Genomic DNA, 206,940 nt, shown 5'->3' with positions numbered 1-206,940 from the left:
CCTGGTGCCATCTCCACACCCAGGCCCCAAGTGGCTCCCACAATTAGCGCCCATCCCAGTGGCTGGGCGGCTGGCCCTGGGGACACCTGGGTTCTGGGCACAGAGGCCCCTGCCCAGTGTCCCTTGGCCACAAACACCTGTGGTCAGAACTGGCAGTGAAAGCCAGGCAGGCAGTGGCAAGCAGGCATCCCTCCTAGGCCTGGCAGGACGGCGGGCAGGGAGGCTTAGGGCCAGGGCCTACTGGGAGAGGGAAGAGTAGGTGTCTGACCCGAGGGAGATCCGGGCATCAGGAGTCAGGAAAGGCTGCTCAGGGAAGGGCAGATCTGGCGTCCAAGGGGGTCTCAGCCCACATGGGCCTCTCCTCTCCCTCCAGAAACTGCGAGCCCCTCACCCCCAGCCAGGGTCAGGGTCCCAGGCCTCACTCCTGGCCCTCTGGCAAGAAGGGCTTGCCCATGGGTAGCGGAAAAGCCCCCAGTCCCTGGCCCCAAAGTTTTCCCCTCCTGGGTCCAGAGCAGGTGTGGCTGCCTGGCTGGCAGGCCCCTCCCCAAAGCCTCGCCCAGCCCCGGCCGACCTGTCATAAATAGGAGGCTGCCCGCTGGTGTCGGGCCACATCCCGTCTTGTCGCCTGCTGGAGCCACGCTATTGCAGCTGCCCGCCCGCCACGGGGGATGGAGGCATCTGCACACAGAGGCTCCTGCTTCAAGGTACCGAGGGGGCGGGCTGCGCTCCTCCTCCCACACGGGGGCAGCCGGGCTGGTCATCTCCTGGGGTCCCCCTCTCCTATGGAGGGGCTGTGTCCCACTCGTTGCCTGGAGCGGACACACACAGGGCGAGGGCAGGAGGGTCATGCAGCCCTCCTTGGTCACCTGGCCCCCACCGACTGAGGGCTTAGTGAGTGTGAAAGCGGTGTGTGTGCATGCACGTGTGTGTGTGTCTGAAGGGGCTGTGTAACCCCGCTCCTGCTGTGTCCAAGTGCCCACCTTCGTCCCCGTGCATCTTGGGCCCTCTGTCCGGGTGTGTGGAACCCACCCTCCCTCAGGAATCCCTGGAGGCTCTAAGCTGCCCCTTGGGCCCTGGCAGCCCCAACTGGGGCGGGAGGGGGCTGGTCTGGGACACATGTCTGGGGAGGGGAAACGTGGTCACTGGAGTCAGAAAGAACCTTCCAGAGTCCCCTTTGTCTCATCTGTAACACACAGCTGAGAGTCCTGCCTTACCTGTGAGGGCTCGGTGTGGTCATGGGGACACACGTGTGGGCAGAGGTCTGCGCTATGTGGGACCCACCATCAGCACCCTGTGCTGCCATATGGTTCTGGCCAGGCTGCCGACAGGCACGAGGGGGCCCACAAACCCGAGGCTGGGGTGGGGGAGACCGAACCACCCCCACCTCGTGCCTTGGGCCCCACAAGCTGGCTGGCTTGCTCTAACATGCATGTTCCCAGAGCACATGGGAGCAGCCTGCTTGGGCACACCTGGCCTACACTGTGGCTGAGGTGCAACAGGTACTTCCCCTGCGTCAACCCCCCAGGTGCCAGCCCAGGCCCAGTCCCCAGAGCCCAAGAGGCTGCGCCCAGGCAAAGAGGCCTAATGATTCAGACCAAGATGGGGACAGTGTGGAAAGCCCGTGGGAAGCCTGTGTGGTGACTCAGTGCATGTCCAGTGTCAGCAGGCCTGGCCTGGTCAGGGCCCACATCCCTGTGCACCAGGGGAGCTGAGGGTCTGAGGGCCCAGGGTCCTGGGATGCTGAAGCCTCCAGAGCTGCAGTGGGGGCTGGCCAGCTGTGGCTCCACTTCTGGGAGGCTCTCAGGTCCCCACCACTGGCTGGCCTGCCAGCCCCCCTACCTTCTTTTCCTGAAGCCCAGGGTCCACGAATGGGGCTTCCCAAGGGACTCAGCTGGGTGGAGAATGCCCCACCTGGGGCCCGCAGCACTGAACAACACTCAAGCCGGACCCCTGGCCAAGACGTGGCTGGACCAGCCCGGCTCTGTCAGTCCCAATCAGACGTGGCCATGCTGGCCGCTGACGGTTGGTAGAGGCCATCTAGGCCCACAGTCAAGTCTTCCCAGGGCCCCCAGACCCCCAACATTAGGCTCTGGGGACACAGATACAACAATGTTCCCACCCCGAGCATGTCACCTGGCCTGTACCTCCTCAGAGGCCCCTGCCCCACTCTGGGGACAGCAGCAGAGACCCACCCCGTCTCAAGTCCGCCTGCAAACAGGGCCAGGTGGAGCCCAGACCCCATGTCCCCTGCTGTCCCTGCCCCCACTGCCCAGGCTTGGCTCTAGCCATGATAGGACATGCCAGAGGAGGCTGCCTGCTGCCAGGCCAGGTGTCTCGGGGATGGCGTGGGGTCAGTCCCAAGTGTGGACACGCCTCTGATGGGGCCTCTTTCGAGTGTCAGCAGGCTGTGCTGAGCCGTTGGTGGCTGAGGAACATGACTGTCCGGGAGTTCCCAGGGATGGAGAAGGGAAGTCCAACTGGTCTGAGGTGGGGAGTCCTGGCTGGGGGTCAGCTGGGTGGCGGGCTGTGCCCTGCTGAGGCTGGCTTCTCGGCCGCAGGCTGGAACTGTGGTCCAAACAACCAGTGAGGTACTCGGGATCTGGAAGTACCCCCAGGGCCAGCCACCACTGCCACCGCTGCCTGAGGACACGCCACCACGGCCCGAGGACAGACCACTGCCAGCTGAGGACAGACTGCTGCCACCCGAGGACAGGCCAGGGGAGAGGCTGGTGGAGCTGCACACTTCTTTCAGGGAGCTGTTCACTTTCTTCTGCACCAATGCCACCATCCACGGCACCATCCGCCTGGTCTGCTCCCGCCAGAACCGCCTCAAGACGGCGTCCTGGGGGCTGCTGCTCATGGGCGCCCTGGGTGCGCTCTACTGGCAATTTGGGCTCCTCTTCGAGCAGTACTGGCGCTACCCGGTCATCATGACGGTGTCTGTGCACTCTGAGCGGAAGCTCTTCCCGTCGGTCACTCTCTGTGACATGAACCCCCACCGGTGAGTGCTGGGGACTGGGATGAGGGGTGGGGTGTGGGGATGTGGGGTGGGGGCAGGCAGCAGGGGTGAGGGCTGGCAACATGATGCGGGGTAGGGGGTGAGGATGAGGGGTGGGGGCAAGGGTGAGGATCAGAGGTGGAGGGCAGCTTGAGGGCTCCTGACTCCTCACCTCTGCAGCCTGCAGGCATCTCCCCAGATGTGGTCACAGTGGAAGCCCCACTGGCTCAGGCAGCCTGTCCCCACCTCACCCTGCCCCTGTGCCCACTGGGACCTCTGAGACCTCTGACCCTGGGGGGGTGGGTGTTAGATGACAAGGAAGAGCCAGTTGGGGTTTGGTGTGATCAGTGCTGCCCTAGAGGGACACTGGGCGCTGGGCAGCCGGGGAGGGTGAGGGGAAGTAGGGGGCTTTCCAGAAGTGCAGCCTGGAGCTGGGCTTTACGTAGGGGCCCAGGAGAAGGGGGTAGGACAACAGCCCAGGTGGGGAGGCTGTGGGAGGATGGTGGGTTCCACAAGGCAGCCAGGCCAGGCTGGAGGGCCTTGCTTCCCCCTGCAGCCCTGCTCCCGACTGCAGGCGTGCAAGGAGGGGGTGGGGCTGCTGTCCCCTGATGTCCGGCACGGCTCCCCAGCAGTGCCCTGTGACTGGCGCAGAGGGCCTTTGGGGACTCAACTCGCCCTCCCTCTCCGGCCCCCAGGCCCAGCCCCGCTCGCCGCCATCTGCAGGCGCTGGATGAGTTTGCCCAGGAGAATATCTACTCCCTCTACAAGTTCAACTTCAGCGAGAGCTGGGAGGGCCCCTTCGCTGAGGACCTGGGCCCCGAGCCCTCCTTCCAGCTGGACCGTGGGATCCGCCTTCAGCGGCTGAACCACCCAGGCCGCCAGAGCAAAGTGGGTTTCAGACTGGTGAGTGTCCCTAGCCCTAAGGGTCCCCTGAAGGGTGCTGTGTTGGGCGTGGGTGGTGGAGGGACTGTGTGGACCTGACCTCACGCCCCTCAGTGTAACAGCACCGGCGGCGACTGCTTCTACCGGGTCTACTCGTCAGGCGTGACGGCCGCCCGAGAGTGGTACCGCTTCCACTACATGAACATCCTGGCCCTGCTGCCCCCCACCCGGGAGGACAGCCACCGGAGCCACGGCGGCCACTTTGTCTTCTCCTGTCGCTACAACGGCCGGGACTGCCAGGCCCAGTGAGTGGGGGTGGGGCCGGTGGGTGCCACCCCTGTTGTCTGGCTGGCCCAAAACAGCTCCCTCCAGAGATGAGGCAGGCCATGGGCAGGGGGTGATGGCGGAAGGCATGTGGTGGTCTGAGCATGGCCCCTGGTTCCAGGCACTTCCAGACGTTCCACCATCCCACCTACGGCAGTTGCTACACCTTCAATGGAGCCTGGGCCGCACAGCACCCGGGCATCACCCATGGTGAGTGCCCGCCCCAGGCTGGGTGTGGGCAGGGGCGTCCAGGCCAGCCTGGCCTCACCCTTGGCCTCCCCCAGGGATCAGTCTGGTCCTCAGGACGGAGCAGCAGGACCACCTCCCTCTACTATCCACGGAGAATGGCATCAAGGTCATGATTCACAGGAGGAACCAAACACCCTTCCTGGAGCACCGCGGCTTCAGCATCCGGCCAGGGACAGAGACTACCATTGGCATCCGAGAGGTGAGCTGGCCCAGAGGCAGGGCAGAGGAGGGGCCCCAACCTCCCTGCCCAACTGAGGGTCCTCGAGGGCAGGGCCAGCAGAGCTGAAGCAGCCCCCCTCCCCACAGGATGAGGTGCACAGGCTTGGGAGCCCCTACGGCCACTGCTCGGACGGCATGGAGGCTGTGGACGTGCCACTGCTCTACAATGCCACGTACACCATGCAGGTGAGTCTAGGGCTGTTGGGGTTGGGGTCAGGGGAGGGGGAGGGCCTGAGGAGGGTGGGCGGGGCTTGAGAGAGGTGGATTGGCAGCAGGCTGACCCTGGGGAAGGACGGCAGCCCCGGCATGCCCAGCTCCGGTCCCCTGCTGTCCCCCCAGGCCTGCCTGGTCTCCTGCTTCCAGCAGCTGATGGTGGAGACCTGCTCCTGCGGCTACTACCTCTACCCACTGCCAGTGGGGGCCGAGTACTGCAGCTACACACGGCACCCAGCCTGGGGTGAGCCCCCGACCCGCCCACTGCCACCCATGGGCCCTGTCAACCCACAAACCTCCCGCCACCCCTGGGTTGCTCCTAACGGGTTCACGTGACCACCTCTCCAGGACACTGCTTCTACCGCCTCTACCGGGACCTGGAGACCCACCGGCTCCCCTGCGCCTCCCGCTGCCCCAGGCCCTGCAGGTGAGTGGGTAGTGTTGGGGTTGGGGTCGGGGCTCTGTCCCTGGGCACCACAGCAGGGTGTGACAGGGTCTGTCTCTCCCAGGGAGTCTTCATACAAGCTCTCTGCTGGGACCTCCAGGTGGCCTTCCTCCAAGTCGGCAGTGAGTGCCCTGAAGGGGTGGGTGAGGGGCGGATAAGCAGAGCCCAGCTAGACCAGCCTCTGCCCCTGAGGTCCCTGCCTTACACTCACCGGCAGTGCCCCAAGGGCTGGGACGAGCACGGCCACAGCAAGCCTTCTGTGTGCAGGACTGGATCCTGGCTGTGCTGGGCAAGCGGGGCCACCAGAAGCCCAGCCAGAGCCCCAGGTGAGTGCAGCCCTCCTCCTCCAGAGGTCCCATCCTGGCCGCCCCAGGCCAACCTGGCCCTTCAGTGACCCCACCAGGCGGGTCCAGGGCCCAGCCCCTCACGCCTCTGCCCCACCCCAGGAGCAACATTGCCAAGATGAACATCTTCTACCAGGAGCTCAACTACCGCACAGTGGACGAGACGCCCGTGTACTCGGTGAGCTGGCCAGGGACCAAGGGCCTGGGGTGGGGCAGGGCCAGCGGCTGGCCAGGCCTACTGGGCGCTGCCTCGGCAGGGCCCTGGGCGCCCACTCACTGCCCACTGATGCCGCAGGTGCCGCAGCTGCTTTCGGCCATGGGCAGCCTCTGGAGCCTGTGGTTCGGCTCATCCGTCCTCTCTGTCCTGGAGCTGCTGGAGCTGCTGCTTGACGCCACGGCCCTCGCCCTGCTGCTGGGCTGCCGCCGGCTCCGCAGGGCTTGGAGGTCCCAGCCAGGGGCGGCCACAAGGGCGTCTGGCCCCAGGCCAGAGGCCACCCCATTGCCCAGTGACTACGGGCCTGACCTCAAATGTTCAGGGACTCCAGCAGGAGCCTCAGCTGAGGAGTCTCGGCTGTGAGTGTCTTTGCACACATCTCTGCAAGGGAGCATGTCTGTGTTTGGTGTCAGTGTTGTGTGTCTGCATGCGTGTTTCTAAGTGTATGGACGATGCCCATCTACACCTGTGTGTGTGGGGGAACCAGGCAGCGGCTCCCTCGGCTCAGGTCAGGTGGGAGGCCCAGGCCAAGGCACTCGGTGACCTGGGGCTGCTCTGTAATAAAATCAGCAATTCCACCTGGAGACTAGCACGTGTTGCCGTCACCCTTCCCCAGGGAAGCCAAAAGCCTCAGGCTGCACCCCCACTCCTTGGAGCCACAGACACACTGTGGGGCTGGGGGACAGGAGGACACTTGCCCAAGGGACAAGCCTAGCCCAGCCCATCTTCACCAGAGGGGCCAGGGAGTGGGGGCTGGGGTGCCATGAGCCAGTTTTCATCAGAGAAGTCCCAGCCTCCCCTCAGGCCCCCAGCAGGCTGCAGCTGCATCCTTGCTGGTGGCATCTTTTTGGGCAGCGGTGCTACCCCACTCAGGGCCACCCCTCGGGGAAGACAGGGGATGCAGAGCCACCCCTCCCCAGCTGAGACAGAGCAGAGTGAGGCGGGAGAGCCAATGACAGGCTGCAGGTGCAAGCAGTTTATTACCATGAACTGGAGCAGGGGCGGTCCTGCCAGCCCGAGGCCCAGGCATGAGGCCCTGACGCAGGCAGGGGAATGGGAGCTGGGGACAGAGCTCAAGCAGGGAGAGACGAGGAGTTACTCTGCTCTTTAGGGGTTACAGCCAGCAGGCAAGGGAGCGGGGCCGGCCAGTGCCCACCCTGCTGCGCCTGGAGCCTCCCTGGGCAGCCTTTGCATAGTGACCAGCCAACTGGCCTTAGCCTGACCAGGGGCCCAAGTTGGGGACAGGTCCAGCCCTGCCCCTGGGCTCCAGGAAAGAGGAATGCAGAAGGCATCAACGGGCCCTGGGGAGGGAGCTGAGGGACCCCTGGACCCATCTGACAGCCCCGCCAAGGTGTGAGGCTGGCGAGGGGGCAGGGCAGGGCTATAGGGGCCTCCCCCTGCAGCAGGCAGAGCCAGGGTCTAGGTGGTCCTCGGGAGTCCACAGAGAAAGGACATGAGACAAAGTTAGAATGAGGTCGTCGTAGAAAATCCACTCACTCGGTGACAAAGAACATTGGATGCAGGGGTAGAAAGTGCCAAAGTCCTTTATGCACCGACTCTGGGCCACGTACTTCTGGAGGAGGCAGGGACAGGTCTGGGGCTGCCCAGACAGGGGCCTGTGTGGCCAGCCACATGGCCTCGGACGCCTGCATCCAGCCAGGGCTGAGGCCCCAGGCCAGAGCCCCCCACCAGCACCCAAGAAGCCCAGCCCGGATGCTGGGGTCACTAAGTGAGGTACATGGGTTGATTCCCTGGATGGCCAGCCACCAGCCCCAGGGCCTAGTGGGGGCTCTGGGGATGTAGGAAGGACCCAACTAGCAGGTCTGTGTTCTGGGGCAGTAAAGGTGGGAGCACGAGGTGACACAGGCCCTGAGGCCAGAGAGGGGCACAAAGTGACACAGGCCCCGGGGACAGAGGGGCATGAGGTGACATGGGACCTTGAGAGAAGTTTGTGACACGAGCAACCTAGGCCCCCCAAGGAAGGGGTAGCCTGAAGACATGGGGTGGGAGGTGCCATCCCCAGGGGAAATGTGGGGTTGAGAAGATAGTGCTGGAGGCCCTCTCTTGGCCCTGGGTCTGGCAGCTCCGAGGAGGGTGGACAGGCAGCAGGGGCTCCAGGAGCACCTGACAGGCGGCTCTCGGGAAACGGGCCCATGGTAGTCCAAGCAGGGCTGTGGTGGCCAGGCAGGGCAGAGGGGCTGGGCGGGGATCCCCAGCCGCATCCGCGGGTGCCCGGCCCCCCCGCCTAGCTCTCCTCCAGATGGAGGCTGATGAACTCCTGGATGCACCTGCGATACTGGAGTTCTGTGGGGCTGCTGCCTGCCAGGGGGCCTGGCTGGCCTGGGGGCGCCTCGGCCTCACGCATCTCCTCAGCCATGCGCGCCAGACGCAGCCTGGGGGAGGCGCAGTGTGAGGTGCTCCCGCCCCCCTGTGACACCCCTGCCCCCTGTGACATCCCTGCCACCCCATGACACCCCTGCTGCCCCCGAACCAACCCCCTGCATCCCCGTGCCCTCCCAGCATCCCTCCACCACCCATGACACCCCCACCCACACTCACAGTGTGACGATGTCCGCATTCGCCTCCTGGACCGCGATACTCAGTGGGTCCTGCTGTTCATGGTCCAAGGCATGCTGGTCGGCCCCACGCTTCAGGAACAGGCAGACCTGGCTAAGGGCGAAGGGGATGCATCGGGGCGAGCGGGGAGGTGGGTGAGAGGGAGGACCCCGGCCTGCGGAGGAGGGGTACCGCGACTCACCCGGTGCGGCCCAGGAGCGTGGCATGGTGCAGGGGCGCCCGGCCCCGGCTGTCTCTTTGGTTCACGTCCGCTCCATTTTGCAGGAGGAATTCACAGACGATCAGGGAGCCCTGGAGATCCAGGGTGGTTCAGACTGAGCCCGGAAAATGGCCCCTTGCAGGGCCCTTGGGCACCCCGAGATGGGACAGGGCCCAGTCTCCAGTAGAGGACAAGGGGCCCTGGTGTGCGCACCCCAAAGAGCGGGCTCTGCAGATGCAGCGTCAAGTGTGCCTGCGTCCCGCGCAGCCCCGTGCCCGCTCACCCCTAGTACGGCTTGCACCAACGGCGTCTTGCCCTCGTCCTCCGAGTCGGCCCAGTTGACCTCGGCCCCGTGGGCCAGTGCCGCGGCCAGCGCGGGCAGGTCACATGTGCGCGCTGCGCGGTGTGCTAGGAGCCCAGGGTGCAGCTCGCGCACATCTGCCAGGCCCCAGGCCTCAGACTCCCCGTCTGCCTCACCGCTGGACTCCTCTGACTCTGCACCCTCTGCGGGGAGAGGGGTGGTCAGGGACTGTGACCTGGGCCGGGGGCAGCAGAGCGGGGGCGCAGCTGCAGCGATGGGGGGGCATGCACCCACCCTCCTCAGTGACACTGTCCACCACAGAGCCCACGCCGAAGGCCAGGACGTCTGAGCTGCCGTCCGAGCTGCCCCCTAAGCCGCTGTCGCTGCTCAGACCTGCGGAGTTGGTGGGAAGAGGGGGTCCTGAGTGTCCCTGACTCCTCCCAGAGCCCTGGGGAAAGGTCGGACCCCCACTCATTCTCCAGGGATGCCCCGGGCAGAAGCAGCCCTTACCAGGAGGTCTGGGGGGCCCTGCCCAGGATGCAAGTGGCGGGGAGAAACCTAGTAAGAGCTCAAAGGGCCACAGTAGTCCCCCAGAAGCACTGTCCCACCTGGAGGCCCACCCTCTGGCCAGTCAGCCCTAGTAGGATGGGCAGTTGGCAGCATTCAGCCCTGACTGTGGCCAGGCCATGCTGGGAGGTCACTGCGCAGCCATGGGGTCCTTGCCAAGCCCTGAAGACACTGGCCCCAGGCAGCAGGAGTGAACTCTGGCCCAGCTCACCCAGCAGAGCGAGTAGAAGAGCCCCAGGCTTAGGGACAGTGAGACAGCGCCCTCTGCTGCCCGCGGTCACCCCCCTGTCACCCCCATTAGCCCTGCCAGTTCTTGGCCCTGGTCCATGGCTTCTGCCCACACTGCCCAGGAAGGCTCAGCGTGTGCCCCAGGCTGATGGGTGGTGTGAACCGTTAACAGGCAGCCTTCGGAGGAGAGTCCTGACTGGTAGCATCTGCCCCTCAACTCCAAGAGGGGTTGGGCAAGATGCCTACAATTATCTCTCAGGAGCTGGCTCCAGCACACAGCTGTCCAGGCCCCCAGCACACACATGCATACACACACGGGGCCCTCAGCACACCCCCCATACGTGTACAGCTGTATGCACGCTCCTCACACATTTACACCCATGTGCACGATCACACTCACACACATACTCCTATGTGCACAAAGCACACGCACATTCACCCACATCACTGTCGACGGTCATGGCCTTTGTCTCCCAGTGAGTGGGCAAGTTACCCCAGCCCCTCGAGAAACTGTCCCAGCCTTAGCCCTGCTGGACCCCCAAGTTCTCCTCACCCCCAGCCCAGTCCCTCCTGCAAGGGATGCCTGTCCCCCCAGTCCCTGAGCAAGTGGCCAAGGCTGTCCACGCTTGTCCACCCTCCGGGTGAGCCGTGCCTGGCCCACACTCTGCTGCCCTGGCTGGGCTAGGGGATGGACAGAGGGGGTTGGGGCCCTTGGAGCACTTACTGCGTGGACCGGCCGCCGCAGCCCCTGCATCGAAGTAGGAGAAGAGGGAGTCCAGCTCATCCGGGCAGAAGAGGGAATCCCTGCGGAACCTGCGCTCCACAGTGCCTGCTGCAGGGGGTGGGGGACTAAGGTCAGGGGAGGGGGCCGCTCCACAGCGCCTGCTGCAGGGACGGGGGACTAAGGTCAGGGGAGGGGGCCGCTCCACAGCGCCTGCTGCAGGGACGGGGGACTAAGGTCAGGGGAGGGGGGCCGCTCCACAGCGCCTGCTGCAGGGACGGGGGACTAAGGCTACGGGAGGGGGGACCCCAGGTCATGCTGGGAGTTGAGCCTCTGTGAGCCCCTGCTCCTTCCCTCTTGTCCCACCTCTCTTGACCTCCCAGGGGCCCAGGGTTTGTGGCTCATCCCCCGCTACAGCCCTCTCCCTACCCCTGCCCAGCTATGTGGCCGAGGGTGCAGCGTGCAGACAGCTCTCCCACCTGAGGACAGAGCAGCCACGGAGGGCAAGATAGGCTCCAGCCGGATCTTGCGGCGGGCAGTGGGGGCGCGGGGAGAGCTGTGGTGGCGCTGGCACTTCTGCGCCCGCCAGCGCCGGGGGGCCTCCCGGGCTGGTGCTGAGGGTGGCTTCCGCAGAAACTTCTTTTCGACATATTTGTCCTTGATCCAGGCCTCCTTGTCCTGTCTGGACCAGGGGCACACATGAGGCTGCACGTGCGGGCTGGGGCTCCCCGGGCCCTGTCCAGGCTGCCCCCCACCTCACCTGGGGCTGCTGGCCGTGGGCTTCCTGCTGCCCAGCCCCTCGCACTGGGCCTCATAGATGTGGTTCATGGTGCTGTTTCCAAGCTCGCACATCAGCTAGCAGGGAACGGGGAGTGCAGGCATCAACTCAGCTCACAACCCCCAAGCTTGCAGACGGGTTCCTGCCCCCAACTCGCCCACCAGCGGCCTGATGGCCTGCAACCATCCCACACGCACCTTCAGCAGCTCTGGCTCCCATGAGTCCAAAGTCAGGGACCGCACCTTGGAGCAGTGGACACCTAAGCTCCTGGACGGCAGAGGGGGCAGGCATGAGTCAGGGTAGGTGTCAAGGCGCAGCCCCGCCCCAGCACCCGCTCCAGCCCACCCAGTGGGCCACCTGTGGATGCCTGAGCACTCGATGCAGAGCAGCACCCCCAGATTGATGCTGGCCCAACGGGGGTCTGGCTGGCCGCAGTCGCTGCACTGGCTGTTGCCAGCCACATTCTGCACACGCTGCAGCACACTCTCGCCCTTGACGCTGCGCTCCCGGGAGTCCGTGGCTGAGTCAATGCTGCTCGTGGATGGGGATGCCGTGCGGTCCAGCCTCTGGGGATGGTGTGAGGGGCACTCAGCCCTACAGGAGCTCCAGGCTCAGTTTCCCCAGGAGCCCCTCTTCCTCCCCAGCCAGAGATGCCAGCACAGGCTAGGGCCCCGAAGCACAAGCCTTCACACACGTGTGTGCACACACACACAGTTCACACACACATGCTGACACTGCACGCGCACGCTTGCATGCAGACTGCAGAGGCCATCTCCCTGTGGCACCCAGGCACGTGCATGCATGTGGAGGGCGCTAGGAGGGCCACACCTCACTGTAGCAGCTGTCTGGGCTCTCCCGGTAGGCTGAGGCGATGCTGGCCTGCACGGCGTGGACCCAGGCCTGCCGCAGCTTCTCGGAGTCAGCCTGCAGCATGCAGCTCCTGGGGGGAGGGGCCATCAGGCTGGGTGGCGGGGCACCCTCCCCCACCCACCCCGGGCTGGGCCTCCTCACTTGGTGGGTGACACGACCTCAAAGCAGAACCTCCGCTCAATGTCCTCACATGGCTTCACGGAGCACAGGCGGAGGTCATCCACCACCACGGTCAACACATCCTGTGGGCGGCACACCGTGGCCCTCACGGTCAGCGCCCAGCCCTGACCACCCATTTATCGTGTCGCTTTAGAGACACAGACTGTCTGAGACCCAAGGGGTCTGTCTGATGACCACTCAGGCTTTGGTGCCCGTCAGTGTCCTCAGCCTGTGCGACGCCCACTGAGCAGCCACCCCAGGGTCCTGGCCCCAGCAGCACACCTTGAGCTTCTTCTGGTAGACCAGCTGGCTGTTCTGGATGGAGAACCAGCGCCTGGGCAGGTGGACAGGCCAGGAGGGGGTCAGGCAGGGCCAGCCCCCATGGCTGCCCCACAAGCCCCAGAGGAAGGCCCCTCCCTCACCGGTTCCACGTCTTGAAGGCGTTGCTGGCCCTCTTGAAGAGGTAGCCTTCCATCACCACACCACTGGGCGCGTCCACATCAAACTCTGCTTTGGGCTCATCATAGGAGAAGTCCTGGGGGCAGTGGGAGCCCGGGTGCAGTGAGCACCCACCCCCGGCTGTGAGGACACAGCCACCCTCCCAGGTTCCCCCAGAGCCAAGGTCGAGGCGGGGCGCTGCTCTTCACAGCTACTTCCTGACCCGAGCAAGGCACCTGCTCCGAACCCCCTTGGGGGCAGACACCTCACATCACAGCTGGGGCCCTGAGAGCTCCAGCCCCCACCCCCAGCCTTGGAGGGACAGCAGGCTTTGGGATCAGGAAGGAAACTGCCTCCGCCCATCCTGAGTCCCCCATTCATGTCGCCAGCTGGGCCTGCTCCGCGGCCTGACAGAGCTCCATTCATGCGGGCCGGGGAGACACTGAGTGTTGTCCTGTGTGTCGGGCGGTAGAAGAGGAGGCCCAGCCACCTGCTCCCCTGGATGAGTGGGGGCAGGAAGGGACAGCTGCTGCCACTCCCGTGGGGGACGCAGTCCCGGCTCAGCCCAGGTCCTGCTGGTGCCAGCCACGGCTTACAAGGAATAAGGCACAGGTGCCTGGGGAGCTCTGAGGCTGGCGGGAGGTGTCCTTGGTGCTGAAGTGCCTCGGGGTGGGGGAGGGCAGAGGTCCGGGCTCCTGGTCCTCCCCACTACCCCCCTTCCCCAGGGTGGACACCTCCTCACCTGCAGCAGCGTCTTGAGGAGCCAAGCAGGGGTAGGTGGAAGGAGGGAGAGAGAGCCAGTGAGTGAAGGCCCTGCCCCCCACCCCGCCAGGCTCCCTGTGGTCCTGAAATAGCAACTCCCGCCTGCAGCCAACCTCTGCTCTGGGCAGTGCGGAGGCAGCTGTCTGGCGGTTGAGCAAGGAGGCTCCAGTAGGAGCCAGTGACTGAGGCCCCACAGGCCACCACTGGCCTCGAAGGAAGGAGACCCCGGATCCCGGCTGTAGCCCTGGCATCTGTGCGCTGAGGGGGCTGGCCCCTCTGCCCACCCAGCCCTGAGAGTAGGGCCACCCCTCCCATTCCACCTCTGACTGCACATCCCAAAGAGAAGCCCTGTCAGCCCCTACATGGGGGTGGGCCCAGAAGAAGAGAGGGAATGTACGCGCAGATGGGCTCCCAGGTCAGCGGCATGGAGAGGGGCCGAGGGGTGGTGGCCTCTTGGGGTCCCCTCCGTGCAGGGAGGCCAGGGGCTGTAGGGCCTCACCCGCTGCTGTATGGCGGCATGCTTGCGTTCCATCTCACGCTTTTCCACTGCTGAGTCAATCACCAACTGGTCCAGCTGTGGGGAAGGGGCGTCACGGAAGGAGGTGACCCTCCCAGCCCCCAGCCCAACCCCCAGCCCAGCCCCACCCTCCCTGCAGACGCACCTCGGCAGCCAGCTTCTTCATGTAGGGGTCCAGCTGGTGCAGCAGGCTGTAGCCCTGCTGGAAAAAGCTGTGCTGGGCATGCATGAAGGTCAGCATCTGCAGCGGGGGGCATGGGAGGCCCGGCGCTCAGCAGCAGTGGCAGGGCCCCACATGTGCACCCACACCCAGCATGCCCACCGCACACACCTGGATGCAAGGGCAAGCCCCTGGCCCGCCCCTCACCACGCACTCACAGAATCCAAGATCTCAAACTTCTTCTTGGCCTGGAGGACGTTGATCTGACGGGGGGGTGAACAGGTGAGCGTGTCGGGGCTGAGGCACCCACACTTGTACCTTGCCACAGCATCCCCTCAGGCTGCTTGTGGTACCCTGAGACTCCCAGCTTGTCTTCAGCTCCCTGCACTTGTGCCAGCCCCACCCTCCCATGGTCCCAGAGTCCTTTCCCATGTCAAGACAGGGTCCCTCCCATAGGCAAAGCCAGGAATTCTCACCCCTGCTCCAGGTCCCTCCAAGCCCTTCCTCAGCAAGATCTTTGAGGCCTCCACCCCCTGCAGCCCACAGCCCCAGCCTTGGCCTTGTGTGCAGCCCACCTCCACCTCTGGGCCTTTGCCTGGGCACCTCCCCCACGTCCCTTCCCAAGATCTGGCATCTCAGGTTTTCTCGAGCCAGAGGTGCCCCTAGAGATGCCAGCTCCATCTGTCTGCAGGAACACAGGAACAGCTCCCGCCCGCCTCCGGGACACGACCACTCCATGCCCAGTGGCTGACCTGGAGCACGTAGTCCAGTGCCAGGTGGCGGAAGCACTTCCGGGTGAGGGTCAGGGCGCCAGTGGCCTCCTCCACCTCATGGGGCCGGTGCCGCGGGGCCTGGGCATTCCTCACCAGGGACAGCTCCATGTCCTCTCGCACTTTGTCAAACTGCTTCTTAGTCTCCTTGAACTTCCGCACATCCCTGCGGCCGGTGGGCGTTAGGTCAGAGTCTGAGAAGGGGCGCGCATGGGGTCTCCCATCTGCACGAGACGCCCTCCCTCTGTTCCCAGCCACTCTCTGTGCTCCCAGGCAGGGCCTCCCTGTCCCAGCCCTGCTGCCCCTGCAACCATCCCTCTTGTCCCCACTTCGCTTCACCTCCCTCCCCCTCCAGCCAGGCCCCTTCCCCTGGCTCAAGGCCTCCCCCTCACCCTCCACTACCTTACTCCCAGGTTCACTGCAGCCTGGAGCGACCCCTAGCCTTGCCCCAGACTCCAGACTCACATACCCAACTCAACTCGACATCTCCACTCGGGGATCCCGACACACCTCAACTGCACATGCAGGCGCCAAGCTCAGACCCCGGTCCAGCCCCACCTCCTCCCACCATGACTCTAAGTCCCTTCATGGTCTGGCCCGCACCCCTGGCCTGAGGCCCTGCTGGCTGCCCTCAGTGCTCCCTGATCCCTGCCCTGCCCTTCAGGCACGCTGTTTCCTCAGCCCCAGCCACGTCCCACCTCTCAGCCTTGCCCTTGCTGAGCGCCCCCTCCCTGAGCCTGGAGGCCTCAGCTCTAGAATCCTCCCCAGTTCAAGCATAGTTGCGTCTGCTCCCTACTCCTGCACAGGTGTCACTGCTGACCCCTCCCAGAGACAGGAGAGGCCAGGCCTCCCCCGGGGGTCTGAGGGTCATGGGGTCACTCACTCTTTGATGAAATTGTGGAGCTGCTGCCGAACGGACCTCTGGGCCTGGTCAAACAGGATCTGGGGGCCGAGGGAGGGTGGGGGTGTTGGGGTCCGGCCCCTATCCCCCAGGTGAGAACCAGGGAAAGCCCCGCTCAGCTTGCTTGGGACCTAGCTGGTCACTCCAGTAGAGCCAGCCTTGCAGGGGAGTGGGTACGGCCCCCAGGCCTGGGCTGGCACCCAGAGGCGACAGCTGTGATCACCTGCCTGTCTCCCCCACCTGGCTCTCGGCCAGACAAAAGGCCCAGGTGTCCCAGATGGCCCCTCCTACAGCCACACCTCATGCTGGCCCATAGGGCACCAAGCGACACCCACTGCCTCCTGGCCCTGAGAGGTCACCTTGAAGATGACCAGCCCTGCAGTGGAAAGATAGGTCAGAGCCCAGAGCTCCTGAGGGACCTGGCCTGGGGAGGGGGTGCAGTGGTTGTCAGGAGCTGGAGGGGCCTCCCCACAGCACTGACTGGACCCAGAATCAGATCCTCTCACCCGGGGGTAGGGCTGGGCCCTAGCCAGGAGCAGATAGACAGGCAGAAGGGCAGGATGACCTGTCCTGAGCGGGTTTATTTCTGAACTTCCCCTGCGGGGTGGGGCCCCTTGTTTAGTCTGAGGCTCTGTTTCCCAGGCCACGGTCTGACCCTCCTACGTGTGCCTTGGTCCCTGTTCTGTGTGTCTGTGCTGGGGGCCCCCGAGGGGCTCGAGGTGACCCAGCCCAGCCCAGGCAGCAGTGAGGTCAGGAGTCATCCAAGGGCTGTGGGGTCAGCCTGGGAGATGCTCCCGCCACCTGGCTGGGAAGCCCTGCCCAGTTAGGGGGCCCTGGATGAACCTCTAAGGCCTCCCCCACCTCGAGACCCCACTGCCTGCAGCCCTGGGTTGTGTTACCTCCTCCCATCCCCAGGATCCAAGGACCTTCTCATTGTCTGGCCCTCACCTGGACACAGCAGAACACCTCAGTGATGGCCCCACCCCCACAGACCAAGGAGCAGAAACGTGGCCTCCTCCCGTAGCCGCCAGCCAGCTCAGCTCCCTCTGAGCCAGCCCAGTGAGAGCATTCCAGGCTGGGCGGGGCCTGCGGGGAGCCAGTGGGGGTGCTGCCTGGGATGGGATGACAGCGATGAGGAAGCTGGATGGACGTGCCCTTGGACAGGCCTCCACCCCGGTCTGGGCTTACCATGTGGTAGTTGACCATCTCCTGCAGGCTGTCTCCAAACCTCTGCAGACATTCCTGGGGGGAAGCAGGTTGGGGGGAGGCCCCTCACTCAGATGGGACAGCCATGCCCCCTAAGTGCCCAGTACCTCCCTGCCCACAGGCCACAGAGCTGCCCCTGTAACCCAGTGCAGACGCCCACCTGCTCCCAGGGCCTGGGCACCCTTGAGGGGCTGCCAGCCCATGCCTGCCCCTGACTAGAGATCAGAGGTCAGAGGTCAGCTGCCCCCCTCACCGAGATGACGGTGTCACCCTGGCACTGCTGGGACAGGTCACGGACGCCGCTCACGAAGAGCCTGTTGGTTGTGACATAGGCCTTGCCGGCCTCGATCATGCCGCTGCACAGCTTGACCAGCTGTGGACAGGACAGAGGGAGCAACACTCACCACGTCACCTGCAAGCACCAGCCTTTACCACTGCCAAGAGTCCAGGCCACAGCTGTACCTGAGCAGCCCTGGGCTGGGGAGGGGCTGCCCCTGCCCGCCCACCCTCCCAAAACTGCCTGGCGCTGGGAGGACAGCGTGGCACCACCTGGACCTTGGCTCCCTCCAGAGCAGGAGGTTGGAGCACGACGGGGAAGCCCCGAGCAGGGAACCCAGGGGTGGGATCGGTGCATGGTCCTGGCCAACGGTCAGCAGAAACAGCCAGTGAGGGGGCTCAGGGACCCTGCCCCTCCTTCCTCCCTCTGGCTTTGAAGCTTGTCCCCTCCTCCCCTGACCTGCTCCTGCCCTTGGACCCCAACCCAGATACTCAGAGGCACAGCAGCTGTCCCCACCCTAAAGACAGCAGAGGGGACTCTCCACGGCCCACCCCCATGCATGTGAGGAGACCCAGGGCAGACACACGTGTGCATGCAGCATGTGCACCCAGAACAGGTAGGGCAGGCCACAGCTGGGACAAACGAGGGACAGACCCGCGTCCTGTGCCTGGTATGTGCAGGCAGCACGCCCATGTGTGACGCACGCAGGCTCACGTGCACACATGGATGACTGCATGAAATGTGAGTGAAGCAGGGGCAGAGCAGGACCCTCCGGGCATACCTGACCCTGCCTCTTACCTTGTCCAACTTGGCCTCGATCTCAACCACATCTGTTTCCACCTCGTCGAGAGTTGCCCTGCAATTAGAATGGAGGTGGTTAGAGACCAACCAGGTTAGGCTGGGCCTTCATCTTCCCAGGCACCTCCCCAAAGGGGTCCTCAGTGGGAGGGGACTGCTCAGCCGATGTCTACTTGCTCCTGTGGGCCCACCTGCCATCCACGCCCCTCAGACAAGCCAGGAGATGGAGGCTGGGAGAGGCAGATGTTGCCCTGGGAGGAGAGGCGGGACTGGGACCCAGCTCCAGCTGATTCCAGAGACCCAGGCCCACTACCACCCCAGGCAAGAAGAGGCCCAGTTGGCTCTGATGCCCCATTTGGGGTCTGGTTGCCATGGCCCCAGGGAGAGAAGATCAGACAAGCCCCTGAGGACAGAGGGAGGGGCCGGAGCCCCAGGGGAGGTGCACAGCAGGGCCAGGCCAAGCCTCACTGGCCATGCCCTCAGCCCCGCCCTCACCCCTCTCCAGGACTCAGAGTTGACCCCAGACCCTACCTGGACCCCACCCCCTGACCCTTCTGCTCCTGCTTCAGCCCATCCGGGCCTGGGCCCATGGGACCCGAGAGCAGACTTGTCTCAGCCAGAGCCCATGAGACCCCCAAAGCTGCGGAGCGGTGCCCTCCAACTCTCCCCACTTCAAAACACCAAACGGCACAGTCTGCCTGGAGGGAGGGGTGGGTCAGGCCTCAGAGGAGCCCGCTCCCACTGGGGCAACACCACAACAGACAACGGGGCGGCCTCGGGGATGGAAGAGTTAACATATGACATCACCAGAGAAGCCACTGGCCGGAGAATCCCCGGAAGGCAGAGGCAGATGGATTGGGCACGTGACCACACCCCCCCCCCCCAAGGCTCCGGGAACAGGAAATAGGGAAACAGGGCCAGGATCCCAGCGCACCCCCCAACCCACTCAGCTGGCTGGTAGCTGGGCCCATCTGGCCTCCGGGGGACGAGGGACGATGGGGATGGGGCTCAGGCCAGGCCTCCAGGGACAAGACTTGGGCAGGGCCGGCAGAGGGGAGGCCGCCCAGTTCTAGTGGCCCCTTGCTGCCCCCTTGGCCGGTGGGGGAGGGGCGTGATCCAGGGTTTCCCAGGCCTAGGGGGAGGGACCTAGTCCCTCACATTTGGCGTAGCTCAGTGTGCCCTCAATTAGGAACTGTGAAGAGAGCCCCAGGTAGAAGGTCCCCACTGTCCTCTCTGGCAGGACATCAGCTCCTCTTTGAGCAGCCCCCAAGGGAACTCTGAGTTCTTGAGCAGGGAGGGGTGAGAGGGGACATTTGTCCACGCCCCAGTAGGATAGCCCGCAGCCCACCCAGGACTGTCCTTCAGCTGCCCAGCCCGAACCGCATGGAGGTGTGGCCTGAAGCATGGCCAACTGTGGGAGGCTCGGACCCTGGGGACCCTGACCGCTGCCGTAGCCTCTCCCCTACCTCCAAGGGTGTCAGGGCAGGGAAGGACCACCCACCCAGGAGAGAATGCTGCAGAGGGAGACATGGTCCCTGGAGCTCCAGCCACCCCAACTGCCCTGCAGGAGAGCTGCTGTCCTTGGGGGTCGGGTGGCCTGGTCCCTGAAGAACCAGCAAGGGTCAGGCTGTGCCAGATGCTGACGAATGTACTCATGGGGGCAAGGTGGGTGCTCAGCAGAGCCAAGAGCCAGAGTCCTGTCCTGGGGGCCCCATGCCCCTCAGCTCTCCCCCTGGAGGCCCCAAAGACCCAAAGCCTCCTCTCCTGCCCTTACTCCAGGATTTCCTCACAGCTTGGAGGGTGGGGAGGAGGGAGTGGCTGGCTCCCCACGGAAGCTATGACTCAGCGCCTAAAGCCCCACCCAGGGGAGGGGGCACAAGCAGGAGGGGTGGGCAGCTCCCCAGGCCTGTGTGGGAGAGTCTGGACCCACCCCCCCAGCCAAATGCATCCCAGGGCTCTGGGGCTCTCCCCAAGCCAAGAGCATGCAGGCAGAGTGTCCCTTCCCAAGGCTGGGGCCACTTGGCTCCCTATCACTGACCACATCCTCCAGCATGGCCCCACCCGGGCAGCCCCAGGTTGGCTGCCAGGAAGTCCAGGTTACATCCTCACCAGCACCTGAGGCTGAGCAGACAGGGGGACCCCAGGACAGCCTCAAACCCCTATCAAATCTCAGCCCAACCCCCAAACCCACCCAGGGTGGCCTCTGTGATCCAGGGTCTGAGTGAATCTCCTCAGCTTCCACCCCAGGCCGGGCTGGCACTTTCCTGGGCAGCCCCTCCCTGCCGGAGGAGGCACGCAAAGCCCAGGCAGCCGCCACTCCCACTGCGGGAGCCACAGGCAAAGCAGGCTGGTGAAGGAGGAAAGGCCGGGAGGAGAGCAGGCTGCCAGCGCCCACGACATGACAGGGCAAGGAGGAGCATGAGGCTTCTGAGTGAGGGTCCAGGGCGAGGCTAGGGGGCTTCAGCCAGAACTGAGCCCCAGCTGGGGCCCAGCTATGCCTCCCTGCCCCTGGGCCCTGGAGCACAGTGGGCAGTGCTGGGGGCCCAGGATCGTGGGTGTCCAAGCTGCTCACACCCCCTCCCTCAATCAGTCAGCAACGGAAGATGGGAGAACAGAGAGGACCGCCCACGGCCCCTCTGCTCAAGGCATGGGGCCACTCTCTGGGCTGACCCCTGACCCTGAACCCCCAGCCTCCTCAGGCCTTTGTTGCTGACTCCCTGTTGAGGTGGTTGTGTAAGGAGCTAGCCCTAGGGACTCAGGGGTGGGAGCAGCGATGCCCAGGCCCACTGAGACACCCACGCACAGGCCCTGTCGCTGGCACACCCCCAGAGACCTAGCACGCACACACATGCGTGACCAAATGCACATGTGCACGGAGGCACTGTAGACATGTTCATGTGCCATCAAGTGTACATGCATGTAGGGGCACAGTGTACACACAGACTTGTGCACTTGTGGATATGGGGCACACATGTACACAGATATGTATATCAAGGGCTGGGATACACGCAAACTAACATGTGCGTTTAGTGGCAAAACTCACACGTGCACGATGAACACACAGTACATGTATGCATCCACATCGAGGGGACGCATGCACACGCAACCATCGCTAGTCTACACGTATGCATCAAGCACCCCAGCACCGGGTGGAACACACCCACACATTCATGCAGGGTCTGGCACCTCAAGGCAGGGTGCAGAGGAGCAGAGCTCACATGTGTGCACCTGGCACACAGGGGTGCTACATGAAGGCAGATGTACACGCATTGAAACATGTGCTGCACATGAATGACCATGCCTGCCCTTCCAAGAAGGACTAAAAACACAAACCCAGGGACTGCACAGCCCAGAACCTCACACGAGTCTGTTCAGCCCAGCTCCCACCTTTCCAGGCCCCCAGGTCACCCCTGCCAGGCAGCCAGACCCAGGCCCTAGACGCGGCTCCAGACGTCTGTCCCCCCAGTACTGCTCTGGGCACATGGATTAAGACAGACTTCAGGACAGACGCCCCACGCACCCGGACAACCCCGGCCGGAGCCGGACTCAGGGCCTGGGGGGTGTCAGCCCCGCGCAGTGGCCAGCACGAAGGTGCAGACACAAAGCAAGGGTGGACGCTCTACCGAGAGGGGGCTGCGCCGCCCCGCCCCCACGCGCGCCCTCCGCGCGGTGCCCGGCACTGGGGCGTCTTTTGTTCCGGCCCCGGCGCCGCGGCGCTGCGCGCTTTGTCTAGGAGAGTGCTCCGGCTCCCGTCACCGGCTCCCGCGCCCTTGCAAAGGCGGCCCCGACGCCCCCGTCCCGCGCTCGTCCCCGGCGGCCCGAGGGGGCGGCCACCCCGCCGACCACAAAGGGCCGCGGCGCTGCGGGCGCACCTGAAGCGCGGCGAGTCCTTGATGCACTCCTCGAACTCCACCGTCATGGCTGCGGCGGCGCGCGGCGCTCAGTGGCACGAGGACCGCGGCGCCCCGAGCGGCATCCCCGGCGGCCCGGCCCGCTCGGCGCCCGCCCGCCCCGGAATGAGGCCGCCGCGCGGCCGCCCCGCCCCGCCTGTCACCGCCGGGGAGCGTCGCCAAAGTCCGCCGCCTGCGCGCGCCGCCCGCTGTCACCGCCGGGGACCGTCGCCAAAGTCTGCCGCCCTCGCGCGCCGCCCGCTGTCACCGCCGGGGACTGTCGCCAAACGCCACTCCCTGCGGCCGCGGGCACGCCCAGCTCCGGCCCGGCCGCCCCGACGTCCCGCCACCCCGGGTCGGGAAACTGGCGGGTCCGCAACAGTCGAGCTTCGGGAGCCGTCGGGCGGGCCGCGGGGCGCCAGGAGGACGCGACGCCCCCGCTACCCCACCGCTCCAGTGATCCGGCCGTAGCACAACTTGGGGAGTTTGCAAAAACCGCTTGCCCGGAACGCAGCAAACGGACACCCTCCGGGAGGACGGGGATGAGCGGTGGGCTAGTGGGTGAGTGCACGCAGGAGCCCGCGGGTCGGCGCGAGGTTGAGAGCGTGTCTCCCCGAGCGCGGCTGCCGGATCCGGCCCTCGCGCTCCGCAGCTGGCCGGCACTTTGCACGTGGTCCCTAAACCTAGCCCCGCCTCCGCGCCTGCCCTGGGCGGCCTGCCGGGGCGGGGCGAACGCAGGGCGCAGGCGTGCGGATGACTGGGGGCGTGGTCAGGGTACGTGCGCGCCCGCGGGAGTCCACGTGGGCCCGAGACCGGTCCCGCAGCGGCGGGTCCGGCTGTGCCCTGTCCGGTACGGCCCTGCCTGGTCTCGCTTCGCCATGGGCTCGGGCGCGGCGGCGGGCTCGGTGCGGACGCGCTACCTCGTGTACTTCCAGTACTTGGGCACGGACTTTAAGTACGTCCCCGGAACTCCCGCCGTCCCCGCGCCCCCACGGGTAGACCGGCGCCGCGGGAAGCCCGGAGCTTGACCCGGAGAGCGGCGACCCGGGGCCCTAGGGGAGAGCGGGCGCTAAGTTCAGCGGCCTCGGGCGGACACCGGGAAGGGACGACCGCGTAGGGCTCAGAGATCGGGGCGGGCCCGGGGCTGCAGCCTCCGAGCGCTCACTTCCCTGCCTGTCCCCGCAGCGGGGTCGCGGCCGTGAGGGGCGCCCAGCGCGCCATCGGGGTCCAGAACTACCTGGAGGTGAGCTCCGCCGGCGGCTGCAGGGATGGAGGAGGGCGACCCCGGGGAGGGGCAGATGGGAACCCCCGCGCCCATAGGGGTTCGGAGAGCCGTCCCCGTCCCCCGTCCCCCGTCCCCCGTCGTCGTCCCCCCCCCCCCCCCCCCCCCCCCCGCTCCAGTCTTCGCCCCGAGCTTCTCGCCCCGCCCCCGGCGGCTCTGTCCCCGCAGGAGGCCGCAGAGCGGCTGAACTCAGTCGTGCCGGTCAAGCTCACCATCTCCAGCCGCACGGATGCCGGGGTCCACGCCCTGAGCAACGCGGCGCACCTGGACGTCCAGCGCCGCTCAGGCCAACCGCCCTTCTCCCCTGAGGTCCTGGCTAAGGCCCTCAACACCCACTTGAGGCACCCGGCCATCCGGTGAGCATCACTCTGCTCTCCCCTGCCCCCTACTCGTCCACTATGGATGGAGACCGCAGGTTGGGAAGGACTTAGTGTCTGGACAGAACTTGCTCAGGAGTGATGAAACAGGATACCAAGGTGTCACTTGGGCTGGTGGGGTCACTCTGGTGTGCCTGGCCTTGCTCCCGCAGGGTACTCCAGGCCTTCCGTGTGCCCAGCGACTTCCATGCCCGCTACTCAGCCACTTCCAGGACCTATCTGTACCGCCTGGCCACTGGCTGCCCCCAGCCTGACCAGCTGTCTGTCTTTGAACAAAACCGGTGCTGGGCGCTGCGAGCAGAGTGAGTGTGGGTGTCAGGGTGAGTGGGAGGGGTGCCAGGCCCACCTGCCGGCTATTTTCTCCTGACCATTCACCTGACTCCTCGCAGCAGCTTGGATGTGGCTGCCATGCAGGAGGCTGCCCAGCACCTCCTGGGGACACATGACTTCAGCGCCTTCCAATCGGCTGGCAGCCCAACCACAAGCTCAGTGCGCACACTGCGCCGAGCCTCAGTGTCCCCTGACCTGCCCAGCCCCTTTGTCCTCCCGCAGGAGAGCAGGTGAGGAAGGGTGGCCTGCATGCTTGTCTGGAGGCTATGGGGGCTGGATTGAGCTCCAGCACCTTCCCTGGCGAGGGCGGTGCAGAGGCAGGATGTGGCTGGACTTGGGGATCCCTGGGCACCTGTGAGGCCTTGTTGTGGGCATGCCAGGCAGTTGAGTGGCACCCATGAACCTGCAACTGTGCCTTTCCCCTGGGCTGGGGTCCCTGCCAGGCTGGGAAGAGAGAACAGAAGGCTGTCTTTCTCCGAGGGCACCCTGCCCTGCCCAGAGCTTGCTGCCCAGCAGGTGGATCTGGGCAGCTGCTAAAAAGCCCCACGTAGGAGAAGCACCAGGCTAGTGGTTTTGGCCCAGCCCAGCAGCGGGGATGGTTCCACTGCCTCTAGCACTGTCCCAGGGGCCTCCAGCCACATGGCAGCTACTGACTTCCAGAACCTGGACAGTTTGGGCCAGCATTGGAGGGAGAAGAGACCTCTGCATGGCCAGCCTTAGACTCACACTGAAGAACCTCTGGCCTGAGGCTTGGGTCTCTGGCAGATGAGCTGGCCATGCTCCCTTCCCTCAGCTGCCCCAAAGCCCAGACGAGGACCTCAGCCTCAGCAGCACCTCCACCTGAGGGCCTGGTCCCTACAGCCAAGGCCCCCAGAAGACCCTGTTGTCCCTCCCCCTCGAAAGCATTAGTTGTCTGGTTTTAATCTCCCTCCCACTGGTTTCATTTAGAGGTAGGGTGGTCAGTGGAGATCCCTGGGGTGGAAGAGAGGGTGGGAACTAATCTCCCCGTGACCCCTGTCCCGTTCCCCTCCCTGTCAGGGCCACACTGTGGGCTGGGGCTGGCCTGTGTCCCAGATGTCACAGGTGCCTGTCTCTCCAGGAGGTTGCGGTTCTGGAGCCTGGAGTTCGAGAGCCAGTCATTCCTGTACAGACAGGTGGGCTCTGTCCTGGGGCCTCCCAGGGGCAGGGGCGGGGCTCAGGCCACTGTGGCAGTCTCAGCCTTGGGTTGCAGGTACGGAGGATGACGGCTGTACTGGTGGCTGTGGGGCTGGGGGCTCTGACGCCTGCTCAGGTGAAGATGATTTTGGAGAGCCGGGACCCCTTGGGCAGGCACCAGACGCGTGTGGCCCCAGCCCATGGCTTGTTCCTGAAGTCAGTGCTTTACGGGGGCCATGGGGACCTTGGTAAGAGGAGGTGGCCTGGGAAGGGCCCTGTCTGTACCCACTGATTGATCCCCTCTCAGGGCTGGGTCCTCACTGGGGGAGGGGGCTCTTGGTGACAGCGCCATCATAGCTCTCATCTGTCATCTTAGCAACTGGAAATCCAGCCTGGGCCCAGTGGGACTATCAGCCAGATGACTTCAGCCCAGAGACCAGAGGCCCAAAGGCAGGCGGCCTGGAGTGAGGTGCCCACTTTCTCTGCGGCCACAACCCCTCAGCCCAAGCCCCACTCCTGACCTGGCCCCTCTGAGTGAGCTTCCAGTCAGGGAGGGTGGCAGAGAGGGGGCTCCAGGAGGCGGTGGGGAGGGGCTTGAACCCTGGGGCAAAGGCGGGGGCTCTGCAGCCCAGCTGCTACAGACAACCCCCTGCCCCCAAACTGACGTAGGGTCTGTCCACAGGTCCTGCCTCCTGTGGCCCCAAAGCTCCTGGCCTATGTCCTGCAGGATCCACAGCACAGAAGCCACAAATGACCCTCGGGTGCCCAGCCATGGTCAGGGCAGCCATGGCACACTAGGCCCAGCCGCTGGACCCTGCCCAGCTCTGCCTGCCACTGTGCCCAGCAGGGACCAGCCTGAACTGTCAAGCACTCCACCGCCTGGAGCTGCAGTGGCCTGCTGCCTCTGGTTAGCTCGTGCCTGCCTAAAGTCCCCAACGCCTGGGTGCCCTGGCTGGGCTGCCACAGTGGCAGGCTGCAAGCACCAAGAAGGGGACAGCCAAGTAGCCTCGGTTCTGTCTATTGGAAATTAATACCTCGGGAGCCCCCACCCATCTCCTGGGAGTCAGGGAATAGAAATAAAAGGTGAAGAGGTCCTCAGGCCCTTTTATTTCTTCAGCCAAAAACGGCCACTCAGGGAGGCACATGACACTAGGGTCTTGTCCCTGAGGAGAAGGGCTACCGCTCACATCCAGGACACAGAGGCAAGACCTGGGGCACAGACGCAGTCTTTGAGCAGAAGCCCAGGTTGCTCCAGCTGGGCAAAGGGCAGAGATGGCTGGCTGGCAGTCAGCTGGCCTCAGCTGGGGGCCTGTGGCAGGCCCTTCTTGAGTAGTGACGTGAGGTAGCTCCCCAACTCTTCATCCTATAGCCAGAGGCAAGAGGGGGCTGTTGTCCCATCCTCCCCATCCCCCGCACCTGGGCAGCCCAGGGTGATGGGGTGATCCTGACTGTCCCGACCCACTGCCAGGTGCAGGACCCCTGGGCCCCACCTCTTACCTGGTATGTCCAGGAGACCAACAGCACCTTGGTGCCTGGGTCCTCTGAGTGGGCAGCGGCCTGGATGAGGATGGACTCCACGGTCACAGAGCCATCAGGAAGGTGCTGCACACAGTGGTCCTTGAGGACGCTACAGGGAGGCACGGTGAGACCCTGTCACTCACCTGCTCCCTCTGCGCCCCACCCCCAGGGCTGGGACAGGGTGCCCACCTCTTCAGGTGGCTGTAGACTCGCGCAGCCGTCTCCTGCTCCTTGCGTGAGTCATGCAAGTGCACGCGGCAGGTGAAGCGCAGCTGGTGCTCGGCCAGGCCCAGCTCCTTGAGGGCCTGCTCTGAGGACACGAGCTGGAAGCTCTGCGGGGCAGGGGCAGGTCAGAGAGCATGGGAGAAACCCCCCTCCTCCCATCTAGTGCCCATCCGCGCACACTCACGCTGTCCTTCATGATCAGGGTGCCGTGCAGCAGCCGGGGCTTTTTGGCATTGGGGAGCAGCCCTGAGGGGAAGGGGGCAGGGATTGGAGCTGTCAAGGGGTTCCTTACTCAGCTTGTGCCCCCCCCACCCCACCCTGTGTACCCTGCCCCGCATACCCTGCGCCATCTCCCGCTTGAGCAGCCCCAGTGAGATGCCCACAGGGATGCTGGGGCTCGTGGGCAGCGTCACCGTCTCACCGTTGGCTGGCATGTAGCAGTTGACCCCTAAGCCAGGGCGGGCAGAGAGAGCCTCAGTCCTCCAGCTGGCCCTGCCCACATCCCCTCTGCACTGGCTGAGCCCACCCCACCCCGGGCTGCCTACGGAATTCCTGCTCAATCTTCTGCTTCAGGAACTCCATCTTCTTGGCCTCGCCGTGCACCAGAAGCACGCTCTCAGGTTCCGCCTGGCCCACCAGCTGCATGATGCCCTTGGCATCGGCGTGAGCACTGAAGGACATGTACTCCACCTGCATCTTGACCTCCAGCTGCAGCATCACAGCACACAAGGGCCATCATCAAAAGCAATGGGCACTGAGGCTCCCCATCACACCCAAGAGGGAGTCCAGAGCTGGTGGGGAGAGGTGAGGACTCACCACCTGCCGTCCCTCCATCTCCAACTTGCGCTGCCCACTGAGGATCTTGTGGCCCACGGTGCCCTGCACGCAGTAGCCGGGCATGATGACCTGTAGGGGAGGGTGAATGGAGCTAGTGGCTGCCTGCACCCTGCATATCCCCTCACCCCACCTTTTTGCTCATCTGAACCTGAACCGTTGGTGGAGGCCCCTTCCCCTGGCCAGCGGCTGCCCCTTCCAAGCCCTGCTGCAGACCTGGGCAAGCTCTGGGGTCCTCACAGAAGCCCGCCCAGGCCTGACCACCAAGTCAGCTGGTCAGGAGGCCAGGAGGCCTTCCTGCCTGGCACAGACAGGCCGAGGCAGTGAGAGTCTGAACTGCCTGGGTCAGATACTGGGTCCCAGGGTACTGAGCCCCCTCCGACACGGCAGTGTCCCCAAGCCCAGGGGAGTCCCCACTCCCCAACCTCTGCCCAACCTCACAGGCCCTCCTGGGAGCCGGCCCTGGGGCCCAGACCCCTCACCATGTTCTTTTCATTTCCTGCCCACTTCCGGAAGATCTGCAGGGACTGGCCAGCATGCAGCATCCCTGGTGTGGCAAACACAACCTACAGGGCGGGCATGGGGGCAGTCAGGGCAGGAGAGCCCCACCCCTCCCGTCCTCAGAGCCTGCTGACCCTGCCCCTGCCACAGGTTGCACCCTCTATCCTCCCGTCTTCCCCCAAGCACGGTGTGCCCCACTCCCCCAGGAGACCTGCAGGCAGGGACCCCTCACATGCCCCAGACATGGGACAAGCGGACACATGCACGCCCAGCACTGGTCCTGGGCAACCTAGCACAGGACAGCCACCCTGTCCCTCGAGGCGGGGCTCACCATGGGCCCCGGGTTGTCGGCAAACGCACGGTCAAAGGCCTTGATGTGCTTGAATTCAAACATGTTCCTCTGGACAAAGGTCTTCCGGATCTTCTGGTTGGTCCAGGTGATGAAGAGCTTGTAGTAGTGGTTTGCCTTCTCCGTGAGGCCCGTGGAGAAGTATATGGGGGCCTTCAGGTTCACGCGTTCCCTGTGGGCCGTGCCAGGGCCGTGGTGGAGGTGGCCAGCACAGGACTGCTGGGTCGCCCCCACGCCCTCTACCTGGGTTGAGTCCAGCGGAAAGAACTGGGCTCCCTGCTGTCTCCCACCCCCATGGGCTGGGCAGGTGGTGCCCTCAGCCCGCTGCTTCCTGTAAAATGTCAGGGCTGACGGAGGGGGTTACAGAGCACGTGTATGGAGAGCTCAGTGCAGGACGACAGTGCCCGCACATCAGAGGCCTCAGGCCCACGGGTCATGTGGCGCACAAGCAGGCTCCCCCAGACACAGGGCATCCTGACCTCGGATGCTGCACTGCACCCAACAGCAGCCAGTACTGCCTTGACTTTCCTGCAGCCTGTGCTCTGCCTGAAGCCAGGCTGAGGCCCCCTGGGGACGCAGGTTGTGTGGACAGCCTAGTTGGACAGGCGCAGCCATCCCGCTCTCTACTGCCCATTCAGGCCAGGGCTCCAGGAGCTGTCCCGGCTACACCTACCAGAAAGTCTCCAGCAGGATGCAGAGCTCCTGAGCGCGGCCCAGTGCAAACACGGGGATCAGCACCTGCGGGGGAAGCCAAGGCTGGCTGGGCAGGAGCCCCTGACCATGCTGCTCACGCCAGTTGGGCCCACATCTGAGCACAGTGGGCAGCAGTTTCTCCCTGGGGCCACCTTTGCAGGGAGCAGCTGCTGTGGAAACTGGCTGTGTTGGCACCTCGAGTGGCTGGAGGTTGCACCCACTCAGAGGCTACGGTCAGGCATCCCTGAGAGCCAGAGGCCCAGTGTGGACTACAGGCGGGGCCCCCCCAACTCTGCCCCCGAGTCTTGCTCCCAGCCACACTCTGTCTGGAAGTGACCATGGGGGACACTCTGGCCAGCCCTATACTGGGATCTGAGCTATGGGGGGCAAACACACACCCCACTGGAGGGTCTTCAGAGGGAGTTTTTCCTCCGAATGCCAAGCAAACCTTCTTCCCACCACACCCAGAACACAGCACCCGCATCCCATGACATGCCGGGGCAGCCGACACTGCGAGAAGGACCTGTGCCACATGGTCAGGATGGGCACATGGCCGGGGCCCACCCACAGCCGCTACCTTCCCACCACGCTCCACGGTCTCATGGACCTTCTTCAGGAAGTCTCGCTCCCGGCAGCGCTTGGAGTCCCGGATGGTCGTGGCGTACGTGGACTCTGTGATGAGCAGGTTGGGGCGGCATTTGTCAATCCAGGCGGCTCTAGAATAGAGGTGGGTGGGGCTGCAAGGTTGGGAGCAGCAAACTGGACCCCAGCCCCATACATAGCCATGGCCTCCTGCACAGGCCCGGCCGCCAAATGTCACGGGCAACACTTGAGAGACAAGAGACTGCCTCACTGGGGAGGACACATGGGGGACACTGACATGCTGACCACTTGCTCAGGTCCCCAGCACACGCTTGAGGGTCCCTGCACTCCTGGGGGACCCTAAGGATGAAACAGATGCATCGGCCTACTTACCCCAAATGCCGGTCTGGGGTCATGTTATAATCACCCTGGCAAAGAAGGTGGCAGTAAAGAAGGTGTTCCCTCTACCCAGCCAGGAAGCCACCCCCCCTTGCCCCAAGTCCCTCCACTGACCGTGTAGACCACAGACTCTGAGCCCACTTTAATCTGGAACATGGCTGCCCCCAGCACGTGGCCTGCATAGTAGGCCTTGATCTCCAGCTCATCATCCACCTACAGAGGAGAGGGCTGACTCAGGCCTGCAGGTTGTGCTGGGCAGGTGGTCAGTGGTGGACAGCAGAGGGGCAGGGAGATGGAGACTGGAGAGGCAGTGGCAGTAGAGGACACTGGCCTAAGCTTCCATTACTTCCTGCTTTTCACACATGACATCTAGTTGTCAATAAAAAGCAACCAGACAAGAGATGACACAATTCAGACAGGAAACAAGGGGAACAACAATCCAGAGAAGCAGACGCCAGGTTCCTGGAGCTCAGACGGGCCTTCAGAGGACTGGGATTAACATATTCAAAGAGGTAAGAAGTAGGACTAAGAATGTTGGCAAGCTAGTAGACTATTTTAAAAAGTGAAACTACTAAAAAAGTGGAAATTCTAAACCAGAAACTATACTAACCCAAATTAAGAATTCAACGTATGAAGTTAAGTGTATTATACAAAACCAAAAAGACAATTAATGAGGCAATATCCAGGACGAAGCACAGAAAGACAAGGATGAGAGAGGGTCTAGAGCGAGAAGATGGAGCATTCAGCTCCCTGGAGCCAGCGGGGGGAGGAAGGACGGATGGGAGCCGCACTGGAGGAGCCCGAGGGAAGTCATGAAGCTGCAGATGCAAGAGGCCTCACACCCTGAGCCACACAGGGAGAGTGCACCACGTAGGTCACTGTGACACACCCGCCACAACCCAGAGAAAAGGATGTAATCCTACATGCAGTGCAAGAGAACAGATTCTCTTCCAAACAGCAGATGGGAAGACATCCTCAAAGTACTGAGAGAACCTAGAATTCTATTTAAATAAAAAGTGGAGAACACAGGAAGTAGAGAGGGACGAGAGGAAGGGTAGAGGCAGCGATGACTTCACCAGCATCAGTGATGACGTCCTCCTGCGTCCCCACACATGGAGGGAATTAAAGTACACAGGACGACAGCCTATAAGTCGGGAGAAGTACGTGGCTTTAAGACGTTCCGAGGGCGGGCACGGTGGCGCAGCGGTTAAGTGCGCATGTTCTGCGTCGGCAGCGCTGGGTTTGCTGGTTTGGATCCCGGGTGCAGACATGGCACTGCTTAGCAAGCCATTCTGTGGCAGGTGTCCCACATATAAAGTAGAGGAAGATGGACACAGATGTTAGCTTAGGGCCAGTCTTCCTCAGCAAAAAAAGAGGAGGAATGGCAGCAGATGTCAGCTCAGGGCTAATCTTCCTCCAAAAAAAAAAAAAGAAAACCTCTTTAAAAAAAGAGACGTTGCGAGACCCTTGCGCTGTCCAGGGAAGCAACAAAGTCCCAGGTACGCCTTTAGGCTTTTGTTGTCGTGGACATGTTCTGTGACCACCACTGAGAAAGTCAGAAAGCATGTAATTACCAATCAAATAAAAGAAGAAATGGAGTTTAAAAAATAGCCCAAAAAATGCAATAAAGGAAAGAAAAAAACAGGCAAAACAAATAGGAGGCAAACAGGAAGAGTGTGCAGCTCAGCCCGACTCATCTTATTGAGTGTGGACTCCAGATGCTCCATCCAGAGTACAGGTCATCAAGGAGCCCGGCCCCGTGGCCCAGGGGTTAAAGTTGCGCGCGCTCTGCTTCGGCAGCCCGGGTTTATGGGTTTGGATCCCAGCGCGGACCTACTCCACTTGTCAACCATGCTGTGGAGGCATCCACATACAAAGTAGAGGACGGCTGGCACAGATGTTAGCTCAGGGCCAACTTCCTTACCAAAAAAAAAAGGAGGAAGAGTGGCAAAGGATGTTAGCTCAGGGCGAAGCAAAAAACAATAAAGTACAGGTTATCAGGCTGGACTTAAAAAACCCAAACTACATGCTGCTTAGAAAAGCCACATTTAAAATGCGATGTACACAACTAGAAGGACCTGCAACTAAGATATACAACTACGTACGGGGGGGTCTGGGGCTTTAAAAATATGATGTAGAAGGGTGAGAGTAAAAGATGAAAAAGATACTCTATGAAAACACTAACTGAAGGTGGGAGTAGGGATGGTGTAACTATGTCACCAGAAAAATAGACTTCAAGGAAAAGCGTGATTAAAGACAGACATACACTTCATGGTGACAAAAGGGTTCAACCAGGATAAAGTGACCCAAAACGTGGAGGCACCTAACAAGGAGCAAAACCTACAGACTCTGAGGAGAGATCCACAAGCTTTGTGATAAGTTTTACCAAATTCGACGTCACTTGCCTGCTTAAAACCCTCTGCTTCCTCCGTGACCCGCGCCCAACAGTTACTAAGATGCAGCCCAAACCAGCAGCCTGCACCTGGGGCCTCGTGGGGCTCGCCCATCTCCCCGCCCAGCCGGTACTCTCAGACCACACGGCACTCAGAGGGCACAGGTGTCCCTCTCCGGCCTCCTTCATGGGCTCAAGCACAGAGGTGGGTGAGGGGCAAAGGCCCCACATGCTCGACCGGCACACGGCTCACAGTGGCCCACAGGCCCAATCTAGGCTGGGACCCGGGGTGCTTGCCCACTGCTGCCTCCTGGTGGCCCCACAGTGCCGGACGGAAGAGTGAGTGAGGCGGGGTCTGTACAGGATCCCGACCTGGACTGTCTGGTGGAGGTGGACAGCCACCACCTTCTTCATGCAGTCTTTGATCATCTGGGAGGTGAAGAAGTTGGCCTCGCCCTTCTTGTCCACGGCAATCTTGCGGTAGTCCTCCAGCAGGATGGGGCAGATGGCTTGCGTGGGGTGGGTCATGTAGATGGGCCCGTCGTAGCCCACCATCTCGCTGAAGTAGGGGAGCGCCCCGCAGTGGTCCAGGTGGAAGTGGCTGCGGGGGGCAGCACTGGTCAGCCCAGGGCCACTGCTCCCCCACTGAGCCCCGACCCCCACAGGTCCTCCACACTAGCCTTGGGCTCGTGGTCATTCCACCCATTCTCTCATTCATTGAGTGCCTACCAAGCATCCCTGTCCTAACTACAAGAGTGAGGAATAAGCAAAAGACACAAAAACTGCTGCCTTCCTGGAACTCACAGTCTAAATAGCTAGTCAAGCAATAAGCAACAGCTGAAACGTGTACCAGACGGTGAGATTCTGTGAAAGAGAAAGCAGCTAAGGAGAGCATACCAGGAGGAGAATTGCCATCTTTGCGGGGGTGGTCAGCAAGACCCCTGCAGCCCATGAACTGAGGCAGGAAAGAGTTGGGACAGTGCCAGGATGAGGCCTGGAAAGGCGTCAGGGCAGAGGGAACAGCAGTGCTGTGTCCTGCCGTCGAAGCGGCAGACCCGTGGGCATGAGCGCATGCCAAGAAGGAACCGAGGCCAGAGGAGCCTCAGGGCAGCGGAGGGGGGCTGCCTTGGGTCAGTGGGCCCTCTGCAACAGGAGGTTAGGGCTAGGGCTAGGGTGAAGGCGAGGCCAGAGTGGTCATCTAAGCCACGTGGTGAAGGGCAGGGTCGTGAGAGAGACTACACCCCAGAAATGTTTGTGCACTGTCTTGGCACCGCATGAGGCAAGAGGAGGGAAGCTGGGAGCTCCATTCAGCCAGCCCGGGAGGTCGACCGTGACCAGGGAGGCCTGACACGCCTCATCTTCCTGGGGCACCTGGGGCTCTCGTCCATGACATTCAGGGGCACAGCCAACAGACAAGCTCAGCTCCACTGGGCTGACTGTGAACACCTGTGACCATAAGCAAAGATGCCACCTCTGGGACCAGCGTCCAGAGGCAGAGAGGGCCAGCCCTGGGGGTCAGCCATGCAGACAACCTGGAACAGAACCCAGGCTGGTGGCCACCACAGGCCCCAAGCAGCTCTCCTGGGCTCCTGAGGGTCCTCAAGGTGGGGAAGGTGCGAGCCAGCACAGTGCAGCACTATCACCAGCAGCCAATGGGTGCCCACCTGATGATCACGCAGTCCAGGAAGTCAGTCAGTCGGCCGTTGCGGGTGATGTAGGAAAAGTCAGGGAAGCGCCTCTGAAAAGCCAAGAGAAAAGGTCAGAATGCAGCAGGCTGCCGAGGTCTCCAGGTGACCACAGAGGCAGCCAGGGCTCCAGGAGCAGCCCTGGAGGAGGGAATCAGCGCATAGGCTGAGCCCGGACACCGCACTCCTACCCCAAAGGGCTGCACCAGGATCACTGACTGCTCCATGCCCAAGAAGGCAGGGAAGGGGTCAAACTGCAGGACCAGTGACAGAGCCAGAAGCCCAGTCTGGGGTGCCCCAGACCCACTCCACACGACCCTGCAGGAGCCTATGAGCCTCTGCTCTGTTTCAGACTGACCTCTCATGCAGGGTGCCCCACCCCACTGTCAAGTGATGGTGAGGGGCTGCCCAGGAATGCTGTGACCTTAGACCCACCTGCCTTCTACCACTGCCCCCTTGCCCACTGTCCCCACTCCATGGGTCAGAGTCAGAGGTTCCAAGGCCCGAGGTCCTGCAGACAACGACAAGGAGCAGGATGGGTGATGGGCCCTCCCCAGCCCATGGGTGCCTCGAGCTGCCCGCCTGTAGGACTCACGTCATCGTTAAAGCCCATGTGCATCCCGCAGTCCAGCATGACGTTCTTGCCCCCAATGGAGACCAGGATGCAGCTTCGGCCCACATCCTGGCCGGCCCCTGCACGAGAGGGCAGGATGAGAGGTGCCACCCCTCTTTCCCTTCCCCCCACTGCCTCCCCCAGGGCCCCTCCCCTGCTGCTGCAAGCTGTGGCCCCAGCCCCAAGGCCAAGGCCCAGCCACCTGCCCCAGACCCCCACTGGGCACCCTGGGTCTCTGACCCTGCAGAGCCCTTAGTGGGCTAGGGAAACAACCCCCATGGCTGCTGGGTGGACAACATGTGAGGCAAGAAGGATCACCACCTCCACACCTGGGCAGGCAAGGGACAAAGCGTCAAGGCCACCAAGCTAGCTCTAGCCCATGTACACCTCCAACCTCAGGCCCTGCCACTGCTGCCCAGGGTCAGATGGAAGAAGGCCCTCCCCTCTCAAGGTTGCAGCCTTGGGACTGAGTAACGGGTGCTGGACTGTGGTCTCAGCACCAACAGAGGCAAGCCAGTGTTCTGCAGGAACTCACCACCTCTCCCGAAACCTCAGCTGGGATCACATCTGGGCTGTGGGGCCCCCTCCCCGAGGACCTGCCACCAAGAGGCATCAGGCACCTCCTGGTGGTGCCACTCCAGAGGGAGACCTGTGTGGCTTTAGCCCTCAGGCAGGGGAACATGGCCCCCGCTGTGCAGCAACAGCCAACTATGGTGGCCCCAGTGCAGACACCTCAACTCGGGGGCACATGGGCGACATGGACTCGCCACCGTGCCCCTCAGGGCACCCCCCCAGCCCAGACGGTAACGTGAGTCCCATCCACATTCCTGACCTCCAGGCCCTGCCCAAATGCTCCAGGCCCTTAAACCTTCCCCTGGCAGGGCACACCTCAGCTACCTCATATGGCCATCTGTCACCTCCACTGGAGGTGGGGTCCAGAAGGAAAGGGACATGGCCTTGCAAGCCCTAATGACAGCAAATGACCTGCTCTCCCTCTTGAACTCTACAACCGGCCACCTGAACCTTCAGTCAGCACCACACACACCAGGTGACTGGGCCACGGCCCAGAGTGGGACACAGGCTGGTCCTCGAGAAGCTTCAGTCACCCGTGACAACAGCAGGTGATGCCAGCCAAGAGCTTCGCCTGCCCGCCTCAAGTAGCCCAGCCACAGCTGGTGGCCTCAAGGTCTCTGACAGGCCTGCTGCTGCTCCCACCAGGACGTGCCTCTCTGAAGGCAGGATCTCAGCTGTCTGCCACCTGCCGCACCTCCAGCCCAGGAGAGTGCCTGGCTCAGGGGCCCTCCAAACATTTGCGGAAGAAGAACCACCCCTCTTTACAGATGAAGACGTGAAGCCACAGAAGACAGGATTAACCCATGGGCACATGGACCTCAGCATGGAGCCAAGGACAGTTTTCTGGATTCCAGAGCCCACCTCTTAGGCCGCCAGACCAAGAGCACCCACAATGATCCCAGGAGCAGAGAGAGAGGCCTGAACTGGGCAGACATGGGGGACAGAGTCTAGGGCACACAGGAGGTGGCAGGACTCAGAAGACAATGGAGACACCAAGTCCGTGGGGAACTGATGTTCCAGGACAAGGAGACAGACGATGACCACGTAGGTAGGACACACACTGAGGGCATCAGGTGGAGGTCAGCACCATGGAGGAAAATAATGCAGGGAAGGGCACCCAGAAACTTCCAGAACCACGACGGGCAAGTTCTCCCTGGGAAGACAACTTCCAAGCATGGGGGAGGAGGACAGCCAGGATGATGGGGCAGCTGTGCAAAGGCCCTGAGTGACCCAGAAAGATTCCAAATCTGGCCCAGGTGACCACAGAGCCCTCAAGGCAGAAACTGGCGAAGGGAGAGAGTGGAGCAGAAGTGGTTCTGCTTTGATGGTGCTGTGGCGGAGGGACCTTGGGGGCACACCCAGGTGCAGATTTGGGGTAAGAGCAGCAGTAAAATGATAGGACTGTTCGAGGACAGTGAGGGGTGAGAAGAGGGACCATGTGGGAAAGGGGCTGGGAGAAGGGTCCCGCAGAGGGCTCTGGAGAGGAGCCAGGGGCAGAGGAGGGTGCAGGGCCAAGGTGACCCAGTGCCAACAGCCCTACGAGAGGCCACAGGGGGGGATGATGCATATGGCACTGTGGAATGTGTGCTCTGACCCAGCAGGCCGGGGGTAGGGGCGTTCACTGTGGTTGTCAACAGCTCGATGTCCACACCGGGGGGCTGGGTGGGCTATTCTGAGGTAGAGCTCGCACCCTTAGAAAGCACGTTGGAGCTGCGTGGGACAACTGTAGGGAAAGCTGCTCCCAACACACGCCCCAGTGAAGGACGCAGGTTCCAGACCAGCACATGCTATGCGTGCACCAAGAACGCCCAGAGACGTCGGGACGGCTGGCTACCGAAATGGTAACTAACGCCTGGATTCGGAGTGATCTTTCCTCCTCTGCGCTGTTTTCTGCTGCTCGGCCTTTTAAAAGCGTGCGTTTACACCTTTTACAAAAAGCAGAGCTATTTTTTTTTTTAACGTTGCAGACGTCAAGTAAAACAAGGGCTGAACGGAGGGCGGATCTCCAGACGGGCACACGGAGGCTGCAGGTGACCGGGCGGAGACGGACGCAGGAGGTGGCAGCAGAATGAGCGGCGAGGGGCAGAGGCGCCAGGGGCCTGAAGCATCAGCCCGCGCGAAGCGAGGCGGGCGCGGGCGCGGCGAGGACGGAGACCCCGCGCCTCCACAAGACGCCCGCCGTCCAGGGACGGCCGGGCAGGGCTGCTCGGGCGACCTCGCCCTCCCTCCACGGCCCCGACACTGACCCAGCCGGCGCGCTCCCCCGGCCCCTCCCCGCGCCCCACTCACCCAGCGGGGTGACCCTGATCTCAGGCATCCTGCAGGCCGCGCCCCGGCCCGTCGCCTCTGCGCTCCCAGAGCCGACGGACCACGCCGGCCCCACGACCGCCCAGGACCGGAGCTCCGCTGGAACCAGGCCCGCGGCACGCACTGCGCAGGCGCAGCCCGGCGCGCCGGCTTCCGGTGCGCCCGCCGGAAACGTGCGCCCACGCTCCGGGCCTTCTGATTGGACGGCCGACAACCAATCCCGGGCGGCGGGGCGGTGGCTGGGGGCAGGGCGGCGGGTCCAACAACGGCGGCTGCGGCGGCGGTGGCAGGGCAGGTAAACTCGGGCTGGCGGCGGGGGAACCGAGCGCAACCGAATCTGCCGGGGGGGCTTGGGCATATCCGAGGGGCCGGGCGTGGGACCCCAGGGCGGGAGGGTGGAGCGGCCGAAGACCTGGCTCCCACGCTGGCCCGGCCCGCGGGCCTCTGCCCCGTCCCGGGGCCTGCAGCTGGAGCAGGACCCGCCCAGGACCAGGGCCCCACCCTCCCTGAGTCCTGGACCCCAGCCCGGTGCCACCCGGAACCCCCTTCCTAGAAGAGTTGAAAGACTTCCCGGACAGGGCCCCGCTCCCACCCTCTGATCCTGGGGTACCGGGCTGGGAACCCCTTTCTTTTCGAGACCTCCAGGCCGCTGTCACCCACAGGGTTGGGATGCTCAGGCCACTCTCCCGCCGAGCCCTGACCTTGGGACCGTGGGCTGCCCCTGGGAGAGCCTTGGCGGTGCCCTGCATCACCTTCCCAGAGCTGGCCAGTTGCCCGCCCCCAGCCACACAGCCACTGCCCTTCCTGTTGTTTCCAAGCTCTGAAAGGCTCCTGGCACCTCCTGTTGACTGCTGGCTCAGGTTCTGGGCAGGAAGTCCAGGCCTACAGGTTGCTTAGTGGCCAGGAAGGTAGCCCTGAGGGCTTCAGAGACTATCTTCTCAGTGGGCAGAGAACTGAGGCATGTGCCAGAAGTCTCCAGAGCGCCATCCTCCTGAGGCCTGGTGCAGCTGTCCCACTCACCTGAAGACAGGATGAGCTCCCTCTGGGGGCTCTGCCTGATGCCAGGATGCAGCCCAATCTGTGGGATCCACAGGGCCTCAGCACCTGCCAGACCTCATCAGACACTCCTGGCAGGCTGGGCAGTGGGCAGGGCAGGGTGTGCTGGTCCATTTTCCCCAGAGATGAAGGACCGAGCCTTAGGACAGTGAGTGACTTGCCCATGGAGTGGATGGCAGAAGCTGCATAGGACCAGGTGTCCTGCTCCTGGCTGGGGCTCCTGCCACAGCTTGGGCAGCCTCCCCCACTTGCCAGGTGCCCCACAGGGCTCCAAGCATGGAAGGCACAGTCACCCCCAGGCCCAGCAGGGTAAGAGCTCATCCTGGATGCTGAGTCCCCTAGGTCCATCAGAGCTGCACTGTGATGCCGGTCCTGGGTGCTCAGGGAGGCAGGGGCTGGAGTGCCCCGCAGCACCCACTCAACATGTGGGTGCTTGGATGTTTGTGGAGTGACTGTATGAATGCGAGTAGAATCCAGAGTAGGACTCTGGCCTGGAGCACTTCCAGAAGGTTCTCTGCGGCTGAGGGAGGACCAGTGGATGACTTCAGAGTGTGGAAAGACCTTTGGCCTGACCACCCTTCTGTGTGGGACGTGTACAGTTTCAGTAGGAGTGAAAAGATTGGTGTCTATCCATCTGTCCAGCAAATGCTGACCCTGCAGCCTCTGCTCTGGCTTTTGGGATGCGGCAGTGACTGGGGAAGGGTGCAGATGACCCCACTACCCTCCCTCTGTTCTCAGTCATGGTCTTTTTTGTCCATAGTATTTACCTTCTTTTACCTACCGTGCCGGAATTTCCTGTCTTTGTTATTGTCTGACACCGCCCCCCCCCCCCCCCCATGGTAGAATGTCAACCTGACAAGGCAGGGCTGTTTGTTTCACTCACGGTGCACCTGAGTGCCTGGCTCTGGGCAGGGACCCAGCAAATATTTTCCAAGCAGTGAGAACAGACACACTCTAGTAAGAGAGACAGACAACAGCATAAGTGGAGATGTTGCAAGCAAGATACAGCAGAGTGGTTTCGCAATGCATGAATGACAAGGATAGGCCTTGCTAAGATCTGTGGGTGTTCTGGGCAAAGGGTATGCGGGGTCAGGTTGATGTGTCAGACTGTGTAACCCAAGCAGAGCAAGGGGAGCTCCTGGGGAGGAGGGAGCCCACCTTGGGATGCAACTCACTGTGAGCTGTTTCCTTGCAATGGCTCCTGCCCATGCCCTCGAAATAACAATCTAAGGAGTGAGCAGACTCACAGTGAGAAAGCCCACCAGCTTGGCTTCCTTTGTGTTTCAGTTCGTATAGAAAAATGGATGACTCAGAGTCAGACTTCAATCTGAAAGTCGTCCTAGTCGGTTTCAAGCAATGTCTCAACGAGAAGGAAGAGGTGCTGCTGGACTGCTACCTTGAAGGCTGGAGGGGGCTGGTCAGGTGCGTGCAAAGGGCCACTGCCCTTTGGGGCTAGCCCAAAGGTGGGGCTTTCCCGGCCATACTTCCCGTGTGTAGGACCTGCACGTGCATGCACGAGGCATGTGTCTGCCCACTGTCAGTCAGCTGTTCTCAGTTGCTGCCTGGCAGGCAGCACCAAGCCTTCCTGCCTCTGCCCCCAGGTGGACATGTGCCCCAGGAGGCAGGGGCGGTCTTCCTTACACCCCAGGTTGAGTTCCTGCTTCCCTTCTCGTAGGTTCCTGAACAGTCTGGGCAGCATCTTCTCGTTTGTCTCCAAGGATGTTGTGATGAAGCTACAGATCATGGAGCGCCTGTGCAGCAGCCCACAGCGGGAGCACTACAGAAGCCTACAGTCTATGGTAGCCTACGAGATGGGCAACCAGCTGGTGGACCTGGACCGGCGCTCGCGCCACCCCGACTCAGGCTGCCGGACAATGCTCCGGCTGCACCGCGCTCTGCGCTGGCTACAGCTTTTCCTGGAAAGTCTGCGCACCAGCCCTGAGGACGCGCGCACTGCCACGCTCTGCACCGACTCCTACAATGCCTCGCTGGCTGCTTACCACCCCTGGATCATCCGCCGGGCTGTCACTGTGGCCTTCTGCACGCTGCCCACACGCAAGGTCTTCCTAGAAGCCATGAACGTGGGGTCCCCCGAGCAGGCTGTGGAGATGCTGGGGGAGGCCCTGCCCTTCATTGAGCACGTATACAACATCTCCCAGAAGCTCTACGCCGAGCACGCTCTGCTGGACCTGCCCTAGGGGCTAGCGGGCCCGGGCAGGGCGGGCTTCCCCTTCTCCAGAGCTGGGCTGGGGCAGCCAGGGCCCCTCAGTCCCACCATGGAGCTCTCTGGGTTCCCCAGGAATGGGAAAACCACTCTTTCCTTGTGAACTGAGCTTGTGGGGAGGCACAGGCCCAGCGTGGCCCCTTGGGTCAGAGGAGGCAGGCGCTGGCTGTCTGTCCCATGCCTGTCCTTTCACTCTGCCCAAGAGCATCTCAGCTTTACCCTCAGCCAGGTGACATGTGTGTCCAGACAGGCCTCACCCAGTGGTGAAGTGCGAAGGGCAGGGAGGGCGGAGGCAGGATCAGTGTGCGTGCAGAGGCCCGAGAAACTGCCCCTACCTGTGAGTCAAGTCTGTGAAGTGGGATGAGGTCACTGGAATACATAGACTCTGTCCTGGTTGCCAGCCAACAATGCTGGTACGTGTCCCTCCCAGGCCCGGATGCAGTGTCTGGGCCTAGGCAGGCTGCTCCAGGCCCCTCCACACTGGGCTGGCTGTCCCTAGGGCAGGGAGAGAATCCCTGGGCATCAGTTGGCATTGTGGGCTCCCTCCCTGCCCCTTGCCTGGCCGTAGCCAGGGGCCCACATGTCCTTAGCAGTGAGACCCGGGAGCTGAAGCCCCAAGCGAAGGCCTCTCTGCCTCTATAGCGCCACACACATCAGCTGCCTCCTGCAGCCACGCCATGGCCAGAGCTCCCCAGGCAGCTGCTTGTGAGTCTGCACAGCACAGACCTGAAGCCACCAGGAGCCCATGTCTCCTCTGGGCCAATGCCGACCTCTCCCCGTCCCAGTGTCCAGCTAAGTGCTGTGTTCCCTCTTCTTGCCCTTTGCTGCCCCTCCCCACAGAGCTCAGGAGACCCAGGATGGCATGGCACCGGGAGAGGGCCTGGACCCCTCTGCCTAGCTGACAGGCTGGCAGACAGCCACACCCAGCCCGGCCATCACCCAGTGCTCGAGGGCCTGGCCTCTCCCACTGACTCTTCACTGTGAGCCCAGGACCTTGGGTGCCATGGGGACGGTGCCCACTGTACAGAAGTTGTGCATGATTGTGAGCTCGTGGGGACCTCAGGACATGTACCACTGGTGGTAGCTTTTCCAGCATAAATAAATCACACTTTACAGAGCCAGGGTCTGTGCTCCAGGACAGGGACTGGGTGTCTTAGGCACCTGCCTACTGAGACTCGCAGGGCAGTGCCAACCATGGGGATGTGAGGCATGACCCAGCCAGTGTGGGTAGGGGGTGCTGCCTGCCTGCCCTGTGCAGGCTTTAGCTTGGTCCTCCCAACCCCTGCCGAGGTCCACACTATGACTCCTCTTTACAGTGAGAAAACAGGCATGGCTCCACCCACAGGGCTGGGTTGAAAGCGCAGGTCTGAGGCCAGCCACACACTATAGGGAGAAGACAGACCTGCCTGGGCTGCAGCCAGTGGAGCAGGGACTGCTCTTTGTCATGATGGGCCCAGATAAGAAGAGGACACATGCCAGGCAGAGTCCTCTCAGGCACTCCACCTAATGTTGGACCCAAATAGCAGCATCCGATGCTGGGCCACCACAGGCTGCTGCTGCACGCCGCCCAGCCTGCCCCACACCCAGCAGGCGCCACAGCCCCGTGCAGCACTAGCAGAGGCCGTGACAATCAGCGACTGGCCTGGGAAGATACCCTGGAGTCCACCCGGGCCAGAGAGCAAGGGCTGCACTTATGTGTGTGTGTGTGCCTGAAGACGTGCAGGTGCAGTGCACATGTGTTGTGCACATGCGTGTGCATGTCCTGAGTGCTGTGCAACGTGGGCCCTCCCCACAGGGCAGCAGGGTCAGGCAAAGATCAGGTCCCTAGACCACCTTTTCTGTAAGCCCAGAGCCCCTGCTCTGCCCCACCCCTGAAACATTGCTGGTCTCCCCGGCTCCTCTGGGTATAGCTCCTCTACCTCCAAGCCTAGTGTCAAAGGCCCCCAGGCCAGGCCAGGGAAGGCTGGTCCCTGGGCACCCAGAGGCTAAGTAGGATCTACCATCCCACCCACCAGGGCCCCTGCACACTTGGTGCTGACCCAGCTGTGGCAGCCTATTTGTTTACGGCCTTTCCTCTCTTTTGCATGCACCCTCCTGCAGGCCCAGCTGTGAGCCCTGTCCCCTGGGTCGGGGGGAGCACCTGCCACCATGGAGTGCCCAGGCCTGGTATGCAGCCAACCCAAGGGCTTCCAAAGCTTCCAGGCCTCAGACCCCAGTGGAGGAATGGTCCAGTCCCTCAAGGTGCACTGTTCCCACGCAGGCTGAGAGGCCACATCCCGTACCCCAGCCGCAGGCTGGAGGCCAGGCTGGCCAACGGTCTGCGGGCCTCCTGGTTGGTCTGCAGGGCTGTCCTCAGACTGCCCCCTGGGCTTGCAGATAGAGTCACCTGTGCAATGTTCCCAGCTGCTGACAGTGCCTTCCCAGGGCTGGAGAGAGAAGGTGTTTCTGTGCCTACTCCCCGGGGCACTGTCACCTCCAAGCCCCGCCCACAGGCAGCTGGAGACCCCAGGACCCTCTGGCAGAGACGTTGTGGGTGTTCCTCCTCCCCTCCAGGAGTGGGGTGGGTGCTGAGGGCTTGGGTACAGGCAGGTAACAAGGTCATGGTCAGTGCCAGGTCAGAGCCTGCCTTCTCAGGTCACTGTCAGCCGCAGAGCCTGGTGGTGTCAATCAGGATAACAGCATCCGACATGTGCAAACCTGTGGGGCCCAGGAGAGCAAGGATGGCCCCAGGGGCCCCGGGCTGGCAGGTGAAGACAGGCGAGGTTTTTGCTAAACAAATCCTGCCCCACCCCACCCCAACTCACCATATCTGGGGCCTGCCCGATTTGCCCACTTGCCATCCCTGCCAGAAGCTGCCACCTGCCATGCCAGGCCGGGCTCTCCTGGGCCTCTTGGCTCTCCTGGGCCTCAGGGCAGGTGCCCCATTGTGCCTGACCCAGCAGTTCAGGATGTCAGGGGACTACGTGCTGGGTGGGCTCTTCCCCGTTGGCTTGGCTGAGGGTGCTGGTCTCAGCAACAGGACACAGCCCAATGCCACCGTGTGCACCAGGTAGGGAGGACAGGGGTTGGGGGCAGGGGTGGCCAGGCTTGGGGTGGCTCAGGTCTGGTGTCCCCCTGAGTGGGGTCAAGGTTGTCGGCCACCTGCAGCTCTGCGTGGCCCCAGGTTCTCGTCCCTCGGCCTGCTCTGGGCGCTGGCGGTGCAGATGGCCGTGGAGGAGATCAACAATGGGTCCAGCCTACTGCCTGGGCTGCGCCTGGGCTATGACTTCTTCGACACGTGCTCAGAGCCCATAATTGCCATGAAGCCCAGCCTCCTGTTCATGGCCAAGGCGGGCAGCAGCAACATCGCCGCCTACTGCGACTACACACAGTACCAGCCCCGTGTGCTGGCCGTCATCGGGCCCCACTCGTCTGAGCTCGCCCTTGTCACCAGCAAGTTCTTCAGCTTCTTCCTCATGCCTCAGGTGCGCCCCCACCTCTCCTGTCCCCCACCCCCACCACCCTTCCCACGGGAGCCCCTTCATCAGGAGGTGCCTCCTGGCCACTGCAGATCAGCTACGGCGCCAGCGCAGAACGGCTGAGCAACCGGGAGGAGTTCCCGTCCTTCTTCCGCACAGTGCCCAGCGACCGCGTGCAGGCGGCGGCCATGGTGGAGCTGCTGCAGGAGTTCCACTGGAACTGGGTGGCTGCCGTGGGCAGTGACGACGAGTATGGCCGGCAGGGCCTAAGCCTCTTCTCTGGCTTGGCCAACATGCAGGGCATCTGCATCGCACATGAGGGCCTGGTGCCCCTGCTCGGCACTGACAGCCGGAAGCTGGGCTCTGTGCACAGCCTGCTGCACCAGGTGAACCAGAGCAGCGTGCAGGTGGTGGTGCTGTTCTCCTCCACCCTTGCCGCCCGCACCCTCTTCAGCCTCAGCATCCGCTGGGGGCTCTTGCCCAAGGTGTGGGTGGCCAGTGAGGCCTGGCTAACCTCAGAACTGGTCATGACGCTGCCTGGCATGGCCCAGGTGGGCACCGTGCTCGGCTTCCTGCACCAGGGTGCCCTGATGCCTGACTTCTCGTCATACGTGCAGACCCGCCTGGCCCTAGCCGCTGACCCTGCCTTCTGTGCCTCACTGAACACCAAGCACCCACCCCTGGAGGGGCACGTGGTGGGGCCGCGCTGCCCCCAGTGTGACCACATCACACTGGAGAATGTGTCCACCACGCTGCTGCACCACCGGACCTTTGCCGCCTATGCAGCTGTATATGGCGTGGCCCAGGCCCTCCACAAAACGCTGCTCTGCAATGCCTCGGGCTGCTCCACGCCCAAGGAGCCTGTGCAGCCCTGGCAGGTGAGGGCATGGGAGCTGTGCAGGTCCCTGCACCTGCCCTGGGCCACTGGGCACCCCTGAGGAGAAGGGATGGCAGTGGGGGGTTCTGGGCTGGAGGCAGTTCCTGGTCCAGCCTGTCCCATCTGCTCCCACCTGCCTGCCAGCTCCTGGACAGCATGTACAACATGACCTTCCGAGCGCGTGGCAAGGTGCTGCGGTTTGACACCACGGGGAACGTAGACATGGACTATGACCTGAAGCTGTGGGTGTGGCGGGGCCCGGTGCCCGAGTTGCGCACTGTGGGCACCTTCAGTGGCCGCCTGCAGCTCCAGCACTCCCGGATGTGCTGGCACACGCCAGGAAACAAGGTGAGCACCAGGCTGTGTCTCCAGCCGCACAGCAGCTCCCCCAAAGCCAGGAGCGAGCTCTGGCCTCACCTAGGGGGCAGCAGAAGGCTGTCCCCAGGTCTCAGGCAGGTGCCCTCAGCGGAGCCGAGCCTAAGCCCTGAGGCCCCCATGCCAGGAGCCCGTATCCCAGTGCTCGCGGGAGTGCGAGGAGGGCCAGGTGCGCCGTGTGAAGGGCTTCCACTCCTGCTGCTACGACTGTGTGGACTGCAAAGCGGGCAGCTACCGGCACAAGCCAGGTGAGCCACCCTCCCAGGTGAGCCACCCTCCCAGCGGGCCTGCACAAGCTGGGGCAGGAGTGGGAGAGGGGACCCACAGGGTCAGGAGCACACGGCTCAGAGGCGGTTCCACTTCTTAAGCCAACTCTGAGGCCAGAGGGGAGCCCATGCCTCTCAGTGTCTGTTCTCTCCTCCCACACCACAGATGACCTCCTCTGCACCCCGTGTGACCAGGACCAGTGGTCCCCTGATCGGAGCACACACTGCTTCCCCCGCAGGCCCAAGTTCCTGGCGTGGGGGGAGCCAGCCGTGCTGGCGCTGCTCGTGCTGCTGGGCCTGGCTCTCAGCCTGGCCCTGACGGCCCTGGGGCTCTTCGTCCAGCACAGGGACAGCCCGCTAGTTCGAGCCTCGGGTGGGCCACGGGCCTGCTTTGGCCTGGCCTGCCTGAGCCTCGTCTGCCTCGGCGTCCTCCTGTTCCCCGGCCGGCCCAGCCCCACCAGCTGCCTGGCCCAGCTGCTGTTGCTCCACCTCCCGCTCACTGGCTGCCTGAGCACACTCTTCCTGCAGGCGGCCGAGATCTTTGTGAAGTCAGAGCTGCCGACGAGCTGGGCGGATTGGCTGCATGGCCGCCTTCGGGGGCCCTGGGCCTGGCTGGTGGTGCTCCTCCCCATGCTGGCTGAGGCAGCACTATGTACCTGGTACCTGGTGGTCTTCCCACCAGAGGTGGTGACAGACTGGCAGGTGCTGCCCACGGAGGCACTGGTGCACTGCCGCGTGCACTCCTGGGTCAGCTTTGGCCTGGTGCATATCACCAACGCTGTGCTGGCCTTCCTCTGCTTCCTGGGCACCTTCCTGGTGCAGAGCCAGCCCGGCCGCTACAACAGTGCCCGTGGCCTCACCTTCGCTATGCTGGCCTACTTGCTCACGTGGATCTCCTTTGTGCCCCTCTTTGCCAACATGCACGTGGCCTACCAGCCCGCCGTGCAGATGGGCACCATCCTCCTCTGTGCCCTGGGCATCCTGGCCACATTCCACCTGCCCAAGTGCTACCTGCTGCTATGGCGGCCGGAGCTCAACACCCCCGAGTTCTTCCTGGGAGAGGGTCCGGGTGATGCCACAGGATGGGGTGGCAGTGCGGGTGGGGAGGAGACTCAGGGCAAAAATAAGTGACTCCCAACCTGGTGACCTCATCCCAGTGAACCCAGACCTAGCTAAGATGCCCCCAAACCAAGTCCCCATACAGCAATCTGCAAACTGTGGCCCGCCTCTGCTGAGACTCCCAGCTCTAGATTCTGACCTCAGGCTGGCTGCTGACACTGCACCAGGGGCCTCAGCCCCGTGGGATCCCATCTCCTGGGACCTCAGAGTCAGGCTCTGTCCCCATCCAGGCCAAGCCCTAGCCAAGTGACCCAGCCCCACTATTTCAGAAACAGGCCCATGGAGGACTCCTCAAGCCCCTGCAGCCCATGCTGAAAGCTCAGAAAGCCCCACCAGACCACTTGAAGGCCAAGCTGGGCATCACTTGTCTGGCTGGGGCCAGCCTGGGGCCAGCCTGGGGCCCCCACCCAGCACCCACTCCAAGCATCACAGAAATGGGAGCTTGGTGGGTAGGCTGGGGCTGCCCGGACCCCTCTGCAGGGGTGCATGCCTGACCGTGCACTCCACTGCAGGACAGAGGTCTGCTCAGCGGGGAGGGGAGCTCCCAGTTTCCTTTTCTTCCTGGCCTGGCTGAGTAGGTAGAATGGGCTCAGCCCGCCACCAGCACCGTGGACAGAGCCCAGGAAGGGTAGTGGTGGGGGTCAGCACCAAGGCCAGCACCAGCCACCAGGACCCCTGGAGCCAAGGAGCCAGGAGCCAGCACCACGGACAGAAGACAGCCTGCCAGGACTTTGGGGGAGCCAGCACCGGGGACAGGGCCTTGTGGCTAAGCTGGGACAGCGAGGACAGCACTGGGCCCAGTGCTGAATCAGCGCTTAGCCAGGCCCTGGGGAGGCTGCACCACCCGTGTGCCCAGTCTCCTGAGGCAGCCTGGTGGGAGAGAGGACACAGGCCACATGTCGGTCCCATAAAATTAAATGCTTTTTAGTGTTTAAAATAGCATTTACACAGAAGCAGCTCTATTAACTATCTGAACAGACCTTCTGACTCGATACAGGATCTACAGCGCAGATGTGTGCAGGCCAGAGATGCCGGGAAGGAAGCAGTGTGCGTGGGTGGGCAGTCACCTGAGGACAGCGAGGAAGGGCGGGCTGGCCGCCCCCTCGCCCCCAGACCCTGCCCCTGCAGCAGCTGTGTACATCCCTGCCCCTCACCCCTCAGGGTCACGTCCCCCCTCCCACTGGCTGAAACACACCCCTCTCCCATCTCTCCCCTTTGCTGACCCTCCCATACACTTTCAGACATGACCTGTGTCCCAGCATTTGCTCTGAGACCTGGCGTGGGGGGACATGCAAACTCTGCTCCAGCCAGGTCCAGGGAGACGGCTGACTTGGCTGCCACCTCCTCCAGAGCACACAGGCAGGCAATAAATAAATAAATTAGATCCTACTCTGGGCAGCCACACAGGGGCCTGGGGGTTGATTCTGCCCCCAAGAGTGTCCCCGAGCCTGGGCAAGATGGGCAGGGCCCACAAACTGGGTAAGGAGGGGGTCCAGGCCCAGCAGCCACCTCTTAGCTCGGTCTGGGGCCCTGTGCGCAGCTCTGTGGGCAAATAGGGGTCCCTAAGCCGCACATCAAGGGGAGCAGGTCAGACCCGCCTGAGCACAAGGCAATGGAGTCCCCACCAGGGTCTGCATGGACACAAGCTGCTCTTTCCGGAAGTGGACAGGCTGCCGGGGCCAGATCATGGTGGTTCGGGCTGCCATCAACCCTTCCCCTCCAGCCTGCTCCCACCCTCTGTCCAGGCCCAAACCCCACAGCACAGCCCCTTGTGCGCGTGGAAGCACAGGCTGGCGTGACGCAGGACGGCCCCCACTAAGGCAAGCCCACACAAGCTCCAGGTGCAGTGCCCTCCTGCAGGGCCCGGCTGAAGGCACTCTCTCCTCGGTCACATGATGTCAACGAAGAACTCACAGGGGTTCCCCATGGCCTTCTGGAAAGACTGGCGGCTGCCTGTCAGCTCTGGGGGGACAGCAGCCAGCTCCCGAACAGGTGGCCCCCCAGGCGGCCCACCCACTACCGAGTAGGCCTTCGTCAGGGGGTGCAGTGGGGGGAGCCCCGGGGCAGCGGCCGAGGCCTGGCTGCGTGGGCTGCTGCCACAGCTGAGCTGGCTAGCCGGACGCTCCCGCCAGCCACTGCCACCCACCCCACTTGGCGCTGTGTGATCCGACTCGCTGCCGCTGCCCCCAGCTCCAGCCGCCCGGTGCTCCTTTTCTCGGCCCAGTGCCCGCCGGCTGCTCCCGCCGGCGCTCCGGGTGGACCCACTGCTTTTGCTTCCTGGGGTTGAGAAGTGGGGAGAGGACAGTCAGTCAGGCCCTGCCTCTTCCAGGACAACTGGCCATCGCCAGAGCAACCAGGGCCAGAACCTGGTGGCCCTGAGATGGGGTGGGGGTGGGAGGGGGACAGCCATGCAGACACAAGGGTAGAGCCTGCCCCACCCAGAGAAGTAAGAGCAGCTGCAGCAGGCGAGGCAGGGACAGTGGCAGGCAGGTGGGGATGCTCCAGGGCCAACTCGATGCCCCCACGCCTCACCCCAATGCCTGAACCAAGGGCCTGGTCTTGCAGCTGAGAAACCAAGGCACAAAGAAGGGCCTGTGTGCTTGGCACTCCGGTCAGCCATCCTGGGCTCCCCACCCAAAGACCCACCTTCCATCCGACCCCGGGGCCCTGGCCAGCTACTCAGCTCAGCCCCTGTCCTGGGTTCCCAGGAAGTGCTGTGAAGGCTAGCTGGCTGGGGACATGCCATGAGGGACACTGGGCAAGACCCTGGCTTACCGGCCCCAAGGGTCCATTCTGCTAGTCCTTCAGTCTAAGGCTTGCTCAGCACAAAGCAAGGGATAGCACGAGTTACACACCAGGCCCGACCTGGGCACCACACCTACCTGCCAGGGCACGCCGCCACCAGTGGGGCCTGCCCAGGGTCACAGGCGGCCAACACAGCCTCCCCTCGGGAACTGCTGCCCTCCAACCCACTCTCCTGTCTCTTCCATCCCTTCTGGGTTGCTGGGCCGGCCGCCTGACCTCTCCCCAGACCCTATGGGCATGCACCCACTGGCCTCACAGACCCTCAGGCAGACTGAGGCTACTGTCCCAACAAGTCCCCTCCTCAGGGACGCCCCTCGACCTTCCCTCTCAGCTCCCCACACATCCCAGCACGGAGACATAGTTGTCTGTGAAAGTGTCCACCTCTGGCTCCCTGCGGGGCTGCCGTCACTGGAGGGAGGCGTCTGTCCTCTACTGTGTCCTCTCCCTCACCATCTCCTGGCCTCTTGCCTCAGCCACAGATGGAACATCGGCCCACCCCCCCAACCACTGAAGCCTCTGGGTTCCTTCTCCACATCCCCCTCAACACTCACCCCTTCCAGAAGAAGCCCACCCGGGCCAAGCACAGAGCAGGCAGGAGCACACAGGGCGGGGGGCGGGCACGCTGGGCAGGGCCAGGTGGTGGGGACGCAGGGAGCTGGGCGCCGGGCAGGCTCTCACCTTCACTCTGCTGACTCCCAGCACTGCCGCTGCCGTAGCTGAAGCTGGGGTCCTGGTATGCGGGCGGGAAGCAGGGCGGGGGCCCCGGGTACTGGTAGGGGTAACCCTGACCGAGGGGCCAGGGAGCGGCCGGGTGGGGCAGCGGGGCCAGCGTGTCCTGCTCTGAGGCCCCACTGGAGCCACTGTTGAGGTTCAGGGCCGCGAGATCTGGCAGGAGGGGAGGGTGGGTGAGAGCGGGCTGGGCAGGCCCTCCGGGCATCCCTGCCCCGCAGCCCCCAACTCACTGCTGCACAGGTCCCCGAAGACGTAGTAGCACTGCTCGGAGAAGGTGATCTTGTTCACGGTGTGCCGCAGGAAACCACGCTTCAGCATGCTGCTGGCGTACTTCCGCGCCTCCCGCCGCTCCTTGAAGCCCTCCACGTGTGTGTACAGCCAGTCCACCACATCCGCCCCTGCCCGCACGAAGAATCAGCACATGGCAGGGGTGCCCCACCCTGCCCTGCCCCCACTGCCAGGGAGCAGACCACTCACCGATGACGGCGTTGGCGATGGTGATCTTGAGCCACATACGGTCGCGGATCTCCAGGCCGGAGTCTGGCAGCTGCATGACCCGAACGATGGCGCCCATGTCACTCTTCACGGTCAGTGGCGCCTCTTCCAGCTCTGCAAGGCACGGCCCCCTCCTCAGCCGCAAGTGCTGACGGGCAGGGGGCGGGCTCGGGAGGGACCGTAGGCCCCGCCTGCTGCACCCCTGGCTCTGGGCAGCATGCGGCCGGGGAGCCCAGGCCCTGAAGCCCAGTGACTGTGGGGTCCGCCCCCACCGCTCGATGGACCCCACAGGGTCTGGGGGTGGGCGTGGCGGGGACTGGACCTTCGTCTGCTACTCCTGCAGATGCTTCATCAGGATCTTGGGCCCAAACCAAGGCGAGGCAACCCCCATGCAGACCAGACCCCACAGGGGACCGGGCCTCTTGCACTGCCCTCCTCTGCCAGCTCAGGGCTGTTAGTCGTGTTAGCGGCAGGAAAGCAGGGTGGGGGCCACGTGTGTACCCGCCTCTCCCCAGCCCTGCCACAGCAGACAGTGGATGGCCAGGCAGGGCCCTGGGGGCTGGCCTGGCCCCTCCAGGCACTTTTAACTCCCGCCACATAGACAGCAAACTGGGAGGGTGTGCGTGAGGGTGCACACGTGTGGCGGTGCCGGGTCAGACACGCGTGTCAGCACCGCATCCGTGCAGGTGGACCTGGCACAGCACTGGAGGCTGGGGCGGCCAGCGGGTGTGACCGCACTGGCGGGCACCTCGGCCTGGCCTGTGGCCCCAGTGCCTCAATTCCCTGATCTCATGAGCTGCCACTTACGTGCAGCGCCGGGCACAGAGCTGGTTAGTGAGGAGGAGCTGGTGCGCGAGACGGCGCTGGAGCAGGGGCTCGTACCGTAGCGGGGCAGGGCTCCAGTCAGCGCCGCTGTGTGGGACAGCCAGGCGGCTGGGTCGATGGGCCGAACTGGGTCAGCTGGGTGGCCACCGCGTGGCAGCAGACAGACAGACGAATGGACAGACGCATGGACGGTGAGGGAGAAGCAGAGCACAGGGGCACAGAGGAGAGAGACCCTTCAGGCTGGGCTGGCGCCCCGACCCCAGCCCCACCAGCCCCGTGGGCTCACTCACCCCTTGGGATGGTGAAGTAGCTCCGGGGGGTCGGGTCCCAGCACTTAGCCACCGTGAGGCTGATGGGCCTGCGGGGTGGGGCGCGGCAGGTCACACAGGTGAGGCCTCACGTGCTCCCCCACCCACCCGCATCCCCCATGCCTCACCCTGTCTGGGACACGATCTCCCGCAGCATCCGCACGGCGTCGTCATTGCTCATGTTCTCAAAGTTGACGTCATTCACCTGGGGGATGAGGGGTTCAGCACGGTGGGGTGGGGGTGCTGACCTCTGGGCCCCCCAGCAGCTCCCTGCAACCTCGCACCTGCAGCAGCATGTCACCAGGCTCGATGCGGCCATCGGCGGCCACAGCCCCGCCCTTCATGATGGAGCCGATGTAGATGCCGCCGTCGCCCCGGTCGTTGCTCTGGCCCACAATGCTGATGCCCAAGAAGTGGTGCCTCTCTACAGGGGGCAGGAGATGAGCAGGCACCCCACCCAGGGACCCCCTCCCAGGGACCCCAGCACACAGGGACCCCCACGCCCAGGGACCCCTGCCCTGCTGAGTGGCCCCCACCCCACTGAGTGGCCCCACTGAGGTCTCACCCATATTGAGCGTGACGGTGATGATATTCAGGGACATAGTGGAGTCTGTGATGCTGCTGAAAGAGGAGGCCTGGGGAGGGGCGCCAGGAGAGGGACTGTGAGCAGGGGCTGCACGAAGCCCAGACCCCCCGCACCGGCCACCACCTACACGGTCCGTCTGCCGCATGCGCTGCTTCCGCCGCCGGCGCTTGTGCTTCCGGATGAGCCGGGAGGAGGTGCTCTGCTCCGTGGAGCTGCTCAGCCTAGGGGGCAGGTAGGTGAGGGGCCAGGCTGGAGGCTGCAGGGCTGAGGGAGGGCAGAGAACGGGGTGCCCCCGCCCCCTTCACACTGTCGAGGACACTGAAGCCTGAGCAGTCAGGGCAGGATGGGAGGCAGGAGGGTCGGGCGGGGCCGACCCCAGGAGACACAGGGCCTGGATGGGGTTTGCTCAGAAGGCTCAGCTCCTGGTTAGACACACCCCCACGGTGCACACATGACACACACAAACCCCACACCTATATGGATTGCTATTCTCTGGCACACATGGAGATACAAACACCACGTTGGCTAGCATGGCCACCAGCACATGCACACACTCATGTGTGCACAAAGTGCACTTGGCCAGACACACAGGCATGCACACACATTTACACACAGCTATGTACACACACCCAGACCCATGCGTACATACCCATACACACAACCCACGTCCACACAAACATGCACAAACACCTGTAACACCCGTGCATGCACACGGTCCACGCACACACACATGTGCACAACACACCCACAGGCACACACATACATGCTCATGTGCATGACACACCCACACACACATGCGCGCACGCATGCCTGCGCACCGGCTTGTGTTGTCATCCTCGTCTGAGTCGATGAAGCTGCTGGACTCGAGTTCACTGCTCAGCACAGTGGACGTGCTGTCAGGGGGCAGCCCTAGGTCCCGCCGCCGGTCCCCCCTAAGGTGCCCGTTGGTCCGGGTGGCTGTAGGGACAGCAGGGAGGGAAGCTGGCCATGGGGTCCACTGGAGGTCTCAGGCAATCTGTGTGGCCTCGAGTACTGTTGACCAAGGAGCTGGTAGGGTCTCTACGGGGGTGCTGAGGGGACACTGGGGTCCCATGCAGTGGGGCCTGGGGCCTCTGCCCAGGGACCCCACTGGTGGAGGGCAGTACCCAAGTGTCAGCAGGGACCTGGGGTGTACCACAGGGCCCCAGGGAGGTCTGGGGTATGGCCTTGTTACCCTCTTCACGGTTCCGGCGTCGGACTCGCTCCCGCCGGTGGCTGACCATGGACTCTGTGCTGGTCTCGTTGTCCATCCCATCACGGCTGCTGGCCACATTTGGGCTGTGCCAACAAGAGGAGGGTAGGCTGGGGCAGGCGGGCCAACAGCACCTCAGACACCATCAGCTCCTCACCTCCCTTCACCCAGTGGAACCCCAACCCTCACCTCTCTGCCCCTCCTCTGCTGACCAGCTCCTACTGATCGTGGGTCCCTGCTCAGCTGCCCCCCCTCCCCACCAGGGGCCTGGCAGGCAGCAGGCCCTCAGGACCACTGGGCTCAGCACCCCCCAGAGTCCTTACTGGAAGGAGGGGGGCCGGGAGTCCCCGATGCCGCCTGTCCGCTCAAGAGGCGGGGGCAGGTCTGCGTGACCATCAGTGCCCTGAGACCCTGCGTCTGAGTGTGCGCCCTCGGCCAGCACGAGCTGTGGAGGGGAGTAAGAGCTCAGGGATTCCCATGGCCTCCAGGCCACCCCCAGCAGGGCGCCTAGGGCACAGGTGACCAGCCTCCTCCCACCCACTGCCCACACCCACTCGCCCAAGCCCAGCTCTCCCCTCTGCAACACAGGGACCACCCCTACCCCGGCTGAGCAGCCTCTGCCAACGTCCCACACACTCACCCAGGAGACCACACGGCCGTTGAAACAAGGCAGCTTGGCATTATCATCGGAGATCTCCTCCTTCACCACCCTGCCGGCAGACGCGGCTGTGAGACCACCCAAACTGGAGCTGGCTCCCACCAGTGGGCTCCAGGGGTAAGACCCCCCCACCCCCACCCCTGCCCAGGGCACGTGCCACATGCCCAGATATCAGTCTATGTGGATGCCCCTGCCTAGCACATTCTCTTCCTGGGGACACTTATCATCCTCCTGAGGACACTTCTCAGGGCCCAGGTCCAAGGGGGGCCAGACCCCAACCCTCTGGCACTGGGAGGGGCACCACCTATAGCACCCTATAACATCTACCTTGTCTGTGGCCCCATGGAGTGTGGGTCTCTGAGGGTGAGGTCTGTCTGGCTCCTTCCCTGCAACCCCCTCTGCCCAGAACAGGGCCTGGCTCACAGCACAGAAGTGAGGGAGATCAGACTCCAGATACACAGGCAGGTCAAGATGGCAGGGCACACAGACCCCCCACACACATACACACCCCCACTTCAAAGGCAGGCCACCACCCTCCAGGCCCATCTGCTTGGCCAGGGAGACAAACAGCTCCCCGCTGGCTGCAGCAGCCCAACTCAAGACCTGGAAAGGCACAGAGCCGGCTGGGCCCACTGAGAAGTCTCAGCCCCCCAAAGTCAGCGAGTCCCACTAGCTGCTCCCACTACCCAGCAACCAGCCCACTGGCCTGTGTCTTAGTGCTGCCCAGAGTCAGGTGGGCTTGGGCTTTACAGAAGGCAGAACACAGAGAGCCGGGGCAATGATGAGCCTGGGGTCGGAAACAGGTCGGGGGAGTCTAGGTGTCAGGTTCAAAGGGGTGAGGAGGGCAGCAGCCACCATAGCTTGGTGGAGAGAAGCTGTGGGGCAGGGCAGGCAGTGGCTGTGGCCCAGACATGCCCCACACTGTGGCCTCCTGGAGGCCCAGGGAGCAGGGCAGGCTCTGCAGCAGGAGGCAGCCCCCACGGCCCGGCCCCCAGAGTCCAGCCCTGCCCAGCACAGTGGGATTTCCATGCCCAGGACTTGAGCCCAGTGGAGAAATGGGAGCCAGGAGACTCAGCAGGAAGCAGCTTCATGGCCTGCTGGGCCTGGACGCCTCAACTTGGCCAGTCCTGGGCAGCAGCTGGTGGCAGGAGGCCCCCAGGGAGTTGGACCCCACACTCCCACCAAGGGAGCAAGGCCCTGGTCCACCCCATGCACCAGGAGGGGACCCCAGATCTCGGGGAAGAGTGGACAGAGGAGACAGGGCCGGCTTGGGAGGGAGGAGGCACCCAGCCAGGGTCCTGCGGCAGCCCCCCCAGACACTTCCCAGGGCCAGCCATATACGCACAGATGAGGTGAACGCCCCCAAAGGACAGAAAGGGTCATTTCTCAGGACCCTCCTCTCCCCACTGAGGAGCCAACCCCATGTCTGCTGCCCTCATTCATGCGCCACAGCCCTGCAGAGCTGAGCTTCCAGGAGAGGCTGTGACCCGGCCCAGGTCTCGGCTAAGGAGGCCACGTGGGGGGCTGTCACCACAGGAAGACCCAGGGCTGCTGACTGCAGCTGACAGACAGAGGCCCTCCCAGGGGCCGAGGGGACGGAGAGCACCGTCTCCGAGTGGCTGCAGCAACAGAAACCAGGGAAGGACCTGGTTCCCGCCGCACAGCCCAACTGGCCTGGCCAACAGCCTCCCAGCCACACCCAAGGCCCAGCCCTTTTTGACTCACTCACAGGGAGGCAGATGAGCACCCCTGGCCCCCACTGCAGGGCCCGCCAGGTTCCACCAGAGGCAGACACCCAGGCTTGGGGGCCCAGGAGCTCCCCAAGCCCCGCTGCCCACCAGGCCAGAGCCTCGATGACCCATCACCCAGGGCTGCCCGAGGCCTCTGCACCCCCACCCCTGCGTGGACACCCTTCCCAGGGCTCACAGGCCCTGCCTCCCTGGGCCTTCTCAGCCTGAGGAGCCCAAGTCCTCCAACCCGCGCGGCAGAGCATTCTGCCTTCCGCCTGGGGGTCAGGGCACTGGGGGCACCATAGGCCCCAGCTCAGCTAGGCCAGGACACTAGAGAGGGAGGGGTAGGTGCCAGGGCTCCTAGGACAAATGGCATGGGTGCTCTCCTTGGGGTGTACGATGCTGCCCACTGGTGGTCAGCACCATCTCCCAGGAGCCCCAGGGTAGGGACAAGGTTGGGGGTGGGGTTGGGGGTGGGAGTGGGAGAGGCCTCCACCAAGCACAGAAACGCTTCCAAACAGCCCCGGGGCCACCTCCTGGGCCGGGTCTTGCTGAGTGGGAGAGCAGACCTCATGAGCAGTCTCCACCAGCCTTAGGGGCAGCCTCCTAGGGGCACCCCCGTTGGCATCTCGCTCCTAACCTCAGAATTCCTAGCAAGATCCCAGTTAACCTAGAACTGTGGCTGCCCAGCCCCGCCCGCCACCCCCGCAGACTCGCCCAGGCGAGGAATCTGCTCAGAGCAGGGCCCTTGAAGCAAGTGCAGCCACGGGCCAGGAGGACCCACAGGGCTCCCAGAGGCCACAGCACGCCACAGGCCAGCCCTTCCCAGTGGGACGGCCCCAATTGCATCCCCAGAGGCACCAGATCGCCCCGTCCTCCCACCTCGAAGCAGGAAGTTGGCAGAGTGCGCTGGGTGTGACGGGGGAGGAAGGGCCGTCCCTGGGCCCTCAGAGTCCCCTGCGTGCCCCTAAGAGTCGGGGTCCTCAGCTCCTACTGAGCCTTCACCTGTCCCCTCACGGCCTCCTGACCCCAGAGCTGGCCACTCCTCGTCCAGCCTGTCCATAGGTGGTCCTGAGCCCCCCAGGCTCTGCAGGCTCCAGGGCGAGGGGGGTCCCAGTCCTCCAGGCCCCCACAAGCTCCAGGGGATGACCTGTCTGGACTCTCCCAACACCGCGGGGGGCACTGACCCCAGACGGCACCTGTGGAGGGGAAAGTGGGAGCTCACCCAGCCAGTCCGGACCAGGCCAAGTGCCCAGCCCCGCCCCGCAGCCCTCACACCATGCCACTGAGGGCCACGGGCAGGTGGCCTCAGAGACTGGAGCTCCTGGCCCAGACATGGAGGAGCTGGGGCCTCTGCCAGGCAGAAGAGCTAAGTGTCCCATCTGGCCAGGCCTGGAAGCAGCAAGGTGGCCCTGGCAGTGGGGAGACTGTGGGCACAACACCCCAACTTCTGCCTCACAGCCGGGAGGCCAGGCCAGGCCCTCCTGCACTGCTGCCCCCCAAATGCCACAGGCCCAGAGACCTCCCCAGCTTTGCTGGGTCAGAATAGCCATGACCTGCATGAGAAAAGCAGGATGTGAACGCAGGACCCCCAACACTTGGCCAAAGATGCCTGTGGGCCATGGCCACACCTCAGACTCCCCCTTCTCTTACTAGGTGGCCAGCTATGGCCAGGAACAGAGGCTTGAGGAACTCAGGGCCCATCCCACAGAGGGATGGGCGGCTGGGGTAGGAGGCCCCCAATCTGAGGCCACCCCTCTCATGGGGGAGGCCACTGCCCCAGCCAAGTCAGGACCTCCTCTCCCTTCCCCCAATCTCCAGCTACATCCCTAGTACCCAGGGTGAGTCTTCAGTTCATGTTTACACTAAAGTGTGAGTGACTGATCAGCTCGTCCCAGAGGGAATTTATTCTACTGAACAAATGATTCTACAGAATAAACAGAGCTTAGAGCTCTGCAGGGAAATCTCAGGGGAGGGGAGAAAGGAGGCAGTTGATAGTGGTCCTCTCCCAGGTCCCTGAGGCCACTAGCCAGAGGTCTGGGGAGGAGGTAAGCTGAGCCTCCCCATTCTGTCTGCCCACTGCGCTTCCAGCGTCACCCCAATCCATCCCCCTGTGCCAGCCCAGCCTCAGTGGCTGCCCCCTACCCAGTCCAGTTCCTTCCCCCATCCCAGCCATTCCCAGGCCTGCCTAGACCACCAAAAGAACTCCTAGTCCTGCTTCAAGACCCAAATCTGGGACAGCCCAGTAGCGCAGCAGTTAAGTGCGCACATTCTACTTCGGTGGCCTGGGGTTCGCCGGTTCAGATCCCGGGTTCGGACATGGCACCGCTTGTTACACCATGCTGTGGTAGGCGTCCCACGTATAAAGTAGAGGAAGATGGGCATGGGTGTTAGCTCAGGGCCAGTCTTCCTCAGCAAAAAGAGGAGGATTGGCAGCAGTTAGCTCAGAGCTAATCTTCCTCAAAAAAAAAAAAGAAAAAGACCCAGATCTGCCTACCTACCCACCTCCTAGGCCAAGGCACCCACGGGTCCTACAAATCCAACAGACCCAGCCTCTGCTGGGAGTGCATGTGGGGTGTGGGTTTCTGCAGCTTACGGGCAGCCCGCAGAGGCTATCAGATACAGGAGCAGGTGGCAGGCCCCTCAAGATGCATGCCACAGCATGGTGCGAGAGCAGCAACCTGTGGGGCTGGGCGCACATCTGGCCACACACTGCTGGCTTGAGTTTGTGGCAGGGAGCACTTGCAATGTTGGTAATTTTTGTTAAAATAATAAACTAAGTTGAAAACAAAAACACCCTTTCACACACCCGATGCTCACAGCCAAAGCAACCCGAACTCAGAGGAGTCGAGACTGAGACAGCCCAGGGAGGGCAAGGGAGGCGACCGGACCAGACTCCCTACAACACCCACGCCAAGAAGCCCGCCTGGTGGCAGCTCCTGAGCTGAGCTGGCAGGAAGGCCAGCCAGGCAGGGCCGGGGGCGCCCGGCCTTCTGAGGCGGCCAAGGACACACCCTCCTCTCTCTGCCTCTCCCTGGTGGCAGGCCCAGGAGAGTCCAGTTGTCCAAACGTCTCTCAGGCCCCCCTGAAAACCACAGAGTGGCCCCAGCTTGACCTGACCTGGCGCTGCCCAGGGCCTGTGCAAACCACAGAATCCAGGAAACGCCTCAATGTCAAAGTCCTGAGACGCAGCCACACACAAGGACATGGCTGCCCGAGGGTGGCCGGGCACACCTGCTAGGCCCACGAGGCCTCTGGGCCCCCCCAGCATTGCCGAGCCAGGGACTCAGGTTACCTGAGGCTCTGCTGGGTCAGGCCTCGCGCAGACAGCCAGCCTCCTGCTCACCGTCCCACAGGCCCAGCCCCGTGCAAGTGAGGAGTCCCCTCAGCTGAGACGGCCACCACTAAGGCCGGAAGGGGGGACACTAAGCCAGAGGCTGCCTTGAGTCAACGGAGGGACTGGGCTGCTCTCAGGAAGCCCAGTGCTGTGTGGTTCAGCAGGGACAGAGGCCCAGCGGTCAGCAACCCCAGGGCAAGGGTGGGCGGAAAGATGCCCCATGGTCCCCAGTGACCCTTGACCTCTGCCCTGTCCTCAGGACTGTGGAGGAGGAGGAGGGAGCTAAGGGGAGGTCGTCTTGAGCCTCTGGAAACTTCTGCAGACCCCAGCAGACAGATCTGTGCCGCTGCTCCAGATCACCTGGTTTCCTCCAGGCTTCCTAGGGGACCCTGCCCCCACGCCCCCTTCCCGGGACACTCTGACACTCCTCTGACCTCAGGCCCCCTGAATCACAAGCCCTCCAGGCAGGCCTTGAGCACAGAAGGGGGGCAGCAGGACCCTGAGTCTGACTGGTGCCATGGTGGGACTTTGGAGTCGCCCTGCCCTGGGCCACGGACCTTGACCCGCAGGTCACATACACTCAGGCACACAGGACTCGGCCCAGGGTGGACAGAGAAGCCAAGACCCTCCTCTGCCCACCGTCCAGAGCTCTCAGGCTGCTGGGCAGGCAGCTCAGGGCACAGCCTGGCGGGACATACACCACACCGGGGCGCCGAGGCACTCAGGATCCCAAGGCCCTGCCCGGGCGCAGGCAGGTGCCCCCATGCCCGCGCCCAGGCCCCGCGGCCCACTGACCCGAAGTCCTGGTCCATGGACTTGAAGAAGAATTTGTAGGCGTGCACGGGCCGGTTGCTGAGCACGTTCTTGAAGTCGGCCAGCGTGACGCGCTCGGGCGCCACGGGCAGCTTGACCAGGTACGGCGTCTCCTCCTCGTCCATGTGATAGATGATCTTGGTCTCCGCCATGGCGCGGCGCTCAGGCCCGGCCCGGGGCTCGGACGCGGGTGCCTCCCCGCCGCCGGCCTGCGCCCCGCCCGCCCGCCGCTCCCGGCCCGGCCGCGACCAGGCCCCCGGCGCCCCCGCCCGGCCGCCCCGGCGCTGCCCGCCCCGCCGCCCCGACTTCGCTCGCGCCCCGGCTGCCGCCCCGCGGCCCGCGGCCGCCCATCCGCTCCGGCCGGGGACGCAGGCAGGGAGGGCGCGCGAGGCCCGACCGCGTCCGAGCGCCCCGCCGCCGCCGCCGCCCCCTTGGGCCGCGCAGTTAAAGGGACCGCCCGGCCCGGGGCTGAGCGCGCGGCCCGCCAGGGGGCGCCCGAGAGCGCGGCGGGGCCTGACGTCACCGGGACCCCGCGGCAGGGCAGGCGGCGCTGCGCACGCGCAGGCCGGCGGGGGCGGGGCGCGCGCGGGGGCGATGGGGCGCGGTGTGCGCGCCCGGGGACGCCCCCCAGCCCGCTCTCCAGGTCCCGCGCTCCACGCCCCGGGCCCGGAGCCCTCGGCCGGGCGCGCGGAGGCGCCCACAAGAAGCACGGTCTCGGCTCTCGGCGGGGCTGGTGGGCAGACGGGGGCGCGACCCCGAGGCAGGAGGTGGGTGGGGACCCTCAGGGAGCTCCGCCCTCCACCTGCACGTCGCGCCCCCAGCTGTCATAAGGGAGACCCCGCCCCAGGCTACGCCACGCGCCCGCCGGGAGCACTGGGGGTGGGCTGCAGCCCTGCGGGGAGTCGCTCGGCCGTCTTCCGGTCCTCCTCCCCTTCGCGAGGGCTCCCCGGTCCGTGGGTGCTCACAGTCCGGAGGCGCCCTGGTCACCTCGGCGGGCTTCAGGGGGCACCGCGGGAAGCTGAGGATCCTCGGTCCCTATGCGCCCCCGCGCTAGCTCCAAGCTCGCGCGCCCTCTGTCGGGTCCCACGGAGGCTCCGAGAAACACGGACCGAATGAATGCGGGTGCTCGCGTGGACGGGGGAGCGCAAGTGTAAGCACGTGTATGTGATGCTCCAGGCGACAGCGAGAGTCAGCGCGGGCAGCTGTGCGCACGCACGTGTGCACGGAGGTACCCAGGCGCGGTGCTCCTGGCAGCCAGTGAAGGGATTTCTTGGCGGCCGCTGTCGACTGAAGCAGCCTAGAGTCCTCCGCTGGGCAAGGGAGACTCGGAGCAGCGACCCTCGAGCTATGAGGGGGTCCAGCCACGCGCTGCTCCCACTGTGGGAAGCGGCTCTCCCTCCCTCCACCCCAGAGGGAAGACTTGAGGCCACTAGAGGGAGTCCCACGTTGGCGAGAGTAAGGAGAGGAGAGGCTCTAGGATGGGCGTGAGAGTGATGGAAGTGGGCGGTACCTGATGCCCCTGTGATTCGACCCCAGGACCCCCCCTTGAAGCTGGCTAGAGCCTAGGACTCTGCCATCTACTTGGTCATGACCACCCGTGGACAGTAGGCCAGCACAGGAAAGGACCCCATCTGTCCACTACTGACTGAAGGAGCCAGAGTTTGCACCTAAGTCCCAGAGGCCAGGCTGGGGACTACCCGAGGTCAGCCTAGGCCAGGGGTTCTGACCTCCATACCCCAAGGCTATGATGGGGAGAGCAGGCAGGGCTCGGTGAGGTTGGCACCCATTCAGCAAAGCCTGGACTTTCTCCCCTTGGGTCTCGGTTTCACCGGAGGTAATGTGAGGAAGCCAGGCAGGATAGCCTTAAAAGAAGTGTCTATGGCTCTCCGCTGGGTGTCCAGGGAAGGAGGAAGACAGTCTCTGCCCTGAGAGCTCGCCCGGGGACCAGCATCCCCTACACCAGACACAAATGGCTGCCGGCCATACATATGCAGGGGGTCCGATGTCCCAGTTACACTCCAGCCCACCCGCTAGCCTCCCTCTCCCACCTGACACTCAGCCCAAGTCGTGGGAGAGACCAGTAGCCAGGAGCCCAATGAGAACAATCCCAGTGCTGATGCTGATGTGGCCAGGTTGGGACCCTGCAAGGAGGGCTGTTTGTGGCCAGCACCTGAGCCCTTACAGGAGGGGCCTCGTCCCGTGGCAGTGCGGCCACTGCGGGGCCAGGGGGTCACTGGGCTGGGAAGGAGGCACATTCTCAAGCAAGCCACAGCTCCCCGGCCCAGCCTCCCTCCCTGCCTTTGTCACTGTGGGGTCCTTGTGAGTGTGTGATGAGAAAACAACCATTCTGAGTCTCTACCTCAGCATTTCACAGGATGACAGCCTGCTCACAGGGAGTTAGGACACTGAGATAAGGACCCAAACTTAGGAGTCCCACCACAAGTTCCCCTCTGCTTTTCCACTCAGAGTTGAGCCCACAAAAATTAGTGACCTCTGCCCCAAACACCTTGTAAGTAACAGGTGCTATCCTGTTCTCTGTCTCCTGCTGGCTTGTGACCTGGGACAGACGCTTCCCCGGCTGGTTGCGTCCTGTTTCTGGGATCTGTAAGTAATAAGTCTTGTGCTGGACTTCCTTTGTGTAGGTATACTGGAGCTGCACCTTCAGTCAAAATGACCCCAGGGTTTTCACTTCCCCAGAGTGGGAGCTTGAATGCTGAGGACATGTGGGTGGCTCGAGCCTCCTCATGCAGCCGTCATAACCTGCATATTCTTCCCCGCCTTCTGCTGTCCTGGGAGGGCTCTGAAGGACGGGGTCAGTGTGGGGGAGACACACAGGCTTCTTTCTACTGCAGCGTCCTTCCCCTTCACCGGGGCCATGCCACTCCATCTGAAGGCTTCCTGCCTCCCCCCGCCAGCCAAGCCATCTCGGCGTCTGCTTCTCAGAGGACTGAACTAACACAGTGCCTCCCTCTGCCCTCCTGCCCACCAATATGCTCCCCTCCCCTACATCCAAGTAGACCCTCAGAGAAGGATCTGAAACTCCTTCACAACCAGGAGTAAGTGCTATAGAATTGGCCCACCACACCTGAACCCAAACCTTCCACTCAAAAGGAATGGACAATGACAGGGGGACTTTAGATGAAGAAAAGCGTTTGGGGGCTCCTGAGGCCTAGACTCTGCCCCTGGGAGATGCAGGGAGTGCTGCAGAGGCATAGCTGGGCCAGGTCTAAAAATCAGACGTGGTCTTTATTGCGATGGCAGCAATTTTCCAGGAGGAGCAAATGTGGGGAGTCGGGAGTGGCAGCTCAGGCCACTCTACAACCATCTTCACCCCCTCCCCTGTCCTCAGCAAAAACAGAAGCCAAATGAGGCCCCAGCCCCAGACTCCAGCCCAGGGAGGGGCTGTGGGAGGGGGAGAGGCAGGGTCAAAAGTCACATGGAGCCCAGTGACTGTCAAGGCAGCTGGTTGGCAACACGGCTGGAGCAGAGGGGAAGCAGAGAAGGGGCCCAGGGCAGCCCCAGGTGGCCCGACACAGCGCCGAGGGGCATCAGCCCTGGGCCTGGAGTGCACAGTCCTCTGGTCTCTGTGCAGAGCCGATCGATGGCAGCCTGGCTGGGTAGTGCATGGGGAGCCAGCAGGCAGCTCCCATGAGAAAGAGGTGGGAGTGCCAGCCCTGAGGCTGACCACAGCTCCCGCTGAGCCCCCTACAAGAGTGTCTTCCTGCCCCCTGCCCCCAGCCCCTAGCCCCTAGCGGGCAGAGACTAGGAGAGCCTCAGGACTTGGTGAACATCAGTGGGGTCTTGACTGTGCAGTGGGGGGGGAGGGTACACCAGGGCACCAGTGAGAGTGGGAACCAGCCCAGGGCTGCTGAAGGGGTGCAGCCACAGCCTGCAGAGTCCCAGGGAGCCCACTGCTGCTTGTGAGGATTAGGATGGCTCCCAGGAGAGGGATCTGGAGGCAGCCTCCTCACTCTGCACCAGTCCAGGCCAAGTTCTAGGACAGCGGGACCAGCCGCTGGAGTGGAGGCTGGGGGAGCGGCATGAGGGTCAGGAGGACGTCCTCCAAGACGGACAGACAGGAGTTGGCAGAGCTGCTGGCCCAGCCAGGAGCCCAAGATCACCTTATTTGCAGTACTCCTTCCTGAACTCTGGAAACCAAGGGAACAGGTCAGCGTCTGCTCACGCCCCTCCATCACAGGAGGAAATGCAAGGCAGACCTGCCCAGGGGCTTCTGGAGCCCTGAGGTCCCAGGGGACTGCTGCCTGTGGGGCTGGCTGGTTCCTTTGTGGTTCTGAGAGTGGGTGGTGTGGGGTATGGGCCCTGCTGTGAGATGGGTGGAGGAGTCCCTCCCAACCACTCACCGTTGTCCAAGTCCACATACTTGGCAGGCAGGGGGCTATGGGCAAGCCCAGCTCTCTCCTTCAGGATGTTGTTTTTGTAATCTGGGGTGGGGAGAGAGCAGTGTGAGGGCCCTCCCAGAGATGTGCCTCCCCAGTTCAGGCCTGGGAGCCACAGTCTGTGCTTGGTGTCCAGGGCCCCCTCACCTAGTTGGATGTCCTCAGTCCTGTAAAGAGGCTGGTCCCCTGTGGCGACAGCAAACTCCGCCATGTTCATGTCCTTCCTGGAGTGGGGAGGAGGGGGAGCTCAGGGCGGCGGGCGGGGCGGGGCCTGGTCTCCAGGAGAGCCGGGAGGGTGGTAGGAGGTCAGGGCGGCTGGTGGGGCGGAGCCTGGTCCCCAGGAAAGCCGGGAGGGGGCACTCACCCCTTTGACCGCCCCGATTTCTTGCCCGAGTACTCGTAGCCTGGGGAGGGAGACTCGTGTTGGGGGCAGTCTCGTGCCCTCCCCAGCTCCCCGGCCCCGAGGAACGCTCGCAGCCGCGGCACTGACGTTCATCGGGCCCCCTGCTCGCCCTCTGCTCAGACTGCCGCACCCCAAGTCCCGCCTGCGTCGGGAAAGGCTTCCTGTCCTGGCTCACCTCCGCGGCGACGCTGGCGGGTGGCCAGGATGACGGTGATGAGCAGCAGGATGAAGAGCAGCAGAGTAGCCAGCACGTAGCCCAGCTGCTGAAAGAAGTGGGCCCTGCCCTCGGGGACGATGACGTTGATGACGCTGCGGCCGCGCGCCAGCGTGGGGTCTGCAGGGGCCGTGCGGGGGCGAAGTCAGGGGGGTGCTGCAGACCGACCACGCGGTGCGCCCGCCCGGACCCAGGCCGCCCCTGCTGCGCTGCGTGGGTCTCCGGAAGGGACAGGCGGCTGCTGCCCGTGTGTCCTTCCCTCGGCTAGCACCCAGATCCCTCATTCGGGACGGGAGTGGGACAGGGAGGGGCCCAGGTGTCTCCTGCCATTCCCAGCCCCGGAAACGTTCCCTGGGCGCCCAGGGCGGCCTCCTGTACCTGGCCGGGGGGCGCTGCTGTGGCTGGAGCCGTTGCCCGGCGAGTCCCGCGGGGGAGGCTGTGCGGCGGGCTCGGTGACCCTCAGGTGGAAGACGCGGCGCTCGTGCAGGCCGCAGTAGTGGTGGTGCAGGTGGCAGGAGTAGGTGCCCTCGTCGGCAGGCTCCAGCGGGTCGATGCGCAGAGAGAAGTCGCCGCGCGCAAAGGCGTCCACTGCCACCGCCACGCGGTCGCGCAGGAAGGGCGGCCCGTAGGCGCGGCGCTCGCCCGACGCGTACAGGTCGAGCAGGCGGTCGGCGCGGTCGTGCGGCACCCCGGGCGGCTGCCGGTCCCAGTGCACCACCTGCTGCGCCTCCTCCAGGTGCCGGTCGGTCCACACGTGTGCGCGGTTCACGCACGTCAGCAGCGCGGGAGCCCCGCGCTCCGCCACCAGCACCTCCTTCTCGCCGTCCCAATGTGCGCCGGCGGCCCGGGCTGGAGGTGCAGGGCGGTCAGGGATCCCCCACAGAGGAGGAGAGAGGACAGGGAGGGACCAGGAAGGGAGTCTAGGGGGGCAGGGAGGCGTGAGGACAGGGGCTGGTCCCCGGGGGCTGGCACACTCACGGTTGTCAGTGACCTCGAGACGGACGGCCAGGCTCTCGTAGAGGTGGCAGTAGTGGTGGTGGAGGTTACAGGTGTACAGGCCCTCGTCTGTCTCCTCCACCGCTACGCACCCGGGAGAAAAGCTAGCGTGAGCTCCGCAGCGTCCCGAGTGCCGCGCGCCTCGGAGCCCCTGAGCCCCCGCCCGGCTCCAAGGCGCCGTACCCCGGATGAGCAGCGAGAAGTTGCCGTCGTGGAAGGCGGAGGGCGGCAGCAGCAGGCGGCCGCGGTCGCGCGTCTCGTACACGCGCTGCTCGCCCGCCGAGTACATGTCCACCAGTCGGCGCGTGGGGCCGCCGGCAGGGCCGCCGCTGAGGTCCCAGTGGACCACGCGCTGGCGGTCGTGCAGCCGGTCCTGGGTCCACACCATACGAGGGCTTTGGCAGCGCAGCGTGGCCTGGGCGCCGGCCGCCCAGCTCACGACAGATTCCGACACCACCGAGCTGCCGGCCATCCCGGGCCCAGACGGCCCTGGTGGGGAGGAGGAGTCCATGAGGGAGGGGTGGGACCCAAGGGAACAGGCACAAGGTGGGACTGGAGAGGCCAGAGAGGACTGTTGCGGTTTCCAGGGGAGGGTGGTCACTAACCTGAGGACAGAAGGACAGCAGAGCCTGGAAGGAGAGGAAAAGTGAGTCACACTGGAGAGGGGCGACCTGAGCCTTTGTCTCCAGGACCCCACCCAGCCCAGGCCCCCACTTGGCTGCCTGGGTCCCTTCTATAGCCCTCGCTGAGGTGGGTGCTCATGACACCCATTTTAACAGGTGGGGGTAAAGACAGAGAAGCCAGGAGGACACAGATGGGGATCTCCTTTAGCCCCACGTGGGTGGGCACCGTGCCCACGGCCCCCACTTAATCCTCACAGCCACCTGCCTGGGCTGCACGGATAGCGCCTACCCTTTTGGGGCAAGTGGTGGGGCCAGGGTTAGACCCTGTGCAGGCTGGCTCTGGAGTGTGTGCTTGTCACCAAGGGCCATCCTCATCATCTCCACAGCTAGACCACCAAAGCCTGACACCCAAGGCTGGTTCTGGGGGCTTCACACATGCGTATCCAGGATGGCATGTGCACCTGCCAAGGGCCCTGCCACACTAGCCCTCGAGGTCCTCTGATCACTGGGAGCCCTGTCTCACACCCAGTGCTCAGGGCCGGGGCCCCCTCGGCCTTCCTGAAGAGCAGAGGTCTGAAGCATGAGGAGGCTGGACGTGGGGAGTGACCCCACCATCCACCACCCAAGAGGCCAAGTTTCTGCTCTAGAGATGTGGCTGAGCGCCCGGGATGAGAGGAATGTGCCGGGTCAGCAGGCCAGCCCTGGGGGCGGGCTCAGGGGGCTGGGAGCTGAGGGGGGCTGGAACAGACCCTGCGAGCCCCATAGTTCCCAGGCCTCCCTCAATCCCCCAACCCACTCCCCTCCTGACAACTGGGAGAAGTGCAGGCCTGAGGAGCTTCCCCAAGAAGGGGGGTGCGCAAGGGACCCCAGTGGGAGGCATCTGCCGCTTCTGCCTCCCTGTCCTTGGCCCTCTGGCTCCAGGTCTGTGCAAGGGGAAGTTCTGGCGGGATGGAGATCTAAGTGAGACCTCATACACTCCTGGGTCCTGGGGGGCCCTCTGAGGCCCCCCAGAGCTGTCCCCTTCCCGAGGGTGTCCCACCCCTCCCGGCTTGAGCTCAGACAGGCAGCTCTGCCCAGAATGCGACCCACTCAGACCCACTCAGCGCTTCCGCCTCCTGACCCCCACCCCCCTGCACTCACTCTGAAGAAGCACAAGTTTCCAGAACAGGACTCGGGACCGCAGCTCCATGGCGCCCGCCTGGCCCGCCGGCCTCGCTTTGTCTCACTCCAGCTCTAACTCTCCAGAAAAACAGCCCGGCCCCCTCCCCCTCCTTAGCACCCGCCATGACATCACGGAGCCCTGGGCTGGGTCCACAGTCTGTAGACCGCCCCCTCTGGCTCCTGCCCGGCCCCCGGCCCCCCCCCCCCCCCCCCCGCCCCCCTCCGCTGGCCTAGGGAGGGGTAGGGCCACGGCCACTTGTCCCAGTCGGTGAGGGGAGTGCAGGCAGCAGCATGGCCCCCTCTCTGGCTGGGGTCCTGGAGAGGGGGCAGTAGCCCAGCCCCTGGAGGGACAGGAGGAGCTGAGGGCATGGCCCCAGATCCCATAGGCATCTGGGACACACAGGGCCCTTCTGAGACTGCTGCAGGGCTGGGATTCTGGGGTGAGCATCTCCTCGCCCCACCTCTGCAGGGGGGACACAGGCCCAGGGCACTCCCCCACGTGGGCAGCCTGGCCACGACTGCTGGGCAGGGTCCTCCTCTCTCTGCTGCTGAGGAGCTTGAAGCATCCGTCCACTGCGGGCCAGCAGAAAGGTGTCCTGGGTCCAGTACCCACAAGGAGCCCAGGCTGCCAGACCCATCTCTGCTCCCCTTCTCGGGGTGATGGCCCTGGCACACCCTTCTCTCTGGGGGCTGCATTTCTTCTCTGTGAAATGGACATGAGGGTAGCACCCGCCCTGGGGACCCAGAGGGTCTGTTTATCAGTCATTTTTACCATCCAGAGGAGCCAGCCAGGGAAGTGAGGTATGGAGACCCTGTGTGCTGAGGGGGCCAGCTGGGTGAGCAGCCCCCTCCCCTCTGGCCTGATACCCCTCCCCAACTGCCCACCGTCAAAGGCTGAGCCTGGTGTCCTTGAAACCAAACCTGGGGTTCCAGTCCCCCCCGGGAGCACCCCCACCCCATCCAGGCCCGGGTTCCAGTACTCCTGGGACCACCCCCAAGACCCGAGTTCCAGTGTTCCTGGGACCACCTCCCTGCCAAGGCCCGGGTTCCACTGCTCTGGGACCACCGCCCCCCGCCCCCCCGCTCCCCCCAGCCAAGGCCCAGGTTCCAGTGCTCCTGGGACCACCCCCCACCCCCACCCCCCACCAAGGCCGGGGTTCCAGTGCTCCCAGGAACACCCTCACCCCACCCACAGGGGAAGGGAGGAAGGGGGGTACGGGAGCCTCCCTAGCGGAAGGCACAAATTTGAAGCTCTGGGAAAACTTACAAAGTCACATAAACAAATGTGAAATAACAGAGCACACACTGCACCAAGCCCACTCTTTCTAGTTGAGCAAACCTCAAAAAAACATCCAAACAACCACAAAACCCACAGTGCAGTTTTTAGACAGCCCACTTGGATTGAACTATCGTCACAGGCCCCAGTCCCAGGTGGGCCAGGGTCTCATCCTGGAACCCTGCCCTGGCCCCCAAGTCGTCAGACAAGTGAGAAGCCGGGGCTGCTAGGCTCCAGGCAGCAGGAGGAGGCTGCTGCAGCGAGAGGGACTGAGGGGAGACACAGGGAGGACCAGCTGCGAGGACACAGAGAGGCCCCCACTCCTGACCCCCTTCCTCAGCAGAGTCAGGCCCTGGGTGGAGAAGGCCCTTTCCTAAATCAGAACTTGTAGCCTCTCCCCCACCCCCTGCTCTTCCCTGGGCCTTTCATTCTGGAAAAACAAGCCCCGCCTGGCTGGCCTTGAGGCCTGGCCTCTCCTCCTGTTTTTCTAACTGGTTTATATTAGCACTGGCGGCCTCCCTCCAGGCCCTCCTCCCTCTTCTGCGTGCCCAGCCCGTGTCTCTCTCTCCATCGGCCTCTACTGCTGTCTCTCCATCCCAGTCCTCTCTTCCTGCCTCTGTCTGCTGGGCTGTCTCTCCTCCAGGATAGGAGGATGTCCAGGCAGTGCTGGAGGGAGGCAGAGATGGCCCAGGGCCGGCCCCTCAGTCTGGAAGGGGGCCAGGGTCAGCGCCCAGTCCTGAGCTAGGAGCCAGGGGGTGCCCAGTCCATACCCTAAACTCCTTGTAAAGCCCTCCCTCTCCCAGCAGTTGCCTGGCTCAGGCTCTGCGTGCTGAGGTCCAGTGGGGCCCTTGAGCTGCAGACCCAGACCTTAGCTCAGCATAAACGCAGAAGTCTGACAGGGTGCAACTAGGGGGAAGCAGATCCCCCTTGCACCACTGGGCAAGGATGGACAGAGGCAGTGGAGGGCAGCCATGACTTCCTGTTCCCTGCTCCATCCTGTTCTCTCTGCTTGAGGACAGAAGCTCGAGATGAGCACCAATGGGCTGCGGCTGCCCCCACCCAGTCCTTGGCAGGAAATAGCCACAAATGAGAGCAGAGGCCCAGCTGGAGGCCTGGGCTGCTGACCAGGCCACCTGCCCCTCCCACGCATGGCCAGGGCCTGAGCCCCCTGCTCCTTCCCAAGTGCCTGTGGCTGCTCATTTCCTAGCCTCTCCTGGCACCTCTGTTCCTCGGGAAGAGACCAGACCAGGACAAAACAAAGCCACTGACATCACTGTGGTCCCACCCTGAGCTCTGGCCAAACTCCGGCCAGACCAGAGCCCAGACCTACTTCCCCTCTCCTAGGAGGCTGAACAAGAGGGGTCAGCCAGCCAGCCCACTGAGAATCAGACTCTGGCTCCCATTCCTGGGGATTTGGACATTCCAGGCAGCCTGGCTCATTGGGAGGAAAAACCGCAGGCACTCAGAAACACAAGCAGACACACAGACACAACCAGACACAACCAGATACACAGAACACAGACATGCAGACACACAGACACACAGACTTGCAGACACGTGCTCACACAGGCCATTCTGTCACTCAGTGAGCATCTGCTGAGCACCGACTATGCCAGGCACTGGGACTCAGCATAGAACACAACACCTGGCCCTGGCGCTGTTAGAGAGGAGACAGACACAGACCTGCTCGCTGATCAATGAGATCAGGTACAACACTGAGAGGTACTGTCAAGAGGATAAAACAGGACAGGGGTTCCCTCCTCCAGACTGACCAGGACAGCTTCCGAAGGGGTGACACCCATAAGTCAACGGCCAGGCCAGGCCCGGGGAAGCCACCTCCTAGGTGCGGGGGAGCAGCACTGGGCGCACGGGGGAGGTCTGCGGGGCCATGGTCTGGCTTTCACGTGAGCGAGATGGAGTCCTGGCGGGTTTCAGTGCAGGAGGGATGTGATCTGGTGATGCAGGAAACATGGGATGGTTCAGGTAGAACTGTTGGGGTTTACAGGAACACACAAGGAAAGGAGCCCTCTAAGGGCCAGACAGTGGGCACAATTCTAAGATGCTCCCCAGGACTTCTGGCTGCTGTGTCCACACCCTGCATCCTCCCCTGGAGTGTGGCCGGGGGCGGTGTCTATGTTGGGATAGTCCTTCACACCCACAAAGCAAAGGCGCTGGGATGTCACTCCCTGATGAAGTCCCCATCATCACTGGCTGGAGCCAGCTTCTCATGCTGGCCATGCTGTGAAAGGACCTATGGAGGGGGTTATGTGGCAAGAAGCTGAGGGCAGCCAACTGCCAACGGCCGAGAAGAAAATAGCCCTCAGTCCTACAACTGCAAGGAGCTGGGTTCTGCCAGCACTTGGATGAGCGTAGAGGAGGCCCCATGCCTCAGGTGAGGACACAGCCCTGGCTGACACCGATTTCGCCTGGAGGGACGCCGAGCAAACTCGTGTCCGGACACCTGACCCATGGAAGCTGTGTGATAATGAATGTGTTGCATTAAGCTGCTAAGTTTGTGGTGATTTGGTGACACAGCAATAGAAGACAAATATGGCTGCCTCCCAGAACAAAGCAAGGGATGGACTCAAAAAGGCAGAGGCCACAAGTGTCACCAGGAGAAGTGGTTGGTTTCTCCACTGGGGATTGGCGGCCACAGCAGAGCGTGGTGTGGGTGGACTGCCAGGCCACAAGGTCCGATGGGGTTTCCTTAGGAACTGCGTTGATCCATCTCAACGTGAGGTTGAGGCCAGAGCCTAGAGATGTGTCACAGACCACAAGCACTCTCAGCTCTACCTCGGATTGTCTTTCTCTGGTTCTGACCAGGTTTCCTGGAGCGATCACTTGCATGTGTGTTGTTCCTTCTTCTGGAGTCCTCATGGTTTGCCACATTGCCATGTCTCAGACCATGAGGCAGGGAACTCTGCAGATCCTGTGTCTGAAGACATGGGTGTGTCCTACAGGAGGGCTGTTGACCATGAGGGCTCTTGTCTCCTGGTGGAGAACCACAAGTCGGATGACCTGGCCAGATGGGCTGCGAGATCATCAATGCATTGAGACACCGTGATTCGAAAATACAGACAAAAAAACTTGGAAACATGGACCAGCCAACCACTTTATCCTGAGAAATGTCAAGGAACCAAGACCAAAGATCTGGCCTGGTCCTGGTCAGACCCCAGGCAGTGGGCTCCCACCATAACGTCACTAATGGGGTCTCTCCTCTGTTTGGCTTGTTCTGTTTGTGGAGGCACAGCGAGGCCAGCCAACTCACACACAGAAACCTGCTCATTGTATGTTCACAGACTAGAACCCTGACCGCAGGCTCCAGTGTCAGCCTCTGTATTTGTCTCTCCAATCACGTCAAAAATGTTCATTTTAAAGTTGGGAACCAAGAGTCATCAATTGACTTCTAACAGATTTCACCTGCAATGCCTCTGACCATAGGAGTGACCTCTGCCCACAGGATCCCCAAGTCCACCTCGTTCCTGGTGAGCCAGGAGGGGAAGGCCTTTCCTTCCAGAAGGCCGGGGCTGATGACTGTGCAGCAACCGCCGCCCCAGCTTCCTGGCAGGACTGAGGGGGTCGCTCCCACATGTGACACACGTCCCGGGGCCTTAGCGGCAGCTTCCCACCCCTCGCCAAGGTGGGGAACATTTAAATGTGGCATTTCCAGCATGGTTATGGTGCACATTTGGTTTATCCAATTATACCCTCATGGGAAAGAGACAGATTTGTATGGATCCTGTTGCACCAGTCGTCGAGTCACTGCCTCTCAGCTCCCACCACCTTGCAGGTCAGGCTCCATGGTACTGCTCGGGCTTCCCTTACACATCTCCGCTTTACAGTGAGTGTGAGGTTGCCCTCTCCCAGCAGAGGGCACCAGGGATGCTGCAGGAGGAAGGGGCTCTCCTGGGTGTCTTGGCTGTGGCTGGGTGGGTCCGGGGTGTCATGCCCACGACACACAGTGCCTCAGCCATCTGGAAGCCCTGGCCCGGCTGCAGTCAACTCCTGCAGCCTCTCTACATGGACCAGCACCTGATTCCCTCTGCAGTGCCCCTCGACTCACCTGCACCTGGAGGGTTCCCACCTCTTCTGCATACCCAGCGCCCCAACCCTGTACCCTGGCAACTGCAGGCCAGCCCCTACCTGGGCGAACCAGGGACTTCTCTGCTATGGGGAGGTGGGGATGATGAACCACACCATCAAACGCCCCGTGGTTTCCGTCTTCTGATTGGACCCAGCTGGCCACACATGAAACGAATGTGAGCGAACTTGGTGAAAGCCCCAGGCACAACAGTTCACCTCTGCCACCACCGTCCTGCGTGGTTTTTGGTATAAGTCCAGAGAATATCTCTCACAACTTCCTACAGAATTTTAAGTTTCCCAGAAGGCTCACTGGCTTTCCATCTATACTGTCTCGTATGATATTTTCTTCTGACTTCCGTGGGCCAGTTGAAATGAGATACCATTTATAGACGCTTCATTACAGCCTGTCCAAGGAATCTTTCTCAACAGAGTTGGAGGAGAACAAGATTTTTCACGTGCCTGCTCAGTCTCAGCTGGAGCAGTCCATCTACTCTGCTTCATTTTATGGATCAGCTGAATGTGTTCCCAGGTCATCTGCTTCTGGCGCAAAAGGGCCCCAGGGCCCTGACTTGGTCCCTGGGGACAGCGTGGCAGGTGTCAGGGTGTGGCCACATGTCAGCTCGTCCAGTGAGGCTGTTTCCTGTTGTATCCAAGTCAAGAATACCTGAAACAGCCTCTTGTACAGAGGCCCTTCTGATCTTTCCTCCAGAAGAGTCCATTTCTGGTCTGCAGTCTGTAGCAGGTCAAGGCAAGGAAAGTAGAAACTGCCATGGCTGGCCCGGCTGGGTGGAACTTCCGAAGGCAGAGCGTGAACTCTCTGTTATGTGCAGTGCACTTTCTAAGGATTTGGTCAACAGCCACTCTGAGGGGGATGCTGAAAGCCACGGGGGCTCCCCGTCCTTCTCAGGCTGTCTGTGCTGACGGCCAATGCCTGGCAAGTGCACTCAAACCCAGAACCACAACGAATGCTGACTGTCACTGTGCCAGCCTCACACACGAACATGGAGTCTTTCCCTAATATAAAAATGAAAGTGGCTCAAGCATAGCCAGATAACAGTGCTGCTTCTGTAAACAGCAGTAGGCTGGGAAGGTGGGCGTTTCTCTATCTGACTTTCCCACAGTCTGGGCTTCGTAAACGGAGCTTTCAGGCTTGTGGGGAGTGAGGTGGTGAAAGTGTGGTCGCAAGAAGTCTCTTCCGTCGTCTGCACTCTCCTCACTTTATGCGACAAGGGAGGAGGCCTCTGTGTTGCCAGCTGCTGTCTGGGGGAACCCCAAAGGCAGGTGAGGGTTAAGACACACTGTCTGTTTTTCAGATTCTGGATTGAGGCCTGAATTTTGGGAAGGCAACATGAGGAGTCAGAGGGACTGGGTAAGTCACTGTTGGCCACATACAAGAAATGATGACCATCTCAGCTATAGTTTTATCAGGGTGACAATATTTAAAACAAGCACAGCAATAAATGATTACTGGAAACATTTGCCCTCTTAGAAATGAGGACCATCTGGTAAAGCAGACTGAGTCGTGGTGGGGATCAGCCCACGGCCCAAAGCAAGGCCTCGAAGAGGCGGAGTCTGGGCGAGAGAAGTGCGCGTCCTAGCCCCACAGAGGAAACAACTGGTTTTCTTCTCTGTTATATATACACTTTCTTAGTTTGACATTAATATACGTTTCTGTGAATGTATTTATACGCACACAAATATTCATATTGTTAGATGACAAATTTAAACTGTCAGTTTTATTTGATCTATATCCAACTGTGTATATAACACAACATATAGATCGCATTAACTTTACCATCCAAATTAGACGTAATTTGGACAAAGATATGTTTTTATATAGTGATCCCCTATTTCTGTAATCTATCTTTGTGAATTTCAATATCTTTAGAAATGATTCAGATATTTCCTGTAGCTTTTGCTGTATTAACAAACCACCTTAGGGGCCAGCCCCATGGCTGAGTGATTAAGTTCCTGCACTCCACTTTGGCAGCCCAGGGTTTCGCCGGTTTGGATCCCAGGCACAGACATGGCACTGCTATCAGGCCGCGCTGAGGCAGCATCCCACACAGCACAACCAGAGGCACTCACAACTAGAATATACAGCTATGTACTGGGGAGCTTTGGGGAGAAGGAAAAAAAACACCTTAAAACTTAGTGGCTTAAAATCACGACATGGGGGAGAGATGAACAGTTGAACACAGAGGACTTTTTAGAGCAATGAGACTATTCTGTATGATACTGCAATGGTGGATACATGACGCAATGTATTTACCAAAATCCAATGAATTGCACAGCACAAAGAGTGAGCCTAATGCATGCACGTTTTAAAAACTCACTGAGGTGGGTGGGGAAATTAGAACGTGCCAAGAAGTCTAACTGTATTGCAAATGAGACCACCGCACTGAAGGCGTGGGGGTACGGACTTACATTTCTGTGGGAGTGAGCAGAGTCTATAGGACTAAAGGCCAAAGGAACTGCTCATACACACTGGACTCTGGTTGGTAAAGTTGTTCCCCTAGGGCGATGGTTATTCTGACACAGCCATACCCAAATGCCAGAATTGAACAATTAAGCAAACAGCGGGGTGTAGTGGGAGCCTGGTTCTCACTATTTGGGGTGGGAGGTTACAGACAGGCAAGGAAAGGGGGCGAGAGTGGCCCTGTGGTTGTGGCCTACACTGGAGACACCAGCATGGACTCGCACTTAGTGGAACACAAACACAGATGGAGACCTGCAGAAACAGTTACAGGTGTGTGTATACACATGGTCAGCATGCACACACATATTTTCTAGCTCTGTCATCTGAGAAGGCCCAGAAGCGACAACGTCTCAGAAGCAACAAGCACAGCCAGCACCCGGTCTTGGTTTCTAAGACCGTTTTCCAAGAAAAGGAACCAGGGCTCCTTGGAGAAATGGCTGATTCTAGGACTGGAGAAGAAAATTACAAGATAAGTCTGGAAAACCTGTAATGCCAAAAACTAAGGAAGTGCTAAAAAAAAAAAAAGAATGATGGGGTGTGTCAAAGGGGCATAGGAGCCAAGTGACTGAGCTCCCAGGGGCCACAGCTGGAGCAAATGGAGCAACAAAATAAAGGAGTGGATTATAACCCAAAATATAAAGTAAATATCCACAAGTCTATATTGATACAAATAAATGACTGAATAAATAAACGGAATTCTTCCATGCAGAATTCCAAATAATTTATGTAGAGAGAGCAGGAATGTGGCTTACAGCATCTCAGACCCTTGCCACGCAGCAGAGCACAGGAGGGCTCAGAGCTGTTTCCATGATCTTTTATTGCTCATGATTCTGTGGGTCAGGAATCCTGGCAGGACTTGGCAGGGCAGCTGGTTGGCGCTCCACGGCTACTGGCTGGGATGGCTCAGCTGGGGCTGGAGAATCCAGACAGCTTCCCTCCCGGAACTGGGGCCTCAGTGTGGCCATCAGCCGGGTCCTCTCTCCCTGTGGCCCTCTCTGTCCACGTGGCCCCTTCTCTCCACATGACCTGTCACTCAGTCTAAGCCAGGCTTCCTTCCACTGGTAGAAGCTGCCAGACCCCTCAAGGCCTAAGTTCGGCAGCATCCTCCCCCACACTATTGGTCAGAGCAGGTCACAGCCCAGATTCAAGAGGAGGGAGACAGACCCCAGCTTTCAATGCAAGCAAAATCACATTGCCAAAGGGGCACGTGTACAGGGAGGGGGTTGTTGTGACATCTTTACAGATGATGCACCACAGGAGGTGAGAGATGAGTGGCATAATGAAATGCAATAATTCAGAGCATTATCTAAGGTTTACAAGAATAAGTCTTTTATAAAAGAGATCAGTTGGGCCAGGCCTGGTGGCGTAGTGGTTAACATTGCGTGCTCCACTTTGGCGGCCCAGGGTTCATGGGTTTGGATCCTGAGCATGGACCTACAGACCACTCATCAAGCCATGCTGTGGCAGTGTCCCACATATGAAATAGAGGAGGACTGGCACAGATGTTAGCCCAGCGACAATCTTCCTCAAGCAAAAAAGAGGAAGACTGGCAACAGATGTTAGCTCAGTTTTTTAACAAAAAAAAAAGAGAGAGAGATCAGTTACTTTAATATAGTTAAACATATATGTTTACATTTACATGACCGTAAATAGCTTTTGGAAAACAATTTACCTGACCCATAAAACCAGACTAGGAAATTTAGGAGAGTTTCATTAAGCTTGGCATAAGCAAACAAACCGAATTCTCCCAGGAGGCATACTATTACATCATCTTCTACACTGTCATAAAGTCAAGGGACATCGTTTTTTAAACAAAAATTACAAAACCAGTCTAATTTGTCCAAGGATTCATCTTGCTTAAAAATATCACCTGAACGTTTTCTCATACAAACTGTTAAACTCCCCATTTTCCAGCCCCACATTTAAACACTACTGAAGTGATGTTTACATGAAGTAAAGTTTCCTTGGCGATATTTGCTCTCTGCGTGAATTTACATCTCTGATCCTCATCCAATGATCAACCATTGTCCCAGCTTTTTTTTTCTTTTCAGCTGTGGATTCTGCAAGAAAATGACTTTTCTTACAGGGCGAACACTCCTAAGGCATTAGAAGTCCAATTTCCTTTTCCTCTCTGGAATTCTCACATTCTCTATCCTAAATCTACACAAGCATGTGTTAGGCTATTTAAGCCAATCAGAATGGGAGCTCCATCACACTTAAGAGATTTTATAATCATGCACATTATTTTCGTTTCCAGTAAGATAGGGAAAGTTATACTAATAGGCTCAGAAAATGTTCCCAGTTACATAACCAAAGAATCTAATCAAATTCTCAGGCAAGCTAGAGACCTGGGGACTTGGGTCTCTATCATCCTTCAAAGCTGCCCAACAGATTTCAATATGCTGTTTCAACCCAATGTGGTTCTTCTTTTCAATGCTCAGATCGTCCCATCTTTAGCCAGTGAAAGCCCTTCAAGTTGGCTCCTGAGTTCTTCTGACACGCCTCCAGTAGCCTCTGACCTCTCTCATCATCTGGCATGAAAAGACACACCAGGCTTCTGTACACTTCCTGTCAGATCTGGCATGAAGTTACCAGATTAAATACTGCACAGAATATACTTATACTGAAAAATTATTTGTTGTTTATTTGAAATTCAAATCTAATTAGGGGTCCTGTATTTTTATTTGGTAAAGTTTGCAACCTTACCTGGAAACAGCCATGTCTCCAAAGTCCTGAATCCTGCTAAAAGCAGGAAAGGTAGAGACCACTTCTGGGTGTCTTGGACACCTTTTTTTTGTTTTGGTGGGGAAGATCAGCTCTGAGCTAACATCTGTTACCAATCTTACTTTTTTTCCCCCTTCTCCCCAAAGCCCCACTACATAGTTGTACATCCTAGTTGTAGGTCATTCTAGTTCTTCTATGTGGGATGCTGCCTCAGCATGGCTTGATGAGTGGTACGTAGGTCCATGCCCCGGATCCCAACCGGTGAACTCCAGGCTGCTGAAGTGGAGTGTGCAAACTTAACCACCGGCCACAGGGCTGGCCCTGTGGACACTTCTTGCTGTTGGTTTGTAGACCACACTCATAAATATAAGCAGACAACCAAGTCCTGCCAGAGGAAGCCCACTAACATGGAAAACAGAGACCAAAGTCAACTAACAGAAAAAATCAACTTAGAAGCAGCAGAAACTAGACCAGGGGAAGGGGTGTTAAAGAAAAATACATTATCGATAATATCCTCACAGAAGAGATGGCATCACATTCACAGAAGAGATGGCATCACATTCATGAAACATAATCAGGGTGCTATTAAAAAAATTCAAAAAACAAAAGTCTCTTAGAAATTAAAAATGAAGGAACAGAACTGAAAAAAAATCATGAAATGGATTAGAAGAAAATGTTGACAATGGAAAACAGAAGGAAAAAAAATCCAAATAACAGGAGTTTTAGAAAGAGAGAAGAAATAGGAAATTACAACCCAATAGTTGAAGGGAATTTCCCAAAGGGAAGGTTGTGAGTGTCCAGATTGAATGGGGCTCCTGTGGGGTGAGCACAGACCCACAGTAAAGTGCGCCACTGTGAACACTGGCAACAGCAAAGACACAGAGAAGCTTCAAGAGAAAGAACTGATCACTTGCAAAGGCTCTGGACTCAAAATGGGTTTAATTTTCTCAACATCAACACTGGGAGCCAGAAGACAATGGAGCAATGCCTGCAAAGTCTTGTAGAAATAATTTCCAACGGAGAATTCTATATCCAGCCAAACCATCAACCAAGGAACAGGACATGAAAGGAGACTTGCAGGTGCACAAGGTTTCAAAATGGTCTCTCTGCTTTCTTTCTGCAGGAGACAAGGAAAGATGTGCTCTTTCAAAGTAAGAGAAGAAAACAGAAGACAAGGGATCAGGGAGGCAGGAGCAAGTCCGAGAGAAGTCCCTGGAAGTATGAGGGGAGATCCCAGGGTGACAGTTGTGCCCCAGACACAGTGGGGAGGCAGCCCCACTGGAGCAAAGCAGAAGTCCCACGAGAGACCTCCTCAGTGAGACAAAAGGATAGAACCTCAGACGCATCTGGGAGCTGGGCGAGAACTTCATGCTGAAATTGTGATGAGGGCATAGAAAACTAAAGCAACTGAAAAAAAAACAACAAAGACAGTTACTGACTCCAGGGAAAACAACGGCTCACACGGGGAAGAAGAGCAGTCGTAGTGTCAACCCTATCACAGTTACAGTCATGTAAACACAGACAGTGCAACAGTGTGCCTTCTAGGGCTGCCAGGGGGGCCATGCGGGGCGGCTCGAGACACCGACAGGGCGGCTAAGCAGGAACAAAGTGCAGCAGGATGGGGCTTACGTTTAGCGCAGTGTTTTTCAAACTGCAGGTTATGCCTGTCAGTGAGTGTGAGCTGGAGTTAGTGGGCCGTAAATAGCATTTTTAATGAAATAGACGAGAACAGAAAACACTTGAGACAGCTGCAGTTACGAGAGAAGTATTGTATAAATTTCCAGTTGTGTGTGTGTGTGTACCAGGTAGTGATGTCTTTTTTTCTTCTTCTTCTCCCTAAATCCCCCCAGTACATAGTTGTATATTTTAGTTGTGGGTCCTTCTAGTTGTGGCATGTGGGATGCCACCTCAGCGTGGCTTTATGAGCGGTGCCATGTCCATGCCCAGGATCCAAACCAGAAAAACCCTGGGCCACCAAAGCAGAGTGCACAAACTTAACTGCTTGGCCACGGGGCTGGCCCCCTAAAATCTATTTTTTATTTTGAGTTTTGGGTCAAAAAAATCTGAAAATCACTAATTTACAGCTATGAAAATAAATACCAAAAGACAGACTGCTTCCGGGAAAGGTGGTGTGGGACAGGGAGAGACTTCTGTTTGCCTTAAGCATTATTGAACTATTAAACTATTTAGCCATGTATAGGCATAACTTTTATAAAAATAAAGTTTTTAAAAAATTAAATTTGAGAGTCAAACAGACTTAGAGTGAATCATGGCTTCTGAGTTACGTGACTGTGGGCAAGTCAATCTCCGTCTTTGAGGGTCCCAACTCACAAAACAGGGCTATTCACAGACTTGTTGTGAAATGAACTAACTCCTGTGAAGAACCCAGCATAATGCCTGTGGGGGAGGGGTCCACTCACACGTGTCAGTTATTATTATTAATTTTTTTAAAGCCTAATTCTTACTCTATGCTCCATCTCCCATACACTGTTTCTCAGAAAGCTGCTATAGAGTGTACTCCATGGAAAGAAGAGAATAAATCACAAGAGAAGGGAAGAATATGGCATTCCAGAAACGGGATCCAGCTGATAGGGCAAAGAGCATCCCAAGGAAGACCCTGCTGGTGCTAGAGAAGCCCCAGGGCAGCCAAGATGGGGGAGCCAGGAGGGTGGCTCCACATTAAGCATTACTTGCAAGAGTTGGACTGGGAGTTTTAAAATTCCATCATCAAGTTTGGGGCCGAGTTAGCGGTCACAGAAAAACGTGCAAAAGAAAAAATGAAACAGGAAAACAGTTGTACGAGAGAAGCCGTGTAACCGTGCTGTGAGGCTGTGTGAATGCTGTTGACACTGTGACGTGGCTACACCAGGAGGCCGGCAAGCACAGGACCCCATGGAGGAGCCAAGGCTGCCGCCCTGAAATGCACGTGGGTGGGTGGGCAGGAGCAGCTGTTTGTTACTAGCCTTATAGAACAACTTCATGTTGAGCCAGACACAATCCCATTTGGCTGGAAAATTAAAAAACAAAAACTGTAAACACAAAGTAATGAAACTAACAAGACCAACTGAAGTCAATGGGCCCCTCTTGGAGGGGAGGCCCGTGTCTGACCTGGAGGACACGGTGGGTGATGGACATGCCTCAGCTAGGACATGCAGTAGCAGGAGGAGACACCTGTTCATGTAAAGGTCTTGGTGGCCTCTGGGGCCCCTCCAGCCACATGGAGCCTGGAGGTCAGCTGTCTCCACTCAACAGGACTCCAAGCTGGATTGGTCTCCTCTCCACACCACAGACTATCCACAAGGGGATGAGGCCAGCCCAGGCAGGTGAGGGTACAGGGCACAGGGTGCTGGATCACAGGGCAGGAGCCCCCACCCCATTGTACCTGACCCCTTGGCTCCCAATTTCACTCCACAAAGCACATGCCCAGCCTGAGGGCTGAGGCCTCCCCTCCTCTTGGCCTCATGGAGCCTGCCAGCTGTGCTGCTGCCACAGTGGGTCTGAGGGCTTGGGGCGGCCCCACACTCCCAGGCCATCCCCTGCCCTGCTGGTCACCTGGGGGTCTGCAGCACTCCTTCTTCCCTCATCATTCAGGAGCAGTCCTCAAAACACACACCCCGCAGATGTGCCCAAATACACAGACCACCCTACACCGAAGACCCCAAACCTCCAGACGCCATTCAGACCACCGCCTACCTCGAAGTGGTGAAGTCTCAGCCACCCTGGACTCCAGCCCCAGCCCTGCCACTCGGCTGCCATGTGACCCCGGGTGAGGGACCCAATGCTGCAGGACTCAACTTCCTCATCTGAAAACAGCCTAGTAGTGCCCTGAGAGGCTGAAGTCAGCATTGGACAGAATCTGCCTGCTAGGGGAGGGCCCATCACAGGCCAAAACCACATCACAGGGCAGCTCACGAGCCCCCACTCTGTCCCCCCACCTCTGCCCTGTTACTCAAGGGGTGCCCAGGCTAGAACAATGAGAGAGGACAGGGTGGATCCCCCATAGGGAAGGGGGGCAGCCTCTTGTGGCCTGGGAGGGGCTGCAAAGATAAAAATAAAACCCAAAAATTGCCTCCTGAGGTTGTGGTTGGGCCCCAAAGGCATCCAAGCCACACGCAAAGTGAGCTCTGCACACATGCAGCCTGGGCAGGGGCAGGGAGAGGAGGGCTGCTGGGTCTGGGCTGCAGAGCAGGAGAGGGAACAGGGGTTGAGGAGGCTGACTAGGTAGGGGCTGGGCTGGCTCAGGAGCTGACCCACCATGACCAATCACATCTGCAGCAGGGGTCTTGACCACAGTCTGGGGTAACTGTTCTTAGGAAGGGGCTGCCCTGTGCACCATAGGGCACTTGGCAGCATCCCTGACCTCCACTCACTGCTCCAAGTACTGCCCCAACCACTGTGACAACCAAAAATGTCCCAGATGTGGCCGAGTGCCCAGTCCAGAACCACTGCTCTGGAGGAACCGCGAGGCCGAGCATCCTGGACCCCACAGGCAGCCTGCCTCCTGGGGCTCCCTCAGCTAGCACCCACCCAAGGGTAGAGGAGGCTGAAGCAGGTGCCCCAGCGCTGTGGCACTCCGCCAGCTGCAGCCTCTATGCATCTGGGTCTGCAGCTCCCTGCACAGGCCGGCATTACACCCCCAGAACTCACAGCCCAGCCAAGCTCCTGACAGAGTTTGTCTCCAGATGGTAACAACTTAGCATCCATTTCTCTCCCCACAGCCAAGGAAGGGCGGGGTGAGCCACAGGCAGCTACTGCAGTGGGGCTGGAGGAAATACCGGGAGCAGCTGCTCAGCAGCCATGGGTGCCAGCCAAGGGCTTGCCTGGCAGGCAGAAGCCCGCTGGGAAGCCCAGCGGAGCTGGGGCCAGACCTGGCACCAAAATGTCATGGTCCACTCCACCCCAGGGAGGCTCCACGGCTGAGGCCTTGGCCCTGGGACCCCTGCCCCACCTATAGCTCGAGAAACTGAGACCCAAGAAGGATTCTGGTGACCCCAGCTAGGAGCCTTCTCAGGCGACACTGGCACGGGGCTCAAGTCTGCTGGTCTGACCACTGCCCCCTGGCGGCTGCCAGCAAGAGCAGGCCTGTGCCCTCAAGGGCCTCAGTTCCCCTCCAAGTCGTGGCCAGCTTCACCCTCCTCACAGTCCACCACAAGGCCCCTCCGTGAGCCCATCCCCCCGATGGACAGGGACCCAGACGGGCCCAGTTGTTAGAAGCCTGCTTACCTGGCTGGCATGCAGGGAAGGCGCCCTGCCTGCACACTGAAGCAACGGGGGGTGGGGAAGGGAGATCAACACAACTTGGGTGTCCCATGCCAGGGAAACTGCTGGGACACCATGCTCAAGCCGCCCCCAGGGTCTGCCTAATTTGTGGGGAACTCAAGCCCAGGCCCAGATGCATTTCTGCGACAAGAGACGGAAGCCCCCACAGCCCTGGTGAGAAGTGCCGTGGAGGAGGGGGAGGAAGGACTACAGCTCGGGAAAGCGTCTTCCTCTCCCTCCTCTCAGTCACCACGCGCAGCACAGAGCTCAGCATGACAACCAGCCTCAGGCACTCAGGTGCTCCAACCACGCTCCCCTTCCTGTGGCCTGCGTGCAGAGGCCCACGAGCCCCTCCAGGCCCTGCCATCCCCGATGATGTGTTCTTCTCCATCCAGGAGAAACCTGGAACCACTCGGGGTCTCTGGCTCACGTCAAGGCTCCAGCGCTTCTCCAGCTCCGGAAACAGCGCCCCTTCCTCAGCCAGCCCCAACTCACACCTGCCAGAGCACGTCCTCCAGATCACCCCTTTCTGGTTGTCCCCAGGCCACCCCCACACAGGGCCCCAGGAAGTGGCAGAGGCCAAGGAACCCACGGCAGGCCAGGGGTCCCCGGCCCCGGGTGAGCAGGACAGCTCAGAAGTCCAAGGGGCCTGCAGGACACCATCTATCATCTCCGGGGGCACAGGGCCTTTCCCGCCTCCCCTCTCATCCTCCCCCCGTCTCCCCAGTGAGGCCCTCCCTGACCCTATTCGTAAAACATAACCTAATCGCACCCCACCTCAGGCTGGACACTCCCCAGCTCCCTGGTGTTGTCCTTCAGCACTTTGGCCACTGTGTGTTCACTAAGAGGCCGCCTCCCGCAGTGGAACGCACAGGCCCTCAGGTCAGGGCAGGGCTCTACTCCCACAGCTCACGCACAGCGAGGCCTGTCATCCCCACAGGCGGCCCCACCAGGGCAAGGGCCAGCTCTGGAAAGACTGCCACCCTGCCACCCTGGGGCCCTCTGCCTCCTGTCACACCAGAGGCTGGCAGCAGGCTCCTTCCCGAGACAGCCCACAGCAGGCACAAGAAGGTCCAGGCCAAGGGGGACAGCTGAGTTCTCAGGGCATTTATTACAAGGGGCCGTCAGCAGTAACGGGCAAGGGAAACAGACCTAGACTCATTTGCCCTTCAGGTAGATCTTGGGGGTCTGCCAGCCCGGAGGGGCTTCCTTCAGGCCTGCCTTCAGCCAGATTCGCCTCAGGTCTCTCTCGAACTTGACCTGTGAGGGCACGGGAGGGACCACCAGCTGGTTGGTGCCACAGCCATGTGTTCTCAGCCACCTGGGCCGCCACCCCACACTCACCTGCTTCCGTTTCAAGCGTCCTTCCCGGACCTTCCGCCGCAGGAACCGCGTCCTCTTGACCAGCTTGCGGTACTTGTGATGATTCATCTTCCGCCGCCGGATCTTCAGTACATTTTTGCACTGCATCTGGGGTGCATCCCAGACCCCCTCACCCCCTTGCTCGGCCCCTTCCCCCATTTGGCTAGGTGGATGCTCATAAAGTTGGGCTGGAGCCACAGACCCTGGAACCCCAGCATCCAGTCTAGGCAGGAGGTAGCGAGTGGTCAGCCAGCTCTCCAGGGGGCTGATGGACATCTTCCTGGGGACCAGCATTTCCTCAAGCTCTAGCTGGACCCCACTGCCAGGGAGGGAGGCAACCCCACTTGGGCCTGCTGGCTGGGTGCTATAGCGGGCCCCACAGGCATGGTGGCCCAGCACCCCTGAGACAGAGCCGGGCCGACTGCAGCCTGCAGGAAACAAGACCACACAGTTACTGCTCTCAGGGTCACACCGCACGTGAGCACTGCCACCACCCCACCGGGCCTGATGGGGCTAGGACGGCCCACACCTTGCTCTTGGCCTGAATGCCACTGCATTCCAGGTCCAGGTTCCCCGTGACATGCTCAAGAGGTCTGTGAGCCACGCCCCTGTCCTCGAGGTGGTGGTGGGGGGGGCTAAGGGCAGGTGGGCTGCTTGGCCCAGCATTCCTCACCCACGTGGGCATCCCCCCAACCCGCCACATGGCCTCACCTGCCCGGGGAACAACCCTGAGCAGCTGAGCAGTCAGGCGCCCCAGGAGCATAGTCAGTTGCGGGTGGGCACAGCACGGAGGCCGCAGGTGTTCAGGACAGCTGGAACACAGGGGTTGAAGTCACGCAGGGCAGCGCCCGGGACTCCGGTCTTGCCCACCCCACCCCGCCCCCTCTCCCCTCCCCCTCCTCACCCCTCCCTTTCCCCGCTGCCTCCTCCCGTCCCCCTCCTCTCCCCCTTCCCTCTCCCCTTCCCCCGTCCCCCTCCTCACCTGTCCCTGCCCCTTCCCCTCTCCCCCTCTCACACCTGTCCCTATCCCCCTTCCCCGTCCCCCTCCCCACCCCTGTCCCCCTCACCTCTGTCCCCGTCCCTCCCCCGCTCCCACCGCACGGCACACACGGCTCCTTCTCTAGATGACCAGCCTCGGCCCCACCCCGCACCTCCGGCCAGGTCACCACCCTCCCCGGGCCTCAGCCTCCCCTGAGGTGCCCACCACACGGGGCGGGGTCGACGCTCCCCGAACCTCCCCAGACGCGACCCGACCGGGAGACTCAAACCCACCATTCTCCCGCCGCGCTCAGGCACTTCCGGTCCGTCCCTCACCGGCTCCGCGTCGGCGCAGGCCCCGCCGGACCGAGAAAGCGACGGTTTCCGGCCAAGCAGCTGCCGACCCCGCCCGCCTCTGACGGAGACACGAGAACTGCGGTTCCCTCAATCCTGAGAGCTGCCCTCTGCGCCTGCGCGGCCCGGCCCTGAGCTGCCTGGCCCTGGGCGGAAGTGGCGTTTCCGGGCTACGGAAGTGACATTATCCCAGCGACGGAAGTGGCCTTCTCTGAGCGACAGAAGGGGCGGGGCCCGGCCTCCCTCCACCACCGCTCCCGGGCCGGGAATGAGAGCCGGGCGCCGTCTGGAGGCTGCGGGGTAGCACCCGCCGCCCCGTCCCTGTGGCCGTCGCCTCCCGCCACTCTGCATCTAACGCAGAGAACACGACGCTTTTTGCGTGGGTGGACTTTTCCCGTTTTAAAGCAAACAAGCGCCCATCCTGTGCTTGTGGGAAGAAAAATCAGAAACTAGCTCTTCCGAGAACCCAAAGCAGCCTCCGTGGAGGGCTGGCCCGGCCGAGCTGCAGGGTCGCTCCCAGGGCGGGATCTGGGAGCACGTCTCCTCTCCAGCCGGAAAGGCCCCTGTCCGCTGAGGCCGGCTGGACGGACGGGACCAGCACGGACCTCAGCGCGCCTGGTAGGAGAGGGACGCGGGGGCTCTCCTCAGGGGCCAGCCCTGCAGGAGGGTCTCCCTCCAGTGCCGGCAGGCAGTGGCCAGGCCTGGTCATCCCAGGCCGCAGCCTGGCTAAGCGGCAGTGGAGGACAGGCCGGTGGGAGGGCAGACACCGCCGGCTCCGGGCCCAGCCCCACAGCCGAGGTCACGAGATGACGCTGTTCGGTACCTGCCGAGCGGCTGCTGGGGACCCACATCTCCACGTTTCCTTGGTCTACTTCCAGGTCCACCGAAACCAGGAAGGTCACGTCCAGTTGCCTCACACCCACACACAGGTGCTGGTCTGGGGAGAGCGGACACTGAGACTGTGACAGGCCGCGACAGCCCTCCGTCCTCAGAGCCCACGCAGGACCAAGAAACAGCCCAAGGCCCGCCCCGCGTACCTGTTCAGCACTCCGCGCAGGCACAGCCCCAGGTGCCTTGTTCTGCCCAACACACTCATGCCAGGGGCTACAAGCTAACGTGCCTTGGGCACAAGGGGACTTCAGGACCATTTTTTCCTTTTCAAACCCTCCCTTCTCTGCCACCAAGAAAGCAGCCTTTGTCAGAACACACAGACAGCTCAGGCCCATCACAAGCCTTCGACAGAAGAGCCAGTGCACAGGAGCTCCATACAAAATGACACTTTAATGAGACCAGAGATGGCAGCACTAGAAGGGGCACCGCGGGCTGCGCGGTAACAAGCGAGCAGAATGATAAACTGCAAATTCCTTAATGTTCCAAATGTCCTGAGTAGAGAGATTTGTTTATTTAACCACATAAAATGCAGATATAGGAAACTTCTCTATTTAGGAGCTGGTGGCCTGCACTCAGCATCGCACGGATAAAAATATACGACTTTCAACACAGATCTAAATACCTTCACATTTTAAAAATCGGAATTCTCTACACAAGTTCTAAGCTGACAGAATTCAAGTTCTGAGTTTTCATATATAGCTTTAACTTGTATGAAACACATTTATTTACAATATGAATAGAGAATAAGGGACTATTAAGGCCATTTTCTCATTGTGAAACACTGCAAAATATGTACATAAGTACAACCTAATATAGGCAAAGGTTTTAAAAGTCACTTTCTTGGTTTGACGTAATTGAGTATCAGTCCGGGAGAGGAGAGACAGCCTATCCTTAGCACCAAGCCACACCACCTGGACGTGCACGTCGGCTTCTGCATCCAACTGCCACAGGGCTGCTGCTGAGGTGGGCCCTGCACTGGATGAGTGTGCGCTGTGCCCAGGCCGGCCTAAAGGGCACCTCGCTGGCCTCTCGATTCCATCTCCAAATTCCTCACAAGGTCCAGAGTCCACAAACCATTTCCCAAAAAAGTCTCGCCACAGAGCCAGTGATGCCGAGGTGTGCATGCCAAAGGCTGAAGGGCAGCCCTCTGGGGCCCCCAAGCCTCACCTCCGGTGCCTGCTGTGCCCAGGGTGGTCTCGCTCGTAGCGATGGCTTGTTCGCTCGTAAGACCGCGAACGTTCTCGTCGCTGATCTCTATAGTAATGACTTTTTTTCTTATATTTTCCAGAACTATCCGCCCTCTCCCGTGAGCGGCTTCGAGAGCGGGAGGAGCTCCGGCTGCGAGACTTGTGTGGCTTCTGTGGGGGGTACTTGCAGTCCTTGGACTTTCGGTAGCTCCTCACCTTGGAGCCCTTGTAGGGAGCGCCTCGGTGCACCTGTCTCGGTGGGGAGTCACTCCGGCTCCGCGAGCGGCTCTGCGACTTGGACCCGCCAGATGTTGAGCCGCTGTCACTTTTCCTGTGAGGAAGGACCGTACCACCAAGCGGGTGACCACCCACCCCAACCACCTCAGGGTCAGGAGTGACTGTCCCCTGTGGGGCAGCCTCATCACCTCTAGCCACCATGTGAAAACACCCACCCTGCCAGATGCAAGCCCCCCAGCCCCAACCCCCCACCCCAGTGAGCCCGGAGCAGCACACACCTCCTCTTAGGAGAAGCAGATCGCGATGGGGACCTTGAATAGCTCTGCTCACGACTTCGGCTCCGACTTCGACTCCCTCGCCCCTTTGGCAAGCTGAGAACAGGGTGAGGGCAGTTACAGACCCGCAGTCTCTCCAGCCAACCCCAACGGCCCACTGGGCTACCTGGGTACTCACCCATTCACTGGGCTGTCAGCCTTGGCTTTCTTCACACCCTCCGTTTTCCTCTTGGCGTTCTTCACAGAGAGCGGGGAAGGCTTGTTTCCTTTACTGTCTTTGGGGGATTCTGCTAGAATCAAGTACAAGAAGTTAAAACCCAGCCATCAGAAAACTGTTGTGAGGGGCCGGCCCAGTGGTGCAGCAGTTAAGTTCATGTACTCCACTTCAGTGGCCCAGGGTTCACGGGTTCAGATCCTAGGCACAGACCTAGCACTGCTCATCAAGCCATGCTTTGGCAGGGTCCCACATAAAGTAGAGGAGGATTGGCACAGATGTTAACTCAGCGACAATCTTTCTCAAGCAGGAAGAGGAAGACTGGCACAGATGTTAGTTAGCTCAGCAGCAATCTTCCTCGAGCAAAAAGAGAAAGATTGACAACAGATGTTAACTCAGGGACAATCTTCCTCACACACACAAAAGAAACAATTTCTGTTAAGAAACAAGTTAGTAAAGCAAGATAACGTCCCTTCTCTGGGACTGGTAAAGAACATGCCAATCCTAACTCCCTGCTCCCAGCCTGAGCCTCACAACCTAGGCAGGGACCCCAGAGACAGAGAAGGCCACCTATCTCGCTTGCCTTCCCTCAGGGCCTGGAGACAGGCATCATGCTTAACTCTAGGATCTGACCACAATCTACTGCCCCAAATTTACAAAATTTTCATCAAAAGACAAGCTAATTGGGTAGGCTGGGTAAACAAAAGCATTTCAGAAAGCCTATCCATGTCCCTTGCTAATAAAAATACAACAATGATGAAAAGGAACTCCTTTAGGAGCCCTGTCTCATCTCGAAGATCACCAAGTGTTCACTGAGGACTGCTGCTTGCGAAGTGCTCAGAGCAGCTGCAGATGCAATTCCAAGAGAAATCTGGAGGAAAGGAGGGTCACCCTACAGGGAGCAGACTCGTGCACGCCGACACTCACCCAGCTTGGGGGCAGGTGAGAACCCTGAGGTGCTGTCCAGAACCTGAGTGCCACCAGGCAGCAGGCCCTTAGCCTGTGCCTTTGCCTCTTCAATGGCGTGCTTTCTCTTTTCTACTTCACTTTCCAAGTGTGTCAGATCAACCTACAAAAGCCAAAGTCCATCCATTCAGAACCAGATGATTCAGTCAAACACAAATGCAGATATTACGTGAAAGACATAGAAGAACCTTTTTCCGAGTATAAAGCTGCAGGATTTTTAAGCAGATTTCTTGAATTTCTTCTTCAGTTGCTCCAAATAAAAGGAACCAATGGGGACGGTTGGGCAAAGGGATCTGTAAACAAACACCATCACTGTTAGACTTTTCTTCACGGATAATGAGACTCTTAGGGCAATGAAAACCAAGCCTACTGGGCAGCAAGTATGCATTTTATTGGCATGGATGAGCATAATCTGAAATCTACTGGAGGCTGGATACAGAGACCAGACTCCCCTGTGCTGGCGAAGCACTGACCTCCAGCGTCCGGGCAGCGAGATAAATGCAGGCACAGGCGATGCTCTCAGGCTGGAACCTCACGAAAACATCTGTGCGAAGGCTGTCATTCATGTAATTCCTGAAAACCAAAAGCAGCAAGAATTACAAGGCCCTGGGCAATCCAGGAGCCCCGTCACGCCATCTAGATCGTCACTACTCCTTTAAGTAGTCTACTGCGAAAACTTAGGGCTAGACAGTCCTTGAAGCTCAAGAGTTCATGGAGAAACATTCTAGCTGCTGCTTCTGAATACAGGACAGGAAGACAGGGAAAGTATTGAAAAAAAATTTTAAAAGCTGGCTGAATGTCATACAATGCATGTTGCTATGAAAGAGAACCGACTTTAACTTTACTTTTCCCTCTCAACTTTTGGCCTGCTCTCATGCAAAGCACAATGCCTCAGGAAGAAAATCTCTACTGTAGTGTTAAAATGTATTTGATTAAAAGAATCTAAATGCTGAAAATCCGTAGTGCAGAGAAACATGCAAACTCAAATGCACTGGCTGAGCACAGAGCCTGTGAGAGCTTTTCTGAGACAAGTCGTCCTCTTGCGTGCATCTTCCTTGAAGAGGCGCTCACAGCCTGGGCCCTTCTTCATCCACGAAGGAGGCCACTTGGAAAGGGGGAAAACGCCCTTGGGTGCATGGGAACATCATGCAGAGGAAGGCTCAATGCCCAAAGGGAAGTCCTCTTCTCAGGCTTATCAAAGAATCGTTTCCAAATTGTCCCATTTCAACAAGGAGTCTTAAAATGAACATTCATAAAATCAGACAAAAGCAACAAAATAGTACACGTTTCATCACAATCAGTACATTTAAAAAGCTTTATCATACTTTAGAAGATATAAAAATACAAAACATTTGCATTTTTTAAAAAGTTAAAAGGGTTTTAAAATTGGCTATTATTTTCAACATTTTTTTTAGATCTATTTCTCTAAGATTTAATAGACCAAAATCAGACCTCATATTAACTTTATCAATGTTGCAGAAATAAAAGATTAATCCCATGAGAAAACAGTTGAATAAGTCATGTAGTTAGTGCTCCTAACATACCCCAATTATGGCAAGCCTCAGAGTCAGGCTGCATCCAGAGGAGAGTCAAGTCATGCTGTGATTTGACGGTTACTCCCCACTTCCCACCCTGGTATCTTTGCCCTAAACACCCTGGAGAAGGTGACGGACCAACTCGCTCAGAGATTTCTCATTAAGAGATTGTACACGGGCTGACTGGGGCACCCGGCTCTGGAAGCTCGTGCTCCAGGCATCAGGAAGTAATCAAGGAAAAGCATGTGTAATGGCGCCAGGGCCACATGTCACGGAGCATTGCAAGTGAGGAGTTCAAACGTTTTATAAACATAACCATTATTAACTTTTTTGGTTCTAATAAAAAATTTTTACTACTCAAATAATGGTAACATTAATCCATTAACTTTTGAGGCCTAAAAACAAAACAAATGATGTCTTCAAAACATATATTTAAGCTTACTAGTATATTCGAAATAAATTACAATATAAAAAGTGTCCATGGAAAAATTTAAAGATGCACACCTTTTGGAAGAATGTGTCAACATTTAGCTGCTTTTCAGAGCAACTTTAGGACTTCCAGAAATAATGACATAATCCCACACTGAAGTCTGAATTCCCATCAGCCAATTCTTACAGCTTTCCATAGAATTTTTTTAAACAGAAAGGTACTGCATCTTTATTGCACAAGTACAGCAGTTTCAAAGAAACAAAATTCAAGTCAAGACAGTTATCAACTCTAATCAATACAATTACCAAAGCACGACAGAGGATTAACAAGAAGCACAATCGTCAGAGAACCACAGCAGCAGTCGGCCAGCACTATACTATCGTGCGCATACCACCATCTAGAGCCAGCCTTCGGTGGAGAGCCTGCACTGGATTGGCTGAGGACGGCCGCTGTCCCTGCACCAAAGCGCTTGGACAGTAGAGGAGAAGTCTTAGTCACTTACCCTCAGAGGCTACCCTTTGATTGAAAGAGTACAGAAAAGAAAAGTCAAAATGGGTTCTCTATTAGACACAGCATAGCACCAGACAATTCAGGCAGCAAAAATGACCCTTACAGACTTAACTCCATGGAAAAAATTCACAAAGCACCCAGCACTGAACTGTTACTTCAGGCTTTGTTTCTAACACATACATTGTTCAGTCCCCACAATTGTAGAAAAACTTTATACCCCCTCTTTCTCCCACAGGATTCTCTTTAACAGTTAGAAGCAATTTCACAGGAGATGTAAGATCACTAAGTCCACATTGGCACCTACGGGAAAGATCCCGATGTGCCCATGTCAACAGCCCCCAAAGGGCAGCCCAGTGACTGCTCTCCTCAAGGGTCTGGGGAGGGTACGGGCCACCTTACCGTTACACCAGTGCCTGATATTTTGGTAGGCTGGTTCGAATTTACACGGCAGGAACACTGGGCACTCAGACAACTCCAGCCCACAACCAGGTCATGGGACTGACTACCCACTGCCCAAGTGCCTCAAACAACATACTCCTGCACTGCCCTTGCTGGCCTCATAAACAAAGAAGATCAACTTACCATGAGGTCTGGACCAGGTGTTGGTTACGCTCACACTCTAACACCTGAAGGTACATAACGATTATCTGGAAGATATGGGTCAGGCAGTTATTACCGAGAACCGTGAGAACCCAGCATTCAGATCTTGAGGGCGTCCATGCAGCAAATAAGAGCCTCATGCTAGATCCCAGGGGTGGCCCCGGTCACACGCCCAGCATACTGCTCTGCTGCAGGGAGTTCTGCTGATGCGCCTGCTGCTGCTTTGCGGCCAGGCAGCACGCCACAGCGCACAGGGCCTCACTGTCCTCGGCGGCTACATGGCCAATTTTCATTCTTGAAGTCGCTACATTTTCCACCAGTGAAAATGGCCTGCCCTGAACATCTCTGTACCCCAGTCACCAACTTACATCAAACACGGTGTGAAAATATTTTCAGCTCTTAAATTTATGGTGAGCAATTTACTGAGAATTTGAATTAATGCCAGAAAGTGAAACAAACAAGAAATGAGAAAACCGACTAACAAGGAGGTGAAAGCAAAGATGCAAATAGCACTCTTTTTTAAAAACAAGTTTTGTGTTTAAAGGTAACACAGAAAGTGCTGTGACATCGTATGGCAGCCACGCTCCTCAACTAATACATGCTGCAAAGCTGCTTTAGCTCATTTACAAACAAAAGGGTTAAGAGTTCTCCCACTTGCCCCATGAAAGGAAAGAAGGCTAGTGCTAAAGCAACTTTAGAAAATTAGCTGTTGAGAAAAGAAAATGTAAACTGGTACGTTCCGTTTTTACAAAAACAGAACAGTTTTCTGGATGAACGGAATAGTTCATCACTATTTCTGAAAGCTCAAACTTCAAGACACTGTTTCCAAAACTCTTAAAAAATCCCCTATTAACAGATAATACGAGAAAGCTAACGGATAGATTTATTTTCACGTTATAGATATAAACTGGAAAACCAAGTCAGGGACACATTTACTCCTCTTCAGTTTTCATCTCCGTGAGAGTGGAAGTGACCTGGGGCGCTCAAGTGGCAGCTGGGCCACATACCCACCTTGTGAGGGTGCTTCACATGGACGCAGAAACCCAGCTCTTTCAGAACTCGTCTTTCTGCCTTTATAATCTGGTTCTTTAAATTAACGTAATCTTGATCCAATAGCAGAGGCACAGGTTTCCTACAAAAACAAACCACACGGTCTGCACACGGGCAAATACAATAAAGTCTTTCAAATCCCACGATTACCTCCTGACGGTGAACATCCACCATGAACACGACGACACAGATCTAGCCAGCAATTCACTTCGCTTCCTCTAACAAAACCACAAAGTCCTCCTCAAACCCCAAGGCTAACCTACCCATCCCTTCTTGGTAACCCTCCCGCCTCTTCCTTACAGATACACAGCCCCCTGGCTGTCACGACTGAGGGAGGCGCTATGGGCACCTAGTGTAAAGAGGCCAGGACGCTGCTACACATCCTACAACGCACAGCACAGTCCCCACGACAAAGAATCATCCGGCCCCAGATGACGACCGTGCCCCAGTTGAGAGCCCAGCTCCAGAGCGTCCGGAGGCTGACAAGGGCGGATCAGGAAACCAGTGCCTGTCCTCCTCACTGGGGCCCCTTCACTCATCTCGCAGTGTCTGTCAGAGACCCACAGGCCCTCTTCGGGGAACCAAGTTAAAACCTCACACCCTGAACTTCGTTTCAGAAACGTTAGTGTAAATTAATAACCAGAGAAACGAGCACAAACATTTAGAAGACGTCTGACAAAAACCCACTTTTTCTCTCTCAAATGTCGAAGGCGATGAAAGACGTTGATGACGTCCCGTATCCGTCTTGGAGCTTCTTCTATTTTGGAGGCCAGATGAACACAGGCCATTGACACATGCTGAAATGTAAAGATTGCAACACAACGACGTTTATTCCACGTCTGAGGGTCTCCGACGGTTTAAGAAGGGCCACTAAGAGCAAAGAGAGGTGGGTGCGAAGAAGGCCACTCTACCGTTGGGGGGCTACCCAGCCCGTCAAGAACCGCGCCGACCAGGGCAGGCACTCCCTCCTCGGAGCGGCCCGCAAACCACCAAGCCCCGCGGGGAGAAACGAGGAGGACGCCCTCACCTCCATGGAGTGCTTCACGAAGGACTTGGTGTAGAAGAACCGCTGGAACAACACCTGCCCGGTAGCCATGGCCACCTGGAAGAGAGAAGTTTCCGTCCCTGTTAGACGTACACGCAAGGCTTCGCCAAGGCGCCGGGTTTCCGGGCCCCGACCCAGAAGCGGACCCCGACACGTTACCGCGCGCACAAAGCCTCCCGCTGCCCGCCGCCTCCCCGCCCTCCCACCTCCGGGACGGGGGGCAGGGAGCGCGGGCCCGGGCGGGGACGAGGCCGGGTCGGGGTCGGGAGTCGGCGCCCCCGGCGCGGCGCGGCGGGTCCCGGGCCGAGGCTCGCGGCCGCGCCCCACCTGCGGCAAGCGGAGCAGGATGCCGGCCGCCTGGATGAGCTCGCAGCCCACCACGCGGAGGTCGGTCTCCGTGTCGGTGTCCAGGCCGCTCGACATGGACGGCGTGAAGCGGAGCTTGTCGTCGGGCAGCAGGCAGTTCTCCAGGGTGATGAGCACCCCGGAGTACAGCCGGTCCCCGATCAGCACGCCCTGGGACCCAGGGGCTGCGCTCCCCGAGCCTGGGGTACCGGCTGCTGCCGCGGGGGCTGCCGGCACTGGAGCCCCAGCCGCGGCCGTCGTCGCCGCCACCGCCGCCATTTTGTGCCGCCGACTCCCCTTCGGGCTCCTTCCCGGCAGGGCGGCTCCTGGCGACGAGCTAAGGCCGCGCCCGCCCCGCCCCGCCGCGCGCCATTGGTTCGGCCGGCGGGCGTCCCGGCTCCACCTTGCCACGATTGGCTAGACGTCCTGTCCGTCAGCGGCGCGGCCGACGCCGGAACCCGGCGCGAGCGGGGGCGGGCTCGTTACCCGGGAGGCCCTGCGGCACCCCGTCAAGGCCGCAGTCTGGGCCCTGACCCGGAAGCAGTGCTGCGGGTGCAGGCTCTGGGCGCCTGGTAGGGACCTGGCTTCCCGGCGCGGCCGCACCTTCAGCATGAAGTCCCGGGAGCTCGCGAGGTTTCCACTGCAGCCCCAAGGCTTCTTGGTGGGCCCGCGGGCGGTGGGCGGTGGGCGGTGGGCGAGGGGCTGGGCGGGACGACCTTCCCCCGAGGGCGCGGGTAGCGGCTCTCCTTGCGCGGGGAGGGCGTCCTGCGCGCGGTGGCCCAGGCTTGCGGGGCGCAGGTCTCGGGGCCCGCGCAGGTGGATGGAGGGTGAGAGGATTGGCTCACGCGCTGGTGGGCTGTCCCCAGCGCGGCAGGACGAGATAGTGTTCGCCCTAGCCCGTGGAGCCGGCGCGGTGCTCATTCTCCAGTCCTTACCGAGGCCAGCTTTGGGGTGCCGATTGTAGCACCCGGTGCACGAAGCTCTTGCCTTTGGAACTGAGTCCACAGGCCAGTGAGGGGTTGCCTCAAACGCTGAATTCGCTGTGTCTACGAAGCCCCTGGCAGCACGGGGACAGACATGCGTTCCTCCGGGGACCGAGGGGAGAGCAGCCAGCCGGGATGCCCGGGCCGGGCAAGGGGCTTGGCCTCATCCCATAGACAGCTATTGCGGGGGGTACGCATTTGTGCGCCCTCCTGACCACTGCCCCTCCGTCTCCTCCTCCGGTGGCCTTTGTGTCACCTGATAGCAGAGTTAAACATCTGTACGAGGGGCAGTGCGGCATTGTCCGCTGCTGCACAGTTACCCCAGACTTTTACCAGGACCAGTGTGAGAACGCCGTGAGGGTGGTGTGAGAGCCTGAGAGAGGGGCAGGTGGCACAGGAGATCGTCCCCGACTCAAATTGCCGAAACTCAGAGGGCTCTACTGTCTTTCACTCCCTGTGAGATTTGATGCTGCAGCTCAAGCAGTGCCAACTAAGACCCAACCTCCCCTTTTCTCTTCTTGGCCTCCTGGGCATGGTAACAGTGCCCCATCTCCCCTGCCCCCAGCTGCAGCTCTCTGCTGGCTACAGCAGCACCCTGTCCAGGAAAGGAGGAATTCCTCTTCCCTAGAAACCCCAGAAACAGCTTGTCTCTCACTGGCTCTGCCTGGGCTGCTTGTCCATCCCCTGACCAGAGGAGAGGGAAAAGCTGATGGCTCTAGCCAGTCAGGGCCATGGCACCCAGGCCTGCAGGAAGGAAACTGGGGTCCTGTGTCAGAGGGGAAGTGGGTGCTGGGAGCAGCCACAGTTGTTTGCCACACCCCCATCTTCCTTTCGTAAGAATGAAGAGGAGGCAGCTCTTCCACAGCAATGCATCACACAGAGAACTTGGTCTCACACACCAGAGGACTCTGCATTCTCCGCCTTGTCTATTCAGTAGCTATTTACTGACGAGTGACATGCATTGCGCACTTTGTGCGCACAGTCAGGCACTGCACTGAGTGCAGCAAAAAGGACAGTAAGATTCGGCCACGCACCTCCAAATGCTTATGGTCCAGTGGCCATCACTGGACACAGTGACAAGGGCCAGGGGAAGGAGCCTCATGGGAGGCCAGCGCAGTAACTAGAGCTGGAAGAGCCAGCTTACAGTGAGGATGGAGCAAAGTGACAGATTTGTGAGATGGCCAGGATTTGATTGGCTCCATATGCAGTTGGAGGTAGATATTGAGTCAGAAAAAAGGAACCTGGAATGACTGGAAGGATGGAGGGCGGTGTTGCCACAGGACCCAGCACCAGAGCATGGAGAGCAGGGCAGCTGTGCACTGGCAGGTAAATGCAGGAGTCATCAGCAAGCAGGCAGCAACTGCTGCTGTGTGTCTGAAGAGCTTTCCTGGAGTGAGTGTGCAGAAGGGTGAGCTGGTCAGGAGGGCAGGGACGGAGACGGTGCAGTGCCAGTGAGGAGGGAAGGGAGTGCATGGTCCTTGGGGTCAAGGGCCAACAGGATCTGTTGGATTTTGGTTTCAGGAGATGGCTTTGGTGAGAGCTCTTGCAGCCTGGTAGGGACCCAGTGACACGAGGTGTGAGGTGGCCGTGAGACGAAGGAGAGCAGACTCGAGAATTGGAGGAGGCTGGAAATACAGATGGAAGAGGCTGAAGGTGGAGCCAGCTCCCTGAGAAGACAAAGAGCAAGACCTGGCCTTGAGTGGGAGGGTGGACACGACTTCCATTTCTGCCCAAGCAGCGGGTGGATGGGGGTGAAAGGGAGGCACAGGGTTGGTAGCCCTGTCAGTGCAGTGAGCTTTCTGAGACCTTCTTCCTGGGCTTGATTCTGGACTGACTGGAGTAGGGTATGTGGCAAGGGGCCCCAACCTTCATGTTAAGACCTCCCCAGATGATCCCATGGCTGCCCTGCCTTCTGCCCCCGCTGGGCTAAGAGTGGGGGAGACAGGGAAACAGGCTGGTGCTCAGAGTGGCTGAAGAGCTAAGCCACAAAGTCTCTGCTAGAAACAAGAGGAGGAGACGAGGGGAGGGGGCCTGGGTGTTGGACAGGCTACCTACAGAGCCCTGAGGGGAGCCAGGGTCAGAGTTCAGAGGCCTGGTGGAAACCCCCCAACTCGCAGGAAAGGATCTAAGGTTCCAAGAGGAAGTGCTTGCTCAGTTGACCCCTCACTCCAGCAGCCTCTCCCACTACCACAAGACCACAAGGTTGCTGACAAATGGCTGAAAACAAGCACCCCAGGTGGACTGTACCCAGGTGTGTTTGCTTGATGCCAGAGAGCACAGTTGGAAACGGTGAGAAGCACACAAGCTTTATTTGCACAATCTAGGGAGGTGTTCCCCAGTCTGTCCCACTGAAAGAGGACAGGGTCTTTTCTCTCACACCGGCTACTGAAATATAAATTAACACAACTGCAAATCAAACTTACACACTGTCGACAAATAACTTTTCACCCTTATGTTGTTATAATCATCGGGAAAAAGCCTTTTTCTAAGACACTCAGCTGCAGAGGGCAGGCGGCGTCAGCGTCCCCCTCAGTGGTACTGCACCACTCTGGAAAATATGCCTTCAGGCTCCTTCCCGTCCCCCAAGGCAGCAGCAAATCCTTCCTGTCGCCTCCTTTTGGCCAAAGCAGCCAAAGATTTAAAAGTCTTTGGTTCGTAGATGGCTAGATCTGCAAGCACTTTCCTGTTGAGCTCCACTTGGCACTGGGAAGAAAATCACAGCCTGTGTCAGCATCAGGGGGACATGGGAAGACCGCTGCCCTGAGCCCATACCATGGGAGCCCCTCCTGTGTGCAGAGCCACTCCACATGGCTCCCGGGCAGCCTCTACTCTCGACACACCATCTGTCCCGGGAAGGGGAGCGGGAGTGGTGAATTCTGTCCAAGCAGGGTGCTGGAGAATAAATGTGGACAAGGACGAAGCAAGGGCATCCCTGCAAGAGGTGACTGGGAAAGGAGGCTGGCATCCAGTCCTGGTGCTGGCCAGAGGACAAGGGCCTTGTTTAGGGTCAACAGTCATCACCCAGACGGTACTATGACTGTTGCCTTGGGGTAACCCTTTAAGTCAGCCTGCAAGAGGAGATCAAAGTTCCATTTTACAGGGGCCGGCCTGGTGGCGCAGCCGTTAAGTTCGCACATTCCGCTTTGGTGGCCCAGGGTTTGCCAATTGGCATCCTGAGTGCGGACATGGCACTGCTTGGCACGCCATGCTGTGCTAGGCATCCCACATATAAAGTAGAGGAAGATGGGCACGGATGTGAGCTCAGGGCCAGTCTTCCTCAGTAAAAAAAGAGGAGCATTGGCAACATATGTTAGCTCAGGGCTCATCTTTCTCCAAAAAAAAAAAGTTCCACTTACAAACGATGAAATGGAACACTGAAAAGGTATGAAACACAAAGAGAAGAATGGGCCCTCCCCGTTCCCACAAGAGCCAGACCACACCATCCATCAGGCCAAATAGCAGATCACTTCCAAAGGCTGAGGAACAGTGCCAGTGAGCCTGAGGAGCAGAAGAGGTGTGGGGTGGTCTCCGTGCATTAAATGCAGCCACGCAGCCGGCGTGGATCCTGTTCTACCACCTGGGACCTGTGTCCTTGGGCAAAGTCCGTCTCCTTTCTGGGCCTCAGTTCCCCATCAGTAAAATGGGGCTGCACGCCCTCTACACTCACCCTGAAGATCTTTGTACAGCAGTAAAGACAGGGCCCGATACAAGGAGAAGCACAACACACACTCTCCTTCACTTTTTAAGGAAAAAGTTACATGCACACAAAAGCAGAGGGAATAGCATAATCAGCATGTTCAGCAATCCCCAAGCTTTTGTGACTCGTGCTTCATCCATCCGAAGACATTTCTCCCTCCCTTCTCACTGTATAAGTTTCAACTTTATCTGCTCCCTCACCAGGAATCATTCAACGTAAAAGCTTTCAAATTAAACTTTGCAGTTAAAGCCAAGTCTTTCCACCTTCTTCCCTTGATGGGGAAGCTCTCCAGAGCTCAGGCCTCGGTCCCAGCAGCAGGACAAGGGCCGAGCAAGTGTAGTGGGTCCCGGAATCTGCCAGACCCCCCCCCCCCAACAGCAGCAGTGTCAGGATGGTGACCCTGTCTGGTGCTGGGCCAGGCTCTGTGGGTGCTCAGCCGCACCTTAATTAAGTTGCCGACGAAGACCGGGTACTTGAGACCGTGCTCCTGGGAGGCAGCTGTGATCCGACGGATCCAGAGCTGAAATGAGAAGACATCGAGGTGCTGGAGAACTAGCTCTCCGGGTTACGTCCGCTCCCGCCAACAAAGCGCTGAGCGAACTGACGGGGATTTTGTAAACGAGACTAGAAAAGCCACCGGCTCCCGGCCCGCAGGCCCGCAGTGTAGACGCGGCACCCGCGCGGGAGAGGCAGCTGCCCGAGGGCAGGCACGCGCGGGGCGGAGCGCGGGGGCCAGACGGCCCGGAGGAAAGGGCAGGCCGGGAGCGGGACCTGGCCGGCGGCGGGCAGCCCGAGGTCCGGAAGCGCAGGGAGGCCGAGGCTGCTGGCGCTGCGGCCGATCGGGAAGGGCGAGAGTGGCGGCGGGAGCAACACGCGGAGCCGCGGGCGGCTTCCTCGCTCCGGCGGGTCTCCGGCGGGGACGCGCATCAGAACCGCCCGGGGCAGCGGAGTCCGCGCTCCGCTTCCGCGGGTGCGGGTCCCGGGCGCAGACCCAGCACCGCTGGCCAGGCCCCGCTGCGGCGGCGACCCGCGCACGGACAGAGGACGGCGGGCACGGAAGTCAGCTCACGGACGAGCCTCCTCAGCAGAGGAGCTTTGCCAAGACGCAGGGTTCCCGCTCCGGAGGTGCGGGGCCCGGAACCTGCGCTCTGGCCAGCCCCCACGGCAGGCGGCGCGGCCGCTTCCCTCCCGAGAACGAGGCGCGGACCGCGACACGCGCCCAGGCCGGCGGCCCTGCCGACCGCACGGCTCGGGAAGCCCTGCCTGCCCACGCAGGCAGGACGGACGCGGCGCCGCGCTCGAGGGCGGCGGCTGCTCCGGAGCCCGACCTCCCGGTGGCGCGGGGCGGGGAGAGCGGCCACCCGCCGGGCCCGGGACAGCTCGGGAACAGGCCGGCGCGACAAGCCGGTCCGGGGCGGGCCCGTCCTCCGCGTGACGGCGAGCCGCGCGGGGCGCCGAGAGGACGGGCGCGAGCGGCAGGGGCTAGGGGGCGCGCCGTGTCCCCGCCCGTCGCCCCCCGGCCCCCCGGGTCCCCCATCGTACCCCCGTCTTCCTCTCGTCCCCCGGCCCGCTCACCGTCCTCATGCTCCTCCTCTTCAGCCTGCGGGCTCGCGTGCATTTCACAAACGCTCTCGTCACAGCCCGCACGGCCAGCCGGTAGCACCGATTCTTCCTCCCCCGGAAGTGCCGCGCGTGCCTCAGCACCTCCTGGACCCGCCAGTAGCGGTCGGTGAGGCGGCTCCGCAGCCAGAGCGGCACCGTGAGGAAGACCATAGCGCCCGCGGCCACGGCCCCTAGACCACGCACGCGCCGCCGCCTCGTCGCAGCCGGCGGAAGCGGAGGGGCGTCCGGCGCTTCCGGGTCAGTGGCCGCCTGGGACTTCCAGGGCGCCGCGCGTGCGCCCGGGCACCCCCTCCCCGGCAGCCGCCCGCGGTTGTGCGCATGCCCCTGCGCGTGCGCGGTGGGCGGTGCCGAGCCCCTCCCCGCGGCGCCTGACCCGGAGGACCCCTCGGTCTGAATTGTATATATACTGAATATATATATATATATATATATATATATATATATATATATATATATACTGAATTATAAGCAGAATACTAAAAAAGGCCCTATTGTAATTTACTTCTTATGTTCTTCAAAACTTTTTTTATTGAGTTTATAATAGTTTACAACATTATGAAATTTCGGTTGTACATTATTGTCTGTCACCATATAAGTGCTCCCCTTCCCCTTTGTGCCCACCCCCCAGACCCCTTCCCCTGATAACCACTGAATTATTCTCTTTTTTCCGTGTGTGTGTTTATTTTCCACATATAAGTGAAATCGTACGGTGTTTGTCTTTCTCTGTCTGGCTTATTTCGCTTGACATAATACCCTCAAGGTCCACCCATGTTGTTGCGAATGGGACAATTTTGTCTTTTTTATGGCTGAGTAGTATTCCATTGTGTATATATACCCCATCTTCTTTATCTACTCATGTGTGGATGGGCACTTGGGTTGCTTCCACTTCCTGGTTATAGTGAATAATGCTGCAATGAACATGGGGTTGCATAGGTCTCTCTGAATTGCTGACTTCAAGTTCTTTGGATAAATACCCAGTAGTGGGATGGCTGGATCGTATGGTAGTTCTATTTTTAATTTTTTGAGGAATCTCCATACTGTTTTCCATAGTGGCTGCACCAGTTTGCATTCCCACCAGCAGTGTATGAGGGTCCCCTCTCTCCACACCCTCGCCAACATTTGTTACTTTTAGTCTTAGTGATTATAGCCATTTTAACAGGTGTAAGGTGGTATCTTAGTGTAGTTTTGATTTGCATTTCCCTGATGATTAGTGATGTTGAACATGTTTTCATGTGCCTATTGCCACCTGTAAATCTTCTTTGGAAAAATGTTCATATCCTTTGCTAATTTTTTGATCAGGTTGGTTGTTTTATTGTTGTTCAGTTGTGTGAGTTCTTTATATATTTTGGAGATTAACTCCTTGTCAGATACATGATTTGCAAATATTTTCTCCCAGTTGGTGGGTTGTCTTTTCATTTTTTTTTTTTAAATTAGCACCTGAGCTAACAACTGTTGCCAATCTTTTTTTTCTTCCTGCTTTTTCTCCCCAAATCTCCCCAGTACATAGTTGTATATTTTAGTTGTGCGTCCTTCTAGTTGTGGCATGTGAGATGCCGCCTCAAGGTGACCCAACGAGCAGGGCCATATCCGCGCCCAGGATCCGAACCAGTGAAACCCTGGGCTGCCGAAGCGGAGCATGCGGACTTAACCACTCGGCCACGGGGCCAGCCCCTAGCTTTTTATTTTGATCCTGGTTTCCTTTGCCTTGCAAAAGCTCTTTAGTCTGATGAAGTCCCACTTGTTTATTTTTTCTTTTGTTTCCGTTGTCCGAGTAGACAGGGTATTCAAAAAGATCCTTCTAAGACCAATGTCAAAGAGTGTATTGCCAGTGGTTAAGTTTGCACGCTCCGCTTCAGCGGCCCAGGATTTTGCCAGTTCGGACCCTGGGCGTGGACCTAGCACTGCTTATCAGGCCATGCTAAGGCAGCATCCCACATAGCACAACTAGAAGGACCTGCAACTAAAATATACAATTATGTACTAGGGGGCTTTGGGGAGAAAAAGAAAAAAAAAAGATTGGCAACAGATGTTAGCTCAGGTGCCAATTTAAAAAAAAAAGTGTACTGCCTATATTTTCTTCTAGGAGTTTTATGGTTTCACATCTTACCTTCAAGTCTTTTATCCATTTTGAGTTAATTTTTGTGTGTGGTGAAAGATGATGGTCTACTCTCATTCTTTTGCATGTGCCTGTCCAGTTTTCCCAACATCATTTATTGAAGAGACTTTCCTTTCTCCATTGTATGTTCTTAGAACTCTCACTTTTGAAAGATGAAATCTGTCCTGTAAAGCTGTTCTTTCAGAAAAATCAAATAATGGCAATGATTTTCTCCGAGGATACGGAGGTGGGCAGTCAGAGACAACGGTCCCTCTGTTTCAATTTTTAATTTATGGAGATGGCTGAGTGATGCCATTGAAAGAAGATTCTTATTACTCACATTTCATGCCATGCCCTGCAGGGCCACAGGGGAAGCAGCAGTGTCAGGAGGCAGAAGCAGGATCGAGGAAGCTCAGGCCAGAGCCTTTCCCAGGGTTCCCACAGGAAAGGCAAGGCAGGGCGGGAAACAGCTTAGGATTGGCTTGTTGGATAATCCCAGTGGGCCTTGGTGCATAGAGGCTGTCCCCAGGGGTCTGGTACCTGGCCCTGTGTGATTTGGGGCCGGGGGGGGGGGGACGTCAGCTGGAGGTGTGAGAGAGAAGGTGGCAGTTCAGATTGTGGGCTCTGGATCACAGCGGAGATGTAAACAACTGTGGCCGTTAGTTTGACCCTGTAATTAATGGATGCCAATAGACAAATACTGGATCTAAGGAAACACAGAACGCTCCCACGTACAGAGCAAGCAGCTGAGAGTGACACCCCCATGGTGGACAAAGGGGAGACCATCAGGTTTTGGTCAAATCTGTCACTACAACTCAGTCTCTCCGCCAAAGAGTGTGGAGAAGCCTGGAGCTGTGGGGGTGATGGGCCCGCAGGAGTCAGTGGGGTAGTACCAGGGCCACAGGCCCGTTAGGGCTCGAGCCACTGCCTCCTTCTCCTCCAGGAACCTCTCAGCCATTCTCCTCTCTGCCCAGGCAGGCGGCCTCAGCTCAGAAGAGAGGAGCCTGACATACTCAGAAGGCTGTGGGAGCCAGGAGCTATCTTTCCTGCTCTGGCCATGTGGGCTCAACCCCACACTGAGACCCTCAGGGCCCCTGGGGCCCCTCTGTGCCCCTAGCACTCCACCTGCTCTCTGCAAAGGGTAGGCAGCGCCTGGGGCAGGCCCCCCTCAGACACCAGGTCCTGGGCCACCTCACCCCACTGTGTCCTCAGAGTGGGGTTGGCTCCTCGGCTCAGCAAAAGCTCTGTAGTAGGGCCATGGCCACGCTCCATGGCAAGGTGCAGAGGGGTCTTGTGGAGCCAACCAGCAGCATTGACCTTCGCACCCCGGTCCAGGAGGTGGCTGGCGACCTCCACATGGCCTCCACGAGCAGCGTGGTGCAGGGGTGTGAGGCCTAATGAGTCCCGAGCATCCACCTCTGCTCCCCAGGCTGCTAGCAGCTGGACGGCAGGCAGGTGTCCACTGGTGGCAGCCCTGTGGAGCGCAGAGCGACCATGCCTGTCCTTGAGGCTTGGGTCTGCTCCGTGGTCAAGCAGCACCTCCATGTCCTGGAAGAGGAGGGAAGAAGAGGGCAAGGGCCAGCCCTGGCCCAGGCCAGTGGGGTCTGTCTGCCCCAGGCCTCATCTGGTCTTGACATGAGCCTGTGCGTAAGGCACCCTGGAGGGGCTCTACTTGGAGACTTCCACTTGTCCCCCTAACCATCTTCAGATGAAATCCAAGACTTTGCAGCCCCTGTGCCCCTCCGTGCTGCCTGGGTGCTGGCTGGACTCAAGCACAGGCCTGGTGCTCAATAAATATTTGTTGCTACGGCCACTAGAATAAAGTCCAAATAACAGGCCAAGAATGTCATGTGTCATGTCCCATCCCATCCCCCTCGTCCCCAGGGCCTCCCCGCGTCCCCCTTCCATGAGCGGGTTAACGAGAGCAAAGTAGCCGCCGGCCCCTCCTGGCCACCCTCCCACCCTGTGGCCTTGGGCGGAGAGTACAGGCGCCTCCAGCCCCACCTACCCGAGGGGTCCACCCCGTTTGCGCCCTCCCCGCAACTGGGTGGGGTAGGGTGGTGCAGCCCCGTCGCTTCGGGGGGCTGGGTTGGGACGGGGGCTGGGTTAGGACTTACCTGCCGGCGGCCCAGGCCAGCCGCGATGCCGAGCGCCGTGGCCCCCGCGCCGTCCCGGGCGTCCACCAGCGCCCCACGCGCCAGGAGGAGGCGCAGCGCCGCCGCGCGCCCGGCCGCGGCCGCCACGTTCAGGGCGCCGTCCAGGCCCGTGTCGCCGCCCGCCGCCAGCAGCTCAAGCACCGGCAGCCGGCCGCCCGCAGCCGCCCACTGCGCCGCCGTCCAGCCGCGCGCGTCTACCGCCGCGGGGTCCGGGCCCGGCGCGCTCAGCAGGCGCCGGGCCAGCAGCGTGCGGCCCAGCGCGGCGGCCCAGTGCAGCGGCGTGAGGCCTGCCCTGGAGCGCGCGGCCACCGGGGCCCCGCGCCGCAGCAGCAGCTCGGCCACCAGCGAGTGACCGTGCCAGGCAGCCTCGTGCAGCGGCGTGCGCCCCTCCCGGTCCGCGGCTCCCACCGGGGCCCCGCGCTGCAGCAGGAGGCGCACCAGGGGCACGTGGCCACGCAGCACGGCCAGGTGGAGTGGGGTCCTGCCGGCGTGGTCCCTGCGAGGCGAGCGAGGGCAGAGTGGGGACGGCCGAGGCCTGCCCCGCCCAGTGAAGCTCCCCTCCCTCCAGTAAGGAGGCCCGGGCCTGGGAAAGGGATCTGCTACCTTTGCCCATGAAGGAACCGTCTCCACCCCTCCCCACGGACCACAGTTCTGCCCACTCGCCCAGTGAAAGGACCCTGGCCTAGGGAAGGGAGCTGCTACCTTTCCCCATGAGGAAACCCCCCCCCCCCCGCCCCCCCTCCTCCCTCCCTGGTGAAGAGACCATGTCCTGCCCTGGGGCTCACCTCTCCTCCACACTGGCCCCTTGCTGCAGCAGCTGCGTGGCCAGGCCCACAGGACCCCTCCACACGGCCTGCAGCAGGCGCCCCCCGGCCTGTAGGACACTGGGCCCCTCTGTCTCAGCTCCCAGGGCCTCCTCCAAGCCCAGCTCCATCCACCGCAGTTCCTCTGTCAGGTCCTGCTCCCCCAGCTCAGAGCTCCCAGGGTCCATCTTGGAAGAATAGGAATCCTGCATGGATGCTGGAGGCCTCTGGCCAGCCCTGGCCCATGTGTCCCCGGGCCAATATGGACTCCTCATCTCCCAGGGGACCAGGCCACCACTTAGCCTTCTGAGGGGCTTGACTCCAGTCACCCCCAGAAGGAGTCTGCCCAGAGGCTCTGTCCTCTGGCTGGGGGTCCTCTCCATACCGGTCTTGGCTCAGCCACAGCCCAGTGGCCCTCTCATGACACTCCTTCTGAAGGCTGGAGCTGCAGCAGTGTGGGGGGTGGGGAGGCAGAGCTGCCACCTGGGCCAGGCTGCGGGCCACTTCCCCACCCTGTTTAACTTAAGGGGAGGCACTGCCTGCCAGCAGCCCCTGCCCCAGCACTCCTCCTCCCGTGCCAACTGCCGGGGACCTGGCTTGGCCTCCCGCCCAGAGACAAAGGCCAGGCAGGCAGGAACATGCCCATGAACGGCAGTTCCTCCAAGGAGCACAGTCTTTGATGTGCCACAACTTGCCCCTGGGCAGACACCCACGTGACTCCTGAGGTGTCCCTCCCTCAGTCCTGCCCCTCACTCCTACTCCTGTCCCTGATGGCTAAGACCACCCCGGAGCTGGAGCCTGGCCTCTCTCCTGATTCCAGGCTGGGGAGGTGGGCATGGTGAGGTGGGTCCCTTCCCTTCCACGCAGATGGTGCAGGAGGACAGAGTATTCACCACGGACACCAGGCAGGTGACCTGCATCGGAGGGGGCATAGGAAATCCCTCGAGAGTAGGTTGAGGCAAGTTGGCAGAGGCTATGAAGGGGCGGACCCTGGGGCAGCAGAAATGTTCAACTGCAAAGGGAGGGTTTTTACGAGAGAAACTGCATCTGGAGGTGGAAAAGTGATGCTGCCAGAGGGGCCTGAGCAAGGTCTCCAGTATGGGCCTCCTTGATTCTGGGACCCCGGGGCAGGGTGAGCCTGTGGGGGACTGGCCTTGAGGACGCCTTCCCATCCCCCAATCCCTGGGTAAGGCCACCTGTCCAGAGACGAGATGAAGAAGGAGGTGCGGCTAGCTCCTGCAGTCTCCCCACTGCAGTTGCCTCTTGTGACTGTCCACCAGGAGGCAGCACAGTTTTGGGGTGGTCACTCCCACCCCAGCCCTCCTCCAGCCCCGCAGGTTCCCGGGGATGAGGTATCCTGAGGGCCTTGCCCTGCCCGCTCCCCCCAGAGAGAGGCAGCAGAGCCTTGGCCCCTCCTCCACCTCCCTAAGAGAGCAGCCCTTCCAGGTGCCAGGCCCCAAGGGTGGGTCTCCAGGCAAGGGGCTGAGGGTCTCCATCCCACCCTCACACCACATGGACCCTCCCCCATGAGCCTCAGTCACTCTGTTCAGATGTCACCTCCCCAGAGGGATGCTCGAGCCTGACTCCCAAGCTGAAGCAACCTTGTCCGAGACCATTTTATTTCTTCTTAGCACTTACCACTCCGGGAAAGTACCTGTCTATTTTATTTTAAATGTCTGCCTCCCTCTTCTAGAATGAAAGCTCCACAAGGCACATCACACAGGCTGGCAGATTCAGTGGCTAAAGAAGCAATGTGCTCTGGGTGGATTCCGTTTACTGCTTAAGTAGCCAGCAAAAGCAAGATGAGCAGAGATGTCAGCTCCCTGCATCTCTTGTTCCACAGGATGGCACTGAGATGAACAGAACCAGATGACAGGTGGCCCTGCGGGGCGTGGGTACCCTGTTGCTGAGGAGCCACTTCTGTGCTACGGCTGCACCCTGGGGGCGTGGTGGAACGTCCCACACCTCGTCAGAGCCATGGGAGCCTCATGACAGCCTCCTGGAAGGCAGGAGGCAGTGAGAGCCAGCTGTGTGGCCTGTCTTCCCATGTTCTTCCATAGCCTAAGGCATGGCAGCTTGCTCATGTGGCCTCTGTGGATTCGTGCCAGGCTGGCAGCGCGCCCGCGAGAGCCATCCCCTACAGGGCAGTGGCCTCTGCTGGCCTGACTCACCACTGAACCCAAGGGGTCTAGAGATGTGCCTGGCACACAGTGGGAGCTCAGTGAGTGTTTGTCGAATGAGCAAATGAATGAATGAGGGATCTGAGGACAGGGTGGGCTTAGAAAGGAGATACAGTAGGGATCCTCTCCATCTGAACTGTGTCTATCCAAACATTATCATTTGCAACATTTTCTACTCCAAATTCACTATCTGAATAAGTAAACAGCTACTGTAAGATGTTGGCCTGCGTGTGCCAGTGAAGACAGTTAAATTGTGTGTGCGCAGGGCAGCAGGGCTTGGCACGCACCGCAGGGGAGCCTCAGCCGTTGTCCTGACAGGGCCTGTGCATGATTGCTGTCATCTTCCCCTTCCAACGTGTGTGAAGGGAGGTAGCGAGCTTGAGAGGCTAGGAGGATATCAGGAGAAGGTTGGGAGGGCGAAGCGAAGGGTGGGAACTGGTTCCCATTGGCTGCCTGCCGCACGGCCTCCTTCGTTCAGCTTGCAGATAACCAACTCAGTGTAAGCGTCAGCTGGTTACGTAAGTGGTGTTTGAAATGCCGTATGTCATGCAGGAAAACCCTAGTTGTTAGGAGGATTTTAGAAATATTTGGGGAAATTAGTTGGGGTTTTTAGAGGGGCTGGGAATGCTTCCCCTGACTTGAAATAACACAATACATCTTCCCACTGTTTTCAGGCTGGATTGGATTCTGAAACAAAGGATGCCAGGAATCGTACCTGCTGTTATTGAGTGCCTACTGTGTGCTGGGTCCTGCATCAAGTGTTTCACATGCATGCCCACGTGCCCTTTCAGCCCTACAGTGTAGGCAGCCAGTATCTTCCCTTTTTTCCTGAGGCTGAGAGGGGGCAGGGCTGGAAACGAGGGGACCAGCAGGGGCCGGGGCTGGGAAGTGGAGTGGGTGGTGACCTCTACGTGGCAGCTAGTGATGGGGCAGTTGTCAGAGTCCAGACCTATGAAATGAAGTTGTCGCGTGTGGGATCTAGAAGCGGGAAGAGGGCGGGACCAGGAGAGAGGAGGGCTCTAATGCCGGGCCATATGGACAGCTGTGCAGGCCCTGACCAGGGCACTCAGGAACTGGCTGGAGAGGCTGGCCAGGGTGGGAGCTGTAGTCGCCTGGCACAGAGGTCCAGCCTGGCAGTGGGGGAAACTGAAGCAGGAGTGTGGCTCTGGAGACTGATGGTCGGGACTGGACCTACCTGGGCCAGGGTCCTGCCCTCCAACTAGGTCTACTATCCGGTTGCTGGGGTCTGCGTAGGGGGTCTGACCTGGGGACCTAGGGTTGACCCTTGGGGGCTTCAGGCCTGCCATCTAACCACCACTGTGAGCCTACCAGGCCCTCTGGCCAGGAGAACATGAGTAAGCAGGAGAGGGAGGCAGAGGAGGATGAGGGAGGGGGTGCTTCAGACACGACACCCATGCTGCCCCAAAGGCTTCCTGACCACCAGGCCTCAGCCCTGATGTGCCCAAGGTGGGCAGGCCTGGCCATCTGCAGCCTCAGGCCCCTGCTGCTGTGTGGCCGGGTGCTGGCCGGGCTGCTGTTCCACCTGCTGCTGCCCACGACCGTGTTCTTGCTGGTGCTGCTCCCGGCAGTGGCTGTCGTCTACCTGGGATTCCTGTGCCACTCAAGGGTGAGCTGAGCCCTCCGTGGGTGGAGGTGGGGGACTAGCTGGGGTTTCTGGGGAGTGGGGGTCCTGTAGAAGTTCAGGGTCCTGGGGCTGAAAGTGAAGCTTCCCCCTTCCAGCATGGCCCCTTTGTCCCCAGAGACACGTGTGCCCTCCCTGGAGAGCCCTTCTGCCAAGCCCCCCCACATGGCCGCAGCAAAAGAAGGGCTTTTGTTTGTTACCCGAGGGGACAGCTCCTCCCTCCCCTGAGGCCTCCCAGCCTTGTACCAGGGGCCACCAGGGCCTGGACGGCTGGGTTGGGTAGGGAGAGGAGGGGTGTACCAGGAAGAGAAGATGAAGATATTGTCAAAACTTCACCAGTCCACAGCCCTTTCCCACCCCTCACCGCCCCCCCCCACCCCCCCGCCCCAGACAGCCCCTTGCAGACTCCTGCTGCCTTGGGCTGGGTTTCCCCCTGTGGAATGGGCTACGGCTTGGTCTGGGGCAGGGAGGATGTAGGCAGACAGGACCCCTTGTCCCTTTCTGTAGGCATAAGGCAGGGGAGAGGGACTGAACACAGGGCGGCAGAAGAGAAGGTGGCACCAGCTAGTGACAGTCACGGGCAGGGGCTCGAGGTCAGATGCCAGCATAGGGAAGGGCATGGGAGAGCAGAGTAGGGACGAAAGCAGGGGTCGGGAAACGGGGGTGTGGGGGGGGGGGCAGGCGGCAATTCTCTGAGCTTCCCTTCAAGGGACTCCCTACTAGTGTCATTTACTGCCTGCGTCCCCCATCTCCTGTTCTCTACTCAGAAACTGGCCCACAGCCAGCCCCAGACACCTCACACTCTCAGCCCTCAGGCCGGGCCAAGCCCTGCCTGACCACCGGCCTGGCCCGGGTCCACCAGGCCCCGCCCCGCAATTGAGGCCCCACCCCACTCCACTTGCTCATAGGCCCCATCCTTGGCCCCGCCCCGAGGCCTCTCCCTGCCCACCTGCTTCCTATTATACACCCCGCCCCATAGTTGAGACCCGGGTCCACCTTCTCCCAGGCCCCGCCCCGGTCCACCAGCTAACAGGCTCCGCCCCGGAATTGAGGCTCCGCCCCCAGGTCCACCTGCCCCGCCCCCGCCCCCCCCACCCCACGCTCACACACACCTCGGCCCGGCCCCGCCCCGCCTGACCGCGCCCGGTCCCCAGGTCCACCCGGCACCCCGCCCCGCGTGCCGCGCGCTGCTCTCGGACCGCGGCTCGGCGGCGCTCATCGTGCTGGGCTTCCTCTCGCTGCCTCCGCTGCTCGTGCTCGCCTCGGCCGCCCGCGCCCGCCTGGCCCGGCGCCTCCGCCTGCTGCTGCCGCCCCCTCCTTGGAGCCCCGGACCCAGCCACCACCCAGGGTCCGGCAACGGGGGGCGGGCAGGACGCCCCACCGACGGGGAGGAGCAGCTCTGCGCCTGGATGTGACCCCTAGAGGCCTCTCCAAAGGACCCCGAGACCTCTGGATCCTGGGAGGCCCTAGCTCCCCTGTGACCCCCATAAGATGACCCCAGGCTGGCGAGCTCGGGGTCTGTGTCGGGATCCCGGCCCAGAAATCGCGTGCCTGCGGCGCGGCTCGATGCGCAGTGCTCCGAGCAGCCGCGAGATGGCACCGGACTCCCCCGCGCGGCGTCGGCCCTTCACCACCCCCAGGACCCGCGCTGCGGGGAGGCTGCGGAGCCCGGGGGACGGGGAGATGGCTGTCAGAGCAGGGCGCGTGGCCAGGCTCAGAGAAAGCCGGCCTTCCTGGCTTCTGCTCCCAGCCTGAGAGCAGGTTAGAGTTCATCCTGCGACCGGTCAGGGCTCACCCTGAGAGCAGGTTAGAGTTCATCCTGCGACCGGTCAGAGCTCAGCCTGAGAGCAGGTTAGAGTTCATCCTGCGACCGGTCAGGGCTCAGCCTGAGAGCAGGTTAGAGTTCATCCTGCGACCGGTCAGGGCTCAGCTTGTGACGGGGTTAGCATTCAGATAGGCGCCGGAGTAAGGGCGCCGTCTGTTCTCTCCGGGTAATTTCAAGATCGTCTCTGTCTCTCGAGTTCTGTGGTTTTAAGCATGTTTGTAGCTGTGTGTGTGTTCTTATTTACCCGCTTGGTATACCCTGTGTTCTCTGTTTCCTCGGACTCATGTCTCTCATCACATCTGGAGAGTTCTCAGCCATTATCTCTTCAATTCCGTCTCATTCATTCTACTTGTTCTCTCTTGGGGACTCCTATGAAATGAAAGCTTTAGCTGTTTTCTCTACCTCCCGCATCAGTTCGTCTCTCTCTTGTGCTTTCCATCTCCTGTGTCTCTGTGCTGGGTTCTGGGCCATTTCTTCATCTCCCTTTTCCAGTTCACCAAATCATTGGCTGTGTCTAATCTGCTGATTAACTCTTCCATTTAACGTAATTATTATCATATCTAAAAGTTATACTTGCTTCTTAAGTCTGATCATTTTTGATGCTCTCTTGGTGCATGCTCATTTTTTGGATTCCAGCTTCAATTTCTTGAACATTTCAATATATTTGAAAATATAGTTATTTTATATCCTATACCTAACAATTCCAGTTCCTTAGTCTTTGGGGGTCTAAGTCTGTTTTGTGTTGTTTCTGGTGATTCTCACTAATCACATATGGTTTCTTTGAACGTTTGCTCCTTTTTAATTGTCACCTGTTACCTGTGAACATTCTGAGGGTGCATCCCTGCAGGGGCCCTCCTGTGTGAGGAAGGGGTCCTGGTGTCGTAAGTGCCTGCGCAAAGGGCCCACGCTTGTTTCCTGGACTGCAGTGTGGCCAGTATGGCTCTCTATCCCCGTGTCCATGGAATTCAGGAATTCTCTGCTTTCCCATGTTTCCCTCATCATCCTGGGTGTCTGCTCACTATTCTTCAATTTTTTACTTATTTATTTATTTTTAATGCTTAATTTTGGGGGGACCTTGGAGATATTTACTTCCTTGTAATCCCAGCAGTGTATTAAAAATGTCCATATGTTGGGGCCAGCCCTGTGGCACAGTGGTTAAGTTCCCTGCGCTCCGCTTCGGCAGCCTACGTCCATGGGTTTAGCTCCCAGGCACAGACTTACACCATTCATTAGCCATGTTATGGCAACAACCTGCATATAAAGTGGAGGAAGATTGGCATGTATATTAGCTCAGGGCTGATCTTCCTCAAGCAAAAAGAGGATGATTGACAACAGACGTTAACTCAGGGCTAATTTTCCTCACCAAAAAAAAAAAAAAAACAAGTGTGTGTTTGCTGTAATTCGTGCAGAATCTAGTGATAGCTGAAAGGCTTTTCAAAGCATCCTGCACACCATATTCCCAGCATGGCTCTGCCTGTGACTGGCAGGGTCAGGGCTCAGACATGCCCAAAGGTTATGGCTCAGGGTTCAGGGCATGACCAGACTCAGGGCTCACTCCATGGCCTTGAACAGAGCCTGGTGTGTGGCTGGCTCGGGCCCAGCAGGAGTTCTCGGTGGTTTCCAGTCGTCTGCCCTGTCAGACAGGAGTCTGGCTGGCTGCCTCGTGCCCAAGAAGAGCTTCCCCCTGTTCAAGGCCGCCTTCCTTCCCCTTCTGCCCGGGGCTGGGCAGGCTCTGGCCAGGCGTTAAGGATGAGGACTCTCGTGAGGATTCGCCTGGCCCCGGAGTCATCAAAACAACAGCTGGGCCTGGTGGGGGTGGGGAGGCCGTGGTGGGAGCTCAGCTGCCCCAGCCAGTGGTTCCTAAGGTATGTCCCAGCTTCCCAGGCTGGCGCTGACGCCCTGCATGGCCTCCAGCTGACCCTAGGGGCGACCTGCCTCCGCCCCAGCTCTGCCCCACCCGCTCACAGGAGGAACACCTGCCAGGGGGCAGGGGCTGTGGGAGGTTCACAGAAGGGGCCTAGTGGTCTGCCCTTAGGGGGCCAGCTGTCAGAGAAGTCAGGAACATCAGGGCGAGGTGCTGAGCAACTGAGGGGCCAGACAGAGACCCCCCACCTTGGGCAGGAAGGCTCTCTCCCCAGGTGCCCCTGCCCCATGGGAGCATACCTGGCCATGGGGCCTCCAGGGTGCGTGTGCGTGCATGTGTGCATCCCGTCTCCTTCTCCTCACGCCCTGGGTGAGGGTGAGTCCTGACCCCACAGCTGTGGACACTGGGCTCTGCAAGGGTTCCTGGCCTGCCCAAGGCCATTTATTCATTCACAAGTGTTTTCTGAGAGCTCAGGTGACCGCAGGCACACCTTCAGACAGCAGTGAGCAGCTAGGAGGTGTCCAGGGAATTTAGCCAGTTCCTTCCCCCAGCCTGTCCCCTAGGTGTGAGCCCTGTCCCCACCCGGGTATGTGGGCTGGGCAAGGGGTGCTGCACAGGGACTGAGCTGCCGTGGGTGCGCTGGGTAGCAACAGGCAGAGCCCAGTGCTGGCTCTGAGAGCTAAGTCTCTTTCCACTGCCCCCTGTGTCCCACCCCTCCTGCTGGGGAGCCCACCCACCAAGGTGTTGACACAGGTCTGTCTCTCCCTGCTCTCTCCTTCCCCATCCAAGCCCACCTGGACCCTGCGTGGGGCAGGGGCAGGTGCATGGGTCATGTCCCAGATACAGAGGTTCTGGCAGAGGGAACCAAAGCTAAGGCTCCCACCTAGGGAGGGGCACCTGTTCAGAGTCCTGCACAGGCTGAAAACCCAGGAGTGATCTGGACACCTGCATTCCTCTCTGCCTCCCACCCCCTGCCTCCCATTAGGTTGTACCTCTGACGGCGAGGCCTGGCCTCAGCCCCCACCCTGCCCCTGCACATGCCACCAGTCCTTACCTCCCCTGAGAAGTCCCTACAGCCTGCCCTCATCCTTTCTGCCCCCCAGACCTCCTTACTGTCCTCACACACACCGGCCTGCCCCCACCCCGCCGTCTTGGCACTTCCTGCAGCTCCTGACCACCTGGTCTGACATGGCCCCACCCTCCATGGGGAAAATAAGTAGATAAGCAACTTTGCAAGCCACTGCCCATCCCCCTTCCAGCCTGGCTGTGCTGGGAGGACAGGGCTCTGCCTGGTGCCTGGGTGTCCCCAGTGCAGAATCTGGCCTGTGGCTGGGCCCAGCACAGAGATGATGGACAAACGCAGACAGGATGGCACCCCATGCCCAGGCTGCCCACCCCACCAGCTGCCTTCCCTGCCACCCTGGCTGTTGCCAGCAGGGGGACTGCGTAGGATCAGCTCTGGGGCCACGGCGGGCAGGCCTGGGCTCCTGGGGCGTGAGATGACGGGACCTCTAGATCCCCAGGACCAGTCCTCAGGCCCTAGTGTGTCCCTGACCACAAACAGGCAGGTCGAGTCTAGAAGAATGTGTGGGTGGGGCAGCTGGGTGGATGGTGGAAGGGGCCTCTGGGCCCTGCTGCTCTTGGCTGCCCCCTCCCTCTGCCCCACTTCTTGTTGTTGGGGTGTGGTCAGAGGGCCTCAGCTCACCCAACAACCTAGCCCCAGGCCCATGGGAGCCACCACTCTTCCTGTTTCTGTGTGCCCGCCGCGTGTGCACGGGTGTATGTGTGAAAAACAGCAGCACACAGCACCCTGAAGGGTGGGGGTGGGGCCCAGGCTGCTCTGCCCCTCAGGCCAAGAGTGCCCTTGCTGGGGTCATGGGTGGGGTCAGAGGCTCGGGGAGTTGCCCTTTTCCCTGGGGTCAGCATGACCACAGCGAGCTGGGGACAAAAGGCCCTTCATCTCTGCAGAGGCCTGGACTGTGCGGAGGAGGGAGCGCCCTGCAGACCGGGTGGGGCAGGGGCGGCGCCCATGGAGCAGTGTGCCTGGGGTTCTGGGAACCCCCTCCACCTGCCTGTGGACTGACGGGCAGGGTGGGCCAGCTCCAGGAAGTGATGCTTAGGGACTACTGGACTGGGCCAAGGCTGCGGAGACAGAACCACCTCAGCACGCAGGCAGCTCCTTCCTCTTGGTCTCCAGGACGCCAGGACCAGGCAGGGCTGGGCTGGGGGAGGGACAGCCTGGGGCCAGGGCCCACTGTGTCCTGGCCGCTCGGTCCTTCCCTGGCCACTTGGCCCCCTGGCCTGTCTTCCTTCAGAGAGGTTTCCGGAGCGTTATATTTGTGCTTCCTTAGCGTCTGCCTCAAGTCCAGCCCTGGCGTGACCACTGCACCTCTGGCTGACCCCATGTTCCTCCCAGACCCTTCATCTGCCCAGTCTCCCCTCAGGGGGTCCAGGACACAGCAATAAGACTTCCCATGATGTTGACAGTGGGGGCAGTGTGGCTGGCTAGGCCACAGGGCAGAGCAGGGGGCCAGGAGAGCAGAGCTGGGGGCGGGGGGCATGGGAGTCCCCCAGGGGTCAGGCAAGAGCTCAGCATGAGCAGCAGGAGTGACTCTGGGCAGAGCTGATCAGGAACTCTGGGCCAGGGCAGGTGGCCAAGCTCACCCAAGGCTGGGTAGAGGCCCTGGCTGACCACTCCTGAGGCTGGGCCTCCCGTGATTTCTCCCACTGATGGAGAGGCTAGAGAGAGGAGAGTGGCTGCTTCCTCGAGGGCCTGAGTCACAGCCAAGAAGACCTGCTCAGTTTTTCCAGAAGGGACGGAAACTTCCCTGTCAGCCCAGCAGTGTAGGCTGAGGTGTGACTGTGGGCCTGCCTGCCGGGCAGAACTGGGGGACAAGCAGGGGAGCTGCTGTCTTGCCACAGGGCGGATCCACCATGCCCAGCTCCCTGCCCAGGGCAGGTGGGTGCCCAGGGAGATGGAGGATGAACCAAGAAATGTTTGCACGTGTCTACCTGGGCGTGCCTCTCCTAGGGCTCCCTGGGTCACCTCCCGCTGGACCCCGGGGCCTCCTGCAGCTGCTGCCGCCTCCCCCATGGCCTCTTCTCACAGTCCCCATCCCCACAGCAGCCCTGGTCAGCCTTGTGTGCTGGGGGGGCTGGGGGCCAGGTGAGACCCCTCTGGCGGCACACCCTGGACTTTGCGGGCCCAACCCATTGCTCCCCCCACGGGGCCCAGGCGGAAGCACCAGGCATTTTCTGGTCCCAGCCGAGGCCCGAGGTCTGTGGAGCTGAGCCAGCATCGCCACTGCCAAGATTCCCTGCGAGGGGGTGGGGGCGGCGGGACACAGTTCCTGCTTGTTCCTGCCCCAGCTCCTCAGGCTCCGCTGAGCCGCTTCCTTTTTTAGGCAAAGTCGGAGCTCCAGCCTGCGGCTCTCACCTTCCAGAAAGGGAGGAAGGAAAGCCATTGAGTCCCATCGTCTCTGAGCATCCTCCTGAGGAGGGGGGAGGGAGAGGACATCCTGGCAGAGATGCCTTGCCGCCTCGCCCTGGGGACCTGTGCCCCTCAGCTATGCAGAGAAGAGTGGCTGGGAGAGGACAGTGGTCACCCCAAAGGAAGGAGTCTTAGGAGTGAGGTCCAGGAGAGCCCCCAGGAGAGTGAGGGCTCTCCTGGACCTCAGCTCCTGTCCAGGGGACACTACCCCACCTCACCTAAGGGCAGGGAATCTGCCCTGGGGGACTGAGTGCCCTTTGGGATGCCCCCTGTAGCCAGCCATCTCTGGTCTGGCCTCATCAAGATCCCAGGATGCAAGGCTCCTGGCTCACCAGGGGCCCCTCCAGAGGGTGTTCCCTCCAGAGGGTGTCCCCAGTGGGCTGCTGGGGGTCTATCCTTGGTCCCGTGTTGGACCTCAGCCCTGGTCCTGGGCCCCTCACTGGGCGGGGTGTATATGAGCAGCAATAGGCCCAGCATGGTCACACTGGACAGGGCCTGAACCAGCCATCCCCTCCTCCTATGGCTCTTCCTCCAAGAAGCCAAGTGGGAGGGGGCTTTGTGTCCCCCAAGAAGCTCCCCCTCAAGTGTCTCAGGCTTCTGTTCCCTCCCAATGCCCTTCGTCCTAAGTTCGGCCCTTCCAATCCCTGTTGGTCAGTCCTTGGGGGCACATGTCCCAGACCCTAGACACCTACCCCTCCCTCAGCCCTGTGGCTGAGCCAAGCCCAGGGCCGGAGCCTTGCGGAGGAGGCTGTTCTTGGTGTCACCCCCACCAAGGTCCTCTGGAGCCTGGCTTCAGGGACTCCCAGCACTGCGGAGCCACGGGCAGTGGGCCTGGGGATGACCCAGCTTGGTGGCTCCCTGCTCCCCGCTGGCTGGGGGCAGGGGGCAGGGCGGACCCTACGACCCCACAGCCCCACAGCTAGCCAGGGAGCATACAGCGCGTGTGTGCGTGCACGCCAGCGCGTCGCTGCGTGTCTGGGTCCCTCCGTGTGCGCGCCTCCCCGGAGGCTGTGCGTCTCGGCACGCGGGGCGAGCGCGCCGGGGCGGGGCCTCGCGGGGGCGGGCCCTTTGGGGGCGGAGCCTCCGGGGGCGGGGCCCGGGCCGGCCGCGCGGCGGCGCGCCCTGCAGCCCCGGAGCGAGCGAGCGGCGAGCGCAGGCCGAGCGCGCCCGTCCCGTCGCGCGCGATGCTGCCCTGGACGGCGCTCAGCCTGGCCCTGAGCCTGAGGCTGGCGCTGGCGCGGAGCGGCGCGGAGCGTGGTGAGTGCGGCGGGGCCAGGCGGGGCTCCGGCTCCCGCGCCCCCTCCACCCCCGCCGCCTGCGCGGGCCGTCGCTCCCCTCCCGCGGCCACTGAGCGGGGCGGGGCGGCCGGCGGTGCACCCCACCCACCTGCGGCGGGCGGACCCAGGTGCCCCAGGCGGCTCCACCGAGCGCCGGGGCGTGGAGGCCGCCGTTTGCCCCCACCCCGGCATCTGTGGGGGATCGTGGGCCCTGGCCCAGGACGGGGAAGTGTCCGTCGGGGGTCTGTCCCTGCCTCAGGTTCCCTCTCCTGGGAATGACCCTTAATAGAAGGATGGTAACAAGGTTGGAGTCCCCCCACCGGATTAGAGGAAACTGAGGCCGTAAGGCCCAACCAGAACCGAGACACCCCAGCCCGCGTCTGCCCATAGCCCAGTGGTGGAGGGGCCCATATGCCCCCCAGGGTGCCAGGAGGAAGGGGAGGCCCAGTAGGGGCTGCTGCAGCAGATCACCTGCCTCCGGGGTCCAGATGGAGCAGAGGATGGGGGCCAGGGGAGGGGTGACGTCATCTGTAAGTGGGGTCACGACTCCAGCCAGGCCATCTGGGCTGTGGGAGGGGCTGTGATCACTGCTGTGTCTTCCCTGTCCCTCCACCTCTGCCCCCAGTCTTCCCAGCTGCTTTGCACCCCGCCCCCCCCCCCAGTTGCCTCACCTGAGGCTGAGCTGTGTGGCTGAAGTCCCCCCTGGGGGCTGCTTCTCTGGATGTCGAGCCTGAGCGAGCAGCCCCGGTGGCCCAGGTCTGTCAAACCACCACTCTTGGGGGCTGGGCCAAGACCATTGGTGTCTGCGGAGGAAAGGGAGGGTGTGGGGGTTTGGAGGGGTCAGCTCTCCTTTATAAATGAGACATGAGCCCAGAGAGCGCCCCAGGTACATGGCGAGGGTGCAGAGCTGGAACCCTCTCCCCCACCCTGGGGTGCCCCTCCCAGGGCCTTTGGGTTGGGACCCAGCGGGCTTTCAGGGCCTACGTGGATGAGGGCAAGCGCCAGCTCAGGGAAAGCTCGGGCCCTGGGGGTTCTGCCCTGGGTGTGGGCTGTCTGGAGGCCACCACCTGAGGCTGAACCCTTCCCCTTTCCCCCAGGCCCCCCAGCATCTGCCCCCCAGGGGGACCTGCTGTTTCTGTTGGACAGCTCGGCCAGTGTGTCTCACTATGAGTTTTCCCGAGTTCGGGAGTTTTTGGGGCAGCTGGCAGCCCCACTGCCCCTGGGCCCTGAGGCCCTGCGTGCCAGCCTGGTGCATGTGGGCAGCTGGCCGCACACCGAGTTCCCCTTCAACCAGCACAGCTCAGGCGCGGCTGTCCAGGATGCCATCCGTGCTGCAACCCAGCGCATGGGCGACACCAACACTGGCCTGGCACTGGCATACGCCAAGGAGCAGCTATTTGCCGAAGAGGCCGGTGCCCGGCCCGGGGTGCCCAAGGTGCTGGTGTGGGTAACAGACGGCGGCTCCAGCGACCCCATGGGGCCCCCCATGCAGGAGCTGAAGGACCTGGGTGTTACCATCTTCATTGTCAGCACTGGCCGTGGCAACCTCCTGGAGCTGTCAGCCGCTGCCTCGGCCCCCGCTGAGAAGCACCTGCACTTTGTTGATGTGGACGACCTGCACATCATTGCCCAGGAGCTGAGGGGCTCCATTCTTGGTAGGTGGGAGGAAGCAGGGCCTGGGGGGAACCTAGGAGGAGAGCTGGGGTGACTTCAGGAGGGACTCATTGCCTGGAACAGGGGTCAGGGCTGCGGGACTGTGGTGCTCCCCAGGGATCAGTGGGGAGGTTACGCACACACAGCTTCTCCTTGCATTCTCCAGGGACACATTCCAACCGTGCGCCCCACTACCTGGGCTGTGGTGGACAGAGGGGCTGGCCTGAGTAAACATCCCAGGTGGAGTTCTCTGCTGATGGGCCCAGACCAGAGCTGGAGGCCCACGGAGCGGGGAGCCTGGTCTGGGCTGAGGGACTCAAGGGCTGCCCTGGTGGGATGTTGCTAAGTGTAGAGGAAGAGCAAAGAGGTTCCAAGCCTGAGGACTCTGCAGATGGGCAGCACTCGCTCCTGGACCTGTGCTGGGCCACCACACCTGGAGAGGGGAGAGCCAGGGGGTAGGAAGGGCTGAGATTTCCTGACAGAGAACTCGGGCCCCACTGCTCGGGGGTGAGGATAGCCACAGAAGAGTTTGAGTGGGTTTGTGCTGCGGGCGGTTGTAGGGATTGCTGGAGAGGCGGCCGGACAAGGGAGGGACTAGTAGCTCGCCACTGGCTTTCTTCTGGACCTCCTCATCCCCCTAAACCAAACCCCGCAGGGGGAGGGACTGGAGATGATGGGCCTGGTCACTGGCTCAGCCTGCTGTGGCCACTGAAAAATGCCACTAACCCCAGGGTTCTTCCCCATCATTCACCCGAAACTGGGAGGGGTTGGATGGTGGGTGGGAGGGGGTAGAGGATCCTTCTGAAGATTTCCCCCAGGGACCTGGTCCCTGGTGGTCCCTGGGTCAATCACTGTGGCTGAGCTTGGAGGGGATAGCAGGAGAAAAGGCAAGCAGCTGGAAGAGAATGACCCAGGCTGCTGGGCAGTGAGGCAGTAGGATGGGGGCTCCTGGGGTTGAGGGTGGGGTGTAAGTGTGGGGCATGGGCAGGAGAGTGAGTGCCAGGCTGCAGCTGGGGCACTAGGCACTAACGGAGGAAGCACCAGGATCCCAGACATTTATCAGCCTGACATTTATCAGCCGTGTGGTACTTGGTGTCACAGGCTCAGGAGTAACACATGTTTGGGGCTTCCTCTGGAGTGCCCCCCACCACACTCTCCTGGGGACCTGAGGCACGCAGCATCCTGCTGAACCCCAAGTCTAGCTGCTCCTGGAGTTGTCACAACTCCACCACCCTTCAGGGCGTCCTGAGTGGCCTCCCATTTCCTGGCTGCACCATTGGCCTCCCTTTGCCTTGACTGTCCAGAGCTGACCTGAACCCAGATCCTGTGCTGGCCATTCAGGCTGGGCAGGGGGCTAGTTCTCTGTTCTCAGACACCATCTTGGGCCCTGCCACCTTTGAGGGGTCATTGTTCAGGCCACTGGACTGGCTAGGTGGTGGCTACTATAGTTCCTCACTGGTTTGGGTTTGGGGTGTGGGCAGACAGGGAAGCTCCTGATGGGGCCTGTGTTGGGGCCTGCACTTGAGTCTCGTCCTCCCCTCCCCCCCAATCACCAGTTTGCATATCATTAGCATCTGCTCGGGGCATGTAGAGGCTGGCCTGCCTGCCCAGCTCCTAGACCCTGCATCTCCCTGGCCAAGTGGCCCTTACCCCTGCCTCCGACCCCAGGGTCTTCCCTGAGTCAATGGTCAGGGCCCCAGGCCTGGGCACAAGGAGGCGACCTCCGTTCCCTGACCACCTGCACCCCCCGCAGATGCCATGCAGCCGCAGCACCTCCACGCCTCTGAGGTCACGTCCAGCGGCTTCCGCCTGGCCTGGCCGCCCCTGCTGACCGCTGACTCGGGCTACTATGTGTTGGAGCTGGCGCCCAGCGCCAAGCCGGTGACTGCGCGCCGCCAGCAGCTGCCTGGGAACACCACCGGCTGGGCCTGGACTGGCCTCGACCCCGACACGGACTACGACGTGGCGCTGGTGCCCGAGTCCAACGTGCGCCTCGTGAGGCCGCAGCACCTGCGGGTGCGCACACTGCCGGGTGAGGCGGGGTCGGGGCGCAAGTGGGGCGCGGGGCAGGGGCGCGGGGCTGGGTCGGGCGTGCGGGGCGGAGGCGCGGGGCTGGGCCCCCAGCTCACGGGCGCTTCCCCCGCAGAGGAGGCCGGGCCGGAGCGCATCGTCATCTCGCACGCCCGGCCGCGCAGCCTGCGGGTGAGCTGGGCCCCGGCGCTGGGCCCGGCCGCCGCGCTCGGCTACCACGTGCAGTTTGGGCCGCTGCGGGGCGGCGCGGCGCAGCGCGTGGAGGTGCCCGCGGGACGCAACAGCACCACGCTGCAGGGCCTGGCGCCCGGCACCGCCTACCTGGTGACCGTGACGGCGGCCTTCCGCTCCGGCCGCGAGAGGGCGCTGTCGGCCAAGGCCTGCACGCCCGACGGCGAGCGCAGCCGCGCCCCGCGCCCCCCGCCGCCGGGATCCGGGGGCCGCGAGCCGTGAGCCGGCCGCCCCCGCCCACCCGAGGGCCCCCTTCTCCCGAGCCCGCTGCCGAAACCCAGGTCTTGCCCGGGGGGTGGGGGTGCTGGCCGAGCCTGACGCCCTAGTCCTCCTCCGCGGCCGGAGGGCTCCCTGCTCGGGCGTCTGCCATCCAGGCGGGCCTCGCCTAACTCCCGGCCGGACCCTCCGCTGCAGCCCTGGCAGCAGCGCGTGCCGTCTCGACCCCTCCCCTGCCTGGCCCAGAGCTGGGCACTCGGTGGTATCTTTTGGGCAGGATTCAGTGGGAGATGGACAGGAAGTCTGGGGGGCGGGTTGAGAACATAAGCCCCAGGACTGGCCCTGGGCCCAGGAGCGGAGAAAGGCCCTTATGTGAAAGGCCAGTCGCTCTGGTGGCAACGGCTGGCATTGGTTCGAGGGAGCGTGGTCCGGCTGGACGCTGAGTCCCCATGGCCACTTAAGTCTTGGATGCCGATAGAAGGTGGATGAGGAAGGGGAGGAGCTGGCTCTGGCCAGGTCCCTAAGGCTTCCTGGAGGGGAGAGGATTTGGGAAAGGGCAGGGAGGAGTGCTGGGAGGTTGATGGTGTGGTCAGTGGCTGAGTGGGTGGAAAGGCAGTCTTCCTGCCCAGGACTCTGATGGGGCCAGCTACAGCCACCTGGGATGCAGATGACACCTTTGGGAGGAACGGGACCAGAGCCTGGCATTCAGGACCCTGGAGACAGGAGAGCTCCTTGCCCCTGCTGGGCCCTAAGGCCAGCACTGGCAGAGAGACTTGCCTGCTTCTGGGGTGGGGGGAGGGCAACAAACAAGGTTCTCCTGGGTGAGTTCACCCCAGCGATTCTCTGCAGCATCTTCTGATCCCACCTTCTGTCACTACTGACTATCCTGGGGCCACCAGACAAGTCCCAAGGGCATGCAGCACTGCTGCCCCTCAGCCCCACCAGGCACGTCCACCTCTGCCTGCACCAGCTCAGTGCTCACTTTGCCCCTTCCCCACTAACATCCCAGACTTTACAATACAGTAAATCAGATGTAAGCTGAGCCCTGCAGTCTCCTTAGAGTGCTTTACTCCTTGTTGAAACACACTAGCCTGTGAAAGGTCTCTGGTGGAGGACCGATGGTGCCCTGGCTGGTGCCGGGGAAGCAGAGGGGGAGCCGTCCTCCCGCCGCCAGGATGCACACCACCATGCCTCCTGTGGCCCCCTGTGCACCTCCTCAAGGACCCAAGCCGGTTTCTGTGGACCAGGACTCTGGTTTGGACCGCAGTTACTGGAACGCTTGGACAGCTCGCCTGGCTCTGCAGGGCTGCCCCCAGCACAGCCTTGCGCCCAGGGTGCCCTCTGCTGGCAAGACCCCCTCAACTGCAGCTTGACTCTCCACTGGCCCGGCTAGTGGGAAACAGAGCCCCTACTCCAGGCAACTGCAGGGAGAGAGGTGCTCTTGGGGCCCCTGACACATTCTCAGTCTGCTCGGGCTTGGCAGGCGTGTGTGCCACGTGTGTGCAGGGGCAGCCTTCGAGCCAGCTGGCCTGCTGCCGTTTCCCAAGAGGCTGACTCTGAGCATCGTCAGGGCCCTGCCCAGGGGCCCAAGGCCAGCACCCCCACTAGCTCAGCGTGCTGGGCGTTTTGGGGGTCAGCTGTGCCTAAGCCCAGGGTTTGCCTATGTGACAATGGCAAAGAGACAAACTCACCCTGCCTGTGTGAGCAGAGTGGGAATGGGGGCCAGGGCCTCAGGGACAGATGGCAGGGTGTGGCCAGGCCAAATTCGGTGGGGGGGGCCACAGCTGAGTGAGTGTTGGGTTTCTCCTCCATCCCCCCTCCCCCGACCCCCTCAAGTCAAGCCCAGGAAAGCCTGAGTGGGACTGTGGCCTGTGTGGCCACTGCATGTTTCTCTTTACACCTGACCAGTGGTCAGCAGGCAGCTGACTTCAGCCTGGGACTTGGGCCTGATCTGCCCCCAAGGGGCAGAATGCCCCTAAGCAGGGCTGTGTCCCCCACCCCAGTTCCCTGGGTGCTCAGTGGTCCAAGCCCATTAGCCACTCGTATGGGTCCCCTGCCGACGCTGAGCCCCGGGCCAGGCTTGTGGAGCACCATGCAGGTAGTGGGAGAAAAAGCACGAGAGTGCTGGTGGGTCCTTTCCTGACAGCGCAGCCACACACTCTAGACAAGCTTAGTGATGAGCTCCTTCCCCCGAAACACGCCCTCAATCCCTGGAGAGGGCAGAGCAGCTGGAAGGCACACGCCCCCAGCCCCTGGAGAAGGCTCTGGCTTTACTTCATCTCTGCTGGATGCTGAGGCCCACTGAGAGGAGCCCCCACACCCATCTCCAGCCAAGGAAACCCTCTCCTGGAAGCCCTTATCGCCGAAGCCCTGCCCCTGGCATCGTCCCAGGCAATTTTTAAAGGTCCTTGAGTCTGCGCTCCATCTGGGAACATTCTCCGGGAAACAATTTTGTCCTGGTCCCCCCTGCACACTCCACCTCCCCTGACCTGCAGGCCCTGACTCCTCGGTGTACTCTGGGTCTGGGGCCGAGGCTGAGGCCTGCCAGGACTGACATGCCACTTCACAAGGCAACCAAGAACTTCCCGACACATACCTGGAAATCAGAAAGGGCTGTGCTGTGGTTGCTCGTGGTCGAGGCAAGAAAAGCAAGAGGTTGTGATCTGCGGGGCAGGCAGGCAGACGTCCACGTGGCAGGACAGGGTGGGACCGGGAAGAGCCTGGCCACCATGGGGGGACCCCAGGAGGAGGGGACTCCAAGGGGAGGCTCCTGTGCAGCACGGGGGTGAGGGTGGCCGCCCACTTGGCAGCTCTCACATCCGCTGGCTCTCACACCCCGCGAGGGAAGGGCTGCTGCTGCCATCCCTCATTTGACGGGGAGAACTCTGAGGCTTTCGCCAAGGCTGCGCCTCACTTGGTCCTGCATGGGGCTCACCTGACAGAGGGGGAGCCGCGAGGGCCAGGTTCCAGCTTTCCAGCTCCGCCAACTCTCGGATGAAAGCTGTCTGTGAGAAGGTGGGAGGCTGGCAGGGTATGGCGTCAAGGTCTCCAGGAAGTGGGGCATCCACCAGTGGGTAGTGCAGCCAGTTGGTGACTCGAGCACGAGCTGTTTCCATGGTGACGGTAATAAACGTCAAGTCCAGAAGCACAGCCCCACGTGGGGACACGTGAGTCCTCATGGCCTCCTGCTGGGGAGAGGGGACGGTTTAGGAAAATCGAAGCTCAAGTGTGACAGCTGTATGTTTGCCCCTTTTTTCTGGGATGAAAAATTTTCTTCCAACATCCATTAAAACAACAATAAGAAATGCCAGTGGAAGTGCTGTCTCCCCTTAGAGGTGACGGTGGTAAGATGGGGGCACAAGGGAGACCCTGCCCCTTGGGTGGGAGGTGGACCCAGCCCCAGCAACAGAGAGGAGGCGGTGGAGGATGCTCCTGGCTGCCAGCCCTGGGCAGGGGGCTCTCGAGCCGTCTGCCATTCTCAGGAAGGTGGAGGGCTGAGGTCTCCTGGGTGGGGTTTGGGGCATCCCTTATTCACTGACACATTTCTCACTAGGAATTAAAACACCTGCAACTAACTGCCCACGTTTCAGAAATGTGGGTGAACACATCCATGACAAATTACATCATCTTATCCATAGATGTTGAAAACTTTGCGGGAAGAAGAACCCTGTCCCCAGCAGGTGTGGGGAGAGGCACAGGGAGGGAGAGCAGTGGGTGGCCAGCGGCCTGCCTGAGGTCCTGACCACAGCATCCGCAGGAGTGGAGGTCAGGACCCACCCGGCTCTGGTGTCACACGTGGGTGCACAGCACTGTCCAGGGGAAGAGGTGAGAGCCATGAGCTTCTCAACTCACCACACAGCTGGAGCCCTGGCCAGCTCCTGCTCCCACTGCCTCTTCTACTACAGGGCCAGCCCCTGCTGGACACCAAGGCGCGCCAGGCAGGACTGGGTTGCACCTCCTTGCAGGGCCGCTCCCACAGGCACCCACTTACAGCCCCTCGCAGAGAATGCCAGGGCTCCCTCAGTGGCCATGGGGTTTGAGCGACCGTTGCTTCTGAGGTCTGTCCAGACTGCAGCTGATGCTGCTTTTCTCTCGGGAAGGCGGAGGCCCTGGCTCAGCTCTGCCAAGGGCAGGACTGCATCTCCTGTCATCAGTGGGGGTGGGCAGGCGGCTGAGTGCCTGTGCTAAGAGCCCCCCACCCTGCGTGCCCCTAGGAGTGCACAGCTCTTTGGGGTTAACTTCTTGGTCTCTGGGGACAGCCTGGCTGTGCTGACTTTCTGCTGGGTAGATCTGCAGGTCCAACTGGGGGCGGGGGGGGGGGCTCTGTGGGTCAGAGGACAGTGGAGTGGGGCATCCGAGTACACAACTGCTTACCTAAACGCAAAGACCACGTGGGAAGACAAAGCTGGAGGGGCAGCAAGCTTTGGGCTGGGTCCTGTCACTCTCCAGTCCTGGGCCCAAGGCAGCATGTGTCCTAGGGCTCAGCGTTGCTACCCCTCAGACCTCTCCTTAACCTCCAGGGCCATGGGGAGGAGCTGCAGGGCCCTATGGAGAACTGGGAGCCCTGCTTTGGTGGGCAGGGTGGGGACCAGCATCCTGGGGCCCCAGGCCTGGGAGGGCCGGGCCAGGGCCTGCCCAGTGGGGGTAGGCGTGGGGTGCATGAGGGCTGGGGCGACTGCAAGGAAGATGGAACCCAGCAGGTCCTTTTGGAAGCTGGAGAGAAAGAACAGGAACGGGAGGGGCCCAGCCGGCTGAGGGAGAGGGACCAGCCCCTCATTCCTGAAGCCCTTGCTGTCTTAGGAGAGCGAGACCAAAGAGTGATACAGGGGGCAGCAGCGGCCTCAGGCCCATCACGTGAGGGACTCCGAGTTTTAAGTGGACAGGCTTCTGCACAGGCATCATCCATGGGAGACACCAGGCAGGTGGCCTAGACAGCTGCTGCAGCCCTGGTGCCAGGAAGCCCTGGGGCTGGGCCTCGGGGGCCAGATGGAAGGATACAGCTCTGGTGTGCTGCGCAGCTCCTAGAGGTCTGGCCAGATGCGGGCACTCAGAAACCATATCTGCTGCCCAGGCTCTGAGGGCAGAGCGCGCTGCACTTGGCCTGGGTGGGGCCCACTCTGCTCCTGCTGGCCTGGGCTCCCAGGGACAGCAATGTCTCCCCTCTCTGGGCCCAAGGTCAGGCTGGAGGCCAAGCTGTCCACCTGCATCTTTAACCTCTGCAGTCTCTCCTCCAGGTCTTCAATGCGGGATGACTCCCTCAGAGAAGAAAATTGTGCTGTGGGGAGGGGGGATGTTGGAGGAATCCCTTCAGCAAAATGGCTCAGCAGGAGCAGCAGAGAACCCCACATTTGTCAATTAAACGTGAATGCATCAGGTAGGAAGCATCATCGTAATTCCCTTTTACTAAGTCAGTGTCTTTAGGAAAGGCGTGTCTGTCCTCCCCAATGGCTTCCAGTCTAAGATTTTAAGTGACAAGCACAAGCAGACCGGGCATTTGGCATGGTCCATCGGAAATTGGAAAGTGCGGACCATGTTGCTTGGATTAGGGAGACTGGAGGGAACCCTTCCAGGGGGAGGGCATGCAATTACCCAAATCTTAAACACTTTCTGTTTTTTAAATTAAGCCAAGTTAAGTAAAACTGACTCCCCCCCCAAAAAGTAACTTTTTAAATGCAGAGCTTTATTTTCAAATTTATTCCTTTTTATATAAAAGTACATAAGTTTGCCAAATGCCAGCCTTCGGATGACGCTAGAGAGGGGCATGTGGCTGAGCTGCTTGTGGACAAGGACTTCACGCCTCTCACCCATTTCCTCTTCTTTACCCAGGCAAGCCCTGCCAGGGTGCTGTGGGAGGTGTGGTTTGCATCTAATCCATAAAATCTTGATGATGGCCACTGGGGGGCATCTGGCTGGGAACCGCATGTGGTTTTTCTCATGTGGGAAAAAAAATCACAGACAAAATTATCTTAGAATTAAATTTTCTTCCTATTTTTATTCAGGCTTAAAATTGTTCCCAATCTAGTGAGGAAACTCCATATAATTCTGGGAACTCAACCAATTCCATTCATTTTGGGATGACAGCCCAAGAAACGAACTTTGCTAACTTTGGACATTGTGAGTTCTAGAGGGACGCTGGCCTCCATCCAACTTTGTCTCGTTCCGCCCCATGTGGGTCCAGCCTCCTCTCTGTCCCTGAAGCAGGCACGTGGCCTTTGAAGGTTCCCAAAGAGAAGCGCTCGCCTTTGACCAGAGCCAGGACCCCCTGCCCTAGGAGCTCTCCTCGAGCAAGGGCGCCCTCTGTGGGCTTCGGGTGGCTGCTCAGCCCTTCCAGACTCCTGGGTCGGAGATCTATGTCCCCGCTCCCGTGTGAGGCACTTTCGGAGGATCGGGAAAGCCTATTCTCCAGTCCGGCCCTTCATCCTAAAGACGGTTGTGGGAGACGGGCCAGGAACTGCGTTTCCGTCCTTCTGTCATCTTGTTAAGCGCCGATGTGTGCGCTAGCACCGAGAACCACTGCGCGCAGCTTCACGCTCCGGGGGCCCCACCTTGCCCCGCGCCCGCCCAGCCGGTGGGGCGGCCCCACGCTGGACACTGACCCCCCCGCGAGGCTTGGTTCCCGCGGCCCCCGGCCGGCGCTGCGCCAGGGCCGGGGAAGGCGCGCAGGGCCACGTGCGCGGGGGACCGGATCGGGGGCGGGGTCTCGGAGGGGCGCGCCCGCCTGGGACAGAGCTCCTCCCTGCGATCTGGCGCATCCCCGGGCTCTTCCTCCCGCGGCCGCTCCCTCCGTCCAGGACTCACCGCGGCGTCGCTGGGACTTCGACTATCAGGACCTCTCGGCTCCTCCAGCACCTGCCTCTGAGCGACTGCCCAGTCCGGAACTCTGTGGGCGCCCATAGCAACGGGACACACGGTGCCGTTGCTACGCGGAACTGACGTATCCCTGGGCGCGCACGCGCCAGCCCATCAATTTTGTCCCTGATCAGCCCCCGGAATCAGGCTCCTCGCCCCGCCCCGCCCCCAGACCCGGCTCTGGCAATCGCCGCGCCGATGCTGATGACGTAGCTGTCCTCCGGGCCAGTACGAGGGCCGCGAGGCGTGGCCCTCGCGCGCTTCCGTCGCCCGGGAGGAAGGGGCGTGGGTCGCGCCTGCGCAGTGGCTCTGACCGCCGGCTGGCGGCGCGTGGAGGCTTCTCCGAGCCGCGGGCGTCTGCTCGGCCGCAGGTCCCGGCTGCTGTGGCGGCGCGCGGCGCTCAGGGGCCATGTCGTGGCTCTTCGGCATCAAAGGCCCCAGGGGCGAAGGCGCGGGGCCGCCGCTGTCCCTGCCGCCCGCGCAGCCTGGGGCCGAGGGTGGCGGGGACCGCGGCGCGGGGGACCGGCCGGCGCCCAAGGACAAATGGAGCAACTTCGACCCGACGGGCCTGGAGCGCGCGGCCAAGGCGGCGCGCGAGCTGGAGCACTCGCGTGAGTGTGGCGGCGCCGGCGGGGCGGGGCAGGGGCTTCTCCGCGGAGAGCCGGTCCGCGGGTGCCTGGGCTTGCGCGCGCATCGGGCCTGTAGCCCCTCTGTCGTCCGAGCGGTCAGGCGGCACGTGGCTGTCGGCAGTCCCGCTGGTCAGTGAGGAGACAGGCCTCCAGGAGTGAACCTGCCAAAGCGACCTTGCGTCTGGGGAGGTTCGGGCTTCCGTTACCTTATCCCACCTTCCCAGCTGCCCCGCGTTCCTCAGGTGGGGAAACCGGTGCAGAGGGGACTTTCAGAGGTTACACGTAGCAGGTGCCGGCCCTTGTCTTCGGTGTCTGAGAGTGCCGGAGCTCCTTCCGTCTCTTGTTACCTCCACGTGGAACGGCCACAGCGTGGCTAGGTGCGGCGAGGTAGGGAAGCGGGTCCGTTTGTAGGTGGCTGCTAGCAGTTTTTCACTTAAGGAGGGAAGCACGTTTGAGGGTCATTGGTTTTAAGCAAAATATAGCAGCTTTGCATGTTATTGGAAAACGCTGGCGTTCAGGTAGGCGAGTCTGTAAACCAGGAGGTCAGACAGCCCTGGCCTAGCCTGATGACTTTCCTGACCCAGGGCCCTCAAGGCATCAGCAGTGGCTGGACTTTTACGAAGCCCGTGTTTTTCCTCCTAACTGTCTTCTCTTCTATGGCCTTAACAATTTGTCTGAAAATGTAGTTTGTATTTAAGAGGCTGGAATGTAGAAGGTGGTGAGTAAAGACTGATTGAAAGAATACAACAGCTCTTAAGCTTTTATTTAAACAGAAGTGCCGTTTTCTCAAAGGAGATCCTACAGAGAAACGTTGTAAACAGGTATAAGCAGAGTCTTTCTCATTAAGGAAGGAGAGGCTGGGCACTTGGTGGCTCAATCCCTGCCCTTCACCTGGGGGCTAAGGAGCATCCTGGGTGAAGGCCGCTGGGCCTGCGTGGCTCTCAGATGCCCAGGGGACATTCAAAACGTTTAGATATTTGGGTCTGGGCCCAGAACAGCCTGCTTCCTTAGGCCTGGCTGGAACCCCCCTCCCCCCCGACTCTGTATTAAGTTTTGTAGATAATCTTAATTTAAAAAAAATTTTTTTTTTTGAGGAAGATTAGCCCTGAGTTAACTGCTGCCAATCCTCTTTTTTGCTGAGGAAGACTGACCGTGAGCTAACATCCATGCCCATCTTCCTCTACTGTATACGTGGGGTGCCTACCACAGCATGGTGTGCCAAGCGGTGCCATGTCCGCATCTGGGATCCGAACAGGAGAACCCCGGGCCACCCAAGTGGAACATGGGCGCTTAACCACTGCCCCAGTGGGCCGGCCCCTAGATAATCTTAATCATCAGGTTGGGCTGAGAAACAGTGGATGGGCTTCAAGGCACCTCACATGATGGTAGGTTTTTGACACATGGTGTGACTTCTTGTTAAAGGTTTCATCAGCAGACACCTCTCTGCCCCAGCACCTGTGGGACTTCAGCCTCTCGCCATGCTCAGAATTTCAATGTTTTCCTGCTTTTGGAAGCTGAACCCTCACTGTTGGCCCCCCAGCCCCATGCAGTTGTACAGCCTGGGTGAATAGCCTTGGGCATGTCTGAGAGGAGCAGCTTCTCCTTCCTGGCTACTTGTGCCTCTGAATTGCTCCCAGATCTCTTGTACGGGCCGCCCAGAGCTCCTGCTCTGGAACATTCTCCACCTGGGTCCCCAGGGCTCTGGCCTCTACTCTCCTATGACCAAGCCCTCATTTCCCCACCAAGTAGCATCTCTTGCAGAGTCCCCAGAGGCCACTGCCTGGAGTTATAGTCCCCTCATCAGTCCTCCCATTAGTCTCCACATCCGATGACTCTGTCCCAGGTGTGGACTCTACTTCATTTTTGTCCCTGCCGTCCTTCCTGGCCTTACTGCTGGCCAGTGGGAGAGGCGTTGCCCTCGTGTGCCACCCCTTCCTAGCCTCACACCCTTCTTCCCAGGGTGCCTCGTGCCCCTCTGCCCGATAGCCCCTCTGTAAGTCTGTCTTCTCCGGATGCTGCAGCTCACAGGCAGCAGTGCCTGCCAAGGCTGGTCTGAGCCTGCTCTTGTTCGACCTCCCTGCTCTCTCCAGGCCGTCCAGAGATGGCCTCAGCTGCTTCCCACAGTGTGACCACCTTCTATCCTTCAAGGCCCAGCCTGATGCTGCCTTGTCTCCTGGGCCCTCCTGGGAGGCCAGAGCAGGACATTTGGCCTTGAGCAGTCTGTGTGCCCCAGTCCACTTGCCTGTACACTCCAGGAAGGCAGGTGCCTAAAAGAGCACCTTGCCTGTAACAGGTGCTAATTAATGGTTTGGAAGCATGTTTCCTGGTACAGGATGATTTCAAGGTGAAGAGTTACTGTTGCTGGTGTTGAAATCCTAGCTTGTGATTAGTGGGCATGTGGTGCCAGGCCTCATGCTGAGCAGTTTACCTGCTTGCTCTCATTTCACTCCTCCAAGAGTTCTCTCTTTCTCAGGGAGAGAGAGAACCCCGCTCCATTTCAGGTGAGGCACTCAGAGAGTTTAACCTGCCTTGCCAAAGGTCACGTTGTGAATAAACAGCACAGCTGGGATTCAGTCCCAGTGTTGTTGGCCTGTGACACCCGTGTTCCTATCTGTTGTGATCTCCGCTTCCACTCAGTCTGAGTGAGCTGTTACAGGGGCTCCCCGGGTCTGCTCAGCCCTTGACCTCATGGCTTTCCAAGCTCACCAATGAAGGGGGTGGGACTCTGGTGCCTTCCTTATGCCATCTGTGCCTCCGATCACCAGAGACCCAGGGGAGAGCTTTGCAGTAGGGCTCTAGGAGACCGCAGCAGCCCCATCCTGACCAGCTCTGAGGGCCCTTCCCAAGCTTTGATGCTGTGTTCATGCCAGACCGCATACCCCAGCAGACCATCCAAACACAGAGCTCCTGCCACTCTTGTCTAAAGGTGTGGGTTGTGCTTAGAGCAGCAGTTTAACTCCGAAAAGAAAAACCCAGAACTGTAATCAGATGTGATGCTCTAGGTAACGATGTTTGCTCCGTTTTGGGGGTGACGGGTACTAGGGTCTGCAGCTGACTTTGAAGGCTTCAAAAAGTAAGATGGGTCATGGAGGATAGAAGGATGGACGTGTGGGAAGCAAAGGGAGCCAGCTAGGGCCATTGCAGAGTCAGGACAGTGGCTCACGGCCTGCCTTCCTCCCGCACGCTCACCTGTTAGAAGACTTCTCTGGTGAATAGTGTGCACGGGAGAACCGTGTCATCAGACAGACATTTGAGAGACCTGATGCGTAGGCTTCAGGAGAGTACCAGAAGTCCCAAACACAGACAGATATGGATCCTGCCTTATGAGCAGAATACATGTAGAAGATGTTTATGGCACACGCTCTGTGAAGAGCCATCACCCTGCACGCTTTGTCTTCCTTCTGATTTAATTCCCATTTACTTTTTTTTTCTTTTTGAGGAAGATTAGCCCTGAGCTAACATTTGCCGCCAATCCTCCTCTTTTTGCTGAGGAAGACTGGCCCTGAGCTAACATCCGTGCCCATCTTCCTCTATTTTATATGTGGGACGCCTGCCACAGCATGGCTTGCCAAGCGGTGCCATGTCTACACCCAGGATCCGAACCAGTGAACCCTGGGCCACCAAAGCGGAACGTGCAAGCTTAACTGCTGCGCCACTGGGCTGGCCCCCCCATTTACTTCTTAAGCTTGGTAGTAGATCAATGATGACTTAAGAATTAATTAAGATTAATTAAGACTTAAGAGAACGTACGTGCATGGAAAATAAAGGACATTCTGGCCACGGGCTTGCTTCTTGTTTAGTTGGGAAACAGCTGCCATGTTGGCCCTCCTCTCGAGGGGCATGGGCCACCCTTCTGTTGGGGATAGAGCAGACAAAGGTGAGGAGAAGGGAGCCTTTGGAGAGAGGGGTCACCGAGCAGGGTCTGACCTGGAATGAGGGTGGGCACATGCACTTTGAGGTTGAGGGGAGCCGTGGTCTCCCTGACAGCCCCTTGGCTTGAGCGCATGAACAAGGCCCTGTGCCTGCTGCCCTGACACCGCCCTCCCGTCTTCTGCAGGACATGCCAAGGAGGCACTGAGTCTCGCGCAGATGCAGGAGCAGACATTACAGCTGGAGCAGCAGTCCAAGCTCAAAGTGAGTGGAGGGTGGGATGCTCGCCGGGGTGGTCTGCGTCCCCTTGGCCACAGAAGGGTCCTGGGATGAGAAGTGCCTGAGAGCCGCGGCTGCGCGGACGCCTCCATCCCGCGTTTGCTTTCTAGCTCCTGGTTTGCAGGGAAGCAGGGAGCAGTCAGAGACAGGCGCTGGCGTGTGGCCCCAGTTTCCACAGCAGAACCACCTGGAAGGGCGGGCGTGGGTGAGGATGGGCTGGTCTCCCTGGGCGGGTTCTCCCCTGGTTTCTTATACTCTCATAGCGAGCCTAGAAAAGGCCTGTGCTCTGCACTCCATCCTTGGCTGTCATAAAACCTAGTCAAAAAGTGAGCACCTGACATAAGCCACTTTGGAAACAGTGTCAGAGAGGGGAGTGACAGGCCCCCTAGGAGACTGTCTCATCCTCTGGAGTCCAACCCTGTCCATTTTCCTGGCGCTTCTTGCTGCTTGCGGGTCTGGGTCCTCCTGGACCTTGGTGCGGGTGTAGCTGAGATGCAATGGGCCTGTGGAGGTGCTGGTCCAGGCTGTGTCTTCTGGAAGCACGTCCCACCCTGCCCAGACCTTTCCAGCCCCTTCAGGGCCCACATGGGATACGGGAGAGGGTTGTAGAGGTGGCCTGAACCCTGAGCTCGAAGTCCTGAGTGTGAGGCCTTGCCAGGCTCTGGGGTTGCAGCAGCTGGTCTGTGCTATAGGAGTATGAGGCCGCTGTGGAGCAGCTGAAGAGCGAGCAGATCCGTGTGCAGGCTGAGGAACGGAGGAAGACTCTGAACGAGGAGACGCGGCAGCACCAGGCGGTAAGGGCCACGTGGGCACAGGGAGGCCTGGGTGACGAGGATGGGGCGCACCGTGGCCCCAGATGCAGTCTGGGTCTGTTATTGACCCGTCAAGGCCTTGGGATGACCTTGTGCAAACATCTGAGGCCTGTGGATTCCTCAGCACTCAGCGTGACATGGATCCCGTGTATGTGTGACTGTGCTCACTAACTCAGCAGGTGGAGCTGGGGGGCTCATCTGAGGTCCTAGTGCCCAGTGGCGTCGGGGTCCAGACATTGGTTCCAGGCCCGTCCACCAGCCTCTCCAGCTGAGCTGTGTTCATGCTGTTCTCTCCCTCCCCAGAGGGCCCAGTACCAGGACAAGCTGGCACGGCAGCGCTATGAGGACCAGCTGAGGCAGCAGGTGAGCTTGGCACCTGCGTGCTCCCCAAGAGCATGGCCTCTGCTGGGCAGGTGGGTGGCCCAAGTCCGGTGCGGCAGGCTCTGGGTCCTGGGAAGCTCTGCTCCCATGCCTGCACACGCACACAGGATGCACGTGCCTCCATGCTCCGGCCACTCTGAGCTCTCTCCCAGTTGAGGCCTGACTAGGACCCTGGCTGTGATGAGTTCGTGGTGGATGTTCAAGAGTTGTGGGTCTTACAGTGGAAAACAGAGCTCTGTGAGGACAGTCATTGGGGGGCCGGGGGAGCACCCAGAGGTCTGCCCTGCGGCCAAGCTCTCCTGGGGGCAGGGGCTTTTGAACCCAGCCCTGAGGCACATGCGTGTCCCGGGCAGTTCAGCCCCGCCTGCATCGGGCTGTGGAGCATTTGCGCCCTGGGGTGCCTGCCCCTGGGAAGGTCAGAGCCTCTGGGGTGGCGGAAGTGTCCCCTCAGGCCGAGCAGCTGCCCTGTCAGAGCCATGTTGGCTGTTTCTTACTTCTGAAAGCTTTTGCCTGTTTTTTGTGGTTTCTTGTCAGCAACTTCTCAATGAGGAGAACTTGCGGAAGCAGGAGGAGTCCGTGCAGAAGCAGGAGGCCATACGACGAGGTAGGGCTGTGAGCTCCGCCTGGGGCTGTGTCCTTGGAGCCTGCCTAGGAGGCGGCAGCTTGAGAAGGGCCAGCGGGGTGCACGGGCTGTAGGCATGGGAAGGCGCGGCTTCAGGCGCTTAATCTGTGTGCTTTGTGAGACCCATGCTGGGGGCTCTGCATGCTGCAGCCGGGGCTTCACAACAGAAACCAGGGCGGGCTGGCATTCTGGGGCCCACTCTTCATCTGCAGCCAGGCAACCCCAGGGTCCCACGTGAGTTCCTGTCCTATGAGAAGGGTTGCCTCGGCCTCGGGGTCTGAACTCAGGACTCCTCATGGAGAGCCATCTACTGGAGGGGCCCGGCTTGGGGGGTGGTCCACAGTGGGCAGAGAGGCAGCCAGGCCACAGGGCTGGGAGCCGAGTGCCACTCTCCTGCCTCATCCTGGCAGCCACTGTGGAGCGGGAGATGGAGCTGCGGCACAAGAACGAGATGCTGAGGGTGGAGGCTGAGGCACGTGCCCGGGCCAAGGCCGAGCGTGAGAACGCAGACATCATCCGTGAGCAGATCCGCTTGAAGGCTGCTGAGCACCGCCAGACCATCTTGGAGTCCATCAGGTAAGGCCGTGTCCCTGGTGGGCATCCACTGGAGCCCTCAGTGGCTTGATGGCCTCCATCCCCTGTCCCAGGCAGGGAAGACTGCTTCTCGGACCCCTTGCCCTTTCCCTAGCCCCGTGCCCAGGTCCGTTGCCCTCCAGGTCATGTCCCTGCTTCCTCTACAGGACAGCTGGCACCCTGTTCGGTGAAGGATTCCGTGCCTTTGTGACAGACTGGGACAAAGTGACAGCCACGGTAAATGCCACTGCCACATCTTCCCCACAGTCTGTGCCAGGGCCCCCTCTGGGCCTCGTCCCTATCTTGGGTGGTGTGAGTCTGCAGATGGGGTGCGCCAAGAAAGCCTGTGGTTTAGGAATTGCGCTGCTGCTCCCTCCTGCTCCCCTCTCCTAGGAAGCTGGACAGGTGGGGCCTCTGGTTTGGGGCACGTGGAATCATTTGGTGTTGGCCGTGGCAGCATTCAGTAAAAAGTGTCAAAACCCTTTTTTTAAAAAGTTTCTAACTTTCTGGCTGGAAGGAAGACGTGGGAAGGGGATGCTAGAGCTTCATTCCCCACTTTCCTTAGCGGCCCCGTCTTTTAGAAAGTGTGAATGGGGACCTGTCCGGGGCTTTGGCAGTGGGACCAGCTGAGACCCCATGGGGTCTGGGAGACATGCGGGGTGCGCCTTTCCAACTGAGCTTCTGGGAGGGTCCCCCCCTTCAGGGGGAAGAAGAGGTCAGCCCACCAAGGCCATCGGGCAGTCTCACATTCTGGAAGCCCAGTGATCTGTGCCCTGTGCCGTGGGGCTACTCAGCACACAGGGCGGGGAGTGTTGGCTAGAACTAGTTCCTGAAGCCTCCACAGGTAGGGCCTGCGCTCGGCTCTGTGCCTGCGCTCGGCTCTGTGCCTGCGCTGTTCCAGGCTGAGGAGCGTGGCTCAGCACTCACTCGTGTGGGACTGACACCTTAGCGAGGGCCTGACAGTGAAGTGCTGATCCTTAGCGCAGCGGCCATGCCCCAAGGAAACACGGCCAGGTGTCCGGGGCCCCCTGTTCCTGGGGCCTTTTCCACAAATGTCCTGCTCTGGATGTAGCTCCAGCCTCACCGGGGACAGTGAGGGGTGGATCAGACTGAGCCTCCAGAGAAGCAGGCACTTGATGGTCCTGGCAGGGCCAGGGCTCCAGTCCAGGGAACTTGGAGCTGGTCAGACTGCTGGTTCATAACATGGCCCCTTGGAGCCACCCAGCTTGGGCCGGTGACGGGGCTGAGCAAGGATTCCTGTCACATTCTTCTGAAACAAGTTTCGAACAATGCTCAGGGGCCCCCTGCCCTTGGAGCAGTGGGTCATAGTGGAGGCCCTGCTGAAAGTGGGTCCAGGGAATCCGGCCTATGGCCAGCGGGGTGGGCAACTCAGCAGTTTCTCTCTGGCGTCTGAGCTGGGCCGCCTGGAGTTGGGTGCTGGCTCTAAGCCCTGGCCACATCCTTCCACTCCCTCCTTTGCGCCCTGCTTCATGCAGTGAACTGCAGGCCTGCAGCTTCCTCCCAACTGACCCTGTCCTGCCTCCCCCAGGCACCCCTGCTCGGACCGGGACTCGTGCAGGAGGCAGACCTGGGCTTGGGTCAGGGCTGCTTGTTGGGCACAGCTGGGGCTTTGGCTCCTGTGTCCTCCCTGAGCAGGTCCGGGTAGGGGCACATGTCCAGGTGTGAGAGGACAGAGCTTATGTGGGCGTGGCTGTGCTGTGCGGGGTCCGAGCCCTGCCTTGAGCCTTCCAGGCCCTCCCGCATGCTCACCTCTGCCTGACCCTCCTCTTTGACCATCCCCACCTTGGGACTCCGCACTGCTCCCTCCACGTCGTTGCTGCCCTGGCCCAGCACACGGGAGGTGCTCGGTGTGTGCTGTGCGCTGGGCAGTGCCAGGGGACACGCGTCCTGGAGAGGAGTCTGCAAACGTGGCTGCCTCGGCCGTGATGAGGAGAGCAGTCATCTGATGAGGCTGGCGCTGTTTGCTTACTTGTTTTTTTACAGGAATTAGTGGTTTGGTGTTAACCTTGTTTTCCTGGAATAAAGTTTCACTTTTTTTAGTGGGGCCAAGCCTCACGCGGCCCACAGCCTGGTCATCTCCAAGCCGCTGTGGCAGCCCTGCAGTGAGTGGCCTCAGCTTCAGAGTGTTTACACTTCGAGTGGAAAGTTGCAGAGAAAAGCGCTCATGCAGTCAGGTTGTGCCTCTGGTTAGAACCTCAGGACGCCCTTGGGTCCTGCGCGTTGTGGCAAACAAAGGAAGGGATTTAAAGAGGCTGGTAGAGCCAGCCCTGGTGGCCTAGGGGTTAAGTTCGGCACCTTCTGTTTTGGCAGCTGGCTTCGGTGCCTGGGTGCAGACCTACACTACTTGTCAGTGGCCGTGCTGTGCCAGGTGGCTCACATGCAAAAAGAGGAAGATTGGCAATAGATGTTAGCTCCGGGTGAATCTTCCTCAGCAAAAAAAATAGGCTGATAAACCACAAGAAAAACCAAGTTCCTGGTGCTAGAGCTTTGCTTACCATGCCTGTGGAGGAGGCAGCTTTTCACTGTCTACTTGATGGCCCACGTTTTCCTTATGACCCTGTGTCCCACTCTTGGGACGTGACCTTGTCTGTGGGTGGTTGGAGGGCCCTGAGGTGGTCTGAGCAGAGACCGCCAGGTGGTGGGACCTCTGAACGAGGAGCTAGTGTGGGTCCCCTTCTCTATGGCTGAGATTCTGCTCCCTCTGCACCCCACACTGCCCAGTCTCCTTGCTCTTCTGACTGGGACATGGGTCGGCCCCACCTGGGACGTGAATGCAGGCCTCTCCCTGTGTCTGGGTTCCGGAAGGTCAGCACCCTCCTCCCAGGTGCCCTCAGCTAGGACTCTGGCCCCTGCGCACATCAGAGCAGGATCCTGGGTCAACAGGGTCACAGAGAGGGACGCGGGAGCTGAGAGAACAGGCCAGCTGAGGCAGTTGACGGTGAGGGTACACGTGCTGCCCACAGGCTCTGCTCCCCTGCAGACTCAGACCTTGGGAGCCTCTGGGGAGGCTGGTGTCTGCCTGGGCCAGGGGCCTGCACGCTCCCTCTTCTTGCCTTTGGTTTTGCAATACTTCTCTGAACGGGAGTTTTCTTTATCCTTTTTGTGACAACTGTCCAGTGCTCAGAAAGCAGAGCAGAATCTACTGGCCACGTGCCCATCCCCTGCCTCCCGGAGGGACCAGCATTCCAAGGCATCTGTTTCACTGATCGTCTTCTCTCTCGTGGAGTGTGTGAAAGCGTGTCAAGGGCTGAGTGCCCCGTGCGTTTGGGTCCCTCCAGCTGTCCCAGAAGCGCTGCTGGCAGTCTGTTCACCTTAGGGTCCAGACAATGCCTGCATGTTGCATGTGGTGGTGAAACTCTTGCGTGTGTCTTCACTTCAGAATCCCCGCCCATGTGGGCGGCCTGTGGGCTGGTCAGTCCTGCCTGCCTGCTGACAGACTCTGCTGAGAGTCCACCTGAGTCAAGTGTCTACCTTCTAAGTAAGCTGGATAGACACGCGGAGGGGGTTGCTGGAGTCAGACCCAGGAGCCAGCTGGTCACAGTGGTGCCGACAGCCAGCCCTGGCCCCACCACCTCCTGGCATGTGCCCCTCTCTGGCCCTCGTTTTGCCGTCTGGTGTCCTAAGAACCTCGTTTGTGTGGTCTCAGTCATTGCTCCCCTATGGTGGCTGAGCTGTTCATTTTGTAGGGAAGAGTTTTAGTTCCGTTTTCAGATGTTGGTGTGGGTTCTGGGAGCTTTTCACTGCAGCTCCGGCTTGAGTGTCCTGTGCCTGTGCTCCCACTGTGGTGTGTGCTTTGTGCCCCATCAGCTCAGGAGTCCCTTCGCCTCTTCACGGTTGTAGCTCCTGTCGCTTCCCTAGTCCTGCTGGAACACACTCTCCAGTAGCTGTCTGCGAAAGGGCGTTTTTAATAAGCTTTTTGATACCTTGGCTGTCTGGAACCATCTTCCGCCATCATGTGTAGTTGAGCGTCGGCTGGTGTGGGATTTGGGGTTGGAGGCTCTGCTGTCACTTGGCACGGGGTGGGTTCAGGTGGCTGTGTCAACTGCTGAGTGGTGCAGGGCAGTGGGTGTCACTCGCCGCCTTTCTGCCCTGCTCTAGGTAGCCGGACTGACACTGCTGGCCGTCGGCGTCTACTCCGCCAAGAATGCCACGTCTGTCGCCGGGCGGTACATCGAAGCCCGGCTGGGGAAGCCGTCCCTGGTGAGGGAGACCTCTCGCATCACAGTGCTGGAGGCACTGAGGCACCCGCTGCAGGTGACGGGCCTGGCTGTGGGTGTGGGGCCCATTCTCACTGGGGCTGTGTCCCCCAGTCCCTTCTGGTCACAGCCAGACTGGACACATGTCCTTCCCCACTGACACAAGTCCTTTCTGCTGCCTCCTGCACATGGGATTTGCTTTTGGCTTTTTCCTCTTTGCTGTCCTCGTCAGGACTCAGGGGACCCTCGCCCCATCTGCTCAGGTGCCCCTTGCATCTGTTGATGTGAGGGACTGCATAGCTTTTGGGTTCTTTGCACTCCTGGACTCCTGTAAAAGTCACTGGAAGTAGCTCGGGGTCAGCTGCCTCCCTTTCCTTGTTGTGCCCCTCCTGCCGCGTCCCCCACTGTCTGCGGCTGGACCTCTCTATTAATTGCTGCGGGTGATTGAGGAAAGGGTCAGTAAAGAACCTGTGGGTCACCCAGCCCAGTAACACAGACGGCCTCATCTGCCAGCATTCTGAAGCAGGGCCCGGTCCTCTGTATCCTTGAGTGCGAGGTCTGTGGCGGTGGTGTTTCCACGTGGCAAGCCAGCTGTTCCCAGCACTTGGTGGCTGTGCCATGGGCTCTGCCGATGACCCTGCCCGTCCCCCCGCAGGTCAGCAGGCGGCTCCTCAGTAAGCCTCAGGATGCGTTGGAGGGCGTCGTCCTCAGTGTGAGTGGCGCTGCTGTTTCGGGGCTGGGGTGGAATTACCCATCTGAGCCACAGCCTGGGGTGGGCTGCCTCTTGTGCTGGCCCAGGAGGGTCAGACTCAGCAGCAGGGCATCTCACAAACTGCCGTGTCCCCTGGCAGCCCAGCCTGGAGGCGCGTGTGCGGGACATCGCCATCGCGACAAGGAACACCAAGAAGAACAGGAGCCTGTACAGGAACATTCTGATGTACGGGCCTCCAGGGACTGGCAAGACGCTCTTTGCCAAGGTGAGGGCAGGTGGCTGCGCAGGTGGGGCTGGGGTCCTGCAGGAGTCTCACCCGCCAGTAGTGGGGTGGGTGGGCAGAGGCTACAGCTGAGGCTCTTGGGGCTGGGCATCAGGGCCACGTGGGAGGGCAGCCCCTCCCCAGCTGTTCAGGCGAGGGGCATCTGCACACACAGCCAGCCCCCAGTGCTTCAAGCAGTGGGTGAGGGCAGAGGGCGAACCCACAGGCTTTAAAAGGGAGGAAGCGAAGAGCATGCTGCCTTTTCCCTGTCCGCCCTTTCTTCCAGAAACTAGCGCTGCACTCTGGCATGGACTACGCCATCATGACAGGCGGGGACGTGGCCCCCATGGGGCGGGACGGCGTGACTGCTGTGCACAAGGTCTTCGACTGGGCCAGCACCAGCCGGCGAGGGTGAGTGGGCTCCTGCTGGGCAGGGCGTCAGTGACTCCCCTGCAACCTGTCCCCACGGTCATACCTGAGGCCAGAGCAGCCTCTGCTGTCTGGCAGCATTTGGGGCCGGGGGTCTGAGGGAAAAATTCACCCGAGCGCAGGTTCCTGGTGGTCTGTGCTCGTCACTGGAACCTCTCATTGCTTCTGACTGTAAAACATTTGAGACAAGGGCTGCCAGCCGGGTACTTAGTTTAGCGCCTGGTGTGGCTGTTGTGTACGTTTAGTGATCGTCTGTGCACGCCAGCACTTGGCATGCCTGGGGCTGAGGTCCGCGCTCCCCAAGACTGCTGTGGGCAGCTTGTGGTGTGGGTCTCAGTGTGATCGGTGCGTTGGCGTCCCAACAGGACGGTGCCTGTGCTGAGCAGCCTCTGCCAGGCTCTGCCCCCAGGCCCTGCCCACACCTCATGCGGACCCCTCCCCTTCACAGCCTCCTGCTCTTTGTGGATGAAGCAGACGCCTTCCTCAGGAAGCGAGCGACCGTGAGTATTCTGGAAACCTCTGTCTGGCCTGGTGGGCTGGGCTGGCCACAGACAGCGTGTCCAGTGATTTGAGCAGAGCGAGGCATGGCCAGGCCCGTCATCTCGGGCTGCATCCGTGTTTCCTGGGAAGGTCACTGCAGCTCGTGACTGAGGCCTGACCCATACCTGCTCCTCAGCTGCGCTCTCTTCATAAAGAGCTGTGTGTGTGAGGAGCAGGAGTTGTACGTGTGGTGTTTTTCAGAGTCGTTTTCAAGTTTAGATTCGTTCATTAAGATGCTGGCGTACTCCTGCTCCTGGAGGAGCAGGGGCTGTGTCTTTCCGGGGCCTCCATCTGACTTCCCCTCGGCTGCTTACAGAGCCCTGCTGCTCAGGCCGGCTGCCTTCTCTCCGCAGGAAAAGATAAGCGAGGACCTCAGGGCCACCCTGAATGCGTTCCTGCACCGGACAGGCCAGCACAGCAGCAAGTGAGGGCCACCCGCCAGCGTGAGACTCATGTGCAGAGCGCCTCCCTACGTCATCCCATATGGCCGTCACAGCAGCCTTTGACAGAGGGAAACTGAGGCACTGCCTGAACTCACATGGCTGCTGCAGGACAGGGCTGGGAACAGGGCAGGCACACACCTGACCCATCGCTCACAGTGCCTGGGCAGCGTCCCCACTCTGGGGCATCCTGTGTCCTGCACCCATGCAACAGGAATGGCCAGTCGGGGCACAGTGGGGTGTTTGTGGGAACCACTGGGAAGATATGCTAGCGTCTCTCAAGCAGAGCCAGGGCCAGTCCTTGTCCACAGGTCACTGCCCTTGGCTTCCGGCCAGCCCTTGGCACCTCCGGCTGTCCCCCAGAAATGGGATGTCTGAGTGGTGTCACCCCCACACCGGGTGCCCTGGGTGCAGGTGGCCCCAGGGATGGACTGGCGCCTTCCAGATCCTTAGTCTTACTCTTCTGTCACTTGCCTGCTGTTCACTGAGGGGCACCCAGCCCTGCAGGTCATCTTTTTACCACCATCTCAGATGCATTGCCCTCGCCCGCTATGGCTCTGCCAGCAGAGACCTCCCAACCCCCTCAGACCCCTGGGAGGCGTATCCATGTCCCTGCTGAGTTGGCAGCTCCACTCAGCTGATCTCTGGGCTCCAGTGGAGGAGGGGCAGACATTTGTCTTGGACCCCAGGGTCCCTATCCCTGTGCACAGCGAGGCGTACGTGGCCATCCCATCAGGCTGGGCCATCGGTCAGAAGAGAAGCATGAATTGGGGCAGGAACAACTGTCAGAGGGAGGGATGGACAGCAGAGAGCAATGCTGGGTCTGCCTGAGGTTTTCTGGGTTAAAAAGTTGCCAGATAGACTCTGTTAGAAAATTGCCCTGTGTGATTTGAGAGGCCCCTGTCCTTGGTGAGCAGGCGGTCAGCTCGCACCGTCTCTGTTGGCCACAGGTTCATGCTGGTCCTGGCCAGCAACCAGCCCGAGCAGTTTGACTGGGCCATCAACGACCGCATCGACGAGATGGTCAGCTTTGACCTGCCGCAGCTGGAGGAGCGGGAGCGCCTGGTGAGAATGTATTTTGACAAGCATGTTCTTAAACCAGCCACAGAAGGAAAGCAGTAAGTGTCCTGGATGGCCCTCGGCTGCTCCCACCCCGTCCCATTGGGGTCCTGCCAGCACCTCCTCCCACCGGTGTACCTAGTCCTGACCCAGTGCTTTCACGTGGGGCTCTGTCTTGGGAGGCTCTGCTGGCCCCTGTCCTGTCCACTTACTCGGCCCCTGTGCCTCCGTCCTACCCACCCCCAGGTGGTTGACTCAGTAGCCTGTCATCACGGACTAGCTGGTATCTGTCCTTTTGCACTTGTTACACAAGTGCCTTCACTACGTGAGGCCTTTAAGGAAACACTCGGGCCCCCGATGGCGAGGGCTGTGGTGGCCAATCGCCGGACATTTCGCTGAGCTTCACTTGGACCACGATGTTGGTCTTGGAGGTAGACTCTGACCATTGTCCATGGCCAACCCTGACTCCAGGAGCCTGGGACCGCCACTCTGCAAAGCCCACCAGGGGATGGGGAGCCCTTCACACTCGGTCTGGGCCACCCTCTCACTCACCGCTTTGTGCATCCTGCTCCAGATCAGCAAGGGCCAGGCTATTTCTAACCCCCTCCAGGGGCCCAGATCTCTGCAGCGCTGACCTGAATCCCTCCTGTCGCTGGCAACACAGCCGGCTGCTCCTCTCACTCGGCTCCGCCTGCCCCTCTGCCCCTGCCCTTAGCTCCCTTACCTGGGCCACCGCCTCCTCTGCCCCCTGCCCTTGAGCTCCCTTACCTGGGCCCCCTGCCCCTCTGCCACTGCCCTTGAGCTCCCTTACCTGAGCCCCCTGCCCCTCTGCCACTGCCCTTGAGCTCCCTTACCTGGGCCCCTTGCCCCTCTGCCCCCTGCCCTTAGCTCCCTTACCTGGGCCACCGCCTCCTCTGCCCCCTGCCCTTGAACTCCCTTACCTGGGCCACCGCCTCTTCTGCCCCCTGCCCTTGAACTCCCTTACCTGGGCCACCGCCTCCTCTGCCCCCTGCCCTTGAACTCCCTTACCTGGGCCGCCGCCTCCTCTGGCCCCCAGCCTCCCCATGGCCCACCCTAACCTGCAGGCAGCCCACACACCATACAGTCTCAGTTCCTGAGGCCCTTTTCATGTGTGTCAGTGGTTTCTCACAGGCCTTTGGCCAGACCTGATTGGGGAGGGACCCAGGTGCACGTGTATGCTGATGTGACGCCATGCTGATTCGGGAGCGCTGGTCTTCCACCCTTTGATTTCCTGGTTGCGTATTTCAGCTCATCCCTAGTGGGATTTCAGCTCCCGTGTTTGGGCGCTGGGCGAGGGCTGGAGTGAAGGGCACGTGGTCCCTGCCCCCAGGGGCAGGCAGTGGGGCTGTGCATGCTCAGGGAGCCCCACCATTCTCACACATCCTGACTGGCCCTGCAGATGCCCCCAGAGTCCCTCAGCAAGCTGTCCTTGCTGCACAGCCGCTGCCTAGACCCCACCTTGGGCTCCAGGAGGAAAGGGAATGCCCAGAGGGGTAGGAAGGGCCAAACGGGCAACCTGGCTCTGAGAGTGGACGTGGCGCAGAGTTGGCCTCATTAAAAGGAGGGACATTTGGATGCGTCCCACCCTGAGGGTGGCACATGCACCGCCTGGGGTTCCAACACGCCCTGGCAGACGTCCCAGCCCGCCCTCTTTATGGGAGCCTGGGGGCCCTCGCAGGCCTCTGGCCTCCCCCTGGGTCCTGTGGGCATCCCGGGCATCACTGAGGCATTCCTCCCTGCCAGGCGCCTGAAGCTGGCCCAGTTTGACTATGGGAAGAAGTGCTCAGAGATTGCACGACTGACGGAGGGCATGTCGGGCCGTGAGATCTCCCAGCTTGCTGTGGCGTGGCAGGTGAGTTGGGGACAGGCGTCCTGCAGGTCTCATCCCGAGACCCTCAGAGACATTTGAAGGCAGTGCGTGCTGGCACCTCCCTCCCTGGGGTGTCTCTGCCGAAGGGTTTTTGGCACCAGGTGTGATGTGCTGTCCTGCTTTCCAGCCACCCCCTGACTCCACCCCCACAGTGGGGAGGATGGGGCCAGGCTGTCAGTGGCTTTGCATATTGTGGCCCACCTCATCGTGTTTTACTCCAGATCAGATGGGTTCTCTGAACTCGAGGCGTTCTCTGGAAATGAGCCACATGTCATGCGGGCGTCACAGTCCCACAGGCCCACGCTCGAGGTCTAGGGAACCTCTAGACTTTGTTCCAAGCTGGGGCCCAGGGCGGTTGACTCAGGTGACTCTGCAGATGGGTGGGAGGGCCAGGGGGACACAGCCTGGGTCAGACATGGAGCACCCCGAGAGACGTCTGTGGGCTCATGGGAGGGCAGAGGAGATGACAACCAGGAAGAGCCCTGACCCGATAAGTGGCCTCGGGTCTCCTCCCGGCTCCTTGCCGGGCGGGGGCTGCTGGCGCTTGGGTTTGTCTGCTCTGTCTGCGAACGCTCTAGATCGGATGTCCTGGCTTTTAGGATAGGCTCACGCCAGGATGTGTCCAGTCACTGATTGGTCAGCCCAAGGCCTGTCTGTTAGTCCTCCCCTCTCCTGGGAGAGGAGAGCGAGATGCAGAGAGGAGGAGCCGCCATCACAGGAGGAGTGCGGTTGTCTCCGTCGGCCCCTCTCCCTTTGTGTCCAGCTGCAGGGCGCAGAGCTGGGTGCTGTGGCTGCCCCTCCCTCCAGGCTGCAGAGCAGGCTGCCTCTCTGCACGTGTGCCCTGAAGCCCTCTGTGGTGCACTGCATGGACCTGCTGCAGCTTTCGTTCCGGGGCAGTGGTTTTGTCAACGTGAGTCCGTGCCTCTTACCACCCGGGCTACCTGTCGTGGGGATTTGCTGCCTTTTGTTTTTCTTTAACATAGAATTTACCATCGTAACCTTTTTCTTTTTTTGGTGAGGAAGATTCACCCTGAGCTAACATCTGTGTCAGTCGTCTTCTGTTTTGTATGTGAGTTGCCACAGCATGGCCACTGACGTGGTGTAGGTCCACACCTGGGAACGGAACCTGGCCCACCTAAGCCAAGTGCGCTGAACTTAACCACTGGGTCACTGGGGCTGGCTCCCTCTTAACCACTTTTAAGTGTACAGCTCACTGGTATTAAGCACACTCACATTGTTGTGCAAGCATCACCACCATGCATCTCCAGGTCTTTTTTATCCTCCCAGACTAAAACTCTGTCCCCATTAAAGACCAACTCCTCATTCCCCGGCCCCCCGCCCCGGCAACCTCCATTCTACTTTCTGTATGAATTTGACAACTCAAGGGACTTCATATGAGTGGAATCAGACAATATTTGTCCTTTTGTAACTGGCTTAATTTCATTTAGCATAATGTTCTCAAGGTCTATCCATGTAGCATGTGTCAGAATTCCTTCCTTTTTTAAGGCTGAACAATAATCTGTTGTGTGGATATATCACATTTTGTTAATCCCTTCATCCGTTGATGGATACCTGCGTTGCTTCCACCTTTTGGTGATTGTGAATAACCCTGCTATGACGTGGGTATACGAGTATCTCTTCAAGACCCTGCTTTCAGTTCCTTTGAATGTGTAACCAGAAGTAGGACTGCTGGGTCATTTGGTAATTCTATGTTTAGTTTTTTGAGGAACTGCCATAGTGCTTTCCACAGTGGCTGCGCCATTTTACATTCCCACCAGCAACGCACAAGGGTCCACTTTCTCACATCTTCCCTAACGTGTGTTGTTTTATACTTGCTGAACAGTGGCCATTCTGGTGGGTGTGAGATTGTGTCTCATTGCAGTTTTGATTGTGTTCCCCTGATGGTCAGTGATGCTGAGCATCTTTTCACGGGCTTACTGGCCATGGTATGTCTTCTTGGAGAAATGTCTATTCAAGTCCTTTGCCCATTTTTGAGTTGGGTTGTTTTTTGTTGTTGAGTTTTACGCATTCTTTATATATTCTGGACATTGATCCTTTATCAGACATGATTTGCAAATATTTTCTCCCATTCTGTGGGTTGCCTTTTTTAGTTTCCTTTGATGCACAAAAGTTTTTAATTTTGATGAATTGCAATTTATCTATTTTTTTCCTCCGTGCTTTTGGTGTCGTAGCCAAGAAATTCTTGCCAAATCCAGTGTCTGGAAGCTTTTCCCCTGTGTTTTCTTCTAGGGGTTTTATAGTTTGAAGTGTTACACTTAGGTATGTGATCCATTTTGAGTTCATTTTTGTACGTGGTGTGAGGTAGGAGTCTAGCTTCATTCATTTGCACATGGACATCCAGTTTTCCCAGCACCGTTTGTTGAAAATACTGTCCTTTCCCCACTGATGGGTCTTGGCACCCTTGCTGGAAACCATGTGTGTGAGGGTTTATTTGTGGGCTCTGTATTCTATTCCAGTGGTCTGTATGTCTGTCTTTATGCCAGTGCCACACTGATGTGATTACTGTAGCTTTGTGGTAAGTTTTGAAATCAGGAAGTGTGAGATCTCCAACTCTGGTCTTTTTCTAGATTATTTTGGCTATTTAGGGTCCCTTGAGGTTCCTTGTGAATTTTGGGATGGAGTTTTCTATTTCTGCCCCCAAAAAAATCATTGAAATTTTGCTAGGGATTGCATTGAGTCTGTAGATTGCTTTGGGTAGTATTGACATCATAACAATATTAAGTCTCCAGTGTATGCACACAGACATCTTTCTATATTTTAGTATCTTTAATTTCTTTCAGCAATATTTTGTAGTTTTCAGCATACAAGTCTTTCACCTCCTTAGTTAATTTCTAAGTATTTTATTCTTTTTGATGCTATTGGAAATGAAATTGTTTTCTTAATTTCCTTTCTGGATTGTTCATTGTTACTATATAGAAACATAAGTGATTTTTGTGTGTTAATTTTCTATTCACGACTTTGCTTAATGTATTACTTCTAACATTTTTGGAGGAAGTCTTTAGGATTTACTACATATCGAATCATATCACCTCCAAACAGATAACTTTACTTCTTCCTTTCCACTGTGGATGCCTTTATTTCTTTTTCTTGCCTAACTGCTCTGGCTAGAACTTCAGGTCCTCTGTTGAATAGGAGTGAGAGTGGGCAACCTTGTCTTGTTCCTGATCTTGGAGGAAAAGCTTTCAGTCTCTCACCATAGGGATGATATTTGCTGTGGGGTTTTCATATATATGGTCTTCATCATGTTGAGGAAATTTCCTTCTATTCCTAGTTTATTGAATGTTTTCATCATGAATTTTGCCAAATGCTTTTTCTGCATCAGTTGAGATGATTGTGTGGTTTTGTCCTTCGTTCTGTTAGTGTGATGTATTCCACTGACTGATTTTCCTGTGTGGAACCATCCTTGCATTCCAAGAATAAATCCCACCTGGTCGTGGTGTGTAGTCCTCTTCATATGCTGCTGAATTTGCATGGCTAAAGTATTTTGTTGGGTCAGTGTCCATAGGGGTATTGACTTGTAGTTTCCTTGTGGTGTTTTGTCTGGTTTTGGTATCAGGGTTTTGCTTATAGATGAGTTAGGAAGTGTTCCTTCCTGTTCAGTTTTTTGGAAGAGTTTGAGAAGGTCTGGTGTTAATTCTTATTAAAGCATTTGGTAGAATTCACCAGTGAAGCCATCAGGTCCAGGGCTGGTTTTTTTTTTTTAATAAAATTTTAAAATATTTTTAAATCGTTTCAGTTCCCAGGAAACGTGCAGTGCTGGCACAGGGAGCTCTCACGCACCGCTCTTCCTCCCTTGCCGTGCTGTGAACATCTCACCCCAAGGCACATTTGCCACATCACCACTGACTCTCCCTTGGGCTTGATCTGGCCCCAGGAGCCCACCCAGGACACCCCATGACACTGAGTCACGGCCTCTCTGCAGGCTGCTCCAGGCTATGACAGTTCCTCACATGTCCCTTGTTTTTATGATCCTGGCAGTTTTGAGGACTGCTGGTCAGGTGTCATGTAGAATGTCCCTCTGGGTTTGTTTCATGTTATCCTCATGATTAGACTGTGGGTTTCAGGGAAACCCCAGAGGTCAGGTGCTCCTCCAGTCATATCATATCGGGGGAACCTGCTGTCCACACAACGTCGCAGGGATGTTGGCCTGGATCACCTGGTTAAGGTGGTGGCTGCCAGGTTTCTCCTTGGCAAAGCCACTACTTTCCCCCTTTTCCTAATGTATTTGGAAGTGCGTGACTGAGTCCACCCCCTACCCTCCACGGGTAGACGTCTCTGTGAATACTCTGGGATTCCAGAAGGAGCAGCTGCATTCCATCTACCCACCCCTCTCTGCCAGGAAAGCCCAGACCCTGACCCACACGGGCCCCTCTGCTGGGTGCTACCTGTGGGGGCCCCTCCCCGCTGTTTTTCAGAGCCACGTGCTCCTCACAGGAGGTGGCGGGGCAGCCCTCTCTCCACGGCCTTGGCCAGCACTGAGGACGGCCATGTCCTGAGGACGGGGCCAGTCTGTGTGAGCAAAGCAGCTGACTTATCTTAGATGGTGGGAACCCCTTCACAGTGCCCACCATGGGCCGAGGCCGCTTAGGTCGCTTAGGCCTGGCTTAGGCCCCCCGCTTGGTGGACCCTGGGTGCTGTCCAGCCTCTGTCAGAGTGATAGGCTGAGTGACAGGAGTTACGTGGGGCACTGAGTCATCTGGGAGGAGTGGTGGCCTGGCCACAGGTGACGTGCCTGGCAGCCAAGGAGATGTGGACAGTACGGGGCCTGATTAGTAAAACTTAGGCACCTCCACCCATATGCCCGCCCAAGTTCGGGGCTGGGATTCCTAGGCAGGGCCTGGCTTTCAGCCCCCCACGGTTCTGGGAGGACTTTGCAGACGGTGGGGGCCCTGTGAGAGGCAGTTCCTGGTGGAGGGCAGGTGGTACGTGTTCAGGGGCAGTCTGGCGTGGCAGGTCCACTGTCTGACCCAGTCAGTATTGCTGGCGCTCCTGGGGAGCTCTCAGCCTGGGTCCCTGCCCTCTGTGTCAGAATGGACCTACCCCCGAATGGCCTCTGGTCTGTCTGCTTTCTGTGCCCTGGCCCATAAAGGCAGGGTCCTCCTGGTCCAAGGGGGTGGGATGGGCAGTGCTGGGCTGCTTCTTGACTGCTGGCCTCAGGCTTTCTGCTTTTAGGAAGTCCTTGAAACCTTACAGGGCAAGAAGGCAGCCTGGTGCTGGCCAGGACACAGGCAGGGCCATGAACATTGCAGGGATGGCAGCCACTCTGGGCTGTGGATTTGCCTATGACCACACGTGTGTGCTGGTCGGCCATCCTTCTGGTGGACTCGGAGTCCCAGGCTTCATGCCACCTTCCCCCCCCGCAGGGGCTTCTGGTTCTGGAGGGCATCTCCAGGAAATGGGCTCATGGGGCCTGGGGGGAGCAGGTGGCAGTGATGGGGGTCTTCCCTACAGGGTGGGCCCCAAAAGCCTGAGGCTGGGGGACCCTTTTCTGTACAGGCAGCCCCTCTGGTGCTCTCCTTCAGCACTCTTTCCCTACTAGGCCATGGCATACGCCTCTGAGGACGGGGTCCTCACCGAGGCCATGATGGATGCCCGGGTCCAGGATGCCATCCAGCAGCACCAGCAGAAGATGCAGTGGCTGAAGGCTGAGAGAGCTGGGCTTGAGGGCAGCCAGACCCTGCTCCCGAGTGCACGGGCCGAGTGAGCTGGGCCTGGACACCTGGGGCACACTGGCCATGTGGTGTCGCCAAAAGGAAGCACCAGCACCAAGGCACCCACGTTTCCCGGAAGCCAGGGGTTGCTGGGCGGCCACCCACCTCCCCGGCGTTTTTAACGTTCCTGTGGTGAGAGCCAGAACAGCATGTTAAAGGCCTCTGCTCAGGACCAGCTGCAGCTGTGCTGTCTTTGTGGGCAGCACCCCCTTCTGCCCCCTCCAGGCTGTGGTGCTGGCTGGGAAGGGTCAGGCTGGGGCCACCTGCCCCCCACACCTGAGCCTGGCCCAAAGCTGCGGAGAAGGCACTGCCCCCCACCCCCATGGCGGGCTGCTGCAGCCGTGACCAGCAGTAGGGGCCCTGGCAGAAGGAGGGCCAGCATGGGTGGGGGCCTGACTTTGCCCAGTCCCACCCAGGACCAGAACTGAGCAAGGGGTGAGCAGAGCAGGCCCCTGTGCTGCTCACTACTGTACTCGGGAGAAGGGGTGCCCTGCATATGTCTGTGACTGTGACAAGCCCAGGGAGCCACTCCTGGCACTGTTGGCAGGGACGTCCAGTGCTGGAGAACCGCCCTGGCCCAGAGGAGCCACAGCTCTCCCTCAACTGGAGTCGAGTTTTTTAATCCAGACTCTAATAAAAACCCTTGACATGCTACCTCACAGAGTCTGTATGTCTGCTGATGCGAAGGGTCACGGGGTCAGACGTGAAGGAAGAGTCAGAGGCTGGAGCTTTCTGGAGAGTTTACTGACCAGCAAGGGTAGGGGTCACAGTGAGGCGCCCGACCGGGGATGCCCTGGGCAGGATGGCCGCACTCGCCACAGCGGGGCTCAGGGACCTTATTGCTGCTGGGCCGGGGCCTCCCCCAGACCCCTGCCCTGCCCTGCCCTGCTCCCCACTGCGGCCCGCAGACGCCCGGGTGCAGGCGTGGGGTGCGGCCGGGCTCCGGCCCCTTCCCGGCCAAGACCCTTTCCCGGCCTCGCTCCCCGCCGGCAGAACCGGCTCCGGAGCCGGACGCGCGGACGGGCGCACAGCCGGTTTGAAGTAGCAGTCGTGGTCCCAGTCTGGGCCCAGGCAGGACCGCAGGGAGCCGGTGGCCCAACCGCCCCCTCCGGGCACGCCGCCCCGGCCCCTGAGACCGGCGGCCCCCCGGCCCCACCCCGACCCCTTTATAAAAAGAAGAGGAGACAGCACCTTCCGCTGGACACGCCCGGCGGCCGCGGGCGCCCTGGCCCGGGGCGGCTGTCCAGTCCCGTGTAGGTGGGCGCGGTGGCCGGCGGCCCCACGAGTCCTGCGCGGCTCAGAGGTGCCGCGGGCTCGGGTGGCCGTTGTGGTAGAGTTTCTGCTTCACGTGCACCATGTTCCCCGCCGCCTCTTCGAAGGGCCTGTGTGGCCGCCGGCCCAGCTCTCGCAGGCTGCACAGCTTGGGCAGCCAGGTCCACGAGCCGTCTGCGGGGGTGGGGGCGTGGTCAGGGACCGGGGGCGGGGCCAGGACTGGAGGGGTGGGGCAGCCAGGGGCGGGGCCGGGGCCAGGGCTGGAGGGGTGGGGAGTGGGCCCAGGAAAGGCGCTGTCCGGCGAGGGCTGTGTGGGCGGGGTCAGGGCGGGGTCTTGTATTAATACGGCCGGGGGCGGGGCGGGGCCATGATGGGGCGGTCAGGGGAGGAGCGGGGAGGGGGGCGGGGGCCAGGATGGGTGTGGTCTTCCGGTAGGAATAGGGCCGGGGGCGGGGCATGGCCAGGGGTGTGGTCCGCGCGCTGGAGGTCAGGCCCTCCCGACCGGCTGCTGGCCGCGCTTGTGCCCCGCTCACCGTAGCGCCTGCCCGCCCTCCAGGCGCGCACGGCGCAGTGCAGGACGCCGTCCATCCACACCAGGAACCAGCTGATGCAGAAGCCAAGCAGCAGCCCCAGCATGAGGTCGATCTCCTGCTTGGTGACGTTGTCCGTCACGAAGTAGTTCTCGGAAGCGTCCACCACCGACTGGTCCCCGTCGTATGGGATCACGTAGTGGATGTGGTGCCTGGGGGCGGCAGGGCGGGCGGGTCCCCCGCGGTAAGGGCACCCGCTCGCCCGCCGGGATCCTTGCATCAGCCCTTCTGGGGCTGAGGTAGGGCAGGGCCAGCGGACTTGGCCTGGACCCGGGTTATCGGGCGTGAGGCTGCCCAGGTGGTGGGCGTTTGCGAGGTTAGCGGTCAGAGAGAAGTTCGGGGCCGGCCTTGGCTGTGTCTCAGCCCAGGCATCACCCTCCTCCTTCCTCTGCCCCGCCTGGGGCTCAGAGGCGACCCTGACGGGTCACAGGAACACAGTACAGGTGGACGAATCCTTCCAGGGTGAGGGCCCAGGGCGGGGTGTCCTGGTCCGGTGGCAGGGTCGCAGTGCACCTGCTGGTTCCTCGGGGACGCCCTCTGGCTTCTCCCTCCCACCCGACATTCCCTGCACCTTTTCCCCAGCATCCCCTCCACGGAAATTCACGTGGGATCAGCTCTGCCCCGGGCCTCTGGTTTCCTTCTGCTCCTGTGTCCCTCACAGGTGCCCCCTGCCCTGATTCTCTGTGCTGGAGACCTGGAGGCTCTGCCCTGTGCCCCATCCTCTCACTCCCTCTCCTGGGTGTGCCCCCTTGCCCATGCCCTTCACAGATCCACATGTCTGCCACCTGCTCTGCTGCTCCTGGGATGGACGATGTCCAGCTGTCCAGGACCACGAGGACCGTGGCCCCTCCCCTGGGTCCTAGCACCCCCCCAGTGCCTGAGCCATGCCCTCAACTGTCCAGGCTCAGGCCACTGAACCCTCCAGGCCCTCATTTGCCTCTGAGGGCCACAATGAACCCTCCCCACAAGGCTTCCTCCAGCCTCAGGCCTACCTGGATCCTTTCTTCCTCCAGGGAGCCCTCTGGGCCTGGTGATCCCAGCTGGGGTGGCCCTGCCCAGGAGCCCAGCACCCAGGACAACAGACTGTGGGCCCCCCACCCCCTGCCCACAGGAGAGCCCTGGAGAGGGAGCTGCCGGCCCTGGCGCCCAAGGCACCACGAGGTCCATGCACTCTCAGCCTCCAGGCTGCAGCACCTCCTCTTGCCCAGACCACCCTGGGGTCCTCTTGCCCAGGGGGCCACCTCTCCTGGTTTCCTCTCCTCTCCAAGCCCCTTCACCGACTTCTCCAACTCTGCATTCCCCACTCCACCCCCAGGTCCCTGCCGCCCCCCACGTCTGCTCTGAGCTCCAGCTGCCTGCGTGGCGTCTCCACGTGGGATCTATAGACACCTCAAACTCGCACCTAAAAATAGCTCCTCCCTCCCCAAACCTGCTCCTCCTCAACTTCCCCTCAGTTAGATGGTGACACCTCCGCCTGGTCTTCAGCCGAGATAGGGCCTGACCCCCTCACTCCCCCTTGCCACTGGTCATGCTGCACTTCTGCCCCAGAGGAATCTTCTCAAAACGGGAAACCCCACGAGTCCTCCCTGACCCCGGGCACCTGCTGCCCCTCCCTCACTGATGTCCCTGTGCCAGGAGGGACCACACAGTGCCTTCCTCCCAGTGGGGTCAGGGGGTCCTGGAGCCCCAAACCCAGCCCAGCAGGGACAGCAGCAGGCTGGGCTCTCCTCACACCCTGTCCTGCTCCTCCTGGGGACCCTGGAGGCCATCCTGCTCAGCACGTCCAGAGTGTGACCAGTCCCCATGGATGGTGAGTGGGGCCTCAGTCACAGGCCCATGGAGCAGGGGCCATCAGCCCTGGAGCAGTCAGCAAGAAGTGCCTGACATCTGGCAGCCGTTGCTCTTCTGATCACAATCCATCAATAGCCACTATCGGTCATCAATAAGTGATGGAAAACTATTGATCACCACCCAGAATGTGTGGCAGCTTCCGGCTCCCCAGGGGAGGATGCCCTTCGTGACCTGTTGGCAATCCCTGTCACCCGGGCACACCATGCCAGGACAGGCCTCTTGGGGGTTGATAACATAGCATCACCACCATCTCCTGCCCTCCCCAGCCTTCTGGGCCCAGGAGCCCTGACAGGGTCTTCCTCAGGACCAGCTTCCCGCCCCAGGACACACAGCTGGTCAAGGCAGGAAACTTGAAGATCGAGTCACCAAGGAAGCCAGAAATGCCCCTGGCGCATTGCAAGTAGGATGAGGCCAGGGACCCAACCACCCCAGTGGCTCAGGACCTCTGGGCGGTCAGAGGGCATGACCTGTGCCCCCATCACTGGCCTGGCACCTGCAGCACTTCCCTTGACCCTTGCCCTCTTCCTTCCTCCAAATCAGGCCCCTGGGGGGTGGGGGCTCAGGTCTCCCGTGTGCACACGTATTTCTATGATGTGTACATACATGTGTCCTGCCTGGGCCGCACATGCTGCATGTGTCTACCTGAGGTCCGACGCATGTCGTGTATACACGCCGGCCACATGCACAGGACATGGCGTGTATACCACGGACTTGGCCCCACAAGCTGCACGTGTGCATGTGCATGCTTGCCCAGCACCAACATGGTGTGTATCACATGTAGATGCTTTGCACACACCATCCTCTCTGGTGGTGCCACGGCATATGCATGGGTTTGTGTGTGCACAGACACCACCTGCTGGCACACATGCTTTAGAGCATTAATTTACACACATGGTGTATGTATGAAATTCTCCATGTAGGCATGTGCGCATGAGTATCCTGCACACGGTGTGTACACACATGGGTAGAATCCATTGTGCAATGCATGTACATGGTCTACACATGGACACCTCATGTGCAAAACTACTCTGCAGACACATTCACTACACCCAAGTGGAGCACACTCTTTAATGCATATTCACTATATAGGTGTGCTGTGCGTACACATTTCAATATACAAGAAGACTTGTACACCGAATTTACATATCCTGTATGTAGTGATGTGTACAGAGCACACACGTGTGGACACATACACACACGCAGAAACACTCTGTCTATGGTAAGCGTGGCTCTCCGTGTTTTCTGCATCCACAGACACAGTAACCACTAACCTGTGCACGCAGGCCCAGCTCCAGCCTGCATTCTCTAGATGCTTGTTTCACATGAGTCCACATGTACTCTGGACACACAATGTGACCCATACACACACTCTGTGCAAATACACTCTGAAAACACACCCTGTCTGCTCAGATGGGCACGTGGTGTGAGGTCGCGGGCACACACATGCTGGTCACAATACAACAGCCCACACACATGTACAATGTGCATTACTAATGTTTACGGAGCTCAGAGTCTGGGCCCAGTGTCATGCACACCACCAGTCTCCAGGAGGGTCTCAGGATCACCCCACTTTACAGCCTCTGGGTCATTGCTGCCTAGGAGGCTGTGGAGCTGACCTCAGGCCCCTCCTTCAGCTCCGGCGGCATGCACCAGGCAGGAGTGCAGGGATCTCTGGGAAAGTGTGGCCACCTGGCAAGCCTTCTTGATGGCTCTCGGCCAGCACACGTGAGGGTCCTTTACACTCATCGCTACCTGCACTAATGCCCGTGTTCATGTTCGGCTTCGACACATGAGTCTGCACCCATAGGCATGGAGCATGCTTAATGAGGCATGAAACTGTCCTGTCTCACACACACTCCCCACGCCCACTACGTGTGCCCCCAGTCCCTGCAGCAGGAGTACGGGCAGAGATAAAGGACACAGATTCGTGCCCCCAGTCCCTTGCTAGCTGTGTGACCTTGGGTGAGTCTCTGCTGCTCAAGCCCCTGTCTATCTTCTCACTGGCCCCAGCACGAGGGCGTCCTGTGGGGATGAGGGTGGGCATGCGAGCCTGCGCGTGCGCTGTGAGTACGCACATGTATACGCACAGACGGTACACACATGCGCGTCTCATGAGAAGATGTTTATTTCGTACATGGACGTACAAACATGCATGGCCAGAAAGACTGCATCACTGCATGTGCACAGAATGGGGGGATCACACAGTGGGCGTAGGGGGCCTGGGTTCTCCTCTTACTCTCTGAGTGACCTTGAGCAAGCTCCACCCCCCTTGCCTCAGTTCTTCCTCTGTACCATGAGGGGGTTGGGCGAGGCTCACTTTGACCTTCTGCACATCCCGGTACCTGGATCCCAGGAAAGTTCATGGACACTGTCCGGACCCAGGGAGAGGATGGTGTACTCTGAGCACAGCCACGCACAGGATCCCTCCTGGGCTGCTGGGCTGGGCTGCTGCTCTCCTGGTCTCCAGGAGGCCTGGGGCCCATTCTGCCCATCACCCTGATGGGCTCTTTCTCTAAAGGCATTTTGGGAAGGGGGTCCTAACTGACTCAGGCATGTTTCTCGCTCCCAGAACCCAAGTGGAAGCTGGACAGTCCTTCCCCCACTGAGCCTGGTGCCAGCCTCAGGAGCCCCCACCGGCCTGGTGCGGCCCTATGCCTGGCCTGCATGGGGCTCACCTGAGCCCCAGTGGGCCCTGACATGGCTGCACATAGGTGATCACGCGTGTACCCCGCCGGGCACGGACTCACCGGCCACAGTTGCAGTGGCAGACGCGGTCCTCGCCCCGCAGGTGCGGGAGGATGTAGTTGTGGAATCGGTCCAGCAGCGCGTTCATGTCCATCAAGCACGCGATGGCCTGGAAGAGCCCATGACCGCTCAGCGCCCAGGAGCAGGCCGGGCTGGGGTCCCCAGGCGGGAGAATAGCGTACTGGGGACGGGGGAGCACAGGCCGGGGGAGGGGCGAGCGAAGGGAAGCCAGGGCCTGGGGAGCGCGGGCCAGAGGTTTAGGGGAGCCCAGGCTGGGCAGGGGGTGCGCAGACCCGGGATTTTGGGGTGCGCAGGCCGGAGATTGGGGAAGCGCAGGCCGGACATGGGGGAACGCAGGCCGCGCGGCCCGTAAACAAGGCCCGGGAGGGGGAGGCGTGCGCGGGCGCGGGAGGCGGGAGCGGATAGGGGAGCGGGCGCGCGGGAAGCCCCTCCGCTCACCATCACGATCGACGCCCCCAGAATCATGAAGATCATGGTGTTCGCGCTCATGGACATCGGGCGGGGCCGGGTCGGGCCGGAGCGCCGCCCCCCGGCCCCGGCGCCCCCCCGGCCCCGGCCCGATGCTGAGCCCCCGCCGCCTCCGCAGAGGTCAGCCTGCTGCGCACCCACCGCCGCCGGCCGGGGAGGGGGCACGGGGCGGGGCGCGGGCAGGGAACGCGGCCGCTCCTGGGGTCGCTCGGCCACCCGGCCGCCGCGCTCGCCGCGCACCGCTCCGCCCTCAGCCCTCCTCCCCTCTCCCCCCTCCCTCCTCCCTGCGCGCGGCTCCGGCTCCAGCCTCCTCCCTCCGCGCCCGCCTCCCGGGAGGGACCTCGCCACCCGCGGCCGCCCCGCCCCGGCGACGACGCCGTACCCCAACCCGGGGATCGCAGGGCCAGGTCTCGCCCGTCTGGCCAGTCCGGTCCTGGTCGCCTGCCCAGCGCCCCTGGACCGAGGGTTACGTCCGGACCCCACGGGGCAGTCCTGGAGAGGCCCCTGGGGCTCCTGGTTCTTCCTCTCCCATTTCTCAGCATAAGGCCCCTCTCCCGGACCCCTGCGGCCGAGGAGTGAGGGGCTGCAGGCAGGCTGGGCAGTGCCTCGCTCCAGCAAGTTACTGCTTTTAGTGGAGGGGCCTGTAGGGCTGCTGAGGAGCTGTCAGGGAGGTCACTCCAAAGCCATGGGCATGTGGCCTGAGGACGGAGCCCAGCAAAGGCCAAAAGATGGCCCACAGTGGGGGCAGGACCAGCTGAGCCCCAGCTTCCCTAGGGGCCAGCCCCAGGCATCTGGATTGGTCAACCTGGAAGCCCAGAGACCAGCATCCATGGCCCTGCTCTGGCTGCCCCATGATGCTGGGGCCCTGGGGAGCAGCCCCTGAGCCAAGCCCGCGTCCACATCCCAGGGACAGAATGGCCAACACCGACATGGACCACACTGCCTGCACAGGAGCCCCCGTTACTTTCCCACCAGGGACCTGAGATTTCCCACGGCTGCAGAAACCAGGAGGGGTCACCAGGAAGTAAGGCCCCTTGGGGGACAGATGACACCAGGGGCAACGGATCCCAGCCCCAGGAGCAGGTGCCACAGGGAGAAGGCCGTTTGAGGACCTCGGGGTTGTGCTTGGCAGCTAGGCTGGACCCATAGCCCTGGACTGTGGTCACCAAGCCCCCCCTTTCCAAAGGGGCTCGGGGCAGGGCCAGGCCCCCTGCTCCTGAGGGAGTGTGTCTGGCACCCACCTCCGCCCCCTCCAGAGGACCTGCACTGGCCGGCAGGGGTGGGCCAGGTGGGGGCTCAGGAGAAAGCAAGGACGTCCAGCAGCAGCATCTATTTATTGGACAATTGCAGGTTCTTTCCTAAGAAAATGCAGCCCGTTGCTTTATTCAGGTATTTGTACATTCCAGCCAGTCAGGCGCGAGGGGAAGGAACGCACAAGGACAGACAGACGTAGCGGGGAAACGCACTGTAAACCGTCTCTTTCTTTTTTGGTTAAAGAAAAAAACTTTATAATCAATATCCCACTCACAAGTACAAGTGGGATAGAAAACTTGATTGTTTTTGATCTGGCATTCACGTGTCTCTTCTCATTTCATATGTACAGTTCATGGGGCACTACCACCGTCCCAGCAGAACAGCTACAAGTAAAAACAATGTGAGGAAGGAACAAGTATTAACAAAAGGAAGGAGGCTCCGAAAGGTGGCTTTGGGAGGTCAGTAGAAGCAGACGGTGTGCAGGAAGGCCCTGCCGCTCTTCTCTTCGAACTCCTGCAGCAGCTCATCGATCTCGTTCTCCATGTCCTCCGTGTGCTGAATCTGGAAAGAACAGAGAGGCTGCCTGAGCGGGAGCAGAGCTGGGCGGGCACACGTGAGCACACAAGCCTCCTGCCCCAGCTGCGTGCCTTCTTACGGACGCCTGGACCACTCGGGGGACCCAGGGGGACCCCAGGCCCCGACCAGCCCCAGTGCCCAGAAGGGAGGGCTGCACACAAGCCGCCTCTGGCCTGTCCCAGTGCTGACCAGTGATGTGGGGACTCATTCCCACCCGCCTAGGGGAGGGAGGGAACCTGAGGACAGGGTTCCCAGGGCGGCGGTGGCCCTCCCCTGGAGGAACCCGACAGGGATGGGGGCTGGGCACAGAGCGGCTGCAGCAGGGCCTGTTCTTGGATGAACCCTCACTGCCCGTCCCGTCCCCACTTTGCAAATGAGCAGCCGGGGCACAGAAGGGATTCACTTGCCCCAAGTCACCTGGTGAAGCCAGCCAGTGCTCTGCGGGGGGCGACCCTGGGCACTGTAGGGTGTTGAGCGGCATCTGTGGCCTCCACCCACCAGCTGCCACTAGTGTCCTTTGCAGGTGTGAGACCCACAAATGTGTGCAGATGTGGCAGATACGCCCTGGTGGAGAACCCCTGCCCTAAAAGGTGGGGCTACAGCCCCGGGTTGGCCCAGGGCTGGCTCCTGAGCACACCTGCCCTGGCATGGGCTACACCACGCCAAGGCTGCTGGCTGCCCCTATCTCGCTCTACAAGCAGTGCCTCTCTGAAGTGGAGAGTGGCCCCTCCATAACTTGGCTCTCATCAATGTGACCCAAGTGGAAGTCACATGTGCAACTTCTAGGGCATGTCTTCCCCTTCAGCCCTTTTTCTTGCATGATGGCTGGATCATGGGCACAATTGGTGGAGCTTCAGCAGCCACAATGGACCATGACTCATGTTGGAAACAAAAGCTGTGCTGGGTGGAGCAACAAGAGAGCAGGGGCCTGGGTCCCTCACACAACAACCAAACCACGTCTGCCTATCTACAGACTTCCTGGTTAAGCCACTTCTTTTCCTCATTTTTCTGTCACTCACAGTCAATTGACCTAAACACAGATCCCATGGGTAGAAAACAGGACAAGGCATGTGGGTTTCCCCTTGGGTAGGTCCTTTTGTCACACCTGAGAGGACATGTTTTGCTCCAAGCACAGCTGCACAGTGGCTGCACGAGCCCATGGGGTTTTCTCACAAGGGAGGATGCCCAGGGCCATGTGGGGAGGGCCAGATATCTGCAACAACCAGTCCTGAGGGTGAAGAGGAGAAGGCAGAGTGCCCACGAGCCCTTTGAATCTGTCTCTGGGGCCCCAGGCTCCGTTAGACATTTCTGGGGTTTTGGCAGGGGCCTGTGTCCTGTAAGCTCTTGGTGGACAGACATGGCCATCTTGATGAAAGCCAGATGTTGAACAGATTCCTGCACCCCTTCCATCAACTTAACAAAAAGCACAAGGTGCTTTAGTCGGTTCTCAGACTTGTGGACACCTCTGCATTTACTTGAGTTTTAACATTTGAAAATGAACTGAACGAGAATCAAATTGTGTGACAGTCACTTTCATGGTGAAACCCTTGTGTGGAGGGGATGGTCATAGTCATCTCCCTCTGGCAGGGACTGCTGCTTGGGGCCCCAGGCCAGGCAGACCTGGACTCTTGACCCAGAGCACATAAAGGCTCCCAGAGTTTCTCACGCACCCCTGGCCCAGCCCAGAGCAGGGGACAGGAGCAGGAGCACTGGCTACTCACACACTGGCAGAGCTCACAGATGAGGAACGCCCCCAGGGTGGCCTCTTCATGGTTGTCCTGGATGTCCACGTTGATCACGTGCACCGGCTGGCAGGTCTCCTGCTCTCTGGAATTCAGATCTAACCAGGACAAAAGGACACGGGGGCCAGAGGCCTCAGAGCCAGGGCACAGGAGGGTGAGTGCCTCACCCGCTCTTCTTGCCCCTGGCCTTTGGGGAATTCAATTGAGGAGGAAGCATCAGACCGGTCCCGAGTACCCGCCCCGCTGGAGGAGCCTCGCCCCCACTATATCTGTGACTCGAGGAAATGTGATCACCAACCTCAACACCAGGCTGCCTGCCTCACCCTCAAACATCCAGCCCGTCCTGCGGTAAAGCATCCCACAGCACTTTCACACCTGAAAGGCAGGGCCCAGCTCCTCCATGAAACCTGTAGGGTGCTGTTGGCCAGCACACAAGTGGCTTTGCTCTGATGAACATGATCAGCCAGAAGGCCACAATCTCCACAGCTGGGCCGCAGCCTAGGGGCCAGGCCCTCCGTCCACCTCGCTACAGCCCTGCCCACTTTCCCCTGCCCAGAGGAGCCCACAGATGCTTCAAAAATCTTTTGCTAGGGGCCACCCTGTGGCCGAGTGGTTAAGTTTGTGCACCCAGCTTTGGAGGCCCAGGGTTTTGCTGGTTCGGACCCTGGGTGTCGACATGGCACCACTCATCAGGCCATGCTGAGGCAGTGTCCCACACAGCACAAGCACAGGCACTCACAACTAGAATATACAACTAGGTACTCGGGGGCTTGGGGAGAAGAATAAAAAAAAAAAAGAAGATTGGCAACAGATGTTAGCTCAGGTGCCAATCTTTAAAAAAATCTGGGGCCGGCCGGTGGTGCAGCGGTTAAGTTTGCACATTCTGCTTCGGCGACCCAGAGTTCGCAGGTTTGGATCCTGGGTGCATACACGGCACTGCTTGTCAGGCCATGCTGTGGTAGGCATCCTACATGTAAAGCAGAGGAAGATGGGTATGGAAGTTAGCTCAGGGCCAGTCTTCCTCAGCAAAAAGAGGATTGGCGGCAGATGTTAGCTCAGGGCTAACCGTCCTCAAAAAAAAAAAAAAAAATCCTTTGCTAGCTGTGGGCTGGGCAATACAAAGGGAGAACCGAGGACAGCGGCTGTGTGTCCAGCTGAGATGAGAGAGGCCGCAAGGCCATGGCGACCAGAGGGCCCCGCATCTCGCCCAGCACAGGTGTGCGGCAGATCCCACATCTGCGCTCTTACCTTCCACCACCTGGTCATACACCCTCTCTTCACAGGTGAGGATAAGATCAAACAGATCTCTGCAGTTCTGGAACCTTTCTGGCCGGGGCTTGATTCTCTTATTTCTGTCCAACATGTGCAAAATGCCATTCTGCGTGTAGCTAAGCACCAGAGTTAAGGAACTTCAGACAGCCGTTGGTTATTAAACCCAGAAGTGCCTGCACCTCAGCCAGCTCAGTGCCAGCCGGGTGCCTGCACAGGCAGAGCCACCCTGCCCCCTCCCCGGCAGGAGCACCCTGGCAAGAAGGGGCAGTTCTGGGGGGCAGGCTGTGCTACAGTCCCGGGTCCCACAGAAGACACATCAGGTGCGGGGGACTTGCCCCAAGCCCAGCATCTGGACGTGCCCACCTCGGCCTGCAGCCCTCAGATCCAACCCTTTCCGGAAGGCAGAGACCTAGTGTCTGCCACCCCCTCACGTTCTGTTTCTTCAACCCCCTGCCTGCCCTTTTCATTCGTCCTGCAGCATCTTTGCAACTACTCATGCTGAGCTGAGCCCTTCAGCAAAGACAAGGCTCACCTGGAAACCCAATCCGAAGTCCAGCTCACTCACAGCAGGAGGAAAACCCAGAAACCCACCAAAGGAAGGGAACTCCAGCAGCAAGAAGGGGGTCCAGGAAGAAGAAGCCGGGTTAGCTGAAAAGGGACGGGGAAGGGGGCCCAGGCCCGGAGCCTGAAAGGGTTCAGTGTCCCTCAGAGCTCAGGGGACTCACCGGCCCCTCAGTCAAGGTCTGTGCAGAGTAGGTGACCCCTCCAGGCTGGAAGCGCCTGCTCTGGGACCCTCCAGATAGGGCCACACCTCCACCTAGCCCAATGGGGCCCCAAGGGAGAGAGTTCACCGCCCCCCCACCCCGCAAGAGACAGAGACAGAGGTGCTGGAGACAAGGCCCATGGTCTCTGAAGGTCATTCTGGACAGCTGGGGCCAAGAATCTTGTTAATTCTACTTTAGAGACATAGATTAGCTGATTTAGGAATTTAATGTCTTTCCTAGACTTTGAGTTATGACAATTTATTTAAATAAGCTTGTATTACTCAAAACACATTTCCTACCTCCCTGGATGGTGGAAACGGCTTTCAGAATATATATTTAAGTTGTCCACCTAAGAATTTTAACCTAAGAAGACACCTGAGGGGCCGGCCCAGTGGCATAGCAGTTAGGTTTATTTGACCCGGGGTTCGCAGGTTTGGATCCCAGGCACGGACCTACACATTGCCCATCAAGCCATGCATGCTGTAGCAGCGACCCATGTACAAAATAAAGGAAGGCTGGCAACAGATGTTAGCTCAGGGACAATCTTCCTCACCAAAGGAAAAAAAAGACACCTGAGTGTTAGCTGTGGGGTGTTTTTAGCTAAGTGTGGTGAAAACTACCTCCATCCACCGTCCACATTCTGGGTGGGCCTGTCGCCCTCTGCTGCCTCGCAAGCTGCTTGGTACATCTAGGTCTGTCCTTCTAGAATTTGGTCCTTCAAATGCTCAAGATCAAAGTCCAGTGGAAAGAAATGAGGCTCAAGCGCTCAGGGGCAGCCTGTGGTCTGGTCCCCACAGTCCATGGGCAGAACAGAGATGACAGAGGCTGCGGCGTCCTCTGTGACCTGCCACCCTGACGAGTTCAGCTTCGGGTGAAGCTGTGGCTCAAGGAGAGATGGGCACCAGGTGCTCAGGGCATACTTCAGATCAGGGTCTGCAACAGTCCTGCCCAGTCCTCATAAAGCCCCTTCCTCCTACTCACCCCTCAATTATTTATGTAGATGAGGTAAGAAATGAAACTAAGATTATGTAATTTAAAGAGAAAAGCCTAGTCTAGAGATCAAACCCAAATCCTCACATGTAGCAGGGAGGTAGTTCAGTGGTCTTTCTGGACTATCTTCTGGCAAATACTAGAGACACAAGGTGCAGGCTGTGCCAGGCAGGATCACGTACAGGAGGTTTGTGTGCCAGGAGCTCTTGACAGGGAAACCACAAACCCACCAGCCAATTCAATTCACAAGGACCCAAAGTTCCCCCTGAATCCCTTCTCAAACCACACAGGGACAGGAAAGTGGGCATCAGGATGTGAAGGATCAGAATAAGGCTTGAGATGCGAAGAGTTGTCTGCCACCAAGACAAATCTTTATTAGATTCAAAGCTGGGCCAAAGGGAGGGCATCACTTCCTTTGTGGAGGAGCCACACACAAGGTGAGGGCCGGCTTCTGAAGGAAGACCCAGAAGACCCAGGAGCATGGGAGGGAAGGAGTCAGGGAAGGAGAAAGCAGTGTTAGCAGCTGCAGAGCTCAGAAGCATTCTGTCAGAAGAGAATGAAGTATTTCACGATGTTTCCTGGCTGAGTATGGCTCTTAATGACGCCCTCCGGTGCCGAAGGCACTCAGCTCTGGACCCATGCACGGCAAAACAGCAAAGACAGAGCCTGGTGGACCAGCAGGTGCCTGCGAGGCCACAGCTGCACAGGGAGCTGGCTGCGGACAAGGGCCCTCCCAGGGGGCCCCTGGCAGGAGAGAAGGACTTGTTACATTTCTAGAACCAACTGCCCCCACGACACACAGGTGCTCTTGTGGCTGATGGCAACCACAGGCCTGGATGCAGCAACTGGCCTGGTTAACCATGTTCAGTAAAGGGCCAGCTGACAGACAAAGGCAGGAAGCCACCCCAAAGGTCAGGAGAGCAGGCTAGAGCCTCACCTGCTGTTCACACACTTGCAAGAAACGAACTCCCTCAACCAGGCTGGGAAAAGTGGTACAGGAGCCCAAGTGGGACAGAGGCCCCGAGGCCGGCGGGTATAGGTGGACGGTGCAGCATGAGGGCTCCCAGCCTGGCTTCCACGTCACCTGGCTCCCTGCTCAGCAGCTGGGTGACCAGAAGGGCCCTGCCCTCGGTGAGGGGAGACTCCCAAGGAAGCTTTGCCACCCAGCGAACCCGATGCTTCCGGAAAGCCAAGACAGGGATGCTGTTTGGTTCTAGTGGCTGGATCCAGATCCCAAGTGAGATTCCTACCCGCTGAGAGCGACAGGGGGAGGGGTGTCTGATGCCGAGTGCCGCCAGCCCCCATTAGTTTGCATAGCAAATGTGGCCCTGACCTGGGTGGCAGCCATGCACGGCCCAGCTCGAACCTGGTGTGACGGCCCTCCTGGCCCCTCCCTTCGGTCTTCAGAGAGGGCGCATCTCCACTGCTCTCACCTGGAACAGGCGAGTGACAGTGTGGACCCTCCCCCCAGCTGCGAGGCCAGTGCAGACTGGAGGGCACCTTGAGGGTAGGAGGGTCTGGGAAAGACCAGGATGTTGTGTCATGCCACAGGAGGGACAGAGGATTATCTTGAAACGCTCAGGGTCTTAACTTTCAAACAATTGAGACCCTGTCAGTGAAGAGCACATGCTCTTTAAAAACTGCTACATAAACACCAGTGAGACAGCGAAATGGAAACCCAAGGGGAAGTGCTCAGATTCAGGATAGGATTCTTCAGGGACTGTCCTTAAAGAAAAGAGAAAGAAAAGAAACAGAGCAGTCACAGACTTGTCTTCAAGTTGAAAAACAAAGGCAAATATTGAGAGTTCATAAGTCCATGTGCCCCAAGGCCTGCCATGAGCCCGGAGACCTGGGAGCAGCCCCATCCACAGGCCACTGTGTCTACGCCCACGCCCAGGCTGCAGGACAGCGGCACCGAGGGCCCACATACTCTGCAGCATCTGTCACTCTGAATATCTGCCCTTTCCCTGAGAGTTGAGGCACTAGTTCTAATTCAAGGTAGCAGTTCGGACATCAGGTTTGACCTCAACCACAACTTCGTCCTCTGCGTGTATCCTCAGCGCATGAAACAAAGGTTTAGCTGACGTTCTTTCATCTCTAAAGTGACTTCCCAGAGAGAACCTGAACGTCAACAGTCCACCTCATGAACATCTACTTCCAGATCCACTGAAGGGCCCTCAGAGTCCTCGGTACCATGTGGCACCCCGTTCCCATCGACTGGGTGCACAACTTGCCATCCCATGGCCACCCACGCAGGGTGTCCTTCCTGCCCCTCCATGGGACAGGCAAATCGGGGCCAGCTGTGTGGAGGGAATCGCTCTGGCAGATGGACCCTGAGCTGGCAAGGTGACAAACGCCGCTCTGGTTCCTGTGGACGAGGAGGGCCAGGGAAGGTGGGCAGGGGGTTGGGGACTGGCACAAAGCAAGGCCCGTGCTCACGGAGCCCACCTGTGGGAGCCTCGGCTCAAGGCAGAGATGTTTCCGTGAAAGAGATGGAGGGAACACAGAGGTTTAAGCCAAAGGCAAGCACACAAGCGAGGAGATGGATGAGCTGTTTCCAGAGCAGGGGGAATGTGGTGGCAGAGATCTGAAAAAGGGCTCAGATGCTCCCTCGCAAAGGCCCTGGATTTAACAGTGGGGCCCCCACACCCCATATCCTCACTGAGCCACCATGAGGCTCTGCACCCGGCCAGCAGTCTTCCATCTGCCTCTTTAACCAGGGCCTCCTCTAGGCCCCTGCTGTGGACACCCTGCCCCAGCCCCTCACCCCTCTTCAATCCTGGCTGGACAGGAGAGCTTCCCAAGGGTTGGAGGTAAGCATAGCTCAAGCCTTGTTTCCCTGCAAACGTCACAAACTCAAGGAAAGACAAACCAGGTAAGAAAAGACAGACACGGAGCACTAAGAACAGAAGCAGGGTCTCCCGGGGGAGACAGAACTCCTGAGGGCGAGGGTCAAGGAGGCCAGGGGTGGTGCCAGCTCCCGGCCCTGGTCAGGTGGCACCTGGTCAAAAAGGGGCTTCAGGGCCGGCGGCCTCACAGCACCAGTGGGTGGGGGCAGGAGAGCAGCCCCACCACCTGGGGGCCCTGTGTTCTCTCCTAGCAACCACAGGAGGTCAGAACCTTCACTGTCACGGGGACACTGCCGACCCTCATGTGACCCAAGGACCAGTGGGTCTGCCCAGCTGAGGGCTCTAGGGGTGCAGCTCAGCTCCAAGGTGGACACCCAGAGGCTGGGGGACACAGGGCCCCCTCACACCCACCATGGGGGTCAGGGCTCCAGGCAGCTCGCTCAGGCCCTGCTCTGACCAGATGCCGCTCACGCTTCACTAACAGGACGCCTGTGCCCGAGCTGCTTCTGCCGCTGCCTGAACGGACCCAAGGTCGTCATGGTCGGTATCAGCATCTCCTCTGTCCTCAAACGTGGCCACACCTAAGCCAGGTTTCCCACTTTCTGGCTTAGCCTCAGACGTGAACTCCAGTCCTGCGCTGTCCAGGCTCCCCAAGGGTGGGCCTCGCCGCAGGGAACCTGAGCTCTTTGAATCCTGTAATCTGATTTTACTTCCAAACTGAAACGTAAGACACAAAGTAAGACTGCTTCAGTGGGGACCCAAGTCCCTCTGGGGGGGAAGATTCTCAAAGGCATCCAGGCTCAGAAATGTCCAAGCATCCTCCCCCCACGCACTCCAGAGATGCGCCCGCCCAGGTGCTAGGGCCACCTCAGGTCAGGGCAGGTCCAGTCGCAGCTGTGTGGGGTGATACTGAGGAACAGGCCCTCAGCCCATGGTGCTCAGGCACGCGCTCCCCTGGATGGGCACAGCTGGCCACCACAGCCGTCCACACCATCCACATCCCAGGCAAGGAATGGGGCTTCTCCAAGTCCCCTGGCTCTCATTCCGAGGGCAGAGCAAAGCGTCAAGGTTAGCAGGGCCACGTGCCCTGGGCAGCCTCTCGATCCCAGATCCATACAGGACAGCCCTGCCCAGGAGGTCAGAGCCGTGGTCAGCAGCCCTCCTCTCTTCTCTGCTGGCTTCAAGAATCCACTCAGACCCTTGCCCGCCCTGGGGTTCCCTCAGCTATGTGCATCTTTCGAGAAGCAGGGGAGGTGTCAAGGAAGTTCCCCCCTGTGCAGCTGGAGCCTCTTGGGCACCTGCTCCCCCAAACTGCACCCCGTGGATGGGTGGCTCCTCAACATAGGAACAGGCCTCCCCACCGCATCTCGGGGACAATTCAAGTTTTTAGTTCAAACTTTAGGATTATCACATAGTGGCAATGTTTCTACCTTCACTTCAGATCCCCAACCAAGGCTTGTGGCCTGGCAAGGTCTGGGATTCAAGGAGCATGTAAGTTGCTGCCACCCAACACCCAGACCACACAGGGCGGCCATGACGTCCACTCTTCACCCACTGTGAGGTGGTACACGGCTTCCTCGTGTCATCGATAATCTGTTGTAACAAAACCTCCAGCGTTTAGTGTCAATGCCATCAGCCTTATAAGGCCTCATTAAAAACACAAACCCAAGAACCACATGTACCAGCCACCAGAGGAGGCAGGATGGGCTCACTCCTGCCTCCATGCGGACCCTTCACAGCAGTTTCATGTTAGTTAAATGGCTATGTCCCCAAACAGAACTTAAGAACACGCTGGATCCTGCAGAGACACACACGACAAAAGGGAAGCAGTGTTGCACACACATCACTTGCTAGAGAACACAGAACCTGTGAGCCTGCCCGGAAGTGTGAACAGCACTGTTTTTAGGGACAAGTGTTACTTCTGTATAAAAGGAATGAAAATCAGAAAAACAAACCTCTCAGGTAGCACATTCACGGGGTGTTCCAAACAGCCTGGAAGCATGTGGGGACCAGAGGCCTCCCAAGAGGACGGACCTGCGACTCCTGGTCACATAGCTCAGCCCCACAGTGGAGCAGGGACAGCCTGGGAGTGGGAGAGGCAGGCACAGAGGTGCCAAGAACTCCTCAAACCGCGAGGTAGCAGCAAAGCTGCTTTTGTTGGGCTAAAATTAGCAAAAACTATATTGGGAAGTAGAAAACAAATCCCGTTTGGCATCACATTCTGTGTGTACCGGCTGCACTGACCCTTCTCCTACACTTGGTCTGCCAGAGCACACCCAAGTCAGGAGCAGATCCCCCCAGGTGGGGAGGCAGCTCTGCACCAGCACCTGCCCAAGAACTGCAGCTGGGCAGCTGTCCTAATTCCGCCTGCTGCCCCCACTTCCCAGGAACAAGACACATGCCATCCTGTGGCTACCACCCGCCAGCTGTGCTTGTCCAGCACACGTGGGCCACCAGAAGCAGGAACAGTTATCTGTGATGGACACCGATGGCCTTTCCTGAACAACTGTCAGATGTGGGCAGGCAGATGACACAGAATTCCCACAAAACCACAGGAGAGGGCTCCTGTCAGTCCCTAAACTCACTGAGGAAGCTCCCAGTCCAAAGGACCCCGGGCAAAGGGCTGCCACACCTCGGTCTGATTGATTAGCACCTCCCCTTTATAACTCAGGGCACAGAAAGACGATGCCCAATCCACGTAACCTAGCACTTTGCAAGTTGTGTTCCTAACAGATGCTTCTGGAAAGCTGTCCATTGTATACAGGCCACCCTGCACCCAGGCCACAGTGGACGTGGCACAGCAGTGTCTGAAAGGGCCTCTGCTCACCTCAAACTGATTTGCACAAAAGGATCTGTGGAGACCAGTGAGTGAGAATTATTTTATCTCCTTTCTTCAAAGGAAAACACTCCCTCAAACTGGTGTTTAAAAAAACAACATGGGGCCATCCTGGTGGCGTAGCGGTTAAGCTTGCACACTCCACTTCGGCATCCCAGGGTTTGCTGGTTTGGACCCTGGGCACAGGCTAGGCATCCTTCATCAAGCTGTGCTGTGGCAGCATCCCACATACAAAACAAAGGAAGATGGGCACGGATGTTAGCTCAGGGCCAACCTTCCTCAGCAAAAAGAGGATTGGCAGTGTATGTTAGCTCAGGGCTAATATTCCTCAAAAAAAACCCAAAGAGAACTGGGCCCGGTCCCATGGCTGAATGGTTACAGTTTCACGCACTCTTTGCTTCAGTGGCCTGGGTTCGCAGGTTTGGATCCCAGGCACAGACCTATTCCACTCACCAGCCAGGCTGTGGAGGTGTCCTACATACAAAAAGAAAGAGAATGAGTGACACAGATGTTAGCTCAGCGCTAATCTTTCTCAAGGAAAAAAGGAGGATTGGCAGTGGATATTAGCTCAGGGTGAATCTTCCTCAGTGAAGGAGAAAAAAACAAAACCCAGGACTGGCAAACAACCCCCTCCCTCACTGAAATTCCACTTATTTAGAGACTTAAAGAAAAATACAAATTGTTTTACCACAAAATTTAAGACTATCTGACAAAAGAAAAGGTAAGCCAAAAGCAGCAACAAGACAAAGTGACTGGACCAAACCCAGGGCGGTCACTGAACTGGACCTGTCCCTGGCTGACCCCACCCATGCCCACCTCGAGTCATCACCAATGGGGAGTTCTGACATTCTCGTGACAATACAGTTTGTACAAGAAGCCAAACTGTCTGCCTAAGAAGAGGAAGGATGAGGAGCTCATCCAAGAGGCCAGTGGTCACTACAAAGCAACCCAGCTGCCCTGCAGGGCTCCTTGTGGGGACCAGTGTGAGCTGCCAAGGGCCCGAGGCTGTGATGGAGAAGCCCGGCCAAGGCAGAGAAGCAAAGCTGATCATGAGGCTCGACGGCCAAGCTCAGGAGAGGCAACCAGAGGAAGGGGAAAAGCATCCCTGAAAACCCGCAACCAACTGCCGAACGTCCCCAGGGACGGCCAAAAACACGGCTTGGCGGAGCTTTTCCTGGTAAAGGCCTTTGGTCTTTATTCTGGGGGGTATGGTGACAGTAACACCAGCGTGTCCTGCGTGGGGCTGGGACAGGGGACGGTTGCATTCCTGCACACGCATGAGGGGAAGGCCGCCAGCAGAATTCAAAAGCTCACAGAAGACGCCAACGACCCAGGGAGACTCTCTCCTTAAGTGTCTGCAGAGCCAGCGTTTCAGGACCCCGAGTCCTTGTCACTGTGGAGGGAGAGGCCCTTCCTCCACCACAGCAGAGACAGGCGGGAACTGGGTGTCCCTGAAGAAGGCATGGACTACGGTGCTGTTCTAGCTTTCAGGATGTATCCTCCAAGATGCCATGGTGAAGTCCCTCGTTTTAGAGGACAGGTCTCGAAGATTTTAGAGGTCATGAACCCACCGGGAGCCCCTTGTGGACGGCAAGCCCAGGGCGTCTGCTGACGACACAGCTCAGGCAGGAGGAAGCCCCGATGTGGCATGAGGCCCGTGGTGTCCCAGGCCTGGAGTGTGGACTCACTTCTACAGCCCACACTTGCACGAAGAGCAGTCAGTGCCACGGTGAACGCAGCTGGACCAGTGTCCCTGCTCCGGGCTCCCTCAGGGGCACTCTGCCTCCCCCGAGGCCAGTGGAAAAGCCATGTCTGTCGTGTCCAGAGGCTACTAGGACCCCAGATCCACAGCATCGCTCAGCCCGGTGTCACTCTTGAGTCCTCCCTCTCTCAGCCCCAGGGTCCACCCCACTTCCTCCTTGTCAAGGCCAGAGAGGCTTCCCCTGCCCTGACAGGGCTGCATCCCCAAAGGCCCACCCAGCTCCAGCCCCATCAGCTCACCTGGGTCTCCACCATCCAGCCTCCAACACTGGTCACAGCCATCTTGGAGTTTAGATTCAGAGGGAACAGGCCACAGGGAACCACATGTGTGCGTCGTCATAAAGCACTCAAGTGCTACTCAGGTGAGGACCCCGAAGCCGTCCACCTGCCCTGACCACGAGGGAAGGCCCGGCGTCCTCTTCCTCACCAGATTCTCCCAAGACTGAGTGAACGAGGAACAGGAACCCTGACAATCCCTCACCCGTTACAGATATAGGAGACAGCACCCCGCCCCCCCGCCACCCCCATCCCTACCGGGGTGCCCGGCCCAGCCTATTTTCACGGCAAAGCACTGAAGCAGCACACACACAAGATGTTCCTACAACTGCTTCTGCAGTCGGCAGGGGAGGACGCCAGTGAGCTCTAAGGCTGGGGTGGCACCTAGGAGCCTCACTACAGCCCCCACCAGTCTGTCTCTGGAGGCCTCTCAGTGACTCCTGGGTCCGGCCGCTCTACCCCTTCCTTCCTCGTCCTGAGAGGAAGAACCAATAGCCGGGCAAGGCAAGGCCAGTGCTGCAGGCAGCAGGCAAGCGGTTTGGGAGGGCCGTCCTAGAGCTGTCATCACCACGAGAACACAAACACAGACCACCAGCCCTAAGAGGGACAACTGGCCCAGGCAGGTGGGAGCCTCTGGACAAGCCCCTGGCACAGTGGGAATGACAAAGGCAAAGAGGCAACAGCTTTAAGCTTGGGGTCCTCTGGAAGGGCTGGGCAGGCAGCTGGGATCCTCGGGCCACACCAAGAGCCACTAAGCCAAAAGCTTTCGAGCTAGAACTTCAGATTCAGAAAAAAGTTCATTTTGGCAATCAAAGCAGTACTTTTTGCAAAGCACGTAGGCTGCACAAACAAGAACTCGGGAACCCCTGAAGGAATATCAAGTCGGCTCTAAGAGCCACTGGGCAGCCAACCTAACTATCGCCCCAACACAAGGCTCAGTGGCCAAGAGCTCTGGCCAGGTCTACGATGGTCTCACACCACCTTTGTCTTCAAGCAAAGTGAAAACAGCAGCACGATTCACCTTATGTGATCCACTTTCAACATGACTGTCGCGTGTTGGGAACAGCCTGGGGAACCAGGCTGTCTCTCGGCCCGGGACAATGACTGCAAGCCGTGGGGGTGGTCAGTACGGTTCTATTATGTCCAAACCCAAGTGAGTCCTAGGAGCCCTACCACACCCAATAGGCTCTGTTGAACTTGTGGCACCTGATCAGATGAGATGAGCAGGTAAACGCCTCTCAGACAAGAGAGCTACTATTCTGGCCTTACCTGAAACATCTTAAGGCCATAATTTATATTTTAAGCATGAGAGCTTTCTAATACCAGAAAGCTTAAATATAAGCAAAATTAGATCAGAGTTTCTCCCAGAATCAGTGTCTGTCTCAGGAACACATTCATTTGTTAAACACCATTTTCAAAAACTATTTAAAAACATAGCTGCTGAGCAGGGTGAAATGAGACTAGATCACACACAGCAGGGGCGAGCGAGAGCCCCTGAGTACCTTGGGTGCAGTGTGCCAGGCAGACATGGGCCAGGGACCGTAAGTGAGGCAGGCATGCAGGACACACCTAACAGCAGAACACCCTTAAAGATGCAGACCCAGGCCCGATGGACTTAGAATGGAAAAAGGGCTGGACTTGACTGCAGGAAGCATTCCCAGGACAGGACCAAGAGACCCCACCGAGCAAAGCATGAGAAAGTGAGCTGGGCTTGAAACAAGGGTATGATGAGACCAAAGTACAAGCTTCCAGAAAAGCCCAGTGGCTCTCATTAGGAAATCAGTGAAGATTTGGGGGCCTCAGACCATATCTCTCCATCAGTCTCGATGGATGGAGGTCATGAGGGTGGGGATTTACAATCTTAGAAATCAGTTTTCTTTTTACCTTTTAACCCAAGATAAGAAAAAGTACACAGTGAGGTGGGTGTACATATAAAGCAATGCAAGACAAGACTGAGGACAGAATGAATCAATGAACAGGTAAAAAATAATCTAAACCCCAAAGATAATTACAAAAGATCCACAAGAGAAATCAGAGAAGTGTGCTGGATACAGGCTCCCATGCTCAGCCTCCAATTACGCAAACGAAGCCAAGACCCAGGAGAGTGTTGTATTTGCATTTCCAATCAATCAACTGGCCGCATGCATTAAAAAATCACATGAACTATATTTAGAGCTCCACGTTTACTTGCCTTTTAAGACAAGTGGTTGTGTAACTCACAAAGCAATTACGTACGGACAGGTCCCAAGTGGACATCTACCTTCACCTATAAGGACAACTCCACTAGAGGCCCGTGAGGACACTGCCACCCCGTCGTCTCACGTGGCCCCTCCCTCCTCCGTGACTCCTCCACAGGGTCCAGGGATACGCTTCATTAGGTCACAGACTGCAATTCTTATATTTAGAAGAAAATAACTTATCTTTTCACCAAAGGTACTCCAGGGAAGCTGAGGGTTCAGCCGCGGATTCCGCTCAGTCGAAGGTGGAAAGCCCTGGAAAGAAGCTTAATGGCACAAACCAGCTCTGGAGGAAAATGGGAAAAATCCGGAAGCCTCCACCACTTGACCCAGGGAGCTACCTAGAGCCACGCATAAAACACCAAGATCAAAGCTGCTCTGTGTTCAAGACTCCAAAGCAAAGAAAAAAGTTAAGGCAAAGGGAAAAAAATTTACACTTAAAGACGGGCAGCTCAGCACACACTACAACACGGATGCCCCTGGAAAACACGCTGGGGAGAAGCAGCCAGTTACAGAAGACCGTATGTTGAACAACTCCATTTACACGAAATGTGCAGAAGAGGCAAATCCACAGAAACACAAAGTGGACCAGTGGCTGCCGGGGAGGGGGGAGGGGGCGGGACAGGGGCAGTTGGGTTGTTGAAGGGCAGTCACTGCTACCAGGTTTTTATGGGGTGATGAAGATGTTCTAAAACCTACTGTGGTGATGGATGCACGACCCTGAGAAATACACTAAAGCCACGGAACCGTACACTTTAAATGATGAACCATATGCTGTGTGGGTTCCATCACAATGAAACTACTCTTGATAAAATGGACAGTTTCCCTTACTAAGAGAAACCTGAAGAAAAGATATTTCTTCTTTGTCTGTAGAAGGTCATGTGAACTTGAGACCTCCTGTACTATTAGGAGAGACATTCCCAGAAGAGAAATGGCAACATCCACTGTCAACCAAGCCAGTCTAGCTTCACTAACTAAAACAACTAGTTTAGTTTTAGATTAACAAGGCTTCTGTCCTGCCAAGGTTTTGTATCCCCAGCCCCAACATCCTCTAGAATTCCCAGGGGCAGGTTCTTTGGGGACCGAAGGCCAGTGTTCTGCAGCCATACAAATGTCACCATGAGCCCAAGGGAAGTGTCTCTCAGTCCCTCAAGGCCTGCTTCAGCTCGAGGACAGAAAACTGAAACCACCTATTTGTAGACAAATATTTAATCAAGTGCTTCCATACTAACAGGACTACTGGCCAGAACTTACTGAGGGCTTAATCATCACGGGGTCCCAGTCAGCATCTCGCACGTTTGACTCAGCTCTCAGGATTACTGTGAGGTGTGGACACACAGCAAGCAGATGGCAGAGCTGGTCTGAGCCCTGTCCCCACCGGGCCACTCGGCCACTGGCCAATCCAGCAGCGCATTCCTACCCTCATGTCATTCTCTCCCTTGAAAATCCAAACATTCACTGAGTGTTTTATCCTTGGGTTACATCTTAAAATATTTTTTAGCTTTCACTGCAGGTTCTAATAACTGTCACTTCCGCAAAAGGCCAAGGAATTCCATGTTACAGACCTGGGCTTCTGCCCATTAGTAATCAAGTGTCCCCTCCCATGGCAGCAGGGCACCTCCTAAGCTGGGGACCCAGCCCCCACTGGCCTCCCTCACTGCTGTACCCTTCACATGCACAAGACCTGAGCCCCCACCCCACAGCATACTGCCAGTGTCCGCAGTGACCTCTGGAGCACGTGTCCTTCCCAATGGCCAAGGGCTGTACTTGGGTAGCTTGAAGCCAGGCACCAAGCACAAGGCTGTCTTGCCCCCTTCCTACCCCCACCTAGAAGACAGAAATCCTACCCAAGTCATGTCAATAAAGGGACAAAGATGCCCCTCCCAGAGCCTCCTGAGGGGCAATCAAAAGGGGAGGTGACTTTGCCAGGGTCCCCAGCAGGCAACTACTGTCAGTGACAGTTGAGTATAACCATCTGCCCCCTCTTCCGCATGAGGCAGCAAGGGCACACGCATGCACAGGCAGACAGAGCTGTCTTCTGTACTGATGCTTCCTGGGGAGACCATGGACTTGCACAAAGTCAGCACATGAAGAGATTCTCAATTCTGAGAAGTTGGTCTCTGCTCCTTCGTTGACAACTACCAAGGAGATGCACATCATCCCTCCTACTCCAAGGCCCCAGGATTTGGTCTGTTTAAAATGTGGTAAGCGCCACCCATCCCGAGCAAAGGAAGATCATAGTCGGCTCCAGTGTGAAATGGCCTAATTTATCACAATTAAGGGAGTACGAACAAGTGCATTATCATCTGTGTTCCTTCCTCTCATTGAGCACAAGAGTTTAAAAAAAGGATGGTGGTAACTGAAGAATAATTTTGAAAAATAGATGGGGTCTCAAGATAAGCTTAATAGCATATGGATAGTTTATAATGCAAATAACAAAAACCTGAGTTAAGATCAGTTTTTTCCAGGGGAAAGGCTCTCATGGCTCGCGCTTCTCTGAAAGGTTAAGGGCGACTCTCACCAGAGGACAATTTCAGAGAGGAGCGCTTCTGAGATGCCTGCAGAGATCAGCCTGCCTTCTTGGCCCAAGGATGTGAGCAGAGCATGTCACTGCAACATGGACACCAGGACACAGCTGACGGCTCACCGGAAATACTCAGGGAGTTCTTCCCAATGCAGGTTCTAGGGCTTCTGAGAAAGGGGAAGCACGCAGAACATGCACTTCAAGGTCTCTGAGCGGCTTCCATGCACCCAGGGAAAGCCTCGGGTCCGCTGCCTGGAGGGATGACTCTGGCGCGCCCCCAGTCCTGGACTCCCAGGATCACTGGATCACAGATGCCCCACCATCCACAGCAACCCACACACACTCCCACACGCCCGCCTAACAGGAAATACCCGTGTTTCTGCACCATGCCCCGACTAGCAACTTTTTAATTGTAGCTGGGGGAGAGGAGAGCACAGAGGGCAGAGGTAGTAACCGCCAGGGTTGTTCTACATTTTGCTAGAATGACCTGCGGGGCCACTCCCAGCTAACTAATTAATCTGAAGATGTAGAGAAAACATTGTAGTTTATTAAAAATTTCAAGTGTGCCAACGTGAAGACAAAGTTTTCCATTTGGTGTTTATAATCCTTTTACTTGGAGTACATTTGAGCTCCATCTTAAGAACTACCACTCACTCACTGGGACAAGAGAGGCCAGCAGTTTTAAAGTAGCAGGGGAGATCATGAAGTACCCCAGTCAAGAATCACCCAGCCGTATACAGCTTGGCATCACACTCACAAAAACCCGTGGAAAAAACACCTTTTCTTTCACTCGAGTCTCAGTAGCAGATCCAGTTAGTTCTGTCTCTTCCTGAAATGAAGTAAAGTTCTCCCAAATTATCTGCTGCCAACATGCTTCCTTTGGTAGTAAATGTGGCCCTCACTGGCCTGACCCCCTGGAAACATCACCAGCGGTGTGTGAAGCAGCCCACCGACACGTTATCAGTGCACACCCGCACACACACACACACACCTACCTGCAGAGGAAAGCAGTGGCAGCCCTGCAGGGTGGAAAGCCACGGAACCTGTGGTTTCCGCTTTCCTCATCTAAGCTGCTCTGATTAGTATCATGTCAGAACCTTTTCCTTGACTCTGTCAGTGTGGACGTCACGTTTACGTCTGCATGCCCTACACGTCCACTGCCCCGAACGGCTCCAACCCTTCGACTGTCCACTGAGCACCAGGAGCAGAAACCTGGTCTCTTAAATAAAAGGAGGGCATGTTTTGCATCGCGTGCAGTGACTCAGCACACTGTGCAGAGGCAGCACTATCCGCCTGACTCGCACAGCCACCCTGAAGTGGAGGTCAGAATGATGCCTGCGTCACAACACCTGCCAGAGACAACCACGCTGAGGTTTTTAAAAGGGCAGCCCACTGGGATACAGTTCTTTGTCTTTCCTAAGGAGATCATTGTACATCTGATCATATGTGGTTTTGAAATCATAAACATTTGGCTTGTCGGGTGCTGGTCCTGGAAGCTTCACATGAGTTCCTGTTCCAAAGGACCGGACACTGAATCCTCGTTTGCTGAAAGACACAAAGGAGAGAGAGAGAGAATCACAGTTGGATAAGTAAGACACAAAATTCTAAAAATAAGGGATATGAAATGGGAAGTGGACAAAGTGAGCAACTTTGTTGATACTGGAGAACATGTTTCTAAATCGCTAACTTTGAATATTTTATTCACAAATTTTAAAAAACTTTTGTAGTATGTTTCATAAAAGCTAGATGAAACCAATCACAACAGAAGACAAAGGATCCTATAACCTGTGGGTACACAGCTAAGTGTGAACCTTGCGGTGTTTAAAGCAGTACTCTGAAATTTCTGAGAACTTCAAAGGACTGACTGACATGTAGAATTAGGGAAGATTTCATCTAGAACATTTTTGTCATCTGACCATTATCCTGGCCTCTGTGCAGGATTCAGATTCACAGGACCCCTTATTTTCTGATTCCTAAGAAACTTCTCAAGATTTGACTGCAGGCTCCATCACAGGAAACTCTGTTGGTCCAGTTTCCTAATGCCCTACAATGTGGGCTCCCCAGGAAACCAGAATGGAGCACCAAGAGCGGCTGGCACATGGGGGCACCTCTGTAGCCTGCTGTATTACCATGTTGGCTTTAAGGGCCAAGAACAAACAGACCCACAGCTGTAGATACTCTCTTGTAAGCTAAAAAGTCAAAGATAAGGAAAGCGACAAAATGTGCTTCCTGGCACTGGCCTCATAGCCAAGTGGTTAAAGTTCCACATGCTCTGCTTCGGCAGCCCAGGGTTCACGGGTTTGGATCCCGGGTGTGCACCTACTCCACTCATCAGCCATGCTGTGGAGGCATCCCACAAACAAATTAGAGGAAGACTGATACGGATGTCAGCTCAGAGCCAATGCCCACACACAAAAAAAGTCCTTCCTAATAAATTGGGAATTTGTGTGAAATGCAGTCCCCCTGTGGGAAACAATTTACACCTTAAGAAAGAAATGTCATCTCAAAAAAACAATAAAGTGATGAGATCCCAAGACGTGTCTGTCGTCACTGATAACCATACTGTTGGGTCTGCTGTGAAGGTTATGTGCAAAAGTTAGTCTGGTACAGAACTTATGTTCTTTCAAACTTACAGTCAATAAAAGTAAAAATCTGAAGTGTTAAAAAGTGTCTAAATAGAACAGACTTCTCATTTTAGCTTTCTGTTTATAAACCACACAATTTCTGCCTCTGAAGGAACCTCCGTGACCGTAGGACTCAGGAAGAACATGTTTCCATCAGCATCTACACTCTTCTTACAGGCCCAAATGGCTCTGAAATTGCTGATGAATTGTCTCAAGTTTTTCCATATTTTTTTTATTGCAACTCAGGGGATATTTGGCCATGTCTCGTGACATTTTTAGTTTTCACAACTGGGAGGTATGGCATTTAGAGGCTAGGGAGGCTGCCAAACATCCTTCATGGCACAGGACAGTCCCCAACACAGAATCATCCAACCCAAAATGTCAGCAGTGCCTGACATACAGAAGAGCTCCTACAAAATTAAATGAATAAACCCCACAGAATAAGGGACAAAGACGTGAACACAAAAGTTACAGGGAAGGAAATGGCTGAATCTCACTCGTGGTATGACAAACGCATCATAGGAAGAAGGCTCTAAACATCTGGGTATGGGTGAGCTCTCTCCCACAGCAATGTCAGCACCACATGGAAGGACGGGGTCCCTTTTGTTCACTGCTGTGTCCCCGGTACCTAGAGCAGCGCAGGGCACACAGCAAGCACATAATAAACACGTGTCGACTGGTGAATAAGTTTTCCGATGAGAGAGAAAACCCGCACTCAGACAGCGCTGCTGGAAGGGACAGGGAAGGTTCTGCAGGAGAACGCACCGAAACTGCGCCAATGACCCAGACACTTCCAGAAGCCTATCCGACAGGGTGCACACCTGCATCTGCAGGACATTCCCTACAGCCTTGACCGTAACCACAAAAGAGAAGAAAGAACCCCATGTCCAACCACACTCTCTGCTACTGCAAAAAGGGTGAGGGAGCACTATACACACTGAAATCCCCTACAATTGTTCAGTGAGAAAAGCAAAGTGGACACGCCCAAACCATGGCAGTGCAGGGGCCTGGGATGGGAGGTGCTGTCTCCACGGAGCAGCAGGGATACCACACCTGGCACCTACACAAAGTATCAAGTGCGCACAAATTAAAAAACAATTTTGAGGCCGGCTCCATGGCCAAGTGCTTGAGTTTGCGTGCTTGGCTTCAGCGGCCCAGGGTTTCGCTGGTTTGGATGCTGGGCGGGGACATGGCACTGCTCGTCAGGCCATGCTGAGGCGGAATCCCACATGCCACAAGTACAAGGACCCACAACGAAAATACACAACTATGTACTGGGGGGATTTGGGGAGGAAAAGCAAAAAAAGAAAAAAGATTGGCAACAGTTGTTAGCTCAGGCTGCCAATCTTAAAAAAGAAAAAGAAAAAATAATTTTAAAAAGTGGTTCTCATCTAGTTTGGGTTAAACACCTTACTTTACTTGAGTCCTGTGAGGTCGGTAAAAGCCTGGTTATGTCCCTTCATCCCTAGAAATCCCAAGCCATGCAGCCAGACCCCAGGCTATTATTCCCTGTGACTGTGAACAGCGCAGTAACAGCAGAGACTAATGATCTACACACCAAGGCCCACATACACCTGAGCTTTAAAAACAGACCTAGAGACAACCAACATTCCTGATGTTTAATCGCAACTACAGATGCCAACAAAAGGGAGGCGAGGAAGCAAGGCCGTCCACTGCGCTGTGACCAGAGGCCAACACGGGCCAAGCCACTGTGCACGGCCAGCCGCACACCTCAACTCACCTGCCTTCCTGAGAAGCTGCATGCAGACCATTTTCACCCCAAATCTGAACCTGTTTCCTCACCAATTCACATAACATACATATCTGAATATAAATAAATAAAAAAACTACTTTCTGCCAAAGCACCAACAAGCCTTGCTGACAGTCACCTCGACAACAGCTGAAGGAGATGAGTTCTTGTCCAGGCACCCACTCCCTGCCCAACTTGACGCAGGTGGTCATGCAAGGGAGGGTGGCCGGGGCACCTGCTTCCATAGAGGCCACATCCTCCTATGACAGTAACAGGTGAACAGGTCACGGCCACGAGAGCCAGCGGAACACACAGTCGTGGGCCACGCTTGTCTCGAGGGCTTCACAACTTGTCACTGCTCCGAAATAAGAAGCTTATCTTTTCGGTTCCAAGCCAAGCCACTTCCCCCTGAAAATGCCCTAAAGGCTCTCTCCCACTGGCTGGGGCCACTACTCCAGCAGCTTTTAAAGGCTGTTAAAATATACATCATTGAGGGGAAAAAAGGAATTATTCCTGACACCAACCCTGGCTCTGCAGGCGCATCCTCCTAGTCAGAGTAAAGACCCATCAACCTTCCAGTCTGCTCTGTGACTCACGGAAAAGTGAGGCACCCAGAAGCGCCACACCAAGAATCCCTAACACTGGTAACTGGGTTCCAGTGACCACTTCACCTGTGTCCAGGGGTGGGCTGACCCCAAGGGCACTGGGACCATTCACACGTCCAAACCATGACCACCTAGCTACCTGCATGGCCAGGCACCATGCTGGGTGCCAGGGTCAGGGCCAAAAAGACCAGGAGCTTCTCTCTGTCCAATTGGCAGGGGATGACAATAAAAGAGAACAAGTCCTTCAGGGAGGGAGGTGTGCTATAAGAAAACATGAACCCATAGAAACAAGATCCTCCAAGGACAGGACGTGGAGCTGAGGCCGGCAATGCCCAAGCAGAAGAGAAGGAGGTCCCTGCAGAGGGAGCAGCCAGACCCAGGTGTGGGGACACTGCCAGAGGACAGAATGAGGCAGCCGTGGCGAGAACTGAGAAGCACGTGGGCCCAGAGTAAGCTGAAGGCGTGAATTAACCAGGAGGTAAGACTTCTGGGAAGGTAACATGGTGGCCAGCAGTGACACCTGAAGAGTACATGCAGTGCTCAACATGCACCTGGAACCACTCTATGGGTCTGGCTCCAAAGCCTGCTATTTTCATGGGCTCTGCAGTGAAAGATGTGTCTTTTGGTGGTGGCTCTGATGCTTCAGAACAAGGCACTCAAAACCAAATAATGAGTAAACTGGATGTGCAAGAGAGACAGTACCTTTTGGGGTCAGAGTAAGAAACAATGGTGGAGAGCATTTTTCTTATGTGACCCATCAGCCACCTAAGAAGCCTATTCCAAGAGGGGTCCCAAACATCGTTTTGGGCAAGATCGGGAAAAGCAAAATCTTCCGACAAAGATATACAAAAGATTCACTTAGAGTTCATTCATCACTCTTTCAAAAAAAGTAAGTATTTTTATATAACTCAGTCATCTCCTTTTGGCCATTCCTTTGAGGTACTTGTCATCTAGAATTTATTAAAATGAGCCCAGGCACAAAAGCTCTTGAAATACATTAATGAGATGAGTCGTTAATGTGGTCAAGTTGATTCCCACTCCTGGCAACTCCATGGACAGCAGAGCAAAGCCCTGCCAGGTCTTTCTGTACCATCCTCTCACCTTCCAGCACAGTATCAGACAATGCATTGCTGCTACTCATAGGGGTATCATGGTCAATTTTTTTGGGAAGTGAGTGGCCAGGTCCTTCCTCCTGGTCTGTTTCAGTCTGGAAGCTCCACTGAAACCTGTCCACCACAGGGAACCCTGCTGATACTTGAAATCCCAGTGGCACAGCTTTCAGCATCACAGCAACACACAGCCACCACAGTGTGACAGCTGACAGATGGGTGGTGTGGTTCCCTGACAGGGAAACAAACCTGGGTCTTGGCATTGAGAGCGCCGAATCTTAACCTTTAGACCACCAGGGCTGGCTATTAATGAAATATCCAATGAATAATCTTTAATTTAGCCAAGAAATAGCAAAGAGAATTATTAAATCTGCAATAGCTGAAGTTTTAAAAATTAAAAATGACCACGCTCTCTACTGGTGGCAGGCTTACCATTCCATCTTGATTCAACAGTATTTCCTGGAGTTTACTACAGGCTGGGAATACAGCAGTGATCAAAAGAGACCCAAATCCCACTCCTCAGATACTCTGGGGGGATAGGGTAACAAGATAAGTAAAACGTCCAGTCCACAGGACAGTGAGCAGCACGGCAATGGAGAAAGCCACGATGTGGGAGTGGAGGTGGCAGGAAGAGTGGGAGACAACGCCCCTCGGGGTGGGTCTCAGCCCTGGGAGCACCTCAGTGCATGTTGCACCCCATGACAGAGACCTGGACGGGACCCCAGAATCTTTCAGGTTGGAGTAGGGCAGGTGTGCCACCTACCAGCTGCCACAGGGCTCCCGGGAGGCTCCAGATGGAGAGCCCTGGGGCAGGGTCTCGAGCCCCCATCCTGCTGGAGTCTAAATTGCCTGGATGGCGCCACCTGGCAAGGACCATCTTCTTCACTCATCTTGTGTCCTGGTGGGGTTTGAGGTTTGCATTAGGTGTCCAAATGGAACATTCTCTATTTCAGTCTGACCATATCCCTAAAAGTTGGGATTGGCTGCATCCCAAAGAACGCGGCCCTGCCCTCCACTTGACTGATCCTAAACAAGGCTCCTAGGAGGATGACTGCTGGGTCTCGGACAGGGGAAGACTCCCTTATTAGAAACAGACAGTGGGGTAGGCGGCCTGCTGCCCTCTCCTCAGCGGCCTCCCCAACTTTCTGAAGTGTTCATAAAGCGTATTTAAAAATAAAATGAAACACAGTTTGCTCTTCCCCCAACAAAATGTTCCCAAGTGGCAAAAAGGCTAATTAGCAACAGAAGAGCTGTTTCTTCTAAGCTGATGCAACTGACATAACAGCCCATCTTGTGCTGTGACAACAGCACAGTGTGACAATTTGTTTCTTATATAAAAGAACTGCTATAAAAATATTCCTGACAACCAAAAGGCTTTGTCTCAAGAGCCAACTATTTTTATGTTAAACGAATCTTCCAGACAAGTATTTATCATGTGTTTTTACAAGTATCAAAAATCTATCATAAAGAACCTATCATGGTTAGCGCACTCTGCTTTGGCAGCACAGGGTTTCGCCAGTTCGAATCCTGGACGTGGACATGGCACTGCTCATTAGGCCATGCTGAGGCGGCGTCCCACGTGCCACAACTAGAAGGACCCACAACTAAAATATACAACTACGTACTGGGGGGATTTGGGGGAGAAAAAGCAGGGGGGAAGAAAAAAAGAACCTATCATAGAAAATGTTAAATTTTGGAAAACAGAATTATTTCTATCGCTATCCCAATGACTAAAAGTAAAATAAAAATGCTAAAATGAACACCAAAAAGGATCATAAGAAAATATGCAAATTAACAATGTGGGTTACAGTATTTTTCCTGTTTTCTAAAAGTGTGGTTATTAGCCTGATTTAAAGCATTATTTTGGCTAAGACTGAAACTGCTGCGAGCCTTCTGAAAGCATGACCTGTCTATAAGTAAGACAAGATGCACCTACAATCCTGTCACCTTTACTGTAGGTACACTCATGCACTGCTGACCAGGCCAACTTCAGCTATATGATGACCTCATCTGTATAGAACACAAAGCACCTGCTCAAAAGCCATTACACTTAAACGCTTGCCTGTAATTTCACTGTGGTACAGCCAAATGACTGGGAAGATAAAACTCTTCTGAAATGGTAATGTTCCAATAAAATTTGTTATCACTAGCAAATGTGGACACTAAACACATTTTTTTTTTGAGGAAGATTAGCCCTGAGCTAACATCTGCCGCCAATCCTCCTCTTTTTCTTTTGCTGAGGAAGACTGGCCCTGAGCTAACATCCGTGCCCATCTTCCTCTACTTTATATGTGGGACGCCTGCCACAGCATGGCTTGCCAAGCAGTGCCCTGTCCACACCCAGGATCCAAACCGGCAAACCTCAGGCCGTCGAAGTGGAACATACGCACTTAACTGCTGTGCCACCAGGCCAGCCCCTCTAAACACACTTTGATAAATGTTTTCTAGGAGTTATTTCGTTCTTATCCTCCCAAAAGGTCAAAAACAAAACTGAGAGGCTTCTAAGCATGAAGCATCATCAGGTGTCCAGCTTGTGACAAATGGCCATTATGTTTAGCTCGTCAGTGCCCCTGCTCAGACGTCCCTCCTTCAGGCCTGCTTTTCCACAACCCAGCTTCTCACAGGCCATCTTGCTCCACTGGTCACTGCCGGCCTCCCTAATGTCTCCCCCTCCACAGTACCAGCAGAGAGCAGGCCCTCCGTATCTGGTACTTCAGATGGCCCAGCAACAAGACCACCATCAGAGTGCTGCTTCCAGCTCCAACACTAAGCAGTCCTGAGCAGGAACGTGCTATTAGCCATGTGTGAACCTGTGGAACTACCTTCCCAGTGCTGGGCTCCATCTATTCTCATCTATAAAAGGCTGGAGAAGATGATCCTTAATGCAGGGAAAAATGTTTTAGCTTTGGAAGCTGTTACCATGCTTGGTCTACTGAGTTCTGTCTCAATGTTCACATTCAAACAGAAATCTACTTTCCTCCAACCATCCTCCTGGTCTTAGTTCTGCTCCTGAAGACAAAAACAGTCCCATAAATCCTAGGAAGGCAAATGTGCTCCCCTGTAGACACCTTTTCCACATCTTCTGCCTTCTTAGGGACATGATTCCAAATCCTTTCACCTTACCAAATGGTTTCCAGTTCCTTCTTCAAGCACACGCACAACCAAAATAGCAAAAATGCAGCCAAAGGGGCTGCAGGGCACAGCTGACCACCACTCCCTGGTAAAAGACAAGAAGCTTGTGGGAAGGTGTTCAAGACCAGGGAGGGGTTCAAGCACCATGACTGCAAGTGTGCTGTAGGCCACCTGGGATCAAATCCTGTGTGTGACCCCACAACCTCAGGCAGCTGAGACCTAGTCCTGTCTGGAGAAGGCTGGAGTACCCCTATACCAGTATCGCTTGGGACCCTGGTGTCTGGTTACGACATTAAGACTTGAGAGGCCCACCCAATCAGAGGATCACAGGACCTCAGCTGACTGCACTTGCCACACCCTGGATCCTTCTTCAGCTCCTCTTTTCACCCATCTTGAGTCTCAGTTCTGTTACTCATCATGACCAGAGTCCCTTGTGTCCAAATCCCTGCTGTCACTCACGAGCCAGGGCTTCCTGCTCTGGGTACTGTCTCTTCACCTGCATGAATGTGGACATCCTAAAAGCTGTGAGGATGAAACCAGACAGCATTTGGAAAGCACCTGGCACAAAAGAGCTCAAGAAACAGAGTGAACTGTTTCTTTCACATCTGCAGCCTCTCTGCTCATCTTCCCAAAATCACATAGCTCAGGAAGTTAAGATTGAAAACCAACTAAAAATTCAGTCCAGCAATTTATAGAAGATTTTCTTTAAAATTTGTTTTGAATTGCTATGATTAAAATCAACACAACTTCCAAAAATCAACACACTCCTTAACATCTAGGAGATAGTTTGGAACAAAAAAAAACAAATTAATTGGCTCCAAAGGGAAATCTAAATCCACTCAGTACAAAGAACAGGAGGTTCTGTGGAAACATACAACAGTCTATCAACACCACCTAAAAACCTAAAGGACTCTCAGGACTGGTATTTGAAACAATTTAGTCTCAAAAGATAAAAATGATCAGTCCAGGGAACATTACGACGAGCTCTAGAAAATGCCAACATTTATTACCACTTGTATTCGACTTGTCAGAAAAATACAGTCCAAGTTGATTGCCAATAGAGCCAAAAAATGGGGGGGGGATGGAAGGGAGAAGGGCTCACTGATACCTACCGTGCACATTCAATTAACTGCATTGCTTCTGATATTTCATTTCAGAAGCTTTCCCATGCATAGTTTTACGTAGTTGCAACTAAACTGCATACAAAATTTTCCAGTTCTTTCAGTTATCATACCATTTTCCTATGCTTTTCACAAACATCATCTTTGAGGTCTAAGTCTCCAAACCTGACTTTTATAAGCTCTCATAGCTGTAACAGAAAACCATCATATAAATCTCCTAAAAATGTTTTTAAATCCTGTACTAACCCCAATAGAGATAAAGCCATAAATAATTTTCAAAAGTCAAAGTGACGTGAAAAGTTGCTCAACCTCAACAGCAATTTTAAAACCAAAGGATGGAGCCAGCCCGGTGGCGCAGTGGTTAAGCGCACACGTTCCACTTCGGTGGCCCCGGGTTCACTGGTTCGGATCCCGGGTGCAGACATGGCACCGCTTGGCACACCATGCTGTGGTAGGCGTCCCACATATAAAGTAGAGGTAGATGGACATGGATGTTAGCTCAAGGCCAGTCTTCCTCAGCAAAAAGAGGAGGATTGGTGGCAGATGTTAGCTCAGGGCTAATCTTCCTCAAAAAATAAATAACTAAATAGAAAATAAAAAACTAAAGGAAAGGTGAGATCCTTCTTGCTCTGGCAGCATGAAAAGATGAAAATAACGCCCAGATTATAAGGAAAAAGGAATTCTACAAATAGCTACTTTTCTGGAAAGCAGTCTGGCAAAATGTATGAAAATGTAAAATACGCCTACCTTTCGACTCAGTGAGTCCACCTCTAGGAATTTAAGCCAAGGAAATAACCAGAAAAGCGTGCAAAGATATATGGCACAAGAATGTTAACATCATAAGACTGAAAAACACAAGGTCCAAATTGTATTACTGGGGGATTGGTTACAAAACTAATCGCCACAGGACTCCCCTGGATTATTGCTCTGTGGTTTTGTAACCACTTCCACTACTGGATGTGAACAGATGTACTCAAATTCAGTATACCAAAATGAAAGCAGAAATGATACTGAAATCAGACTTGCGTTTACCACGTTCCATGAACAGAGATTACAGAAGGGCATCCTGGCCTCCCTGCAGAGTGTGGACACACAGGAGACGCCCAGAAGGACCCACACCCAATGGCACTTGGGCTGATCTTTATCTCCTTCATCTTCTGTGTATTTTCTACAGTGAGCATGCCTTGCAACAAGCAAATATTACCATTTTAACAGAGGAAACAGCCCTCAAATATAGGCATTTTAGAAATTTAAGAGTCACGTCAAAAAACTTCACATTCAGGTTATCAATAACGTATGTTACCCTAAACTTACCTCCTTTTGCCCTCATTCTCTTTTTATGAGTAAATGTGAGAGACAGTCAAGTGGGTAGAAGCACATGGAACAACTACTTGGTGATTACTCCGAGAGGATCTTCTGCACCCCTTTCCCTGGAGACCCAATGCTGGGCTGGCTCTAGCCACTGGGAACTAAACAGGACACGCCATTTTGTAGAGACTGTCTGATTTCATTACAAAGTTGCTACACATAATCAAGAAATATCTCCCTTTGTTAAGGTTTCATCCCAACTTTGTTATGCAGATACAGCAGGAGACCTTAAACAAGGGAGGGCCAGCCAGAAGAAGCTGGACGTCGTATAACCAAAGATGTGAAATCTTATTTCCTGGCAGTGTGAACCTTGCATTTTTTTGCTTAAACTTACCAAACTTTTAATGACTCTGAACAGATAAATGCAGTTTGGGGATCAGACCTAGCACAATGTAATTCTAGTTTAAATACAACCTTTGCATTAATTTGTTAGGCTCAAAGCATACCACACTCTACCAAAAAATGACATCAGGCGAATACCATGGACAGTGCGGTAGGAAGAAGAATTAAAGAAGCAGGAAGAAGTAAACTCCTAATTGGCAGATGGTGGACATCTGACACTTCCAGCTTCTTAAGAAACAAGAGCGATGGGGCATTCTACCTTGCCCAAGTTACTCAGCAGACTAAAGCCGGACTGTGGGAGCCAGAGGGCGAGGCACTGGTGTCGTTCAGTGTCCACGTATGGAAACTGCGGGAGAAAAGGCACGTTCAACTTTTACTAGCAAAGTTGACATGTATACCAAACTTAACGCAGGCGGTCAATTTCACGTTTTGTAAAGTGAGTTTCAACGAAAAAACTGTATCAAACGGGAATAAACTTTTATTAAACACATACAACACCAGGGTCACAAAACAGGAGTCAGTACCGAAATATAAAGTGGAAGCATGAAACTGGACTCACGTGTACTCCAGAAATTACCGAATCGAGACCTTTAAGGGAAAAGGAGGACTTTTTTGTATGAGACTTGAAAATGTAGATAGGAGAAAATACAAAGTCACGAAGTTAACAAAAAAGGCCATTTCCGTTTTTCTAAGACTCATCCTATCCTGAGCTTATTTTGCGCAAGTTTTCCAGCAGCTTTGGTAAATGACACGCCCTGGAGACGCAGGAGTCGGACACTATCATCTCGCAGACCCTGGCCTTGGCCTCGGTACGTCCCGCCTCACCGAGGAGCATTTTACAGCAGACCCGATGCAAGACAGGCGTGTAAAGGGGACCAAACTGCATCAGGCTTTCAGGTTTACTGGGAACTCTGAAGTTTCCGCGACGCGGGAACATTTCGGCTCAGAACCTCAATTTTCCCGCGACGCTAAACACATGTGGGGGCACCGCGCGGCCGACCGAGCCTTGTCAACTCCTTACTGCGCGCGGCCCCGCGGCCAACGAGGCCGGCCGCGGCGCGGCCCCTCGGGCGTCCTTCGGGGGCCGCAGGCTTCGGGGCCGGGAGCCGGGGCCGCCGCCGCCCAGCATGGGCCGGGAGCGGGCGGAGGGACGGCCGGTCGGCCGGCGTCCGACGGGGCGCGCTGGGCAAGGGCGGAGGCCCCCACTACCTGAGGATGTTGTGCGCCTCCATGCTCCGGTTCTGGTTGCTCGAGCACACCACCGCCACCCGCAGCGGCGACGACGGCATGACGGCGGCCGCACCGTCCACGACTCTCCGGCTCCGGGACTCCCACCCAGCCGCGGCGCTTCCGCGCGAGCAAGATGGCGGCTGGGGCGCCCGGAAGTCATGACGCGGAAGCGGCGCCGTCGGCCACGTAGCGCGTCGGGACGCGCGGCGCGGGCGTGTGCACGGTGTCCCGGTGGCCTCACCGCCCTGGCCGAGAGCTTCGGGCCGCGCAGGGAGGGAGGCGCGTTCCGGAGCGCCGGCCGGTGAGCGCGCCGCTGCTCTGGCGTGCGCGGTCGAGGCCTGCGCTCCACACAGGGGCTGCCTGCCAACCCGGCGCCCTGCGCCGGCGTCCTGACGCCATACGGCCCCGCCGCCGTCGCCGGGAGTGACGCGTTAAAGCGCCTCGCCGGAGCCTGTGACGTCACGAACGTCCCGCCGTCGTCGCTGAGAATGACGCGCTAGGCGCCGCGGCCGCCCGGACGGGCCTCCGAGGCGGCTGGTCGCATCCCGGCGTCTCGCGGGCCGGCTCTGCGCCCTCCCGCGGCCCCTGGGGCCTATGGGTCTGGCCTGCCGCCCGGGCCCCGACACCCGAGACCCGCTCTGCGCTGTCCCCCGGGACCCTCCGTGTCGCTCCTGCGTGCCCCCTTCTCTAGCCGAGCCCCGCGCCCCCCCCAGGACGAGCGCCGCGGCTCCCCCGGCCCGCCAGGCTCGCGCCGACGGCGGCACATCGCGCTCCGCTGCTAACCGCCAAGTTCAGCGTGTAAGCGAGGTTAGGAACGTGTGTGGACAGGGGCCTAGAGGCAGCGGGGGTGCTGGAGGAGACGGCCGTGGAGGCCTCCCGCGGCGGGAGGGCGAACTGGCCGGATCCGGGGGTTGGTTAGGACACCGCGAGCTTGAATCTAGGGACGTGCTATGACAGTGAAACTAGTCAACGCGGTTTCGTTCTCCAGCCGCGTCCAGCCGTCTGGACGCAGGCTTGGAATGGAAGCGCAACAAAGGGCGGGGGGCAAGGGAGTTGCGGTTCCCCAACGTGGATCCACAAGTGGGAGAGGTGAGAGGGGGAGGCGCATGGGTGGCATTAGTGGAAAGGCACGGCGCGCCCTGAGTTGGAGATCCCAGTGGAATGGGAGAAATGTCACTGGAGTGAGGCGGTGGTAGAGTAGGATGCCTGAAACAGGATGTAGAAGTGGCTACTTTTTGACTACCTGTAGGCTCGGTGTGACCATAGACACGCGTGGAACTCAGTCTCCCTTTTGGAGAGGAGTAAGAAACTCAGAAGCCAGGGTGGTGAGGGACCACCATTACTGATACTGATGTCCGCTATGATCGCTCGTGATAGCTTCCTGGAGGAAAAGACTGAGAACCAGGCACTCCGAATCCTTAAGGACCTCTGGGCATGGTGAGGGTGGGGGGAGGACACAGTGCATGGCTGCAACAAGGAAACATTTACTTGGAAGGACTTGAGGGTTTGAAGGATGAATGAGGGGGAATGAAGGCATCTTCCCCACCTCCCTTCTGTATATTTACATATATGCAAAATGTAAATCCAAAAGGACACACAGCACAATGTTCAAGTGAGACAGCAGGTATTTATGGGTAGTGGGATTAAAGGTGCTTTGAATGCCCTTTATACTTTCATGGATTTTTTTACTTTGTTTTTTTATGGTGAACATGTATTTTCTTTCACATTCTCAACAAATAATAGAACTATTTACATTTTGAAAATAAAACCCCTCCATGGCTTCCCCAGTGTGCTCAGAACCATTAACCTGAATTCAAAGACACTGGCCTGACAGCAGCTCACCTCTCCCTACTCCTATTTAGAACTTAATGGTCCATCAACTAAAAATTATCTGTCCCATGCCTTTTTACCTCTGCGTGTGCCGCCCTCATACCTCAAGTCTTAGTCCAGTCATTGAGATTCAGGTAGATGCCAACTTCAAGAGAGCTGCCTGGGCCTGGCCTGGTGGCCCAGTGGTTAAGTCCGCGCGCTCCGCTGCAGGCGGCCCAGTGTTTCGTTGGTTTGAATCCTGGGCGCGGACATGGCACTGCTCGTCAAACTACGCTGAGGCACCGTCCCACATGCCACAACTAGAAGGACCCACAACGAAGAATATACAACTATGTACTGGGGGGCTTTGGGGAGAAAAAGGAAAAAAAGAAAATCTTTAAAAAAAAAAAAAGAGAGAGAGCTGCCTCCCTTCCCCCTCTTCTCCATCTGGTCACTTATACTCCTGACACCACATTCAACTTGCTCTTGTGGTTCTGAACATTTATTTTAGCATCTGTGCTCCCCTGCCTTAGCGCATTCACAGACGCTAAGCTCCAAGGGGCTAGGGCCTCCATTTCCAGCCGAGAAGCCTTCATTGCCTTATGTCCAGTGTATTTAGAACTGTTGTCCCTGTGGAGGCGCTCACTGATAGATAGATGTATAAATATCTAGATAGATATACACACACACAAACACGTCTACCAGATATGCAATTTGTGAATATTTTCTCTGTGGCTTCCCTTCTTCTCTCATCAGTGTCTTTTTTTTTTTTTTTTTAAGATTTTATTTTTCCTTTTTCTCCCAAAGCCCCGTGGTACATAGTTGTGTATTTTTCAGTTGTGGGTCCCTCTGGTTGTGCTGTGTGGGACGCCACCTCAGCATGGCTTGATGAGCGGTGCCATGTCTGCACCCAGGATCTGAACCAGTGAAACCCTGGGCTGCCAAAGCGGAGCGCGTGAACTTAACCACTCGGACACGGGGCCGGCCCCTGATCAGTGTCTTTTGAAAGACAAAAGTTCTTAAGTTTGATAAAGAACAATTTATCAATTTGTTCTTTTAAGGATTGTGCTAAAATATCTGATGGGAAGAATACACTGGATGGGATTAATGGTAGATTAGACGTTGCAGAAAAGATTAATGAAATTGAAGACATACAAATAGAAATTATAAGTGAAACAGAAAAGTGAGAGAAGAAAAGGATGAAAAAGTGAAGAGAGTATCAATGAACTGAGGTGCAACTTCCAGCAGCTGGCACCTGTGTAATTGGAGTTCCCAGAGAGTGAGTTTGCTCACTGGCTGGTTGGTGGAGGCACTACTCCTGGCCCTGCTTGAACCCTGGGTAGTTTTCCCTCTAATCCTTTTGGTTGGCTCTTTTCCTGGCCTCATATTTTCCTCACACACATACACTAGTCAGTCCTAAGCTACACATCTCCATGTCCTCTTTCTTCAGTGTTCTGCCCTGCAAACTCTAGCCATCTTGGCCTTTCGGATCCATTCACTCAACTCAGGGAGACCACTGGGCCCTGCCTGAGTCCCCTCCTTGCTCCACATCCTGAAAACTCCAGGCAGTAAGCTGGAGCAGTCACAGAATTCAGCTCATTTGTTTCCTTTCTCTCGGGAGTCACGGCCCTTCACTGCATTATGGCCAATGTATTTAGAACGGTTCTTTCACATATTCTGTATGGTTTTTTAGTTGTTTCAAGTGGAAGAGTAATTCTGGTTCCTGTCACTTCATCTTGGCTGGAACCAGAAGTCTCAGTCAACTTTAAAAAGAGTAAAATGTGGAAACTCACCCTACAGATATTAAGATTCATCAAGGTTATAATAAGATCATGGAGTGCCATTGTAGGAAAAGACAAACACACCTATGCAATAGAAGAGCCTTAAGTAGACCCATGTCTGTATGGGAATGTGGTATACAATGTGGGGCACCACGTGATGGAGAAGGACGGACTGTTTCTGTAGGCTGGGTTGGGAAAATTGGCCCAGTGTTGGATATAAAAAGTTGGATCCCTACCTCACACCACATACAAAGGTAACCTCTAGATAGATTAAAAACATAAATATGAAATGTCAAATCAGCCAATCAAAACACAGTAGGGAAATATTTTTGTATTCTTTGGGTGTGTAAGGATTGCTTAAGATAAAAAAAAAATGCATACAACATCTAGAAAAAATGATGTCTGATATCAAAATTAAGGATTTATTTTCAACAAAGGACACTACTGATGATGTTAACAGCATAGGAGGAAATACCTGCAACATCCAAAATGGTCAAAGATAAGTAGCTAGAACTGTGCTGTTCAATACAGTACCCACTGTACATTTGGCTATTTAAACTGAAGTTTAATTAAAATTTAAAATGCAGTTTCTCAGTTAGATTAGTGCCATGTGAAGTCCTTGGTATCCACACCTGACTAGTACACTAGTGTCTACTGTGGATTGAATTGTGTTCGTGTGTTATTGTGATTCATGAGAAATATATATTTGGTCATTCGGATGACCAAAATACTTCTGACATATTTGGTATTCATCTGCAGTTCCTAGCTCACAGTTCTGAAAACCTTGGAAATTCCTCAGCTTCTGGAGTGATAAAGGTGTCTCATTATGTAAGTGAAGCTGACTTTTGACCCCCACGGTGGTGGGGGGGGTGGGGTGCTGGTTGCCAGGGGAACCAGCCTTGTGACCAAAGGATTGGAACTTTCAGCCCCACCCCCTGACTTCTGGGAAGGGGAGGGGCTTGAAGTTGAATCTCTTGCCAGTGGTCAATGACAGAAGCTCTTGTGTTGAGGACCTCACCCTATGTATCTCTTCATCAGCTGTTGATTCTTATCCTTTAATGTCCTTTGTAATAAATTGGTATCTAGTGAGTTTTGTGAACTGTTTTCTTGAGTTTTCTGAGCCATTCTAGCAAATTTATCGAACCCTAGAAAAGGGTCATGAGAACCTTTGATTTGTAGCCTGTTGTTCAGAAGCACAGGCAACAACCTGGGCTTACAACTGGCATCTGAAGTGGAGGGCAGTCGTGTGGGACTGGGCCCTTTCTCTCTGCGATCTGACTCTATCTCTGGGTAGACAGTGTCAGAATCCATATCCAATCTATAAATGAAAATTTGGGTGAGTTTATTCTGAGCTTAAATCTGAGGATTATAACCCGGGAGAGTCTTTCCACAAAGGAACAGAGCACTCCAAAGAAATGGGGGTATAAGGGTGGTTATATACCCTCAAAGAGGATGTTTCACAGAGGATTGAAATGTCCCTCCCACAATAGTCGCGAGACTGCTCTGTCGGCACAGCGATTGATGGCAATAGCAGGTAGGTCTTCTGTCTCTGTGAACACAGCAGAGTGGCAGTCTGTTGTCTCCAGCTGGGTGGTCACAGGTGAGCTGGGAGGTGAGTGCAGCAATCAGTTCCTAGCCTAAAGAAAAATGCTAATGTCGGGGGGAAGTTGCATCTTTATCTCAAGGGCCTTTGTTCTGGCCAAAGGAAATGTCTAAGCAGATATGCAATGCGTGCTCAATAGCCAGTCAGGCCCTTTTGGAGGAAAAAAAAAGAAGTCAGGCCGAATTAGGTTTATACCAAATGGCTTCCTCATATACTCCAATATATCCTATTGCTTGCCATTTTTATTTGTCAAACCCCAAACAAATGTACCATAGGAAACAGAAGCAGCAGCACGTACCATCCCTACAGATGAGGCATGCCAGAAAAGAGAAAACCTTTAACCACGTGTTTCATCACAAGCTAATAGAGTTAGAAGATGGTAAAAGTTACGAAAGAACACCCTGCATCAGAAATGGGGAAAAAAATTTACTGAGATCGTTGGGGGAAAAATTAAGATTTGAAAAGACTGCTGATACAACTTAGAAATAAAAGAACAGATTTCTAAAGAAGATTAACAGGAGGAAAACCCAAATGACACCTTGAAAGAAAGAAGTAGCAAAAAAATTCTCTTAATTAAAAAAAAATACTAACATGGAATTGCTCTTGAAAAAAGAAAAAAAGAGGTAGCAAGTGGCTCTGATGCCCCTGCCTTCAGAGGTGAAGGCCGGTCCCCCTCCCTGGAACGCCCACGCCACCCATTCTCAGCACTGCTCCCCGGGGGCATGTGGCCAGTCCCCAGAGACAGGGTTGGAGGAGGCTCTGGGTATCAGGGGCCCAGGACTCTAGACTCAGGCTGCAGTGGCCAAATTGCTCGTCCCCCAGGTCCAGGTCTACAGCAGCTCCTTGGCTGTGCCTCCCCAGGACCAAATCCAACAGCCCTGCCCCCATCCTGAGATCACCAGGGAAACACCAGTCCAACATGTGCCCCCGGAGAAACTTTTCCTCTATCTGCCCTTGATGCTGCCTGCTGCACTTGGTGTCGTCTGTCTCCGTGCCCCCTCCCCAGCTTAGCCGGCCCTGAGAGTGTGAGGGCCTCCCAGGGCCAGCGCTGATGAGACCAGAGGAGCAAGCAGTTGCTGGGGGCCATGGGGGAGGAGCCTGGGCAGGCAGGTCTGCATCCTGGTGTCACTGCTGGGTCCCCAGAGCCAGCCACATGGGTGCATTCAGCCGGCCCAAGTTCACAGACGATTGTGTCTCATTCCCATTGGCTAAATGAACGTGCCATGGATTCAAGTGTGGGGCTGAGCAGAGAATCAGGAGTTCTATTTTGCACACACCAGCCAACATAGTGAGAATTTCAAGGGCCACCTGTCTGGAGCTTGAGGAGGGTCAGGCTGGGGACATAGCCCTGGGGATCTTGGCCCAGAGGGCACGTTAAGTCATGGCAAAGACACGAATAACAATGGCTACGATTTATCTCTACCTGGCTAGTCTCACGTAAGCCTTGCAAGAAGCCTGTGAATTAGGTCCTATTACTGTTTCCATTTTACAGATGGGGAAACTGAGGCACTGAAAGGCCGCATGGCTCTTAAAAGGCAGAGCAAGGACGACAGCCCAGACAGCCCTTCAGTGCTTCGGAATCAGAGCAGAGTTATCTCTATTCCATGACAGAAAATTAGAACCTTAAGTATCTTCAGGCGCCAGTGAGAAAAGCAGTCTGGACCGATGAATGAGGCACAGGGAGGCTGCAGAGGTGACCAGAAGAGCAGAGGCCACAATGAGAGAGGGAGCGAAGGAGGCACAGCCCTCGAGGGGGGTGGAAGAGGGAAGCCTCTGGACGAGGTGTGCAGCCAGTCCTCCAGGTGGACTGGGGCAGCAGCGTGGGGCAGGAGCTTGGGTGTCCCCCGCACCCTGGGGAGGATGGTGGGGCCACCTGGGGAGAGCAGCTTGTGGGGATGACCGTGAGCTCAGAAGCAGAAGCCCTCTGCCTGGACACCAGCTGCCGGTCGTCTCACAGGCCAGGGCTCATCGCTGGACTGTGCTGGGGCAGGCCTCCTCAGCTCCACCTCTGCAGACCCAAAGCTGGACTCTGGACCTCCAAGAAGCCCCCACAACGGAGCCCTAAAGAGGCATCTCTGGAGCAGAAGGCTGAGGGTCAGTGCTGCAGGAGATGGAGGATCGGCTGATAAGACAGGCCTGTGGCTCTAGCTGGCCTGAGCTCAAGCCCACAAACGGGGCCCCAAATCAGGTGGAGGGCCGGAGGGAGAGGACAGAGGGTAAGACCTCAGGGAATTTCACCATGGCTCCAGCAGAGCCATGTGGCCCCAGCTCTGGAACCTGACTGCCCTCAGGAGCCAGAGGATGGACACCAGGGCACATCAGACCGGGCTGCCAGGAGCTCCCACTTCTGCCCTCACGGAAGACACCTGAGCGCACTTCACAGGTGGCCTGGGGTCTCCCCAGGCAAAGGGCTCCCAGGGAGTCGGGATAGAGGTGGAACCCCTCCCACTCCTGCCCACCTCACCCCTCCCCCAGGCTGTCTAGACACACTGTCACACCCCCACCTCTCGGAGGAGATGAGTCACTCTTCAGAGCCTGGCCCACCCCCAGCTGGCTCCTCAGGGTCACAGCTCTTGGATCTCAAGGACAGCCAAGGTGGGGGAGGGCCCACGCAGGAGGGCAGGTGGCGATCCAGTGAATGCCACACACTGGGGCCCCAGGTTTATCCTGTCCCCTACTCCCAGCCCTGGCACTGCATGGGGAGGCATGGACCAGGGACGGGGCCCTCCTAGAGCTGCCTAATTGCTGCTTGTCACAGCTCAAGTGGGTCAGCTGTGAGACTGGGCTATTTCTAACTGCACCAGGTGCCGCCCCCCACCCCCACCCAGCACAGCAGACCCAGGAGGATGGTTTCCCAAGGTCTGTGGGCACACCAGCAGTGGGACACCCTGCTTGTCCCTCTGCCAGAAGCTGCAAGGGCAGGGTGCCTGTGCACCCAGCCTGGGACTGACCCCACCTGACCAGGTAAAGGGTCCAGGGCCAGCCACTGGGCTGATGCTCGAGGAGCTTAGAGGAGCTGGGGAGCAAGGGGTCCACCTCCTCCTCCTTATTCTGTGCCCTTTCCTCCCACCTCTTGAATAAGCACACAAGACGGCGGTTTTGATCTAAGAATGATAGACATTTTGACAGATAATGGCGCCAGGCTCACACCTGACTAGGGCCACGCCAGGGGCGGGCAGAGCAAAGACAGAGAGGTGGGGAGTGGGTGCTTCGGAGGCACCAGCCAGGACCTGGGGTCGCTGGTGGCCACTGGGTGAGGGTGGGGATGGGTAAGCCACAGTGACTCCAGAAGTGCCAGGTCCAGGGTGGTCACAGTCAGGGGCTCATGGAGAACTCGGCGTCCCGTGCCACACCCCTCCCAGCACTCGGCATCACCAAGTGATCGGCACAAGAAGCAACCCTGGCCAGGGTGCTCAGGTCTGCCCAGAGAGGAGCAAGGTCAGCCTTCAGCCCACCTTGGGACTCTAGGCGGGCAGCAGCATTTCTGGCCAGATCCTGGGCTCCCAGCCACCAGCTCGAGGAGGGGGTGGGGTGGTGCTATCTGTCATGCTGTGGCTGAGGCTTGGGATCCAGACCACAGTACAAAGTCCAGCTGGGCAAGGCTGGCATCTATTCTGCCCTCTGGATCCAACGCTGTCCTTTCAGACCAGGTCCCCTCTTCCCAGCCATCTGTCCCCACTTGCCATAGAAAGTCCTCAGTCAGAAGCAGCACACGCAAAAGGAAGTGGGGTAGCCCGGCCCTGGAGAACTGCCAGCTTCCCCCAAGGTCAGAGGACACTCACCCCTGGGCACAGCAGCTGGACGCTTGGCCTGGCCTGCTGAGCTACATCTTGACTCCCAGCTTGTCAGACACCCACGTAGGAAAACACCACAGACTCTCTTTACCCGCACCCGACACTCCTGCAAATCTTGAAGTGGGGGTGCCCAGGGGGCTCTGGCGAGAACCACACACGAGCCAGCCAGTTTCAGGGCCACAGACCCTCTCAGACAGCACAGGACCAGGAGTTGGTTCCAGCAGTGGGCCCCAGATACTAAGGCACGAAGCTAACCTAAGCCCACTGGGGTGGGGCGGGCAAAGCATAGGCTCCAATGGGGCCCCTCGAGCTGGTAAAGCGCACAGTGACCAAGCAAGGACGACAGCCTAGTTTTTCCAAAGTGGTACACGATGCAGGAGTAGAGTGACGACCCACGGGTGCCAATGGCTCTTGCTAGAAAGGGCTCTATGTCCTGGCGGCCTCTAGAAAGGCCTCTGGAGAGCAGGGAGAGCCCTGGACGCAGCTGTCATCTCTGCCCAGGCCCAAAGGCCAGTTCCGAGCTGAAGTCTGGGATGCGGATGTCCAGCTGAGAAGGTCGTGCGACGACTTCAAGGTCCTGGTGCGGCTGGCCGGTGCCCTATCCGTCTCCAGCAGGCCCTGCGTGGAGATCCTAGGAGGGAGCAGGAACGCGGAAGGGATAGCGGGCTGGAGCGCCTGTGGCCTCCCACGAACTCGTGGGGCAGGCAGAGCCCCGGTGGGCGGGCCGCTTCGCGCTTCAGGGCTGCCTGCGCAGACCGGGGCGCCCGAAGGTCGGGTGCATGAGGTTCTCGGTGATGTAAGCCACGAGCAGGCAGATGACCACGAGCATGACGCAGATGGAGCCGCCTACCGCCGTCATGGCCACCACGATCTCCCTCATGCCGGCTGGCTCGGCGGCGAACTCCACGCACTCGGCCGGCCCGGCGGGCTCCGGGGAGGCGGCGGCAGGCTCGGCACGCAGCGGCAGCGGCTGCAGGCACAGGCGGTAGCGCACGCCGTCGTGCACGTCGGGCAGCAGGTAGTCGCGGCAGGAGGCGCCCAGCAGCACGCGCTCGCACGGGAAGCGCGTGTAGGCGCCGCGCCACGAGCAGTTGAGCGCGAAGGCGCGCACGCGGCGCGCCTCGGCCGGCGCCAGGCGCCACTGCAGCAGCACGCTGCGGTTGCGCAGGACGCTGGCGCGCAGCGAGCGGCCGGCCGAGGCGTGCGCCGCGCAGCCGGGCGCCTGGCAGCGGAAGCCGCGCGCGGGGCTGCGGAAGCACAGGCGCCCGCCGCCCGCCTCGGGGCCCTCGGGCAGCACCTTGTAGGGGCACCAGGGCGCGTCGGCCGCCGGCTCCCACCCCGGCGGCGTCGGGGCGGCCGCGGCGCAGGGCGGCGGCGCGCAGGCGGCCAGCAGCAGCAGTAGCGGCGGGGCGCGCATCCTGCGGCTGGGCCGGGCGCGGCGGGGCGCGGGCTCGCGGGCGCACGGGCGCCGGCGGTGGATCACGCGGGCCGCGCCGCCGCCGCTCCCCGCGCTCGCCCGGCGCGCCGCGCCCTCCGCCGCGCCCGCTCCGACCCGCCCCCGCGCCCCGTGCGCGCTCGGACCCGGCGCGGCGGTGGAGGCGGGGCCGCCCCACGCCCCGCCCCCATTAACCCTCGCTGGCCCGCGGCCCCCTGGAGGACCGAGCTCCGAGGAGAGGGGGCGGCCACAGCGGCCTCGCGACACCCGTCCCCGGCCGCGCGGGAGGGGCGGGATGAATGCGGGCAGGCACCGCGTGGTCCACCCACCTCTCCGTTTCTCGCCGTGTGAGTGGCTCCCCGCCCCTCCCTCGCCTCCGCCGGGTTTTTCGGAGGCTTTCTGGTGGGCTGTGGTCCCGAGTCGTGGCTCCCAAGGGCAGCTCCGCCACTGTCTTTGGCCACGCCAGTCGGGGACGCCGTGCTTCCGGATGAGGAGAGGAGGCAGCGAGCTGGAGCGCGCAGGACCCTGGTCACGGTCACCCTGCCCCATCCCAGACCCGCTGTAGGGACCCAAAGTAAGGGTCCCGACTGCCCTGACGGGGAGGGGGCGCGGACAGCAGTCCTCCTCCTTAAGGACTTCTGCCGCTGTAGCGTTGGACAGCGCCGACCTGGGGGTCGGGGGAGGCGCCACGAAGTGAGGCTTCTTTTGGAGAAAACTTTATTCACTCTGAGCACAAAGAAGGCAGCTACAGAACAGATCACGCTGATTTATCCTTCAGTCCCCTCTCCCGCATATGGCCGCGGGGTAGCCGTCCCGATCGCCTGAGAAAGAGGTCAGGGCTGGACAAAGGGAAAAGCGCTCGCACAAACCCACCTGGTGCAGTGGGTGGGCAGCGCGGCCTGGGGAAGGAGGGACACACATCTTCCCCCACTCTTGTCTTTAGGACTGGCCCCAAGACCCTAGCCCCTTAATCCCATCCCTGCCTACACTGCCAGGCGCTCAGGACGCCCCTCCAGGGCCACAGGACACCTGGCCAGGCCTGTTTGACCTGACTGGACGTGAAGCAGGAGCATTTCCTGTGCAGGGAGCATACCTCTGGTTGAGGGGCGGCTCCGTGCCCTGGGCAGAGAGGTGAGGAGGGGTCCCTAGCAACTGTGCTGTGGACCCTGGGCTCCTGGGGCAGCTTCCAGGTCCTATTCTCACCTGGGTGGGGGGAGGGAGCAGGTGAGCTGCAGTCCTCACTGAGTCCCTCCTCCCCACACACCTGCCGGTGGAGCAGAACACTCCCACCCCAGCCTCACTAGTTGCTGCTCATCACCCAAAATTCCACATCAGCACTGGATCTTGAGGCCTCCACCAGAGCCTACAGCCAAGGGTCAGGAGCCCCCCACCCAAGCCCAGCAAGCTTTATTAGCTGCCCTACAGGACTCTGACCGCAACGCCAGGTCTCCAGCTAACTGAGACTCTGAGGAGGGTCTCCCGAGGCGTCTGCTCCTAGTGGGGAAGAGTTAGGGGTGGAGGTTTGGGAGGGGCACCCCCTGGCCCTGGCAGCTTCTCCCTTCCCATCAGGCACGGAGGGCCCTGGGCCCACACTCCTGTCCCAACTATGTGGGGGACTTGGGAGGTCCCCCCGGAAAGCAGAAAGTGATGGTGACTTAGCCCACATCCCTACCCCGAGCTCCCCAGGGCATTGGCCAGCTTGCTCATCCAGTTCCAGTGGAAACCTGAAGCAGCCACAGCCACTCTGCCCCAAGGGGTAGGGGCACCGGTGCAGGTGATATTGCCGGCGGAAGGGGCCCCATGGCATCTCTGGGCCTGAGGACAGCTTAGTGGCCGGTCCACCAGTCCACTCCAGAGAGGAGAGGGATCTTCAGGCTTTGTGCGCTAGCGGAGTGGAAATCCAGTTAGATCTGGCCTGAGGCTTCCCTGGGGAGGCCGGTGGATGCCCTCAGCCTGTTCTGAGGCTGGGGGCTCATCATCGCTGAGTGTTTCCTGGTTAGGGCAGCTCCTGGCCGGGTGGAAGGGCTGGCCATGGGGCTGAGGGCTCTGCTGTCCCTCGACCTGGGCATGTCATCTGTCCAGGCATCTTGCCTACTTTGGGCCAAGAGCAGATGAGGGCAGGGGAGGGCTGTGCCCCAGGCGTCCCTGTGCAAGATCCACTGAGCTGCAGCCGGTTGGGGAGGGTGGATGTGAGAAAGCCCTGCTTCCCACCTGAGGGGTCTGGGCTGAGCCAAGGAACTGTCCCCAGAGACCATGAGGGACCCCACCCTTCACCCCACGTCGGCCCCCACACCCACCTCTGCAGCTGCCCTTGCCAACGGCCAGTGGGGATGCCCTTTCTAGTTCCACAGAGGCCCAGTCCCAGGGCTTGGCTCTGCCAAGGGGTGGAACCCCACTGCCACCAGCCACAACCTATGAGGAAAGTGGAAGATTCTGGCCCCTTGCCCTGGCCCCACAGAGACAGTCCGTCTCTGATCCTGGGTCCACCAGCCCTGAGGGCCTCCAGCGAGAGCCCCTGGAAAGTATGAGGGCTAGTGACCTTTGTGTGAGCATCTGAGGCTGCTGTCATTTTTGCCCCATTAAGGGGAGAGGATGAGGAGATCGAGGGTCAGCATCCACTTTCCGCAGGTAGCTGAGCGTGGCACTGGTGGCCTCTGGGCGTAGGGCCGGGACCACAAAGACGAGGGCCCCGGTGGCCCGCCTTTAAGCCACTGCCCACCATCAGCGTAGATCCCCTCCCATGCACAGGAACGCCCAGCACTGCTCACAGTTCACACTCACACCCCAGAGGCTTTCCCTTCACTGCTGTCTTCCAGGGCCCCGGAGGCAGACTGGAACAGGCAGCCCCCCCACTTCTGGCTGGAACCAGCTTCCTGGCAGTCCCACTGGAAACCAGAGGAAGGGGCCCGGGCTGTGCAGACGCGTAGGCGGCTGCTGGGGGTGCAGCCAGACAGGCGGAAGGGGGCCGCTGTCCAGAGAGAGAAGGACCACAGTGAGCTGCATGATCGGCCGGCGCCCACCTGCCTCCCACCCATTCTGACTTCTAGCACTAGTGTCTCAATTTCCCTTTGGGAACCCCCTTTCTCCGAACTTGGTCTGTAGGGTCTGGGTGGGGCTCACCCACCCTGCCCAGGAGTTGGCGGGGCACCCAGCCCTGGCTAGTCAGATCCATCCCCTTGGCCTCGAGGCTTTTGCTGAAGTTTATGGGAAAGGGTGATTGCTCCGCTGGCAGAGGCAGACTTCCAGCTGCTGCTGCCCTAAAGACGTCACATGGGGAGAGCTTGTCTGAGAATGAAGCCAACCCCTGAGAGAGGCAAGAAATGCAGCCAGAGTATTTGCTCCAAGTGTCTGGATCCAGCCTTGCCTGAAGTGAGCCCACCCCCTGGACTTCAAAGTCACAGAAGCCAGGAAAGCCCCTTTTGTGTAAACACTGAAACTCAGGCTTTCTGACTATTGAAACTCAGAGTCTCATCAGCTCCATGGCCTGCAGACCCTGCAGAGGCTAGCCATCCTAACCCCACCAACTTCATCTCCCACCCCTCCACCTTTCCCAGAGCCCCCGGCTCAGTCCCTCTGCCTGAAGGCCCCTCCCTGCAGATCTGAGCCTCCCCCCTGGCTGGGTCCAGAGGGGCCTCAGAGGCAGCAGGGTGGGCAGTGAGCCCCTCCGTCCCTCACCTCCAGCTGTGGACTGTGGACACAGACTAGCCCCAGGTCTGGCGAGGGGCCAGTGTGAAGGACGAGGGGCCTGTAAGGCTGAGATCCCAGGCCATGGCCCTGAGCAAAAGCTTAGGAACCACGTCCATGAAAGGACAACATGTTTTGCCGGGTCTCCTCT

General features: G+C 58.8%; 19 protein-coding genes and 2 long non-coding RNA genes across 69 annotated transcripts; 9 read left to right on the top strand and 12 right to left on the bottom strand.

The window, feature by feature from the left end:
- The first annotated feature begins 589 nt into the window (after positions 1-589).
- On the top strand, positions 590-6,470 carry SCNN1D (sodium channel epithelial 1 subunit delta). Its single transcript, XM_044769415.2, has 13 exons — positions 590-704; positions 2,559-3,001; positions 3,694-3,901; positions 3,995-4,185; positions 4,326-4,414; positions 4,489-4,652; positions 4,760-4,858; positions 5,012-5,129; positions 5,234-5,312; positions 5,395-5,452; positions 5,598-5,656; positions 5,777-5,852; positions 5,970-6,470. The coding sequence occupies exons 1-13, from the start codon at positions 669-671 to the stop codon at positions 6,249-6,251; spliced, it is 1,902 nt and encodes a 633-aa protein (XP_044625350.1). The 5' UTR covers positions 590-668; the 3' UTR covers positions 6,252-6,470.
- Positions 6,471-7,414: 944 nt separating this feature from the next.
- ACAP3 (ArfGAP with coiled-coil, ankyrin repeat and PH domains 3) lies at positions 7,415-22,172 on the bottom strand. 5 transcript variants are annotated; one of them, XR_011503701.1, is made up of 23 exons: positions 18,649-18,772; positions 18,118-18,175; positions 17,296-17,415; positions 16,785-17,078; positions 15,819-15,877; positions 14,918-15,101; positions 14,384-14,428; positions 14,151-14,246; positions 13,988-14,062; positions 12,711-12,823; positions 12,571-12,622; positions 12,271-12,371; positions 12,088-12,199; positions 11,617-11,825; positions 11,457-11,526; positions 11,242-11,336; positions 10,961-11,163; positions 10,485-10,592; positions 9,260-9,358; positions 8,948-9,168; positions 8,647-8,756; positions 8,448-8,554; positions 7,415-8,281 (listed from the first exon to the last, which is right to left on the bottom strand). XR_011503701.1 is itself a non-coding variant. In XM_070511347.1 (23 exons), the coding sequence occupies exons 1-23, from the start codon at positions 22,034-22,036 to the stop codon at positions 8,134-8,136; spliced, it is 2,730 nt and encodes a 909-aa protein (XP_070367448.1). In that variant the 5' UTR covers positions 22,037-22,172; the 3' UTR covers positions 7,415-8,133. The 5 variants fall into 5 exon arrangements, 4 of the variants coding, with proteins under 4 accessions (XP_070367448.1, XP_014718638.2, XP_070367447.1 ...); XM_070511347.1 differs by lacking the exon at positions 18,649-18,772 and adding an exon at positions 21,990-22,172 and having other exon boundaries at positions 8,448-8,558; XM_014863152.3 differs by lacking the exon at positions 18,649-18,772 and adding an exon at positions 21,990-22,169 and having other exon boundaries at positions 8,448-8,558; positions 17,025-17,078.
- Positions 22,173-22,757: 585 nt separating this feature from the next.
- Positions 22,758-26,258, top strand: PUSL1 (pseudouridine synthase like 1). 18 transcript variants are annotated; one of them, XM_070511363.1, is made up of 9 exons: positions 22,758-22,962; positions 23,193-23,250; positions 23,458-23,645; positions 23,819-23,968; positions 24,059-24,226; positions 25,096-25,150; positions 25,228-25,399; positions 25,528-25,620; positions 25,834-26,245. In XM_070511363.1, the coding sequence occupies exons 1-8, from the start codon at positions 22,886-22,888 to the stop codon at positions 25,617-25,619; spliced, it is 960 nt and encodes a 319-aa protein (XP_070367464.1). In that variant the 5' UTR covers positions 22,758-22,885; the 3' UTR covers position 25,620; positions 25,834-26,245. The 18 variants fall into 18 exon arrangements, 12 of the variants coding, with proteins under 12 accessions (XP_070367464.1, XP_070367462.1, XP_044625369.1 ...); XR_006527366.2 differs by having other exon boundaries at positions 22,763-22,962; positions 24,056-24,226; positions 25,035-25,150; positions 25,528-25,685; positions 25,834-26,248; XR_011503705.1 differs by having other exon boundaries at positions 22,763-22,962; positions 25,528-25,685.
- INTS11 (integrator complex subunit 11) lies at positions 26,236-37,937 on the bottom strand. 3 transcript variants are annotated; one of them, XM_014863159.3, is made up of 18 exons: positions 37,805-37,937; positions 34,925-35,022; positions 34,765-34,840; positions 34,309-34,382; positions 33,017-33,245; positions 30,367-30,465; positions 30,247-30,281; positions 29,849-29,987; positions 29,252-29,316; positions 28,561-28,750; positions 28,211-28,294; positions 27,711-27,800; positions 27,440-27,602; positions 27,235-27,342; positions 27,079-27,140; positions 26,859-27,001; positions 26,649-26,778; positions 26,236-26,514 (listed from the first exon to the last, which is right to left on the bottom strand). In XM_014863159.3, exons 2-18 carry the CDS (start codon positions 35,008-35,010, stop codon positions 26,449-26,451), a joined length of 1,839 nt encoding a protein of 612 aa, XP_014718645.1. In that variant the 5' UTR covers positions 35,011-35,022; positions 37,805-37,937; the 3' UTR covers positions 26,236-26,448. The 3 variants fall into 3 exon arrangements, with proteins under 3 accessions (XP_014718645.1, XP_014718646.1, XP_070367454.1); XM_014863160.3 differs by lacking the exon at positions 34,765-34,840; XM_070511353.1 differs by lacking the exons at positions 33,017-33,245; positions 34,309-34,382; positions 34,765-34,840; positions 34,925-35,022; positions 37,805-37,937 and adding an exon at positions 31,329-31,652.
- A 50-nt stretch (positions 37,938-37,987) lies between these two features.
- On the top strand, positions 37,988-41,778 carry CPTP (ceramide-1-phosphate transfer protein). Its single transcript, XM_044769437.2, has 3 exons — positions 37,988-38,117; positions 40,166-40,300; positions 40,554-41,778. Exons 2-3 carry the CDS (start codon positions 40,179-40,181, stop codon positions 41,074-41,076), a joined length of 645 nt encoding a protein of 214 aa, XP_044625372.1. The 5' UTR covers positions 37,988-38,117; positions 40,166-40,178; the 3' UTR covers positions 41,077-41,778.
- A 1,262-nt stretch (positions 41,779-43,040) lies between these two features.
- TAS1R3 (taste 1 receptor member 3) lies at positions 43,041-48,138 on the top strand. The gene is made up of 6 exons (XM_014863171.3): positions 43,041-44,151; positions 44,266-44,566; positions 44,653-45,438; positions 45,582-45,785; positions 45,940-46,060; positions 46,245-48,138. The coding sequence occupies exons 1-6, from the start codon at positions 43,187-43,189 to the stop codon at positions 47,207-47,209; spliced, it is 3,342 nt and encodes a 1,113-aa protein (XP_014718657.2). The 5' UTR covers positions 43,041-43,186; the 3' UTR covers positions 47,210-48,138.
- On the bottom strand, positions 48,106-60,989 carry DVL1 (dishevelled segment polarity protein 1). 4 transcript variants are annotated; one of them, XM_070511351.1, is made up of 16 exons: positions 60,700-60,989; positions 54,820-54,889; positions 54,503-54,624; positions 54,162-54,265; positions 53,767-53,905; positions 53,076-53,169; positions 52,928-52,997; positions 52,647-52,786; positions 52,491-52,567; positions 52,345-52,412; positions 52,037-52,189; positions 51,212-51,343; positions 50,965-51,132; positions 50,681-50,887; positions 49,973-50,012; positions 48,106-49,474 (listed from the first exon to the last, which is right to left on the bottom strand). In XM_070511351.1, exons 1-15 carry the CDS (start codon positions 60,867-60,869, stop codon positions 50,002-50,004), a joined length of 1,725 nt encoding a protein of 574 aa, XP_070367452.1. In that variant the 5' UTR covers positions 60,870-60,989; the 3' UTR covers positions 48,106-49,474; positions 49,973-50,001. The 4 variants fall into 4 exon arrangements, with proteins under 4 accessions (XP_070367452.1, XP_070367453.1, XP_070367450.1 ...); XM_070511352.1 differs by having other exon boundaries at positions 52,112-52,189; positions 60,700-60,987; XM_070511349.1 differs by lacking the exon at positions 49,973-50,012 and having other exon boundaries at positions 60,700-60,988.
- A 2,955-nt stretch (positions 60,990-63,944) lies between these two features.
- On the bottom strand, positions 63,945-68,678 carry MXRA8 (matrix remodeling associated 8). The gene is made up of 10 exons (XM_044769445.2): positions 68,491-68,678; positions 67,333-67,356; positions 66,911-67,216; positions 66,710-66,811; positions 66,110-66,580; positions 65,693-65,851; positions 65,479-65,518; positions 65,262-65,338; positions 65,079-65,159; positions 63,945-64,865 (listed from the first exon to the last, which is right to left on the bottom strand). Exons 1-10 carry the CDS (start codon positions 68,537-68,539, stop codon positions 64,840-64,842), a joined length of 1,335 nt encoding a protein of 444 aa, XP_044625380.1. The 5' UTR covers positions 68,540-68,678; the 3' UTR covers positions 63,945-64,839.
- A 16,746-nt stretch (positions 68,679-85,424) lies between these two features.
- Positions 85,425-87,206, bottom strand: AURKAIP1 (aurora kinase A interacting protein 1). 3 transcript variants are annotated; one of them, XM_014863169.3, is made up of 4 exons: positions 86,967-87,206; positions 86,406-86,506; positions 85,677-86,122; positions 85,425-85,592 (listed from the first exon to the last, which is right to left on the bottom strand). In XM_014863169.3, the coding sequence occupies exons 2-4, from the start codon at positions 86,455-86,457 to the stop codon at positions 85,491-85,493; spliced, it is 600 nt and encodes a 199-aa protein (XP_014718655.1). In that variant the 5' UTR covers positions 86,458-86,506; positions 86,967-87,206; the 3' UTR covers positions 85,425-85,490. The 3 variants fall into 3 exon arrangements, with proteins under 3 accessions (XP_014718655.1, XP_044625381.1, XP_014718656.2); XM_044769446.2 differs by having other exon boundaries at positions 86,762-86,978; XM_014863170.3 differs by having other exon boundaries at positions 86,899-86,969.
- Positions 87,207-88,288: 1,082 nt separating this feature from the next.
- CCNL2 (cyclin L2) lies at positions 88,289-96,707 on the bottom strand. Of its 11 annotated transcripts, none has more exons than XR_011503696.1 (12): positions 96,294-96,631; positions 95,949-96,023; positions 95,609-95,718; positions 94,883-95,003; positions 93,854-93,918; positions 93,067-93,277; positions 91,270-91,369; positions 90,985-91,089; positions 90,758-90,899; positions 89,795-89,906; positions 89,620-89,712; positions 88,289-89,435 (listed from the first exon to the last, which is right to left on the bottom strand). XR_011503696.1 is itself a non-coding variant. In XM_044769439.2 (11 exons), the coding sequence occupies exons 1-11, from the start codon at positions 96,588-96,590 to the stop codon at positions 89,081-89,083; spliced, it is 1,575 nt and encodes a 524-aa protein (XP_044625374.1). In that variant the 5' UTR covers positions 96,591-96,707; the 3' UTR covers positions 88,289-89,080. The 11 variants fall into 11 exon arrangements, 4 of the variants coding, with proteins under 4 accessions (XP_044625374.1, XP_044625375.1, XP_070367445.1 ...); XR_011503697.1 differs by having other exon boundaries at positions 93,153-93,277; XR_011503695.1 differs by having other exon boundaries at positions 89,795-89,903; positions 93,153-93,277.
- A 133-nt stretch (positions 96,708-96,840) lies between these two features.
- On the top strand, positions 96,841-99,751 carry LOC139045381 (uncharacterized). Its single transcript, XR_011503700.1, has 2 exons — positions 96,841-96,972; positions 98,816-99,751. It is a non-coding gene; the product is annotated as an uncharacterized lncRNA (long non-coding RNA).
- MRPL20 (mitochondrial ribosomal protein L20) lies at positions 99,580-102,924 on the bottom strand. 2 transcript variants are annotated; one of them, XM_044769448.2, is made up of 3 exons: positions 102,567-102,924; positions 101,434-101,511; positions 99,580-99,997 (listed from the first exon to the last, which is right to left on the bottom strand). In XM_044769448.2, exons 1-3 carry the CDS (start codon positions 102,762-102,764, stop codon positions 99,824-99,826), a joined length of 450 nt encoding a protein of 149 aa, XP_044625383.1. In that variant the 5' UTR covers positions 102,765-102,924; the 3' UTR covers positions 99,580-99,823. The 2 variants fall into 2 exon arrangements, with proteins under 2 accessions (XP_044625383.1, XP_044625382.1); XM_044769447.2 differs by having other exon boundaries at positions 102,534-102,874.
- A 977-nt stretch (positions 102,925-103,901) lies between these two features.
- On the bottom strand, positions 103,902-108,296 carry ANKRD65 (ankyrin repeat domain 65). Of its 4 annotated transcripts, none has more exons than XM_070511339.1 (4): positions 107,651-108,296; positions 106,827-107,361; positions 105,906-106,257; positions 103,902-105,379 (listed from the first exon to the last, which is right to left on the bottom strand). In XM_070511339.1, the coding sequence occupies exons 1-4, from the start codon at positions 108,049-108,051 to the stop codon at positions 105,369-105,371; spliced, it is 1,299 nt and encodes a 432-aa protein (XP_070367440.1). In that variant the 5' UTR covers positions 108,052-108,296; the 3' UTR covers positions 103,902-105,368. The 4 variants fall into 4 exon arrangements, with proteins under 4 accessions (XP_070367440.1, XP_044625386.2, XP_070367439.1 ...); XM_044769451.2 differs by having other exon boundaries at positions 103,902-106,257; positions 107,651-107,856; positions 108,054-108,296; XM_070511338.1 differs by having other exon boundaries at positions 103,902-106,257.
- Positions 108,297-108,435: 139 nt separating this feature from the next.
- TMEM88B (transmembrane protein 88B) lies at positions 108,436-114,006 on the top strand. Of its 2 annotated transcripts, none has more exons than XM_044769455.2 (4): positions 108,436-108,573; positions 109,512-109,889; positions 110,523-111,475; positions 112,645-114,006. In XM_044769455.2, exons 3-4 carry the CDS (start codon positions 111,200-111,202, stop codon positions 112,903-112,905), a joined length of 537 nt encoding a protein of 178 aa, XP_044625390.1. In that variant the 5' UTR covers positions 108,436-108,573; positions 109,512-109,889; positions 110,523-111,199; the 3' UTR covers positions 112,906-114,006. The 2 variants fall into 2 exon arrangements, with proteins under 2 accessions (XP_044625390.1, XP_070367444.1); XM_070511343.1 differs by having other exon boundaries at positions 109,362-109,889.
- LOC123285615 (uncharacterized) lies at positions 113,640-131,113 on the bottom strand. 3 transcript variants are annotated; one of them, XM_070511342.1, is made up of 5 exons: positions 130,876-131,113; positions 127,013-127,262; positions 120,618-120,749; positions 120,418-120,512; positions 113,640-118,615 (listed from the first exon to the last, which is right to left on the bottom strand). In XM_070511342.1, exons 1-4 carry the CDS (start codon positions 130,969-130,971, stop codon positions 120,487-120,489), a joined length of 504 nt encoding a protein of 167 aa, XP_070367443.1. In that variant the 5' UTR covers positions 130,972-131,113; the 3' UTR covers positions 113,640-118,615; positions 120,418-120,486. The 3 variants fall into 3 exon arrangements, 2 of the variants coding, with proteins under 2 accessions (XP_070367443.1, XP_070367442.1); XM_070511341.1 differs by having other exon boundaries at positions 120,418-120,749; XR_006527373.2 differs by lacking the exons at positions 113,640-118,615; positions 120,418-120,512; positions 120,618-120,749; positions 127,013-127,262 and adding an exon at positions 129,754-130,008.
- Positions 119,744-125,119, top strand: VWA1 (von Willebrand factor A domain containing 1). The gene is made up of 4 exons (XM_044769450.2): positions 119,744-119,926; positions 121,044-121,601; positions 123,353-123,631; positions 123,746-125,119. The coding sequence occupies exons 1-4, from the start codon at positions 119,854-119,856 to the stop codon at positions 124,081-124,083; spliced, it is 1,248 nt and encodes a 415-aa protein (XP_044625385.1). The 5' UTR covers positions 119,744-119,853; the 3' UTR covers positions 124,084-125,119.
- Positions 131,114-131,218: 105 nt separating the features above from the next.
- LOC106845231 (ATPase family AAA domain-containing protein 3A) lies at positions 131,219-154,028 on the top strand. 4 transcript variants are annotated; one of them, XR_011503690.1, is made up of 17 exons: positions 131,219-131,537; positions 135,613-135,689; positions 136,397-136,498; positions 136,820-136,879; positions 137,432-137,501; positions 137,930-138,095; positions 138,260-138,329; positions 142,212-142,367; positions 142,965-143,021; positions 143,161-143,286; positions 143,570-143,694; positions 144,161-144,212; positions 144,606-144,676; positions 145,643-145,810; positions 147,516-147,624; positions 148,242-148,552; positions 153,203-154,028. XR_011503690.1 is itself a non-coding variant. In XM_014863163.3 (16 exons), exons 1-16 carry the CDS (start codon positions 131,336-131,338, stop codon positions 153,365-153,367), a joined length of 1,776 nt encoding a protein of 591 aa, XP_014718649.1. In that variant the 5' UTR covers positions 131,221-131,335; the 3' UTR covers positions 153,368-154,028. The 4 variants fall into 4 exon arrangements, 1 of the variants encoding a protein (XP_014718649.1); XR_011503692.1 differs by having other exon boundaries at positions 131,220-131,537; positions 145,643-145,757; XR_011503691.1 differs by lacking the exon at positions 148,242-148,552 and having other exon boundaries at positions 131,220-131,537; positions 145,643-145,757.
- A 69-nt stretch (positions 154,029-154,097) lies between these two features.
- Positions 154,098-160,588, bottom strand: TMEM240 (transmembrane protein 240). Its single transcript, XM_044769456.2, has 4 exons — positions 160,292-160,588; positions 159,835-159,941; positions 155,180-155,388; positions 154,098-154,820 (listed from the first exon to the last, which is right to left on the bottom strand). The coding sequence occupies exons 1-4, from the start codon at positions 160,346-160,348 to the stop codon at positions 154,672-154,674; spliced, it is 522 nt and encodes a 173-aa protein (XP_044625391.1). The 5' UTR covers positions 160,349-160,588; the 3' UTR covers positions 154,098-154,671.
- A 1,061-nt stretch (positions 160,589-161,649) lies between these two features.
- On the bottom strand, positions 161,650-193,138 carry SSU72 (SSU72 homolog, RNA polymerase II CTD phosphatase). Its single transcript, XM_014863145.3, has 5 exons — positions 192,663-193,138; positions 180,804-180,947; positions 165,142-165,281; positions 163,873-163,991; positions 161,650-162,136 (listed from the first exon to the last, which is right to left on the bottom strand). The coding sequence occupies exons 1-5, from the start codon at positions 192,740-192,742 to the stop codon at positions 162,035-162,037; spliced, it is 585 nt and encodes a 194-aa protein (XP_014718631.1). The 5' UTR covers positions 192,743-193,138; the 3' UTR covers positions 161,650-162,034.
- A 23-nt stretch (positions 193,139-193,161) lies between these two features.
- Positions 193,162-194,464, top strand: LOC123285616 (uncharacterized). Its single transcript, XR_006527374.2, has 2 exons — positions 193,162-193,490; positions 193,933-194,464. It is a non-coding gene; the product is annotated as an uncharacterized lncRNA (long non-coding RNA).
- Positions 194,465-200,973: 6,509 nt separating this feature from the next.
- Positions 200,974-203,189, bottom strand: FNDC10 (fibronectin type III domain containing 10). The gene has a single exon (XM_014863081.3). The coding sequence runs from the start codon at positions 203,085-203,087 to the stop codon at positions 202,407-202,409; it is 681 nt and encodes a 226-aa protein (XP_014718567.3). The 5' UTR covers positions 203,088-203,189; the 3' UTR covers positions 200,974-202,406.
- Between the last annotated feature and the right edge of the window lie 3,751 nt (positions 203,190-206,940).

The sequence above is a fragment of the Equus asinus genome, chromosome 5 (assembly GCF_041296235.1).
Source record: "Equus asinus isolate D_3611 breed Donkey chromosome 5, EquAss-T2T_v2, whole genome shotgun sequence".
In the NCBI taxonomy this organism is placed as follows: domain Eukaryota; kingdom Metazoa; phylum Chordata; class Mammalia; order Perissodactyla; family Equidae; genus Equus; species Equus asinus.
Note: the sequence above shows the minus strand (reverse complement) of the source record. Positions and strands in the feature narration are given on the sequence as shown.

Coding starts and splice junctions, on each gene's coding strand:
- SCNN1D (XM_044769415.2), top strand. CDS start 669: ATGGAGGCATCTGCACACAGAGGCTCCTGCTTCAAG. Junction 3,002..3,693: donor TGTGACATGAACCCCCACCG/GTGAGTGCTGGG, acceptor TCCGGCCCCCAG/GCCCAGCCCCGCTCGCCGCC. Junction 5,313..5,394: donor CGCTGCCCCAGGCCCTGCAG/GTGAGTGGGTAG, acceptor TGTCTCTCCCAG/GGAGTCTTCATACAAGCTCT.
- ACAP3 (XM_070511346.1), bottom strand. CDS start 18,707: ATGGGCCCAGGCCCGGATGGGCTGAAGCAGGAGCAGAAGGGTCAGGGG. Junction 11,164..11,241: donor CCCACGGCCAGCAGCCCCAG/GTGAGGTGGGGG, acceptor CCCCTGGTCCAG/ACAGGACAAGGAGGCCTGGA. Junction 8,757..8,947: donor TGGTGCAAGCCGTACTAGGG/GTGAGCGGGCAC, acceptor CTGGATCTCCAG/GGCTCCCTGATCGTCTGTGA.
- PUSL1 (XM_070511354.1), top strand. CDS start 22,886: ATGGGCTCGGGCGCGGCGGCGGGCTCGGTGCGGACGCGCTACCTCGTG. Junction 22,963..23,192: donor TACTTGGGCACGGACTTTAA/GTACGTCCCCGG, acceptor CTGTCCCCGCAG/CGGGGTCGCGGCCGTGAGGG. Junction 23,646..23,818: donor TTGAGGCACCCGGCCATCCG/GTGAGCATCACT, acceptor TTGCTCCCGCAG/GGTACTCCAGGCCTTCCGTG.
- INTS11 (XM_014863159.3), bottom strand. CDS start 35,010: ATGTGGGCCGAAGCTGCATCCTGGTCTCCATTGGGGGCAAGAACGTCA. Junction 27,603..27,710: donor AGATGGAGGGACGGCAGGTG/GTGAGTCCTCAC, acceptor GTGATGCTGCAG/CTGGAGGTCAAGATGCAGGT. Junction 26,779..26,858: donor GTCTACAGCCACCTGAAGAG/GTGGGCACCCTG, acceptor GCCTCCCTGTAG/CGTCCTCAAGGACCACTGTG.
- CPTP (XM_044769437.2), top strand. CDS start 40,179: ATGGATGACTCAGAGTCAGACTTCAATCTGAAAGTCGTCCTAGTCGGT. Junction 40,301..40,553: donor GGCTGGAGGGGGCTGGTCAG/GTGCGTGCAAAG, acceptor CCCTTCTCGTAG/GTTCCTGAACAGTCTGGGCA.
- TAS1R3 (XM_014863171.3), top strand. CDS start 43,187: ATGCACCCTCCTGCAGGCCCAGCTGTGAGCCCTGTCCCCTGGGTCGGG. Junction 44,152..44,265: donor AATGCCACCGTGTGCACCAG/GTAGGGAGGACA, acceptor GCGTGGCCCCAG/GTTCTCGTCCCTCGGCCTGC. Junction 46,061..46,244: donor CAGCTACCGGCACAAGCCAG/GTGAGCCACCCT, acceptor CCCACACCACAG/ATGACCTCCTCTGCACCCCG.
- DVL1 (XM_070511349.1), bottom strand. CDS start 60,869: ATGGCGGAGACCAAGATCATCTATCACATGGACGAGGAGGAGACGCCG. Junction 54,266..54,502: donor TCCCGGCCCCCCTCCTTCCA/GTAAGGACTCTG, acceptor TTGTTGGCACAG/CCCAAATGTGGCCAGCAGCC. Junction 52,998..53,075: donor GCATGCGGCAGACGGACCGT/GTAGGTGGTGGC, acceptor GCCCCTCCCCAG/GCCTCCTCTTTCAGCAGCAT.
- MXRA8 (XM_044769445.2), bottom strand. CDS start 68,539: ATGGAGCTGCGGTCCCGAGTCCTGTTCTGGAAACTTGTGCTTCTTCAG. Junction 67,217..67,332: donor TGCTGTCCTTCTGTCCTCAG/GTTAGTGACCAC, acceptor CCTCCCCACCAG/GGCCGTCTGGGCCCGGGATG. Junction 65,160..65,261: donor GACTGAGGACATCCAACTAG/GTGAGGGGGCCC, acceptor TCCCCACCCCAG/ATTACAAAAACAACATCCTG.
- AURKAIP1 (XM_014863170.3), bottom strand. CDS start 86,969: ATGGTGGGTTTGAGTCTCCCGGTCGGGTCGCGTCTGGGGAGGTTCGGG. Junction 86,123..86,405: donor CAGGGTTGTTCCCCGGGCAG/GTGAGGCCATGT, acceptor TGTTTCCTGCAG/GCTGCAGTCGGCCCGGCTCT. Junction 85,593..85,676: donor GACGCTTGAAACGGAAGCAG/GTGAGTGTGGGG, acceptor GTGCCCTCACAG/GTCAAGTTCGAGAGAGACCT.
- CCNL2 (XM_044769439.2), bottom strand. CDS start 96,590: ATGGCGGCGGTGGCGGCGACGACGGCCGCGGCTGGGGCTCCAGTGCCG. Junction 96,024..96,293: donor TCCTGCTCCGCTTGCCGCAG/GTGGGGCGCGGC, acceptor TCTCTCTTCCAG/GTGGCCATGGCTACCGGGCA. Junction 91,370..93,853: donor CACCTGGTCCAGACCTCATG/GTAAGTTGATCT, acceptor TTTGGTTTTCAG/GAATTACATGAATGACAGCC.
- MRPL20 (XM_044769447.2), bottom strand. CDS start 102,764: ATGGTCTTCCTCACGGTGCCGCTCTGGCTGCGGAGCCGCCTCACCGAC. Junction 101,512..102,533: donor GGGACGAGAGGAAGACGGGG/GTACGATGGGGG, acceptor TTCTCATTTCAG/CTCTGGATCCGTCGGATCAC. Junction 99,998..101,433: donor TCGTCGGCAACTTAATTAAG/GTGCGGCTGAGC, acceptor TTTTCTTCCCAG/TGCCAAGTGGAGCTCAACAG.
- ANKRD65 (XM_070511338.1), bottom strand. CDS start 108,051: ATGGAGAGGACCCCCAGCCAGAGGACAGAGCCTCTGGGCAGACTCCTT. Junction 107,362..107,650: donor GGGGCCAGTGTGGAGGAGAG/GTGAGCCCCAGG, acceptor CTCGCCTCGCAG/GGACCACGCCGGCAGGACCC. Junction 106,258..106,826: donor CTGGCCTGGGCCGCCGGCAG/GTAAGTCCTAAC, acceptor CTCCTCTTCCAG/GACATGGAGGTGCTGCTTGA.
- TMEM88B (XM_044769455.2), top strand. CDS start 111,200: ATGAGTAAGCAGGAGAGGGAGGCAGAGGAGGATGAGGGAGGGGGTGCT. Junction 111,476..112,644: donor GATTCCTGTGCCACTCAAGG/GTGAGCTGAGCC, acceptor CCCGGTCCCCAG/GTCCACCCGGCACCCCGCCC.
- VWA1 (XM_044769450.2), top strand. CDS start 119,854: ATGCTGCCCTGGACGGCGCTCAGCCTGGCCCTGAGCCTGAGGCTGGCG. Junction 121,602..123,352: donor GCTGAGGGGCTCCATTCTTG/GTAGGTGGGAGG, acceptor CACCCCCCGCAG/ATGCCATGCAGCCGCAGCAC. Junction 123,632..123,745: donor GCGGGTGCGCACACTGCCGG/GTGAGGCGGGGT, acceptor CTTCCCCCGCAG/AGGAGGCCGGGCCGGAGCGC.
- LOC123285615 (XM_070511341.1), bottom strand. CDS start 130,971: ATGGGCGCCCACAGAGTTCCGGACTGGGCAGTCGCTCAGAGGCAGGTG. Junction 127,263..130,875: donor GAAGTCCCAGCGACGCCGCG/GTGAGTCCTGGA, acceptor TCTCCCCAGCAG/GAGGCCATGAGGACTCACGT. Junction 120,750..127,012: donor CGCGGCTCCCCCTCTGTCAG/GTGAGCCCCATG, acceptor TTTCCTCCGCAG/ACACCAATGGTCTTGGCCCA.
- LOC106845231 (XM_014863163.3), top strand. CDS start 131,336: ATGTCGTGGCTCTTCGGCATCAAAGGCCCCAGGGGCGAAGGCGCGGGG. Junction 136,880..137,431: donor AGGACCAGCTGAGGCAGCAG/GTGAGCTTGGCA, acceptor GTTTCTTGTCAG/CAACTTCTCAATGAGGAGAA. Junction 137,502..137,929: donor GCAGGAGGCCATACGACGAG/GTAGGGCTGTGA, acceptor TCATCCTGGCAG/CCACTGTGGAGCGGGAGATG.
- TMEM240 (XM_044769456.2), bottom strand. CDS start 160,348: ATGTCCATGAGCGCGAACACCATGATCTTCATGATTCTGGGGGCGTCG. Junction 159,942..160,291: donor TGGGGGCGTCGATCGTGATG/GTGAGCGGAGGG, acceptor GGGCTCTTCCAG/GCCATCGCGTGCTTGATGGA. Junction 154,821..155,179: donor GAGGGCGGGCAGGCGCTACG/GTGAGCGGGGCA, acceptor CCACCCCCGCAG/ACGGCTCGTGGACCTGGCTG.
- SSU72 (XM_014863145.3), bottom strand. CDS start 192,742: ATGCCGTCGTCGCCGCTGCGGGTGGCGGTGGTGTGCTCGAGCAACCAG. Junction 163,992..165,141: donor GTATGACCAGGTGGTGGAAG/GTAAGAGCGCAG, acceptor TGTCCTGGTTAG/ATCTGAATTCCAGAGAGCAG. Junction 162,137..163,872: donor TCTGTGAGCTCTGCCAGTGT/GTGAGTAGCCAG, acceptor TGTTCTTTCCAG/ATTCAGCACACGGAGGACAT.
- FNDC10 (XM_014863081.3), bottom strand. CDS start 203,087: ATGCGCGCCCCGCCGCTACTGCTGCTGCTGGCCGCCTGCGCGCCGCCG.